The 256206-nt window shown below is 42.4% G+C and overlaps 2 protein-coding genes and 1 pseudogene across 7 annotated transcripts; all 3 read left to right on the forward strand.

Moving 5' to 3' along the window:
- Positions 1–859: 859 nt before the first annotated feature.
- Positions 860–81040, forward strand: LOC140212143 (sorbitol dehydrogenase-like). 5 transcript variants are annotated; one of them, XM_072282752.1, is made up of 11 exons: positions 23953–24175; positions 24335–24464; positions 27075–27291; positions 37904–37937; positions 41291–41455; positions 46550–46709; positions 56386–56504; positions 61272–61337; positions 75925–76106; positions 77897–78018; positions 79145–81040. In XM_072282752.1, exons 3-11 carry the CDS (start codon positions 27196–27198, stop codon positions 79308–79310), a joined length of 1110 nt encoding a protein of 369 aa, XP_072138853.1. In that variant the 5' UTR covers positions 23953–24175; positions 24335–24464; positions 27075–27195; the 3' UTR covers positions 79311–81040. The 5 variants fall into 5 exon arrangements, with proteins under 5 accessions (XP_072138857.1, XP_072138852.1, XP_072138853.1 ...); XM_072282756.1 differs by lacking the exons at positions 23953–24175; positions 24335–24464 and adding an exon at positions 860–879; XM_072282751.1 differs by lacking the exons at positions 23953–24175; positions 24335–24464 and adding an exon at positions 23825–23913.
- Positions 81041–113309: 32269 nt separating this feature from the next.
- On the forward strand, positions 113310–189702 carry LOC140211887 (sorbitol dehydrogenase-like; annotated as a pseudogene).
- Positions 163445–237759, forward strand: LOC140212140 (sorbitol dehydrogenase-like). Of its 2 annotated transcripts, none has more exons than XM_072282748.1 (9): positions 163445–163669; positions 180186–180219; positions 189659–189823; positions 208516–208675; positions 222471–222589; positions 224769–224834; positions 230387–230565; positions 232110–232231; positions 237381–237759. In XM_072282748.1, exons 1-9 carry the CDS (start codon positions 163466–163468, stop codon positions 237634–237636), a joined length of 1305 nt encoding a protein of 434 aa, XP_072138849.1. In that variant the 5' UTR covers positions 163445–163465; the 3' UTR covers positions 237637–237759. The 2 variants fall into 2 exon arrangements, with proteins under 2 accessions (XP_072138849.1, XP_072138850.1); XM_072282749.1 differs by lacking the exon at positions 163445–163669 and adding an exon at positions 173921–174115.
- Positions 237760–256206: the final 18447 nt, after the last annotated feature.

The raw sequence follows: 256206 nt of genomic DNA on the forward strand, positions 1-256206 counted from the left end.
CCTGTGAGCCTCTTATCCCTCAATCTGAAGGCAGCATCCTAGTCCCTCAGCAGTACCTGGATCTCTGCTGTGCAGCTTCTTATTTTCTCTCAGGTAGATGTATTTAATAACATTACATCCCCATTGTACTTCTCTATATAGCTAGTGACAGATCCTGCATATTAATAGATGTTAATACAATGGTTGTAGATAGCTGCCTCCCTGAATATGTTCCAGTCAGTGTTTAAAAAACAGTTCTGCAATGCTGAGGTTGCTCCTTCTGGCCAGGTCTTTATCTCCCTTTGAACTACTTTGATTTGCTTGATCAATGCAAGAATTAGCATAACAGATAAGTGATCAGACTCTGCAAGGTGGGAGGTGGGGCGAGAAGCAGCCTTTATGCAGCAGGGATGTTGGTATAAACCAGGTCTAACATGTTTTCAACTCTGGTGGCAAAGTCAACGTGCAGATAGGATTTAAAAGCGTGGTTGAAGTCGCCAGCAACAATAAAGAAACTGTTGAGGTATGTAGTTTGCAGATCACTAATGGCGCCATAGACCTCACACAGCGCATACCCGATATTAGTGGGGGGGGGGGGAATGTATACAACCACAATCAGTGAACTCCCTAAAAGGGTCTGCACTTTACCATTTTAAAACTCCACCAGAGGTGAACAATTGGTCGTCGCTACCAAAACATTCACACACCTCTTCTTATTAACGTATTGTAGATACATACACCTCCACATCACGTCTTGCCAGAGGTCGCAGGATTTCTGTCCTCCCAAAAAGAGATAAAACCTTTTGGCTGGACGGCCGCTTCAGGGGTGGTATCCTGGATCCATTTTTCCGTCAGGATAAGCGCCGAGCAGTTCTTCATCTCACACGAATTCAGACGCAGGTAATCCAGTTTATTTTTCATGCGTCAAATATTTGAAAGTAGGAGCGACGGAAGAGCTGGCCTACAGTCTTTAGTCTCGCATGAAAGCCTACCACACTTCCGTTTCCTCGCACACTGCCTTCTCCCCTGGGTGACTAGCAGGTAAAATTACGATATGCAATAAACATACGTTACACACCTTCTCTGTTATACAGCAACTTGCTAGTGAGGCAGACTTAAGTATTTGGTGTTCTTATGGAGCACCATCTTGTGATCATAAGAAATATATATGACAAACAACTTCATATTACTTAGAGCCGGAGAGGCCGCTGCAACTGGGTGTGCCAGCATTTTGAAAGAAACTAAATTAAATCAAATTTGGTCAGGAGCCAGTTATTAAATACATGAATGCAGGTGGAAAACGGACATTTGCCTAGCTGAGCAGTTGACATGAAGGTCACAGGCCCCTTCTACCCTGTGCTAAATTGTAGGGATGAACTTTAAAACTAGTTTTGCCTGATTGAAAAAGGAAATTACAGCCATTTCAAGCAATAACTATTAGTGGTGGTAAACATGCATAAATAACAAAAGAGGACTATTCAAGCAACACACATCAAATTTGCTGGTGAACGCAGCAGGCCAGGCAGCATCTCTAGGAAGAGGTACAGTCGACGTTTCCAGCTGAGACCCTCGTCAGGACTAACTGAAGGAAGAGCTAGTAAGAGATTTGAAAGTGAGAGGGGGAGGGGGAGGGGGAGATCCAAAATGATAGGAGAAGACAGGAGGGGGAAGGAATGGAGCCAAGAGCTGGACAGGTGATTGGCAAAAGGGACGTGAGAAGGTCATGGGACAGGAGGCCTAGGGAGAAAGAAAAGGGGGAGGGGGGAAACCCAGAGGATGGGCAAGGGATATAGTCAGAGGGACAGAGGGAAAAAAAATGAGAGTGAGAGAAAGAATGTGTGTATATAAATAAATAACGGATGAGGTACGAGGGGGAGGTGGGGCATTAGCGGAAGTTAGAGAAGTCAATGTTCATGCCATCAGGTTGGAGGCTACCCAGACGGACTACAAGGTGTTGTTCCTCCAACCTGAGTGTGGCTTCATCTTTACAGTAGAGGAGGCCATGGGTAGACATATCAGAATGGGAATGGGACGTGAAATTAAAATGTGTGGCCACTGGGAGATCCTGCTTTCTCTGGCAGACAGAGTGCAGGTGTTCAGCAAAACGATCTCCCAGTCTGCGTCGGGTCTTGCCAATATATAGAAGGCCACATCGGGAGCACCGGACACAGTATCACCCCAGCCGACTCACAGGTGAAGAGTAGCCTCACCTGGGAGGACTGTCTGGGGCCCTGAATGGTGATAAGGGAAGAAGTGTAAGGGCATTTGTAGCACTTGTTCCGCTTACAAGGATAAGTGCCAGGAGGGAGATCAGTGGGGAGGGATGGGGGGGATGAGTGGACAAGAGAGTCGCGTAGGGAGCGATCCCTGCAGAAAACGGGGGGGGGGGGGCGGAGGGAAAGATGTGCTTAGTGGTGGGATCCCGTTGGAGGTGGCGGAAGTTACGGAGAATAATATGTTGGACCCGGAGGCTGGTGGGGTGGCCGGTGAGGACCAGGGGAACCCTATTCCTAGTGGGGTGACGGGAGGATGGAGTGAGAGCAGATGTGCATGAAATGGGGAATAGGGTTCCCCTGGTCCTCACCTACCACCCCACCAGCCTCCGGGTCCAACATATTATTCTCCATAACTTCCGCCACCTCCAACGGGATCCCACCACTAAGCACATCTTTCTCTCCCCCCACCCCCGCTTTCCGCAGGGATCGCTCCTTACGCGACTCCCTTGTCCATTCGTCCCCCCCATCCCTCCCCACTGATCTCCCTCCTGGCACTTATCCGTGTAAGCGGAACAAGTGCTACACGTGCCCTTACACTTCCTCCCTTACCACCATTCAGGGCCCCAGACAGTCCTTCCAAGTGAGGCGACACTTCACCTGTGAGTCGGCTGGGGTGATATACTGTGTCTGGTGCTCTCGATGTGGCCTTCTATATATTGGCGAGACCCGACGCAGACCAGGAGATCGTTTTGCTGAACACCTACGCTCTGTCTGCCAGAGAAAGCAGAATCTCCCAGTGGCCACACATTTTAATTCCACATCCCATTCCCATTTTGATATGTCTGTCCATGGCCTCCTCTACTGTAAAGATGAAGCCACACTCAGGTTGGAGGAACAACACCTTATATACCGTCTGGGTAGCCTTCAACCTGATGGCATGAACATTGACTTCTCTAACTTCTGCTAATGCCCCACCTCCCCCTCGTACCCCATCCGTTATTTATTTATATACATACATGCTTTCTCTCTCTCTCTCTCTCCTTTTTCTCCCTCTGTCCCTTTGACTATACCCCTTGCCCATCCTCTGGGTTTCCCTGCCCCCCCCTTCCTTCTCCCTAGGCCTCCTGTCCCATGATCCTCTCATATCCCTTTTGCCAATCACCTGTCCAGCTCTTAGCTCCATCCCTCCCCCTCCTGTCTTTTCCTATCATTTTGGATCTCCCCCTCCCCTTCCCACTTTCAAACCTCTTACTAGCTCTTCCTTCAGTTAGTCCTGACAAAGGGTCTCGGCCTGAAATGTCGACTGTACCTCTTCCTAGAGATGCTACTTGGCCTGCTGCATTCACTAGCAACTTTGATGTGTGTTGCTTGAATTACCAGCATCTGCAGAATTCCTGGTGTTTACGTTTTTCAAAGAGGACTATACTAGGCTTGACCATGGTGCTCAATGACAGGATAATCTGTTTACATGAACAATGAAGGCTCTTAATGATAGCAACTGATAAAACCAGCAGTTTCAAGATATGACTACTGTTAATGATTCTAGTTGCTCAAAAGCTTAAGATGCTGGTGAGCACTGGACCAATCCGGTATTGAGATAAAACACAAAATACTCAGCACATCAGGCAGAGAAATAGAGTTACTGATTTGTGTCAATAAATTTTCTACAGAAATAGTAAAAAATTAACATAAGTAGGCTTTAAGGTTCATCTAACAAATAGGGAGGAGAGAGCAAAAAGCAAAGTTTAACATTGTGTGATGATGCAAGAATTTAAATGACAACACAAATATTAGTAGAATAAAGTTTTAAAAACTCAAAGAAGCAGCAAATCAATTTCTGAGATTGGCAGAAGAATGGGGAAGAAATGGTGAATATCTGGAATTAAAGGCAGCGTCCATTATTCAGGATCTCCAGCACTCAGGGCATGCCCTTTTTTCACTATTACTATCAGGTGGGAGGTACAGAAGCCTGAAGACACACACTCAGCAATTCAGGGACAGCTCCTTCCCCCTCTGCCATCTGATTCCTAAATAGATATTGAATCTTTGGTCACTACCTCACTTTATTTTGATATACAGTATTTCTGTTTTTGCAAGTTTTTTTTGATCTATTCAATGTACTTATACTGTAATTGATTTACAGGTACTTGTTTATTTCTCTCTGCCAGATTATGCATTGCATTGAACTGCTGCTGCTAAGTTAACAAATTTCACATCACATGCCAGTGATAATAAACCTGATTCTGATTTTGATTCTGAAAATGGTAGTATAATAATTCAAATGGTAGAATGTGGCATTCAGTCCGGAAGGATACAACTGGACAACTGAGTAGGCTTAGTAAATTATGTGGGTTTGGCTGCAAAGAAATGACTTAAGAAGCTAGTTGGAAGATTAAATGGTGTTCTTTGCTTTTGCATTGAGTTTTGCTGGAACAATGTATAAGGCCAAAGATAGAAGCTGGAGTGACAAGTGAGTGGAACTTTGGGATCATTACATAGACTGAATGTTGTACTGCAAACTGGTCATTTAATCTGCCTCTGGTCACCCCATTTGCTCTGCACTGGCGCTCATGGCCAAGTCATGAGCAGAAAATACTACTTCTGATTTGGTATTCTATATAAGTAAATTGGTGCTTTACATAAAAATAATATTTGAGGCATTGGAAAGAGAGCAGATATGCAGGCATTTTGGCATCTCATTCTCAGGTTCCGAATCAATTGGCCTAATTAAGAACAGTTGGGAGGAATTGCTATTCTGCAAATTAAGATTTTTATTTAAAGTTACATTTCTTTCAAAAGTGTGTAATTTATAACAACACAGTTTGCGCGGTAAATTTCCCACCAGAATCTGAGCATTTAGGTTGATGAAATCACCTCTCCTTATTGCCGTGATTTGGATTACAAAAATATTAAAGACATACAGTATTGTAGAAAATAACAATAATCCAAGGAACAATGTCAATAGCTCAAGGTTTCTTTAATACTGGTTATTAATTCCTAAGATGTGGTTGACACTTGCACGGCTGCATTTACAGGTGATCCTTTCTTGCTTTGAGAAAATAGCTAACTTCTTCAGAAGTAATTGTCTAACTTCAGAAGTAAGTAGCCCCACACAGTTTACCAAGCCTACAGAGATTTTCCCCCTAAAATTCTTGAATATACTTCATACAATCTAGAGCACTGATGTGAAAATGAAACCAGAATGAAATCTTATTAATTTTGATGTATTCTCTGTGTTCTGTTTCCTGCATATACTGGATAAATTTGTAATATTTATTTATCTTGTATGGAATAAATTAATGAGTACAAAAATATAATTTGCAATAGACTTAAAGGGATTTTGAATAAGAAATTCCCTGTTATGAGAAAATGTTGGTAGTAACTGCACAAATTGGGTTAATTTTGACACAAATTTCACTGCACAGCAAACCTTTTTGAAAGTGTTATTTCCTCAGGTTTTTTTTTGTTTATGGTAGACTACGTAGCTGGATACAAGTATAATTTCAGATTACTTGTATCACGTAGGAATTTGAAAAAACAAGAAATTAACTTTTATTGAATATAATGGGTTTAATTGCATAATGGCACAGGTGCTTTGCAATAGTTCAACTAAGCTAAATATGTTTAGTTGATAATTTTCATTTGTACTGAGTGTCTGAGGCTTCTCGCTTAAGTGTTCAACAATAATCAGCCAGCCTTGATGGATTCCAGTTGTCCCGATACTGTTTCTCCATGACTGCAACGTCCTGGTGAAAGCTTCCACCATACTTGTCACTGATCTGATGAAGAAGTCAAAATGGAAATGTAGAACCTTTAGCAGCATGTTACACTTCATGGTTTTGTATATTTGAAGCATATTGTCAACCAGCTGTACGTGGTTTGATGCTCTGTAGTTGCCAAGAAAATTTTCAACAACATCAGTTTAAGGATGATCAGCCAGCATTGATGGATTCCATCAGCTTCCATGCAATTTTCTCTGGTCCCACTAGAATTTCCTCAAATTGCCTGTCATTGTTGACTTATCTGATTTGTGAACAAACAAAAATGCATTTCTTAATCTTGTCATCGGATATTCTGGGAAACTGGCATCTCAAATATCAAAATCCTTTACAGAAATGTTTGTACCTGTTGGCAGCAGATTCCATCCTTGCAAACTTGAACGCAGTAATTCTGCTTTTGCCTTTGACAAACCCAAGTCTTTGATCAGGTCATTTAACTCAGACTGTTATTAGGTGAGGCTCACTCGATATAAAGGGTTCAAAATCTCTCAGTATCAGTGTCGTTTCCATTTCTGGCTTGTGTATCATGACATCTTCATCTGCCTCCTTTGGGATCCATGTTTCTGGTGGCTTCAGTACTGGAGATTAGGGAATTCAGTGGATTTCTAGTTTTTACAAGAGAAACCAGACAGACTGGTCAGATAAAAGTAGCAGTCTGTCACATGATTCCTCTGCTGTTACCATTTCATTGGGACAGTGAATGGCAACACATACAAAATGCTGGAGGAACTCAGCTGGCCAGGCAGCATCTATGGAAAAGAGTACAGTCGACGTTTCGGGCCGAGACTCTTCAGCAGGACTCTAACATTAACGTGATTGCAAACCGATATACATGTAAACACAGTGCATGGAATCATGTGTGAATGATGCTTTTATAGCCTTTCTAAAACCTGTCCTGCTAAGCAGCATCCGTCCTGCTTAAGCATGCTCAGGACAAGATAGAAAACTTTTCAGTTTACATTGTGGCCAGCATTTTAATTGACTTGAATTATGAATTGAAATAACAAATATAGGTGATTTCAAAACAATGCTGCGTCATAGGAAAATTTCATGGTGATTTTCACGATCAGCAGTCCAAAATCCACAAGATATACCCGAAAGTTTTCAGGAAGTGAAATCTTTGTTGTCCTGTGATTTTAATAATCTACTAAAATTTTGATCACAAACAAGAAAAAATCTGCACATGCTGGAGGAACTCAACAGGCCAAGCAGCATCTATGCAAAAAAGTACAGTAGATGTTTCGGGCTGAAACCCTGCCAGCTATACTTTTTTACATAGATGCTGTCTATGGAAACGAAATCTCTCATGGAGCCAACCATTGATGGAGCACCATCAGTTCAGATGCCAACACTATTCCTCCAAGTCAGACCTTTTGTTTCCAGATATAAAGACAGAACATTAAATATAGAACATAGAACAGTACAGCACAGTTCAGGCCCTTCAGCCCACAATGTTGTACTGACCCTTAAACTCTGCCTCCCATATAACCCCCTGCCTTAAATTCCTCCATATACCTGTCTAGTAGTCTCTTAAACTTCGCTAGTGTATCTGCCTCCACCACTGACTTGGGCAGTGCATTCCACACACCAACCACTCTGAGTAAAAAACCTTCCTCTAATATCCCCCTTACGTATATCTTGGCCTTTGGTTGGTTTGGGCAGCTCTTTGCAACAGAAAAAAAGTTTTCTTTGAATTTCACCAGCATTTACTCTTACAAATGCTACAACATGACATTTACTGGTGAAATCTGTTGACTCATCAACCTAGATAGAGAAGTTGTGGTTTTTCAGTTTATCATGCAAAACCTCTTCAGAATCATGTGACATGTCATCAATACGTCATCTTATCACACTGTTTGAGAACGGCTGCCTTCTCAACCGAACAAAAACCATGTTGAAGTCTATTCTCGAGCTACTATGCAGATGATTGTGCTCTGCTCACACACACACAGAGGACACGCTACAAGCTGCAGTCACAGTTCACCAAGGCTGCAAGGGCTTTCGGGTTAATAGTCAGTCTGAAGGAAACAACCCACCTAGGCACAACTTGGATCACCAGTCCACATAAAACCTGTTGATAAGTAGCTTTCATTGTAAAGATGGATATTTTTCGTGTCCATTTTTGCACTAGTGTAGTGAAATGACTTAGAAGATTGTAATTCAAAAATTGCTACATTGGACCATGAGACGTGTCTGTAAAACACAGCGGTTAATAAAATACAAAAATGGGCATGTCCATTCAATGCTCTGAAAACGTATGTCACGCTCCTCATCAGCCTACCGTCCTCCCCTCTGTGAATTGAAAATGCACGTGGACTAAGATTTTAACTGTCCTGTGCTATCACCAGCGGGATCATCAGTTGATCTGCCACCTGTCTTCAGGAGTTACGGCCCGCTTATGATCAAGACTCCCTTGAGGTGGTGGGCCAGCAGTACTAAAGCACCACCTCCCACTGGTGAACTTAAAAACTTGGCATCTGCCTCTATCAGAGTTGTTGGTCACTTCCATCCAACAGATAGTCTGCTCTTCAGGTGTCTATGCAACTACTGAAGGGTTTGCAAGGTATGTGTACACTGTCTGACTATCTGCCCCTCTGGACCTACTTGGTCCACACCCATGCTGATCCTTTCTCTGCTGCCTCAGCTACAGCCCTGCTGGTTGACTTGATCTCTCTTCTAGTGAAGCCAAGGTCACGCAGCCACTTCTGGAAAGTGAACGCAATAAACCCACAGCGGCCTACTTCGAATGGATAGCATGAGACCTTCCACCCTCTGTCTCTGCACTCTGATCTTAATTCTGCATACTTGGTTAACTTGCGCTCATGGGCTTCATCGATGTTGTCTTCCCAGGGGACTGTGAGTTCACCAATAACCACTTCTCTACTGGTGTCAGACCATAAGATTATATCTGGACACAATGTGGTGAAAGCTATTTGCTCCAGGAAACTGCCTTTCCTGTCCAGGTCGGCCTTGACACATCAATCATTGGCTGAAGAAAATATGCTTGATCGTGGGCCCGCGCTGTACACCCTTGACTTGGAGCCTTCTTTCACAAATGATATGCGATGTTCTGTGCAGCATGGGGCATGAGATAAGTTGTGCTGCAGTACTCTCTGCTCAACCGCTTCTGTTACAACTTTGAGAATGTTGTTATGTCTCCAAGTGTACATGCCGCTGGAAAGATTGACTCTGCATGCACTCAAAATATGTTGAAGTGTTCCCTTCTCGCCACAAGTAGCACACCTGTCTGTCTTATCTTCATACCAGGTGCTGAGGTTGGTAGGTGTTGGGAGCAGATTGTATGCTGCTCTGCATAGAAAAAAAATGTGGAGCGGTTCCATCTGTCACAGAACGTTCCAAGATAGATGTCGTTGTTCAACACCTTCCCACCAGGTCCAAGCCCCTTGTTTGGCCAGGCAGAAGAAACAGAGAATGAACTCAACCAAATAAACACAGTCCTACAGCGCACTGCCATACTGGTTGCGAGACCTCTATTGAGATTGTTAACGGGCTGTGCGGTCACTAATCACCAGTGCAAGCATTAGCATCATGTGTCATGCTAAGTTCAAAAAACATTGTTTTTTTAAATCACGATCTCTCACGAAACCCTCAAGCGGCCTCTCACGGAACCTTAGTGTTTCACAGAACACCAGTTGAGAAACCCTGCTCTAGCCACCCTCAGGTTTTCACATATGTCTAGCTTTCCCAAGTCCCTTCTTATTCACCTTCCTACCTACTGTATAACTCACAAGAGCCCTAACTAATCCTTGCTCCTGAAATCTTAAGTATGCTTCCTTCTTCCTGTTGATAGGGGATGTTCCATATCTTTTTGCAAACATGATTCCTTCACTCTATCATCCTTCCCCCACCTCAATGAGACAAACTTATTCAAACCCCCATGCAAATGTTGCATAAACAAACTCCACATTTTAATTGTACATTTTGCTGAGAACATCTGTTCCCAATTTACGCTGCCAAGTTCCTGCTGACAGCCGCAAACACACTGACTCTATAGACTGGGGTGGCCAACCTTTTACATTCCATGCGTCAATTTTTTCACACATGAGTTCAGATGTGCCATACAATTCTTGTACCCCCATTCAATTCTTGTAAAAGTATGTTAATATATACATATTTAGCATTTTTACATGATTTATTACTATAAAAACAAGATAAACATTACTTACCTTAATGAGACTTTTAACAAATATATTTTGTCGTCTTTTGATTTCTTCCTTTTTCTTAATCACATATTCTTTCCGTAACTCAGACCCAAGCACTAGCTTTTTCTCCCTCTGTCCCTCTCACTATACCCCTTGCCCATCCTCTGGGCTTTTTCCCCCCCTCCCCCTTTTCTTTCTCCCTAGGCCTCCTGTCCCATGATCCTCTCATATCCCTTTTGCCAATCAACTCTCCAGCTCTTGGCTCCATCCCTCCCCCTCCTGTCTTCTCCTATCATTTCAGATCTCCCCCTCCCCCTCCCACTTTCAAATCTCTTACTCGGTCTTCTTTCAATTAGTCCTGACGAAGGGTCTCGGCCCGAAACGTCAACTGCACCTCTTCCTAGAGATGCTGCCTGGCCTGCTGCGTTCACCAGCAACTTTTATGTGTGTAGCTTCAGTTTTCCTTCTATTTCAGTCTGATGTTGTGTTTTATAGTGTCTATTAAGATCATGTCTTCTATTATGTGAGAATGTGTTTTCACAAACAATGCACAACAGTTTTCCTGATGGACTCGCTATAAATAAGAACTCATTTTCTCACTGTTCATTGAATTCACGCTTACTATCACTTTCTGCTTTTCTTTTGCTCATTTTCTTCTGCACTGTGATGGGTAACAATGTAAAAACAAGGCTTAATTTTTGAAAAAGTACAAAACTACAAATGTTCACAAAGGACGAACAAAGCACAACTCTGTAGCGCACGAGTGGCAATTGTAAACTGACTGGCAGAAACCTGCGTCGCACCGCTGGTGCATATCAAACGTGTATTGAACAGTTATGGAACGATGCAGAACAAAAGTCCTTCTTTCCTAGTTTGACTCATTGAACATTTTTTAAAAAATTGTAAACAGATTAATGTGAAAGAAGATAACATTGCCAAAAGATGTGCACAGAATAATAAAATCACTAAAAATAATTGCTAAGTTTTAGATTTATTCTCAGTAAAACCCATTTCTGGCTTTAAGCTGCTTGAATTCCTGTTTCAGATTTTATTTTTACAAATCGGTTTTTGGTTAATACTTTTTGCATGAGTAGGCTTACTTTTTTATTATTATCACTGGGGTGCAATGCGCCACTTCTAATCATCCAATGTGCCACTTTTGGCGCATGTGCCATAGATTGGCCATCCCTGCTATAGACAATCCCATTATGATGCCTTCTTTATATACAGATGATACTTCCCTCATTACCAGTGCCACTCCCCCATCTGTTACCTCTCCCCCTGTCCATTTTGAAACATCTAAACCCCAAAATATCCAGCATTCATTCCTGTCCTTGTGCCAGCCATCTCAGTAATGAGCACTTCATCATAGATTCATGTACTAACTTTTAAGTTCATCAATCTTGTTCCTGATAATTCTCAGCTTTAAATATACACACTTTAACCGTCCCACAGACTGCATTTGTGCATTTTCCATTGCCCATCCTTCTTCAGTCTCTCTACATGCAGCATCTACCTTTACATCAACCTCAGACCTATCATTCTGGCTCCCATCCACCTGCCAAACTAATTCAAAAGCTCCAGCAAATCTGCTCACAAGGACATTGATCCCTCTTAAGTTCAGGTGTAACCATCCCTTTTGTATAGGTCATACCTTCCCCAAAAGAGATCCCAATAACCACAAATCTTAAACCCTGTCTCTTACATAAACTCTTCAGCAACACATTTATCTGATATGGCAGGTGAATATACAGTATTATGTCATTCTTTTCTTACCCTTATAGGTGCATAGCACGGTTGGCAACCAGGAGGTTACTGTTTATAACTTCTGTTTTTAGGTTCCTTCCTAGCTCCCCCTCTTCACTCTTCAGTACCTCATCCCTTTTCCTAATTACATCATTGGTACCAATATGTACCACAACTTCTGTCCGCTCATCTTCGTCCTTCAGAATGCTGTGGACCTGATCTGAGACTTGCCTGACCCTGGAGCTCTTGAAGGAAACATACCATCTGGAGGTCTCTTTCATGTCAATGAAATCTCCTGTCTGTTCCCCTCACTACTGAATTCCCTATCACCACTGCTCTGCTCTTCTCCCCTCTAACCCTAAGCCCCAAAGCCAGACTCAGTGCCAGAGACACTGTGAGTCTATACAAGGACACTCAGTTCTCTCTGGACATCAACATGTTTTAATCTTTCAATATTAAGAAAATACTCTGCCTTTCTATTTTCCTTCTGCCAAAGTCAATCATCTTCCATTTTCCCTTGATTCTATCATGCACACTCAGTTAGCCTGCCTACATCCCCAAATCCACTCTGCATTCTCGTAAGTCACACTTGTTATCATCAGTAAACCTGAATATATTACACTTGATTTCTCCCATCCCAATCATTGATATATATTGTGAAGAGCTGGGACTCAGCACCAAATATTGCAGCATCCTACTTGTCACAGCCTCCCAATTCATACATGTCATGCTTTGTCTGTTAACCAATCCTTAATTGTACAAGCTTCTGATTTGTTTAATGAGTGCCATGGTAGCATAGCATCACAACACTATTACAGCTTGGGGCATCGGAGTTCAGAGTTCTGTTCCACTGGCCTCTGTGAGAGAGCTTGTTTGTTCATCCTGTGTGCATATGGGTTTTCTCCAGGTGCTCCAGTTTCCTCCCACAGTCTAAAGACATACCAGTTAATAGGTTAATTAGTCTTTGTAAATTGTCTTGTGATTAGGTTAGGGTTAAATCAATGGGTTGCTAGGCAGTGCAGTTTGATTGGCTGGAAGGGCCTGTTCTGCACTGTGTCTTTAAATTAAAAGAAAGTCTATTAATTCCCTCATCTATTCTGCATATTGCGAACTCAATAATGTAAAAGTGACATCCATAAAACATAGGCTTGTCTTTCCCTACATACCAATTCTCCATAACCTATTATCTTGGAAATGCTAAAATGTCCTAAAGGATGAACTAGATGATTATTTCAATCATAAATGCAAGAGAATCTGCAAATGCTGGAAATCCAGAGTAACACACACAAAATGCTGGGGGAACTCGTAGGTCAGGCAGCATCTGTGGAAAGGAATAAAGAAGCAACATTTCAGAACTGGTGAAGGGACTCAGTCCAAGATGTTGACTCTTTACTCCTTCCATAGATGCTGTGTGACCTGCTAAGTTCCTCCAGCATTTTGTGTACAGTTTTTGCAATGCTAGTCTTGGGCCTACTGCTTTAAACTTATTAGGAAACAGAAGCTTCAACATTACTAGACTAGTGTGGCTTTTTTTTTGGGGGGGGGGGATGAAAATGTGCTGCCTGTGACCAAGCTCAGTGATGAAAAGGTCAGAAGTTGTCCTTTGGACTTAGGTCTGGGATATGGGACTGGCAATCAGGTCGCATTGGAAATTGAGGCCTCCTTTGGGAGATGGACCTGCAGCTGAGTTTATCGTATATTAATGATGGGTATTTATAAATGTTAGAGTGGATTTTTTTGGGTAGATGATTTGTTTGCTCTTAAATGACTTTGGCCACCGGACTTCTATTTTAACTGACAAAGGACTGTGGATTGAGTCCACCACAATGGGCTTCCTAAAAGGTGTAAATACCAGATGCTTCTGGTGCCTGATGCTGTAGTTTCGAAGACAGTATTATCTATACATTATAAATATTAATTGTCTTCTATGTTAGTACGTAAAATGCCGAATAAATGTATTGTGGATTCAACTAAAGGCTGTGGATACCAACACAGGCACGTTGGCGTCGGAAGGAAAGGATAGTGTGATATTTTGTATGTAACTTCAAAGGGAAGCATTGTCTGTAACTTTTTAAGTAGCGATTGCCTTTGTGTTTAGCATATAAATATCGAGCCCACATTTAACTAGCAGACCTTTCCGTGGAAAGCGTCTCCGTCGATATGATGCCTGCTTGTTGAGTCGAATAAAGAAGCTGCTTTGTATCTACAAGTGACTGTCTCTTCGGTGACTTCATCCACACTACAACATTTGGTACCAGGAGTGGGATACCTTCGTGACCCGTCGTGTGGCCAGCATTCCTAGCAGTCTAAGTTGGTGAGTATTTTTCTAAAATTACACTCACACTTGGATCTGTTCAGTTGGTGGTGCACGGGTCACGAGGTACACAAACGTGGAGAGCTGAACTGGTAGATATATAAGTAGTGTGTGCGTGTGCATGTGTGTTTATGTAAGTGAGGGATCTTTGCATGTTAACTTGGTTAACTTGGTGAGAGTTGGACCACTAGTTGCGAAAGGTGGTAACCAATGGTACGGTTCGAGACGTCAGCTTAGGGGCGTGTATACTCGTTCGGGGAGCTGCATTTTAGTGTATGCGTGTGCAAGTGTGATGCAAAGGAATACAGCGGGGCATCATGAGTTCAGGTACCCAAAGGTGGCAGATTGTGGAATACATACTCTGGTTTTAAGTTTTTACTGTTTAACTGCTACCTGTCTATGGTATTTTGTGTAGTGTGGGAATTAGTGTGGGGATATCTCAGGGAGAGGTTTTACCCAGATAGATATACCAGAATGGCACCTATTGAGTCAGGCAACATCAAGCTGAGAACCCTGATGATCTGAGCCAGCCCTTGACCTTGATTACGACTATTCATAAGCCCTTCACCCCTGGGGAGAAACAGAGCATTTTGTCCAAATTGCCCTCACTTATAGTCGCCTGTGGGAATTCAGAGTTTCGGCGCAAACTCAAGGAAATGGTTGAAATTCACCAGATGCACCCTAAAGATATACATGTGTTAGTGAAAGCCAAGTGCCCAAGCAATATGTGGGACAGAATGGCCCAGGGGTTGCGGGATGGTACATGGACAACTACTGGGACTGCCAGTAATGAAGAAAGATATCACTCTTTTAAAGGGGAAGTGAGGCAGCGACTCGGGGAAGGCGAGAGTAGCTGGGGAACGATAAGGGCAGTGATTCAAAAAGCTGACGAGACAGCCATGGATTATGCAGAACGTAAATATCGAGTGTACGAGGAGTATTCAGGGTTGGAAAATCCAGGGAGGGATGACCCAGTCTTCCTAAAAATGCTGAAGGAAGGCCTGAGCTCAGCCCACCAAGAAGTTTTAGATTTAGGCATAACGGTACGGTCCAACTACTCTGAGATAGTTTCATGGGCCAGTGAGATAGACCAAAAGAAAAGGCAAGAGAAATCGTAAAGTGGGTATAGTGGATGCAGCTGCTGTGATGTCCCGGAGAGTTTGTTTTGCTTGCCGGCAGCCAGGGCACCGAGCAAAGGACTGCCGTATCAAGTATAAAACAGTGAAGGAGTTGATATGCTACAGCTGTGGCCTATCGGGATATGGCTGGAGACAGTGTCCAAATGGGAGGGGGAAAACCCAGGCGAAGGTCACAGCAGACACCCAGTCACTCACCCCATTAGCAACCAGTCTGTCGATCAGATCAAAGAGTTAGTGACAGCACCTCTTAAGGCAGAAAAAGATGTGACGGCCGGCTCCATTGCCAGCGCCGGTGACTCACGGATGTACACAACGGCATTGTTAGGGGGACGGCAATGCAGTATGTTAATGGACACAGGGCCATCAGTATCGATAACAGACTTGCCCTTACCAACAACCGGACAGGCCAGTTATATCAGGGGTGTAGGGGGGAAAAGCAGAAAGAAGCGAGAAGCAAATACTAGAAATCGGGGGAGTGCAGCTTCTAGTGTATTTCTGGGTATGTCCACATAATGAGGGCACGATCCTTGGAATAGACATTCTAAGGGAAGGAGGAGCTGTTATAGATTCAGGAAAGGGAGAAATAATATGGACAAGTCAGGGGCAACGAACGCGCACAACCTACAGAATACACAGCCTGGCTAGCATAGGCGCAGCTGCCCCGATCACCAGAGACTGGAGCCAGGATGGTATCTGTGGGTTACCTTGTCAGCAGTTCCCAGCTGTGTGGGCTAGAGACAAACAAAATTGTGGGCAGGTGAAGATAAACCCAGTTAAAACAGAGGAGGGTCTGTATAAACCCCCTAAGCAGGACCCTATACAAACTGACACACTGACCGCTGTTCGGGGTATAGCAAAGGAACAAAAACACCAGGGGATATTCGGAGAGACTGCGGCCACTCCAGAACATAAAGTTTTCCCAAATCCTCCTAGGGCAGACATTACTGCGAATAAAGCAGCAGAGGAACAAGAGGCAATTGAAATTGCAAGTGTGCAGGAGGAAACGACAGAAGCCAGCTTAGTAAAATTATATGAAGAGCTAGAGGCAGAAGAGAAGGAAAAATGGAGGAGAAAAGGAGCAAAGGAGGGATCAGATAGGTGCTGGACACATGGTGAGGAAAGAGTTGCAGTGGCCCCACCCTGTTATTAGACAGATACTACTAAAGTTATATCATGGGGGGGGATGCATGAGGGAAGGCAGAGCATGATCACAACCCTCCGGCAGGACTGGGGGTGGCCAGGGATGGGCGGGGATGTTGAGAAATTCTGCCACCGTTGTATCACTTGTGCCCAGCATAACCCTGGTAAGGGCAGAAAGCTACAGCTGGCAAATCAGCCTCGGCCGAGGGAACCCTGGGAAAACATCCAGATAGGCTTCACAGGGCCCCTGCCAAAAAGCAGGGGGAAAGGTTACTGTCAACTTAAAAGTATTAAAGGACCGAGCGAAACAACGGCAACGAATCGCTGATCAGAAAGAGCCAGAGGGAAAAGGGATAGTTCTTCCACAGCCCGGCGACCAAGTTATGGTGAGGGTGCTGCCTGAAAGGCCAGGGTTTGCCTCCAGGTGGATAGGACCACAGACGGTACTCTTAACCAATGATACGTGTGTCTGTGTACAGACTCGGCGAGGCAGCCAGTGGAAACACTGGACTCAGGTTAGAGCATACAACTCACCCTCTTGTTGCTCCCACAGACAGAGTGGGCTTGAACCAAGTGTACCCAGTAACTATGTAATTACAGAGAACCTCAGAGACGAACACCAGCTGGCCATGCCAGACCTGACCATAGCTGATGAAAATATACCCGGAGAAAACGCAAAGGCAGAAAACGCCGAGAGCGTGGCAGCAGACACTGAGAGCATGTTGGAAAATAATGAATAGCCTGCTAAGTGTGATGATGATGGTACTCTGTAAAGAAGGCTGGTTGCTGAAGGTAGATGATTAATTTTATAGAATAGTATAGAAAATTATTTGGGAAATAGATGAGGAGGGATTTTTGAGTTAAAGCAGAGATGGCAAGTTTCACCACTCCGATGGCATTTCAGACTGCACCCGGCATCTGAAAGCAGTCACCCCGAGTCTGAGGAGCTGGGCCCTTTTCAGCAGTTGAGCCAGTGATCGACCAGACAGTTTGGAAGGGGGTGCTACCGGGGAGAGGTCCTTGCAGATATTTATGTAGAGGCCACCCCAACCCCTTCCTGTACATCAGTGAGAGAGAGAGCCTGTGGGTGCTCCTGGAAGGAGAGTTTCAGCAACCAGAGGATAAAGGGCTGAAGACAAAGGAATGTGATTAAGCTGCAGTCAACCTGCAGGGAAAGAGCAGGCACACCAAAGGAGCCGCATTCCTAAAGACTTGGAACAGCCTCTCTGCTTAACATTTGGTAGGTAGTGCTAGAATAGATATCGAGGTACATAAAATTGAGGGGGGGGGGAATTTCAAGACAGGGCATTTTTGCTGCCCTATTTGAGCGGATCCTCCTAGGTTGGCCTTTCCTGATACAAATTCAATTTGTCCAGGAGGGCCAAGAGGAGGAACTGTTAGAGTGGATTTTTTTGGTAGATGATTTGTTTGCACTTAAATGACTTTGGCCACCGGACTTCTATTTTAACTGTTTGACAAATGACTGTGGATTGAGTCCACCACAATGGGCTTCCCAAAAAGTGTGAATACCAGATGCTTCTGGGGCCTGATGCTGTAGTTTCGAAGACAGTATTATCTATACATTATAAATATTAATTGTCTTCTATGTTAATACATAAAATGCCAAATAATTGTATTGTGCATTGAACTAAAGGCTGTGGATACCAACACAGACACATTGGCGTCGGAAGGAAAGGATAGTGTGATATTTTGTATGTAACTTCAAAGGGAAACATTGTCTGTAACTTTTTAAGTAGCGATTGCCTTTATGTTTAGCATATAAATATCGAGCCCACATTTAGCTAGCAGACCTTTCTGCGGAAAGGGTCTCCGTCAATATGATGCCTGCTTGTTGTGTGGAATAAAGAAGCTGCTTTGTATCTACCAGTGTCTCTGTCTCTCCAGTGATTTCATCCACGCTACAACAATAAACACCATTTGAATGAAGTGCATTTTGTGGCTGAGGTGACTAAAGAAACAGCACTGAGTTTTTTGCATGCATTACTAAATGACAATAAAAGAGGACCGCGTGTCTTCATAATCTAATCTAAAAAAAGTTTTGTGTTCATCAGAATCAGGTTTATTATCACCACTATGTGACATGAAATTTGTTAGCATTGCAGCAGCAGTTCAATGCAATACATAATCTAGCAGAGAGAGAAAGTAATAATAATAAATAAAATAAAACATAATAATAAATAAACAAGTAAATCAATTGAATAGATTTTTTAAAATGTGCAAAAAACAAAAATACTCTATATTAAAAAAAAGTGAGGTAGTGTCCAAAGCTTCAGTGTCCATTTAGGAATCGGATGGCAGAGAGGAAGAAGCTATTCCTGAATCACTGAGTGTGTGCCTTCAGGCTTCTGTGTCTCTTACCTGATGGTAACAGTGAGAAAAGGGCATGCCCTGGGTGCTAGACATCCTTAATAATGGACGCTGCCTTTCTGAGACACGGCTCCCTGAAGATGTCCTGGGTACTTTGTAGGCTAGTGCCCAAAATGGAGCTAACTAGATTAGATTAGATTAGATTATGAGGAACGCAGTCCTCTTTTATTGTCATTCAATAATGCATGCATTAAGAAATGATACAATGTTTCTCCTGAATGATATCACAGAAACACATGACAAACCAACTAAAAAACTAACAAAAACCACATAATTATAACATATAGTTACAACAGTGCAAAGCAATACGTAATTTGATAAAGAACAGACCGCGGGCACGGTAAAAAGTCTCAAAGTCTCTCGAAAGTCCCATCATCTCACACAGATGGTGAACCTCCAGCGCTGCAAACTTGCTGATGCAGCATCCTGGAAGCATCCGACCACAGTCCGACTCCGAGTCCGTCCAAAAACTCTGAGCCTCCGACCAACTCTCCGACACCGAGCACCGAGCGCTTCGACCCTGGCCCCGGCAACAGGCAATAGGCAAAGCCAAGGATCTGGGGCCTTCTCCTCCGGAGATTCTGGATCGCACAGTAGCAGCGGCAGTGAAGCGGGCATTTCAGAAGTTTCTCCAGGTGTTCCTCTGTGCTTCTCACGGCTGTCTCCATCAAATCTGGATTGTGCATGGCATCCTAGTTAACACATACAATATTATTCGGAACGGCCGCGTGTGCTGCGTCGCGCCACCATCTTCTCCTCCCTCCTCTTCAGTATTTACAACCTTCTGCAGCTTTTTTCGGTCCTGTGCAGTAGCCCCTCCAGACCAAACAGTGATGCAGCCTGTCAGAATGCTCTCTGCGCTACAACTATAGAAGTTTTTGAGTGCATTTGTTGACATGCCAAATCTCTTCAAACTCCTAATAAAGTATAGCCGCTGTCTTGCCTTCTTTATGACGACATCAATATGTTGGGACCAGGTTAGATCCTCAGAGATCTTGACACCAAAGAACTTGAAGCTGCTCACTCTGTCCACTTCTGATCCCTCTATGAGGATTGGTATGTAATCCTTCATTTTACCCTCCTGAAGTCCACAATCAGCTCCTTCGTCTTATTGATGTTAGTGCCAGGTTGTTGCTACGGCACCACTCCACTAGTTGGTATATTTCACTCCTGTATGCCCTCTCGTCACCACCTGAAATTCTACCAACAATGCTTGTATCGTCAGCAAATTTGTAGATGCATTTTCATGAGAGCAAGCAAGATAGTCTGGCACATGTTTTCTCAAAGGCTGGAGCTATAAATTCTAGGATCCTCCCGAGCAAGAAAGATAAACATATCTTATTAACTACAAGACATAAATTTAAAATAAAGAGGTCCACCTTGCTATTATTACATAAAGGCACAGATCAGTCCAGAGTTTTAATGGTGTTTATCTTCCCATAATAAAAAAGGAAACAAACTGAGAAGCACTTTAAAGCTTAAAATAGTTATGAGGGAAACCACATGATATCTTTAAATAGGCAGCATCATATTTCTGTCTCTTATTGCTATGTTTATCTGCTAATGTGTGTGGCGCGTGGCCAAGTGGTTAGGGCGTTGGGCTCACAATCTGAAGGTTGTGGGTTCAAGTCTCGGCCAAGGCAGTGTGCTGTATCTTTGAGCAAGGCACTTAACCACACAGTGCTCCAGTCCACCCAGCTGAAAATAGGTACCGGCAAAATGCTGGGGGTTAACCTCGCGATAGACTAGCATCCTATCTGGGGGGGGGGGCGGGGAGAGAGGGGGAGAGTCTTGTGGGCCACAAGGCTGGGGACAGACATTGACTTTGACTACCTGCTAATGTAATTACAAATCTGATATTTTATTTCTTCCTACCCCATTCCCTATTTTGCTGCCTATAATTTCATCACTGCTTCTTCAAAAACTCATTAGTATCAAACTAATCCAATTCCTACAAAATATTCTATATCCACGCTGCAGCACCTCCACTCTCATTATTCCTCCACTTTTATTATTCTGTTCAAAAATTTAGAGCCATAATCTCAACAAGCTTCTAAACAAAAAGCTGGAAGCTGAAAGGAGATGGAAGTCCATGAGGCAGTTCTTGTTAGGGGGTCAGAGGTGGAGAGAGTAAGTAGCCTTAAATTCCTTGGTGTTAACATATCAGAAGACCTGCCCTGGGACACGTGTGTAAGTGCCATGACAGAAGGAATGAAGCACCTCTTCTTTCTTGGAAGTTTGTGTAGATTTGGCATGACATCAAAACCTTTGATAAACTTCTATAAATGCAGTGGAGAGTGTCCTGACTGGATACATCATGGAAACACCAATGCCCGGAAACAGACATTGGAAAGTGATGAATACAGCCCAGTTTATCACAAGCAAAGCACATATATTTATAGAGCGCTATCACAATAAAGCAGCATCCATTATCAAAGACCCCCACCATCTAGTCCCTGCTCTCTTCTCACTACTGACATTGGGCAGGAGGTACAGAAGCCTTAGTTGCAATACCACCAAGTTCAGGAACAGTTATTACCCTACAGGGTCCTGAACTGGGGTGGATAATTTCACTCACCTCAACTCTGAACTGATTCTTAGATCCACTCCAATTTGCCTACCGGAGCAACAGGTCCATAGCCGATGCCATCTCATTGGCTCTTCACTCAACCCAGGAACATCTGGACAGTAAAGAACATCCAGATGTGTGCATCTTTGTCGACTGCAGCTCAGCATTCAATACCACTGTCCTCTCAAAACTAATCAATAAGCTCCAAGACCTTGGTCTCAGTACTTCCTTGTGCAATTGGATCCTGGATTTTCTCACTTGCAGTCCCCAGTCAGCTCAGATTGGTAACAACATCTCCTCCACAATCTCCATCAGCACAGGTGCATCACAAAGCTGCTCTACTCACTTTACATTTATGACTGTGTGGCTAAGTACAGTTCCAATGCCATATTCAAGCTTGCTGATGACACCAGTTGTAGGCCAAATCAAAGGTGGTGATGAATCAGCATATAGAAGAGGGATAGATAATCTGGTTGAGTGGTGTCGTAATAACAATCTTTCACTCAATGTCAGTAAGACCAAGGAACTGATTATAAACTTAAGGAGAGGGAAACCAGAGGTCCATGAACCAGTCTCTTCAGAGGATCAGAGGCGGACAGGGTTAGCAACTTTAAATTTCTGGGTGTTACTATTTCAGAGGATTTGTCCTGGACCTAGCACGTAAGTGCAATTGTGAGGAAAACACGGCAGTGCCTCTACTTCCTTCGGAGTCTGCTGAGATTTGGCATGACATCCAAAACATTGACAGACTTCTATAGGTATTTAGTGCAGAGTATATTGACTGGCTGCATCACAGCTTTGTATGGAAACACCAATGCCCTTGAATGGAAAATCCCACAAAAAGTAGTGGATATGGCCCAGTCCATCCCAACTATTGAGCACATCTACATGAAACACTGTTGCAGGAAAGCAACAACCATCATCAAGGACCTCAACCACCCACGCGAAGCTCTCTTCTCACTGCTGCCATCAAGAAAAAGGTACAGGAGTTTCAGGACTCACACCACCAGGTTCAGGAACAATTACTACCCCTCAGCCATCAAAGGGGATCACTTTACTTGCCTATCATGGAAATGTTCCCACAACCAATGGTCTCACTTTCAAGGACTCTTCATCTCATGTTGTCAGTATTTATTACTTAATTATTTATATTATGGTTCTTCTATTTGAATTTGTACTGTTTGTTGTCGTTTGCACTCTTGTTGAATGCCCTAGTTGGGTAGTCTTTTACTGATTTTGTTATAACTGCTATTCTATAGATTTGTTGAGTATGACCACAAGAAAATGAATCTCATATGCGTACTTTGAAAACAAAATTAAATTTGAACTTCAATTTGCAATCATCTAACCTTTCCATTCACAATCCCATCAAACTCTGCCCCCATAACAATATGCCACAAATGCATCCCTACAATCTCAATGATCCATGCAAAATAAAACACCAAATCTCAGCTCACTGGATCTTAAACAGTGGACTTCTCAGTTATACAAATTGATGCAAGAATGGTTGCAAGTACATTTCATTCTGGGAGAAGTACATTTTCAAGCACTCACCACTGAATAGGTAATATTAATGTGATCAAATTTCCAGCAATAAGGAAACTGTCCTGTTCTGTGAATATACTGTAGTTGTGGGGTCTCAAAATCCCCTCCCCAAAAAACAATCTCACCCCTTCACAACTATCTTACTCACTCTGCAATCTTGACATCACATAATGTCAATATCCATCTCCCCTTGCCACCTTTGAATCCCTTCTCTCGTTACCTCTCTTACTTCTCCCCTTTCTCCCTCCCACTCACCCCACCATTGCCCCATTTGCTCATCCTCATTTCTTTATGTCAACCTCCTCTGCCCACCATGTGAACCCCTCTCCTCATATCACTGATCCTCTTGATCCGTGTTACCCCCTTCCCTTCTATATTTCTACCTCCTCCACTATGTAAACGTCTACCCAATGTTGACTACTTCTCTCTGTTCTATGTTAAGCCCTAGCTTCACGTCTTCCTCCTTGCCCACCTCAACCTCTCCTCCCCACTTCAACTGTCCCTCATGTCAACCTCTCTTCGTATCAACCTCACTCCAAATTCATGCCTGTCTCCCAGCCAACCCTGGCCCCATATGTCATTCTTTCCATGCTAATCCCTGACCACGCAACCCATACGATCCCCCTTCCTCCGAGCTAATCCATTATCCCCTGTCAACCCCTTTCCCCACGTTAACTCCCGAGCCATAATAACCCCCTACCCTATCCCAACCTCTTCTCCCCATACCGAACGCACCCCTACTACCCTCTCTCCGCCCCCCCCCCCCCCCCACACACGGTATCGGTCGGCCGCGCGACTTCCATTCCGGTTGGGGCGCGAGCCGCAGTACGACAGTTGCACCGTGCCCTTCAGACGTCTCCCGCTTAGCGTGGCGCCTGACCAATAGGGAGCCGGTAGCGGGTCCGCCGCCCTCATCTCCGGGATCCGGCCGGCAGGTCAGTGTCTCCGCGCTTTATTCCGCGGCTGTCTCAGAGGACAAACGGGCGGGCGGCCGAAGGGAGGGTGGGCAGAGCCCGTCAAACTGGAGCGGGCCGTGCCGCCGCCCCCGTTTGAGCCCGGAGTTGTCGCACGCTTCCTGGTTGTGGGTCCGCAGCCGTCTTTCGCCGGAGTGTTGAACCGGCTGAGTTCCTCCAGCATTTTGTGTGTGTTGCTTTGGATTTCCAGCATCTGCAGAATTTCTCGTGTTTATGATAGAAGGTGGGTTGGGGGTTTGGTGAATGTGTCTGGGAGGAACTAGGTAGACAAGGAGGAGCGAGCAAGTGAAATTGGAGAGTTGAATTGATTTCATGTTTTAAAAACGCAAACAACAGGAATTCTGCAGATGCTGGAAATTCAAGCTTGGTTTCATGTTTTCAGGTTGTAGGCTTCCCAGGCAGAATATGAGCTGCTGTTCTTCCAGTTTGTATTTGGCCTCACACTGGCAATGAAAGACGTCGAAAACAGATAGGTCAGAGTAGGAATGGAGAGGTACATTAATGCAATACAGGTATAGTTTGTACCATTCTGAAACTTATTTTGAACTATTGAATGCCTGGGTTAATAAGAGCGTGTTTAACATGGGTACGTCCAAAAATTAACCCAACATAATGAATTAAGTCCCACTCAGTAACAATCATTGTTTTCAGAATGCAATCAGCACTCAACAGGAAGACAAGAGAAGTTAATATGTCATCCTTTTTATCTTACACTTAGACTGTCAGATATCTAAATACTATTGTGCAAAATAATTAAGAATGAAGATTATCAGACCAGTGATACAATATTATCTCTTGTTATTGTCACTGGCTAATTAACATCTTGGTAGCTAAAGCACAAGATATTTAAGATACTTATGTGAAGTAAAATAGAATAGAAAAAAGACAAAGGTGGCCAGATTTTAGATTTAGAAACTAGATTTTAAGATTGGTGGAACTGTAGTCATCTGGAAAGGGAGTCCAATTACAAAATAAAACAAATAGATTTTATTTACTGTAGAAAATAATCTACAAAGGTTGACCAGCATCTGTAAGAGGAAAGGCATTAGTAATGTTTAGGCTCCAAATCCTGCATCAGGTCTCTGGTTCATATTTACTGCCTATGATTAGGATGGAGAATGGAGGAGAACGGAGAGAAAGAAAAAGTATCTCTGGCACAGGATGCAACAAAGCTAGTTTTTGAACATCTGTGTTCGACAAACCAACATGATGTGCACCCGCATATGATCTAGGCAGGACTATAAGTCATTGTTAGGGAAGTTAATTTGCTAAGGAATTCCAATTAAAGTTGGTCACTAATGAATTGGAACACAGACTTCAAGTTGAGTAGAGAATACCTTTATTCATAAATAAGGGAAAAATGACTCGCTAACAGTGCGATCGTCAACTCTTCCAAAGAACAATGACAAAGCCTTTTTATACACACAGTCAATTACATCAAAGTTTAAAAACGTCAATCCTGGCTTTTTATCAATTCCAACGAAAATGTCGGTCTCTTTTCTGCCCACAACACACAGATGGGTTATCAGAGCATCCTTGAAGCTAAAACAGATTATTGCAAGCGTGCTGGAACCCAAGCCAAATGATGAGTCTTTATTTATGATGTAAAGAAGATTCGTTAAATCCTTAGACCCAGTAAGTCATTAAAGTACAAAAGTATAATTCGTTTTATATATTAGTACCAGATAGGTGAAGGAAAACCATATGCACTCTTTAGTTGTCAGAAACTTGACAGCACTTAGGGTCCTCCCTACAAATTATGGCCTTCTTGTTTATGCTGTTGTGTTGTGCACTAAAATCAGCACTAAGCATTTTGCTAATTAAAGGAAGGTGCAGGGTGCTAACAACTCGGATGTTTTAACCCTTCATTCAGAATTTTCTTCCACAATTAAGTTGCGTAGTTCGTGGTGTGCAGCAGTAGGCTAAAGCAGGGGTCCCCAACCTTTTTTGCACCGCAGAGCGGTTTAATATTGACAATATTCTTGCGGACCAGCCGACGGGGTTGGAAGTGGTGGGTGTTAATCACGACCAGAATATAGGTGATAAGTCAACTACAAGTCACTTATAAGTGGCTAATACACTCAATTTCGTTTCTAAAAGGGATTATCTAACAAATTTAATATTAAACACACAGCGCATATTTTCCTCCTATGAATATAGTGGTAAGTCAATTATAAGTCACTTATAAGTCAATAGCATCATAACATTTTAAGTAACATTTGGATATTAAACACAGTGCATATTCCTCGTATGAACATATAAAATCATTGCAACACACCAATATCGCTGAATCAGTGGGAGACCCGGGCTTGTTTTCTTGCAACAAGACGGTCCCATCGAGGGATGATGGGAGACAACAATACTCGAAGGGAGTTCCTTATGTCCGGTCTATTCCGCAATTTAGTTTTCATTGCATTGAAGGAAGCTTTCTTTTTTTTTTCGCTGTCTCTGCATTATCATCATCGTTAGGCCTTTTATGTCCCCTGCCACCTCTTCCAAAGAAACTCTCAAGCAATGTTTGATTTTTAACTCATCGAGTGGTTGTAGGTTAATGACCGACTGATGACCTTGCGTGGGTAATGACCTCGCGTGCGTAATGACCTCGTGTGCGTTCAAGTTCAACAGTGGACGTGACAGGGAATGAAGAAAGGTACAGCTGACTCATCGTTTCATATCGCCAGACCATATCGTTTCCTCGCGGCCCAGTAGCACATGCTTTGCGGCCCGGTGGTTGGGGACCACTAGGCTAAACGGCAGCACCATGATTCTCTGCTGATCTAGGCATTAAGCAATACAGACACGCAGTTCTATAGTCTCACAAAGGTATTTACCCGACTCGTTTGGCCAAAGTCCTCAATAGTTATAAAACTGGTTTCAGCTGAATTTCTCCCCCTCTGATTCAAGGCTTCCACTATCTGGCACATTTTGAAGTAGTGGATGTCTTGACTTTATTGTGGGCAAAAGAGAAAAAAGTGGATTGAGAGAAGTCCATTTGATTACAGTATTTATATTTAGTTTAGGCTCAACTTATTGTTTTGCTCTATTGTTTATAAATTGTAGCAACAGATCTCTAATTGGTGAAATGCTTATAAATCCTTATCACCTTTGCTTGTTTTTCCCAGTTTCTATTTGTGCTGTTTTCAGTGAAAACACATGTCTGAGACATCGGGTCAAGGATACGTTCAGTGATAAAAGAGTCTTTGGACTCATTTAGAATTGGCCATCGGCTGAAAGTATAAATTAATGCAAACCCCTGGAATCAGTGTGGGACTGGGACTAGCAATGGCGCAGCATGAAAACCTGTCTGTGGTGCTCTATGAAAAGAATGATCTGAGACTGGTAAACGATTTATCTCTTTTTCTATCGATTTGTAACTTTATAAGTGCAGGAAGAGAAAGGGGTGCAACTGACAATTTTGCAGTAGAAAGGACTAATATAGAGGTAACATTTAATTACACTTTGTCATCAATGATAATTTGATAATTTGTGAACAATTGTAAATCCTAAAAGAATGGGGAAATACACATGTAAATATTAAAGTATTTTATTTATCTGTTTACTCAAACGTTAACAAACTTGAATCCTGTTACTTGAATATGAAAAGCAGGCAGAAGTTGTTCAGTTTAGTTTCACGATAATCTCTCCTGAATGGGGGTTCTTGGATTTTTGGTGAGTTTGAGAAGTCTTGTACTTGGAGAAGAACAGTGGATTGGAGGGTGACTATGTGATGATTCTCTAATATTTAACTGAAATGAATTTTTTGCAGTATAATTTTCATGTTTGTCATGCACAACAAACTTCGTAGGTTATTTTGGTAGTTTTTGGAACATGTTCACAGATCAACTTAGCAAATATTTTTTCAAGACTATATAATTAGATTTCAGAACTGATTAAATGAAAACTTTTCTCAACAAGATTTTAAAGAAATTAAAATATGAAAATGCACTTAGCCCAAATATCTTTCATCTCACAGTACCATTAATACTTTTTTGCATACTTTGTTTTAATCCAGTGTATTGCTATGCTACATACGGTTACTAATCAGCAGCAATAGATATGAAATCGAGTCGGGTTTTTTATAAATAAACAATGAAATTTATGCTTTATACTTTATTGTCGCTAAACAATTGATACTAGAACGTACAGCCATCACAGCGATATTTGATTCTGCGCTTCCCGCTCCCTGGATTACAAATATTAAATATTAATAATATTAACAATAGTAAAAATTAGTAAATATTAAACATTTAAATTATAAATCATAAATAGAAAAATGGAAAGTAAGGTAGTGCAAAAAAACCGAGAGGCATGTCCAGATATTTGGAGGGTACGGCCCAGATCCGGGTCAGGATCTGTTCAGCGGTCTTATTAACCTCTACACAAAAACATAGAACAGTAAACAATCGACTAACTTAGACGGAAGTTAACAGTGTTATGCGTCTATAGTTATCAAACAGTCGAACTTAGAGACAATTCTCTTTTTCAATCTTTTTATTAGTTTCATAATAACAAACATAACATAGTAATGATACAAAGTTATTGGGAATACATTGTTATAATTGACATAGTTAAATATAAACCCAGTTGACACTTAAATGTTAAAACTCCCAATCATACAGGATACAGATGAACAATATAAAACAAAGAAAAATATCTAAAAAAAATCATGGAAAAGGGGAAAAAATAAAACTATAACCCCTCAAAAAAAAATAACCTAAACAGTGTTAATCAACTAAACTAAAAAAAAAGACACGGGCTTTTATGTAACATCATTAAAAAAAAGCATTAGTTTCGACGACGCTGTTCCTCTCAACAAATATTACAAAGAAATAGAATGAGTTTGGAAAAGGTCAAATTACATCATATGAAAATGTTGAATAAATGGCCAGGTCTTTTCGAATTTAATAGAGGGATCATAAACAACGCTTCTAATTTTTTCCAAATTTAAACACAACGTAGTTTGAGAGAACCAATGAAATGTGGTAGGAGGATTAATCTCTTTCCAATTCAGCAAAATGGATCTTCTAGCCATTAATGTAAGAAATGCAATCATCCGACGAGCTGAAGAAGTTAAATGACTTGATTCTATCATTGGTAACCCAAAAATGGCAGTAATTGGGCGAGGTTGTAAGTCAATATTCAGAACAGTTGAGATGATATCTTTCCAATATTTTTTCAACAAAGGACATGACCAAAACATATGAGTTAAAGAAGCTATCTCGGAGTGACATCTATCACATAAAGAATTTATATAAGAGTAATAACGAGATAATTTATCTTTAGACATATGAGCCCTGTGCACTACTTTAATCTGTATCAACGCATGTTTAGCACATATAGAGGATGAATTATCTAATTGATAAATTTTTTCCCATTATTCATTCGGTTCAATGATCTTCTCTTTCCCAATCAGCCTTAATTTCATTAGATACATCAGGACATATATTCATAATTGTATTATAAATAATTGCTATAACACCTTTCTGAAAAGGATTTAAATCTACAATTTTTTCCAAGATATCCATTGAATATAAATTCAGAAAATTAGAAGAAACAGTATTTAAAAAACTTCTAATTTGTAAATATCTAAAAAAGTGAGATCTAGGCAGATTATATTTATTAGATCAGCACACATAAAAGTTGCTGGTGAACGCAGCAGGCCAGGCAGCATCTCTAGGAAGAGGTGCAGTCGACGTTTCAGGCCGAGACCCTTCGTCAGGACTAACTGAAGGAAGAGTTCACCAGCAACTTTTATGTGTGTTGCTTGAATTTCCAGCATCTGCAGAATTCCCGTTGTTTATATTTATTAGATAATTGTTCAAAGGACATAAAACAATTATCCGAAAATAAATCACAAAATCGTACTATACCTTTGATTTTCCAATCCAAATATGCTTGATCCATAGTGGAGGGTTGAAAAAAGAAATTAAATGTAATAGGATTTGCTAAAATAAATTGGTTCAACCCAAAAAATTTTTGAAATTGAAACCATATACGTGAAGTATGTTTAACTATTGGGTTATCCATTTGTTTATACAATTTAGAAAGAGTAAAGAGAAGCAAAGTCCCTAAAATAGAACCCAGTCAAAACCCTTGTAAAGAATTACATTCAAGATTTACCCAATGTGGACTTGAAATTACGTCCAAGTCCCATAACCAAAATTTTAAATATCAAATGTTAATTGCCCAATAGTAAAATCTAAGATTCAGGAGAGCTAACCCCCTGTCCTTTTTAGATTTCTGGAAATGTCTTTTACCCAACCTAGGATGTTTGTTCTAGAAACATAGAAACATAGAAAAAAGGTGCCGGAGTAGGCCATTCGGCCCTTCGAGCCTGCACCGCCATTCAGTATGATCATGGCTGATCATCCAACTTAGAACCCTGTACCTGCCTTCTCTCCATACCCCCTGATCCCTTTAGCCACAAGGGCCATATCTAACTCCCTCTTAAATATACCCAATGAACTGGCCTCAACTGTTTCCTGTGGCAGAGAATTCTACAGATTCACCACTCTCTGTGTGAAGAAGTTTTTTCTCATCTCGGTTCTAAAAAGCTTCCCCTTTATCGTCAAACTGTGACCCCTTGTTCTGGACTTCCCCAACATCGGGAACAATCTTCCTGCATCTAACCTATCCAATCCCTTTAGAATTTTATACGTTTCAATAAGATCCTCCCTCAATCTTCTAAATTCCAGCGAGTATAAGCCTAGTCGATCCAGTCTTTCATCATATGAAAGTCCTGCCATCCCAGGAATCAATCTGGTGAACCTTCTTTGTACTCCTTATATAGCAAGAATGTCTTTCCTCAGATTAGGGGACCAAAACTACACACAATGCTCCAGGTGTGGTCTCACCATGGCCTTGTACAACTGCAGTAGTACCTCCCTGCTCCTGTACTCTAATCCTCTTGCTATGAATGCCAGCATAACATTCGCCTTTTTCACTGCCTGCTGTACCTGCATGCCCACTTTCAATGACTGCTGTACAATGACGCCCAGGTCTCGTTGCACCTCCCCTTTTCCTAATCAGCCATTCAGATAATAATATGTTTTCCTGTTCTTGCCGACAAAGTGGATAACCTCACATTTATCTACATTAAATTGCATCTGCCATGAATTTTCCCACTCACCTAACCTAACCAAGTCACCCTGCATCCTCTTAGCATCCTCTTCACAGCTAACACTGCCGCCCAGCTTCGTGTCATCCGCAAACTTGGAGATGCTGCATTTAATTCTCTCGTCTAAGTCATTTATATATATTGTAAACAACTGGGGTCCCAGCACTGAGCCTTGTGGTACCCCACTAGTCACTGCCTGCCATTCAGAAAAGGTCCCGCTTATTCCCACTCTTTGCTTCCTGTCTGCCAACCAATCCTTTATCCACATCAATACCATACCCCCAATACCATGTGCTTTAAGTTTGCACACTAATCTCCTGTGTGGGACCTTGTCAAAAGCCTTTTGAAAATCCAAATATACCACATCCACTAGTTCTCCCCTATCCACTCTACTAGTTACATCCTCAAAACATTCTATGAGATTCGTCAGACATGATTTTCCTTTCACAAATCCATGCTGACTTTGTCCGATGATTTCACCGCTTTCCAAATGTGCTGTTATCACATTTTTGATGACTGGCTCTAGCATTTTCCCCACCACCAATGTCAGGCTTACCGGTCTATAGTTCCCCGGTTTCTCTCTCCGTCCTTTTTTAAAAAGCAGGGTTACATTAGCCACCCTCCAATCATCAGGAACTAATCCGGAATCTAAAGAGTTTTGAAAAATTATCATTAATGCATCCACTATTTCTTGGGCTACTTCCTTAAGCACTCTGGGATGCAAACCACCTGGCCCTGGGGATTTATCTGCCTTTAATCCCTTCAATTTACCTAACACCACTTCCCTACCACCATGTATTTCCCTCAGTTCCTCCATCTCACTAGACCTTCGGTCCCCTACTATTTCCAGAAGATTATTTATGTCCTCCTTAGTGAAGACAGAACCAAAGTAGTTATTCAATTGGTCTGCCATGTCCTTGTTCCCCATGATCAATTCACCTGTTTCTGACTGTAAGGGATCTACATTTGTCTTAACCAATCTTTTTCTTTTCACATATCTATAAAAGCTTTTACAGTCAGTTTTTATGTTCCCTGCCAGCTTTCTCTCATAATCTTTTTTCCCTTTCCTAATTAAGCCCTTTGTCCTCCTCTGCTGGACTCTGAATTTCAGAGTGTGAAAGTGTGCCGCTTTTTCTGGCTAATTTGTATGTTTCTTCTTTGGAATTGATACTATCCCTAATTTCCCTTGTCAGCCACGGGGCACTACCTTCCCTGGTTTATTCTTTTGCTAAACTGGGATGAACAATTTTTGTAGTTCATCCATGCGATCTTTAAATGCTTGCCATTGCATATCCATCGTCAACCCTTTAAGCATCATTTGCCAGTCTATCTTAGCTAATTCATGTCTCATACCTTCAGAGTTACCCTTCTTTAAGTTCAGAACCTTTGTTTCTAAATTAATTATATCACACTCCATCTTAATGAAGAATTCCACCATATTATGGTCACTCTTACCCAAGGGGCCTCGCACGACAAGATTGCTAACTAACCCTTCCTCATTGCTCAATACCCAGTCTAGAATGGCTTGCTCTCTAGTTGGTTCCTCGACACGTTGGTTCAAAAAACTATCCCTCATACATTCCAAGAAATCCTCTTCCTCAGCACCCTTAGCAATTTGGTTCACCCAATCTATATGTAGATTGAAGTCACCCATTATAACTGCTGTTCCTTTATTGCACGCATTTCTAATTTCCTGTTTAATGCCGTCCTCAACCTCACTACTACTGTTAGGTGGCCTGTACACAACTCCCACCAGCGTTTTCTGCCCCTTAGTGTTATGCAGCTCTACCCACTTCGATTCCACATCCTCCCGGCTAATGTCCTTCCTTTCTATTGCGTTAATCTCCTCTCTAACCAGCAATGCCACCCCACCTTCTTTTCTTTCATGTCTATCCCCACTGAATATTGAATATCCCTGATTGTTGAGCTGCCATCCTTGGTCACCCTGGAGCCATGTCTCTGTGATCCCAACTATATCATATTCATTAATAACTATCTGCACATTCAATTCATCCACCTTGTTACGAATGCTCCTTGTATTGACACACAAAGCCTTCAGGCTTGCTTTTACAACACTCTTAGCCCTTATACAATTATGTTGAGAAGTGGCCCTTTTCGATTTTTACTCTGGATTTGCCTGCCTGCCACTCCCACTCCTTTTCCTTCCCTCCAGTGCCGCAGAGCCATCCATGGTGCCATGAACTCGGCTGCTGCTGCCTTCCCCTGATGCGACATCTCCCCCAACAGTATCCAAAACAGTATATCTGTTTAGGAGGGAGATGACCTCAGGGGACTCCTGCACTACCTGCCTACTGCTATGCTGTTTAGTGGCCACCCATTCCCTTTCTGCCAGTGTAGCCTTTACCTGCGGTGTGGCCAACTCACTGAATGTGCTATTCACGAATTTCTCAGCATCACGGATTCTGCCATATATCTGAGGAAATTTTGGAATCAACATTATCAGAAAAAATTTTGGAATAAAAATTGGTACCGTTTGAAATACATATAAAAATTTAGGCAAAATAATCATCTTGATAGCATTGATCCGACTGATCAATGACAGAGACATTGGTGATCATTTAGTAAACAAAAGTTTAATCTGATCAATTAAAGGTAAAAAAATTAGCTTTAAATAAATCTTTATGCTTTTTCGTGATTTTAACCCATAAATATGTAAAAGAATCAGTAACCAATTTAAATGGTGAACATCCATAAGTAGGCTCCTGCTTATTTAGGGGAAATAGTTCACTCTTGTTAAGGTTCAATTTATAACCAGAAAAGTTACTAAATTGAGCCAACAAAGATAAAATAACGGGAATCGATTTCCCGGGTTTGGAGATATATAATAACAAATCATCTGCATATAATGATAATTTATGTATTTTATTTCCACCGGTAATACCAAAAATGTTAGGTGAGTCTCGGATGGCAATTGCTAAAGGTTCAAGGGCAATATCAAATAATAATGGACTAAGAGCGCATCCCTGCCTAGTACCCCGAGATAAACGAAAAAAGGGAAATCTTTGATTATTAGTACAAACCGAAGCTGCAGGGGTATGATATATCAATTTAATCCAAGATATGAATATCGGACTAAAATTAAATTTCTCGAACACACTAAATAAAAGCATCCCATACTGTTCCGTTGGAAATTTCTTCCGTAATATTAGTTGAAAAGAAGAAATCAATCTGTTCCTTCATGAACTTAACAAAGTCCGGGTCTTGAAGCAAATTAGAATTAAATCGCCTTTGTCTATTAGTAGAAGAAGTGTCCATTAACTTGATAGAAAGTTTCATTGGAGCATGATCCAAAATGGCGATAATGTCATAATTGCAATCAGTTACAGATGGAATTAAACGAGAGTCAATAAAAAAAAAGTCAATTTGAGAATAAGAATGCCGATTGCATCGCCTCTGATCTGGGCTGACAATTACGTGCTGGGCAGCACCTAATTAATTAGCATGTTTATTTCACCTTTTTTTTTAAAGATGTGCTGTGTGCCTCCCGGCTACCGCTGCATTCTCCGCGAATCGATATCTGTCCGCGGCCTGGGGGTTGGGGTGGTGGGACACTGGGGTGTCATCTCATCGTCGTCTGTTTCCATTAGGGCAGGCAGCTCATCTTCTATCGCCGCCTGCCTCGATGTCGAAGGTCGAGGTTCGTCGGCTGATGTGGAAGGCTTGAAAAATGACAGTATGTTTGACTGCTGAGCCTCGTGCATTTTTCTATCATGCAGTTCTTTGTAAGGAGTCAAACCATCTTGCAAATATGCCCTAAACTGACGTACCCTTTCAAAATTAAAGTCGTACTTTATCATTACTCATTCGGTTTTGATTGTTATCCTTTCCTCTTCCAATTGCATCAGCTCTTCGTCTATCAGTTCTTGGTCATGGGACGCCAAAACCTTTTCAACATCATCTTCGTCAGCTTCCACAAGCCAAACTCACTTTGTCCTTACTTTGTTCACCATGATCAAAACGCTTAATTATGTCTAGTTTTACACTAAGTGTAACACCCTTACAAGCTCTTTCAGGCTTTTCCGATACCTTAGGATTCATCTTGCAAACGGCTGCTCACAGGCACATGTTTAAACAATGCCGGCGAGAATGCCGTTCCGAATCCGGAGGAGAGCGGCTGCTGGGGACATGCGCTGCTTTTCTCGCGCGCTGCCTTTTTTCGTAACAGCGAAAACACCTTCTGTTAGCGAAAACAGGGAACTAATGTAGGTCTTTAGTAACTATGAGGTTTCGTAAAGCAAATATTTGAAAAGCGGGGGACACCTGTATACGTAAATTCTGTATTCTAGATCGATTTTCAAGATCGATAATCTTGGATTTAAAACGTTCCAGTTGTTTAGTAGTCGAAGCTAAATTCTGCTCCAATTTCTCTATTTTTAAATCTCTCTTCTGAGGTTCCGTATCTAGTTCAGTAATTTTACTTCGATGTTGCTTAACTTCACAATCCAGCGATTTCAGAGAGTCCATGATTGACTTTAAGTCTTCTTTAAAACTTTGACGTTGTTGTTCAAACTTTTCATCTAAAAGCTTCATCAAATTCTCATAAACAACAGGAATTCTGCAGATGCTGGAAATTCAAGCAACACACATCAAAGTTGCTGGTGAACGCAGCAGGCCAAGCAGCATCTGTAGGAAGAGGTATAGTCGACGTTTCAGCCGAGAAGGGTCTCGGCCTGAAACGTCGACTATACCTCTTCCTTCAAATTCTCATAAGGTAGCTCCATTTGCTTAGGATCACCTTTTCTTTTTCCTCCATTCCCGTCGGAATCCTTCCTGTCTTTCGTTTTGGATCTTGTACTTATATCTTTGCTCATTTCTTTAGATTTCACAGTTACCGTTCAAGAGAAGATCAGTACAATAAAATAAATCTTCTAATGTAGGTAAAAATTAGTTAAGTAAGGGAGATCATAAGTTAAAAAAAGGTAACGGGAATGGAGCAAAGCCAAAGACAACTTCACTCCATAAGCGCTCCCTGGAGAATCCGAACTTAGAGACAATTCTTAACAGATCTTACTCAAACACAGTCTTAAGCTGGTAGTTCAAAGAGTCTAAGTGAATTATGAAATAAATGAGAGGAGAGACTTCCTGAACCAGCGATAAAGAAAAGACGAAACTGCTGACGCAGATCCCAGCCGAGAAATGCCTTGTCTGAAGAAAACACGAAGAATAAGATTTCACACAGTAACTGACCTTTCACAGGAGTTGGTCAACACACAACACCCGAGACCATGCAGGGGTTAACCAAAAGTGTGTGCCACAGTACCCGTATGGACCATACCAAATGTCAGTCACATTCAAGACACACAGAACGCCGTTGATTTCTTGGGTTCGTACAAAGCTGGCAAATTCTTCACTCTCGCTCTCTCTCTTTTTACTCGATTACATAACCACCAACTGTGACTCCCCAACAAAACAACTATGCAACAAACTGTGGTCCCCCTTTTATATCGATTGGAACATGCCATCACATGACATCACATCACATCATCCCACTATCATGACCATTACATCATGCTAATATCACAAGACAGTTACATCATGCTCACGAGACAGGTAACAATACAAAGGATTATATTAGCATATTTAAAGTTGTAAATTTGTTTAGCTTGATGCTGAAGTAGTTTCTAATCATAAACTAGGTTCTGCAACTTCCAGTATTCCAGAATTGATATAACATGAATGCTGGTTCTGCAAAGTTCAAAGTAGATTTATTATCGTACAAATATGTCACCATATACTACATTAAGATTCACTTTCTTGCAAGCATTCACACTAGAAAAATGGAATGCAATAGAATCAATGAAAAACTACATTCACAAAGACTGATAAGTGACCAATGTGCAAAAGAAGACAGACTGTGCAAATACAAAAAACACATAATAACAATAAATAACTAAGCAAATAAATAATACTAAGAACATGAATTGTAGAATCCTTGAAAATGAGTCCACAGGTAGTGATTAGTTCAGTGTTAAAGTGAGTGAAGTTGTCCACACTGGTTCAGGAGTCTGAAGGGCAGTAAGCTGTTCCTGAACCTGGTGGTGTGCAAACCTTTGTGGCAGGGAATGGTAGAGCAAAGATTGCTGTTATGAGTCTTCACCTGTAGTCCTACCTTGTTCCAAATGGGAGTTCCAGAAAATAATGTCCCATTTGGAGTTGTTAAGGAATTAATCACTTTACTGGAAATTACATTAGACGTTGAATCCTTTGTAGCAATTATAATGCAAGAAATGGAGCTGGAAAATGATAGCTCTTGTTAAAAGCCTGTCAAGGCACAACGGAAAGGGTGGTCTCGTATGCAACTGCTATTTCTTTACAACCCATCAGGCCCTTCCAACTTTCAGACAAATCCTATTAATCCATTTTCCCAACTATTTCCCCATAACTAATTCTCTCCTACATGCCTACCTCTCAACTGCACTAGAGGTCATTTATAGTAGTTTACCAGTTAGAATTTCTTTGGGATATGGGATGAAACTGGAGCACACGGGGGAAACCCATATGTTTTCACAGGAAGAAATGACAGACAACACATAGCCCCAGAGAGCAGGATTGAACTCAGATCACCACAACTGTAATTGCAAGATCATTAAATACAAATGAATGATAACAGTCATTTAATTTAGTTCATAATCCAATAGCTGCTGATCACAATATGCAGGCCGTTCTTGAATGGCTTTAATAATCCAGGTATCATGTACTCCTGCTTGTCATTCCATTTTATTTGTAAGTTGGAATCTTCATATTTTATTATTTGAGACAACTGTGATGGCTCTAATCTCTCAAATACATTCTCCATTTTCTCCATGTTCTCAGGAATATCGACCAATTCCAGAACCAGGTCCTAATGGTAAGTCTTTCATGCCTTAATAACTCATGTTTATTTTCATAACTGGCACTGTAACTTAAAATAGCAGAAAATATTGGACTGTAATGTCAAATCCCAGTTTGTCAAATAATTAATTCTAAATTTAAAAAAAAGCTGCTAAATCTGAAATTAATATTGAAAACACTAGAGCAGTGGTCCCCAACCTCTGGGTCGCGGCCTGATACATTGCCGCGAAGCATGCAGGGGCGCAGCTGTAGCTGGGACGCACCCAGCACATCTTTAAGAAAAAAGCCGAAATAAACAAGCTGATTAATTAGGTGCTGCCCAGCATGTAAATGTCGGCCCAAGTCCGAGGTGATGCAATCTGCAATCACCTCTGATCTGGGCCGACATTTACGTGCCAGGCGGCACCTAATTAATTAGCTTGTTTATTTCGGCTTTTTTCTTAAAGATGTGCTGGGTGCGTTCCAGCCACCGCTGCACCCCTGCGTTCTTCGCGGCAGTGTATCGGTCCGCGGCCCGGAGGTTGGGGACCACTGCACTAGAGATATTCAGCAGACCAATTAACAGCTATGTAGTGGCAAGCAAGGTACAGTGCTAAAAATTGATACCTCTCTATCATCTGTATTATCATCCAGTTGTAGTGAAAATGTCAAAAACCTTTATCCACTTGTGCCACCTGACTAGCTGAACATTTCCAGTATTTTCCTTTTTTAAGTCCAATTCCATCTCAGCTAATTGAATGCTGACAATTTTACCATTTTTGTGGTAAATTTTTTAAATTGTTTATTGAGAAACTTAAGAGTAGCTTTGTCTCTTTTATAAACAACTGTATTTTATGAATAGCAGGAACAAAATTACTTCCTAAGAAGGAAACTTGACAAGTTCTATATTTTTGTATTTCTGAACATTTTAAATTTATAAAAAAAATAAAATTTAACTTTCATTTATGTAATGAATGAAAGGATCTTGTTATATAATAAAGATACTGTTATAAATTTGTAACAACCATGAACACCTTCTATGAGTCACTTTATTGACTTAATAACATGGTGATATGATCAAAGTTTGCATGTGTCCTTTTCACCTGTTCTTCAGACTTCTTGGTTTGATGCATACATTATTAAGATGATTTATTTCTAAGATATAAATAAGGGCTGGTGATTAAATCTTTAACTCAAACTGTATGACTTGCCTTTGCACAGCAATGGAAAAATTAATCATATAAGGAATATATTAAGCTACCCTATATACTGTTTACTTAACTCAAAATCAAATTATTTCTAATTATTTTTGTCTGAAGACCAATCTTTTCACAGCTTCTGCTGCCTATCTCATGGGTTTGAAGAGTTTCCTGTGTCTCTGTCGACCAGAACAGATGCCAAGCCTTTTCAACAAATGAACAAGATTGACCTTTATTTGTGCAGGACCTTTAATTTGCATGATACAAAATTTTACACCAAGTGACACAAGGAGACAATGAGATAGATAACCAAAAGCTTAGGCATAGGTAGGTTTTAAGGAGTGGACTAAAGGCGGAAATAAAGGCAAAAATGCAAAGAGGTTATGAAGGAGTTCTATATCTTATACAACTGAAAACATGGCTAATAGCAGTAGTGCAATTCGACTGGTTTTGGAAGAGGTCAGACTACCTGGATATTTACATGGGTAAAAGTGATAGAGTGGAGCAAAACTATAGGGATTTGAATTTTAAAGGACTTTTGTAATCAATGTATTGCTTTACAATGCAGTAGTTAGTAATTATAGGTGAATGAGACGTAGGGCACAGCAGCAGAATTTTGAATGTCACAAAATTTAGAAAGAATAAAGCTGATAGAAATGGATTGGACTAGTGATGCCTAGAGGTATACAAGCATTAGGATTCAAGTTATGCATCAGATGAATCAATACAGGGACAGAGCTGGGAGAAGCTATGACCATGGGGGCATCGATATGTGCTCATGGGTGCCAAAGTAGCTTAGCTGCTTGTGCAATGCTATTACACCTTGGGTGTTAAAGTCTGGAGTTCAATTTCAATGTCATATGTAAAAAGTCTACATGGCTTCCCCACGGAATGCATGGGTTTTCTCATGATGCTCTGGTTTCCTTCCACAGTCCAAAGCCGTACCGATTAATACACTAATTGGTCATGGTAAATTGTCCTGTGATTAGGCTGGGATTAAATTACATGTTGACGGGCTACACTGCTCATAGGGCTGGAAGGGCCTATTGTGTGCTGAGTCTCAATAAATAAATAAATAAATAATCTCTTAATATATACAAAGTAAATTTATTATCAAAGTATATATACATCACCATATACAATCTTGAGATTCATTGCGGGCATATACAGTAAATTCAAGAAACACAATAATATCAATGAAAGACTATACCCAACAGGATGGGCAAACAACCAATGTGCAGAAGACAGCAAACTGTGCAAATACAAAAGAAAAAAAACAATAAATATTGAAAACATGAGATGGAGTTCTTGAAAGTGATATTTCAGCAATGTTGCAACTGCCGTGTTCAAATACCTGGGTGAGGACTGGGGAACAGCTTCCGATGGAGAGAAAAGACTGGTTTCAAATTTCCCAATATGTCAAACAAACAGGCTGAGTCCTGATGATTGGTCCTGGCCTGAAACGCTGACTGTTTATTTCTTTCCATGGATGCTACCTGATCTGTCTTCCTCCACTTTGTATATGTTAAATAGGCTAATAACTTCAAATCAGTGAAGAGGCCAGAAGTATTGGTGAAGTATAGTTAAATATAACCAGCTTACTTGTGGAAACTGACGTTATGTTTTCTGACAGTTTTGCTGAGGAACAACAAAGATCCTTTGGAGGCAGGGCTTGTAGAGGTAACTGCCAGAAGACTAGAGAGGTTAGGATAAAGGTGAATGGACCCAAGTAAGTGTCTTCTAGCCCATCTGGACATCAGTTTGCAAAGGTGTTGTCCTGTGTCTAGAAAGTTAACTGAAATGATGAAGAATGGATAGCCTATGTCACGAGCACAAAAGGTGTCATTATGACATTGATAAGAGATGTTTCAGTTCTATGGCAGGATTGCAAACCTGATCGGATGTGAATCAATGATCCTGTTCAAAGGTGAGTTGGTGTAATTTGTTTTTTTATTTACAGCTTGTGTTTGCAACAACAACATTTTTTCAGTCTTGTTTTATCGTATTATGACAGAGCTTTTAGTTTTAACCTTGTATGGATGTTCTCTCCTCATAATCCAACATTAAAGTTCTTTGTTTTGACAAATTATTTCTTTGGAGTCACCAAGTCTTTCTGGAATATAATCGGTGTCCACTTTAAGATACACTATTGCAATGATTTTAATTTTTGATAATTACATGGTCCTTTCAGAAGTCTTGCTGAAGATGCATTCCGTTGGGATTTGTGGCTCTGATGTCCATTATTGGCAAAATGGAAGAATTGGAGATTTTGTTGTGAGAAAACCTATGGTACTCGGGCATGAGGGCTCAGGAACAGTATTTAAAGTGGGACCTGGAGTACAACATCTCAAACCAGGTCAGTCACCAATCCAATAAGTTTTATTATGCCACAGTAGATGCCAATGTGTGACGTGGATTTGTGTGAAGGAATTTGAAGGGGAAAATTGTAACCTTTAATAATGCGTGCTAATTTGCTGAGAGCTTAAAGGTACCTGCATTATGCAGGCTATGAAAGAGAAATAAGTTCTTGTTTCAAGAAGTGTATCATGTCACAAGTTATGGAGTGAACCGTCATTATGCCAATCCCATTTCCTCTCTGCAGATCTCATCTATTGAACTTGAACCTGCTGCCATAGGCAATCATCACTGCTAGGTCTCTGGTCTCTGACTATTGGTCAGTGAATGCTCTTCAAGTATAGACACGAAGGCAGTCAATCGTGATAATTCCAACAATGAAAATGCGAACAAAAGGGCTCCTATATATGTAAAAAAAACACTGAAATTGGCTTTCTCAAACTTGGAACACAGAGACAAATTTTTAATTTTGGTCACCCTACTATAGGAAGGATGTCATTAAGCTGAATAGGTGCAGAAGAGGACATTGCTGGGACTTGATGGACTGAGTCATGGAGAGAGGTTGATCAGGTTGAGATATTTTACATTGGAGTATAGGATACTGAGGGGAGATCTATAGGCTGACTGCTCACAATCCTTATCATGGAGTTGGAAAATCATTAAATACAGAGCATGGGTTTAAGGTGAGTGGGGAGGGATTTAATAGGAACATCAGAAGCACCCAGAGAGTGGCCAGTATATATAATGAGCTACCAGAGAAAGTGATTGAGACGGGAGTAGTTGAGGCATGTGTTGGACAGTTACATGGATTGGAAAAGTTTACAGTGATATGGACCAGATGTGGCAAAATAGGACTAGCTTAGATAGGAAACTTGGACCTGTTGGACCAAAGGGCTCGGTTCCATACTGTAAGACTGTAAGATGTAGGAGCAGAGTTAGGCTATTCGGCCCATCGTGTCTGCTCCACCGTTTCATTGTAGCTGATCCAATTTTCCTCTCAGCCCCAATCTCCTGCATTCTTCCGGTGTCCCTTCACAGAATTCCACAGATTCACCACTCTCTAGCTAAAGAAATTCTTCCTCATCTGCTTTCTAAAAGGTTACTCCTCTATTCTGAGGTTGTGTCCTCTGGTCTTAGACTCTTCCTCCATAGGAAACATCCTCTTCACATCCACTTTATCAAAGCCTTTCACCATTCGATAGGTTTCAATGAGTTCACCCCTCATTCTTCTGAATTCTAGTGAATACAGGCCCAGAGCCATCAAATGCTCTTCATATGACAAGCCATTCAATCCTGGAATCATTTTCATGAACTTCCTCATATCAATCCTCATAGAGGGATCAGAAGTGGAGAGAGTGAGCAGTTTCAACTTCCAGGGTGTCAAGATCTCTGAGGATATAACCTGGTCCCAACATATTGATGAAATTATAAAGAAGGCAAGCCAGTGGCTATGCTTTATAGGAGTTTGAAGAGATTTGATATGTCAACAAATACACTCAAAAACTTCTATAGATATACTGTGGAGAACATTCTGACGGGCTGCATCACTGTCTGTATGGGAGGTGCTACTGCACAGGACTGAAAGAAGCTGCAGAGGGTTGTAAATTTAGTCAGCTCCATCTTGGGTACTAGCCAACAAAGTACCCAGGACATGTTCTGAAAGGCAGTGTCCATTATTAAGGACCTCCAGCACCCAGGGCATGCCCTTTTCTCACTGTTACCATCAGGTAGGAGGTACAGAAGCCTGAAGGCACACACTCAGTGATTCAGGAACAGCTTCTTCCCCTTTGACATCCGATTCCTAATTGGACATTGAACCCCTGGACACTACCTCACTTTTTTTTAATATATAGTATTTCTGGTTTTTGCATGTTTTTAATCTATTCAATATATGTATACTGTACAAAGTATACTGAATAAGATTTATTTATTATTATTTTCCTGTATTATGTATTGCATTGAACTGCTGCTACTAAGTTAACAAATTTCACGTCACATGCCGGTGATAATAAATCTGATTCTGATTCCTTTGAACTCGCTCGAGTTTCAGCGCACCCTCCCTAAGATAAGGGACCAAACCTGCTCATAATATTCCAAGTGAGCCCTCACCGTTACTTTATAAAGTCTCAACACTATATCCTTGCTTTTATGTTCCAGTTCTTTTGAAATTAATGATAACATTGCATTTGCCTTCCTCACCTCAGACTCCACCTGCAAATTAACCTTTTAAGGAATCCTGCACAAAGCCTCCCACGTCCCTTTGCACCTCAGTTTTTTTGTATTTTCTCTCTATTCAGAAAACAGTCAACCCTTTTATTTCTTCTACCAAAGTGCATGACTGTACATTTCCTGACACTGTATTCCATCTGCCATTTCTTCACCCATTCTGTTAATCTGGCTTGGTCCTTCTGTAGCCTCTCTACTTCCTCAAAGCTATCCAGCCCCCGACCTATCTTCATATCACCTGTAAGCTTTACAACAAAGCCATCAATTCTACCATCCAAATCATTGACATATAACATAAAAAGAATTGGTCCCAATGCAGACCCTGTGGAGTACCACTAGTCACTAGCAGCCAGCCAGAATAAGGCTCCCTTTATTCCCATTCTTTGCCTCCTGCCAATCAGCTACTGCTTTATCCATCCTAGAATCTTTCCTGTAATACCATGGGCTCTTACCTTGTTAAGCAGCTTCATGTGTGACATCTTGTCAAACACCTTCTGAAAATCCAAGTATACAACATCAACCAATTCTCCTTTGTCTATCCTGCTTGTTATATTTTCAAAGAATTTCAACAGATTTGTCAAGCAAGGTTTTCCCTTGAGGAAACCATGCTGTCTATGGCCTATTTTGTCATGTGCCTCTCAGTACCTGAGACATCATCCTTAATAATTGATTCCAACATCTTCCCAGCCACTGAGGTCAGACTAACTGGCTTATAGTTTCCTTCATTCTGCCTCTCCCTTCTTGAATAGTGGAGTGACATTTCCAATTTTCCATTCTTCCGGAACCATTCTAGAATCTAATGATTCTGGAAAGATCATTACTAATGCATCCATGATTTCTTCAGCCACCTGTTTCAGAACTCTGGGATGTACACCATCTGGTCCAGGTCACTTATCTACCTTCAGACCTTTCAGTTTCACAAGAACCTTCTTTCTAGTTATGGTAATGTCACACTCTTTATGCCCCCTGACACCTGGAACTTTTACCATACTGCTAGTGTTTTACAGAGTGAAGACTGATGTAAAATATTTACTCAGTTCGTCAGCCATTTCATGGTGCTGCATTACTATCTGTCCAGCATCGTTTTCCAGCGGTCTGATATCCACTCTCGCCTCTCTTTTACACTTTAAGTATCTGAAGAAACTTTTGGTATCCTCTTTAATATTATTGGCTGGCTTACTTTCATATTCCAGCTTTAGCTTTTTAATGACTTTTTAAAGTTGCTTTCTGTTGGTTTTTAAAAGATTCCTAATCTTCTAACTTCCCACTAATTTTTGCCCTGTTATGTGCCCTCTTTTTGACTTTTATGTTGGCTTTGACTTCACTTGTTAGCCATGGTTGTGTCATCTTTCCTTTAGAATACTTCTTCCTCTTTGGGATGTATATATCCTGTGCCTTCCAAATTGCTTCCAACCATTGCTACTCTGCCGTCATCCCTGCCAGTGTTCTTTTCAAATCAATTCTGGCCAACTTCTCTCTCATGCCTCTGTAATTCCCTTTACTCCAATGTAATACTGATACATCTGACTTTCATTTCTTCTCAGATTTCAAGGTATATTCAATCATATCACTTGCCCTTAAGGGTTCTTTGACCTTAAGCTCTCTAATCAATTCTGGTTCATTGCACAATACCCAATCCAGAATAGCTGATCATCTAGTGGGCTCAACCACGAGCTGATCTGAAAAGCCATCTCGTAGGCACTTTAGAAACTCCCCCTCCTGTAATCTAGCACCAATCTGATTTTTCCCAATGTACCTGCATATTGAAGTACCCCATGACTATTGTAACATTGCCCTTTTGCCATGAATTTTCTATCTCCCATTGTAATTTATAGCCCAGATTCTTACTACTGTTTGGGGGTTTGTATACAACTCCCACTGGGATCTTTTTACCCTTGTAGTTCCTTGGCTCTATCCACAAAGATTCAGCATCTTTTGACTCTGTGTGACCTCCTTCTAATGATTTGAATTAATTTTTTCTTTACCGACAGAGCAACGCTGACCCCTCTGCCTTCCTGACTATCCTTTCGATACAATGTACATCTTCGGGCATTAAGTTCCCAGCTATAATCTTTCAGCCATGATTCAGTAATGCCTACAATATCATACCTGCCAATCTGCAACTGTGCAGCAAGTTCATCTACCTTATTCCATATACTGCACGCATTCAGCTACAACACGTTCAGTATTCATCCTTTTCGAATTTGTCGCACCTCTATGTCCTCATGCAATGCTTCTGTCATCCGCTTCCCTGAGTAGCTATAGTAGGTTGCAGTGCTGTGAGTGTCTGCTCCACGCAGTAGGCTGTAAATGCACAGCACCTTAATTATCCGGTTTGCTAGTGAGGTAGACCTGCAGATTTTAGTGTTCATTATAATTTTTTCGATCATACAGAAGACGAACAGGACGAGAAATTTTAGAGTTAATTAGAGCCAGACAGTTCACTACAACCATATGCACTATCATCTTGGGGGAGAAAAGATCAGATTGTTTTCTGAATCAAGTAGATACGTTCTAAGATAGGCTAGCCCATGAATGTCTATTGCCCTTGATTTAGTGGGTACAGTTTATCTGAAAACGAGAGGAACTATCCCTTTATAATATGTAGCACGTATTTTAATGTACATTAATAATAACTGATGAAGGGTCTCGGCATGAAACATCAACTGTTTATGCCTTTCTATAGATGCTCTCTAACCTGCTGAGTTCCTCCAGCATTTTGTATGTGTTACTCTGGATTTCCAGCATCTGCAGAAATGATTTTGTCCATGTCATCCACAAACATAATTTGTCCAAGTGTATCATCCACACAGTATATCCTTATACTGATATGTTTATATTATGTGACCCAACATTTTCTCTGTTGCAGGTGACAGAGTTGCCATTGAACCAGGGTTCCCCAGAGAAAATGATGAGCATTGCAGAGCTGGGCGCTACAATCTCTCACCAACAATTTTCTTCTGTGCTACTCCACCTGATAATGGAAACCTTTGTCAATACCATGCACACAATGCCAACTATTGTTATAAGTAAGTCATCAGAATATCAACTTGTGTTGAGAAATATCCCTGGCAGTTTCACTTAAGGCATTATGTTATGGATGGTTAATACTGTGTATTTATGATGGTAGAATGATTGACCATTTCCATGTCTGAAGATTGCTGCAGTTTTTTTTATATTACACTGGACAACAAAGATTTTGCTTCCTGAAAACTTTTGGGTGTACCTTAGGATTTTGGGCTGCCGATCATGAAAATCACTATGAAATTCCCCTATCACGCATCTTTTAAAAATCCCCTACATTTATTATTTTAATTCATAATTCAAGTCAGAATAACTGATGCAAAGATTAAGGATAAAAAGGCGTGGAAGGCATTCAAGTATGTTGTCAAAAGTTTTCTTGGCAACTACAGAGCAGCAAACTACGTGCAGCTGGTTGACACATGCTTTAAGCATACAAAACCATGAAGTGCATGTCTTTAAAGATTTATTTTCTACATTCCCATTTAGACTTCTTCCCTGCAAATCTTGGTGCTGTCAGTGACAAGCACAGTAACGACATTGTGGTTATGGAGAAACGGCATCAGGGCAACTGGAACCCATCAGTGCTGGCTGATTATTGTTTTTTTTTAAGCATCTCTTTATTGCTTTTACAGAATGAAAAGAAAACACATTAAATCATCCATAGGTTTGAAAGTACAACAAAGTTAAAAGGAAAAAATAAAATACATAAGAAATCAAAAAAAAAGAAAAAGCAAACACCCCGCCATTTAAAAAAAAGCAGTCAATTCAGTTCGTTACTTTCATCATCCTGAATATTATTCTCCAGAAACTTGTAGAAATGTCCCAAATTTCCCAAGTTTGTTTTTTGTGATGTAGCTTATTTTTTCTAGAGCAAGATAAGAAGTTATTCCTTTCAGCCATTGTGAGAGTCCACTGGTTGTTGGTTTCTTCCATGAATAGGCTATACAGCATTTAGCTTCCAAAAAACAAATATTAAGCAGAGAGCTTACATTTTTTGGAGGTTACAAAGTCCTTTGGATAAATATTCAGAATACATAATTTAGGATCAAAGGCATCTTTTTTCCAATAATCTGACTAATCAAATCCAGCACCTTCTTCTAAAAGCAGATTATCTGGGGGCATTCCCATATACAATGGAACAGAGACCCTTTTGGTGACTATATTTAATACATGTGTCTGGAATGTTGGGGTTAAAGTGATGCAACCTGACTGGAGTAATGTTCTGTCTCGTTATCCATTCGTATTGTAGTAATTTAGAATGAGTGTTCACTGATTGAGTTTGAGCTAAGGAACACTTTCTGACAGATTCTTATGCAAATCAGTTCTCCATGCTTGTAGTATGTTGTTTGATGACTCTGCATTTACTTGCAAACAAATTGTGTAATACAGACACATGTGTCCTAGCTTCAGATAATTTCAGAGTGATGTCTTCAAGGGTAGGTAAGGGAGGGAGCTTCAAACTGTAACCTTGCCTGGACATAATAAAACTTCGCAACTGAAGGTATTTTAGAAAGTGTTTTGTTGGAATTCCATATGTGGCCTTGATTTCTTCAAATGACATAAATGTATTGCCATTATAAAGATCAGACACCTTAGCTATGCCTCGGGTCAACCAAGTTTTAAAACCAGGGTCTGCTCTGCCGGGCCGGAAGCTATCATTACCAAAGATAGGAGTAAACTGGGGTAACTGCGATGTCTCTCCCAAATACGCAAAAGCATCATGCCAAACCATTATTGTATTTTTTAAGAAAGGATTTTTAGTTTGTTTGACCAATTTTTTCTTATCTGCTGAATACATATATAGTTCTAGAGGGATATTGATCGACTGGGATTCCATTGACACCCAAGTAGGGCCCTATTTCGGGCTGCACAGAAACACCATGTAAGATTTGGTAGCTGTAAGCCGCCTCTATCATACGGCAGATATAACAGGGAAAGCCTGAGTCTTGGACGTCTATTATTCCAGATAAAATTAGAAATTTTTTTTTAATAAAAGAAAGATGATGGAGGAGAAAGTGGGATACATTGGAAAAGGTACAGGAACTTAGGTAAAATTGACATTTTTAGAATGTTTATACATCCAATCAAAGATATGGGCTATTTCGTCCATCTGTTTATAAGTTGAATAACTGAGAGTGTGAGAGGCTTATAATTAGTTGGGATAATTTTATCAATAGTAGGAGTAATTTTAACACCCAAATAAGTAAAACCCTGTTCTGACACCATAAATGGAGTTTGAAGTGGGGGATTGAGTCTCTCATCTTTATCCATGAATAATATTGTAGATTTGTTGTTGTTTATTTTATAGCCTGCAAAAGTACCAGAAGTACTTATCAGGTCAATTAAGGCAGGTAATGTTTGTTTCAAGTTGGAGCAAAACAAAATTACGTCATCCGCGTGCAGGGCTATGTGATGCTCTATATCTCCTATAGTTATTCCTGCTATGTTAGCCTGTTTTCAGATTGCTCTAGCAAGTGGCTCAATGGCCAGAATAAACAGGAGGGGAGATAGGGGACAGCCCTGTCTTGTTCCCCGTTGGAGTTTAAAAGGTGCCGAAAAGAGCCCATTAGTTAAAATTTCAGCCTGTAGGTTAGAATAAAGAAGCTGTATCCACCTTAGAAATTTTCCCCCTATACCAAATCTTTCCAAAACTTTAAATAGATATTGCCATTGCACTCTCTCAAAGGCTTTCTCGGCATCCAATGACAGAATAGTGCTATCAGAGCTTCCAGACTTTTCATAAAGTATATTGAGCACTCTTCAAATGTTGTGGAAGCCCTGCTTTCCCTTAACAAATCCATTTTGGTCAGGGTGGACCATTTTTGGCAAGAGTGGCTCCAGCCTCCTAGCTAATACCTTACAGAGAATTTTGAGATCATTGTTCAGAAGTGAGATTGGCCTATAAGATCCACATAGGGACAGTGGTTTTCCAGGTTTTACCAGTAGTGTAATTACTGCCATATTAAAAGAGGGGGGAAGGGATCCAGTGCCAAATGACTCCTGATACATATCATGCAGAGGTGGTATTAATTTAGTCGTAAAGATTTTAAATATTTCAATCGGAATTCCATCAGGCCCAGGAGTTTTCCTTCCCTTCATGTTAGTTATAGCTTCAGACAATTCTTTAGCCTCTGAGTTAAACTCCAGCATGGTCAAGGACGTTTCATCCAGGGGTGTAAATTTAAAAAAAAATTTTTTTTTTTTTTTGCTCAGCATAACAAAACTTTCAATTTACAGATACATTTACATTTACATTTACATTTCTTCCCCTCACAGATATCAGCTATCAGAACACTTCCATCAAAATATAGACATCATTCCTACATCCTATACAAAAGCCCTTATTAGTACGCCAGACAGGCTTACATCTACATACTGCAGAAAAGGTTGCCATGTTTTATGAAAACTATTTGTTTTTGAGTGTACCACACATGTCAAAAAGTCCAAAGGAATGTATTCCATGATTAATTTACACCAACCAAAATGTCCAGGGGCCTTATTGGATATCCAACAAAGTAAAATGTTCTTCCTTGCACAAAAAGTCAGGACGTTAAAAAGTTTTTTCTGAGTGCATTAATAACATGACTGCTGGGTAAGCCTAAGAGAAAAGACTCTGGGTCGAGTTCAAGCTCCATCTTCAGAATCTTTTCCATTTCTCCCAAAATATCACTCTAGTATGCCTGAAGTTTGGGACAAGTCTGAAAACAGTGGGTGAAAGTTCCAGTATTTACTTCACATTTAGAATACATTGAGGGGTCTAAATTCTAAGAAGTCGGGAAATTTCTTTTGTATTTGTGGAGCTGAATCTGAATATTCTGAGTTGTACAGATTTTGGAAAAATCTCAAAATGGTATTGTTTATTTCTTTTGGGTCATCAGTTGTCACCCCTTCATCTGATTGTATGGAGTTTATTGCCTATCTGTTTGGTGCGCCAGGCCAAGAGTTTACTAGCCTTTTCACCTTGCTCAAAATAGGATTGCTTCAGTCTCATCAAACTTTTTGTTGCCTTATTAATAGACAATACATTATACTTAGCTCTCAGTTTGTTAAGTTTTGCAAATAGCTGCTGAGAAGGATTTTGAAATATTTCAGATTCAGTCTCTTTTATTTTTTCAAGCTGTTCTATTTCCAATCTAAAAGATTTATGTTTATAGCTGGTAAAGCTAATCATCTGACCTCTTAGAAAGGCTATAAAGGCTTCCCACCTTACAGCAGCAGATGTCTGGTCCGTATTATTTCCAAAATAGTAGTCTATCTGTTCTCCAATAAGCTCTATAAATCCTGGATCCTTATGCCAAATCGTTTGAAGCTGCCACCTTGGGAGTAATGTAAAGTGTTAGGCAGGTTGAAAATAAATGAAACTGGGGTGTGATCTGAAATTATTGTGCTATCGTACCAGCAGCTTATAATTGTGGATTTTAAAGTAGCTGAAACTAAGTAATAATCTATTCTGGAAAAGGTCTGGCAAGTGCTAGAATAGCAGGAAAAAAGTTAGTTTATCTGGGTACTTCCTTCTCCACACATCAACTGAATTAAAGTCTTTAGCACATTGTAATAACTTTCTTCTTGTCTGATGGTGAGAGGTATCTATCCCACTAGTTCTGTCTATTTTCAGGTTGAAGTGCACAATTAAAATCACCACCTACAATAAGATGGCCTGGCAGAGCAGCTAATGATAAAAACAGATGTCTGAAAAAAGCTGGATTGTCAACATTTGTCCCATACGCATTAACCAAATTAAACCTGATTGAGAAAATTTTGCATTGAATAATAAGGTATCTGCCTGATTGGTCTTCAGTAACATTAACAAGTGGAAAGGGACCAACTTATGTATAAGGACAATTACCCCCCCCCCCAGCTGAAAAAACCTGTCTCGGCCATCTCTTCCTTACTCTAACTATATCCTCAGGGGTTAAATGGGTCTCCTGCAGAAAAACTATTTTAGCTTTTAACTGTCTTATCCTACTCATGACTTGCTTTAACTTGACAAGTTTATTTAATCCTCTTACATTCCAAGAGGTAAACCTGAAGTTTGCAGGGCATAGGCTATTAGTTATAATTTCAATCATGTTGAGCTGAATTGATTTAGAATGACTGCTAACTGAGATTACAACGTAACAAAAAAAGATGAGTAAAAACCAGTAAATAGTAACTAGAACATTGTAAACATAACTAAGTGTACTTCCCAAATTGAAATACACCCACCCACCCCACGATGAACACCTTCTGACGACCCTGAAAGAGGGCCGAATTATGGAGCTTAACTGGTCCTCCCGTGCCGTCGTCATGGTGAGGAACAGCATGGCCGACAGCCAGAGCAGAGCCCCAACGTTATCAATAGTAGAGAATATTACAACCAAATTATGCCAAGAGACTTTTATCAAATTTAACCTGGTCGTAGTTACAGTGCCACTGAAGATAATGGGAAATGATGCAAATTCGTTAGCATAGATAATGCACACTGCTAACGTTCGTTAGCGTTCATTTATGTCTCTTAGGCACTATGAACATACCTATTCAAGCAAAAGTCAAAAAAACTGCTGTACTGCCTCACTTGCCCGCAGCCTCCAAGTTGTAGACCTTCAGCTCCTGCACAAATTTCTCTGTTGCCAGTGCACTGTCAAATGTTTTCTTTTGTAGGTCACCGGCAGTTTAGCAGGGTGAATTATCCCATACCGTAGGTCCGGGATGGAGAGGGAGGCTAACCCTTTCTTCACTGGATCAAAAATCTTCCTCCGCCTGAGGAGTTCGGCAGAGACATTGGGGAAAAACATGATTCTCTGATTGTCGAAAAGTACAGGTTCTTTCAGCCTGGCAGCCTTCATAACCCAGGTCTTGTCTGTGTAGTTTTAAGAACTTCATTATCACTACCCTGAGTCGCTTAGCCAACTTCAACTTCAACTTCGTTAGCTTGCCAATTCTGTGCACTCTCTCAATCAGCAGGGGCCCAGGGAAGTTTTCAGCACTAAGCACCTCGGGGATCCATTTTTCCAAAAAATAGACCATATCAGCCCTTTCCGCCCTCTCCGGAAGTCCCACCAGGCGAAGGTTAGAATGGCGGCTACTGTTTTCCAAGTCGTCCACTTTAAACACTAACACTTCCATAGCTGCTTTTTTGGTTGTATTCTAATTACGCAGAGAGGCAATATCATCTTGATTAGTGCTAATTCTATCTTTGGCTTCTGTAGTGCGCACTGTGACAGCTTTCAGATCAGCTTGTACTCCTGTATAGTGTTTAGTAGCCCATCAAATCTCGACACAAATTCATCTTTCATTATTTGAATAGCGTTTAGGATTTGGCTTGGGCCTGCTGCCGTGCTAGCATCTGTTGTCTCTTCTTCACTAGCATTGTCGTTAGCTTGCACCTCATGGTTATAGGTGGGGTCTAATTTCAAGACTTTTGCGTCCGCTTTGTTAGTTTCGGTGGCATTTAAGCTATCACTTAGTTTCCAATCAGACAAACTGGAGCTGTTCAGGTAATTCGAGATTGTTTGGTTGCGTTTGGTTTCAAAACTTTTCGGAGGAGCTCTGACACACGTCTGCTCAGCACCGCGCCATAACCAGAAGTCTGATTATTATTGTTCGCTTAAGCAAGAAGCCCTAGACACTGAATACAAATGAAAATCATCAACAAAACATTTTTAGCTTAGTTGACCTATTTCAAAGTGCCATCACCATTATGCAATTATGCGGATTATACCCAATAAAAGCCTACGTGATTCTAGTCTGAAATTATGTTTGTGTTCAGCTTCAAGTTTTGGAAGAAGCAACACATTTGAAAAAGTTTGCTGTTCAGTGTTATCTAAACATTTTAAATCTGATGAAAATCTTATTTTTATCATCAATCACTAAGGAATTGTGAACTCAGGAGTAAATAAATTGTTTTTATTGTGCCCTTCCCATAAGTGAGTACCTATTGGTCATATCAACGAGTTTAATGTTTTTCTTTCTCAAAGCAATCTGAGGTGATGTGTCCTGAATAAACAACATAATTTTCTGGGTTGCCTGTACCGTCACAACTCCGCCATGGACGGTCCCAAGCCCGGCTGCTAAGGGAGGAGGGTTGGACATGGGGCTAGCAACCCCATTCCATAAAAAACCTATTGCTACAGAAGCACCAATAGAAGCTCTGAAGACCGCATTGCTGGGAGAGGAGGGACGTTTGCCTAGAAATCTTATGAAATCATAGAAACATAGAAAACCTATAGCACAATACAGGCCCTTTGGCCCACAGAGCTGTGCCGAACATGTCCTTACCTGAGAAATTACCCAGGTTACCCATAGCCCTCTATTTTTCTGAACTCCATATACCTGTCCAGGAGTCTCTTAAAAGACCCTAGGTCATGTGATGAAAGTGGAAGCCATTGAGCTGCTCAACCTTCTATCAGCCCAGGACAGAGAACTCAGCTGCTGTTGATGGCCTATGCCCTAGTAGGGATGATGGGCTGAAGGAGGAGGACAAGAAGAAGAATTTCCCTTGACACTTTATGTAATGATGAATATGAAAATGAGATTTCCATAGATAACTACCAAACAGGTTATTCAGATTCAACAAGACCTAACAGTGTTTGACATCTCTTCATAAAACGACTAAATAAACAAACTACAAAATAATGCATATGCTGTTAATCTGAAATAATATTGAAAATCTTGGAAATACTGAGCAGGTTAAGTGGCATTTGTAGAGAGAGGAACAGTTTATGTTATGGGTAAATGACCTTTCTTCAGAACTAGAAAAGGTTAAAGATCAAACAAATTCAATGCTGCAGGAAAGGAGTGTAGTGCAGACATAATGGAAGGGAAAGAACAAAAGGAAAGAGTGGAATCCAGGAAGTCAAAGACTGGTCTCTGTCCCATTGTTCAGCATTATTATTTACCCTCAAATACGATGAAGTTAATTAAGTCCCTTTGACGAGCAGTCGCTGCTGTAATAGAAGGAAACCTGGCATTCAGTTTGCTCACAGCAAATCTTACCGAGAGTAATATAACAATGTATAGTTAATCTGCTTTTTTAAGTAATTTAAGGAAATCAAAAGATTTTTCCACGTTGTCTACGTTGTCTTAAAATGCATTTTGTTTTAAAAGCATTAAATAAAAGATTACTATTAATGCTGCATTTCAGACATTGGTCTGCCATTGTGAAACTGCCTGCTGGAGTTAGATGCAGAGTCCAGTGATACATAAAACATAAAACATTACAGCACAGGAACAGGTCCCTTGGCCAACAATGTCGTGCTCAACCAAATAAATTAATATTCAACTAAATAGCCAACTAAACTAATCCTTTATGCCTACACAATGTCCATATCCTTTACTTTTCCTCACATTTATGTGCCTAGCTCAACGTCTCTTACAAGTCCCTAATGTACCTGCCTCTACCACCATTCCAGTCACCCACCACTTTCTATGTTTAAAAAAAACACACACACGAAAAAAAACTTGCCTCTCACAGCTTCTTTAAAATTACCTCCTCTCACCTTAAATGCATGTTCTCTGGTTTCAACCCTGGGATGTTGACTCTCATAATCATATAAACCTCTATTAGATTCCCCCCCACCTTGCCTCCAGCATTCCAGAGAAAACAACCTGAGTTTGTCGAAACTCTCATTATAGTTCATGACCTCCAATCTAGACAGCATCCTACTAAACTATTTCTGCACCCTTTCCAAAGCTTTGACATTCCATAATGGCGTGACCAGAACTGTATGCAATACTCCAAATGAAACCTAACTAGAGTCCTGACGAAAGGTCTTGGCCTGAAACATCGACTGTGCTTCTTCCTATGGATGCTGTCTGGCCTGCTGCGTTCCACCTGCATTTTGTGTGTGTTGCTAGAGTTTTATAAAGCTGCAACATAACTTCTTGATTTTTGAACTCAGTGCCTTGACTAATAAAGGCAAGCATGTCAAATTCTTTCTTAACCACTTTATTAACCTGTGTAACCACTTTCAGGGAGCTATGAACTTGGACCCCAGGATCCTTCTGCTCATCAACACTTCAGGGTTACTGTTAACAGTAAACTGTCTCTTTACATTTGATCTACGAAGTTGTAACTCTTTACATTTGGCCAAGTTAAAATCCGTCTGCCATTCTCCACCCGTGTCTGCAGCTGTATTCTTTGCTAGTCATCTATGCTCTCCACAAAGCCATTAATCTTCCTATCATCTGCAAATTTACTAATCCACCCATTTACATTTTCATCCAGGTCATTTATATACATCACAAACAGCAGATGTCCCAGTACAGATTCCTGAAGAACATCACTAATCACAGACCTCCAGCTAGAATGAGTCCCTTCAGCCACTACCCTTCATCTTCTATGGTCAAGTCGTTTCTGAATCCAGACAGCCAATTCACCATTGATCCCATAATCTTCTGGATGAACCTCCCATGAGAGGACTTGTCAAATGCCTTAGTAAAATCTATGTCGACAACATCCACAGCTGTACCTTGATCACATTTTCAAAAAGCTCGCTCAAGCCAGTAAGGTATGACTCACCCTGCACAAAGCCATGTTGGCTCGCCCTGATTCCAAATGCTCATAAATTTTCCATCCAGTATATGTGATCCTTGTCTAAAGTTCTAACTTCAATGCTTATTGATTGAAACTCCGCTGTGAACACAACTTATAAATCCTTACTCTGTTCAAACAATGTCAAATTTTGATATTTATTGTTTCAGGCTCCCAGAATCTGTGAGTTTAGAGGAAGGTGCATTGATTGAACCTCTTTCTGTTGCAATTCATGCCTGTCGCAGAGGGGGAGTAACAATTGGTAGCAAAGTTTTAATTTTAGGAGCAGGTAAGTAATTAATTGTCTAAGTGACTATTAATATCTATTTGGTGTTTGAGTTATCAATTTGCATTTTTATGATTTAAAAAATGCCACTGAAAAGATAGACAATTTAACTGGCAGATGCAGATTTTTTCAGTCATCTATTTCTATGTATATTTGGTGCTGCTGAAACTGCCACTGAGCTTTACTTCGTACAGAACAATCTGTTAGGCTCAAACTACCCTAGGCAGGATTGTTGCTCTGATATTTTATCAAAGGTAAGTCTCTATGTCTTTGTTCACAGCAATGTTAGGTGAGAAATTAGTGAGTTTTAGTCCCAGTCCAGGCCTTGAGTGCACAATCTAGGCAGAATTGCTTCAGTGGTCATGGAAGCTGTTGGTCAGATAGTTCAGGCTGATACCAACCATTCCCAAACACTATTTTTTTAAAATTTCTACCTGAGTGCAGGTTAAGAACCGTTCATCATACAATACAGTATAAATAGCAAATTGTTGATAACTTGTTAATTCTGTGAGCAAATAACAAAATTACGCTTTATGCACAAACTAATTGTGACTGCAAAAGAACTTGAGAAGTAAAGCAAGATGTAAATGTAGGATGTTTGAATGAGCCATATATGCAAACTCTTGTATTAATTCTTAGAGATGCCCTGCTGTGTGCAATGTTTCAGTGCAGGCACTGATGATTAAATATAACACACACACATGCTGGAGGAGCTCAGCAGGTTAAGCAACATGTATGGAAATGGAAAACAGCTGGCATTTCCGACTGAGACCCTTCTTCAGGACTGGAAAGGAAGAGGGAAGACGACTGCATAAAAAGGTGGGGTGAGGGGAAGGTGTATAGCTTAGAACGTGTTAGATGAAGCCAGGTGGGTGGAAAAAAGTAAAGGGATGCAGACAAAGGAATCTGATAGGAGAGAAGAGTGGACCATGAAGTGGGACACCAGGTATAGGTGATAGGTAGGTGAGAAGAAGGAAGCAAGAGGCCAGATTGGGGAATAAAAGAAGGAGGAATGAGGAGGGAACAAAAACAATTAATGGGAAGAGAAATTGATGAATTCAAACAATCAGATTGGAGGCTACCTAGATGAAATGTGAGGTGTTGCTCCTCCAACCTGAGAGTGGCTCATCGTGGCAAAAGGGGAGGCTGTGGACTGATATGTCGGAATGGGAATAGAGTTAGGAATTAAAGTGGTTGACCACTAGGAAGTTCTTCTTTTGACAGATGCAGTGGAAGTGCTCAACAAAGTGATCTCTCAATTTGCATTTGGTCTCACCAATGTAGAGGAGACCTCTACATGTACAGCGGTACAATGTACATGGGTATCAGATACAGTAGACAGCCCCAACAGATTTGTAGGTGAACTGTTGCCTCACCTGGAAGGACTATTTGGGGCTCTGAATGAAGGTAAGGGAGGAGGTTAATGGGCAGGTGCAGCATTTCTATCACTTGCAGGAATATGTGTCAGAAGGGAGATTAGTGGGGTGGGATGAAAGGATGAGAATCATGGAGGAAGTGATCCCTGCAGAAAGCGGTAGAGAGGAGTTGTGGTGATGGTGAGGTGGAAGTAAAGATATGTTTGATGGTAGGATCCCGTTGAATGATGTGTGAGATGTGGAGGCTCAAGGGGTGGTAGGTGAGGAACTGTTAAGGCAGCGGGAAGATGGTGTGAGTGCAGATGTCCTGGAAGTGGAGGAGATGCAGGTGAGGGCAGCATCAGTGGTAGAGGAAGGGAAACCCCATTATTTGAAGAAGGAAGCCTCATTGTGGGAATAGATGCAGCAGAGATGAAGGAACTGAGAAAAGTTAAAAGGACTTTTACAGGAGTTCGGGTGGGAAAAGGTATAGTCAAGATAGCCCTGTGATTCGGAGGGTTTATAAAAAATGTCAGTAGATAGTTTGCCTCCAGAGATTGAGAAAAGAGAGAGAGGTGTCAGAAATGGACTAGATGAATTTAAGGGCAGGCTGGAAATTGGAGGCAAAGTTGATGAAATTGACAAGCTCAGCGTGGGTCCATGAAGCAGCACCAATGCAGTTGGCAGTGTAGTGCAGGAAGAGGAACATTACCAGGGAAGGCTTGGAACATGGACTGTATGTAGCCAACGATAAAGAAGACATAAATGGGGCCTTTGTGGCTGCCTATGGCTACTCCTTGAGTTTAGAGAAAGTGGGAGGAGTTGAAGGAGAAAGTTTTCAGGGTGAGACCAGTTCTGCCAGACAGAGGAGGGTGGTTGTGGAGCAGATTTGGTTAGGTCTTTTGTTGAAAAAATAGAGAGCTTTAAGGCCTTCTTGAGGGTTGATAGAATTGTATAGTCTAAATGAGGTGGTCAAGGTCAGGGTATTGAAAATTGTTGAGGAGATTGGAAACGTGAAGTGTCATGGATGTAGGTGGGAAGGGACTGAACCAAGGGGAATAAAATGGAGTCTAGATATGCAGACACAAATGCAGGAGCAGGCAAAGACATTGGGCCTATCTGGATAGTCTGTTTTTTAGATTATGGTTAGAAGGTAGAAATGAGCAATGCGAGGTAAGAGGACTATAAGTTTGGTGTTAGTGGATGGGAGCTCTCCAGAGTTGACGAGGTTAGGGATAGTGTCGGAGACAATTTTCTGATGGTCCTGAATGGGGTCCTTTTCAAGGGGTATGTAAGAGGAGCTGTCTGTAAGTTGTTGCTCGGCCTCAGCAAGGTAGAGATCAGTCCGCCACACAACAACAGCAACACCTTTGTTTGTGGGTTTGATGCTCAGGTTGGGATTGGTGTGGAAAGAATGGAGGGCAGTACATTCACAGGTGATAAGGTTTGAAGGGAAGAGAGAAATACTGAAGTCAGGCTGGTTGATGTCTCGTCATGAGCTAGATATGAAAAGATGAGGGTGTCCAAGAAGAGGAGGAGGGTTGGAGACGGGGAGTAAGAGTCATCAGTGAAGGGTGGGGAATTGTTGCCAAAGAAGTGGGCTGAGAGACTGAGGCAACGGAAGAAGACCCCGGCATTGTGGTAGGCACGGAACTCACTAAAGTGGGTGCGAAGGGGGGCAAGGGCCCTTTCTGAGGACAGAATGTTATGCCTCATAGAAGGGAAGGTCAGAGGGAATGGTGAAGACATAGCAGGGATTAGAGCTGGGATGGGACGGAAAGAAACTTGGGGGAGTCGGGGGAGAGGGTTGTTGGTTTAAAGATTAAATAACTGGTTTAACCAGTAAAAATGCTTTGGGACAAAGTACTTCACAATTTATAAACTCTGTGACCTCTAAGCATTTAATTTGCTGAATATGTTAGAAAAGAGAAGACAATTGTTTGAAAAGATAGAAATTATGTTCATAACATTAATATATATGCATATGTGGAATTGTTTAGTGTTTGTTTAGAAAGATTCCCAATAAATAAGACCATAAGACGTGGGAGCAGAATTAGGCCATTCGGCACATCGAGCCTTCTCCATCGTTCGAGCATGGCTGATTTATGATACTCTCTCAACTCCCTTCTCATGCCTTAACTCTGTAACCTTTGATGCGCTTACTAATTAAGAACCTCTCAATCACTGCTTTAAATATACCCAAATGACTTGGCTCCCACAGCCACCTGTGGCATTGAATTCTACAGATTGACTACCTGGCTTAATAGATTCCTCCTCATCTCTGTTCTAAATGGACCTCCTTGCATTCTGAGACTGTGCTCTGTGGTCCAAGAGTCTCTCAGTTTTGGAAACATCCTCTCCACGTTAATTCTAGATAAACTTTTCAATATTTGACAGGTTTTAAAGATATCCACCCCCCTTCTTTTATTTTCTCGTGAGTACAGGCCCTGAGCCATTAAACACATCTCATACCCAGAGCCCTGTTATTTCCAGAATCTTTCTCATGAACCTCCTCTGGACCATCCCTAATGCCAACACATCCTTTCTTGGATAAGAGGGCCAAAACTGCTCAAGGCACTCCAAATGTGGACTGATCAATGCCTTATAGAGCTTCAGCATTACATCCTTGCTTTAATATTCTAATCCTGTAGAAATAAATACTAACATTGCATTTGCCACCTTTACTACTGATTCAACCTGCAAGTTAACCATTAGTGAATCCTGCGTGAAACTACCAAGTCCTTTTGCACCCTAATTTGTGAATTTGTGCCACGTTTGCAAAATAGTTTATGCCTTCATTCCTTCTGCCAAATGCCATGAGCATACACCTCCCTGCGGTATATTCTATCTTCCACTTCTTTGCCTATTCTAATTTGTCCAACTGTTTCTGCAGAGTCCCTGCTTCTTCAACACTACCCGCACCTCCACCTACCTTTATATCATCTGCAAACTTGGCCACAAAGCCAAGTCCATCATCCAGATTATTGTCATATGATATGAAAAGAAATGTTCCCAATAGCAGACCCTGTGGAACCCTACTAGTCACCAGCAGCCAACCAGCTAAGGCCCATTTTATTCCCCCTCTTTGCCTTATGGAAATGATTACAAGCTGGGGACACATGAAGCCACACTGGCACTCCTGTGGAGTATAGAAGGGCTCCCTGCTAGCATCCCCTTCCAGTCAACTTTGGCCGGCTTATCTCTCATCTCTTTATACTTAGAGAATTTCTGACAAACCTGTTATAATTCTTACAAATATGTTGTAAATATAAGAACTGGAAAATTTAATTCACCAGAAAATCAAGGACACCTTTTTTCTAAACTTCATTCCTGTCAAAAAATCTGGTACCAGGAAAATTTGTCCTATCCTGCCCATATTGTTTTTTTAACTTGACTCTTTGTGTATGTATTTCAGGGACGATTGGGCTTATGAATCTGCTTGTTTCCAAGGCCATGGGAGCATCTCAGGTTTTAATCTGTGGTAGGTAGTTTGTCATAATTTTAGGTGCGTAAGAAATTCTAAGTCAAGAAAATACCTTTTAATGCATTGTGTACTCCACTCAGAATCTACATTTAGTGGCCACTTTATTAAGTACACCTGTACACCTGATCATTAATGCTGTTGTAGCGTGGATGAAATTACCGGACAGACAGTCACTGGTAGATACAAAGCAGTTTCTTTATTCGACGCAACAAGGTACAGTAGGCATCTTACAGGCGGAGACGCTTTCCGCAGAAGGGTCTGCTAGCTAAAATGTGGGCTGGATATTTATATGCTAAACACAAAGGCAATTGCCTACTTAAAACGTTACAGACAATGCTTCCTTTTGAAGTTACATACAAACATCACACCTTTGGATTTCATCCTTTCCTTCTGACGCCAACATGTCTGTGTTGGTATCCACAGCCTTTAGTTCAATCCACAATACATTTATTTGGCATTTTATGTGCTAACATAGAAGACAATTAATATTTATAATGTATAGATAAGACTGTCTTCAAACCTACAGCATCAGGCACCAGAAGCATCTGGTATTTACACCTTTTAGGAAGCCCATTGTGGTGGACTCAATCCACAGTCCTTTGTCAAACAGTTAAAATAGAAGTCTGGTGGCCAAAGTCATTTGAGTGTTAACAAATCATCTACCCAAAAAGAAATCCACTCTAACAAATGCAAATATCTAATTATCCAATCATGTGGCAGCTACTCAAAGCATAAATGCATACGTGATCAAGGGGTTCAGTTGTTATTCAAACCAAACATCAAATGAGGAAGTGTGATCTAAGAGACATTGACTGTGGAATGATTGTTGGTGCCAGACAGAGTGGTTTGAGTATCTTAGAAAGTACTGACGTGCTGGGATTTTCATGTACAACAGTCTCTGGAGTTTACAGAAAATGGTGCGAGAAACAAAAAAAAATCTAAAGAATGACAGTACAGAGGGCAAAAACTCCTTGCTATTAAGAGAGGTCAGAGGAGAATTGCCTGACTGGTTAAAGCTAACAGGAAGGCAACAGTAACTCAAATAACAATGCATTACAACAGTGGTGTGTAGGAGAGCATCTCTGAATGCACAACACGTTGAACCTTGAAGTGGATAGGGTTCAGTAGCAGAAGACCACAAACATACACTCAGTGGCCATTTTATTAGGTGTAGGAGATACCTAATAAAATGGCCACTGACTGTAAACCTTAGTTTAGTGAGAGCCATCAAAGTTAGTTGTTCATTGTCTCAGACTCACTTGGACAATACACTAGACTGGACTGAAAATACAGAGGCTCTGTAGAAGAAGGGACAAAGATGACTGACTTTCTGAGGAGGCTCTGGTCGTTCAACGTCTGCAGTACTATACTGCAGATGTTCTATGATTCAACGGTGGCCAGCATTCTATTTTATGCCATAGTTTGCTGGGGCAGCAAGGTTAGAGCAGCTGATCCCAAGATGATAGATAAGCTCGTCAGGAAGGCTGGTTCTGGGGGTGGAACTGAATTCCCTGGTGGTTGTGTCTGAGAGGAGGATGCTGCAAAAGCTATGGATCGTTACGGACAATCCCTCTCACCACCCCCATGACATGCTGGACAAACAGGCTGTTATCTTTAGTAACAGACTAATTCCACCAAGATGCACCACTGAATGCCACAGGAGATCCTTTCTCCTTATGGCTATAAGACTCTACAACTCCTCCCCCTTAAGTATGTAAGTATATGGTTTTGTTGCACAGCTATATTTTGTACTATTACTTCTGAATACATATTTTGTATTTTTTCATACCTTAGTGCTTAAATTTTGTATTTTAAGTAGTTTCTGACTGAGCAACCTTGCAATGATAATTTCCTTTAGGGTAAATAAAGTTTTATCTTATCTTAAAGTTTGATGTTATCAATGGCCTAGAATCTATGTGGCATATACTTTTTAGAGTTTTAAGGCAGAAAAATTTGCAGGGCCTTTTGCTAAATGCATTTGCACGGTTAAGCACAAAATCTAGAAGTTGCTGCCAGTCATTACCTTCTCCTTACTGAGCTCCATCAAGACAATCAACATGGAATCAGTTAATTGCTATGATTTTATTGTTGACTGTCAAAATGATTGAATAAACTTTACTGTATCTGTATCTATACATGGGAAAACACTTAACATATAATTATATATTTGTAAATGCTACTGAGCTCCTGTTCTCAATTTACTGCCTCTGCTTCATAAAGAGAAGTAGACTTAGTTCCCTCATATGTTTCTACCATAGTATCCCTATAAAAGGTGTAATTTTCTCCGTAAGGTCTTTGCCACATTTATGAGTAAAACTAATTAAAGCTATTTCTATCTACAATATTAAGATACATCTTTAAACTGTTTACTTTTTTCCATTCTTGTTTTGTCTTCAATAAAATGATACTGCATCCTAATAGCACAGTTCAGAGACAGTCCCTTAGTTTGCTATAACTAAGAAACGATTAAATAAATTAGCAACTGGGTTTCAATCCAGTAGAATGCTATTTAGGAAGATTGCAAGACCATAAGACACAGGACCACATTTAGGCTATTTGGCACATCAAGTTTGTTCTGCCATTCCATCATGGCTGACTTATTACCCCTCTCAACCCTCTCTCAGATCTTGCATCATCAGCATGCAGATTATTGCTCTTTTTGAAACTGCAACTCGACATTTTATGTTTTTCTCTTCCCTGTGCAGTTCCAGTTATAATTGTCTTCCCGACATGTTCTTTGTATGTGTCCTACTTTGCTGCATTTTCTGCAAGTTTCAGCTTTAAACCTGCATTGGTCTGGTGTATGTGAACCCCCGCTAGTTTCTGTGTTAAACATTGCAATTTTGTTCATGCTTACTTTCATTCCTGACTGCATTCAGTTGTGTCTCTCTCTGCTGTTTCCATTGATCAGTTATTTCAACTACTCTTTTAAATGGTGCTTGTGCTTCAGTTAGGAGCTGTTTTGAATACTTTCTTGCAAGATTTCACAAACTAAATGATCTGTTAGTGCATCATTAAGCTTATCATTGAACTAACAATGCTCAGACAATCTCATCAACTCAGCCACATATGCTGAAATGGGCTCCCTTTCCTTTTGTTTCCACTTATGAAATCTAAAGTGTTCTGCAATCAACAGTGGTTTCGGGTTTAAATGTTCCTGAATTACTTTCATGATATCAGCTAAGCTAATTTTGGCTAGTTTGGTTGGAGCAGTCAAACTTCTAAGCAAGCTGTATGCCTTTAAACCCAATGCATTCAGCAAAAGTAGTACTCCCTTCTTGTTGGCTATTTCATTTGCTTCAAAATACTGCTCAGTTAGCTCAGTGTACATGAACCAGATATCCATTGAGTAATCAAATTCATTTACCTTTCCCATGAAACCAGCCAATGTTTTTTTATGATAATTATCATCCGGTACTCACTGTTTCTGAACCTGTGAGTTCTTCTATTTTTTGCCTTTTTTTAAAACTCTATATCGTCTTTCCTTTTATGAAGAAAACATGCTGCTCTGAAGATAAAAAGATGAGCTGTGCTTATTTTAACTCAGCAGTCTTTGCTGTGCTTTTTTAAAAACTCTAACATCTTGCTGCACTTCAGCAGGTAGTTAATTATTGCATGTTCATTTAAAACTTAATTATTGCCGCTGTTATGCTTTGTAACTCTGAAACATTAAATCTATTTGAATGCTGTTATGTACCCCATAACTGGGTTGCCAAACCAGTAGAAATGGACCACTAGTTGGAGTCTGGATTACTGGAAACTAATAAAATTTTATTAAAGAAATAAGTAACAAAGTACTCTAATCGTAAGGATATAAATGGAACAAGTTAGCAATGATAAAACAAACATGTACACAGAACTAGGGTAATAGGAATCAACCAAGCTCTATCGCAGTCTAGGGGTAAAATGATCAGTCTCAAGTGACACAGAGTTCAGTTCAGCTTAGTACAGTTCGCAGTAATCGTTGTTGTGCTGTTGGAGGTGGGGTGGAATGCATATTTGATTCAAGCAGACCTTTGATGTTCTTCGCAGTTGGCTTTTGGGCGGGCCCCTTTATGTCTTCTATCCACTTTCGGGCAGACCCTTTTATGTCTTCTATCCGGCTGTGGTCACCGACTGTGACCCGTCCGTTCTGGATACGACCGTTCTTCCGCAGTGAACCCGGCACCCAGGCAAGGGTGGACACACACACCAGGTTCCCACCAATCGTACCTTTGCACCCTGTGCGTCTATGGTCGGTTCCCGCGAACCGGACCTCCAAACTGCCACCAACTTTTGGGGGCACATCGCTCTTCCAGGGTCTCATGATCTCGTGGTGTGTCCCGTGCCTTAGCGAACTTGTTCTTTTTATCCCCCTGCTGGGGTATCGCCTGTCCATCAAGCTTCTAACAGTTCAGGTTCAAAGCAACCGGTCTGTCAATATTCTGAATTGTGTTTCTTTTCCATTATCTCTCTCTCCTCTCTCATTAACATTTTGAACGTTTCTCCATTGTCTCCCTTATCTCTCTCATTAGCATCAATCGTCTGATAACTTGGTTTGTCGTCACACCCCTACCCGTCAAAGGATTTTTACTGGAGTAAAAATTATGGGCATGAATACATTATTAGATACACACTAATATACAGGGTCATCAGCTATTCGGTTAATACAGAGAACTTTAAGTTTTCAACACCTTGACAGACAGTCAGCAATCACATTGTCCGTTCCTCCAACTTAGCAACCTTTTGTTTTTATCCTTCATAGTGGCCAAAAACACTAATGGGTTGTGATCAGTGTAAATTATCAGTGGGTTCCGTGCCGGACAAATATAACAAAGGTCGTCCCACACAAACTTCGCATTCTTTGGCAAGAGCTTAGTAAGAGGGAGGGTAATATCCGCAAAGTTTTTGTAAAACTTCCGATAGTACCCCACCATCCTCAAGGACCTTCTCAGGGCTCTCTTGTCTGTCAGGGTGGGGACTTCAGAGATAGCCCGCACCTTAGCCTGCATCGGAGCCAGCTGCCCCTGTCCTACCACAAATCCCATATAAGTGACCTTCATGTGGCCGAATTCACTTTTTGCGAGGTTCACTATCAGGCTGGCTTCAAACAGCTGTTTAAACAGCTCCTCTACTGCCACAATGTGCCCCTCCCACGTGTCACTCCAGACCACTAAATCGTCAATATACGCTTCTGCGTTCTTTAGCCCTTTTATCACTGAATTAATCATCCTGTAATTACTAGGCTGACCTGATGTGACAACAACACCATGTACCGGCTCTTTGCATCGCCTCGGGACATCCGGACATACGTCTGCGTGCCGGTTAATTAGCTTTTTCAGCGGCTCGCTCTGTTCGGGGGTTAAGGGAGAGACCTTATCAGCAAAGTTGGCCAAAACAATAGAGTTCCCCCAGCTGGTCGGCACCATACTTATCTTTTCAAAATGGGTTTTCCCCTTATCAGGTGGCACCCTGGCCTCATTAATTTTCGTGATAACACCGACTAGGTCTGCTCGCTTATTGTGGCAAGCTGTTAACATATCAATAGGCTGTGTCGGTTCATGTCTACAGTACTCAATAATATCCTCCCTCATGCTCGGCCAGTAAAACTCTTTCATAATTCCATCGACTGTCTTCCTCACCCCAAAATGTCCACCGAGGGGTATCTTGTGGGCCAGGTTAAAAATCTCATCCCCATAAATTTTCGGCACTACCACCTGGTGCCCCACCCCCCATTCCTCATCTGCGGGCACGGTACTTGGTCTCCACTTCCTCATTAGTACTCCCTCCTTCACATAATAGCCCACTGGCTCCCTTTTTAATTCTACTTTGGAGAGAGCTGTCTCTGTCAAAACCCTTGGCTCCTCGTCTCATTCCTGTGCCTGTATAAATTCCTTCCTTGCTAATGATAAGTCTACCTCAACTCCCTCGCTTCCTTCTGTTTCACTACGCTCCTTCTTCTCACTTTCTAACCCCTCCTGGTACAAGGCTGGCAAAAACGTCTCAGCTAAATCTACATTCGCTTCGGCAGCCTTTCTGGACATGCGCCGAGTCACTGCGCAAACGGTATAAACCTGTGAGTCCATGGGCGGGGCCTCGATGCTAGCAGGTTTGCTTGTCAATCTTACTGCTGGGTACACCTCTCTGCCGGCGAGGCCATTACCAAGTAAGACCTCCACGTCTTCCATCGTTAGTTCGGGCCTCACCCCTATCGTGACCGATCCGGAGACCCAAGTCGCTTTTTAGGTGTATCTGGTGCAAAGGTACTACTTCAGTCCCTTTCCCAATGCCTTTTATCAGCCTGACCTCCCCAGTCTGGGTCTCTGAACTAAAGTCTAACACACTCTTTAAGATCAATGACTGACAAGCCCCAGTGTCTCTCCAGATCCGTACTGGAACCGGGTTTAACCCCTCCCTCACCGACACCAATCTGGCCAAAATAAACTTCTCGCGCCCTTCCTGAACTTTATCAGACCTCTTCTCCCCTAGCGGTTTGTTTGCCAGCTCTATACAGCCAGTCAGAATTGTTGTTTTTCCTTTCCCCGTCTCCTTCTTTGGGGCAAAGCACCTGGACGCAAAGTGACCGGCTTTCCCACAATTATAGCATACGACCCCAGGAGACTTCCTACCAAACTGCTCCCGGTCCTCTTTATCCTTCTCACTAGTCCCCGGCTTACTTTCTGGCTTTTCTGGCGGACTCTCTCCACCCCCGTGACTACCCTTCTGGTAACTTTTACTCGAGGTAAACTTCGCTTTGTGTGTTAACGCGAACTCATCCGCTAACTTAGCAGTTGCGGCTAAGGTTTCTGCCTCTTTCTCATCTAGATAGGGCCTCATACCTTCAGGGACACAACTTTTAAACTGCTCAATCAGTATTTGCTGTAGCAGTCTGTCATAATCCCCATTGACCCCTTTCGAGGCGCACCAACGCTCACAATACATCTGCATCTCACGGGCAAACTCTAAATATGTGCGGCCCCACTGCCTCTGCACATTCCGGAACCTCTGCTGGTACACCTCTAGGACTAACTCATAAATCCTGACTATCGCCTCTTTCACCACATCATACCTCTGGGCATCTTCTGCGGACAATGCCGAGTAAGCTTGCTCAGCTTTTCCTTTAAGTACGCTCTGAAGCAAAACAGCCCACTTATCCCTCGGCCAGTCCTGACTTGCAGCAACTTTTTCAAAATGTAGAAAGTACCGATCAACATCGTCATCCTCAAATGGGGGAACCAGCCTAACCTCCTGGGTCGCCCTGAACCCTCCACCTTGGTTCGGCATGGGGCCCTACGCTAGTGTCATCCCTAACTTCTCCAGCTCAAATTCCCTGTCCTTCTGCTTCTTTCTCTCTCTTCTCGTTCTAACTGCCTGTCCCTCTCTTCTCGTTCCAGCTGCTTTATTCTCTCTTCTCGTTCTAACTGCCTGTCCCTTTCTTCTCGTTTACCCGGAACTCGTGCTCGAGTCTCAATTTTTCCATCTGCAGCTGTACTGCTTCTCCACCAGGTTTGCCCATAGATACCACCTCCAGCTCCCCTTGGGGAAACACACCTTTAGATACATAATGCTCAATGATAGATCTGTGCATCTCCGCTCTCCTCATTGTCGACTTCCCTTTAAAAAGATTCAACTGTTTGGCAGCAGTCACCAATTCTGATTTCCTGGCATCCTCTAATGCCTCCAAGGTTGGCGCCTTTAGAAATTCCTCAATCTCTATTTCTGCTGTTTGCCCTTTCTTTCTTTCAGGAATTTTAACCCAATCAATTTACACGGTCCCAAATTTGGCGTTCAAAATCGCGGATGAGATCCCCACTTATGTTACGTACCCCGTAACTGGGTTGCCAAACCAGCAGAAATGGAGTCTGGATTACTGGAAACTATTAAAGTTTTATTAAAGAAATAAGTAACACAGTACTCTAATCGTAAGGATATAAATGCAACAGATTAGCAATGGTAAAACACACTTGTACACAGAACTAGGATAATAGGAATCAACCAAGCTCTATCGCAGTCTAGGGGTAAAATGATCAGTCTCAAGTGACGGAGAGTTCAGTTCAGCTTAGTACAGTTCGCAATAATCGCTGTTGTGCCGTTGGAGGGGGCGGGGGGAATGCAAATTTGATTCAAGCAGACCTTTGATGTTCTTCGCAGTTGGCTTTTGGGCAGGCCCTTTTATGTCTTCTATCCACTTTCGGGCAGACCCTTTTATGTCTTCTATCCCGCTGTGGTCACCGACTGTGACCCCTCCGTTCTGGATACGACCGTTCTTCCGCAGTGAACCCGGCACCCAGGCAAGGGTGGACACACACACCAGGTTCCCACCGATCGTACCTTTGCACCCTGTGCGTCTATGGTCGGTTCCCGCGAACCGGACCTCCAAACTGCCACCAACTTGTGGGGGCACACTGCTCTTCCAGGGTCTCGTGATCTCGTGGTGTGTCCCGTGCCTTAGCGAACTTGTTCTTTTTATCCCCCTGCTGGGGTATCGCCTGTCCATCAAACTTCTAACAGTTCAGGTTCAAAGCAACCGGTCTGTCAATATTCTGAATTGTGTTTCTTTTCCGTTATCTCTCTCTCCTCTCTCATTAACATTTTGAACGTTTCTCCATTGTCTCCCTTATCTCTCTCATTAGCATCAATCGTCTGATAACTTGGTTTGTCGTCACACCCCTACCCTTCAAAGGATTTTTACCGGGGTAAAAATTATGGGCATGAATACATTATTAGATACACACTAATATACAGTGTCATCAGCTATTCGGTTAATACAGAGAACTTTAAGTTTTCAACACCTTGACAGACAGTCAGCAATCACATTGTCCGTTCCTCCAATTTAGCAACCTTTTGTTTTTATCCTTCATAGTGGCCAAAAACACTAATGGGTTGTGATCAGTGTAAATTATCAGTGGGTTCCGTGCCGGACAAATATAACAAAGGTCGTCCCACACAAACTTCGCATTCTTTGGCAAGAGCTTAGTAAGAGGGAGGGTAATATCCGCAAGGTTTTTGTAAAACTTCCGATAGTACCCCACCATCCTCAAGGACCTTCTCAGGGCCCTCTTGTCTGTCAGGGTGGGGACTTCAGAGATAGCCCGCACCTTAGCCTGCATCGGAGCCAGCTGCCCCTGTGCTACCACAAATCCCAGATAAGTGTCCTTCATGTGGCCGAATTCACTTTTTGCGAGGTTCACTGTCAGGCTGACTTCAAACAGCCGGTTAAACAGCTCCTCTACAGCCACAATGTGCCCCTCCCACGTGTCACTCCAGACCACTAAATTGTCAATATACGCTTCTGCATTCTTTAGCCCTTTTATCACTGAATTAATCATCCTATACTTACTAGGCTGACCTGATGTGACAACAACATCATGTACCGGCTCTTTGCATCGCCTCGGGACATCCGGACATATGTCTGTGTGCCGGTTAATTAGCTTTTTCAGCGGCTCGCTCTGTTCAGGGGTTAAGGGAGAGACCTTATCAGCAAAGTTGGCCAAAACAATAGAGTTCCCCCAGCTGGTCGGCACCATACTTATCTTTTCAAAATGGGTTTTCCCCTTATCAGGTGGCACCCTGGCCTCATTAATTTTCGTGATAACACCGACTAGGTCTGCTCGCTTATCGTGGCAAGCTGTTAACAGATCAATAGGCTGTGTCGGTTCATGACTACAATACTCAATAATATCCTCCCTCATGCTCGGCCAGAAAAACTTTCATAATTCCATTGACTGTCTTCCTCACCCCAAAATGTCCACCGAGGGGTATCTTGTGGGCCAGGTTAAAAATCTCATCCCCATAAATTTTCGGCACTACCACCTGGTGCCCCACCCCCCATTCCTCATCTGTGGGCACGGTACTTGGTCTCCACTTCCTCATTAGTACCTCCTTCACATAATAGCCCACTGGCTCCCTTTTTAATTCTGCTTTGGAGAGAGCTGTCTCTGTCAAAACCATTGGCTCCTCGTCTCATTCTTGTGCCTGTATAAATTCCTTCCTTGCTAATGATAAGTCTACCTCAACTCCCTCGCTTCCTTCCGTTTCACTACGCTCCTTCTTCTCACTTTCTAACCCCTCCTGGTACAAGGCTGGCAAAAACGTCTCAGCTAAATCTACATTCGCTTCGGCAGCCTTTCTGGACACGCGCCAAGTCACTGCGCAAACGGGATAAACCTGTGAGTCCATGGGCAGGGCCTCAATGCTGGCAGGCTGGCTTGTCAATCTTACTGCTGGGTACACCTCTCTGCCAGCGAAGTCATTACTGAGTAAGACTTCCACCTCTTCCATCGTTAGTTCGGGCCTCACCCCTATCGTGACCGATCCGGAGACCCAAGTCGCTTTTTAGGTGTATCTGGTGCAAGAGTACTGCTTCAGTCCCTTTCCCAATGCCTTTTATCAGCCTGACCTCCCCAGTCTGGGTCTCTGAACTAAAGTCTAACACACTCTTTAAGATCAATGACTGACAAGCCCCAGTGTCTCTCCAGATCCATACTGGAACCGGGTTTAACCCCTCCCTCACCAACACCAATCCGGCCAAAATAAACTTCTCGCGCCCTTCCTGAACTTTATCAGACCTCTTCTCCCCTAGCGGTTTGTTTGCCAGCTCTATACAGCCAGTCGGAATCGTTGTTTTTCCTTTCCCCGTCTCCTTCTTTGGGGCAAAGCACCTGGACGCAAAGTGACCGGCTTTCCCACAATTATAGCATACAACCCCAGGAGACTTCCTACCAAACTGCTCCCGGTCTTCCTTATCCTTCTCACTAGTCCCTGGCTTACTTTCTAGCTTTTACTCGGGGTAAGCTTCGCTTTGTGTGTTAACGCGTACTCATCGGCTAACTTAGCAGTTGCGTCTAAGGTTTCTGCCTCTTTCTCATCTAGATAGGGCCTCATACCTTCAGGGACACAACTTTTAAACTGCTCAATCAGTATTAGCTGTAGCAGTCTGTCATAATCCCCACTGACCCCTTTCGAGGCGCACCAACGCTCACAATACATCTGCATCTCACGGGCAAACTCTAAATATGTGCGGCGCCACTGCTTCCGCACATTCCGGAACCTCTGCTGGTACATCTCTGGGACCAACTCATAAATCCTGACTATCGCCTCTTTCACCACATCATACCTCTGGGCATCTTCTGCGGACAATGCCGAGTAAGCTTGCTGAGCTTTTCCCTTAAGTACGCTCTGAAGCAAAACAGCCTACTTATCCCTCGGCCAGTCCTGACTTGCAGCGACTTCTTCAAAATGTAGAAAGTACCGATCAACATCATCCTCCTCAAATGGGGGAACCAGCCTAACCTCCTGGGTCGCCCTGAACCCTCCACCTTGGTTCGGCATGGGGCCCTATGCTAGTGTCATCCCTAACTTCTCCAGCTCAAATTCCCTGTCCTTCTGCTTCTCTCTCTCTCTCTCTCTTCTCGTTCTAACTGCCTGTCCCTTTCTTCTCGTGCTCGTCTCAATTTTTCCATCTGCAGCTGTACTGCTTCTTCACCAGGTTTGCCCATAGATACCATCTCCAGCTCCCCTTGGGGAAACACACATTTAGATACATAATGCTCAATGATAGATCTGTGCATCTCCGCTCTCCTCATTGTCGACTTCCCTTTAAAAGGATTCAACTGTTTGGCAGCAGTCACCAATTCTGATTTCCTGGCATCCTCTAATGCCTCCAAGGTTGGCGCCTTTAGAAATTCCTCAATCTCCATTTCTGCTGTTTGCCCTTTCTTTCTTTCGGGAATTTTAACCCAATCAATTTACTCAGTCCCAAATTTGGCGTTCAAAATCGCGGACGAGATCCCCACTTATGTTACGTACCCCGTAACTGGGTTGCCAAACCAGCAGAAATGGAGTCTGGATTACTGGAAACTAATAAAGTTTTATTAAAGAAATAAGTAACACAATACTCTAATCGTAAGGATATAAATGCAACAGGTTAGCAATGATAAAACACACATGTACTCAGAACTAGGGTAATAGGAATCAACCAAGCTCTATTGCAGTCTAGGGGTAAAATGATCAGTCTCAAGTGACGGAGAGTTCAGTTCAGCTTAGTACAGTTCGCAATAATCGCTGTTGTGCCGTTGGAGGGGGCGGGGGGGAATGCAAATTTGATTCAAGCAGATCTTTGATGTTCTTCGCAGTTGGCTTTCGGGCGGACCGTTTTATGTCTTCTATCCACTTTCGGGCAGACCCTTTTATGTCTTCTATCCGGCTGTGGTCACCGACTGTGACCCCTCCATTCTGGGTACAACCGTTCTTCCGCGATGAACCCGGCAACCAGGCAAGGGCGGACACACACACCAGGTTCCCACCGATCGTACCTTTGCACCCTGTGCGACTATGGTCAGTTCCTGTGAACCGGACCTCCAAACTGCCACCAACTTGTGGGGGCACACTGCTCTTCCAGGGTCTCGTTATCTCGTGATGTGTCCCGTGCCTTAGCGAACCTGTTCTTTTTATCCCCCTGCTGGGATATCGCCTGTCCATCAAACTTCTAACAGTTCAGGTTCAAAGCAACCGGTCTGTCAATATTCTGAATTGTGTTTCTTTTCCGTTATCTCTCTCTCCTCTCTCATTAACATTTTGAACGTTTCTCCATTGTCTCCCTTATCTCTCCCATTAGCATCAATTGTCTGATAACTTGGTTTATCATCATAATGCAAAACAAGGAGATGAACATGTCTACTTTGGTTTTACTTTAACGAGGCACATAAGTATGATATGGTAGCCTCATGATGTATGCAAATCACTTATTTTTACAAATACTGTAACTTGTAATGTTTTATTGATCTTAAACAAACAAGAATGCTTAATCATAAAATATATTTACAACAGTACTCAAATGATACTGAGACATTCATTACACAACAGGGACTGCTTAAGATGAGAGCCAGTGGTATTACTGGAAAGATACTAGCATAGATTGGCTGACTGCCAGGAGGCAAAGAGTGGGAATAAAACGGGGCCTTTTCTGGTTGACTGCCCATGACTAGTGGTGTACCACAGGAGTCAGTGCTCGAACCACATCATTTGACGTTTTATGTCAATAACTTCGATGATGGAATTGTTGACTTTGTGGCCAAGTTTGCGGATGATATGAAGATAGATGGAGAGGTAGATAGAGCTGAGGAAGCAGGAAGTCTGCAGAAGGACTTGGATGGAATAGAAGAATGGGCAAAGAAGTGGCAGATGGAATATAGTGTAGGGAAGTGTATGGTCATGCACTTTGGTAGAAGGAATTAAGGCATAGACTATTTTCTAAATGGGGAGAAATTTCAAAAATCAGAATTGCAAAGGGACTTCGGATTCCTCGTGCAGGATCCCCTAAAGGTTAACTTGCCTGTTGAGCCAGTGATAAGGAATGTAAATGCAATGTTAACATTCATTTCGAGAGGACTAGAATATATGAACAAGGATGTAATGCTGAGGCTTTGTAAGACATTGGTCAGACCGCACAGAGTATTGTGAGCAGTTTTAGGTCCCTTATCTAAGAAAAGTTGTGCTGGCATTGGAGAGTGTCCAAAAGAGGTTCACGAGAATGATTGCAGGAATGGAATGGTGTATGTATGAGGAGCTTGTACTTGTTGGAATTTAGAAGAATGGGGGGGGGGCGGCTGGGGAGAATATCATTGAAACCTTTCAAATGTTGTGAAAGGCCTAGATAGAAGTGATGTGGAGAGGATGTTTCCTATGGTGGGGAACCTTACTAGAGGAATTTAAAGCAGGGGTTGATATGTGCTTGATTAGTTAGGATGTCAAAGGTTATGAGTAGAAGGTAGGAGAATGGGGTTGAGAGGGATAATGAATCAGCCATGATCAAATGGCAGAGCAGACTCAATGGGCTGTATGGCCTAAATCTGCTCCCATGTCTTATAGTCTTATACTGCAGCCCATCCACTTTAATATTTGACACGTGCGTTCAGGGATCTTCTTCTGCACATCACTATTGTAACACATGGTTATTGTCGTCTTCCTGTTAGGTTAAACTAGTCTGGCCATTCTTCTGCAACCTCTCTCATTAACAAGGCATTCACCCACAGAACTGCTGCTCACTGGATGTTTTCTTGTTTTTCGCACCAGGCTCTAGAGACTGTTGTGCATGAAAATCCCAAGAGATCAGCAATTTATGACATACTCAAACCAGTCTGACTTTTTTTTTTATTTTAACTTATTTCAAGATACAGTGCACAACAGGCCATTTTGGTCCTTTGAGCTGTGCTGCCCAGCAACCCACCCACCAATTTAACCCTAGCCTAATCACTGAACAATTTACAATGACCAATTAATCTACTAACTGGTATGTATTTGAATTGTGGGAAGTAACTGGAGCACCCAGAGGAAACCCACACACACAGGAAGGAACATACAACTTGCTTTCATGGTCTAAGTCACTTAGATCACATTTCTTCCCCATTCTGATGTTTGCTCTAAACAACAACTGAGTGGCTTGACCATGTCTGCATACTTCTATGCATTGAGTTGCTGCTTTGTGATTGGTTGATTAGATAGTTGCATTAATGGGCAGGTGTACCTAATAAAGAGGCTACTGAGGGTATATAGCCAATATAAGACTTTCCCTAATCTGCACATGAGAAATTCTGCTCTATTACAGATCTATTAGAAAGTCGGTTGAAAAAGGCAAAGGAAATGGGAGCTACTTCCACTATTGCTGTTGAGAAAAACATGAGCAGTAAGGAACTGAGCCAAAAAGTAAGAGATGCATTTGGTGGAGCTCTGGCTGGCACGTCTATTGAGTGCACTGGGGCAGAGTTATGTATCCAAGCAGGTATCTATGTGAGTATAACTGAGAATGAAATTTTACATTCTGTTAACTTCAATTTTAAAGAAACTCAACTGAGTTAATTTGATCAGGAGCCAGTTATAAATACATGAATGTACATGTAAAACAGACATTTGGCTTGCTCAGCAGTTGGCATGAAGGTTGCAAGCCCCTTCTATCCTATGCTAAGTTGCTGTCCTCCTTAGAGTTCAGGCATGAACTTTACAACTAGTTTTGCCTCATTGAAAAAGGAAATTTCAGCCACTTCTCACTGGATTCCTAAACAACTATTCGTGCTGATAAACATGCAAGCTTACAAATGTGGATTGACTATGGTTCTCCAAATGACAAGATAATGTGTGATATGAACAGTGTGGCTGCTAATCATAACAACTGATAAAACCAGTAGTTTCGAGATATGACTGCAGTTACCCGATTTTACTACTTTGAAGCTTTGCTCAAAAGCTTGAGGTTCTTGTGAACACTGGACCAATCCAGTATTGAGACAAAAGACAAAATACTCAGCATATCAGACAGAGAAACAGAAATAATGATTTGTGTCAATGACCTTTCTACAGAGATAGTAAAAAATTAACATAAATAGGCTTTAAGGTGCACTGAGCAAATGGGGAGGAGAAAGCAGAAGAAAAGGTTTAACATTACATGATGATGTGAGAGCTTAAATGTCAACACAAATGTTCGTAGAATAAAGTAAAAATCCCAAAGAAGCAGAAAATCAGTTTCTGAGATTGACAAAACAATTGGAAGGAATGGTGGCTATCTGTAATGAAAATGCTAGAATAATGATTACATTTTAATTGATTCAGTCTAGAAGGCTACAACTGGACATCTGCATAGGCTTAATAAATTGTGTAGGTTTGGCTACGTTACTTCTGAAGAAATTACTTCTTAGGAAGCTAGTCGAAAGATGAATTGGTGTCTTTGGTGTTGCATTGGGTTTTGTTGGAACAATGTACGAGGCCAAAGATAGAAGCTGGAGTGACGAGTGGGAGTTTGGCATCAATGCATGGACTGAACGTTATACTGCAAACTTCATCGATTCTGCCTCGGTTCTCCCCATTTGCTCTGCACTGGGTTCATGGCTGAGTTGAGCAGAAAATATTACTTTTAATTTGGTATAGTATGCAAGTAAGTTGGTGCTTCACATAAAAATAGTATTTGAGGTTTATGAAATCACTTCTCCTGGTTGCAATGATTTGGATTATAAAAATGTTAAGGACATATTGTAGGAAATAGCAATAATCCAATGACAATAGCTCAAGGTTGTTTTAATACTGGTTATTAATTCTGAAGATGTGATTGGCACTACATTTACAGGTAATGCTTTATTGCTTTAAGAAAGTAGTTAACATCAGAAGTAATTGTTTTATAACTAGGCCAAAACAGTTTACAGTCTTCCAAGCCTACACAGAATTACTCATTTCTAAATAAAACAAGTAACTGAATCTACTTTTACATTCTGGAGCACTGGTGTAAATAAAGCCAGAATTGAGTCTGCTTCATTTTGTTTTAAAAATTTTGATTTATACTGTGTACTCTTTCTCACATAATCTAAAATATTCTTTTGATTCAAGAAAACAGTCGGATAAATTTTTAATATTTATCTCAAATGGAAGAAATTAATGAATATAAAATATAATTTGCAACAAAGTTATAGAGATGTTGAATAAGAATTCCTCTCATGAGAAAATCTTGGCTGTTATTGCATAAATAAATTTTTAATGACCTACTAAAATTCTGAATATAGTTGTGTTATTTATCATTTTTAAAAATATTTTCTTAGGCAACTAAGTCTGGAGGTGTTTTCGTTCTGGTTGGTGTGGGCAAACCTTCAGCAAACATCCCAATCTTCGAAGTGGAAGTTCGGGAAATTGATATTCGGGGTGTTTTCAGATATTGCAACACGTAAGTATGAAATAATAAATCTTATATTTCAGCCAATTTAAAATTGAACTAGTGAATTATTTTAATTAGCAGCAAGACCCCTCGAACAATGTTTCAAAAAAAAATACCAGGATGTTGCCTGGATTAGAGAACATGTCTTTTGAGGATAGGTTGTGTGAGCTAGAGCTTTTCTTTTTGAAGCAAAGAAGGATGAAAAGTGGTTTGTTAGCGGTATATAAGTTGATAAGGGGCACTTATAGATTGGACAACCAGTGCTTTTTTTCTCATGGTGGCAATGGCCAATACCAGAGGAGATCCATTTAAGGTGAGTGGAATAAAGTTTGTGAGAAATGTCAGAAGTAGATTTTTCCACACAGAGAGTGGCAGGTGCCTAGAACATAACACTGAGGATGGTGGTTGAGGCAGATCCAATAGGGATATTAAAGGGACTGTTAGACAGATGGATTAAGATAAATGAGTGGTTATGGGTTACGTAAAAGGAAAGAGATTGATAGTGTAATTGGTTTACATTAGTCGGCGCAACATTGTGAGCTGAAGGACACGTACTGTTCTACATTCAATCTCAGTCCAGATTGTCCCGGCCCAAGATGTTGACTGCCCATTTTCGCTCCATAAATGTTACCTGAGTCACTAAGTTCCTCCAATACTTTGTGTTGCCCCATATTTCCAGCATCTGCAGTCTGTTGTGGCCCCAAGGAGAATGGAACTGTCAGGATTGCTCTACATAGAGCCAATATAGACTTGATGGGCTAAATGGCCAGTGCCATTCTTTGGTTCTAAAGTATAAGCTACTCATAGAACATAGAATAGTACAGCACAGTAACAGGCCCTTCGGCCCACAATGTTGTGCCGACCCTCAAACCCTGCCTCCCATATAAGCCCCCACCTTAGATTCCTCCATTTTTGCTCATCCTAAAATTTATTTTCTTTGCCATTTTCTTAAACCAATATGTGCAATACTTCAGGACTCTCGCTTTCAGAAAAGGCACTATATAACTGCAGTTATTTCATTGTGAAAATAATCTACAGTTTAAGTGTAAAAGGTGGAAATTGCTCAAGGTGGAATAATCACCACATGGCTAAGTAAAGTTGTATGTTATTCCCTTTCCATTGTTTTTGTTGACAGGTGGCCTGTGGCAATTGACATGCTGGCTTCAAAGGCAATAGATGTGAAGCCTGTGGTCACACATCGCTTTCTCTTGGAAGAAGCTGTCAAAGCTTTTGAAACAACAAAGAAAGGTGTGGGAATAAAAGTTATGCTTAAGTGTGATTCCAGTAACCAGAATCAATGAGAATATTTTTTGTGTACATTTGATTTCAACTGTTATCACGAGGTAGCAACCAATGACAGATTTGACTTTAGCTAATGCATTAAAAGGTAATTTCCAGGATAATTTGCACATACAAATAATCCTGTTAGTTGATGCAGTTTTAATTATATTTGGTTAACGATCATGTAAAATAATGCAAAGTAAATTTGATCTGTTACGAGGGAGCAGGTTCACAGGTTTAGTAAGTGAGACAAGACAAGGATTATGAATAAGCACATTAATCATTTATTTACAGAAAAACAGTAAAACATTCAGTACCACTACAAACTCAACAAGTGCTCCATTAAGTCTCCCCAAGTTACACAACTGCAAAACTAAACATTCAACATACAGACCTTAGCTAATTGTGTGCATGGGCCTTCCTATATCTGTAGCATACTTTCCCAATGTTTCTTCAGCACTGACCGTGATATCAGTGTGAATATGAGACCCTGGAGACAAAGGAAAGCCATTCAGTCTCTCGCATGTGCTATTCTTGTACCACTGAGTCACCTGAAACTGGACAGCAGTGCCATGGCACACTAAAGCAACCAATAGGAAAGAGCTGCTACATCCTTCAAACGGGTCGGTTGACAACCTGCAGAGCAGAAGCGGCTTTTGACCAACTAGTAAACTAACCCTTCAAATTACATGGTGCCAGTTAAAATGCTTATAGCATTTATTAAGTAATGTACCAAAATCCTTTTCCTTTAGCAATCCCTTGGGATAAAGAATAACTTGCTTCCTCTACATTTCTGGCAAATGAATCAATGAAGGAACAGCGGGCTGGGGCAGGTGGAGGTTGATGGTTTGGGTGAATGGGTTGTTTGGATTGCTATGTGCTTCTTCTGCCATTGGCAATTTGCCTGCCCACAGACTTACTGGACAGACACAAAATGCTTGGTGTCTTCCCGTATGCTTCTCCAACATTTCAAGACACCTTTGGCCAAGCATTCTCAGGAATAGGCAAGGATATTACTACTGTCTAAAGCAAACACTAAGAACATCCTTGAAGCGTTTTCACCGTTGTGACCGAATTCAGAGTTGAGTGCATGTTCTGAGTAGCTGATGTCAGGCATGTGGATAATGCATGATCAGAAGTTTTATGCTTGACATAAACCGCTGAAGTTGGTTCACCCATCCTGCCAATGCATTTGAAGGTTTTATAGAGGTAGCATTGTGGTGTTTATCCAATGCTTTAAGGTGTTTGCTGTAGCCTATTTATTTCTTCAAAGTAACCAGGAACTCGGGAATCACTGCTACTCAATGGACCATCATCTTCCTGTCAGGTTTAAGGACTTGATCTTCAAATGCTCTTTTTACTGGGTGACAAAATGCATCATTTGTATAATGACTGACAACTTGGATTGTGTACTGGACAGACACTTAATAGTGCAGTTGAGATATTATTAAAAATACACGGATGGAGTTCAGTGGTTGTGAATGCCAAGTGGCTGCACAACTTGAAATTTATTTCCAGCTTTTTCTTAGCCCTTGAATAAATGAGGTCACCTTCACTTTAATATTAGTAAGTTTTAACATGATGTTGTAATTCAGATTATATTCACAATGTGATGAGAGGGAGCATTTGATCTGTCAAACAGTGGAATTGCTTTTTCAGCATCTTTGACCTAACAATTACAGAATATTGTATCAAACAATTAATTCAAGGATAAAAATGGAGAATAAAGATGACTTATGCTGATAAATAATCTGGACTTTTGTTTCTATGCCTTCAGTTCCCAATCACAACACAATCTAACTCTTCTGTGTATATTCATAAATATGTAAGGAATTGAAGAAGGTGTAGGTTATCTGGAATATGATTCATAGGTATTACACTATGGAAGCAGGCTCTTCAGCCCAGCTCACCCATGTAGAACATGATATATAGTTGTGCTACTCCTTTTTGCCTATATTTGGCCCATATCTCTCTAAGCCTTTCCAAATTCATTTATCTGTCAAATAGTCTTTTAAACATTGTAATTTTACTTTCCTCTACTACCTTCTCTAGTATCTTGTTCCATTCACTCACAATCTCTGTGTGAATAACTTGCCCCTCGGCTCTCCTTTGAAACATTCCTCTTTCACTTATATAATATAACTCTAACTGTTCTATTTAGAGAAAAAAGATTGTGACTATCTACCTTATCAATGCCCCTCATTTTATAAATCTCTATAACAAAGGTTCCCAACTTTTTTTCTGCCATGGACCCCTACCATTAACCGAGGGGTCCCTGGACCCCAGGTTGGGAACCCTTCTTTCTAAAGTCAGCCTTCAGCCTCCTTCACTCGGGGGCAATAATTTTCTGTTTCCAGTCTTGCCATTAATAATTATATTGATATTACAGCGTATTCTACCACTATTCAATGTTCTATGTACCCCACCCCACTACGGAGTTCAGAGCTTTACCTTCTGGAAAGATATCCATGGATTTGGCATGTAACTTAAGTACCTGAGTACTCTCATATCTCAGTTACTGTTTTCACTATTTGACATTTTCTGTACCTGGAACCTGAAGTTCCATTCATTCTGGATCTCTCCCCACTACTCTCAAGTAGCAACGTTCCAACCATGATACGAACACAATGCCAGGGGACTCTTAAAGAAAATAATTGAAGTAGAGTTATCAACAACAATTACTTTATTAAAGTAGTTGAGCTTCAACTAAACAAGTGACTGGTGCAACAATGTGTCAAAAGTCTGAAGCTGATCTCTTATCTCAATGCTGGACTAACTTGATATCAATTGATTGTTTTAATATTCAAAACCTATGTGTTAAAACCCAGTGTCAGAATGTTCGATGCATGCCTGAGGAGAGAATTCCAAAGGTTCATGATGTTCAGCTAATTTTCTCCTCAAAATACCCCCACATCAATCCTTGAAATTAACTTGATGAACCTTCATTATTGAATTCAAACTTGGAGTGATTCATGTATAAGTACACTTGGTTCCCTCTGGATGTCAACATGTTTTAATTTTTCAATATAAAGAAAATAGTCTGCCTTTCTATTCTGACAAAGTCAATGATCTAATTTTTTTTAGCATTATTTTCCATTTACCATACACACTGAATTATCCTGCCTACGTTCCTGAATCCATTCTGCATCCTCATAAGCCACACTTGATACCATTAATAAACTTGGATATGTTACACTTGATTTCCCCCATCCCGATCATTGATATATACAGTGCCTATAAAAGGTATTACCCCCCCCCACCTTGATTGTTTTCATGTTTTATTGTTTTACAACATTGAATCACAGTGGATTTAATTTGACTTTGGTAATGATCAACAGAAAAAGATTCTTTTGTGTGATTGAAAACAATTCTACAAAGTGATCTAAATTAATTACAAATATAAAACATAAAATAATTGATTGTGTAAATATTCACCCTCCTTCAAGTCAGTATTTAGTATATGCACCCTTAGCAGCAATTATAGCCTTGAGTCTGTGTGGATAGGTCTCGATCAGCTTTGCACATCTGGACACTGTAATTTTCCCCCATTCTTCTTTACAAATCTCTTTAAGCTCCATCAGATTGCATGGGGATCATGAAGGAACAGCCTTTTCAAGTCCAGCCACAAATTCTCAATGGGATTGAGGTCTGGACTCTTGACTTGGCCACTCCAGAACATTAACTTTTTTGTTTTTAAGCCATTCCTCTGTAGCTTTGGCTGTGCTTAAGGTCATTGTCTTGTTGGAAAACAAATCTTCTCCCAAGTTGCAGTTCTCTTGCAGACTGCATCAGGTTTTCCTCCAGGATTTCCCTGTATTTTGCTGCATTCATTTTTCCCTCTACCTTCACAAGCCTTCTACGCTGTGAAGGTAGAGGGAAAAATGAATCTGTGAAGCATCTCTACAGTGTAATGCAGCTACCATCGTGCTTCACAGTAAGGATGGTGTGTTTTGGATGATGTGTGGTGTAACATAGCTTTCAGTCTGATGGCCAAAAAGCTCAATTTTGGTTTCATCAGACTATAGAACCTTTCTCAAGATGACTCCAGAGTCTTCCACATGCCTTCTGGCAAATTCTATCCGAGATTTCATTTGAGTTTTTTTTCAACAGTGGCTTTCTCTTTGCCACTCTCTCATGAAGCACCCGGGCAACAGTTGTTGTATGCAGTCTCTCCGATCTCAGCCACTGAAGCCCATAACCCCTCCAGTGTTGTCATAGGTCTCTTGGTAGCCTCCCGCACTAGTCCCCATCTTGTAGGGTCACTCAGATTTTGAGGATGGCAGATTTACAGCTGTGCCATATTCTTTCCATTTCTTGATGATTGACTTAACTATACTGCAATAACCTTTTTGTGGAGTTGCTTGGAGTGTTCTTTTATCTTTGTGGTGTTTTTACCAGGAAAGTGACTCACCAGCAGTTGGACCTTCCAGTCAGGTGTGATTTTACAACAATCAATTGAAATGCTTTGACTGCACACGGTGATCTCTGTTTAACTAAGTATGTGAATTCTAAAATCAGTTAGCTGCACCAGTGATGATTTAGTGTGTCATGTTAAAGGGGGTGAATACTTATAAGACCATAAGACATAGGAGCAAAATTAGGCCATTCAGCCCATTGAGTCTTCTCCACCATTTCATCATGACTGATCCTGTATCACAGTCAACCCAATGTACCTGCCCTCTCAGCATATCCCTTGATGTCCGGACCAATCAGGAATCTATCAACTACCAGTTTGAATATACCCACGAACTTGGACTCCACCACAGTCTGTAGCAGAACATTCCACAGATTCACCGCTCATTGGCTAAGAAATTTCCTCCTCCTGTTCCAAAAGGTTGTTCCTCAATTTTGAGGCTGTGCCCTCTAGTTTTGGATACCCCCACCAGAGGAAACATCCTCTCCACATCCACTTCATCTGGTCCTTTCAACATTTGGTAAGTTTCAATGAGATCCCCACACATTCTTCTAAATTCCAGTGAGGCCCAAAGCTGCCAAAAGCTCCTCAGATGTTAACCCCTTCATTCCCAGAATCATCCTTGTGAACCTCCACTGGACTCTCTCCAGTGGCAATACATCCATTCTGAGATAAGGGACCCAAAATTGTGGATAATACTTCAAGTGCAGCCTGACTAATATCTTATAAAGCTTCAGCATCATCACCTTGTTTTTTTCATATTCTATTCCCCTTGAAATAAATGTCAACATTGCACTTGCCTTCTTTACCACAGACTCAACCTATGAATTAACCTTCTGGGAGTCTTGCACGAGGACTCCTAAGTCCCTTTGCACCTCTGATGTTTGAATTTTCTCCCCACTTAGGTAATAGTCTGCACTATTGTTCCTTTTTCCAAAACTGCATTCCATCTGTCACTTTTTTGCCCATTCTTTCAATTTGTCTAAGTCCAGCTGCAATCAGATTGCTTCCTCAGCACTACCTACCCCTCCACCTATCTTTATATCATCCAAATACTTTGCTACAAAGCCACCAATTCCTCTATCTAAATCATTGACAAACAATCTCAAAAGAATAGTTCCTATCCTGAGCCCTTGAGGAACACCACTAGTCACTGGCAGCTAATCAGAAAAGGCCCCCTTTACTCCCACTCATTGCCTTCTGCCTGTCAGCCATTCCTCTATCTATGCCAGTATATTTTCTGTAACACCATAGGACTTTATCTTGTTGAACAACCTCATGAGGCACCTTATCAAATGCCTTCTGAAAATTCAAGTAAGTTACATACACTGTCTCTCCTTTGTCCACCCTGCTTGTTACTTCCTTGAAGAGCTCTAACAGATTTGTCAGGCGAGATTTCCCTTTACAGAAACCATGCTGACTTTGACTTAGCATTAGTCTCAAAGTACTCAGGAACCTCACCCTTAGTAATGGACTCCCAACACTTTCCCAACCACTGAGGTTAGGCTAACTGATAACCAATGCACCCCTTATCATTTCAGCACCTTTTTTCAGGACTCTGGGATGTAGTCCTTCTGTTTCAGGTGACTAATGCACCTTAAGACCTTTCAGTTTGCCTAGCAGTTTTTCCTTTGTAATAGCAATAGCACTCACTCCTGCTCCCTGACACTCACGAACCTCTCCCATATAGCTAGCGTCTTCCACAGTGAAGACAGATCCAAAGTACTTTTTAAGTTCCTCACCAGCATCATTTTCCAATGGTCCAATATCAACTCTCACCCCCACCCCCCTTTTATTCTTTATATAACTGAAAAAAAACTTTTAGTATCCTACTTTATATTATCAGCTAGTTTCCCCTCATATTTCATCTTTCCCCTTCTTACAGCTTTTTTTAGTTGCCTTTTGTTGGGTTTTAAAAGCTTCCCAATCATCCAACTTCCCACTCACTTTTGCTACCTTGTATGCCCTTTCCTTGACGTTAATGCAGTCCTTAACTTCCCTTGTCAGCCACAGTTGCCTAGCCCTGCCATCTGAGAACTACTTCTGTGAAACATTTCTATCTTGCACCTTGTGAACCATTGCCAAAAGCTTCAGCCATCTCTGTTCTGTCATCATCCCCACCAGTATGTCCCTCTAATCCACCAGGCCAAGCTTCTCTCTCATGCATCTGTAATTCCCCTTATTCCATTGTGATACTGATGCATCTGACTTGTGCTTCTCCCTCTCAAATTGCAGGATGAATTCAATCATATTATGATCACTGTCTCCTTAGGGTTCCTTTACACTAAGCTGACTAATAAAATCTGTGCTATTGTTCAAGCACAAGCTGCTCTAAAAAGCCATCTCATAGGCATTCAACGAATTCCCTCTTGTGATCTGACACCAATCTGATTTTCCAAATCCCCTTGTGTAATGAAATCCCCTATTACAATTGTTACATTATCCTTATTACCTGTCTTTTCCAGCTCGCTTTTCAATCTCAACCCCACATCTTGACTACTATTTGGTGACCTATATGTGATTCCCAAAATAGTTTTTTAACCCTTGCATTTTCTTAACTCCACCCACAAAGATTTGACATTTTCTGGAATTTTTTGAGGATGTAACTATGAAAATGGATAAGGGAGAGCCAGTGGATGTAGTGTACCTGGACTTTCAGAAAGCCTTTGATAAATTCCCACATAGGAGATTAGTGGGCAAAATTAGAGCACATAATATTGGGGGTAGGGTACTGACATGGATAGAAAATTGGTTGGCAGACAGGAAACAAAGAGTAGGGATTAACGGGTCCTTTTCAGAATGGCAGGCAGTGACTAGTGGGGTACCGCAAGGCTCGGTGCTGGGACCGCAGCTATTTACAATATACATTAATGATTTAGATGAAGGGATTAAAAGTAACACTAGCAAATTTGCAGATGACACAAAGCTAGGTGGCAGTGTGAAATGTGCGGAGGATGTTGAGATAATGCAGGGTGACTTGGACAGGTTGGGTGAGTGGGTAGATGCATGGCAGATGCAGTTTAATGTGGATAAATGTGAGGTTATCCACTTTGGTGGCAAGAACAGGAAGGCAGATTACTATTTGAATGGTGTCAAGTTAGGAAAAGGGGAAGTACAACGAGATCTAGATGTCCTTGTTCATCAGTCACTAAAAGTAAGCATGCGGGTACAGCAGACAGTGCAGAAAGCTAATGGCATGTTGGCCTTCATAACAAGGGGAGTTGAGTATAGGAGCAAAGAGGTCCTTCTGCAGTTGTACAGGGCCCTGGTGAGACCACACCTGCAGTATTGTGTACAGTTTTGGTCTCCAAATTTGAGGAAGGACATTCTTGCTATTGAGGGAGTGCAGCGGAGGTTCACGAGGTTAATTCCCAGGATGGCAGGACTGCCATATGTTGAAAGATTGGAGCGACTGGGCTTGTATACGCTGGAATTTAGAAGGATGAGGGAGGATCTGATTGAAACATGTAAGATTATTAAGGGATTGGACATGCTAGAGGCAGGAAACATGTTTCTGATGTTGGGGGAGTCCAGAACCAAAGGCCACAATTTAAGAATAAGGGGTAGGCCATTTAGAACAGAGTTGAGGAAAAACTTTTTCACCCAGAGAGTTGTGGATCTGTGGAATGCTCTGCTTCAGAAGGCAGTGGAGGCCAATTCTCTGGATGCTTTCAAGAAAGAATTAGATAGAGTTCTTAATGATAGCGGAGTGAAGGGATACGGGGAGAAGGCAGGAATGGGGTATTGATTGTGGATGATCAGCCATGATCACAGTGAATGGTGGTGCTGGCTCGAAGGGCTGAATGGCCTACTCCTGCACCTATTGTCTATTGACATTTTCTGACCCTATGTCACCTCTTTTTAAAGGTGTAATTCCATCTCCTACCAATAGAACCACATGCCTTCCTGCCTGTCCTTCCGATACAAACTATATCCTACGAAGTATAAACTCCTAACTGTGACCTTCTTTCAGCCACGGCTCAGTGATGCCTACAGTGTCATACCAACCAATCTCTAATTGCGCCATGAGTTTGTCCACCTTATTCCGAATGGTATGTTTGTTTAAGTACAGCACCTTCAGTCCTGCATTCTTCACCCTTATGAATTTTGCCTCTGTGGTACAACTTAACTCTGTTTTGTCTGCAGTTATATCCAATCAATGGCTTGTCCTTGCTTACATTCATTTACCCTCAGCTCTATCATACCAGTTTCCACCCCCCTGACATATTAGTTTAAACCACTCTCAGCAGTTCTAGTAAACCTGCTTACAAGAATATTGGTCTCCTTCGGATTCAAATGCAACCAGTCCCTTCTGTACAGGTCCGGATGATCCAGAAATTGTAATCACTGCCCCCGCTCTAATTCTTCAGCCAAGCATTTATGTGCAACCTCATTTTATACCTATCCCCGTGGTTGCATGGCCCAGGCAACAATCCTGAGATTACTACCCTTGAGGTCCTGCTTCTTTGCTTCCTTCCTCACTCCTTATATTTTTTCAGGACCACCTCCCTTTTACTACCCATGTTGTTGGTACCAATATGTACCACGACTTCTGGCTGCTCACCCTCCCTTTTCAGGATATTGTGGATGTGTTCAGAAAAATCACGGACCCTGGCACCTGGGAGACAAACTACTGTCTGTGTTTCCTTTTCACGTCCACAGAGTCTGCCCCAAAACTATAGAGTCTCCTATTACTTCTGTCATCCTCTTAAGTTTCCTGCCCTTCTGAGCCACAAGGCCAGACTCAGTGCCGGAGACACGACCCCTGTTGCTTCCCCCAGGTAGGTTGTTGCCCTCCCCACCTCCCCAGCAGTATTCAAAATGGAGTAGTTACTGTTGAGGGGGATGGCCACAGGGGTGCTCTCCGCTATCTGATGTTCTCCCTTCCCTCTCCTGACAATCACTTATTTATCTGTCTCCTGTAGCCTTGGGGTGACTACCTCCCTGTGTTTTATATCTGTAATTAATCTAGATCACTTTTGTAGAGACCTGTTTCACTTTTGACATGAGAGAGTCTTTTTTCTGTTGATCAGTATCCAAAAAAAGCCAAATTAAATCCATTGAGCTTCAATCTTGTGAAAGAATAAAACATGAAAACTCCTAAGGGGATTGGAGTGAATACTTTTTATGGGCACTGTATATATCGTGAAGAGCTGGGGCTCAGCACCAAATATTGCAGCATCCTTCTTGTCACAGCCCCCCAATCCATTCATTTATTTGTTGACCATCACTCAACCCCGCATGCTTCAGTTTTGTTTAATGAGCGCTATATAACCATATAAGGAGTGGTGTCTCAGAAAGGCAGCGTCCATTATTAAGGACCTCCAGCACCCAGGACATGCCCCTTTCTCACTTACCGTCAGGTAGGAGGTACAGAAACCTAAAGGCATACACTTAGCGATTCAGGAACAGCTTCTTCCCCTCTGCCATCCGATTCCTGAATGGACATTGAACCCTTGAGCACTACGTTACTTTTTAAATATATATTATTTCTGTTTTTGCACGATTTTTAATCTATTCAATATATGTATACTGTAATTGATTGATTGATTTATTATTATTTTATTTTTTCTTCTATATATGTATTGCGTTGAACTGCTGCTGCTAAGATAACAAATTTCACAACACATGCCAGTGATAATAAGCCTGATTTTGATTCTGATATTAGTGGTGGAGGTTGAGCTTTGGGTGGGGTGCATTTCATGGCTAATGTGATTCTGAAGGACAAGCATGGAACTTACTGGGGTCGCAGTGTGGCATTTAGCTGAGATGACCTGGAAGGACCAATGAAGCTCAGTCTCATGCAGCAATGTGCAATCACCTTCCCCCTCCCACTGCCAGTCATGGAACAGGGAACGCTCATCTAACCAAGGTCAGAAAATAATTTGGCAGAGGCACATTGTCAGCTGAAATATGTCAGCTGCTCAGGGCATAAAGTTCAAAACTCCAGCTTGTGGGTACACACAATTCCTAATCTGTGTCCAATACCTCAGCTAAAGAAAAACAAAGTATATTAGTCAAGGTCTGGGAAGTTAATGAAATTGATTACCTTTATTTGTCACATCTACAGTGAAACATACAGTAAAATGCACCATTTGTGTCAACAACCAACATAGTCTGAGGATGTGCTGTGTACATCCTACAAGTGTCGCCATCTTTACCCTTGAGTGGTCTTTCTTGCTCCCTAGCTATCCTTTTGCTCTTGATGTATCTTTAGAATGCCTTGGGATTCTCTTTAATCCTACTTGCCAAAGACTCTTCATGGCACTAGCTGACTTTTCTAATTCCCTTCCTGAGTTCTTTGCTACTTCAATGAAATTTATTATCTGAAGTTCCACATCCCAAATTGCACTACTGTGGACTTGTGTTTAATTGTGTCTTTGATTTTTGTTGTTGTTGTGCGAAGAATGTGCCTTAGCATAGTATTTTTTGTTTCACTGTGTAGGTATATATTTACATATTTGTTGTCTGTACCTACATGCCTGTGATGCTGCTGCAAGCAAGTTTTGCATGACAATAATTTGGATTCAAATTGAGTTCAAAGTAAATTTAATATCAAGGTATATATACAGTATACTACCTTGAAATTAATTTTCTTACGTCATTTACAGGGGAAAAAGTAAATACAATAGAAGTTCACAAGAAAACTGTACAAAGGCTGTCAGAAACCAATGTGCAAAAGAAGGCAAGTCAAATTTATTGTCATTTAACTATATATATGTATACCATCAAATGAGACGTTTCTTTGGACCAGAGTATAAAGCACAGTAGTATATATAACACACAATAATTTAGCTAAAGTAAGAATAAAATCTACAAATAAATATAGTGCATAAATTAAATATTGTAGGGTAAAGAACTGATTAACCGGTGACACTGCAAATGCAATGTGGCAGAGAGTTCAGAAGCCTAATGTCCTGAGAGAAGAAACTGTTTCCTATCCTGACCATTCTTGTTTTTGTGCATCAGAGTCTCCTGCCTGATGGTAGAACGTCAAAGAGAATGCTGGATGAATGGGTGGGATCCTTGATAATACTCAGGGCCCTGTGTATGCAACACTCCTGTTAAATGTTCCCGATGGATGTTAGGGAGACCCCAATGATCCTTTCAACTGTTCTCACAGTCCTTTGTACAAACTTCCAGTCTGATGGTTGGCTGCTCCCATACCAGATGGAGATGCAGCTTGTCAGGATGATCTCAATGGTGCTCCTGTAAAACATAGTTAAGAAGGGAAGTGGGGAGCCTCACTTGCCTCAATCTCCTTAGGAAGTGGATGAAGGCAACTAATGTTCCTTCGGAAGCTGCCGTGCCTTCTTATTCAGGGAGGTGATATTGAGGGACCGGGTGAGGTCATCCGTGATGTGAGGTCACAGGAGCTTGGTGCATTTAACTCTATCTACAGAGGAGCCATGTATGCATAGAGTGGGGTGGTTTATCTACAACTTCCTAAAGTCCTCAATCATTTCTTTGTCCTTCTCCACACTCAAAGTTTGGTTGTTCTTCTCGCACCAGTCCACCAGCTGCTCCACTTTCTCTTTGTCCTCCAACTCATCATTGTTGCTGATGAGGCCAGCCACTGCTGTGTCATTACCAAACCTGATGATAAGGTTTGAGCCGAATCCTGCGACACAGTCATGCACCAGCAGTGTGAACAGCAGCAAGCTGAGCACGCAACCCTGGGGAACACCAGTGCTCAGTGTAATGGGATTAGAGACATTGCTGCCCACACAGACTGACTGTGGCCTTACTGTTATGAAGTCCAGGTTCCAATTATAGAGGGAGGGTTTGAGCCAAGCAAGGGCAATTTTGCCGCCAGGTTCTGGTATACGATGGTGTTAAATACTGAACTGAAGTTTATAAGCAGCAGCCTGGCATATCTGGGATAGGACAGAATGGAGGGCAGAGGGTATGGCGTCGACAGTGGATCAAGGCTTTTAATACGCACATGACCAGCTGCTTAAAGCATTTCATAATCGTTGATGCTAATGCCACCAGACAGTAGTCATTTAGACAGATTACTGTCACCTTCTTTGGTATTGGAATAATGGTTGCTGCCTTGAAAACTGAGGGAAGAATGGAGAGATGTTGAATATGATCTGTTATCTCCTCAGTTAGCTGGACTGCACAGTCTTGCAGTACCCCATCTGGTATATTATCAGGCCCCGCAGCTTTGCATAGGTTGACTCAGCCCAGGGTGTTCCTCCCCTCAGCTTCAGCCATATGGAGTGTCTACTCCCTGGGTGCCTTCCTTGTCAGCACATCGTTCTGTGCATCAGACCGGGCGTAAAAGACATTCGGCCTATTAGGGGAGTGAGGGTCCTGGTCACTGACAAACAGGGTAGACTTGTAATCTGTAATCCTCTGAATTACAGAGTAGACTTGTAGTCTGTAATCTCCTGCCACATGTGCCTTGTGCGCCTGGTATTGCAGAAGTGGTTGAATGCTCCAGTTTCACCTTCCTGATGGAGCATGAAAGCATAGTTCTTGCTTTCTGAGAGCTGTCACATACCCTAACCACCACATCCCCACCCTCCCCCCCCAAATCTAAAGGCAGCATCACGATCGCTCAGTCATGCATGGACCTCTGCAGTAAGCCATGGCTTCGCATTTGCCCTTGCCCGGATGTGTTTTGTGATGGTAACGCTTCTCTATGTTGCTGGTCACAGAGTCCATATATTCCTCGATGTTAATGTGATTGCCATAAGTAGCAGCCTCCCTGAACACTCTTCAGTTTGTGTTATCAAAACAGTCCTGCATTGCTGAGATTCCACCGTCAGGCCAGGTTTTCACCACCTTTAGAACTGGCTTGGCCCATTTGATCAGTGGTTTGTAAACTACAATTGGCATAACAGGTAAGTGATCGGAAAGTGCAATATGGGAATGGAGAACTGCTTTATATTCACCTGGTATGCTAGTATAAATCAGGTCTAGTGTTTATTTTCACCTCTGGTAGGTGGGATTTAGGAAGAATTTAGAAAACTGCAAATAAAAATATATTGAGAACATGAGTTGGAAAGAGTCTTTGAAAGTAAGTCTGTAGGTTGTGGAATCAGTTCAGAGTTGTTCAGATGGAGAAGAACCTGTGGTAGTTTGTGAAGTTATTCAGTACCAGAACAAAAACCTGTTAATCCCAGTATGTATGTCACGATTCAATTTTTGTTTCCCCTGCTTGACAGTCTTAACAGCTCTTTCAACCATCCTGTTTGATAATGGGTGATAAGGGGGCATATGTTGCAATCAAACTCCATTGTCTTGTGAACGTGGTTTGAACTCCTCACTAAACACAGGATCATTATCACAGACCACAGTATCGGGATTCCATGCGTTATGGAATTAGTGTTGGTAAAATGTTTATTGTCACCTGGCTGGTTGAAGTCTTCTCCACTTTGCCCTCGATTCATTTAGAATATGTATCAATGACTACCAATAGTATGGACCATCTAATAGACCTGGGTAGTCCACATGTAAATGACTCCAGGGTTTGGTTGGCCAATGCAACCATAGGTACAAGGACGTTTATAGATTGGGACTGCTGGCATGGATCGCATGAATGAACAATGTGCTCAGTGTCTTCGTCGATTTTCAGCCACCAGACATAATTCTGGGCTAGAACCTACACACATAATATTTCTGGATGTGCATGATTGTAACTCTTCCAGGATAGGGGACCGTAATCGTGTAGGAATTACAATATGACTTCTCCACAGTAGACAACGTTATAGATGCTAAGCTCGTTTTGACATTTGGCATAGGGTAGCACAGTTCTGGGCACACTAGGTGGCCATCCATCTTCTGTGTACCTTTTTACTTGTGCCAGTGTTACATCTCACAGTTTCTCCTTTAACCTGAGAAGTGGTGATCGGAGATGCCTTGATCCAGTCCATCAGTAATACCAGTCTGCCTGAAGTTTTGACTTGTGAGGATATTTACGTAATGGAAGATGGATTAAGGCAGCTGCAATGTAGTTGTTTCTACCGGGAGCATAAGATATCCTACAAGTATGTGAAGAGCAAGAGGATAAGATGTGAAAGAATAGGACCTATCAAGTGAGACAGTGGGAAAATGTGAATGGAACCAGAGGAAATAGCAGAGGTACTTAATGAATACTTTACTTCAGTATTCACTATGGCAAAGGATCTTGGTGATTGTAGTGATGACTTGCAGCAGACTGAAAAGCTTGGCATGTAGATATTAAGAAAGAGGATGTGCCCGAGCTTTTGAAAAGCATCAAGTTGGATAAGTCGCCGGGACCAGACTACTGTGGGAGGCAAGGGAGGAGATTGCTGAGCCTCTGGTGATGATCTTTGAATCATCAATGGGGACGGGAGAGGTTCTGGAAGATTAGAGGGTTGCGGATGTTGGATTGGTACATGGAGCTTAGAAAAATGGAGGGCTATAAGTAAGCCCAGTAATTTCTAAGGTAGGGGCATGTTTGGCACAATTTTGTGGGCCGAAGGGCCTGTATTGTGCTGTGGGTTTTCTATGTTTTTCTAGATCGTGTACTGATGTGCGGAGAGGTATAGGGCCCACTGTTCCATCCTTTGAGACGCCATCTGTGGCATGGCCTTGCTCCAACCAAGCAATCCCACCAGTGGCTTGTTATCCATAGGAATTTCAAATTGTTGGTGAAAATGCATGACCTAAAAAACAACTGCCAATACTTCCTTGTCCAACGGTGCATAGTTTCATTTGAGCAACACACACAAAATGCTGGTGAAACGCAGCAGGCCAGGTAGCATCTATAGGAAGAAGTACAGTCAACGTTTCGGACCGAGAACCTTCGTCAGGATTAGGAGATTATAAGGCTATCTGGAAGGAGTTTAAGAATGAAATTAGATGAGCCAGAAGGGGCCATGAGAAGGCCTTGGTGGACAGGACTAAGGAAAACTGCAAGGCATTCGGAGCGATGGAGGATGAGAGGTGATCTGATAGAGGTGTATAAGACGATGAGAGGTATTGATCATGTGGATAGTCAGAGGCTTTTTCCCAGGGCTGAAATGGCTAGCACGAGAGGGCATAGTTTTAAGGTGCTTGGAAGCAGGTACAGAGGAGGTGTCAGGGGTAAGTTTTTTACGCAGAGAGTAGTGAGTGCGTGGAATGGGCTACCGGTGACGGTGGTGGAGGCAGATATGATAGGACCTTTTAAGAGACTCCTGGATAGGTACATGGAGGTTATCCAGCCGAGTGGTGAGTATACCATTACACTACTGAACTGAGCCTTGTAGATGGTGAGCAGGCTTCGGGGAGTCAGGAGGTGAGTTGCACGCTGCAGGATTTCTAGCCTTTGGCCTGGTTCAGTAGCCATGGTGTTTATATGGCTAGACCAGTTCACTTTCCTGTCAATGGTAACCCCCAGGATGTTAGTAGTAGGAGATTCAGTGATGGTGATGCCACTGAATGTCAAGGGATGATGGTTAGCGCCTCTTGTTGGAGATGGTCATTGCCTGGCACTTGCATGGCTCGAATGTTACTTGCTTCTTGTCAGACCAAGCCTCGATATTGTCCAGATCCTGCTGCATTTGGGTATGAATGGCTTCGCTATCTAAGGAGTCACGAATGGTGCAGAACATTGGGTAGTCATCTGCGAATATCCCCACTTCTGACCTTATAATGGAAGGAAGGTCAGTGATAAAGCAGCTGAAGATCGTTGGTTCAAGAACACTTCCCTGAGGAACTCCTGCAGTGATGTCCTGAAGATGAAATCATCGACCTCCAACCACCACAACCATCTTCCTTTGTGTCAGGTATGATTCCAATCAGCGGAGGATTTTCCTGCTAATTCCCATTGACTAGCTAGGGCACCTTGATGCCATACTCGGTCAAATGCTACCTTGATGTTGAGGATCTATCACTCTCACCTCACCTCTGGTATTTAGCTCTTTGGTCCATGTTTAGACCAAGGAGGTGATGAGGTCAGCAGCTGAGTGGCCTTGACGGAACCCAAACTGGGCATCCGTAAGCAAGTTATTGCCAAGTAGGTGCTGCATGATAGCACTTTTGATGATCCCTTCCATTACTTTGCTGATGTTTGAGAGTAGGCTGATAGGGTGGTAATTGGCTGAGTTGGACTTGTCCTGTTTCTTGTGTATAGTAAATACCTGGGCATTTTTCCACATGCTTGAATTTACCCTATCCATAATTTTGTATGCCTCTATCAAATCTCTGCTCATTCTTCTGTATTCTAGGGAATAACCTGTTCATCTTTCTGTCTAACTCAGACCCTCAAGTCCTGACAACATCCTTCTAAATTTTCTTTGCACTCTTTCACTCTTATTGATATCTTTCTTGTGGTAGGAGACCAGAACTGCTCACAACACTCCAAATTAGGCTTCACCAACATCCTATGTAATTTCAACATAACATCTCAACACCTGTACTTAATACTTTGATTTATGAAGACCGAAGTGCCAAAAGTTTTCCTTATGACCCTACCTACCTGTGATGCCACTTCCAAGGAATTATGGATCTGTATACCCAGTTCCTCTGTTCTACCACACTCCTTAATGTCTGCTGCTCACTGTGCAAGTCATTCCCTGGTTTGTCTTCCTAAAGTTTAACACCTCACACAGCCATTCATCAGCCCATTTTCCCAGCTGAATCATATCCCACTGCAAGTTTTGATGGTCTTCCTCTCTGTCCACTACACCCCCAATCTTGGTGTCATTCGTAAATTTGCTGATCTTGTTTACCACATTATTATCCAGATCATTGATATAGATGACAAATGACAATGGACCCAGCACTGATCCCTGCAACGCACCACTAGTTACAGTCCTCCATTCATAGAGGCAACCATCTACTGCCACTCTCTAGCTTCTCCCGCAAAGCCAGTGTCTCAATCCAATTTACTATCTCATCCTGAATGTCAAGTGATTGAATGTTCTTGACCAACCTCCCAAGGGGGACCTGTTAAAGGCCTTGCTAAAGTTCATGTAGACAATATCCACTGCTTTACTTTCACAAATTTCCTGGTAGCTTCCTTGAAAATTGGTAGATTGGTAAACAAAACCATGTTGAATTGAATTAACTTTATTACTTACATCCTTCACATACATGAAGAACAAAAATCTTTATGTAACCATCTAAATGTGCAATGTGCAATTTATAGTAATTTGTAATACAGTAATTAGTACGTACGACAGGACAGTCAATATAGCATAGAAATATAATTGTATCAGCATGAATTAATCAGTCTGGTAGCCTGGTGGAAGAAGCTGTCCCAGAGCCTGTTGGTCCTGGCTTTTATGCTGTGGTACCATTTCCTGGATGGTAGCAGCTGGAACAGTTTATGTTTGGGTGACTCGGGTCCCCAATGATCTTTTGGACCCTTTTTATACACCTGTCTCTGTAAATGTCCTGAATAGTGGGAAGTTCACATCTACTGATGCGCTGGGCTGTCCGCACCACTCTCTGCAGAGTCCTGTGATTAAGGGAGGTACAGTTCCCAAACCAGACAGTGATGCAGCCAGTCAGGATGTTCTCATTTGTGTCCCTGTAGAAAGTCCTTAGGATTTGGGGACCCATACCAAACTTCTTCAACCGTCTAAGGTGAAAGAGGTACTGTTGTGCTTTTTACATCACACAGCCAGTATGTACAGACCACATGAGATCCTCGGTGATATGTATGCTGAGGAATATAAAGCTGTTCACCCTTTCAACCCCCGATCCATTGATGTCAATAGGGGTTAGCCTGTCTCCGTTCCTCCTGTAGTCCACAACCATCTCCTCAGTCCCTGTCTATCCAAATACTTATATATCTGGTTCCCTAGAAGACCCTTCCAATAATTTACGTACTATAGATGTCAGGCTCAGTGGCCTATAATTGCCTGGCTTATTCTTAGAACCTTGCTTAAAGAATGGAACAGCATTACCTATCCTCCAATCTTCCAGCTCCTTACTCATGGCTCAGGATGTTTTAAATACCTCTGCAAGGGCCCGTGCAATTTCTGCACTAGTCTCCCACAAGGTCTGAGCAGACACCTTGTAAGGCACTTGTGATTTATCCACGCTAATTTTCCTAAAGATACCAAACAGCTCCTGCTCTGTAACACACAAAATGCTGAGGAACTCATTTGTGTCTGTTGCTTTGGATTTCCAGCATCTGCAGATTTTCTCATGTTTGCGATTCCTCCTCCTCTGTAGTCTGTATATGATATATAATCTCACTGCTGTTTTGCCTTACTTCTATAGACCCTGTGACCATCTCCTGAGAAATTATAAATGCAAAAGATCCATTTAAGATCTACCCCCATCTTTTTCAACTCCTTGCATAGACACCCTCTCTGATATTCAAGATGACTAATTTTGTCCCTTGCTATCCTTTTGCTCCTAATATATCTGTAGAAGCTCTTGAAATTCTCCTTCACTTTGTCTGCTAGAGCAACCTCAGGTCTTCTTTTCGCCCTCCTGATTTCCATAAGTGTTCTCTTCCATTTCTTATACTCCACAAGTATCTTATTTGTTCTAGCTATTCACCTCCTTCATCTTCTTAACCAAGGATTCAATATGTCTAAAAAACAAGCTTCACTATACCTAAAAGTTGCTGGTGAACGCAGCAGGCCAGGCAGCATCTCTAGGAGGAGGTGCAGTCGACATTTCAGGCCAAGACCCTTTGTCCTGACGAAGGGTCTCGGCCTGAAACGTCGACTACATCTCTTCCTAGAGATGCTGCCTGGTCTGCTGCGTTCACCAGCAACTTTTATGTGTGTTGTTTGAATTTCCAGCATCTGTAGAATTCCTGTTCTTTTTGTTGTCTTCACTATACCTGTTATCCATGCTTTTTATTCTGACAAGATCATATAAACTCAAATTCACTTTTGAAGGCCTCTCTCTTACCAAGCACACTTTTGCCAGAAAATAACCTGCCCCAATCTGCACGTGCCTGATCCTTTCTGGTACCATCAAAATTCACCTTTCTCTATTTTAGAATCTCAATCTAAGGACCAGACCTAAACTTCTCCATAATTATCTGGAAGCTAATGACATTATGATCACAAGATGCAAAGCATTCCTCTACATAAACTTCTGTCACCTGCCTTGTCTCATTCCCTAATCAGAGATCCAGCATCATACTTTCTCTAGTTGGGACCTCTATATATTGATTAAGGAACATTTCCTGAACACGTTTGAATACACATACCTATATCTCTCTTCTCAATCAGTGTTCCCAAAAATAAATTAAATCAATAATCATCTGAGTGAGGTAATGAGTATGGATCATTAATATAATCCTGCATAAAGTCAAAGTCAATAACTAAGTAAAATTTATTATCAGAGTACATATGTGTCACCACATACAACCCTGAGATTCTTTTTCCTGCAGGCATACTCAGCAAATCTATAGAATGGTAACTGTAAACAGGATCAATGAAAGAGCGAGAGCAGAGAAGACAACAAGTTGTGCAAATGCAAACATAACTAAATTCAATAAATAAGAGAGCATGAAATAACAAGATAAAGAGTCCTTGGAGGGAGATAATCGTTTGTGGGAACATCGCAATAGATGAATGTAGTTATCCACTTTTGTTCAAGAGCCTGATGGTTGAGGGGTAGTGACTATTCTTGAACCTGGAGCTATGAGTCCTGAAACACTTGTACCTTCTACCTGATGGCAGCAGTGAGAAAAGAGTATGGTCTGAGAGGTGAGGATCTTTGTTGATAGTTGCCGCTTTGCTACTTCAGCATTTCATGTAAATGTGCTCAGTGGTTAGGAGGGCTTTACCATGATGTACTGGGCCAAATCCACTACCTTTTGTAGGATTTTCCACTGAAAGACATCGGTGTTCCTATACCAGGTCATAATGCAGCCAGTCAGCACACTTTCCACCACACATCTATAGAAGTTTGCCAAGGTTTTTGATGTCATGCCGAACCTCCACAAGAAGTAGAGGTGCTGTCGTGCTTTGTTTGCAATTATATTTATTTGACGGGTCTAGGACATGTCCTCTGAGATGGTGACATCCAGGAATTTAAAGTTACTGACCCTCTCCACCTCTGATCCTACGATGAAGACTGGCTCATGGACCGCTGGTTTCCCTATCCTGAAGCCTACAATTGGACTTGCTGGCATTGAGTGAGAGTTTGTTGTTATGACACCATCTGCCAAATTTTCAATCTCTCTCCTGTGTGCTGATTCATCACCACCTTTGATATGGTCCATCAGCAAACTTGAATATGGTGTTGGAGATGTAATTAGCCACATAGTCATAGGTGTAAAGCAAATAGAGTGGGGAGCTAAGCACACATCCTGTGGTGCACCTGTGCTGATGTAGATTATGAATGAGATGTTTCTGTCAATCCGAACTGACTGGGATCTGCAGGTGAGGAAATCCAGGATCCAATTGCACAAGGGGGTATTGAGGTCCTGGTCTTGGAGTTTACTGATTAGTTTTGAGGGGATGATAGTATTAAACGCTGAGCTGTAATCAATAAAGGCTATCCTGATATAAGCATCTTTGCTGTCCAGATGTTCCAGGGTTGTGTGAAGAGCCAATGAGATGGTATTTGCTGTGGACCAGTTGCTCCAGTAGGCAAATTGGAGTAGATCCAAGCCGCCACTCAGAAAGGAGCTGATATGTTTCCACGTCAGCCTCTCAAAACACTTCATCACTGTGGATGTAGGTGCCACTGTACGATCGTATCCAGCTTCTCTGTTTGAAGTTGAAGGTCAGACTGCTATTTTCACAAAAATTCATGGAAGTTCATAGAGGTTCATGGAAGTTAAAAAACAACTTTTGTGCTGTTTTATCAATACTACTGGGAATACATTATCTATATTCTGAGTCTCTGACATTCTATTTACTATGTCAAAGTTGAATTTATTGTAATATGCACAAGGCATGTACACACAGGTGCAATGAAAAATTTACTTCCAACGCCATCACAGGATTATACCAACATTTACAATAAGGGAACGTCGACTCAGACCATGAGAGGCATGAAACATTCACGATAAAGCATAAATTAAACATAAATTATACACGTTTTTTCCCAGAAGAGAAGGATAACTAGAGTGAGGGTAGGACCAATCAGGGATAAAAGAGCAAATGTGTGCCTGGATTCAGAGAGCAGAGAGGTGGTACTCTAGGAATAATTTGCCTCAGTATTCATCAGTGAGAGGGATCCCGATGAATGTGAGAACAGGGTAGAACAGGCTAATATGCTGGAACATGTCAACGTTAGGAAAGAGAATGTGCTGAAGCTTTTTGAAAAGCTTTAGGTTAGATGAGTCAACAAGGCCACATGGGATGTAGCCCAGCTTACTATAGAAAGCGAGTGAAGAGATTGTGGTGTCTTTGCCAATGAGTTAGAGACCCTTAGTTATATGGATGAATTTAAATATGGGGAAGGGGAGGAGTAGATTGATGTTATTGCTGAACAGTGGTTCTTTAAATTTTTTTGGATTACTACCCTCTTTCCTCCCAGACCAAATCCCCAGTACACCCCCTCTCCCTTTACAGACATTACATAAAAACTCTAAAGAATTTTGATTTATGATGCACAGTAGGAAAAAATAGGAACTGCAATTTCAAAACAAGTAATTGGAGAAACTATTTGAATTTCCATGCATCTGCAAACTGCTGGGGACTATACCATCAATTTGTTAGGACATGCTACTCAGGGTCTTGGGTATGTGTTTTTCTTGTGTGACTGGGTTCTTTTGGTTCACTGTTTTGAATGTGTTGTGTATGTTTTGCACCTTGGTCCCAGAAGGATGTTGTTTTGTTTGACTGTATCCATGTATGGTTGAATGGTAATTAAACTTGATTTGATTTGACTTACTTGAAGCCACAAGTAAAATTATTTCTTTAGTTAGTTACCTTAAAACTATTTTCATCAACAATTTTAGAGCATACCAGTCCAACTATTTATTGCTTCATTGCTTTCTCACCTTTGAATGAGATGGATGGGCTTGGTGGGGTGATATCAGCTTCTCAACATCAGGCTGAATGTCACACACTGATCCCCTACATTCTGTAATTTGCAGTCTGTTTCATTGCTTTCAACAAAGTTGGACGACTGCATTAAAACTGCTCTCCAGTAAGTATAATGTTGGAAAGGCAATAAAGAACAACTTAAGAAAATCTGTGAAGCTGGAAATCCAAACAACACACACAAAATGCTGGCCAACTCAGCAGGCCAGGAAGCATCTATGGAGTAAACAGTCAATGAGCCTTCATCAGGACTGGAGAAAAAAGATGAGAAGTCAGACTGAACAACCTGATCTTTTTTCACAGTGCATAATGGTGTTCAGAGATTTCTTTCTGCAACCAAAAGTCTTGATATGATTTTTTGAGCCTTGGCCTCAGCTCAAAGTCGTTTTGTAACAAGATCAGTTCTTTCTCTATCTTTGCTGTTAATTCTTTATTACAAGTGTTCAGGACTGGATTTATTATCCAATCTGGAATTTGTATCAAGAGAAGATCCTGAATATCTCTGCCATGTCTTTATGTATCTCATCCAGATGGGCACAGTATCCTTGAAAGTCATCATCTAGTATTCTTTCTCTCAACTCAGAGAGGCTCAGAAATTGGAAGACGTTGTGACAGCCAATCTTGCACTCAAATAGGGTTAACTAAGAAGAATGTAGAGATGACGGATTCACATAATTTCCATGCAAATAAAGACTGATTTCATTAATCTTTGTGAATTAGACACTTCAGGATTTTCTTCAGTCAGCCCTTTGTTTATGTTTTTTTTAATTTTATTTTATTTAGTGATACAGCACAGGATAGGCTGTTCCGGCCCACTGAGCTCTGCCACCCAGCAACCCAGCAGAATAACACAAAAGACAAAACCAACAATAGAACAACAGCAACAAAACAACAACAGGAAAATAGGCACCATTCCTCCTTCGCACCCATTCATTCACACACACAGATGGATCTCCAACCCCGGAATAGGCTGCCTCCAGTAAACACAGATATTGGGCCTCCAGCTTCCATAGTGGAATTTCAGATTCACCATTGGGCCTCAATCATCAATATCAACCACAGGACTTTCTGATGATGGGATCTGAGCTCCAGGCATCATATTCTGGACTCAAGGGGAACGTCGAGGGAACGTTGACTCAGACCATGAGAGGCCTGCGTCGGGCATTTTCATGCCTTACAAGGCTCAGATTGGTAGTCTGTGTGGGCTGCCACTCCTCGCGCAGACATATTCTGGATTCAAATATCGATGTAGAAGTCCCAAGGAAGGATCTCAGTCCAAAACATTGACTACTTACTCATTTTCATAGATGCTGTCTGACCTGCTGAGTTCCTCCAGTATTTTGTGTGCTTTGCTTTGGATTTCCGACATCTGCAGAATCTCTCGTGTCGTGACGTAAAATGATACATTTCACCGTATCGTTCATTGCTTCGATGTCCACTCAGAGGCCACTTTATTAGGTACGTGGTGTACCACTGTTGTGCTCTTGTGAACACCACTGTTGTAATGCGTTATTTGAGTTGCTGTCACCTTCCTGTCAGATTGAACTAGTCTGGCCAATATTTTCAGACCATTCCCATTAGCAAGGCATGAACACCCACAGAATTGCCGCTCACTATTTTGTTTTTTCTTTGTTTGGTACACCATTCTCTGGAAACTAGACACTGTTGTGTGTGAAAATCCCAGGAGATCACCATTTTATGAGAATGGCATCTGGCCACACCATATGGCACCAATAACATTCCACAGTCAAAGTCATTTAGATCACATTTTCCCTCTATCCTGTTGTGTGGTCTGATCAACATCTGAACCTCTTGACCATGTCTACATGCCTTTATGCACTGAGTTACTGCCACATGATTAGCTGATTAGATATTTGCATTAATGAGCAGGTGTACCTAATCAATCTAATCTTTTTAAGAATCACTTATTTTTAAAAGCAAAGCCATTTGAGGGTGCCAGAACAACCTTTCACGCAACAGCAGTAAAATGAAAGAGATAATTATTTATTTCATGCAGCGAAAGGCGGGTGAACATACACCAGTATACGTTGGTGTTTCAATGTTACCAAGAGTCAATAGATTTAGACATGAAAATCAATTAACAGAGACCATTGGGTCAGAGCGCTATGGAAGTCGGGAGAGAGAGGGAGAGTATAAAAGGAGCAGATGTAAATTATGCCAGTAAATTATGAAATAAGTCCAGGACCAGCCAATTGGCTCAGGGTGTCTGACCCTCCAAGGGAGGAGTTGTAAAGTTTGATGGCCACAGGCAGGGATGACTTCCTATGACGCTCTGTGTTGCATCTCGGAGGAATGAGTCGGTGGAATATTTAAAAAATTTCTTATTTGTAAATATTTAAAGAAATGAGATCTAAGCAAATCAAATTTCTTAGATAACTGCTCAAAAGACATAAAACAGTTATCCAGAAATAAATCACGAAAACATATTATACCTTGCGTTTTCCATATCGAAAGATGATCTACTATTATATATTTAAACCCAGGAAAATCTATTCCAGCAGTACTAACTTTGCTTGCTCAATTTAGTAGTTTTTCTGGTTATAAATTGAACCTAGGTAAGAGTGAACTTTTTCCATTAAATATGCAGGTTCCCACTTACAGAAACTCTCCATTTAGAGTGACTATTGACTATTTTACTTATCTAGGAGTTAAAATTACTAAGAGACATAAGGATCTATTCAATTTTAACCTTTTACCATTAATTAATCAGGTTAAACAGCTGATTACTAAGTGGTTCCCATTGTCTCTGTCATTGATTGGTCGAATCAATGCTGTTAAAATGATCATTCTACCTAAATTTTTGTATTTATTTCAAACGATACCAATTTTTATTCCTAAGTCCTTCTTTGATAATATTGATTCTAAAATTTCCTCTTATATATGGCAAAATAAAAATCCCAGATTAAGTGAAAAATACTTACAGAAATCTAAGAAAGAAGGTGGTTTGGCATTGCCTAACCTAAGATTTTATTATTGGGCAATTAATATTCGATATTTTATATTTTGAACGCAAGATTGGAATATAACTCCAAGCCCATATTGGGTAAACCTTGAAGGCCAATCTGTACAAGGGTTTTCTTTAGCTTCCATTTTAGGAACTTCACTGCCTTTTGTACTATCCAAATTGAATAAACAAACATTTAACCCTATAGTTAAACATACATTGTGAATATGGTTTCAATTTCATAAATTTTTTGGCCTGAATGAATTTATGTCATCAAGTCCTATTATATCTAATTTCTTTGTTCAACCCTCAGTAACGGAGCAAGCCTTTTTGATATGGAAAACGAAAGACAAATGTTGTTCCTTGGTTCAAGAAAAGGAGTAGAGATAACCCAGAAAATTGTAGACCAGTGAGTCTGACTACAGTGGTTGCAAATTGTTGGAGAGAGGCAGGGTTTATGAGCATTTGGAGAGACATAATCTGATTAGGGATAGTCAGCATGGCTTTGACAAGACAGGTCGTGCCTTACGAGCCTGATTGAATTCTTTGAGGATGTAACAAAACGCTTTGATGAAGGTAGAGCTGTGGATGTAGTGTATATGGATTTCAGTAAGTTATTTGATAAGATTCCCCATGCAAGACTCCTTCAGAAAGTAAGAAGGCATGGGATCCAAGGAGACCTTGCTTTGTGTATCCAGAGCAACACTCACAACATGCTGGAAGAACTCAGCAGGTTGGGCAGCATCAGTGGAAACGATGAGTCGACATTTCGGGCCGGAACCCTTCGTCAGGACTGAAAAAAGAAGGAGGGGGAAGGATTTGAAGAATGCTTGTAGGTTCAGTTGAAAAAACAGTAATTTGAAAGACAAAGGGGTGGGGGAGGGGAGGCAGAGACGTCATAGGCAGGAAAACAATGGGTAGTAGAAGAAGGAGGCGGAACCATGAGGGAGGTGATAGGCAGCTGGGGGAGGGGCAGAGTGCAATAGGGATAGAGGAAGGGAGGGGGAGGGAATTACCGGAAGTTGGAGAATTCTATGTTCATGCCAAGGGGCTGGAGACTACCTAGATGGTATATGAGGTGCTGCTGCCCCAACCTGAGTTTAGCCTCATCATGGCAGTAGAGGAGGCCATGTATGGACATGTCTGAATGGGAATGGGAAGCAGAGTTGAAGTGGGTGGCTACTGGGAGATCCTGTCTGTTGTGGCGGACAGAGCGGAGGTGCTCGACGAAGCTGTCCCCCAATCTGCGTCGGGTTTCACCGATGTAGAGGAGGCCACACCAGGAGCACCAGATGCATTAGATGACCCCAACAGACTCACAAGTGAAGTGTTGCCTCACCTGGAAGGACTGTTTAGGGCCCTGAATGGTGGCAAGAGAGGAGGTGTAGGGACAGGTGTAGCACTTACGCTTACAAGGATAAGTGCCGGGTGGGAGATCAGTGGGGATGGACGTGCGGATAAGGGAGTCGCTGAGGGATCGATCCCTGTGGAAAGCGGAGAGGGGTGGAGAGGGAAAGATATGCTTAGTGGTGGGGTCTTGTTGAAGGTGGCGGAAGTTGCGGAGGATAATGTGCTGGATCCGGAGGCTGGTGGGGTGGTAGGTGAGGACAAGGGGAACTCTGTCCCTGTTGTGGTTGCGGGAGGATGAGGCGAGGGCCGAAGTGCGGGAAATGGAGGAGATGCAGGTGAGGGCATCATTGATGACGGTAGCAGGGAAACCATGATCCTTAAAGAAAGAGGACATTTGAGATGTCCTGGAACGGAAAGCCTCATCCTGGGAGCAGATGCGGTGGAGACGGAGGAACTGGGAATAGGGAATGGCATTTTTGCATGTGGTGGGGTGGGAAGAGGTATAGTCAAGGTAGTTATGAGAGTCAGTGGGCTTGTAGAAGATGTCAGTGGACAGTCTGTCTCCAGAGATGGAGACCGAGACATCGAGAAAGGGGAGAGAAGTGTCCGAGATAGACCAAGTGAATTTGAGGGCTGGGTGGAAGTTTGAAGTAAAGTCGATGAAATTGACGAGCTCAGCATGGGTGCAGGAAGCAGCACCAATGTAGTCGACAATGTAACGAAGGAAAAGTTGGAGAGTAGTACCAGAATAGGTTTGGAGCACAGACTGTTTCACATAACCAACAAAGAAGCAGGCGTAGCTGGGTCCCATGTGAGTTCCCATAGCTACACCTTTAGTCTGAAGAAAGTGGGAAGAGCCAAAAAAGAAGTTATTAAGTGTGAGAACCAGTTCCGCCAACCGGAGGAGGGTAGTGGTGGTGGGGAACTGGTGAGGTCTATTATCCAGGAAGTAGCGGAGGGCTTTGAGGCCTTCTTGATGGGGAATGGAGGTGTATAAGGATTGGACATCCATCGTGAAAATGAAGCGGTTGGGACCGGGGAACTGGAAGTTATTGAAGAGGTGGAGGGCATGGGATGTATCCCGGATGTAAGTGGGGAGGGACTGAACTATGGGTGACAAAATGGAGTCCAGGTAGGCATATACAAGTTCGGTGGGACAGGAGCAGGCAGAAACTCTGGGTCTACCGGGGCAGTCAGGCTTGTGTATCTTTGGGAGGATTCAGGGCCCCAAACAGTCCTTCCAGGTGAGGCAACACTTCATTTGTGAGTCTGTTGGGGTCATCTATTGCATCCAGTGCTCCCGGTGCAGCCTCCTCTACATCGGTGAAACCCGATGCAGATTGGGGGACCGCTTCGTCGAGCACCTCCACTCTGTCTGCCACAACAGACAGGATCTCCCGGTAGCCACCCAATTCAACTCTGCTTCCCATTCCCATTCAGATAGGTCCATACATGGCCTCCCCTACTGCCATGATGAGGCTAAACTCAGGTTAGAGGAGCAACATCTCATATACCGTCTAGGTAGTCTCCAGCCCCTTGGCATGAACATAGAATTCTCCAACTTCCGGTAATTCCCTCCCCCTTCCTTCCTCTATCCCTATTTCACTCTGCCCCTCCCCCAGCTGCCTATCACCTCCCTCATGGTTCCGCCTCCTTCTACTATCCATTGTTTTCCTGCCTATGACGGCCCTGCTTCCCGTCCCCCACCCCTTTGTCTTTCACATTACTGGTTTTTCAACTGAACCTACAAGCATTCTTCAAATCCTTCCCCCTCCTTCTTTCTTCAGTCCTGATGAAGGGTTCCGGCCCGAAACGTCGACTCATCGTTTCCACTGATTCTGCCCGACCTGCTGAGTTCCTCCAGCGTGTTGTGAGTGTTGCTTTGACCCCAGCATCTGCGGATCATTTTGTGTTTGTGTAACCAGAATTGGCTTGCCCACAGAAAGCAAAGGGTAGTTGTAGATGGTTGGTATTCTGCATGGAGGTCAGTGACCAGTTGTGTCCCGCAGGGATCTGTTCTGGGACCCCTCCTTTTTGTGATTTTTATAAGTAGCATGGATGAGGAAGTAGAAGGTGGTTTTGTAAGTTTGCTGATGACACAAAGGTTGGGGCTGCTGTGGATAGTCTGGAGGGTTATCAAAGGTTACAACGGGACATCGATAGGATTTAGATGATGGAGTAGGTGGCTTTGTTGCCAAGCTTGTTGATGATACGAAGAATGGTGGAGTGGGAGGTAGTGTTAAGGAAACAGGTAGGATACAGAAGGACTTAGTCAGATTAGGAGATTGGGCAAGAAGGTGACAAATGAAATACAGTGTTGGAAAATGCATAGTCATGTACTTTGGTACTAGAAATAAATGTGCAGACTATTTTCTAAACGGGTAGAAAATCCAGGAATCTGAGATGCAGAGGGACTTGGGAGTCCTTGTGCATAACACCCTGAAGGTTGACTTGCAAGTTGAATCAGTCGTGAGGAAGGCAAATGCTATGTTAGCATTCATTTCAAGAGGTCTAGAATACAAGAGCAAGGATGTGATGCTGAGGCTTTATAAGGCACTAGTGAGGCCTCATCTTAACCATATAACCATATAACAATTTCAGCACGGAAACAGGCCATCTCGGCCCTTCTAGTCCGTGCCGAATTCTTACTCTGATCTTGAGTATTGTGAACTGTTTTGGACCCCTTATCTTAGAAAAGACGTGCTGGCATTGGTTTACAAGGGTCATTCTAGGAATGAAAGGGTTATCATACGAGGAACATTTGATGCCTCTGGGTCTGTACCTCACTGGAATTCAGAAGGATGAGGGGGGATCTCATTGAAACCTTCCAAATTTTGAAAGGCCTAGACAGAGTAGATGTGGAAAGGATGTTTCCCATGGTGGGAGAGTCTAGCACAAGAGGGCACAGCCTCAGGATAGTGGGACACCCTTTCAAAACAGAGATGCGGAGAAATTTCTTTAGCCAAAGGGTGATGAATTTGTGAAATTTGTTGCCACATGCAGCTGTGTATTTAAGGCAGAGATTGACAGGTTCTTGATTGGACATGGCATCAAAAGTTACAGGTAGAAGCTTGGGAACTGGGGTTGAGAAGGAGATTTAAAAAAAAGATCAGCTATGATTGAATAGCGGAGCAGACTTGATGGACTGAATGGCCAAATTCTGCTCTTATATCTTATGGTCTTATGGATGCAGAACTGGGCTGAGAAGTGGCAGATGGACTTCAACCCAGATAAGTGTGAAGTGGTTCATTTTGGTAGATCCAATTTGAAGAAGGAATATAATATAAATGGTAAGACTCTTGGTAGCATGGAGGACATGGGCTGGACTGGAACCAAATGTCCTAGGGGGAGCGTTTGCTACTGTTGTTTAGGAGGATTTAAACTAATGCAGCAGGGGGATGGGGACAAGTGCAGAGAGACAGAGGGGTGTAAAATGAGGGTAGAAGCAAAAAGTAGTAAGGTGAAAAGTAAAATTGGCAGGCAGGCAAATCCAGGGCAAAAATCAAAAAGGGCCACTTTTCAACATAATTGTATAAGGGCTAAGAGTGTTGTAAAAACAAGCCTGAAGGTTTTGTGTGTCAATGCAAGGAGCATTCATAACAAGGTGGATGAATTGAATGTGCAGATAGTTACTAATGAATATGATATAGTTGGGATCACAGAGACATGGCTCCAGGGTGACCAAGGATGGGAGCTCAACATTCAGGGATATTCAATATTCAGGAGGGATAGACATGAAAGAAAAGGAGGTGATTAATGGAGATTAACTCAATAGAAAGGAAGGACATTAGCCTGAAGGATGTAGAATCAATATGGGTAGAGCTGCATAACACCAAGGGGCAAAAATATTCAGGAGGGATAGACATGAAAGAAAAGGAGGTGATTAACGGAGATTAACTCAATAGAAAGGAAGGACATTAGCCTGAAGGATGTGGAATTGATATGGGTGGAGCTGCATAACACCAAGGGGCAGAAAACACTGGTGGGAGTTGTGTACAGGCCACCTAACAGTAGTAGTGAGGTTGGGGATGGCATTAAACAGGAAGTTAGAAATGCGTTCAATAAAGGAACAGCAGTTATAATGGGTGACTTCAATCTACATATCGATTGGGTGAACCAAATTGGTAAGGGTGCTGAGGAAGAGGGTTTCTTGGAATGTATGCGGGATGGTTTTCTGAACCAACATGTTGAGGAACCAACTAGAAAGCAGGTCATTCGAGACTGGGTATTGAGCAATGAGGAAGGGTTAGTTAGCAATCTTGTCGTGCGAGGCCCCCTGGGTAAGAGTGACCATAATATGGCGGAATTCTTCATTAAGATGGAGAGTGACATAGTTAATTCAGAAACAAAGGTTCTGAACTTAAAGAAGGCTAACTTTGAAGGTATGAGACGTGAATTAGCTAAGATAGACTGGCAAATGATACTTAAAGGGTTGACGGTGGATATGCAATAGCAAGCATTTAAAGATCGCATGGATGAACTACAACAATTGTTCATCCCAGTTTGGCAAAAGAATAAACCAGGGAAGGTAGTGCACCCGTGGCTGACAAGAGAAATTAGGGATAGTATCAATTCCAAAGAAGAAACATAGAAATTAGCCAGAAAAAGCAGCACACCTGAGGACTGGGAGAAATTCAGAGTCCAGCAGAGGAGGACAAAGGGCTTAATTTGGAAAGGGAAAAAAGATTATGAGGGAAAGCTGGCAGGGAACATAAAAACTGACCGTAAAAGCTTTTATAGGTAGAAAAAGATAGAAAGAAAAAGATTGGTTAAGACAAATGTAGGTTCCTTACAGTCAGAAACAGGTGAATTGATCATGGGGAACAAGGACATGGCAGACCAATTGAATAACGACTTTGGTTCTGTCTTCAATAAAGAGGACATAAATAATCTTCCGGAAATAGTAGGGGACCGAGGGTCTAGTGAGATGGAGGAACTGAGGGAAATACATGTTAGTAGGGAAGTGGTGTTAGGTAAATTGAAGGGATTAAAGGCAGATAAATCCCCAGGGCCAGATGGTCTGCAACCTAGAGTGCTTAAGGAAGTAGCCCAAGAAATAGTGGATGCATTAGTGATAATTTTTCAAACCTCTTTAGATTCTGGATTAGTTCCTGAGGATTGGAGGGTGGCTAATGTAACCCCGCTTTTTAAAAAAAGAGGGAGAGAGAAACCGGGGAACTATAGATCCATTAGCCTGACATCAGTGGTGGGGAAAATGCTAGAGTCGGTTACCAAAGATGTGATAACAGCACATTTGGAAAGCAGTGAAATCATCGGACAAAGTCAGCATGGATTTGTGAAAGGAAAATCATGTCTGATGAATGTTATAGAATTTTTTGAGTATGTAATTAGTAGAGTAGATAGGGGAGAACCAGTGGATGTGGTATATTTGGATTTTCAAAAGGCTTTTGACAAGGTCCCACACAGGAGATTTGTGTGCAAACTTAAAGCAGAAGGTATTGGGGGTATGGTATTGATGTGGATAGAGAATTGGTTGGCAGACAGGAAGCAAAGAGTGGGAATAAACGGGACCTTTTCTGAATGGCAGGCAGTGACTAGTGGGGTACTGCAAGGCTCAGTGCTGGGACCCCAGTTGTTTACAATATATATTAATGACTTAGACGAGGAAATTAAATGCAGCATCTCCAAGTCTGCGGATGACACGAAGCTGGGCGGCAGTGTTAACTGTGAGGAGGATGCTAAGAGGATGCAGGGTGACTTGGATAGGTTGGGTGAGTGGGCAAATTCATGACAGATGCAACTTAATGTGGATAAATGTGAGGTTATCCACTTTGGTGGCAAGAACAGGAAAACAGATTATTATCTGAATGGCGGCCGATTAGGAAAAGGGGAGGTGCAACGAGACCTGGGTGTCATTGTACACCAGTCATTGAAAGTGGGCATGCAGGTACAGTAGGCGGTGAAAAAGGCGAATGGTATACTGGCATTCATAACAAGAGGATTCGAGTACAGGAGCAGGGAGGTACTACTGCAGTTGTATAAGGCCTTGGTGAGACCACACCTGGAGTATTGTGTGCAGTTTTGGTCCCCTAATCTGAGGAAAGACATTCTTGCCATAGAGAGAGTACAAAGAAGGTTCACCAGATTGATTCCTGGGATGGCAGGACTTTCATATGAAGAAAGACTGGATCGACTAGCCTTATACTCGCTAGAATTTAGAAGATTGAGGGGGGATCTTATTGAAACGTATAAAATTCTAAAGGGATTGGACAGGCTAGATGCAGGAAGGTTGTTCCCGATGTTAGGGAAGTCCAGAATGAGGGGTCACAGTTTAAGGATAAAGGGGAAGCCTTTTAGGACCGAGATGAGGAAAAACTTCTTCACACAGAGAGTGGCGAATCTGTGGAATTCTTTGCCACAGAAAACAGTTGAGGCCAGTTCATTGGGTATATTTAAGAGGGAGTTAGATATGGCCCTTGTGGCTAAAGGGATCAGGGGGTATGGAGGGAAGGCAGGTACAGGGTTCTGAGTTGGATGATCAGCCATAATCATACTGAATGGCGGTGCAGGCTCGAAGGGCTGAATGGCCTACTCCTGCACCTATTTTCTATGTTTCTATGTTTCTATCCTGGGGTCCGTGTCCATAGGACACTCAAAGCTGCTGCGCAGGTTGACAGTGTTGTTAAGAAGGTGTATGGTGTGTTGGCATTCATCAACAATGGGATTGCGTTCAAAAGCCATGAGGTAATGTTACAGCTATATAAGACCTTGATCAGCTCCCACTTTGAGTACTGTGCTCGGTTCTGGTCACCTCACTACAGGAAGGATGTGGATACTATAGATAGGGTGCAGAGGAGACTTACAAGGATGTTGCCTGGATTGGAGGGCGTACCTTATGAGAATAGGTTGAGTGTACTTGGGCTTTTATCATTGTAGCGACAGAGAATAAGAGGTGACCTGACAGAAGTGTATAAGATGATGAGGGGCATTGATTGTGTGGCTAGCCAGAGACTTTTTCCCAGGGCTGAAATGGTTAACACAAGGGGGCATAATTTTAAGGTGCTTGGAAATAGGAACCGGGGGGTTGTCAGAGGTAAGTTTTTCACACAGAGTGGTGGGTGCGTGGAATGCATTGCCAGCGGCAGTGGTGGAAGCCGATACAATAGGGTCTTTAAAGAGACTCTTAGATAGGTACGTTTGTACATGGAGTTTAGAAAAATAGAGGGACATGCACGCGGGAAGTTCTAGGCAGTCTCTAGAATAGGTTACATGGTCGGTACAACATTCTGGGCTGAAGGGCCTGCAATGTGCTATTAATTTCCGTGTTCTGTGTTCTATGTATATATGTAATTTGATTAAGCATTCTATCAATATTGATAGAACAGCCTGAACTTTCATGAAGTAGCTGGTTTATGCAAGAGTACTGATTATCTTTAACTATAAACTGAGGAACTGGAGAGAATCGGACTGTTGTGCTCCATTCAGCCAGAGATTCAACATCCTGCTTTACCCACATCATTGTATTTGCAAGATACTATTGTGGATCTTCCTCAGGTAACCATTGATTTAATTAACTTTTGGAGACACTGATTAAGAAGAGAGAAATGCATATGCGTATTGTTTAGCATGCTGATGTATATTATGTTGATGTAATTTGTATGCAAATGTTGTTGATGGAAAGAAGATTGCAGATAATCCAATATTGAGCCATCTGTTTTCAATGAAGAAAAAACCTTTTGCTGGCAGGAAGATTTAGACCAGGGATTTCCAACATTTTTTATGCTATGGACCAATACCATTAAGCAAGGGGTCTCTGAACCCCAGGTTTGGAACCCCTGATCTAGAGGGTCTGATTCATTCGGCAGAAGATAGCAAATGTCATTTCATCCACAGTACGGTGAGTTATTGCATTTGTGGAGTTGCAGCAAGGTTGTTCAAGGAAGGATATTGAGTGACATGGTAGAACAAAGGAACCTTCTAGGGAATGTGCACAGGTCCTTAAAAGCAGCAGGACAGGCCAGAAAGGTGATTAACTGGGCATATATAATAATTACCTTTATTACACATTGAGTAGAATATAAGACCAATTCTACAACATACGTAACCCACAACTTGATTACTGTGTACAGTTTTGGGAACCATATCACAGGAAAGTGTTTGCGCTGGGACAGTAAAATAACAAATTGTAGCCTGGATTGACAAGAGCACTGATGAGAGAAATACGAATGGTGATGAATTTATGGAATTTGTTACCATGGGCAGCTGTGGAGGCCAGATCATTGGGTGTATCTAAGGCAAAGATTGATAGGTTCTTTATTAGGCACGGCATCAAACGTTACAGGGAGAAGGCCAAGGAATGGGGCTGAGGAGGGGAAAGAAGGATTAGCCATGATTGAATGGTGGCACAGACTCGATGGGCCAAATGGCCTAATTCTGCTCTTGTCTTTTGTTCTTATGGTCTAATCAATGACCAATTAACTTACCAACTGGTGCGTCTTTATACCGTGGGAGGAAAGGCAACGTGGTAGCACAGTGGTAAGCTTAACTGCTCCCAGTAGCCACTCTCCGCTCCCATGAGGCGTGTTCTGATTCCCACCTGCTATTCTCCCAAGATGACCCTAGCTCCTGGCCAGGGTCTTGGGACTCATAGATCCAGAGCCTGGAGTAGAATCTAGGGGAGGAGGCACAAGATTTGTCCTCCTGGCCCTTGTTCCAGGGCTCGACTGATCATTTTTCCATCCAGGTGGCCGAGGAGGTGATCCCAGAAGAGGGGCAGAAGGGTCTGATAAGTAGTCACCCCCTTCTCTTCCTCCTCTTCTCCCCTCTTCTCCACTCCCCCACACCTCATCTCCCCCCCCTTGTCTACCCACAACTGTTCCCAGTAGGCTGCTCTCCTCCAATGGGGTGGGCTCTGGTTCCTGCTTGCTGTTCTTCCGGGACTCAGGGTTGGTGTGGGGGGGGGCACCCTGAACAGCTCAGTATCTGGGATTGGGGAATGAGGAGAGACCTGTTCAGTCAGGAACTTGGTAAAGGCCTGCATATGGCTCTCAAATCTTGGTGGAACCTCCTCCATAGGATCCTCAGAAAACCCCATTCTCCTCCTCCTCCTCTCTGCTCAGTTCTTCTCCATCTTTATTCTGGCTGAGGTCCCTGTAATCGTGTTGGGGCTTCTCCTCAACCTAGCCTGGGTTTCTGCCCTTCACTTTTCACCCGAGACAACTGTGGCCCTTCTCCCCATAGGGAAGGCTCTGTGAGCTGAGTACTGCTCTGGACCCAGATAGGGAGGGGCTATGGTCCCACGCTGATGCTGCACCTAATTCATCATGTGTACATGTCTTTGTGTATCTGACAATAAGACATCTTGTTCAAGTAACTAGAACAGCAGAGACTTTAGATAGAGACTACACTTACTTAATAATATTGATAGAACAGCAAAAAAATTGTTTTTTGACCAATTTTGAAATGGGTGTATTATGTGAGACTGTTAACTATGCTTCATTTCAGACTGAAAAGCTGGAGATGTCACATCGAGAGAATCTGTCAGTTGTGATCCACGCAGCTGGAGATTTAAGACTGGTAATATTTATTCTGTTTTATTCACTACATCGGATAAAACCCTGATGAAGGGTTTTCTGATTAAAGGTTTTGGCCCGAAATACTGACTGTTTATTCTCCTCCATAGATGTTGCCTGATCTGCTGAGTTCCTCCAGCTTTGTGTGTGTGTGTGTGTTGCTCAAGGTTTCATACAAGACCAACTTGCAATGCTAAAGTATTCTTTCTCCACAGAGGCTGCCTGATCTCCTGAATATCTGCATCATTTTTTCTTGTTCTTATTAGAGATCACCAGTACCTAAAAATAAAAATTTTCAAAAAGATGTGAAGAGTAAAAGGGCATGCTGATAGGATGAAGTGGAATGTTCACCTCAGGACCATTTGGGCCGTATGTGTTGCTTCCATGTTGTAAATGCAATAAATTGGGGCATGACATACTCCCAAATGAGTAGCTTGGAAGGTTGAAATGATGCAGATATTCAGGAGATCAAGTGGTAGGTTGGAACAGAGACAGGTGAGTTGTGTATAATTGTTTCTACCTTTTCTACCCTTGTTACTGAATAATTTTATATATCTTGTGCTCTGGGTTATTATTGAGTGTGAACCATGCTTGGTCATGACTGGTCCTGTTTGATTGTCATTTCCATGGATGTCAATAAGACCATAAATTGAATGAGACACAAGAGATTGTGCAGATGTTGGAAGCCTGAAGGAACACACACAAAATGCAAAAGGAATTCGGGTTGAACAACATCTATAGAGAAGAATAAACAGTCAATGTTTCGGGCCAAGACCCTTTATTCAGGATTGGAAAGGAAGGGGGCTGAAGCCAGAATAAGAATGTTGGGGAGAGGCAAGAGTATAAGCCAACAGGTGATAAATAAGACCAGGTGAGGGGCAAGGTGAGTGGGTGGGGGAGGGGGAGTGAAGTAAGAAATTGGGAAGTGATAGGTGGAAGAACTAAAGAGCTGAAGAAGAAGGAACCTGATAGGCAAGGACAGTGGACTATGGGAGAAACGGAAGGAGGAGGCGCATCAGAGGAAGGTGATGGACAATCTGCTCATGCCACCCTACAACCTCCTCGCCTCTGTCCCCTTCCTTTCTAGTCCAAAACGTCGACTGTTTATTCATTCCCTCCATAGAGGAAACCTGACCTGCTGAGTTCTTTTGCATTTTGTGTGTGTTGGTTGAGAACTGCAGCCGGGCTTGTTTAGTGCCCCAGAAAAGAATTCCACCACACTGTGTCTGCTCTTTGTCACATCTATAAAGGATTCAACCTTGACTAATGAAGATCTCATTATTTCTCCACAGGAGAATCGACCAGTTACAGAACCCGGATCTAATGGTAAGTTGTTTCACATTATCCATTGTCATAACTATATACCAAATAAGTATTCTTCAGGTGGGAGGATGTATTTTAAGCACACTTTAGAGAAAAAAATATGAATGAAAGCAATTCTTATGGTATATTTTAGCTGAATACTTGCACTTTAGATATAAAACCCCACAACACATTTTAATCTATGATGAGGAATTGAGATATAGAGCAGCCCATCTCAGTTAGCCAGTTTACATAGAATTACTCTGTAAATGTAGAAATTTATTGAGTTGATAGGGTTGTTTAGAAGGTGCATAGCATTACCGGCCTTCGTTCACCAGGGGATGGAGTTCAAGAGCTGCAAGGCAAGGTTACAGCTTTATAAAGCTGGTTGGACCACACTTGGAGTATTGTGTTCAGTTCTGGTCACCTCGTTATAGGAAGAATGTGGAACATTTAAAGAGGGTGGGATGCTAACTGGAATAGAGAGCATGTCTTATGAAGACAGGCTGAGCAAAGATAGGGCTTTAGATCAAAGGAGGATGAGAGGCGACTTGATAGAGGCATACAAGATTTCAAGAAGCATAGACTGGGTGGATAGCCAGAGATTCCTTTTTGAAGACAGAAATGGTTGATACAAGAGGGCATAACTTTAACCTGTTTGGCGGAAAGTAATGGGAGGTTGTCAAGGGTAGGCTTTTACACAGAGAGTTGTGGATGCATGGAACACTCTGCCAGGGGTGGTGCTAAAAGTGGATACATTAAAGACATTTAAGAGACTCTTAGATAGGCACATGGATGAAATTAAATTGGAGGGCTACGTGGAAGGGAAGGGTTAGATTAATCTTGGAATAGGTTAAAAGAGCGGCACAACATTGTGGGCCGAAGGGTTTGTACTATGCTATAATGTTCTATAAATATGAAGCCATTACTGGATTTGCAGAAAAAACAAATTAAGCTCCCTGTGGAGAGTTAAGCCTGCAATAATGTACAGCTTAAGTAGAAACCTGGGACAAAGAGATGCTCTGTATCGGAAAACATTTCAATACTTCATCTGTGGTTATATGTTACTTTCAGAGGTTCTGCTAAAGATTAATTCTGTTGGAATCTGTGGTACGGACATCCATTTCTGGGAACGTGGAGGAACTGCAGGCTTTGACATCAACAAACCATTGACTCTAGGTCACGAATTCTCAGGCACTGTTGTCGAAGTCGGCTCTGGAGTTGAACATCTCAAAGCAGGTTAGCTGTAAAGTATTCTACAGCTTTCAATGAAACTGGTGGGGAGGGGGGAGGTGACATCGAAAGGAGGTTCAACATTTTGTGGGATTTTCAACCGGCAGGACCGTCAATAACAAAAAGATGCATAGATTAGAAGTTGTTTCAAGTAGCGGTTAAGACATGGTACACACTGTCTGAAGAAATGGTGAAAGCAGAATCTATGGTCCCTTTTAGAAAGGAAATTGTGTACATATAAAATCATCTTTAAGAATCAATTTAATTCACCATATACATATGTATTAAGAATTTGCTGTGGTGTGTTGGTATGTTGGCATGACATGCATGATATAGTTGAAAGGAGTCACTTGAATGGTTACGGAAAAGAAGGCGACTCTGACCAATTGAAAGTTTGCAAGAACCAATCTTATCTTAATTCAAATAGAGTAATTGAGCACTATTGCTTAGAAAGAAAACTTTTGGTCCACCTAGTCCATATTGGCCTGGTTTTTGGCCTACTTCCTTCTATCTGTGCCTGGACCATTGCCCTCCATACCCCCCTGCTCTGTATCCTTGCCCAGACTTCTCAACTCACCCACATCCATCACTTCTGCTGGAAGATCATTCCACACTCTCACCATTCTCTGAGTGAAGAAGTTCCCCTCAGATTCCCCTTAAATTCTTCACCTTTCATCCTAAACCAATGGCCTTTAGTTCTAGTCTCACCCATCCTAAAGGGAAAAAGCCTGCACAGACTCTCCATCTCTCTCCTTAGTAAATACAGATGCTAAAGAAATTATGATTACCCCATCTCTTTTGGCTTTATGTATATTTGACATGCTGATCTTCAAAGGGACCAATTTTATCCTTTGCTATCCCTTTGCTCTCAATATAGCTATAGAAGCCCTTGGGATTCTCCTTCACCTTGTTTGCCAGAGCAACATCCTGTCCTCCTTTAGCTCTCCTGATTTCTTTCTCTTGTAAGTGTTCTCTTACATTTCCTATACTTCTCAAGTGCCTCGCTTGATCTTAACTGCCTATACCTGTTTTGCAAGGTGGCACTAGCAAACATCAGAATCCAAATCTGATTTAATAACACTGGCTTATGTCATGAAATTTCTTTGCAGCAGCAGTACAATGCATTACATAATAATAGGAAAAAAATGATGAATTACAGTCAAAAATAAATAAATAGAAATCTGATGGCAGAGGGGAAGAAGCTGTTTCTGAATCATTGAGTGGGTGCTTTCAGGCTTCTGTACCTCCTTCTTGAGAAAAAGGCATGACCTGGGTGATGGGGGTCCTTAATAATGGACGCCATTTTTTTTGAGGCATTACTCCTTGAAGATGTTCTGGATATTACGAAGGCTAGTGCCCATGATGGAGCTAACTAAGTTTACAACTCTCTGCAGCTTATTTTGATCCTGTTCAGTAGTGCCATCACCACCCCTCCCCACCATACCAGATGGTGATGTAGTCAGTTAGAATGCTATCCACAGTACATCAGTAGAAACTTATGAGCACTGTTCCCTCTAAGTTGTGCACATGTGCGCACAAAAGGTTAGTTACCTAAAATAATGTAGTAATTAATAATTATACTTATTAAAAATAATCTTTTAGCTAACTGTTTCTGTTAACTAGTTAGTCAGTTTTTCAAATACCACAATGCACGTCACTAATTTACGTCACCTCACCTTTCCTGTTCTGGTTTGTACAGCTGCATCATGGCTGAAAAGATAAGAAAACAGTATCTGGGAGACAATGTTTCGTGGAGTGACAAAGTTAAAGTTTTGTTAAGCCAACAACCCGAAGAAAATGTCACAGTAGATACAAGTTCGCTGTTGATTTTTATAAATAGTCTTTGTGTTCATTTAGAAGAAAGGTTTCCTGAAGATGAGGTACAAGAATGGTCAGCTTTTGATTTCTCCGCAATTGCAGATTGTGACTTCACATTTGGCGATGAACAAGTTAATGCCTGATGTCTAAAATAGCATGATTTTCCAGCTGAAAATACTGTAATAGTTAGACAGTTTAATGATTTCAAATTTTCTGTGCAAGAAAAAATTAAATCCAAACTGATTTCAAACTTTGCTCAAATGGTGGCATTTGTACTTCAAAATGAACAGTTTTGCAAACTTGCATAGTTGATTGACATTGGGGGAACCTTTCTTGCGTCTAGTGCAGACTGTGAGCAAGGTTTTAGCCTAATGAATCAACTCAAAAACAAGCTGTGAAACCATTTAGGTGAGTGTCATTTGGGTATGTTAATGAGAATCAAAAGCTATCAATTGGATGGAAGTTCTATTAGTCTAGATAGAGTTTACAAAGAATGGGTAAATGCCAAAGACAGGAGAGAGAAAAAATAACTGAGTGACTTAAATACGTATGCCATTTTGTTGTTATTCTTTGCAGTTTTATGTCAAATATTTTGTAAACCTACATAAACTGTGCCATGTGTGCATTCAGTGCGCACATACTTTTGTCACAGGGAAAAAATTGCACAACATAAGATTTTTGTGCACACTGACTACTAAAAATTAGAGGGAACATTGTTCGTGAGTGTCTTTGGTGACATACCAAATTCTTCAAACTCCTAATTTAAGGTCCCACATAGGAGGTTAGTGTGCAAAATTAGAGCAAATGGTATTGGGGGTAGGGTACTGACATGATTAGAAAATTGGTTGGCAGACAGGAAACAAAGAGTAGGGATTAATGGGTCCTTTTCAGAATGGCAGGCAGTGACTAGTGGGGTACCGCAAGGCTTGGTGCTGGGACCGCAGCTATTTACAACATAAATTAATGATTTAGATGAGGGGATTAAAAGTAACATTAACAAATTTGCAGATGACACAAAGCTGGGTGCCAGTGTGAAATGTGAGATAGATAGATAGATAAACATACTTTATTGATCCCAAGGGAAATTGGATTTCGTTACAGCTGCACCAATCAAGAATAGAGCATAAATATAGCAATACCAAAACCACAAACAATCAAACAACAATATGCAAACTATGCCAGATGGAAATAAGTCCAGGACCAGCCTATTGGCTCAGGGTGTCTGACCCTCCACGGGAGGAGCTGCAAAGTTCGATGGCCACAGGCAGGAACAACCTCCTATGACGCCCAGTGTTGTATCTCGGTGGAATATGACCAGAGTCCAACAGCAAAAAGTTCAATATCCGGGCTACAAACATGTTCCTCGATCGTAATATGACCAGGATTGCACCATCCGTTATTAACCAGAACAGCAAGCCCTCCTCCTTTACGCTTACCGCTCTCAGTGCACTTCCGGTCAGCCTGAACGGTCTGGAAGCCCCCCACGGAAAAGTTTTGGTCGAGTATGTCCTCGTGCAGCCACGTTTCAGTAAAACACATAATACTACTCTCCTGAAATGTTCTCTGACTCCTGGCTAGTGCTACCAACTCGTCCATTTTATTACTCACTGAACTCCTCTTCTCCATAAGTCTCTGTTGTCTTGACCCGGTCCTTTTTCCTCGCCTTTGTGATTCCCTTCTGCATCCTCTGTGTGTTTTCCTCCAGATTTCAGCAGGGGTGTCCACCGCTTTGTTCGCTAAACCGGCCAGCATAAGCACAATCAGCTGGTCCCTGGAATAAACAATGCGACAATACTGCTGCCCCGCTAATGAGATGTGCCCGAACGTAACTATTTCCAGCGCTAAAAACCCAAATAATACTCTCTCCACCAGCATGTTATGAGAATGCAGGGTGACTTGGACAGGTCGGGTGAGTGGGCAGATGCATGGCAGATGCAGCTTAATGTGGATAAATGTGAGGTTATCCACTTTGGTGGCAAGAACAGGAAGGCAGATTACTATCTGAATGGTGTCAAGTTAGGTAAAGGGGAAGTACAATGAGATCTAGGTGTCCTTGTTCATCAGTCACTGAAAGTAAGCATGCAGGTACAGCAGGCAGTGAAGAAAGCAAATGGCATGTTGGCCTTCATAACAAGGGGAGTTGAGTATAGGAGCAAAGAGGTCCTTCTGCAGTTGAACAGGGCCCTGGTGAGACCACACCTGGAGTATTGTGTACAGTTTTGGTCTCCAAATTTGAGGAAGGACATTCTAGCTATTGAGGGAGTGCAGCGTAGGTTCACAAGGTTAATTCCCTGGATGGCAGGACTGTCATATGTTGAAAGATTGGAGCAACTGGGGTTGTATACACTGGAATTTAGAAGGATGAGAGGGGATCTGATTAAAACATATAAGATTATTAAGGGATTGGACACGCAAGTGGCAGGAAACATGTTCCCGATGTTGGGGCAGTCCAGAACCAGAGGCCACAGTTTAAGAATAAGGGGTAGACCATTTAGAACGGAGTTGAGGAAAAACTTTTTCACACAGAAGGTTGTGGTTCTGTGGAATGTTCTGCCTCAGAAGGCAGTGGAGGCCAGTTCTCTGGATTCTTTCAAGAAAGAGTTAGATAGAGCTCTTAAAGATAGCGGAGTGAAGGGATCTGGGGAGAAAGCAGGAAATGGGTACTGATTGTAGATGATCAGCCATGATCACAGTGAATGGTGGTGCTGGCTCAAAGGGCTGAATAGCCTACTCCTGCACCTATTGTCTATTGTCTAATGAAATATAGCCACTGGCATGCCTTCTTTGTAGCTGCATCAATTTGTGGGTCCAGATTAAACTGGTCTCCCTCCAGTTCAAGTGCAAACTGTCCCACTTGTGTAGGTTCCACCTGTCCTGGAAGAGAGCTCAATGATCCAAAAATCTGAAACCTCCTTCCTGCACCATCAACTTAGCTACTTGTTAAATTGCACTATCTTCCTCTTTCTTGCCTCACTAGCAGGTGGCATGGGTAGCAACTCTGAGATCACCACCATGGAGGTCCTGTCTTTTAACTTAGTACCTAACTCCCTGAACTCACCTTGCAGGACCTTGTCATTATTCTTGCCTATGTCATTGGTACCAATGCGTTCCATGACCTATGGCTTCTCACTCGACACCCCCCATAAAAAATGCTGTGTACTCGATCCAAGGCATCTCTGACCCTAGCACTTGGGAGGCAACATACCATACGGGAATCTCATTCTTGTCCACAGAATCTCCTGTCAGTTCCCCTAACCAATGAATCCCCTATCCCCTATGTGGGGATGGAACTGGACTCTCTCACGGTGGTGTCTGAAAAGAGGATGCTGTTTAAGTTGCATGCCATCTTGGTCAATGTCTCGCATCCACTAGGTAATGTACTGGGTGGGCTCAGGAGTACATTCAGCCAGAGACTCATTCCTCCAAGATGCAGCACAGAGCGTCATAGGAAGTCATTCCTGCCTGTGGCCATCAAACTTTACAACTCTTCCCTTGGAGGGTCAGACACCCTGTGCCGATAGGCGGGTCCTGGACTTATTTCATAATTTACTGGCATAATTTACATATTACTATTTAACTTATTTATGGTTCTATTACTATTTATTATTTATGGTGCAACTGTAACGAAAACCAATTTTCCCCTGGGATCAATAAAGTATGACTATGACTATGACTATCATTACCACTCCCGAGTATACCAAGAGGTTAGTTTTATATGAGATACACTCAGTGGCTACTTCATTAGGTACCTCCTATTTGTGGTCTTCTGCTGCTGTAGCTCATCCACATGTGTTGCTACCACATGATTAACTGACTATATATTTGCATTCATGAGCAGGTGTATAGATGTACCTAATTAATTGGCCATTGAGTGTAGGTGACATTATGAAATAGATAGGTTTAAATCTGTATATGGAAAACAACTTGGTTTGGGGAACACAGATCTAACCCTAAGAAGTTCAGGTTGTACTATGTAAGCATCAAAAACTCAATTGATTCTTAAAGAAGATACTGGTGGTAGTCCCACGGCTTTCAGGCATGAACACTTCTGTGGAATGTCAACTGTATGTTTCAGTGTTTTGAGGCAAGGAGTGCATGGCACTGTATGTTTCAGTACTTTGATGCATATATCACAAATAAAGCTAATCTTTAATGTTAGGTCCAGGAATGTTGCTAATATTTCCAATTTTGAAGAATAGACTTTTTGGAGATCTTGCCTATACCAATCAAACAGCGGTGCCAACATTATAATGAGTAGAAAATACACACTACTAACATGATCAATTTCTGAGAACACAGTGTAGTAGTTAGTGTAATCACTTCACAGTGCCAGCGACCATCAATTGGGGTTCAAATCCCACTGATACCTGTAAGGAGTTTGTACATATTCCCCATGACCACCATGTCCTGGTGCTGCAGTTTTCCTTGACATTCCAAAGACATGGTTAAGGTTAGTAAGTTGTATGTCACCTGAAGAACGGTGATACTTGCTGGGTGATCCCAGCACAATCCTCACCGATTTGATTTGATGTCACTGTATGTTTCAGTGCTTTGATGTATATATGACAAATAAAGCTAATATTTAATGTTAGTTTCCAGTTACAGAAAGCACAGTTAGTTTGTGGATTGTACTTTCCTAGTGTCATCTCATGGCTACGCAGTGTTCCTTGGATTGTTTACCTTTCATGTCTAATTGTTTGTCTTTGGACTAGCTCTGGTTTTTCACTTTGTTGTGCAGGTGGCTCATTTGGTACCATGGGGATTTTTAAGCTCTTTTTGTATTTATCCCTTTTATTCAATTTGAGATAATTTAATGAGCATGATATTTTCAATGTCTTACATTGTGGTTGTTGGCTTTGGGGATTATTGCTTTGTCTGGATACCTATGTTGTCTGATTGATCCTGAATTTCTACTTGCTCCAGGGTGTATTTTAGGGACATGCCAACCACTCTTTGCTCGGTCGTTGTGGATCCTTCTCTGGTGAAATTCAGACCGAGTTCTTCTGTGTATCATGAGAGATTTCAGTCCTTCGAAATTTTGATCTCTTTATAGTTTAGCTGGGTATTTCTGTAATCACTGGGGCTCCACAGGGGACTGTCTTGTCTCCCGTTCTCTTCACCATTTACACCTCGGACTTCAACTACTGCATCGAGTCTTGTCATCTTCAGAAGTTTTCGGATGACTCTGCCATAGTTGGATGCATCAGCAAAGGAGATGAGGCTGAGTACAGGGCTACGGTGGGAAACTTTGTCACATGGTGTGAGCAGAATTATCTGCAGCTTAATGTGAAAAAGACTAAGGAGCTGGTGGTAGACCTGAAGAGAGCTAAGGTACCGGTGACCCCTGTTTCCATCCAGGGGGTCAGTGTGGACATGATGGAGGATTACAAATACCTGGGGATACGAATTGACAATAAACTGGACTGGTCAAAGAACACTGAGGCAGTCTACAAGACGGGTCAGAGCTGTCTCTATTTCCTGAGGAGACTGAGGTCCTTTAACATCTGCCGGACGATGCTGAGGATGTTCTACGAGTCTGTGGTGGCCAGTGCTATCATGTTTGCTGTTGTGTGCTGGGGCAGCAGGCTGAGGGTAGCAGACACCAACAGAATCAACAAACTCATCCATAAGGCCGGTGATGTTGTGGGGGTGGAACTGGACTCTCTCAAGGTGGTGTCTGAAAAGAGGATGCTGTCTAAGTTGCATGCCATCTTGGTCAATGTCTCCCATCCACTACATAATGTACTGGGTGGGCACAGGAGTACATTCAGCCAGAGACTCATTTCACCAAGATGCAGCACAGAGTGTCATAGGAAGTCATTCCTGCCTGTGGCCATCAAACTTTACAACTCCTCCCTTGGAGGGTCAGACATCCTGAGCCAATAGGCTGGTCCTGGACTTATTTCATAATTTACTGGCATAATTTACATATTACTATTTAACTATTATGGTTCTATTACTATTTATTATTTATGGTGCAACTGTAACGAAAACCAATTTCCCCCGGGATCAATAAAGTATGACTATGACAATGACTATGACTAAATCTCTTGTTTTGTTTGAGTTGCCAAAGACTCTGTGATTTCTGCACTTGATTTCACTAGTGATCCTTATACCCTGCTCTAGAGACTGTGCATGAAAATCCCAGGAGATCGGTAGTTTCTCAGACACTCCAACCACCCTGCCTGGCAACAAAAATCATTTCATCATCAAAGTCACTTAGATCACTTTTCTTCCCCATTCGGATGTTTGGTTTGAACAACAACTAAACCTCTTGACAATGTCGGCATGTGTTGCTGCCACATGATTGGCTGATTGGATATTTACATTAACAAGCAGGTGTACAGGTGTACCTAATAAAGTAGTCACTGAGTATATATCAAAGATCATTGTCTTCCTTTATTACAGGTGACAGAGTTGCCGTTGAACCTGGTTTTCCCAAAAAGAATGATGAGTTTGTTAAATCTGGACGCTACAACTTGACATTAACAGACTACACCGCTGGACTTCCTCCAAATAATGGAGCTATGTGCCAGTACTTGGCCCACATTGCCAACTACTGCTTCAACTTAGTTTCTCAAACTACAGAAATGTTGACTGTTTTGAAATCCTAGATAAAGCAGTGTTGCAAATGAAATCCTGACAAAGGGTTATAGCCAGAAGTGTCAACTCTTTATTCCCCTCCATAGATGCTGCCTGACCTGCTGGGCTCCTCTAGCATTTTGTATGTTTTACTTTCAAATTAAATTCTTTATCTAAGATTCCAAAATATTGTTTGATATTAATGAACACTGTTGCTGTGATGGAGATGGCAGAGACTGTAGCTGCTGAAATCTCCCCTCTACCTTCTAGTCCAGAAGAGAATCTCAACCCAAAATATTAGCTGTCCATTTCTCTCCACAGATGCTCCCTGAGTTCCTTATGCACTTGCTAATGAGGAATTAGATTAATACAGCATGGAAGCAGGCCCTTTAGTCCAACTCTCCAATGCCGACCCCATTGCCCATTGTGCAAGTTATATCTGTTGGCATTTAAAGTTCAAAGTACATTTATTATAAAGTTACGTATATTTTATACACCCTTGAAATTTGTCACCTTACAGTCAGCCACAAAACAAAGAAACCCAATAGAACCTATTAATAAAAGACCATCAAATTGCCCTTTAATCCCCTCCTATCCATGTACTTACTGAGATGGTTTTAAAATATTGCTAATATACATGCCTCAAATGCTCTTTATGGCAGCTCATTCCAAATATGCGCCATCCTTTGCGTGAAGAAGTTGCCCTTGATGTCTCTCACCTCTCATCTTAAACCTATACCCTCTTGAATTCAGTAGACATTCCTGGGAAAAAGATTATGTGCTTTCACACTGCCTGTGCCCTTTGTAATCTTATGTACCTTTATCAGGTCACCCCTTAACTTCCCATGTTCTAAGAAACATAGTTCTCCATTGTGCAGCACAGAAAGAGACTGTTTAACACAATTCTACAATGCTGGTTCTTTAAAGGTGCCAGTTCCCTAATTTTTATCCAGAGTACAGCAATTTATTTATGCACATCTCTCTTTATAATACTGTTAAACAAATTTCCTCAACACTTTCAGGCAGTGATGGTCAAATTACAACAATTCACTATGATAAATAAATAGTACTTCCTTATTTACTTCAGTTTGCCTGCCAGTTGTTAAGTCTGAAATCTTTATCCTCTGATTACTAACCTTCTTGACAGGAAGGAAACATTTTCGCTATCTATTTTATCTAAAACATGTCATTTAAAATTATTAGATCATCCCCTAGCCTTTTGCATTCCAAGAACAATCGTCCCTGTTCTTTCACCCCTACCTGCTTTCCATTGGAGGTTCCTCCACTCAAAAATGTTCCAACACTGCGAGAGTCCAGGACATCAGAATACAAGAACATCTCTTTAAGATACTAATCTTTTTTACTTGGACTTTTGGAAGGCTTTTGACAAGGTATCCCATGAGAGGTTAATAATCAAATTACAAGAGGTAGGGATTCAGGGTAAGATGTGCGATTGGATGCAGAATTGGCTCAAGAATAGAAAACAATCAGTTATAGTGAGAGGATGATCTTCCCCACACTGAAAATGTTTAAAGTGGTGTTCCACATGGATCGGTTTTGGGGCCTCTGCTGTTTTTAATTTACATTAATGATTTGGATAAATACATAACAAATAAACTAGTAAAGCTTGCTGATGACACAAAATTATGGAGACAGGTTGATAACATTAAGGCAGCAGAATCAATACAATTATATCTAAACAAAATCCAGATGTGGGCAGATAAATGGCAGATGAAATTTAATGTCAGTAAATATAAAGTATTACATATAGGAAGTAGAAATATTAGATATAAATATACAATGGTGGGGGGGTCTTGAGTTAGAAAATGCGCTGTATGAGAAGGATTTGGCGTCCTGGTAGACTTATCAGTATCAGCATCTAGACGATGCATAGAAGTGATTAGGAAGGCTAGTAGAATGATGCACTCAGTGGAGTTCAAGTCAGGAGACGTTCTGCTTAAGCTGTATAATTAGCTCGTGAGGCCACACCTTGAATGCTGTGTACAATTTTTGGTCTCCATATTGTGAAGCATGTGAAGGCACTGAAGTTAGTCCAGAAAAGAGTAACCAGACTCATTCCAGGTCCGCAGGGTATGAGCAATGAAGAAAGATTGAAAGAACTAAATCTTTGTAGCCTAAGTAGATGTGGAATGAAAGGAGACATGATAGAAGTGCTCAAACTCATTAAGGGTATAATTAAGGCGGATGCCAGCTGCTACTTCAAAATTAATCCATCAGGGCCATGCGTGGAGACTGGTTAAAGGGAGATTTCAGACTAACATCAGGAAGCATTTCTTTATACAGCAAGCTGTGGATACATGGAACAAACTACCTAGTTCTGTAGTTGAGAGACTTTCATATCTACACTCAATAGTTATTTCAACACACCATGTGAAAAGGAATTGGGCAAGCTTTGTTGGGCCAAATGGCCTGTTCTTGTCAAAAACTTTCTAATGTTCTAATCTTCTAAATTTGGCCTTACCAATATTATATGCAACTTCAACATAACATCCCAACCCCTGTAGTCAGTACTTTGATTTATGATCTCTTTCTGGGCCTACCTACCTGTAATGCCACTTTCAAAGAACTATGGATCTGTATTCCCGGATCCCTCAGTTCCACTGAACGCCTCTGTGCCATACCGCTCACTGTGTAATTTCTACCCTGGTTGGTCCTCCCAGAGTGCAACATCTCTCACTTGCCTACATTAAATTCCATCTGCCCATTTTTCCAGCTGGTCCCGATCCAGTTGCAAAGCTTCTTTGCTGGCCATTATGCCCCAATCTTGGTGGCACTGACAACATCCCTGATTAGGGCAGGAAATCCAAAGAGAAGAAATTTAATATCTGGGGTTGTTCTTCTTAGATAGACAGATGGTTAATGGATGGTTTAATAATTATTAACAATGTTGTTCCATGCTTGTTATGTATACTGTCTTTTAGGATTCCTGACTCATTGAGTTTTGAAGAGGGTGCTATGATTGAGCCACTTTCTATTGCAATTCATGCCTGTCACAGAGGAGAAGTGAAAATTGGTAAGATGATTTTCATCTGTGGAGCTGGTAAGGAGTTGCTTATGATGGGAAATGCTAATATTGTGTGTCTTAGTGTAATTAACCTTGGTGTTTCAATACACAGCTGTGCCTGATAAAGTGGTCACTGTGTATATGTTCATAATCTTCTGCTGCTGTGACCCATCCACTCCAAGGTTCAGTATGTTGTGCAATCAGGTGGTCTTCTGCACACCTCTGTTGTAACATGTAGATATTTGAGTTACTGTCACCTTCCTGTCACATTGAACCAGTCTGGCCATTCTCCTCTGACTTCTTTTAATTCTCTCATTTCACCCACAGAACTGCCGCTCACTTGACGTTTTCATTTTTTGCACCATTCTCTGTAAACTCCAGAGACTGTTTTGCATGCAAATCCCAGGAGATCAGTGGTTTATGAAGTACTCAAATCACCCCATCTGGCACCAGCTATCATTCCAAAGTCAAGGTCACTTAGATCACATTTTTTCCACAATCTGAAGTTAGGCCTGGACAATAAATGAACCTTTTCACCACATCTGCATGCCTTTATGCACTGAGTTGCTGCCACACAATGGCTGATTAAAATATTTGCATTAACGAGTTGGTGTACAGGTACCTAATAAAGTGGCCACTGAATATACAGTGGCTAATTAACTGACTATTTGCATTTCAATCCGTCAGTGACAGGGTAAAGGGTACGAATCTCTTTCCCTTGGCAAGAGCACATGGGTTTAAGGTGAGAGGAGGGATTTTAGGAATCAGAGGGTTTACGTGGAGGGTGGTTGGTCTCTGGACTTGCTATCAGAAGAGATGGTGGAAACGGATGCAATCACAGCCAGGAGGCATTTAGGATGAGAAGTGACTTGACAGCGATGTACATGATGGTGAGAGGTATTGATTGAGTGATCAACCAGAGACTTTTTCCCGGGATCTTAAAGAATTGTGAGGACTGCTGAGAGGATCATTGGCGTCTCTCTTTCACTGATCTTAGATATTTGCCAGGAGTGCTGTGTACACAGGGCCCTTAGCATTGTCAGGAATCCCTCCCATTCATCCCACAATCACTTTGACCCTCTACCATCAGGCAGGAGGTACCGCAGCATCAGGCAGGAGCATGTAAGGCTTTTTAAAAGAACACCACTGGAGCAGAGGTAAATTTGATTTACCTTGATAAACTCTGCACTCTGTAGCCATATTGAGAATATGCAAGCTCAACACAGCATGGGATCTGTGATTGAAACTGGGTTGCTGGAGTTGTGCAGTAATAGCACTACTAGCTGCAGCACTGATTTAGTATTGGTTTTATACTTGATAAATATGACAAATATTTCACTTCTGTGCTGCACAACCCTTTTACAGTAACATTAAGGAAGGATTTATGTTTATATTTTGTCTTTTGTGACTCAGATGAGTCAGTACTGTAGAAGTTGTATAAAATGTTGGTGCGGCCAAATTTGAAGAACTGTGTGCAGTTCTGGAAACATATCAATATGATTGAAAGAGTACAGAGAAAATTTACAAGGATGCTGCTGGGACAAAGGACCCAAGTTATAGAGAAAGGTTGAATAGGTTAGGTCTATATTCCCTGGAGCATAAGGGAATGATTTGATAGAAGTGTACAAAATTATGAGGGGTATAGATAGAGTTAATGCAAGCAGGTTTTTTTTCCCACTGAGGTTGGGTGGAAATAGAACTGGAGGTCATAGGTTAAGAGTGCAAAGTGAAAATGTAAGGGGAATCTGAGGGGAACATCTTCACTCAGAGGGTTGTTTGAGTGTGGAATGAGTGCCTGTGAATGAGGGTTTGACTTCAATGTTTAAGGAAAGTTTGGATAGGTACATAGATAGGAGAAGTATGGAGGGCTATAGTCCGGATGCAGTTTGAGAGGACTGGGTGGGCTGAAGGTCTTGCTTCTGTGCTGTGATGCTCTATAACTACTTTACAATCTCTAAATGGTCCATTGCCACTGTTTTGAGAAAAGAACAGGGGAATATTCTTAGCCGATGCTCATCTGTCCATCATACTGAAATAGACTGGGGTGATCCTTACTGGCCAGTCTCAATGGATCCCTTTGAAACTGCAGGTTTCCAGTGGATGAAACCTCAGTAAACCTCAGATTTCCACTCCTGGATAGCTGAATGCTCAACAAACAAAGCTTATTTGCTGACGTAATGTTGTTCTGACATTACATTCTGTCACAAGATTTCACGTGGTCCAATGGTGAAGCCTAGTCTTCCTGGGATCCATTAGCATTATGCATAAAACCTGCATCACCATCTGATATGGAGGTGCCAACTGCACAGGATCAGAGAGAACATGCAGAGAGCTGTAAGCTCAGCCAGCTCCATCATGGGCACCAGCCTCCCCAGCATCCAGGATATCTTCAATAGGCGCTATCTGAAAAAGGCAGCATCCATCGTGAAGAATCCCCAGCATCCAGGACATGCTCTCTTTTCATTGCTGCCATCAAGGAGGAGGTACAGGAGTGAAAATGCTCTCACTCAACTTTTCCGGGACAGCTTCTTCCCTCCAACATTAGATTTCTGAATGGTCAATGAACCCATGAACACTACCTCACTGTTTGCTTTCTGTTTGCACTACTTATGTACTTTTATATTATATGTACTACTTATACAAAATGTCAAACTTCATGATATATCTCAGTGAATATAAACCTAGAGTAATTCTGATTCTAAAACCTGATAACTCCCATTATCTCAATGGGAATTCTTGGTGTATTTATATTACTGGACAAAGATTCTGTAGCTAGGTCATTTTTATTTTAATTATTTTTATTTGCTGTAATAAATCTAATTAGTTTTAAGTTTTCCTTTCCTTTAGATTTTTTTTAATTATTTAAAAATGTCAGTAGTTTTGAAAGATTATCAAGGAGTTTTTAATAAAAGCTGCTAAAACCTTTAATGGTTCAACAGAACAGAAGCCTTGAAGCCTTCTTTCCAATTAAAGCCTATCAGGGCCATTCTGGAGGTGAACCCCCCCCCCTCCACACACACACACACAGTGACCTCTGACTCCCCGGAGTGATTCTAATTGGCTGCTGTGTTTTATACATTATCCTAGTAATCACGGTTTAGCAAGTAATTGGCTCAAAAAGTGATTTGAAGTATTCCACAGTCATGAAAGATGCTATAGAAATGCAGTGAGCTAGCAACATTATATTCTAATTGATGTGCTATTCATTTATTAAGGAACAATTGGACTTATGTGCATGTTGGTCGCCAAGACAATGGGAGTAGCTCAAGTGGTGATTTGTGGTAAGCAACATAATGCTTTGTAAACTATTCACAGTGAATACATTGAAACAGTTCGTTCTCTATTGTGTTGCCCATAATATTGCAATTTTTTGGTGATTCTGTTCAATAATCTAAACAACACTCTGGCAAATCTCCTCTGCACTCTTTCTGTACTGTGGCGATTAGAAATGTATACAATATTTCAAGTACAGCCAAGTACAGTGTTTTGTAAAGTTGCAACAAACATACCAACTCTTATATTCTATGCCTAGAACTGTAAGGGCAATGAAGGCAAGCATGGCTTATGCCTTCTTCATCATCCAACTGATCTGTGTTCCCACCTACAGGGAACAGTTGACTTGGAATCCTGGGTCTCTTGATCATCAACATTCCTTGGCCTTCCACCATTCACTATATATGTCTCATGGGTATTTGAGTTCCCAAAGTGCATCACCTCACACTTGTCAGGATTAAATTCTGTCTGTCATGCTGTGACCAACTTTCTATCTGATCTACATAGAGAGAATAACATGCAAGAATGAACCTTGTATCGAAAGGACAGGGGGTGTGATGGCTCTGTGGGTAAAAAATGAAATCAAATCCTTAGAGGTGATATAGGATTGGACGATGTAGAAACCTTGTGAGTGGAGTTAAGAAACTGAAAGGGTAAAAAGACCCTGATGGGAGTTATATACAGGCCACCGAACAGTGGCCAGTTGTGGGATATAAATTTCAATGGGAAATAGAAATGGTATGTAAAAGGACAATGTACGTTTGTACAATAGCCATGGAGATTTCAATGTACAGGCAGATTGGGAAAATCAGGTAGTTGCTGGATCCCAAGAGAGGGAATTTGTGGAATGTCTATGACATTCTAGAGCAAATTATGGCTTTTTAGAGCAATGTGATTGAACCCACTAGGGGAAAGGCAATTCTAGACTGGGTGTAATTCGAGGGTATCAGAGCAGATGTGAGTGTAGTTGCTATTACTAATGGTGTTCTAATGTGTCAGCGATGTCCCAGTATCGCTCACTAGATCTGGAACACCTCACAATTAAATGCTGGCCATTTTACCTGCCGTGGGCAATTTCAGCGATCATTTTGGTAGCGGTGTACGTTCCACCTCAGGCCAATGTCAAACAGACTCTAGATGAACTAAGTGATGTAATCAACAGGCATGAAAAAGCATATCCCAATGCTTTCCCCATCATTTTGGGGGATTTTAACCGGGCCAATTTGTTAAAGCCACTAAATATTTATTATCAACAAATCACCTGTAGTGTCAGAGGAAATAACACATTGGGCCACTGTTACACTAAGTTCAAGAATGCCTACCATGCTATTCCACACCCACACTTTGGTAAGTCTGATCAGGTGTCTGCACTTCTACTCCCTGAGTATAGGCAGAGACTAAAGACTGCAGCACGTAGGGAAGCACAAGATTGCTTATCAGACTGCTTTGAATTGGTGGACTGGACTGCATTCAGGGAATCATCTTCAAGTCTGGAGAATATGCCACTGTTGTTACCAACTTCATTAAAACCTGTGTGGAAAACTGTGTGCTTACAAAAACTTACATTACATTCCTAAACCAAAAGCCATGGATAAACCAGGAGGTTCGTAGTCTGTTGAGGGCTAAATCTGTGGCATTTAAGTCTGGCAACCCAGGTCTATAAGAAAACCAGGTATGACTTGTGGAGGGTTACTTCAGGAGCCAAGAAACAATTCCGAGGGAGGGTGAGGCAACATCAGATGCACATCAACTGTGGTAGGGGTTGCAGGCCATTACCTTCTACAAAGCAAAACCCAACTTCATGAATGGTGGCAATGCTTCACTACCAGACAAGCTCAAGGCCTTTTATGCTCACTTTGAAAAGGAGAATAAAACCACAGCTATGAGGATCCCTGCAGTATCCGGTGACCCTTGGAGGCTGTCTTCCAAGAGGGTGAACCCTCAGAAGGTGGTAGAGCCTGGTGGTGTCTCTGAAAACCTGTGCCAACCAACTGGAGGGGGTATTCAAAGACATCTTCAATTTCTCATTGCTATGGTCGTAAGTTCCTACCTGCTTCAAAAAGGCAACAATTATACCAGTGCCCAAGTAGAGCAGCATGAGCTGCCTTAACAACTATTGTCCAGCAGCACTCACATCCACATGATGAAATGCTTTGAGAAGTTGGTCATGGCTAGAATCAACACCTGTCTCGGGAAGGACCTGGACCCACTGCAATTTGCCTGTCACAACAATAGATCTACAGCAGACGTGATCTCAATGGCTCTTCACATAGCCTTGACTCACCTGGACAATGCAAATACCTATGTTAAGATGCGGTTTATTGACAATAGCTCAACGTTTAACACCACCAATCCTCTAAACCTCCCTCTGCAACTGGATCCTCAGCTTCCTAACCGGAAGACCAGAAACTGTGCAGGTTAGAAATAACATCTCTACCTCACTGACAATCAACACTGGGATCTGTGCTTAGCCCACTGCTCTACTCTCTCTACACCCAGGACTGTGTGGCTAGGCATAGCACAAATGCCATCTATAAATTTGCTGATGATACAACCATTATAGGCTGAATTTCAGATGGTGACAAAACGGTGTACTGGAGCGAGATATATCAGTTAGTTGAGTAGTGTCCCAGAAACAACCTTGCACTTAACACCAATAAGGCCAAAGAGCTGATTCTATGTTTCAGAAAGAGTAAGATGAGGGAACACAAACCAATCCTCACAGAGGGATCAGAAGTGGTGAGAGTGAGCAATTTCAAGCTCCTGGGTGTCAATATCTCTGAAGACCTAACCTGGACGCAACATATTGATGCAGCTATAAAGACGGAAAGTCAGTTACTCTATTTCACTAGGAGGAGATTTGGTTTGTCAACTAAAGCACTCAAAAACTTCTTCAAGTCTACCGCCAAAAGCCTTCTGACTGGTTGCATCACCATCTGGTTGTGGGGGTGAGGAGGGGGTGGCTACTGCACAGGATCGAACTGAGTTGCAGAAACTTGTAAAATTGGTTAGCTCCATCATGGGTACTAGACTCCATAGTATTCAAGGCATCGTCAAGGAGCAGTGCCTTAGGAAGGCAGTGACCATTGCCAAGGACACCCACTGCTCTCTTCTCATAGTTACTGTCAGGAAGGAGGTACGGAAGCCTGAATGCACACAGTCAGTGATTCAGGAACAGCTTCTTCCCCTCTGCCATCCGATACCTAAATGGCCATTGAACCCATGAACATTAATGTTCTACATTTTCATTTCTGTTTTTTTGTACTACTTATTTTAATGTAACTATTTAATAGACATAAATATACTTACTGTAATTCAATTTTTCTTTTCTCTATATTTACTGCATTTATCATGTATTTCATTGTGCTACTGCTATAAAATTAACCTATTTCATGACATGTACAGGTGATATTAAACTTGATTCTGATTTTGATTCTGATCGTTCAAGACCATCAGACATAGGAGCAGGATTATGTCATTCAGCCCATCGAGTCTGTTCAGACATTCCATCATGGTAGATTTATTATCTCTCTCAACCCCATTCTGCTGTCTTCTCCCTGTAATTGTTGACGCCTGATTAATCAAGAACCTATTCAAGAATCTACATCTTAAATATATCCACTGAACTGACTGTACAGCTCTCTGTGACAATGAATTCCACAGACTCACCACCCTCTGGTTAAAGAAATTTTTCCTCATCTCTGTTGTGAATGGTTGTTCCTCAAATCTGAGGATATGCGCTCTGGTCCTAGAGTCTTCCATAAAGGAAACATCTTCTCCACATCCATTCCAATTAGGCCTTTCAATATTTGATAGGTTTCAATGAGAAAGTTCCCATTCCCATCCCTCCCATTCTTCTAAATTCCAGAGAGTTCAGGCCCAGAGCCATCAAATGCTCCTCATATGTTAACCCTTACACTCCTGGGATCATTCTTGTGAACCTCCTCTGGACACTCTCCAATGTAGCACATCTTTTCTTAGATAAGGGGCCCCAGATTGCTCACAATACTCCAAGCAGTCTAACCAATACCTTATAAAGCCTCAGAATTACATCCTTGCTTTTATGTTTTGGTCTTCTCGAAATGAATGCTACATTGCATTTACTTTCCTTATCACTGGCTCAAACTGCAAGTTAACCTTTAGGGCAGTGGTCCCCAACCTCCGGGCCGTGAAGAATGTAGCCAGGATGCACCCAGCACATCTTTAAGAAAAAAGTCGAAATAAAGAAGCTAATTAATTAGTGCTGCTCGGCACGTAAATGTCGGCCCAGATCAGAGGCGATTGCTGATTGCGTAGAGCAAGTGAAATCGGCAATTGCCTCTGATCTGGGCCGACATTTATGTGCCAGGTGGCACCTAATTAATTAGCTTATTTATTTTGGCTTTTTTCTTAAAGATGTGCTGGGTGCGTCCCGGCTACTGCTGCACCCCGCATGCTTTGCGGCCTGGTATCGGTCCGTGGCCCGGAGGTTGAGGACCATTGCTTTAGGGGATCCTGCACGGGGAATCCCAAGTCCCTTTGCAGTTCTGATTTTTGAAATTTCTCCCCATTTAGAAAATAGTCCACACCTTTATTCCTTCTGCCAAAATGCATGACCATGCACTTCCCTACACTATATTCCATCTGCCACTTCTTTGCCCATTCCTCCAATCTGTCTCAGTCCTTCTTCAGATACCCTGCTCCAAAACACAACACAACTTACCCCTTCACCTATCTTCATATTATCCGTAAACTTGGCCACAAAGCCATTAATTCCTTCATCCAAGTCAAGAACCAGTCCCAATACTACACAACTGCACAGCACCTCTAGTCACCGGCAGCCAACCAGAAAAGGCCCCTTTTATTCTCTCTCTTTGCCTCCTTCCAGACAGCCAATCTTATATCATGCCAATACCTTTCCTGTAATACCATGGACTGTTATCTTGTTAAGCAGCCTCATGTTCAGCACTTTGTCAAAGGCCTTCTAAAAATCCAAGTACACGACATTCACTGACTTTCCTTTGTCTATCCTGCTTGTTTTTAGTTGATTTTCTTCATCAAAGGTTGTTCTCTTTGTTTTAAAGATTTAAACAGTAGTCGGTTGGGAGTGGCAAAGAAACTGGGGGCCGATTTTACGATTAAAGTAGACGGAGAGACACCTCAAATCTTGGCCAAGAAAGTAAGGGCTGCTCTTGGTGCAATGCCGGATGTAAGCCTTGAATGCAGTGGGGCAGAGTTATGCATGCAGGCTAGCATGTATGTAAGTACCACATCAGCTTACCTGCATGGTGTTTGCTGACAGCTACCCTTGTATTTCTAAGCACAAGAACTACACATTGTGGCAAGCATTCGGTCCATGATGACAAGCAAGAAGAGCTCATTTAACTCAACAGCCATTTTTATTGCAATAAACACAAACATAGACCAGACACTACGACCTGGGGAGAGAACGTACTCAGTCGCATACAGGCAGGGAAGTGATTATTACATACCCAGGTTACAGTCAGGGTGAATACACATGTGAATAATTGTATAACCTAGTGGTCACCAACCTTTTTAAGCCCAAGATCCCCTACCTCGACCTCAGTGAAAGGCAAGATCTACCTACTAAATCGTTTAGAGAAAAAAACAGCTCAGATTGTACTTCCAATTTGAGGCCTTTTATTTGGGCTAATTGTATTTGAATTACACAAAATACTCTTGTCAAACTTTCAAATTAATTCAAACAAGGAAACACTGTAACTAGCATATCAAACAGGCCATAGCTGTCTTTCCTTAAGAATATGACAATGCTTCACACCTTTAGTTCTAAGTTTCATTATTTAATTTTATTTCAACATGAAAAATAAATGAATAAAAATTGACTGTTGCACTCAGTGTGATGACTGGGGCTGAATACTTTCTGCTAGTTCCCTGAAATTTGGCTCATAACTACAGACAGCCAGTCTGAGACAGTCTGTGAGGTGTAGGGTTGCCAACTGTCCCATATTTGCCAGGACATTCTGTATATTGGGCTAAATTGGCTTGTCCCATATGGGACCACCCTTGTCCCGTATTTCCCCCGCTAAGGTAGAGCGTTCCTATGAAACCTTTCATGCCGAAATGGCGTAAAGTGAAGAAGCAATTACCATTAATTTATATGGGAAAAATTTTTGAGCGTTCCCAGACCCAGAAAATAACCTACCAAATCATGCCAAATAACACATAAAACCTAAAATAACAGTAACATATAGTAAAAGCAGGAATGATATGATGAATACACAGCCTATATAAAGTCGATATACTTTTCCACAATCATTGCCGCACTGTTCTCCGTAGCAAAAATCTCACACAAGCGCTCTCGGCAGAAACACGGCGCAAGCGCTCTCCAGTAACATTTAAGCTATGAAGCTGCCAAATCATACCAAATAACACGTAAAAATACACAGCCGATATAAAGTAGAAATATTGTATGTACAGTGTAGTATCACTTACAGGAATCGGGAAGACATCGAGCACACTGATGGTGTGTTAGGCTGAGTCGTCGGAGGTTGGGGTGGTGCAGTAGCCCCCACCCTCCGGGCAGCGAACCGATACCGATCCGCGAAGAATGCAAGGGTACAGTGGTAGCCGGGACGCACCCAGCACATCTTTAAGAAAAAAGCCAATACAAACAAACTAATTAATTAGGTGCCGCCCGGCACGTAAATGTCGGCCCAGATCAGAGGCGACACAATCGGCAATCACCCCTGATCTGGGCTGACATTTACGTGCCGGGTAGCACCTAATTAATTAGCTTGTTTATTTCGGCTTTTTTTCTTAAAGATGTGCTGGGTGCGTCTCGACTACTGATGCATTCTTCGTGGATCGGTATCTGTCCGCGGCCCAGGGGTTGGGGTGGTGGGACACTGGGTTGTCATCTCATCGTCTGTTTCCATCAGGGCAGGCAGGTCATCTTCTTCTATGTCTGCCTGCCTCGATGTTGAAGGTCGAGGTTCGTCAGCTGATGTGGAAGGCTTGCTTGACTGCTTAGCCTCACGCATTTTTAGATCATACAGTTCTTTGTAAGCACTCAAACCATCCTGCAAATATGCCCTAAATCGACATACCCTTTCAAAATTAAAGTCATACTTTATCATTGCAGCGAAAATCTCACGCAGTTGCTTCATGTTCAGTTCCTGGACGACTTCACTTTCGGTCCGTTCGCTACTGCATTCAGTTTTGATTGTTATCCTTTCCTCTTCCAATTGCATCAGCTCTTTATCTATCAGTTCTTGGTCATGAGATGCGAAAACCTCTTCAACATCATCTTCGTCAACTTCCACAAGCCAAACTCACTTTGTCCTTGCTTTGTTCACCACGATTGAAACACTTAATTATGTCTAGTTTTACGCTAAGTGTAACACCCTTACAAGCTCTTTGAGGCTTTTCTGATAGTTTAGAACTCATCTTGCTAACGGCTGCTCACAGGCACGTGTTTAAGCAATGCCAGCTAGAATGCCGTTCCGAATCCGGGGGGAGAGCAGCTGCTCGGAGCACGCGCTGCCTTTTCTCATAACAGTGAAAACACCTTCTGTTAGCGAAAACAGGTAACTAATGTAGGTCTTTCGTAACAGTGAGGTTTCATAAAGCGAACGTTTGAAAAGCGGGGGATGCCTGTATTGGGTTTCACTTTGTAGGAAGTAATGTCTTGCAGTCCCTGCCAGAGCTGCTGTGCATCTGATATCGCCTCCAACCTCGTTCGAAGTTGTCCCTTCACCCTTGAAATAGCCCTCCGCAAATCATACCTATTTTTCTGTTACAGGCCTGGGTTACCAGGCTTGAATGCCATAGATCTAGCCTTCAGCAGATGACGTACGTTCATCCATGGCTTTTGGTTTGGGGATGTATAGTAAGTCTTTGTGGGCACACACTCATCCACACAGGTTTTAATGAAGTCAGTAACAACTGCAGCATACTCATTCAGTTTCAAAGATGAATCCTTGAATACAGTCCAGTCCACCGATTCAAAGCAGTCCTGTAAGCACTCCTGTGCTTTCCTTGTACAAACCTTCTCGGTCCTCACTGATAGTGCTGCAGTCTTCAGTCTCTGCCTATACTCAGGGAGTAGAAGTACAGATAGGTGATCAGACTTCCCGCAGTGAGGGTGAGGGTCTACGTTGCCTATCCGTTCACTACCGGGTCAGGTTGTACAGTGATGCCGCAGGGAAACAGGCCCTTTGGCCCAGCAGGGCTGTGCTGACTATTCACCACCCATGTTACACTAATCCCACGTCCCCATTGCCTGAACACTGTGGTGCTACCTGTTCACTGATAGCTGTCCTTGGCTGCGCAGGAGTTACCTGCTGAGGGAGAACGGTGCTGAAAAGGCAACAAATTGCCACGTTCAGAACAGTTATAACTACATCATCATTTGTGTTTAGCAGCTGAAGATATCTATTTGCTTTCTCTCCAGATCATATTAAAAAACTTCACAATTAATGAATCAGTTAATATTACATAAAAATCTAAAGAAAAAAATGACAGATGCTGGGAACTTGGAAACACTTGCCAGGATGCTGTCATACGGTGGTGGCTGGGAATGGACCCAAGTGCAAGACACAGACACTGAAGTACTAGGACTAGGATACAGGGTGAGGGCTAGGACATGGACACGAGAACCGGGAACCCAGAACAGGACTGGACCAGAGAGCTAGGAGCCGGGCTTGGACTTCGAGCCAGAGACTGGACAAGGACCCAGAACCTGTGTCTTGCCTCTGGCTCGGACCCCAGAACTAGGCAAGGACGAGACTTGGCTGGCAGGCAGGACGAGGCTAGAGACTAGAGACTTGAGGCGACGCTGGACACTAGAGACTTGAGGTGAGGCTAGAGGCTAAAGGTGAGGCTAGAGGCTTGAGGCTTGAGGCGAGGCTAGAGACTATAGACGAGGCTTTGGGCTTGGGGCGAGGCTTGGCTAGAGACTTGAGACGAGACTTGGCTAGAGGCTTGGGGTCTTGAAGCTCCTCCTGGGCAGGGCGCAGTACTCCTGGGCAGGGCACGGATCACCTGGGCAGGGCACGGATCTCCACCCGCCAGAGGCAAGGGGCAGGAAGGGACATAGATACAGGGTGGCTCCAAGACAAGACTTCAGGCGAGGCGAGAGTTACCAGCAAGACAAGGCAAGGCTTCAGGCAATGCGAGGTGAGACAAGAACTTCAGACGAGGCGAGAGTTACTGGCAAGACAAGGCAAGGCTTCAGGCAATGTGAGGCGAGACAAGAACTTCAGGCGAGGCAAGAGTTACCGGCAAGTCAAGGCAAGAAAACAGGAGGCAAGGGAAGGGATATAAGGACAAGAACAATCCAGCAGCCACACCCTGGTCTCTGGAGGTATTTATGCAGCCAGCCCCAACGAGAATCAGCTGCCTGAATTAGTGATCCACAGGAACCGAAACAGGGTAGACAGGAAAACCTGGAGCAAGTGTCGATGGACCGGACTGTGAACCGGAATGTGGACTTCACAGACCGGACCATGACAGGTGCTCTTATTTCCATATAGAGGGAGAGCCACATGGTTGGCACAATTTTCATCAAAGGAGCCATCGGCGATCTCAGATACCAAAATAATCCTTCCAGGTGAGGCAACACTTGATGTGAGTCTGTTGGATCATCCAGTACTCCCAGTACGGCCTCCTTTACATTGGTGAGACCTGGCGTGGATTACTTTGTCAAACACAGTAACAGGCAGGATATCCTGGTGGACACCTATTTTAATTAGACTTTCCATTTCCATTTTGACATGCCTGTTGCTGGCCTCCTCTACTGCAATGATAAGGCCACACTCAGGTCAAAGAGCAACACCTCATATTCTGGCTGGGTAGCCTGCAACTTGATGGCATGAACATTGATTTATCTAATTTCCTGTAATTTCTCTCCTTCCCCTTTTCTCTTTTTCCATTCCTCCTTCTGGTTTCCTTCTCTTCACCTGCCCATTACCCCCCTCTGGTGCCCCGCTCCTTCCCTTCTCCTGTGGTCCACTCACTTCTCCTATCAGATTCCTCCTTCTTCAGCCCCTTTACTTCTACTTATTGGCTGCCAGCTTCTTACTTCAACCTCCTCTATCTACCCACCCACCTTCCCCTTCACCTGTTCTCACCTATCACCTGCCAATGTGTACCCCTGCCCCTCCTCCACTTCCTTGTTGTGGCTTCTTCCCCTTTCCTTTCCAGTTCTGATGAAGGGTCTCAGCCTGAAACATTGACTGATTATTCTACTCCACGGATTTTGCCTGACCTGCTGAGTTCCTCCAGCATTTGGTGTGTGTTACCTATCAGTCTATGTAAAGAAATGTACCTCACACATCTCCTTTGAAATTTCCCCCTCATCTTAAACGCGTGGACAGAAAGAGTTGATGAATGCTAACTTTATTACTCTTTCCACACACTCTGCTCCACTTCTTGAGTGTTTTCAGCATTTTCTGCAAATAGTTTTATGAGTTTATGGAAAATATCATCGTATAGGAAAAAAATCAGCCAAATTATGCATTATGGGCGAAGGTCATAAAGTTGGCCAAGAAATTGTAAAAGAATTCCTTCTTTCTGAAAATAGTGCACAAGGCTAATTTATAACCACCTGAGAGGGCAGATGGATCATTTGATGACTCTGCTGAAAACTGGCACCTCCAGTTGAGGGAGTGTGGCTCCTTCTCAGTATGGCAATAAGAGCATTCTGATTTTTTGAGAAAGTCATAAAAATCCACAGTCTTTGACATCACTGACAAGTTAACTCTGCAGCATAATATTACATTTGTTAAAGCAAAGTTTATTTCAATATTGCAATTGTTTCTGAAGTTTGTGGTAAAATATTTTCAGGAAGGTAATTTTGAGTTCAGTCTTCTATTTAGGATTGTGTAAGAGCCAAGCCCTACATGCAAGTACACTGTGCTCCAGGCAGCACCCTCTTAATTTGTTGTTAATAGTCTGATCTACAATCTAATTCCTTTTGCAAATGTAAGTTCATACCTGCAGCATTTTTACCAACGGTTTACAATCCAAACAAAAATAGGCATGAGTTCTGTTTGAAAGGGAAAGAATTTTGATCTACCACCTTTGCACAAGAGCTGAATTTAACTCAGTTGGTAACAGTCCTGTCTGTTCTCTCTCTCTCGCTCTACCTCACTCCCTCCTTGCTTCTCTCTGTCTCTGCCTTTCTCAATCTCTCTCTGCTCTGGCCCATAGAAGGCATGAAAGGAACATGACTGAAGCACATCAATATTGGCTCTCTCAAATGGTACCTGTCCAAAATGTCTGACAAAGACAGGAAACCCGTGTGGGAGAGTTTTTAAAGTGGAAAAGCTGTTGCACCTTGCAGTTCTACTCTCTCAACTTCAGAATTCTGGGTCCAGTGGTACGAACAAACTGGGGTCTTCCTTGTTTGCAGTGGACAATCAAAACATCTTCTGTGCCTTGCCATCGCTTTCCATAAAGTGATGCAGTATGCCTCCTGGCCATTAGATCTCTCCATTGATCTCGACCACCCAGACCGCGAGAGCTGACTTCATATGCTAGTATAGGCATGTCCCTATCTCACTGGGGTATAAGGCCCGCTGGCTACCCTCACCTGGTTTAGCCCATCCGTCAAAGCCGTGTACCGGGGTGTGGCTGCTGTCAAGTGCAAACAGCTACTTGAAGCCACAGGTGGGAACTGGGTGTCCAGTGAGGACCAGAATTGAGTGAAGTGCCCCAGAATGGACACGACAAGCCCCTTCACTAGTGATGCTATCCCTCTGTGGACACCCCATACACCCTACACTCAACTAACACAAATCAAAAAGGCTTTGAGACAAACTTTCACCAAATGGTCCTTTGTTAACCAAAAATTCCTGTCACTTCCAAAATTGATGTTCGAGATGAGAGGGAAGACCATGAGAAGTAGAAGGTTTAAATTTTATTTTCTTTCAGAGAATAAAAAGACAAATTTAGCTCAATATGTACTTCAGGGATGTTTCAGTGTATGTCAGAAGATAAGGGGCCCTTCATCTCTATGTTCCTCTTGTGTTGCCTCCTGCAGTTGCTTTTTGCTTTCCATATTCCAATACCTGCAAGAAAAAGAATTTTTTTGAAAAATTAGTGAGGTAATTGAAGTGGTTTAGCTAGTGGAGCAGCTGCCCCACAAATCCAACGGCCTGGGTTCAACCACGACCTCCCGTTACTGTCTGTGTGGAGCTCCCTGTGACTTTGTGGGGCTTGCCACTGGGTGCTGCAGTCCTGGTGAATGGTCTCAGCCCAAAATGTCAGCTGTTTATTCTGTGATAGTATTAGGTTCACTGTTGGCAGAGCCCTAAGCTCAAAAGGAGACTTAAAACCTATCTGATATAGATAACTATGGGTACCCTCACTATATTGCTATCGGGAGGTTATACAGCATCAACCTACTCTTCAAAGGTTAGCTAACTTCCATGTCTAGTCTCTTTGGTGAGGTTTAGCTGCCAACATACACTATTTAAGTGGTGGGTTAACCCTTCTTACTAAGACCATAAGATATAGGAGCAGAAGTCGGCTATTTGGCCCATCCAGTCTGCTCTGCCATTCAATCATGGGCTGATCCAATTCTTCCAGTCATCCCCACTCCCCTGCCTTCTCCCCATACCCTTTGTGCCCTGGCTAATCAAGAACCTATCTATCTCTGCCTTAAATGAACCCAGTGACTTGGCCTCCACAGCCAGTCAGGCAACAAATTCCACAGATTCATCACCCTCTGATAAAGTAATTTCTCCACATCTCTGTTCTAAATGGACATCCTTCAATCCTGAAGTTGTGCCCTCTTGTCCTAGACTTTCCTACCATGGGAAATAACTTTGCCATATCTAATCTGTTTAGGCCTTTTAACATTCAGAATATTTCTATGAGATCCCTCCTCATTCCCCTGAATTCCAGGGAATACAGGCCAAGAGCTGCCAGATGTTCCTCACACAGTAACCCTTTCATTGCTGGAATCATTCTCGTGAATCTTCTCTGAACCTCTCCAATGTCAGTATATCCTTTCTAAAATAAGGAGCCCAAAACTGCACACAATACTCCGTGTGGTCTCACGAGTGCCTTATAGAGCCTCAACATCACATTCCTTCTCTTATATTCTATACCTCTAGAGATGAATGGCAACATTGCATTCACCTTCTGCACCACTGACTCAACCAGGAGGTTAACCTTTAGGGTATCCTGCATAAGGACTCCCAAGTCCCTTTGCATCTCTGCATTTTGAATTCTACCCCCATCTAAATAATAGTCTGCCTGTTAATTTCTTCCACCAAAGTGCATGTCCATATACTTTCCAACATTGTATTTCATTTGCCACTGCTTTGCCCATTCCCCTAAACTATCTAAGTCTCCTCTGCAGGCTTTCTGTTTCTTCAACACTACCCACTCCTTCACCTATCTTTGTATTATCAGCAAAGTTAGCCACAAATCCATTAATCCCATAGTCCAGTTCATTGGAATACATTGTAAAAAGCATTGGTCCTAACACATTTCCCTGTGGAACTCCACTGGTAACCGGCAGACAGCCAGAATAGGATCCCTTTATTCCCACTCTCTGTTTTCTGCTGACCAGACAATGCTGCGCCTACACTAGTAACTTCCCTGTAATACCATGGGCTCTTAGCTTGTTAAGCAGCCTCATGTGTGGCACCTTGTCAAAGGCCTTCTGAAAATCCAAGTACACCACATCTATTGCATCTCCTTTGCCTACCCTGCTTGTAATACAGGTGTCCCCCGCTTTCCGAACGTTCGCTTTACGAAACCTCACTGTTACGAAAGACCTACCTTAGTACTCCATTTTCACTTTCAGAAGGTGTTTTCACTGTTATGAAGAAAGGCAGCGCGCACCCTGAGCAGCCGCTGTCCCCTGGATTCGGAACGGCATTGCTTAAACACGTTGCATTGAGCAGCCGTTAGCAAGATGAGTTCTAAGGTGTCGGAAAAGCCTGAAAGAGCTCGTAAGGGTGTTACACTTAGTGTAAAACTAGACATAATTAAGAGTTTCGATCATGGTGAACAAAGCAAGGACGAAGTGAGTTTGGCTTGTGGAAGCTGACGAAGATGATGTTGAAGAGGTTTTGGCATCCCATGACCAAGAACTGATAGATGAAGAGCTGATGCAATTGGAAGAGGAAAAGATAACAATCGAAGCCGAATGCAGTAGCGAAAGTGAAGTCGTCCAGGAACTGAACATGAAGCAACTGCGTGAGATTTTCGCTGCAATGATAAAGTACGACTTTAATTTTGAAAGGGTATGTCGGTTTAGGGGATATTTGCAGAATGGTTTGAGTGCTTACAAAGAACTGTGTGATAAAAAAATGCTCGAGGCTCAGCAGTCAAGCAAGCCTTCCACATCAGCCACAGCAGACGACGAACCTCGACCTTCGACATCGAGGCAGGCAGTCATAGGAGAAGATGAGCTGCCTGCCCTGATCAACGATGAGATGACACCCCCGTGTCCCACCACCCCAACCCCCGGGCCCCAGACAGATACTGTACCGAATCGCAGAGAGTGCAGCATTAGCCGGGAGGCACACAGCACGTCTTTAAGAAAAAAGCTGAAATAAACATGCTAATTAATTAGGTGCCACCTAGCACGTAATTGTCGGCCCAGATCAGTGCCGATGCAATTGGCAATCGCCTCTGATTTGCGCCGACAGTTACGTGCCGGACAGCACCTAATTAATTAGCATGTTTATTTTGGCTTTTTTCTTAAAGATGTGCTGTGTGCCTCCCGGCTACCCCTGCGTGCTTCGTGGCAATGTATCAGTCAGTGGCCCGGAGGGTGGGGGCCACTGCACCACCCCAACCTGTGACGACTCAGTCTAACACACCATCATCAGTGTGCTCGATATCTTCCCAATTCCCGTAAGGGATACTACACTGTACATACATTATTTCTACTTTATATAGGCTGTGTATTTTTACGTGTTATTTGGTAGATTTGGCAGCTTCATAGTTTAAAGGTTACTGGAGAGCGCGTTTATGCCAACAGCGCTTGCGTGAGATTTTCTGCCGAGAGCACTTGCATGAGATTTTCGCTACGGAGATCTGTGCAGGCAATCGTTGTAGAGAAGTATTTCTATTTTATATTGGCCGTGTATTTATCATATCATTCCTGTTTTTACTATATGTTACTGTTATTTTAGGTTTTATGTGTTATTTGGCATGATTTGGTAGGTTATTTTTGGGTCTGCGAACGCTCACAAAATTTTCCCATATAAATAAATGGTAATTGCTTCTTCGCTTTACGATGTTTCGGCTTACAAACCGTTTCACAGGAACGCTCTACCTTCGGATGGCAGGGGAAACCTGTATCTTCAAAAAATTGCAGTAGGTTTGTCAGGCAGGATTTTCCTTTCAGGAAACCATGCTGGCTTTGGCCTATCTTGTCATGTGCCTCCAGGTATTCCGTAATCTCATCCCTGACAATCGATTCCAACAACTTCCCAACCACTGATGTCAGACTAACAGGTCTATAGTTTCCTTTCTGCTGCCTCCCACTCTTTTTATATAGCAGAGTAACATTTGCAATCTTCCAGTCATCCGGTACAATGCCAGAATCTATCGATTCTTGAAAGATCATTGTTAATGCCTCTGCAATGTCTCCAGCTACTCCCTTCAGAACCCAAGGGTGCATTCCATCAGGTCCATGAGATTTATCCGCTCTCAGACCATTAAGCTTCCTGAGCACCTTCTCAGTCGTAATTTTCACTGCACACATACTTCATTTCCCTGACACTCTTGAATGTCTGGAAAACGGCAGATGTCTTCAGTTGTGAAGACTGATGCAAAATACGCATTCAGTTCCCCTGCCATCTCTGCATCTCTCACTACAATATTTCCAGCGTCATTTTCTATTGGTCCTATATCTACCCTCAACTCTCTTTTACCCTTTATATACTTAAAAAAGCTTTTAGTATTTTCTTTGATATTATTCACCAGCTTCCTTTCATAATTCATCTTTTCTTTACTAATGACCTTCTTAGTTTCTTTCTGCAAGATTTTAAAAGCTCCCTAATCCTCTATCTTCCCACTAGCTTTGGCTTCCTTGTATGCCCTCTCTTTCGCTTTTACTTTGGTTCTGACTTCACTTGTCTGTATTCCTCTGTATTTCCAGCATTTGCAAGATCTCTTGTGTTTATGATTTGCTGTAGTTCCTACCCACAGCCCAAACATAAATAGGTCGGTTGGTTAATTGGTTAGTTGGTTCATACAATAGACATAAACAAAGACTGACAAACGATGTGCAAAAAAGACATTGTGCAAATTAAAACACAATAGAGACTGTTCATACATAATACATATAATACCAAAAACAAGTTGTAGAGTCCTTGAAAGTGAGTCTGTTGGTTGTGGAATCAATTAAGAGCCATGGTGAGTGAAATTATCCACACCAGTTCAGGAGCCTGATGGTTGTAGGGTAATAACTCTTCCTGAACTCAGGCATAAATTTAATAGGCTAATCCCTGTGCTGTGTGATTTTATCACATATTCTTAAACCGACAATTGAATGATAGATAAGATATAAAGAACTTAGAAAAATAGGAATTGAAACTCGAGGTTGGAAATGTGAAATAAAGTGAACAAATAAAACAAAGGGCCTTGATATGGATAGTACAGTAATTGTGAATCAATGATGGTTAGGAAGTAATAAGTTATAGCATTGTTATAGTTAAGTTACAGTTACGTTATAGTTAAGTTATACACTCAGTGACCACTTTATTATGTTCCTTCTGTACATAATAAAGTCACCATTGAGTGTACACTGTATTCATGGTCTTCTGCTGCGGTAGCCCATCAGCTTCAAGGTTCAATGTGTTGTATGTTCAGAGGTGCTCTTCTGCATGCCCTTGTTGTGTGGTTATTTGAGTGATTGTTGCCTATCTGTCATCTTGAACCAACCTGTCCATTTTCCTCTGGCCTCTCTCATTAACAAGGTGTTTTTGCCCACAGAGCTGCCGCTCACTGGATATTCTTTTGTTTCTGCACTGTTCTCTGTAAATTGTAGAGACTGCTGTGTGTGAAAATGCCAGATCAGCAGTTTCTGAGAGACTCAAACCACTGCATTTTGCACCAACAATCATTCCACAGTCAAAGTACTTATATCACATTTCTTTCCCATTCCGATATTTGGTCTGAACAGCAATGGAACCTTTTGACCATGTCTGCATACTTTAATGCTTTGAGTTGCTGTCACATGATTGGCTGATTAGGTATTTGCATTAACAAGCAGTTGTACAGGTGTACCTAATAAAGTGGCCACTGAATGTATATGTTATACAGAATTCTGAATGTTGCTTTAGCTTACTTTAATTGCTATTTTATAGATTAAGACATGTACATTTAAAAGATTAATGGTGGACTATTGAAGACTAAAAGAAGTGAAAATATACCCTGCAGGAAATCTCACTACCAACTACCTTTGCTCTTTGTAGGTGGCCGATTGCGATTAACATGTTGGCATTAAATAGAATTGATGTGAAACCTCTGGTCACACATCGCTTTCCTCTGAATGAGGTTCACAAGGCATTTGCAACAACAAAGGCGGGCAAGGGAATCAAAGTGATTCTGAAGTGTGATCCAAGTGACCTGGATGAATAAGAGGTATCTCTCCGATATCCAGTATTCCTTTTATTTTGCTTTTCTCCATCCTCTCGTATCCTGTGGACTTTGTTTTTGAAGAATGGCAACTTATTTTGTGGCTGCCCTGGTCCCTATTTCCATTTCATTCTTCATCTTAAACAATTTCTTTATCAAAAATACACGCAGTTGTCGCTTTGAGGTACAGGAGGTACCTAATAAAGTGACCACTGAGTGTATGTTCAGGATCTTCTTCTATTGCACCCTACCCACTTCAAGGTTCAACACGCATTCAAAGATGCTCTTCTACACACCCCCGTTATAATGCATGGTTATTTGAGTGACTGTCACCTTCCTGTCAGCTTGAACCAGTCTGGCCATTCTCCTCTGACCTCCTTCATTAACAAGGCATTTTCACCCACACAACTACTGGTCACTGGATGCTTTTTTTGTTTTTCACAACCATCCTTTGTGAACTCCCGAGACTGTTGTGCATGAAAACTCCAGCAGCTTCAGAGATATTCAAACCACACTGCCTGCCAACAATCAGTCCATGGTCAAAGTCACTTACATAACATCTTTTCCCCCCATTCTGATGTTTGGTCTGAAGAACAACTGAAACTCGACCATGCTTGCATGCTTTTAAAATCTTGCTGAATGGTACCACAGCACCCCTCACTCAATGTCAGCAAAACCATAGAGCTAATTATTGGAATTAGAATTAGTGATTCTGAAGTGTGTTTATTCTTTATTATTATTCTAACTAATAATTAGAACTTGCATGGGACCCAACTACGCCTGCCTCTTCGTTGGTTATGTGGAACAGTCTGTGCTCCAAACCTATTCTGGTACTGCTCCCCAACTTTTCCTTTGGTACATTGACAACTACATTGGTGCTGCTTCCTGCACCCATGCTGAGCTTGTCAATTTCATCAACTTTACTTCAAACTTCCACCCAGCCCTCAATTTCACTTGCTCTATCTCAGACACTTCTCTTCCCTTTCTCGATGTCTCGATCTCCATCTCTGGAGACAGGCTGTCCACTGACATCTTCTACAAGCCCACTGACTCTCATAACTACCTCGACTATACCTCTTCCCACCCCACCACATGCAAAAATGCCATTCCCTATTCCCAGTTCCTCTGTCTCCGCCGCATCTGCTCCCAGGATGATGCTTTCCGTTCCAGGACATCTCAAATGTCCTGTTTCTTTAAGGATTGTGGTTTCCCTTCTACCGTCATCAATGATGCCCTCACCCCCATCTCCTCCATTTCCCGCACTTCGGTCCTCACCCCATCCTCCCGCAACCACAACAGGGACAGAGTTCCGCTTGTCCTTACCTACCACCCCACCAGCCCCTGGATCCAGCACATTATCCTCCGCAACTTCCGCCACCTTCAACAGGACCCCACCACTAAGCACATCTTTTCCTCTCCACCCCTCTCCGCTTTTCGTAGGGATTGGTCCCTCCGCGACTCCCTCATCCGCACGTCCATCCCCACTGATCTTCCACCCGGCACTTATCCCTGTAAGTGTAAGTGCTACACCTGTCCCTACACCTCATCTCTTGCAACCATTCAGGGCCCCAAACAGTCCTTCCAGGTGAGACAACACTTCACTGTGAGTCTGTTGGGGTCATCTATTGCATCTGGTGCTCCCGGTGCGGCCTCCTCTACATTGGTGAAACCCGACGCAGATTGGGAGACCGCTTCGTCGAGCACCTCCACTCCGTCCGCCACAACAGACAGGATCTCCCGGTAGCCACCCACTTCAGCTCTGCTTCTCACTCCCGTTCATGTATGTCCATACATGGCCTCCTCTACTGCAATGATGAGGCTAAACTCAGGTTGGAGGAGCAACACCTCATAAACCGTCTAGGTAGTCTACAGCCCCTCGGTATGAACATAGAATTCTCCAACTTCCGTAATTCCCTCCCCCTCCCTTCCTCTATCCCTATTTCACTCTACCCCCTCCCCTTGCTCCCTCATGATTTCGCCTCTTTTTTCTACTACCCATTGTTTTCACGGCTATGATGGCAATGCTTCCCCTCCCCCACCCCTTTGTCTTTCAAATTACTGGTCTTTCAACTGAAGCTACAAGCATTCTTCAAATCCTTCCCCATCTTTCATTCTTCAGTCCTGACGAAGGGTTCCGGCCCGAATCGTCCACTCATCATTTCTAACTGATGCTGCCCGACCTGCTGAGTTCATCCAGCGTACTGAAAGTGTTGCTTTGATCACAGTATCTGCAGATTATTTTGTGTTTATTGAGCTAATTATTGACTACAAGAGGAGGAAACTGGAGGTCCATGAGCCACTCCTCATCAGGGGATCAGAGATGGAGAAGGTCGGTAACTTTTAATTCCTCAGTGTTATCAGTTCAGATAAAGCCCTCCCCGCCATTGAGCATATCTACACGAGCGTTGTCATAGAAAAGCAGCATCCATTATCAAGCACCCCCTCCATCCAAGCCATGCTCTCTTATCACTGCTGGCATCAGAAATAATGTACAGGAGCCTCAATACCCACACCACTAGGTTCAGGAACAATTATTAACCCTCCACAATCAGGCTCTTGAACTTCAAGGGATAACTTCACTCAACTTTACTTGCCTCATCACGGAACTGTTCCAACAACCTATGGACTCATTTTCAAGGATTCTTCATCTCATGCCCCTGATATTTATTGCTCATTGATTTATTATTACACTTGAGTATCCCTTATCCAAAACTCCAACTCCAAAACCCCCCAGAATCCAAAATTTTTTGGAGTGCTGGCATGACGTCACAAATGTAAAACTCCACAGGGCATTGGGAAGATTCCTAGGTGATGTGTGCATCACAGACAGTTCTAAAAAAGTGACCTCACTTCTGTAATGAATAAAAGTTATGGAAAATAGAAAAACATTGCATAAAACAAACGTGCTGAATGGCTACGTCAGTATACATCAGTATATATGTGCGATGAACAAGTTTACGTAAGACAAAGACTGCTTACCAGTAGCATATAAGTTCATTCGGAAATTATGGCAATCCCAAGTTATCTTATTATATATTCCAAAATCCCAAAAAATCCAAAATTCAGAACTCCTCCGGCCCCAGACATTTTGGATAAGGGGTACTCAACCTGTATTGTTATTTTTCTTTTGTGTCTGCACAGCTTGTTATTTTTTACACATTGGTTGTTTGTCTTTTTATGTGTGTTGTTTCATTGATTCTATTGTCTTTCTTTGAACTTACTGTGAATGCCCACAAGAAAGTGAATCTCAGGGTTGTATATCGTGACATATATGCACTTTGATAATAAATCTACTTTGAACTTTTATGTATTGAGTTGCTGCCACATGACTGGTTGATTAGATATTTGCATTAACAAGCAGGGGTGCAGGTGTACCTAATAAAGTGTCCACTGAGTGTATACTTTATACTTTATTGTCGCCAAACAAGTGATACTAGAGCATACAATCATCACAGTGATATTTGATTCTGCGCTTCGTGCTCCCTGGAGTACAAATCGATAGTAAATATTAAAAATTTAAATTATAAATCATAAATAGAAAATAGAAAAGGGAAAGTAAGGTAGTACAAAAAAACCGAGAGGCAGGTCTGGATATTTGGAGGGTACGGCCCAGATCCGGGTCAGGATCCGTTCAGCAGTCTTATCACAGTTGGAAAGAGCTGTTCCCAAATCTGGCTGTATGAGTCTTCAAGCTCCTGAGCCTTCTCCCGGAGGGAAGAGGGACGAAAAGTGTGTTGGCTGGGTGGGTCGTGTCCTTGAATATCCTGGCAGCACTGCTCCAACAGCGTGCGGTGTAAAGGAGTCCAATGACGGAAGGTTGGTTTGTGTGATGTGCTGGATGTGTTCACGATCTTCTGCAGCTTCTTCCGGTCTTGGACAGGACAACTTCCATACCAGGTTGTGATGTACCATAGAAGAATGCTTTCTAGGGGACAGGCCAAATTCCTTTAGCTTTCTCAGGAAGTAAAGACGCTGGTGGGCCTTCTTGGCAGTGGACTCTGCTTGGTTGGGCCAAGTCAGGTCATTTGTGATATTGACCCCGAGGAACTTAAAGCTTTTGACCTGTTCCACCTGTGCACCACCGATGTAAATGGGGTCGTGCAGTCCGCTGCTCCTTCTGAAGTCAACAACCAATTCCTTCGTCTTGCTGACATTGAGGGATAGGTTATTGTCTTCGCACCATGCCACCAGGTTCTTAATTTCCTCTCTGTACTCAAACTCATCATTATCTGAGATACGGCCTACAATTGTGGTGTCATCAGCAAACTTATATATTGAATATCATTCTTCTGTTGAAGGTTCTTGACTTGAAATGTCCATTGCCTTCCATAGATGTTGCCTGACCCACAGACTTCATCCAGCTGTGTGTTGCTCCAGATTTCCAGCATCTACTGTTTCTCTGTATTTCGGTTGCATACAGGGTCATAAAGCATGGAAACAGGTCCTTTGGCCCACTGAGTTCATGCCAACCAGCCATTTATACTAATCCCATTTTACACCCTCTACATTCCCAGACTCACCTGCACACTCGTGGTAATTCATATCGGCCAATCAACCTAGCAGCAGACACTTCTATGGAATGTGAAAGGAAAGTGGAACAAAGAAAGTTCAAAGTAAATTTGTTACCCAAGTACCTATATGTCACCACATACTACCCCGAGTCATTTACCTATGGGTATTCACAGTAGATACTAAGAAATACAATGTAATTAGTGAAAAACCATACACAGATGGACAAACAACCAGTGTGCAAAAGAAGAAAAACTATGCAAATACAACAACAACAAAAAAAATTGTAATAAATAAATAAATAGATAGGTAGATCGATAGGTAGATAGGTAGATAAATATTAGAAACATGGATTGTAGAGTCAACCCGTGAAGAAACCAATGTGGTCACAGGGAGAACACCACATAAGCAATAGCAGGTTTGAGGATTCAACGCATATTGCTGGAGCTGAAACGCAATGTCTCTACAAGTGGATCTGTTCCAGTTGGGTCACCGCACTTCAACTTCTTCCTCAACAAACTGTGTCCTGCACTTACCCCCTTCAAGCCTTGATCTTTGCTTCCATATCTGCCTCACCACTGCTGCTGCATGCTGTTCCTGCAATTCCAAGGATCTGTGACATTGGGTGCCACAGTAGTATAGCAGTTAGCACAATGCTACCACAGCTCGGAGTGTCGAAGATCAGAGTTCAATTCTGACATCATCTATAAGGAGTGTGTACATCCTCCCTGTGGAACACGTGGGTCTTCTCCAGGTGCTCCGGTTTTCTCCTACAGTCAGTTAGTAGGTTAACTGGTCATAGTCATAGTCATAGTCATACTTTATTGATCCCGGGGGAAATTGGTTTTCGTTACAGTTACACCATAAATAATAAATAGTAATAAAACCATAAATAGTTAAATAGTAATATGTAAATTATGCCAGGAAATAAGTCCAGGACCAGCCTATTGGCTCAGGGTGTCTGACCCTCCAAGGGAGGAGTTGTAAAGTTTGATGGTCACAGGCAGGAATGATTTCCTATGACGCTCTGTCTGCATCTCGGTGGAATGAGTCTCTGGCTGAATGTACTCCTGTGCCCACCCAGTACATTATGTAGTGGATGGGAGACATTGTCTAAGATGGCATGCAACTTGGACAGCATCCTCTTTTCAGACACCACCGTCAGAGAGTCCAGTTCCATCTCCACAACATCATTGGCCTTACGAATGAGTTTGTTGATTCTGTTGGTGTCTGCTACCCTCAGCCTGCTGCCCCAGCACCCAACAGCAAACATGATCGCACTGGCCACCACAGACTCGGAGAACAAGTTGCTGTAAATTGTCCAGTGATTAGGCTAAGGTTAAATCGAAGGTTGCTGGGTGGTGTGGCTTGAAGGGCTAGAAGGGCCTATTCCTCATCCTAAATGCTGATATTTTGGATGAGGAATCACATAATGTGGGGCAGTGCAGTAGTGTGGTGGTTAATGCATCACATTACAGCACCGGTGGTAAGACTGGGGTTCAATTCCCACCACAGCCTGTAAGGAGTTTGGATGTTCTCCCCATGACTGCATGGTTTTCCTTTTGGTGCTCCCGCTTCCTCCCACAGTCCAAAAACGTACAGGCTGTAGGCATGCTATGTTGATACCAGAAGTACGGCAGCACATGGGGGTTGCACAGCACAATCCTCACTGATTTGATTTGAGAAACAACACATTTCACTGCACAGTATGTTTCAATGTACATGTGACTATGTGACAAATAAAGATTAGATTATGAGGACACTCAGTCCTCGTTTATTGTCATTTAGAAATGCATGCATTAAAGCTAGTGTTTTACTAGGTCAATGTCTGTCACATACACAAGTACAATGCAATGCAAAACCTGCAGCAGCATCACAGACACAGGACATCAGATTCACAACACTCACAAGAAAAAAAAACATAAATCATATTCAATTTTCACAAAAAAGAATACTCAATTAAAATAGCAAGTCCATTGTAGAGCAAAGTGGTCATAGTGTTGCTAAACTAGTGACTTAGGTTGTGCAGTTTGGTTCAGGAGCTGAATGGTTGAAGGGAAGTAGCTGTTCTTGAACCTGGTGCTGTTGCGCTTCAGGCTTCTACGCCTCCTGCATGCTGGTAGCTGTGAGAAGATGAATGGCCCAGATGTGGTGATCTTCGAATATAGGTATTGCCTTTTGGTGGTGTTACGTACCCCGTAACTGGGTTGCCAAACCAGCAGAAATGGATCACTCAGTTGGAGTCTGGATTACTAGAACTAAGAAAGTTTTATTAAAGAAACAAGCAACACAGTACTCTAATCAAAAGGATAATGAATGCAACAGTTCAGCAATGATAAACATACATGTACACAGAATTCAGATAACAGGATCAATCAAGCTCTATCGTTGTCTAGGGGTAAATGACCAGTTTCAAAGTGACGCAAAGTTCAGTTCAATTTAGTTCAGTTCAGTTCGCAGACAGTGGGGGGGGGAAGGACAGAGAGAGCTAAATGAATGAATATTCAAGGCTTCCACACAGACCTTCGCAGTCAGCTTTCGGGCGAGTCCTTTGTGATGTCATCTGAGGTCACCGACCGTGACCCCTCCGTTTCCAGATACGATTGTTTCCCTGCGGTGAACCTGGCACCCAGGCAAGGGTGGACGCACACCAGGTTCCCGCCGATCGTGCCTTTCCACCCTGTGCATCTATGGCCCGGTACTTCCCACTGACTTGTGAGAGATGCACCGCTTCCAGGGTCGTTACCTCGGGTGTCCTGTGTGTGTCCTGCCTTAGCGAACCTGTCCCTTTTTATCCCCCTGCTGGGGTATCGCCTGTCCATCACTTCAAACAGTTCAGGGTTCAAAGGGGGAGCCGATCTTGACAGCTCTCCTTCCCCTTCATTAACATCTCCAAATGCTGCTTCATTGTTTTCCTTATCTCTCTCTCTCCTGAAGACAGGTGGCAGACCAACTGCTGATTTCACTGGTGCCAGCCCAGGCCAGCTACATCTTAATCTATGTGTATTCTTGTCACAACAGAAACAGATCACTATGTATCAAACGAGTCACTGAATGAAGTGTCTGGGTGACATCAGAAACTGCATGCATATAAGAATGGTTGTTAATGTGACACAGACAATGAATGTTTAAACTGCAATTAACTTTTACAATTTTATATTGTACTTCTTACATATAGTGTCAACAATATTTGATAGTACAATAAACTCTGCAGCAGTGCACTGCACTTTCCAGGGAACCCAATAGGTTTTGTATTTTTTTTTAACATATAAAACCTATAATACAAAACCTATTGGGATCCCTGGAAAATGCAGTGCACCACTGCAGAGTTCATTGTACTACCAATTACTCTGTGGATTTGTCATCTTCTAAGTCAAACTGTCTCATTTGACAGGAATGTGATTAACAACATTCCAAAACAGCCCGTTGACGACTCCTTAAGCCAAATACCATAACGAAGAAGTCAAGGAAGCCATCAAAACCTTGAAAAACAAAAGGCCGCTAGACTCGATGGAATACCAGCCGTGGTCTGCAAAATTGGAGGTAACCCGCTTCATTATCAACTGCATCAACTTCTCATCAAGATCTGGATAAATGAAGACGTACCAGCAGACTTTAGAGACTCAGCAATCATTACCATCTACAAAAGGAAAGGCGATCGATCCAAATGCGGAAACTATCGTGGAATTTCCCTGCTAGCAACAGCAGGAAAGATCCTCACCCGCATCATGAACAACCAGCTCAAGCCTTTAGCTGAGAAGATCCTTCTGGAGACACAAGCCGGTTTTAGACCATCACGCGGAGCAATCAACATGATCTTCACAATGTGACAACTACAAGAAAAATGTCGTGAACAACTTCAATCTTTGTACATGGCATTCATCGACCTCACCAAAGCCTTTGACTCGGTATCAAGGGAATTCCTATGGGATGTCCTATCCACCTATGGGTGCCCTGAAAAGTACATTTGAATCCTGAGGCTCCTCCACGATGGCATGCTTGCCACAGTCATGGTCAGCAACGGTGACTGTGAGTCTTTTCGAGTTAGATCAGGAGTAAAACAGGGAGGTGTGATTGCCCCAACTTTGTTCACCATCTTCATTGCGACAATCATCCACATTATCAAGGACAACCTACCCCCAGGAATCGAAATTGTCTACAGAACAGACGGCAGACTTTTCAATCTTGCCTGTCTCAAATCCAAAACGAAGACATCTATGAGTTCTTTCATCGAGTTCCAATACGCAACAGTATTGCAGCTCTTTCAGAAAACCACCTACAACAGATTCTGACTGCTTTTAACCGTGCATGCATGAAACTTGGACTTACCGTCAATTCCAAGAAGACTCAGATCATCTATCAACCGTCACCAACTGAGACAAATCGGATAGAACCATCAATTCAACTTGGTGAAACAACCCTGGAAAATGTGGACCACTTTCCATATCCTGGAAGTCACCTCTTCTCCAATGTCTACCTTAATTATGAGATCCAACATCATCTTAAATGCACTGGAACAGCTTTTGGACATCTCCGAACAAGAATCTTTCATGATCGTGACATCCGAACAGACACCAAAGTGTTAGTGTACAAAGCAGTGGTAATCTCAACACTCCTGTATGCTTCAGAAACCTGGACAACATACTGATGACATCTGAGGGCACTTGGAAAGTTCCATCAACGCCGTCTTCGAAACAGCTTAAAAATCAGCTGGAAAGATAGAAGAACCAACGTCAGTGTGCTAAATGAAGCAAAAACAACAAGCATTGAAGCCTACGTCATCAAGAACCAACTAAGATGGAGCGGTCATGTTCGGATGAAAGACGAACATCTGCTGAAACAAATCTTCTACTCCTACCTTAAAGAAGGCAAACATAAAAGAAGCGGACAACAGAAGAGATTCAAAGACGTCTTAAAAGCCAACATGAAGAAATGTAGCATCGACATCAACAGTTGGGAAACCATTGCCAAGGACAGGAAACTCCGGGAAGCCACCATCCGAGAAGGAACAGCAACTTTCGAAGCCAACAGATGTGCAGAATTAGAAGAAAAGAGAAGAAAGTGGAAAGAGAGGCAGCAACAACCAAAGCCCGATCTGCCATCTGGAACTACCTGTCCTGAATGCGGAAGAACTTTCAAAGACAAGATTGGACTCATAAGTCACTTGAGAGCCCATAAGTAGATGAACAGAACGAAGACCATCATCCTCGACCTCGAGGGATAGCCATGACGACCAAATATTGTTGATACTATATGAAACTCTACAGTGGTGCCCTGCATTTTCCAGGAAACCCAATAGGTTTTGTATTCTTATTGGTTTATTAAAGATTCAAAGTACACTTATTATCAAAGTACGTCTCTGCCAGTCTGCACCCGGACGTCGGAACAAGAGGTCCCGGGTTCGAATCTAGCCAGCTCCTTGCACACTTTCCGTCTGTACTGGATTGAGCATTGAGCTAGCAACTTGGCTTTGCAACACACACAAACGCTAAAGAAATAGCAAGGTTACTGCCTGATGAGCCAAACAAGCTGCAGGGAGGAATTTTGGCTTTTCCTTTTTACGCATATACAACCCTAGTGCATTAAAGTAAAACAATAACCATGCAGAATAAAGTATAAAAGCTACTGAAAAAGTGCAGTGCAGGTAGATTGTGTCCGGGGTCGGTGAGATTGTTGATTACGCTGGCCCTTTTACTCAGGCAGCAAGGAGTGTAGACAGGGTCCATGGAGGGGGCGCTAGTTCAAAGATAAAGGTGAAAAATTAAAGATTAGCTTTATCTGTTACGTGTACACCGAATCATCAAAACATACAGAGTAATGTAAACACGAGGAAATCTGCAGATGCTGGAATTTCAAGCAACACACATAAAAGTTGCTGGTGAACGCAGCAGGCTACAGACAGCATCTCTAGGAAGAGGTACAGTCGACGTTTCGGGTCTCGGCCCAAAACGTTGACTGTACCTCTTCCTAGAGATGCTGCCTGGCCTGCTGCGTTCACCAGCAACTTTTATGTGTGTTGCTTGATACAGAGTAATGTGTTATTTGTGTCAATGAACAACATAATCGGAGGATTGTGCTGAGGACAGCCCGTATGTATCACCATGATTCAAATGCCAACATAGCATACCCACAACTTACTAGCAATAACCTATTCAGGCTGCTGTACCTCCTCCCTGATGATAGTAATGAGAAGCGGGCCAACTCATTTAATCCCAATTGATCTTCCTGTTTATGGCTGAGGCTCATGTTCTGTTTGTCACTTCCAAGAACTCTCCCCATCAGACAATTTCCATGACACATCTGGTACTAGTATGGCCAACCCTGTGATACCTCACACTGTAAAAAACACACCTCTCTAGTTCCCTGGTGATTTATAACATTATCCAGCCATCACCCGAATTCCTCCTTAATTAGGCCATGATGGCAAAATTGCAGGTTCTTGGCTAATGCACTCATTGTGGTAGGTTATACAAATAGGGGTGGAGAAAGATGAGAAGTTGTCTCAGGACTATAGTTGAAAGGTGTTTACGATTTGGTCACTCATGATCTGGGCAACCCAAACAGAAATGAGCCTTTCCTCTGAGCCATGTTCCCCCTCTTCAGCTGATTGTAAGCTGCTAAAGTCTGTCTTTAAATTTTGCCAGCACTTGTGTTGATAACTCTCCTTAAGTTCAAATTTCAAAGTAAATTTTGTTATCAAAATGCATATATGTCATCATATATAAACCTGAGATTCATTCCCTTGTGGGCATACTCAACAAATCTATAGAATAATAATCATAATAGAATCAATGAGAGACCGCCCAACTAGGGCATTCAAACAGAGTGCAGAAGACAGCAAACTGTGCAAATATGAAAAGAAGAAATAATAATAATAATAATAATAAATAAATAAGATATTGAGAACGTGAAATGAAGAGTACTTGAAAGGGAGTCCGTTGGTTGAAGGAACATTTCAATGATGGGGCTAGAGAAGTTGAGCGAAGTTATTCCCTTTGGTTCAAGAGCCTGATAGTCGAGGGGTAATAACTTCCTGAACCAGGTGGTGCGAGTCCTGAGGCTCCTGTGTCTTATTCCTGATGATAACAGTGAGAAGAAAGCATGACCTGGGTGGTGTGGGTCCCTGATGATGGACGATGCTTTCCTGTGAGTCCTTCCTGTAGACATGCTCAATGTTTGGAAGGGATTTACTCGTGATGGACTAGGCCAAATCCATTACGTTTTGTAGGATTTTCTGTTCAAAGGTACACTTAATGTCAGAGAAGGTGATTCCATATCAGGTGGTAATGCAGCCAGTAAATATACTCTCCGCTAACCACCTAAAGAAGTTTATCAAAAATTTAGATGTTATTCCAAATCTCTGCAAACTCCTAAGGAAGTAGAGATGCTGGCACATACTGCAGGGCTTCCAAAGCAGTTGAGGGTGTTGGATTATTGTTTCAGCATAGCAGTAGACTATCAAACATACCATGGCATAGTGGCTTTCATTGCCTGCATGGTAGTCCTCATTGCTCAACCTTTGTTTGGCTACCATGAATCAAACATAACCTGTGCATTACAGTAATGTAGAATGCAGGCATCATGACTACTGACTATCAGCAGCTAATGTCACATGCAAACCAGCTGTTCATGGAATCCAGTCCATTTAAGTGTTGGTATTAGGTAGAGGTGATTGTAGGGTACAATCTTACAATTTTGCTGCCAATAGCATTTTGCAATATGAGGAAGTCTGTAGCATTAACAAAGGCACACTATCTTATTCTCTTACCCGCCCCTCTCTTTCTGCCCCTTTTCTTCACTCCTCCCTCCTTTCCACCTCTCTCTCAGCACCCTCTATCCCAGTCCCTTTTTCCACACCTCTCTCTTGCTGCTCCCTCTTTTGCACCAAGCTCTCTCTTCCATTCCCTTCTCTCCCCAACTCTATCTTCCACCCTCCTCACATCCTTATTTTTCTCTCTCCCCCAGCCTCCTCACTTCCTTACCCTTCTCTCCCCAACAAAACCCTTTCTCCCCCATCCTCAGGGCTGGTCTGTAGGCAGGCTAGGCTGGGCTGCAGCCCAGAGGCCAGAGCTGCAGAGGGGCCCAAAATAGGTAGCTATCATCATGGCAGACAAAAAAAATATGAGAGTGGAGCACAGAAAAGAAAAAAGAAACAAGAAAAAGAGGACCGTGAGAAAGAAGCTTTAAAAAAGACTTTGAAATTGACAGAATTTTATTTTCCAATATTTTTATTGATTTATGTATAAGAATACAGAATACGGGAAAAAATATGTCAATACATTAAACTAAATCGCATATAAAGACTCCCTACCCTATATTGGTACAAATCAATTAGTTCGAAACATTGAAAAGTAATAATAACGAGAGTGGAGCACAGAAAAAAGAAACAAGAAAAAGAGGGCCGTGAGGAAGAAACATTAACAAAGACATTGAAATTGACAGAATTTTTTAAACCTGTTCTCGATGATGCAGCAGTACCATCACTCTTTTCACAGTCTGAGACCGGTGGACAAATGGAGACTTGTTCAACAGCTAGCGCTAGCACCAGCGTTAGCACAGGACCACCGTCCTTGCCACAGTCAGCAGCTAACATTGAAGAGGCAGAGAGCATGACTTTGGGATTCCTGACCACAGAGGCCTCCGAACAACCAAGTTGGGCCTCTATTAATGTTAACGTTACCGCTACTGAGGATCCTTACAGCACTGATCCTGCTCACTGGGGAAAGGAAACGTCAAATGATTCAGTCCGAGCATACTGGGCTAAGAAAGGGCCGGAGTCCTGCCAGAATAAGTATGTGGATATCAAAGTTTCGGAACGAGTATACGAACAGCAGAGACGTTTTTCCTCCAAATTCACTTCATACACAAATGGTGAGTACATATCAAGGCAATGGCTGTTATATTCCCCTTCCACTGGCTGTGTGTTTTGTTTTGCATGCCGTATCTTCAGTGATGGTACCTGTCAGTCCATCTTCGAAACTGCCTTTAGTGACTAGAAACGTGCTACTGAGCGCATAGGAGAGCATGAAAATAGCAAACACCACAGGAAAACGATACTGACCTACGTTACACGAGCATCTGACAGCGAAAGAATAGACACAGAACTGCAAAAACAGTTCGAGTCAGAGTGTGTCTACTGGACCGACCTATTGAGAAGAGTGGTGGCGGTTGTGAAGTTTTTGGTTGAGAGGGGACTGTCAGAGATTGTCAGTGAAGTCAAAATGGCCGAATACTTTTCTATTAGCATCGATTCAAGCATAGGTGTTGCACACGTAGATCAACTCACACTCATTTTACATTATGTGTCAACTGATGGAAACATTCAGGAGCGATTCTTAGGATTTCTACCCATTGAGAGCCACACAGGGGAGGCTTTATGTGAGTCTGCGCTCAGTTTTAGGAGAGATGAATATTGACATAAGTAACTGCAGGGGGCAGTGCTATGACAATGCTGCAAATATGTCTGGTGCATACAAAGACTTATAATCCCACATCAAGGAAATCAATCCACTTGCTGAGTGGGTTCCATGTGCAGCATACACATTGAATCTCATTGGAATCAACAGTGTCAACTGTTGTGTTGAAACAGCTGATTTTTCAGCTTTGTGCAGAATGTGTTCAACTTCTGCTCCAAGTCAACTTCTAGGTGGAAGGTGGTGACCGCAGTACTTCAGCCTAATGCGAACGCACATTGAAACTCTGAGGTCTCTCTCTAATGCTAGATGGGCTGCACATGCAGAAGCCACACAGGCATTGTGCGGAAATTTTGCCAATATTCAAGATTTGTTAAAGAGCATTGCAGATGACATTAATCAGAATGTGGCAACTGGAAATGAAGCAAGGTCACTATGCAAAAAAATGGACAAGCTTGAGATAGCTTTTCTGAGCAAATGTGGCATGCCATTCTTCAGCGCTTTGAAAGTGCAAGTGTTGCATTGCAAGCTGTAAACCTAGACCTGTGTAATGCTGTGGATTTGGTGAGATCACTACGAGGAAACATAGCAAGCTTGTGTGATCAGTTTGATACTTCTGAGACCCAAGCTAAAACTATGTCTCCAACAGTCTAACAACTGTACAAAGAAGACACCCAACGGCAAAGAAAACGTAAAGCATTTCTGGGTGAATCCACAACACCTGATGTTGGCTTGTCAGCCAGAGAAAAATTCTCAGCTACTGTTTTTTTGGTCGTGATGGATAGTTTACTTGCAGGAATTGATTGCAGATTTGCATCATATAATGACCTTAACAACACATTTGGCATCCTAAACAATATCCCTTCTCTCTCTGTACAAGATCTGCACAAAAGAAAATCCGATCTCCAAAGCAGATATTCAGCGGACCTGGAGTTAGACTTTGTGGACCTGTCACAAATGCAAGTGGCGAGCGATCTTTCTCCAAACTCAAGCTAGTGACGATAGGCTCAGATCCACAATGGAACAGGACAGGCTGAATCATCTTACTTTGATGTCACTTGAAAGTGATCTTGTTTGGAAACTGGATTTTAGTGATCTGATCAAGGACTTTGCTGTGAAGAAATCCAGAAGAACTAGGCTTTAATTTTGAAAAACAAGCATCTGACTTTGTAAATATCTAGGGTCAGTGCTGTTCCTGTTTTTGTGGCAATAGGCTAATAGTTGACTGTTTACAAACCTAGTAAGTAAAAAGTAGTCTTTACTCTGCAAGCCACACAGCACAGCAATAGTATGTGCTAGTTCTCATTTTTCAAAAAGATTGTTGGAGTATTGTCAAGTTTCCTGGTTTGCCATAGTGCCATCTCTCTTGGCCTTTTTGTTTCTCATTTCCATTTTACTTTCTCAGAACACGTTTGAGAAAAATACCTAGATAAAAATGCTTTGGCATTGTTTGAGAAATAAGGCCTATGGTATGTGCAGCAATAGCTAAATAAAGATTTAAGATTGGGTACATCATACTTCATCTCCCTCATAACTTTACTAAGCCAACTAAGCCTGGGTCAATTTTTGAGTGCTTTAGATGCTGTCCTTCAAACTAAGGATCTGCATTACTTTCTGTCCTCCCTCTTAAGGCCTGTAAGTTTACAGCCTACATATCGTACTAAACCAATGTCTTGGTCCACAGCTTTGATACTTAGACCAGTGCAACCTTTGCTCTTGTTCTTGCCTTTTTTTGTTTGGTACAGCAGCATTTTACGATGTCAGCAGGGGCCCATCAGGGCCTCCAGCCCAGGGACCCCGGCCCCACTACTGCCCACCCTAACACTATTTCATGCTTCACACTTTCCTAATGTGTTGTTTTTCCTTTTCCTTGCTGTCTTTCTACACACACACACACACACACACACACACACACACGCACACACACACACAGAAACATGCTATTGTATCTCAAACGAACAAGCCTGTGCAGAAGTTAGTTTAACTAAACATTTTCAGAAATTGCCATCCCGTCTCTATAAGTTTCACTGAACTCAAGCACTGTCGATAGTACCATCATCAAACAAAAGCTACCAGAAACAAACCCATTACTAATGGACGATTACTTTTAATGGCAATGCAGTTAAATTTTTCTCCCAGTAAATGCTGAATCATTGAAGTTCAAGAAAAGAAGTTAGTATTAGAGCATAGAACAGTACAGGCCCTTTGTCCCATGCTGTTGTGTCGACCTTTAATTTAGAGATAGAGTGTGAAATAAACCCTTTTGGCCCTTTGTGCCATGTTGCTGGCAACCCCATCAATTTGACCCGAACTTCACGGGCCAATTTATAATGACCAATTAACCTACTAATCGGTACGCCTTTGGACTGTTGGAGGAAGCCCACACATTCACGGGGAGGATGTACAAACTCCTTACAGATGATCTCGGAATTGAACTCTGAACTCTGACATCATGAGTTGTAACAGTGTCATGTTAGTCGCTATGCTACCATGGCGTCCTAACCTACTTCAGGATCAATCTAACCAGTCCCTCCCACATAGCCCTCCATTTTTCATGTGCCTGTCTAGGAGACTCTCAAATATCCCTTTTGTATCAGCTTCTACCACCACCTCTATACTCTTAACCACTCTCTGTGTAAAATACCTACCTCTGATATCCTCTTTGCACTTTCAAGAGCAACAATAAAGATTCAAAAAACTTTATTGTCATTCTAACGGTACATCAGGTCTGCAGGGCAGAATGAGACAGCGTTTCTCAGGAGCAGTGCAATCATAACATAACAAACGCAACACTAAATAATAAACATAACAATAAATAGTAAAACACAACAGCCACATGTCAGTTAAAATCAAGTTATAAGTGTCCAGTGCAGGTTAAAAGTGTCCAAAGCAGAGTCAGGTAGAGCAGCTATTTAGCAGTCTGACTGCCTGTGGGAGGAAGCTGTTTAGTAGCCTTGTGGTTATAGTTTTGATGCTCCTGTAACGTTTGCCTGATGGCAGAAGAACAAACAGTTCATGGAGACGGTGTGAGGGGTCTTTAATGATGTACCGTGTCTTCTGGAGGCATCGACTCTGAAAGAGGTCTTGGACAGAAGGTAGGGAGACCCCAATAACCTTCTCTGCTCCCCTGACCACCCTCTGCAAGGCATTTTTGTCAACAGCACTGCAGCTAGAGTACCAGGTTGTGATGCAAAAGGTCAGCACACTCTCAACCACGCCTCTGTAGAATGTAGTTAAGATGTTAGTGGGGAGTGATGCTTGTTTAAGCTTCCTCAGAAAGTGCATTCTCTGCTGGGCCTGTTTCACAATCCCAGTGGTGTTCCTGGACCAGGTAAGATTGTCCGAGATCTGCACCCCAAGGAACTTGTGGTTGGAACTTTAGTGATTGGTGGAACTTTCCTCCAATCACTAAAAGTATGTCCTTCGGTATTAGGCATTACCGCCCTGTTAATATCTACCATAATCTTATACACCTCTATCAAGTCACCTCTCGTTCTCCTTTGGTCCAAAGGGAAAATCTCTAGCTCACTCAACTTTTCCTCCTAAGGCATGCTCAGTAATCCAAGCAGCATCAGTAAATCTCTGTGCCACCCCCTCTAAAGCTTCCACATCGTCCTTATACGAGATGAGCAGAAACTGAACACAATAATCCAAGTATGGTAATTTATCTGATCTGGTGCCATGATGCGCTCATTTCTGTGGAATGTTCATGATTCAGATCCATCATGCTTGCTGCTATGACATTCAGCACATTTCTCCCCACAGATGCATATGGGGACCGTAGGAGCAGTCCCAGAGCTCTAGGCCATGCGTCGAGCCAACAAAACCGTCATTAATTACCAAGCTCACTTCCAGCCTGGGATATTTTGCATTAAGTAATATCACAATGCCAAAGTGACATCATAAAGCAAGATAATTCAGCTGTAACAAAAGTAACCAATTGGCCACAGAAACAAAAAATCTGTCACAGTAAATGATGGCAAAATACTATGGGTTAGAATGCATGCTAAATGCATAAAATAATTAACATATAGAGCACAAATGGAAAACAAAGGCAGAGCGTGCTTATTATAAAAAATCATAATAAGATCAAAACCTTTAATAGATTAGAACTTTAACAGGTTGAACATAACTTAAAAATACAAGGAAGATGTTAAAATTTGTTAAAGACATGAAATGGGTTCAATTCCACTGTTGTCTGTAAGGAGCACCACAAGGTGCATGACAAGGCCGGGTTCTTAGCCCCCTGCTCTACTTGCTTTACATTTACAACTGTTGTAGTTAAGCACAGCTCTGATGCCGTATTCAAGTTTGGTGATGGCACCACTGTTGCAAGCCAAATCAAAGATGGTGATGAATCAGCATATAGGAGGGAGATTGAAAATCTGGCCAAGTGGTGCCATAGCAACAACATCTTACTCAATGGCAGCAAGACCAAAGAGCTGATTATTGACCTCAAGAGAAGGAATCTGGAGGTCCTTGAGCTAGTCATCATCAGAACTGGAGAAAGTCAGCAACTTTTATTCTCCTCAGTGCTATTATTTTGGAGGACCTAAGTTACCAAGAAAGCACAGCAGCACTTTTACTTCCTCAGGAGTTTGCTAAGATTTGACATGACATCTCAAACTTTGATAAACTTCTATAGACATGTAGTGGAGAGTATATTGACTGGCTGCATCATTGCCTAGTATTGAAAGACCAATGCCCTTGAATGGAAAATCTTCCAAAAAGTACTGGATATGGCCCAGTCCATCATGGGTAAAGCCCTTCCCACCATTGAGCACATCTACATGAAACGTTGTCTCAGAAAAGCAACACCCATCATCAGAGTCCCCCAACACCCAAGACCTGCTTTCTTCTCGCTGCTGTCATCAGGAAGAAGATACAGAATCCTCAGAACTCACACCACCAGGTTCAGGTACAGCTATTACCCCTCAACCATCAGGGTCTTGAACTAGAGGGGATAACTTCACTCACCCCAGTACTGAACTGTTTCCAAAACCTATGGATTCACTTTCAAGAACTCTTCGTCTCAAGTTCTCGATATTTATTGCTTTGTTTTTGTATTTGCAGTTTGTTGTCTTTTGAACACTGGTTGAATGCTCAAGCTGTTGTGGTCTTTCTTTGTTTCTTTTATAGTAATTATTCTATTATGCATTTATTGAGAATGCCCACAAGAAAATGAATCTCATAATTGTATATGGTGACATATATGTACCTTGATAATAAATTTACTTTGAACTTCAAATTTTTGAGATGGCAGGCATGCTGTGTTGGGAGACATCAAGCTAACCAGCTTAGTATTCGTTAGCATTTCAGAGAATGAGGGGGTCTAATTGGAAGATTCTGACCCAGCAACACCATGGAACCCATTCAAAGGAAATATCAAACATCCAACAGGCAAAAAAAAACAATTCATGCAAATGGCAAAAAAGGAGCGAATAACACACAGTGTATTAAACATCAAACTGCAAAGACCTTGAAATGTTCAGTGTAGTTCAGTTTAGTTCAATGTAGCACTGTATTGTTTGTTGACTGCAGGCCGCAGTCAGTCTGAGTCAAAGTGCCCAATCAAAAATCATGCAAAATAGCAATAAAAGAAGTTGTAACCAGAAACCAGAAATGCAATATGACATAAGCTGCAGAGACCTCTAAAAATGAATCCAATCCACAAACCGCACCATTCAGATCTTGTCCAAGACCCAGGGCTCCTGCACCTTCCTCTGGCAGCAGCAAGTGAAAGAGAGAGAAATGGAAAGAGAGGGAGAGAGAGAGAGAGAGAGAGAGAGAATGAAAGAGAAAGACCAGTCAAACACAAGCAGATAGTGCTGAACACCTGCTCACCTTCCATTCTTGTCCTCGTTGATTTCAAGCTTGCTCAATGCTTTAAGCAGCGAGATCAGTGAGTAATGGAGGCAATCGCGAGTTCTCACTCCACAATTTCGCCACAAACTCCGATCTCAACCACACCGAATTCCCTCACAAAAGAGCCAGATCACTTGGTTGACCCAAAATCACATTATCAAATTGTAAATGACACACAGATTAGTAGCAGAAGTATATTTAAAAGAAGAAGGAGAAGTAGTAGTTTTGTGAACTGTCTGCAGGACATTACTGTTCGTTGCATTGGTCACTGGCGCCATCTTGCACTGAAGGTGAATTATTTTTTCCTGGCTGGAGCAAGGAAATGAGGGATTGCAGTCTCAGTCTTAGATCATACTCTCATAGGGAAAAGGTTTAAGGCTGAGATGTGGAGATATTTGTGAGGTGGAGGTGGTGAGCGTGTGGAATCTGCCACCAGACAGAATTGTTGAGGTCAAGTTGCGGAATATTTTTAAGAAGGAGACTGATACATTTTAAGATGCACAAGGCATTAAAGGGTCTGGAGTGTGCGAGGATTTGGTACTGAGGCAAATGACCAGTCATAATCGTATTTAATGGCAGAACAATCTTGATGGGCTGAATGGTCTCTTCCACCACCTATGGTGGTTACATGGATTAGATTAGATTATGAGAACACACAGTCCTCTCTTATTGTCATTTAGTAATGCATGCATTAAGAAATGATACAATGTTTCTCCAGAATGATATCACAGAAACACATGACAAACCGACTGAAAAACTGACAAAAACCACATAATTATAACATATAGTTACAACAGTGCAAAGCAATACCATGATTTGATAAAGAACAGACCATGGCACGGTAAAAAGTCTCAAAGTCTCTCGAAAGTCCCATCATCTTGTCCAGCTCTGCAAACTTGCCGAAGCAGCATCCTGGAAGCATCCGACCACAGTCTGACTCGAGTCCGTCCGAAAGCTCCGAGCCTCCGACCAGCTCTCCGACACCGAGCACCGAGCACCATCTCTACCGAGCGCTTCGACTCCAACCCCGGCAACAGACAATAGGCAAAGCCGAGGATTTGGGGCCTTCCCCTCCAGAGATTCTCGATCGCACAGTAGCAGCCGCAGCGAAGCGGGCATTTCAGAAGCTTCTCCAGGTGTTCCTCCATGCTTCTCACGGCTGTCTCCATCAAATCTGGATTGTGCACGGCCCCCCAGTTAACACGTACAATATCATTCGGAACGGCCGCGCGCGCTGCGTTGTGCCACCATCTTCTCCTCCCTCCTCCCCTACCATGTTTCCATATAAACCCCCAAGGAAAGACTGCACTATTGGGAGGATTGCCTTTCAGATGAGGTTTTAAAGGCCTCAGCAGTCCTCTCAGGTGGGGTACTAATTTGAGGAAGGGCAAGGGACTTTGCCTTCATGTTTAGCCAGTGTTTAGCTCATGACTAAGACAGATATTCTGGTCGTTGTCACTCTGCTGTCTGAGGGAGCTCGCCGTGTGCATGCTAACTGCTAAATGGTTTTCTACATTCCAACCGTTTTTATTTACTCAGATTTAAGTTTTCCAGCTGCCTTTGTGATTATGTATCTCAAGCCCGATAATCCAGGCTTTATGATATTGAAACTTCAGTATTTTAAAATCTAAAGTTCATAATGCAATAAATAAGATGAAGAAAGGAAAGGCAGCAGGTCCTGATGAATTAATAATAGAACAAATTATCGCCCTTGAAGATTATGGAATTGAAACACTTACTGATTTAATCAATGACATTTATGAGGCTGGAATAATACCAGAAGAGATGAAGAAAATCAGTATTTATCACTCTTCCTAAGAAACCCGGAGCAATAAAATGTGAATTATATAGGACCATAAATTTAATGAGTCATATCACCAAGATACTTCTAAGAATTTTGATGACAAGAGCTAAAAGTAAGATAGAAGCTGAAAGAGGTAAAGAACAATGTGGTTTTGTGAAAGACAAAGGTACAAGAAACGTAATATTGACGTTAAGGATACTTTCAGAATGAGCTATTCAAGTGCAAGAAGATTTGTTTGTTTTATCGACTACACAAAAGCATTTGATAAAGTGAAGCACAGTAAGTTATTTGAAATATTACAGGAAACTCTAGATCTAGATTCGAAAGACCTCCGCCTTATCAGAAATCTGTACTGGGAACAAACTGCCGCTGTAAGAATAGATGGAGAAGTGAGTCAGTTTACGAAAATCAAGAGAGGCATTAGACAAGGGTGTGTTTTCTCCCCTGATTTATTTAATGTGTACAGTGAAACAATATTACAAAAAAACAACAGACATCTTGGGAATCAAAGTTGGCATCAATAATTTCAGATATGCAGATGACACTGTGTTAATTGCAAGTACGGAGGAAGAACTACAAAACTTAATTGATATAATTTTTGAAGAAAGTGCAAAAATGAGTCTATCTATCAATTGCTAAAAGACAGAATGTATGGTGATATCCAAAAAGAAGGAGAATCCTATCTGCAGGCTGAGAATAAACGGGGAAGGCATAAAACAAGTACAGAACTTTTGCTACTTAGGGAGCTGGGTGACATCAGATGGCAGGTGCGACATGGACATCAAAAGAAGAATAGGGATGGCAAAAGACACCTTTACGAGAATGAAGAGTATAATGACCAATACTAAACTAGGCATGACAACTTGCCTCAGAGTACTGAAATGTTATGTTTATCCAGTTGTGTTATATGGCTCAGAATGTTGGACAATATCTAGTAACATGAGGAAACGAATTGAAGCAGCACAAATGTGGTTTTTGAGGAGGATGCAAAGAATATCATGGATGAAATGAATACCTAACGAGGATGTCATGAACAGAGCAAACACAAAAAGAGAAATAATGTATGAGATCATGAAAAGGCAGCGTGACTTCATTGGACATGTGATTAGGAAAGAGGAGTTAGAATGCACGGTAATTATGTGAAAGATTGAAGGGAAGAAAGCAAGAGAAATACAAAGACAAATGATGATGGGGACAGCAGCCAGAGAACTGGAAATGAATACCAATGAATTGATCCATTTGACCCGAAACAGGAGCGTGTGGGCCATGGCAGTCAAAACTCAAACTGGGCACGGCATCTGATCATGACGATGATACCCGTGACTGTGTTGCCACCCAAAGTTCCAATCTGCTAATTAAATTTGCTGATGATACTACACTGATTGGCCCATTCTCAAATAATAATGAGGCAGCCTACATTTCTCTGACGTTACATTGAACCTATCAAACCTATATCAGAAGGTATTTACCGAATACAGTTCATTGCTGTAGTACCAGGCTCACTCCCGCCCATTTTGCCACCTTTTATCTGTACTGTTGGTTATCGATCCATCCCAAAACCCAATCTCTCCTGAGGACATTATACAAAGAAAATTCATAGTCGGTGTCTAGGGCAAGAAACACAATTCTAGCCCCGTGCGGCTGTACCATGGAAAATTAATTTTATTTTTCCCAGAATTATTTCTCTGTAAGGACTATGATCTCATTCGTCAAAAGTAACTTGCCGCAAATGATCATGATAATTAGAGGTCTGTGTGTGTGTGTGGGGGGGGGGGTCCTATATTGAGCAAAGTTAATTTCCAATTGGCTAACACAAAACCTGCTAAAACTGGCCAATCTCCACCAATCCTGCAGGACGGGATATACCGCCTTAACGGACGTAACCATGGGAACCAATGATGCTGCCTCACGTCGCAAAGGTTGCCATGGGTACTTTCTATGACCCGTTTTTATTAAACCCCTCTGCACGGGTTAGCGAGTAAGTTACAGTATACAGTTGCACCGGTGCGGTAAGGGTGGGCGTCTCAATCAGCTCGGGAGAAAGGGGAAGAAGAAAAGTCCTGTGGAGGGGAAACACGTGCTTACGTCAAAACCATTTGTCCTGCAACCCAAGATCATAGTGTACAAAGTTCATAGGTCAGAAGTAGGAAGAAAAGTAACTTTAAACCAATCATGGCGCAGCAACAAGAGCAAGAGAACTTGGCTTTGGTCTTAAACTGTGGCGAACTGAAAGTGGTAATGAGACGATCTCTTTTTAATATCGTACATCTTCTTTATACAAAGTTAGACTGGCGAAGGTGCCTCCTTGTAGAGCGGGTTTTCGATGTCAACACGTAAAGAACACATTCAGGGTTAACTAGTGTAAAAGTTTAGTGGGATGAGAGATGGAACTGGTTTGCAAGAGTTGTGTGTTTAACCAGTATTATTACCGGTATTGCTCCGATTTCTGTTGACAGCGTCCGTCCTGAATTCCACCCACCCCATGGCTGGCAAGGAGTTTCTCGTCAGCGAGGGTAGTCGTATCCCCTTCCTATTGTTGTCGCCCCATGACAGGGTTGTGTGTGTCACAACGACACGGCGCTGTCAGAATCAACAGCTGCTGGCGCGGTTGGCGCTGCCTGATTCCGCTCGTTCCTTAAACTTTATCAGACTGCTGTCCATTCATTCTTAAATTCAGATCCTAAAACCTAAAATAAAAAGTAAGTTCTCCCCCCATACGAATGAGTGGAGAGACCGTTTTAACATTATCTTAATTAGATGATTCTATTAATCTGGAAAATAATCAGACTTGAAGGAATTTATTCTCTTTGTTTCCGGACTACATATACTTACCCCACATCATATCAGGCTGTGATTCTGATAGGCACTGTTAACTCTAATGTCACAATCAGTGTAAATGCAGAAATTTCGATCATTTTATACCAGATTCGGGTATAAGGTTTAAGGAAACGTGCTGGAAATCGTTGTTTCTGGGTCCAATTTTCAGACCATAAAGCATTTTAATCATCAGGATGTTTAATTTTAATAATCTATGTACAAAATATTAGCCAGAATTCCAGGGAGTTGTTAAAGACCTAAAAGCAATTTCAAACGAAGTTTACAATGAAAACTGTAATAATGTTTATCGTGGTTTCAAAATGATACGGTACTAATTTTTATTGAATTCAAATCCGACTCAGAGTGCCTTTTGATTCAAGTGCTGTTGTGTTTTCCCAATTACTGGTCAAAGTTGCAGAACTGTTTGTCTTTATTTCAGAAAATAAAGCTCTTATCACCAAAACAATTAGAAGAGATGGCCAGCACACATAAAATGCTGGAGGAACTCAGCAGGCCAGGCAGCATCTATAGAAAGGGGTAAACAGTCGACATTTAGGGCTGAGACCATTTGCCAGGACCTGATGGACTATTATTAGGACTTTCTATTGATACTGCCTGGCCTGCTGAGTTCCTCTAGCATTTTGTTAGTGTTGTTTTGGATTTCCAGCATCTGCAGATCTTGTCGTGTTTTAGAAGAGACAGACAGCCTTTCAAGTAGCATTGTAATGATGTGATGGTGAGGGACTCATTCTATGGTGACCCAACTACTGTGCATTTTCATGTAACAGGTTTGGTGGGGAAGGACCCTTAGGAGGCAGTGATCATAACATGATTGAGTTCACTGTGAAATTTGAAAAAGAGAAGCCGAAATCTGATGTGTCGGTATTTCAGTGGAGTAAAGGAAATTACAGTGGCATGAGAGAGGAACTGGCCAAAGTTGACTGGAAAGGGACACTGGCGGGAAAGACAGCAGAGCAGCAGTAGCTGGAGTTTATGCGAGAAGTGAGGAAGGTGCAAGGCAGGTATATTCCAGAAAAGAAGAAATTTTCGAATGGAAAAAGGATGCAACTGTGGTTGACAAGGGAAGTCAAAGCCAAAGTTAAAGCAAAGGAGAGGGCATACAAGGAAACAAAAATTAGTGGGAAGACAGAGGTTTGGGAAGTTTTTAAAACCTTACAAAAGGAAACTAAGAAGGTCATTAAGAGGGAAAAGATTAACTATGAAAGGAAGCTAGCAAATAATATCAAAGACGATATTAAAAGCTTTTTCAAGTATATAAAGAGCAAAAGACAGGTGAGAGTAGATATAGGACCGATAGAAAATGATACTGGAGAAATTGTAATGGGAGATAAGGAGATGGCGGAGGAATTGAACAAGTATTTTGCATCAGTCTTCACTGAGGAAGACATCAGCAGTATACCGGACACTCAAGGGTGGCAGACAAGAGAAGTGTGCGCAGTCACAATTACGACAGAGAAAGTACTCAGGAAGCTGAATAGTCTAAAGGTAGATAAATCTTCCGGACCGGATGGAATGCACCCTCGTGTTCTGAAGGAAGTAGCTGTGGAGGTTGCGATGGCATTAGCGATGATCTTTCAAAAGTCGATAGATTCTGGCATGGTTCCAGAGGACTGGAAGATTGCAAATGTCACTCTGCTATTTAAGAAGGGGGCAAGGAAGCAAAAAGGAAATTATAGACCTGTTAGCTTGACATCGGTGGTTGGGAAGTTGTTGGAGTCGATTGTCAAGGATGAGGTTACAGAGTACCTGGAGGCATATGACAAGATAGGCAGAACTCAGCATGGATTCCTTAAAGGAGAATCCTGCCTGAAAAACCTATTGCAATTTTTTGAGGAAATTACCAGTAGGCTAGACAAGGGAGATGTAGTGGATGTTGTATATTTGGATTTTCAGAAGGCCTTTGACAAGGTGCCACACATGAGGCTACTTAACAAGATAAGAGTCCATGGAATTACGGGAAAGTTACATACGTGGATAGAGCGTTGGCTGATTGGCAGGAAACAGAGAGTGGGAATAAAGGGATCCCATTCTGATTGGCTGCCGGTTTCCAGTGGTTTTCCACAGGGATCAGTGTTGGGGCCGCTTCTATTTACATTGTACATCAACGATTTGGATTATGGAATAGATGGCTTTGTGGCTAAGTTTGCTGACGATACGAAGATAGATGGAGGGGCCGGTAGTGCTGAGGAAATGGAGAGTCTGCAGAGAGACTTGAATAGATTGGAAGAATGGGCAAAGAAGTGGCAAATGAAATACAGTGTTGGAAAGTGTATGGTTATGCACTTTGGCAGAAGAAATAAATGGGCAGACTATTATTTAAATGGGGAAAAAATTCAAAGTTCTGAGATGCAACGGGACTTGGGAGTCCTCGTACAGGATACCTTTAAGGTTAACCTCCAGGTTGAGTTGGTAGTGAAGAAGGCGAATGCAATGTTGACATTCATTTCTAGAGGAATAGAGTATAGGAGCAGGGATGTGATCTTGAGGCTCTATAAGGCGCTGGTGAGACCTCACTTGGATTACTGTGGGCAGTTTTGGTCTCCTTATTTAAGAAAGGATGTGCTGACGTTGGAGAGGGTACAGAGAAGAGTCACTAGAATGACTCCGGGAATGAGAGGGTTAACATATGAGGAACGTTTGTCCGCTCTTGGATTGTATTCCTTGGAGTTTAGAAGAATGAGGGGAGACCTCATAGAAACATTTCGAATGTTGAAAGGCATGGACAGAGTGGATGTGGCAAAGTTGTTTCCTATGATGGGAGAGTCTAGTACGAGAGGGCATGACTTAAGGATTGAAGGGCGCCCATTCAGAACAGAAATGCGAAGAAATTTTTTTAGTCAGAGGGTGGTGAATCTATGGAAGTTGTTGCCACGGGCAGCAGTGGAGGCCAAGTCATTGGGTGTATTTAAGGCAGAGATTGATAGGTATCTGAGTAGCCAGGGCATCAAAGGTTATGGTGAGAAGGCAGGGGAGTGGGACTAAATGGGAGAATGGATCAGCTCATGATAAAATGGCGGAGCAGACTCGATGGGCCAAATGGCTGACTTCTGCTCCTTTGTCTTCTGGTCTATAGGGTTCTTAAGCTATTGGAGAGGGAAGGGAGCTGGGTTGGATGGGGAGGCCCTTCAATGAATGTAGTTGTTTACCACCCTGGGTTGGGGGGGAGGGGGAAGCACATGGGTGGCAACAATCCAATTAGTTGAAGGATGCAATAGAACTGTATTGAAAGCATTGATTATGAATGTAAGAATGAAAGAAATTATATGGTTTATTCTTGTAATTTAAAAAAAATTATGAATAATGTTTATTTTGATAAAAAATGCTTGTAGCAGGATTATGAAACTTTAAACCCTTGCTCTTGGATTGTTACGAAGTTAACAGAAACTACGAGGGGTGATTGATAAGTTCGTGACCTAAGGTAGAAAGAGTCAATTTTGGAAAACCTAGCACATTTATTTTTCAACATCGTCCCCTCCTACATTTACACACTTAGTCCAGCGGTCGTGGAGCATAGGTATCCCTTCTTTGTAGAAGCCGGCGTCTTGGGCCTCCAGAAAGTGGTTCACAGCTAGACTGATTGATAAGTTCGTGGCCTGAGGTAGAAGTAGGTGAGATATACAGTTCTTGTTATATGCACATGCAGTTCAGCTCTTTGAGTGATATGCAGAAAGTTTGAAGTTAATAACTCATCTCCTTCTACCTTTGGCCACGAACTTATCAACTTTCCATCCTGCTGTGGAACACCTCTGGAGGTCCAAGACGGCAACTTCTACAAAGAAGGGATCCGTATGCTCCACGACCACTGGACTAAGTGTGTAAATGTAGGAGGGGACTATGTTGAAAAATAAATGTGCTAGGTTTTCCAAAATTGACTCCTTCTACCTTAGGCCACAAACTTATCAATCACCCCTCATAAGTCTTGAAGAAAGAGACTGAGATAGACTATTATTGTGTGGGCATATAAACTTTACAATGATTTGGATCAATACGTTCTAGAAAGATAGGTTATTGAACAAGGGTACATTGGCTAAAGAGAATGAAAAAAACCGGGCAATAAATAAGATGAATACATAAGGAGCCATCAAATTTGTCTAGACAGGTCAGTAGACTTCCATTAAGAGCCCCAACCCCCTCTGCTTCACCATTCCCCTTTCTCACCTTATCTCCTTACCTGCCCATCACCTCCCTCTGGTCCCTTTCTTCCATTGTCTTCTACCCTCTCTTATCAGACTCCCCCTCCCCCACCCCTTTATCTCTTTCTCCAATCAGCTTCCCTCTCTTTACTTCACCTATCCCATATTACCATATATAACCATATAACAATTACAGCACGGAAACAGGCCATCTCAGCCTTTCTAGTCCATGCCGAACTCTTACTCTTACCCAGTCCCACTGAGCTGCACTCAGCCCATAACCCTCCATTCCCTTCCTGTCCATATAGCTATCCAATTTAACTTTAAATGACAACATCGAACCTGCCTTAACCACTTCTGCTGGAAGCTCGTTCCACACAGCTACCACTCTCTGAGTAAAGAAGTTCCCCCTCATGTTACCCCAAAACTTTTGCCCTTTAAGTCTCAACTCATGTCCTCTTGTTTGAATCTTCCCCACTCTCAACAGAAAAAGCCTATCCATGTCAACTCTATCCATCCCCCTCATAATTTTAAATACCTCTATCAAGTCCCCCTTCAACCTTCTACACTCCAAAGAATAAAGACCCAACTTGTTCAAACTTTCTCTGTAACTTAGGAGATGAAACCCAGGTAACGTTCTCGTCAATCTTCTCTGTACTCTCAATTTTGTTGACATCTTGCCTATAATTCGGTGACCAGAACTGTACACAGTACTCCAAATTTGGCCTTACCAATGCCTTGTACAATTTCAACATTACATCCCAACTCCTATACTCAATGCTCTGATTTATAAAGGCCAACATACCAAAAGCTTTCTTCACCACCCTATCCACATGATCCCCTTCTCCCGTTTTCACCTATCACCTACCACCTTGTACTTCTTCCTCCATCCCTCCCCTTTCTTTTTCTGACTTCTCATCTTTTTTTCCCAATTCTGATGAAAGGTATCGGTCCCAAATGTCAAATGTTTACTCTTCCATAGATGCTGCCTGGCCTGCTGAGTTTCTCCAGCATTTTATGTGTGTTGCAGCAGATTTCAGATTCCTTCTAGACTAGACACAGATGGAGGAAAAGCAGGGTTGTAAGATTGTTTCCCTTGTTTTATTGTATTGAATGGGTTTCCTGTATTTATGATGAGTGGAGAGATACAGGGTTTACTCATCTTTGTGTACACAACTTTAATGGATTTGAAGAGAGAGACTTGATTCTCTAATGAGTCAATTAACATGATAAAGAGGAGTCTGCATCTAACTTACAGCTAAAGTCATAATAAAATAAGTTTTTCCTGAAGCACACCCAGCTTTTTAAAAAGACGGTATTTCCTCTTTCTGTAGGAAAAGCGTCCAGTTCCAGAACTATGCCCTGGCGGTAAGTCTGTCTTTTCTGTTTAGATTTATTACATGCAGTTCTGTGTAATATTTATATTATTTTTAAATGTTACATCTTAGTCAGATAATGCTCTTAATCTGTAAGTTATTCAGCACGGAAGGAGTTGTTTAGTTAAAAGTTTTAGACTGTGTACACTTCCCCCCATCCTATCAGACTGTGATTTTAATGGGGTCTGATAACTTTAATGTCACCATTGAGTGTAAATGTAGATATAATTTGAACAGAAAACTTCCTTTCTTTATTAGAATTGCTAATACTGTAGAACTTTGCTGTTACTAATTTTTTTTTTTCAGATGCTTCCTTATGAAGTAAGGTGTTATTTGGGCCATAGAGTCTCTGTTCAATCTCAGAGCGATACCATCTCCCCTCTTACTTATAAATAAATTATTCTGTCTCACATGCTCATTTACTCCTACAATCACCCAACTAAAGTTGGGTCACAGAAGACTGTGGACACTGGAATATAGAGCAAAACACAAGAAGCTGGAGGAGCTTTGTGGGTCAAGCAACCTCTATTGGAGGGAATTGGACAGTCAACATTTTGGGTAGAGACCCTTTATTAGAAATGGTTTATTATTATCATGTGTACTGAGGTATAGTGAGAAGCTTGTCTTGCATATATTCATACAGATAATTTCATTTCACAGTGCATTGTGCGTAATGCAAGGTAAAACAATAACAGAAGGTTGATTAAGTACAGTATAACTAATGTATAAAGAAACAAGCACTCTTCATCTCATGTTCTCGTTATTTATCGCTATTTATTTATATTTGCACAGTTTGTTGTCTTCTGCACTCTGGCTGAATGGCCTAGTTGGGTGATCTTTCATTGATCCTGCTATAGTTACTATTCTATAGATTTGCTGAGTATGCCCACAAGAAACTGAATCTCGGGGTTGTATATGGTGACATATACAGTCGGCCCTCCTTATCCGCGGGGGATTGGTTCCGGGACCCCCCGCAGATACCAAAAAATGTGGATGCTCATGTCCATTATATAAAATGGCGTAGTAATTACATATAACCTACGCACATCCTCCCGTATACTTTAAATCATCTCTAGATTACTTATAATACCTAATGCAATGTAAATGCTATGTAAGTAGTTAAACTGTATTGTTTAGGGAATAATGACAAGAAAAAAATGCTCAAACAACAAGTGCTGGAGAGAGAACTTCCGGGTTTTCCTGATCTGCAGTTGGTTGAATCCGCGCATGCGGACCTGCGGATAAGGAGGGCCGACTGTATGTACTTTGACAGTAAAATTTACTTTGAACTTTGATACAAAGTGCAGGTAGACAAAAAAGTGCAAGGTCATAATGAAGAGTGTGAAGTCAATAGTCCATCTTATTGTACCAATTTTATAACAATTTATCAACAATTTTATAACAGCAGGGCCGAAGCTGTCCTTGAGTCACATGGGACAAGCTTTCAGACTTTTGTAAGCTCTGCATGATGGGAGGGGAGAGAAGAGAGAATGTCTGCGGTGGGTGGGTTCTTTGATTATGTTGGCTGCTGTACTGAGGCAGCAAGGATAGACAGAGACCATGGGTGAGGGAGGGGGTGGGAAAAGACTGGATTCCATTATATGTTGAGCTGTGTCCGTACACTCTACAGTTTCTTGCAGTCACAGGCAGAGCAGCTGCCATACCAAGAAGTGATGTATCTAGGCAGGATTTGAATTGTAATTGTAATTGGTTATTATTGTCACATATACTGGGATACAGTGTCTGGTACACTGTTCATACAGATCAAATCTTTACACAGTGCATTGAGGTAGAACAAGGTAAAACAATAACAGAATGCAGAATAGAAGTGTAACAGCTACAGAAAAAGTGCAGTGCAGGTAAACAAGGTCATAGCAATGTAGATTGTGAGGATATTTTCTATGGTGCATTGATGAAGGACAAAAGAGACAGGCCAAGCTTCTTTAGCCTCCTGAGGAAGTAGAGACATTGGGAAACGTTCTTTATAAGTTGAGAGATGAATCACAGCAATAAGGAAGATGTTTTGTAATCATTTTCAGCACTGGACACTCTGTATTTGGAGTTCTGACATCCTTACTTAACAGAGGGTAAAGTTGCCATAGGGCAAGTACAACGAGAATTCACCAAACTGATTCCAGGGATGTCGAGTTTACATGATGAGAAGAGACTGAATAGACAGAGTTGAATGAATGAGGAGATCTCATCAAAGCTTAGAACATTTTTAAGTATTGATGCTGGGGAGGTTGAGGTCATGTGGGGGGAATGTCTTCCCTGTCTCAGGACTTAGAGAAGAGTGGATAGGCCATTTATGAATGAGATCTTCACTTAAGTGGCAGTGAACCTTTGGAGGATAGTAAAGGCTAAATCTTTGTATTGAATCATACCCCAGTTTGACGGATTTTTGTGCATTCAGAGAATTGAGACGTGGGGATAATGTTGGTATTTCATTAATGAACTTCCCATTGTATAGCTAATTCTCCATTCTTATCTAGCCTTTCACACAGGGAGTGGTAGCTGATACCTAGTTACTTGAAAAATCTATTACACTCTGTGCTTTGCAAATTTGTAATGATTTCTTTCTTCAGCATCACCATCAACGTTAAATTCCAGCTGGCTTTGTGTCATGAAGTGCTAGCAGTTTTGGGTACTCTCTGTGAGTTCAGCTAACATTCTAGATTAGCAATTTAGATGGGAAAGTAGGCAAGTTTTGCAATGTATCCTTTGCAAATTCAGGATACTTGGCAATTTACCAGCCAATGAAGTGCTTTGAGAGTGATCTCGGTGTTGTAATATAGATGATGCAGCAACCAATTCTTGCACAAGAAAAGTTCCATAAACAGCAGATAAGTAGGGAGCAGACAGTCATAGTTGAGAGATAAATGTTGGCCACTGTACTGGGAGAACATGGCCGCCGTTCCTCAGAATAGTACAGTGGAATCTTTTATATCTACTAGTGTAGAACAGACAGGGCTCTGTTTTAAAATCCCACTTATGGCTGGCTCCTCTAAGTATATTCCTCTGCTTCTGAAGTGCACTGGACTGATGGCCTAGATAGTTGTGCTCAGGTTTCTGCAAGTGGAGACGGTGTGGAAGCAGAGTCAAGGCAGAATCGTGTCCCCGAGAACGAGGAAAGCCTCGATGTCTGATGGCCAGGATGAATTGGAAAGTTTGGGTATGGGCCATATCGTAGTGGTGGGGTCCAGACCCCAGTGCAGTCTGAGAGTGAGGAACAACCTGAACTGATGTCTGGATGACTTATGCGCCGGGCCAGATCGAAAAGGCGAAGGTGAAGTGAGGCCTGGTTCTGCTCACTGACCCACAACTTTTACTCAGCTCTGTGCTAAAGTGCAGTGCCAGCTGCAGTGACGCCTGGCTTTGCGTCTGTGTTCTCGCATCACTGCAGCCGGCTTTGCGATAGACCATGGCTGCAAGCGATGCCTGGCCTCGTAAAATTCCAGCTCTGAAGCTATTTGCTTACTTTTATTGTTTGCACAATTTGCTTTATGTCATTTGTTTTCCCTCTCTCTCTGCATGTTTGATGGTCTTTTTTTAATGGGTTCTTTTGGGGTTGCTTTGTTTTTGCAGCTGCCTGCATGGAGATGAATCTCAAAAGTTACATAACGTGTACACACTTTGATAATAAATGTACTTTGGACTTTGAAAGTAGAACTGACAGCTACAAAGCTCCAAGACTGACCTTGCAGGAAAACACACCACTACCTCACTATTTTTGCTCTCCTTTTTCACTAATTTATTTTTTATATATATTTCTTATTGTACTTTACACTATATTTTATGTATTGCAATGTACTGCTGCTGCAAAATAACAAATTTTATGACATATGCCAGTTATAGTAAACCTGATTCTGATTAAGTTAATTAAGCCATTGTATTAGACCATAAGACAAAGGAGCAGAAGTGGGCCATTCGGCCCATCGAGTCTGCTTCGCCATTTTATCATGAGCTGCTCCATTCTCCCATTTGGTCCCACTCCCCCGCCTTCTCACCATAACCTTTGATATTAGGTCTGGTATAGTGGCTACTATTGGAGTAATGACTTGAATTTTCTTCTCAATGCTCCAACATATATTTATACAGTGCCACAGCACAGGAACAGGCCCTTTGGCCTATCCACTCCATGGCAACTTGATTTTCTGCCTGGTCCATTTACCTGCACTTAGGCTATTTCCCTCCATACCTCTCCCTGTTCAGCTACCTATCCAAACTTCTCTTAAATGTTGAATTGAACCCGCATCCACCACTTCCACTGACAGTTCTGTAGGGTAATGTAATGGGTGGAAACATACGCATAATTCACAAGCACCAACATTGAGTTGGGGTTCTGCTTAAGAGGCTAGTCTGACATGATGATGTAATGGTGTGAAGTTTTTTTTACTGCATTCTATGCTCTGTGTTTGGTTCACACTGAAGGAGTTGTTGCAGTTTCCCTTAAGCATAAAATGCCTGAGCTGTTTTATTTATGAAAACCTACAGTTCATTCTACACTCAGGGATTAAGACCATAAGACCATAAGATATAGGACCACAAGTAGGCCATTAGGACCATCGAGTCTGTTCTGTCATTCAATCATGGGCTGATCCAATTTTTCCAGTCATCCCCACTCCCCTGCCTTCTTCCCATATCCTTTGATGCCCTGGCTAATCAAGAACCTATCTATCTCTGCCTTAAATACACCCAGTGACTTGGCCTCCACAGCCGCTCATGGCAAGAAATTCCACAGATTTAACACCTTCTGACTGAAGTAATTTCTCTGCATCTCAGTTCTAAATGGACGTCCTTCAATCCCGAAGTCGTGCCCTCTTGTCCTAAACTCCCCTACCATGAGAAGTAACTTTGCCATATCTAATCTCTTCAGGCCTTTTAACATTGAGAATGTTTCTATGAGGTCCCCCCTCATTCTCCTGAACTCCAGGGAATACAGCCCAAGAGCTGCCAGACGTTCCTCATCGGTAACCCTTTCATTCTGGGAATCATTCTCGTGAATCTTCTCTGAACCCTCTCCAATGTCAGTATCTCCTTTCTACAATAAGAAGCCCAAAACTGCACACAATACTCCGTGTAGTCTCACGAGTACCTCATAGAGCCTCAACATCACATCCCTACTCTTTTATTCTATACCTCTAGAAATGAATGCCAACATTACATTTGGCTTCTTCACCACCGACTCAACCTGGAGGTTAACCTTTAGGGTATAATGCACAAGGACTCCCAAGTCCCTTTGCATCTCTGCATTTTGAATTCTCTCCCATCTAAACAATAGTCTACCCATTTACTGCTTTCACCAAAGTGCATGACCATACACTTTCCAACATTGTATTTCATTTGCCACTTCTTTGCCCATTCCCCTAAATTATCTAGGTCTCTCTGCAGGCTCTCTGTTAACTCAACACTACCTGCTCCTCCAGCTATCTTTGTATCATCGGCAAATTCAGCCACAAATCTTATTAATCCCATGGTCCAAATCATTGACATACATCGTAAAAAGAAGCGGTCCCACACTGACCCCTGTGGAACTCCACTGGTAACCAGCAGCCAGCCAGAATAGGATCCCTTTATTCCCACTCTCTGTTTTCTGCTGATCAGCCAATGCTGCACCTATGCGAGTAACTTCCCTGTTATTCCACGAGCTCTTATCTTGTTAAGCAGCCTCATGTGTGGCCTTCTGAAAATCCAAGTACGCCATATCTACTGCATCTCCTTTGTCTACCCTGCTTGTAATTTCCTCAAAAAATTGCAGTAGGTTAGTCAGGCAGGATTTTCCTTTCAGGAAACAATGCTGGCTTTGGTCTGTCTTGTCATGTGCCTTCAGGTACTCCGTAATCTCATCCCTAACAATCGATTGCAGCAACTTCCTAACCACTGATGTCAGGCTAACAGGTCTATAGTTTCCTTTCTGCTGCTTCCCACCCTTCTTAAATAGCAGAGTAATATTTGCAATCTTCCAGTCATCTGGTACAATGCCAGGATCTGTTGATTCTTGAAAGATCATCGTTAATGCCTCTGTAATCTCTCCAGTTACTTCCTTCAGAACCCGAGGGTGCATTCCATCAGGTCTGGGAGATTTATCCACCCTCAGACCATTGAACATTCTGAGCACCTCCTGAGTCCTAATTTTCATTGCACATACTTAACTTGCCTGGCACTCTTGAATGTCCAGTATACCGCAGTTGTCTTCCCCTGTGAAGACTGATTCAAATACGCATTCAGTTCCTCTGCCATCTCTGCGTCTCTCATTACAATATCTCTAGCGTCATTTTCTATTGGTCCTACATCTACCCTCAACTCTCTTTTACCCTTTATATACTTAAAAAAGCTTTTAGTATCTCCTTTGATATTAGTTGATTAAGGATCAACTTTATTCACCACACACCAGGGTTTCTCAACTGGGGTTCTGCAAGAGGTCGCTAAGGGTTCCGCAGGAGATTGTGATTGGAAAAAAATAAAAATCATTTTTTGAACTTTGCTCGATGCTAGCACTTGCAGTGCTGGGCAGTAACTGAGCAGCCCCTTAGCAATCTCATTGTGGTCTCCCAGCCCAGTATTGCAGTGTGCAGTAGGACCGTGTTTATTTGGTTTTGTCTATTCTTAGTTTGTGACATGAGTTAGGGGAGGCAGTTGATAATTGGTGAGCACAGTATTGCACGGTTGGGGAGGACGGTAGGCTGATAAGGAGCGTGAGGTGTGTTTTCCGAGCACAGCCTGAGCTTTGACGCCAGCCTGTCCTTCCCCAACTTCCCCTAACATTGCTGACTGCAGTCCGATTGTGCACTCAAGATGAGATTTACTGACCTGCCCCTGGACAAGTTCTGGATTTCTGTGAAAGAAGAGTATCCAGCCATTTATAGGAAAGCAATGAGTATTTTGCTGCTTGTTTTCAACTTCTTACATGTGTGAGCAAGCTTTTTCCTGTTTAACAAGCATCAAGAGCAAGGATAGAAATCGTCTCATTTCAGTTGAAGGTGAAATCCATGTGTGCTTATCTCAAGTTCAACCCAGAATTACTTTTTTGCAGCAAAAAAATTAACACAGGTTTCCCATACTAGGCCTATATTTGAGCCTAATCACGTTTGTCACTTAGTAAGAAAATGTTTTTTCAAAGTATTGTATAAAATTGTGTCTTAAGCTATATTTTCATTCATATTGCTTTGGCTTATGGTTTTTAGTAACTTTACAATTCAACATTGTCAATAAATTTTCATGCTGTAAATAGCGTTAATTAAAATCAACTTACAGCCTTTATTTAAATTAAATCTACTGAGCCTACCTTTAGAAAAACTAAATCCCATTTTGGTTTAAGCCAATTATTTAACAGAAATTTATTTTGTTTGCCTTATGAGTTTTTAAAATTTATGAAAGGGAAGGAAAGAGATTAACTTCAAGAAAGGTAAACTAAGCTTAACTACCTGTTTTTTTCAAAAAATGTTGGCTAAAAATTCTTTCTCTATTCAAAAGAGCATTTACAATTATCCTTGGATTATTATATATACAATTTACTAATCTCACTAATGTACTGTGAGCTGTAGATATAATAATTTTAACACAGGGTTTCCTTGAGACCTGAAAATTATTTCAAAGGTTCTTCCAGGGTAAAAAGGTTGAGAAAGGCTGCCATAGACATTTAAATGTATTAGTAATTTGCTGTAGTGTGTGGTGCAACATGCAACAATTATAAAGAATAAAGTATTATATAAAAATTAAGTTAGAAGTACAAATAGGGTCATAGAAAAGTACATCACAGAAACAGGCCATTCGGCCCATCTAGACTGTGCCGAAACATTTAAACGGCTGCTCCCATTGACCTGCACTGGAATCATAGCCCTCCATATCCCTATTCCACACTTTCACCAGCCTCTAATAGAATGGAATAAATATGCAAAAATACATTAATACCAACATACATTTACAATGTAAACAGCTTTATAAAAAATAGTTTAAGGTGTTTACGGTGCAGTGCTATGATGGGCATGACTGGTAGAGGAGGTGGCTAACTCGTCTGGTTGATCAGATTAACTGCCTGGGAGAAGAAACTTTCAAGATGGTGTGAAGTTTTTTGTTTTAATAGCTCTATCGTACTATCCAGAAGGGAACTGTTAGAAAAGACAGCAAATCAAGCCAAATCAAGTTTAATTATCATTCAAACCATACATAGGTACAGCTGAACGAGAGCATTCCTCTGAGGCCAAGGTGCAAGACATTCAAAATAGCAAGCAAGCATCCAAAAATAATGAGTAATATAATTCAAACTATTGAGCAAAGAAGCATTTTCATTAAAAAAAACATATATACTCCAAGAACCTGAGTGACAATGTCCAGGAATTAATGGTACAGACACATGCAATCCAGCCTGTCATCCCACCGCTCGAACGTGGGAGGGGCAGCACTGACAAGTGAGACTAAGCCCCAGCCAAGTTTAACTACGGTGTGATCCTTCTGTGTTGCTCAGCTGGTCCGCAGCAGCAGCAAGCCTGAGGCTTGAGGCCTAGTTCTCACTACAACTGAGGCTACACAGCTGCCATGTTGACGTCCCTCCACCATACGGGCTCCTTCGACACCTTGGCCAGCTCTGCCGCCAACACCAGTTCAGCTACTCCGATCAACAAGCTGCTCACTGATGGAGTAGCCCTGAAATACCCGATATTCTTGGAGCAGAATTGTCTTTGGATCGTAGAAAACAAATTTACAATGAAAAAAAGCACTTTTGGTTGGCTCCTGAGATGGTTGGCACATTTGAACGTGTGACCATCTACCGGAAGTCCTTATTTTACTCATGGGTATTGTCCACAGTGATTTTTCCTGTCTGCTTCTTTGTCCTGCAGTGATGGTAGACTGCAACCAATGAGCTTTTCTGCTGTCCTGTCCTGTTCCACCACAGTTTTTGTATATTATGATAGGACGCTGCACCAAACCAGGTAGTAAAAGTGTCTGGCTTCTTCACTCAGAGTGAAGATGTCCCCTCTCAGATTTCCTTAATTATTTCACCTTTCACCCAAAACCTATGACTGTTAGTTCTGGTCTGACCCAGCCTGAAAGAATAAGCCTGCATGAATGCATCAATGGAATTAAAGCTGCAACAGATCATGAAGGTGGCTCATGAACATTCGCTCAGGATAATGACTAATCAAAACTGTTGGGGCAGTATTGTCCATATTCTGATGAAAACAAAATGAAATTTCTGACCTTTGATCTGCTATTGATACATTTGTTTCTAACATTTCCTTCCAGAAAGATACACACAATAAGCTTTGATTGGCGTTATCAATTAATAGTACCATATCTCTCTCCATCATCCATGCAGTAGTATGTGCTTGTGCTATCTGCTTTATATTGTCTTTAACATTCTACATTTTATATAGAAAAATACTTTCTGTTTCAGAATGCAATGTTTTCAATGTTTCATGCTTTTTTTTCAGAGGTTCTATTGAAGATGCATTCTGTAGGGATCTGCGGTACCGACATCCATTTCTGGCTAGACGGAAAAGTGGGAGACTTTGTTGTCAAGAAGCCCTTAGTTCTTGGGCATGAAGCCTCGGGTACCGTGACTAAAGTCTCCTGTGGTGTGACCCATCTGAAAGTAGGTCAGTCTATAGAGATCTGTATTGCAAAAGATGCTGGGAGAACCTTGTAATTCACAGGTAGAGTTTCAATAGAGACACAGGCAAGCTAGCTCCTTCTGGTATTTGACTGAACCCTTCTCCACTTTATCCCACACTTCCTCCCTCACATTTATATAATTTCCCCTTAAATATTTAAAGCTAATTTAGGCCATAAGACCATAAGACACAGGAGCAGAATTAGATCATTTGGTCCATCAAGCCTACCCCACTTTTCCATCATGGCTGATTTATTATCCTTCTCAACCCCACTCACCTGCCTTCTCTCCATAACCTTTAATGCTCTTAAGAACTTACCAATCTCCACTTTTTAAGCCTAACCAGTCATCTTGCCTCCACAGCCATCTGTGGCAGTGAGTTCCACAGATTCACCACCCTCTAGCTTGAGAAGTTCCTCTTCATCTCTGTTCTAAAGGGATGTACTTGTATGCTGAGGCTGTGCTGTCTGGACCTAGACTCTTCTATTATAGGAAACATCTTGTCCATGTCCACTCTATCTAGCCTCTCAATATTCGATATTCGATATTTTTATAGGTTTCAGTGTGATCCCCCTCATTCTTTAGACCAGCGAGTACAGGCCCAGAATACGCCTCGTGTTAACCCTTTCATTCCTGGGATCATTCTCATGAATCTTCCCTGGACTTTATGCATTGCCAGCACATCCTTTCTTTGATTAGGGGCCAAAGCTCCGAAACTGCCCACCATATTGCAACTGCGACCTGACCAATGCTTTATAAAGCCTCAACATTACGTCCTCTAGTCCTCTCAAATGGTCCTCATTACCACTGACTCAGCCTGCAAGTTAACCTTTAGGGAATCCAACACGAGGACTCCTAGGTCCCTTTGTACCTTTGATTTCTGAATTTCCTCCTCCGTTTGGGTGAATTTCATCTACTATTTCTGATAGTGGGCTCAATTTCTCTCTCGGTGAAGGATTTTGTTTTTATATTAGATTTATTGTACATATAATTGAATGGAATTGACTTTATTTCTTACATCCTTCACATACATGAGGAGTAAAAATCTTTTATGTTACGTCTCCATATAAATGTGCAATGTGCAATCATAGTAATTTATAATAAATAGAACAGTCAATGCAACATAGAGTACACTCAAGTCAGCGTGAATTCATCAGTCTGATGGCGTGGTGGAAGAAGCTGTCCGGGAGCCTTTTGGTCCTGGTTTTTATGTTGCGGTACCATTTCCCAGATGATAGCAGCTGGAATAGGTTGTGGTTGGGATAGCTTGGGTCCCCAATGATCCTACAGGCACTTTTTACACACCTGTCTTTGTAAATGTCCTGAATCATGGGAAGTTCACAACTACAGATGCACTGGGCTGTCCACACCACTCTCTGCAGAGTCCTGTGATTAAGGGAGGTACAGTTCCCATACCAGGCAGTAATGCAGCCAGTCAGGATGCTCTCAATTGTGCCCCTGTAGAAAGTTCTTAGGATTTGGGGTCCCACACCAAACTTCCTCAACCATCTGAGGTGAAAGAGGCGCTGTTGTGCCTTTTTCACCACACAGCTGGTGTGTACAGACCACATGAGGTCCTCGGTGATGTGGATGTTGAGGAACTTGAAGCTGTTTACTCTCTCAATCGCAGATCCATTGATATCAATAGGGGTTAGCCTGTCTCCATTCCTGCTGTAATCCACAACCAGCTCCTTTGTTTTTGCGACATTGAGGGAGAGGTTGTTTTCTTGACACCACTGTGTCAGAGAGATGACTTCTTCCCTGTGTAGGCGACCTCATTATTATTTGAGATAAGGCCAATCAATGTAGTGTTGTCGGCAAATTTAATTAGCAGATTAGACCTGTGGGTGGTGATACAATCATGGGTATACAGGGAGTAAAGGAGGGGGCTCAGTACACAGTCCTGAGGGGCACCTGTATTGAGAGTCAGAGGGTTGGAGGTGAGGGAGCCCACTCTTACCACCTGTTGGTGATCTGACAGGAAGTCCAGGATCCAGCTGCACAAGGCAGGGTCAAGGCCGAGGTGTTTGAGCTTCTTGTCGAGCCTGGATGGAACTATGGTTTTGAATGCTGAACTGTAGTCCAAGAACAGCATTCTCACACAAACATCCTTCTTCTCCAGATGTGTAAGGACAGTATGTAGAGCAGTAGCTATTGCGTCAGCTGTTGATTGGTTGTGTCAGTAGGCGAATTGTAGGGGGTTCAGTTTGGGTGGTAGCAAGCTGTAGATGTAATCCTTGACCAGCCTCTCAAAGCATTTGCTTATTATTGAGGTGAGTGCGACAGGACGCCAGTCGTTCAGGCATGTTACCTTGGTCTTTTTTGGTACAGGGACAATGGTGAACTTGGAAGCAGGAGGGCACTCTACACTGGGAGGGGGAGAGATTAAAAATATCAGTAAACACACCTGCCAGTTATGCTGCACACATCCTGAGTACTCACCCTGAGATGTCGTCGGTCCCGCAGCCTTGCGACTGTCCACTCGTTGGAAACACCTGCGTACCTCAGCCTCAGAGATGACCAGGTTGCAGGTTGTAGCGGTGGCTTTCCTCGGAGGCTCAGAGTTAGCAACATCGAACCGAGCATCAAGCGACTGAGCTCATCTGGGAGAAAGGCCATGATGTTGGCGACACTACAATGTCTGGCTTTGAAGTCTGCGATAGTATGTAGCCCTCGCCACAAGTCACATATGCTATTCGTTGTGAATCTTGACTCATTCTTCTCCCTATATTGTTGTTTCGCAGCCTTGATAGCTTTGTGCCGATCATGGCTGCTTTTCTTGAGCTCTAGCTGACTGCCAGCGACGTAAGCTCGATGTCACGCTGTAAGTGCTGCTCGCACAGAACTATTGATCCAGGGCTTCTGGTTCGGAAAGACCCTGACTGACTTCTGGGGGACAACATCGTCGATGCACTTCTGGATGAATCACGTGACTCCATCTGTGAACTTGGAGACATCCTCATCATGGAAGACATTCCAGTTGACGTCATCGAAGCAGTCCTGCAACATGGAGGCCGATTGGTCGGACCAACAGCGGACCGTTTTAACTTTGGTCGCCTCTTGTTTCAGCTTCTGCTTGTACATCAGCAGAAGCAGGATCGAAGAGTGATTTGATTTTCCAAAAGCTGGGCGAAGGAGATCTTTATAAGTGTTGGGGAAGGGAGTGTTGCAGTGGTCAAGTATCTTATCTCCATGAGTGCTCACCTGGATGTGCTGACAAAACTTCTGAGAGACTTTCATCAGCAATGCTCGATTAAAGTCACCAACGATGATGAAGGCAGTCTCTGAGTGTGCAGTCTCCAGCGTGTTGATGGTCTCATACTGTTCCTTGAGAGCCAGGTCAGTATCAGCATATGGTGGAATGTACGCTGCTGTGATGGTAACAGCCGTGAACTCTCTAAGCAGCCAGTAGGGTCTGCATAGTAGCACCAGGTATTCCAGATCCGGGGAACAAAAGGATTTGAGTGCATGCACATTCTGGGGGTTGTACCAAGCATTGTTGATCATGAAGCATACCCCTCCTCCTTCACTCTTCCCAGTGAGGTTTTTGACCTGTCCGCCCGGAACAGGGAGAACCCAGAGGGCTCGATGGCATGATCCGGTATCTCCTCCATCAGCCAGGTCAACACGAAGCACAAAACGTTGCATTCCTTTGTTTCCCGCTGACAGGAGATTCTGGCTCTCAGTTTACAAAGCTTGTTATCCAGGGACTGAACGTTAGCCTGGTATATGCTAAGGAGCGGTGGTCGATTTGCACGCCTGGCACTCCCTCCGAGATAGTGGCGGTGTAAGAGATTGCACCGATTGCGCAAGCAGAGGATCCCAGATGTTCAGAGGGGTCAGTCTATTGTATCTGATGATGCGACTATCAGCTACTTGAATAGAAAATGTTAAGAAAATCGTAGAAATTAGTATACTGTTGATTTAGAATGGAGCGCGCAACACGGTCACCATACGTGGCGCCATCTTGTAAGGTAAAACATAGAAGGACAAGTGAAAACATTGTCTCTAAGTTTTCTCCACCAAATCCTATCATATCCTGAAAACCTTAACCGCTCAGTTTTTGATTCCTACAACCTGTCTACAGCTCATTCTGGTTAATCTTCCCTATAAAGCCAAACTAATGTCCTTGGAAAAAGGGGGACACAAAATATTATAAGTCCTGGAATCCGAAACAAAAAGAAAGACAAATTGCCGGAGGAACTCAAGGTTAGGCAGCATTCATGAAGGGAAATGGACAGTTAACATTTCAGATCCAGGTGAATGATCTGGACCTGAAACATCAATTGTCCATTTCCCTCTACAGATACTGCCTGACCCGCTGAGTTCTTCAGCACTTTGTTTTATTTCATTCTTGAGAAGGAGATCTGACTCCTGGAGAAGCAGCACTAGACATCTGATTTTTAGTGCATCCAGAATTGGCCTAGCAATACATTTGCTAGAAAAACTTTGCTATAAATGAAGGTAGGAAGGGATGGACAATGAATGCAATCTTCTTGTAACAAACAAATGATTGCTTCCTTGATGTAGGGGAGATCAGGGAAGGACAAAACTAATTAAATGAACAAGCACTGGTTCCTAAGATGCAAGGGTCAGCTTACATGAGGATCACATTGCTTAAGATGGGTGCCACGGGACTGATTTCTTCAGGTTGATTGACTGGCCAAAGGTCAAGCAATGTCCACATCCTACAAACAAAATTTAAAACAAATAAATTCAATTCAAGTTTGATTGCTGTTTAACCATTCTGCCTTGAGACCTAGTCCTCGCACGTACAAGATAGCAAACACATGTAGGATATCAGTAAAATACACTATGTTACGTTGTTCGTCCTTCGTAATCGAAGATGACCATGGCTTCAAAGTCAAATGGGAGATTGGTGGCTGTGGGTCCGGAGGTGACTGATAAGGCCAATCCGGGCCCTGAAGGCTCGCCCACATGTGGGACACAAGTGGGTGGGTGCTGTCGTGGCAGTGGATGCTGCTCGGGCCTTGCGCACAGCACGCTTTCGTTGCGCCTCGATGATGCGCCTGACTTCAGCTGTACGGGCTCCTGTGGTGATCTTGCTGCGCCAAGCTGGACGGTCGAGGGCAAGCATCTCCCACGTGTTGATGTCGACACCCAGGCCTTTGAGGGACGCTTTGAGGCAGTCTTTGTAACGTTTCTTCTGCCCCCCGACTGAGCGCTTGCCCTGACACAGTTCTCCGTACAGCAGCTGCTTAGGCAATCGGCTGTCTGGCATTCTGACCACACGTCCAGCCCACCTGGCTTGGGCTTTCAGCAGGAGGGTGTAGACGCTGCAGAGCCCAGCTCGTTCCAGGATTTCCGTGTCGGGGACTTTGTCCTGCCACCTGATATGGAGGAGTCTGCGGAGACAGCTCAGGTGAAAGTGGTTGAGCTGTTTGGCGTGTCTGCTGTAGACAGACAGGTCTCGCTGGCGTAAAGGAGGGTGGTAAGGACCACTGCACAGTAGAGCTTCAGCTTGGTGGTAAGGCTGAGTCCTCTCCGCTCCCAGACGTTCTCACGGAGTCTCCCAAAGGCGGCGCTGGCTTTGGCAATCCTGTTGTTGACCTCAGCGTCAATGTTCACTGCGCGAGAGAGTATGCTGCCCAGGTAGGTGAAGTTGTCGGCTGCCTGGAGGTTCTGGCCCTTCACCGTGATGCGCGGCTCCTGGTATGGCTTTCCTGGGGCAGGCTGGTGCATAACTTTGGTCTTTTTGGTGCTGATAGTGAGACCAAAGTTGTCGCAGGCTTGTGAGAAGCAGTCCATTTCACGCTGCATCTCCTGCTCTGTGCTGGCATTGAGTGCGCAGTCATCAGCAAACAACAAGTCTCTGATGACAGTCTCTCACACCTTTGTAACTGCGTGCAGGCGCCTAAGACTGAACAACCTGCCGTCAGTCCTGTACCTGACGTGAATCCCTTCTTCGTAGTTACAGAAGGCATCTGTCAGCATGGCAGAGAATACCATACTGAACAGAGTCGGGACAAGAACGCAGCCTTGTTTGACGCCATTTGTCACTGGGAAGGCCTCCGACTCGTCGCCGTCATCCAGAACTTTCACCATCATACCGTTGTGGAACTGCCGGATGATTGTGATGTACTTGCTGGGGCAGCCAAACTTCTCCATGATCTTCCACAAGCCTTCTCTGCTGACCGTATCGAAAGCCTTGGTTAGATTGACAAAGGTCACGAAGAGGTTGCTGTGTTGCTCCTGGCATTTTTCCTGGAGTTGGCGCGCAGCAAAAATCATGTCTGCGGTCCCACGTTCACTACGCGATGCAGTTCTGCGGCTTGAGGCCCTGAGTCTATTTGAATGCCGCAGATATCTGCAGTTGACCACAAGAGAGCTTGTCTTCTGCCGAACGAACACTGGGGGTGTTCGCACCAACTCCAGCCTGGACACTGTGCCACACTGCTTCTGGTGGAGTGTACCAGCTCTGATGCCTCTCTCCTGACTGCTATAATCAGGCAACACTGTCGTTTGAGGCCCTATGACTGAAGAAGCTAAACTGACTTCTGTTTACACCAGAAAAATTGTCATTTCTAAATAATCTCTAGCCGGCAATTGTATCAGGTGCTGTAAATGAGGGGCTAGTTGGGTCTGAACAGAGGAATTATTTCTATTGACCAAACAGGATAAGCTCAGGAGGGCGAAGGATGAAACTAATTAAATGAACAAGCACTGGTTCCTAAAGTGCAAGGGTCAGCTTACATGAGGGTCACATTGCTTGAGGTGGGTGCCACAGGACTGATTTCTTCAGATTGATCAACTGGCCAAAGATCAAGCAAGTGGCTACTGGAAAATCAAGGATGGCAGTGGTGGAGGCTGCAGGTGGCGGGGGGGTGGTGATGGCTGAGGAAAAATTAACAAACATAAATATGAGTCATGAGAATTGGAGATGGAGAAGTCAGTCAGAACATGTCCACAATTTGCCTCACCTTTGGAGTTGGTAAATTTTGTGCACTTGAGTGGCTGATGACTTTCCATGGAGTTAAAACTAGTCCCATCTATATTGGGTGTCCTTACCTTCCCACCTTAGATCTCTCATCTTGAAGTAGGTTTGGATCATGTCAGTATCAGACTAGGAAATATTAGCAGTCCATCTGAGATAAAGCCATCCACTGGGTCTTGTGGTGCAGATCCTGATGAGAGCAAGACGGGTAGATGAGGCATTCTTGTTATTATCACAATACAACAGGGATGTAATCACATTTAATAGGGCAGAGAAATGGTTCTCCAGAATGATGTCAGCACTTAAACAGAAGCAATGCACACAGAATGCTGGAGGAACTCAACAGATCATGCAGATCTATGTGAAAGGATAAACAGTCAATGTTCTGGGCCAAGGTCCTTGTTCAGGACTGAGAAGGAAGGGAGAAGATGCCAGAATAAAAAGATGGGGGAGGGGAAGGAGGCTAGCTGAAAGGTGATAGGTGAAGCCAGTTGGGTGAGAAAGATCAAGGGCTAGAGAAGAAGGAATCTGATAGGAGAGGAGAGTGAACCATCGGAGAAAGAGAAGGAGGAGGAGACCCGGGAGGGGCAGGGGAAGTAATAGGAAGGTGAGAAGAGGTAGAAGGTCAGCATGGGGAATAAAGGTTGGGGGGGTGGGTGGAATTTATTAACCAAAGGAGAAATTGATATTCTTGCCACCAAATTGGAGACCACCCAGTTGGTATGTAAGGTGTTGCTCTCCATCCTGAGGGTGGCCTTGTCTTGGCATAAGAGGAGGCCACAAACAGACATGTTGGAATGGGAATGGGAATTTGAATTAAAATGCTTGGCCACTGGGAAGTTCCGCATGTGACGGATGGAGCGGAGTTGCTCAACGAAGTGGTCCCCCAATTGACTACAGATCTCTCCAATGTAGAGATAATAGACAATAGGTGCATTGGGAGGTAAAGGAGATAGCATTCGGATTACTGGACACAGTAGACAATCCCAGCAGATTCCCAGGTTATAAACAGAGATAGTTTAAGCTGGGGCTCATCAGAAGCTCAGAAGGTTCATGGTGAGTGTGGTGGTGAAACAAATAATTTACAAGAATAGCAGTGCAGAAACTGAACATAGAATACAATTGAATTGAATTAACTTTATTACTTACATTCTTCATATACATGTAAAAATCTTTACGTTACATCTCTGTCTAAATGTACAATGTGCAATTTATAGTAATTTATATTATAGTATATACAATAGGAGAGCCAATATAACATAGAAATACAATGGTGTCAGCATGAATTAATCAGTCTGCTGGCCTGGTGGAAGAAGTTGTCCCAGAGCCTGTTGGTCCTAGCTTTTATGCTGCGGTACCATTTCCCGGATTGTAGCAGCTGGAGCAGTTTGTGGTTGGGGTGACTCGGGTCCCCAATGATCCTTCAGGCCTATTTTACACACCCGTCTTTGTAAATGTCCTGAATAGTGGGAAGTTCACATCTACAAATACGCTGGGCTGGCTGCACCACTCTTTGCTGAGTCCTGCGATTGAGGGAAGTACAGTTCCCATACCAGGCAGTGATGCAGCCAGTCAGGATGCTCTCAATTGTTTCCCTGCACAAAGTTCTTAGGATTTGGGGGCCCATACCAAATTTCTTCAATTGTCTGAGGTAAAAGAGGCACTGTTGTGCCTTTTTCACCACACAGCTGGTATGTACAGACCACGTGAGATCCTCGGTGATGTGGATGCCGAGGAACTTAAAGCTTTTCACCCTCTCAACCCCAGATCCATTGATGTCAATAGGGGTTAGCCTGTCTCCATTCCTCCTGTAATCCACAACCAGCTCCTTTGTTTTTGTGACATTGAGGAAGAGGTTGTTTTCCTGACACCACTGTGTCAGGGTGATGACTTCTTCTCTATAGGCTGCCTCGTTATTATTTGAGAATGGGCCAATCAGTGTAGTATCATCAGCAAATTTAATTAGCATATTGGAACTTTGGGTGGCAACACAGTCACGGGTAGCATCGTCATCATCAGATGCCATGCCCAGTTTGAGCTTTGACTGCCGTGGCCCACATACTCCTGTTTCGGGTCAAGTGGATCAATTCATTGGTATTCATTTCCAGTTCTCTGGCTGCTGTCTCCGTCATTTGTCTTTGTCTTCCTCTTGCTTTCTTTCCTTCAGTCTTTCCCATAAGTACTGTGCATTCTAACTCCTCTTTCGTAATCACATGTCCAATGAAGTTACGTTGCCTTTTCATGATCTCATACATTATTTCTCTTTTTGTGTTTGCTCTGTTCATGACATCCTCGTGAGATATTCATTTCATCCATGATATTCTTTGCATCCTCCTCAAAAACCACATCTCTGCTGCTCCAATTCGTTTCCTCATGTTACTAGATATTGTCCAACATTCTGAGCCATATAACATAACTGGATAAATGTAACATTTCAGTACTCTGAGGCGGGTTGTCATGTCTAGTTTAGTATTCGTCAGTATACTCTTCATTCTCGTAAAGGTGTCTTTTGCCATCCCTATTCTTCTTTTGATGTTCATGTCGCTCCTGCCATCTGATGTCACCCCTGCCATCTGATGTCACCCAGCTCCCTAAGTAGCAAAAGCTCTGTACTTGTTTTTATGTCTTCCCCATTTATTCTCAGCCTGCAGATAGGATTCGCCTCCTTTTTGGATATCACCATACATTCTGTCATTCTGCAATTGATAGATAGACCCATTTTTGCATTTTCTGATATAATTCTATATCAATTAAGTTTTGTAGTTCTTCCTCCGTACTTGCAATTAACACAGTGTCATCTGCATATCCGAAATTATTGATGTTTTCACTGCCAACTTTGATTCCCAAGATGTCTCTTATTTTTTGTAATATTGATTCACTGTACACATTAAGTAAATCAGGGGAGAAAACACACCCTTGTCTAATGCCTCTCTTGATTTTCATAAACTGACTCACTTCTCCATCTATTCTTACAGTGGCAATTTGTTCCCAGTACGGATTTCTGATTAGGCGGAGGTCTTTCGAATCTAGATCTAGAGTTTCCTGTAATATTTCAAATAACTTATTGTGCTTCACTTTATCAAATGCTTTTGTGTAGTCAATAAAACAAACAAATCTTTTTGCATTTGAATAGCTCGTTCTGATAGTATCTTTAACATCAATATTACGTTTCTTGTACCTTTGTCTTTCACAAAACCACATTGTTCTCTACCTATTTCAGCTTGTATCTTACTTTTAGCTCGTCATCAAAATTCTTAGGAGTATCCTGGTGATATGACTCATTAAACTTATGGTCCTGTGTAATTCACATTCTATTGCTCCAGGTTTCTTAGGAAGAGTGATAAATACTGATTTTCTTCATCTCTTCTGGTATTATTCCAGCCTCATAAATGTCATTGATTAAATCAGTAAGTGTTTCAGTTCCATAATCTTCAAGGGCGATAATTTGTTCTATTACTATCTCATCAGGACCTGCTGCCTTTCCTTTCTTCATCTTATTTATTGCATTATGAACTTCAGATTTTAAAATACTTGGACCCTTAATGTTTTTCTTAATTTCTGTTTTTTTTTGCCTCAATCATCTTCAAACAATTCCTGAATATACTCAGTCCATCTGTTTATAATCTGTGTACATACATCTACTGATGCTTCTGGACACACCTTCAGTGATGTTCCTGGAATCATCAGCTCTGACAAAGGCAATGGTCTGCTTGGAGGGTCAGGACCGCTTCGCCCACTCAACTCCTGAGCTGACGGCTTCAGCGATGGTCTTCAGGACCTGATCGTGCCTCCACTTGTACCGTCCCTCACCAAGTACCCTTGTGCAGCCACTGAGGATGTGCTCCAGGGTTCCTCTCTTGGAGCACAGTGGGCACGCAGATCATTCTGCCTTGCCCCATGTGTGCAGGTTTGATGGGCTTGGAATCACATCGTACACTGCCTGGATGAGAAATTGGATGCGGTGTGGTTCGGCTTTCCAAAGATCAGCCAAAATCACTTTCCTCTCAACCGCATTCTCCCATCTTGTCCAAGCTCCCTGTTGCTTCGTTCCCACCGCCTTGCAGGCTCTCATCTCCTCCACTACTGCTCTCACCTCCTCCTGAACTAGACGACGCCTTTCCTTCCCTCTGGTGTCCATTTGGGGAGTTGGAAAGGATCCTAGCCCAGCTCGGCCTCATGTGACCACTCCCACCAGCCTCCTGTGACGCAGCCTCGCCTCTGCTTCCTGAACAGCTTCCCCTGCCCTCCACTTCCTGCCAATCTTCACTTGGATCCCTGCTCTAGCCACCTTCGGGTCACTTGAGTCCCTATACTGTAGCACTTCTCTGGCTCTTGTTACCTTGAATTCTTCCTCCAAGGATTTGAAGTGCAGTTGCAGTTTGTTGTGGTGTCTATAGAGTGCGATGCTGCTCAGGCTCTTTGGCAGCCCCCGCCATCTCCTGAGGTGGTTGCTAACCTTCCTCTTTAAGGTTTCGACTGTTGAGATGGAACTGCATAGACGAGGAGGGGCCACAGGATTCTGGGAAGAATGCCATGCTGATACACCCAGGCTTTAAACTTCCCCGGTAGGCCAGACTTGTCCACAGATTTCAGCCAGCCATCCAACTGGGTGCAGGTCGCCTGAATGAATGTCGTGTCCCTTAAAGAGCTGTCAAAAACTTTGCCTAAGCTCTTGACTGGCTTTTCTGTGATGGTTGGGATGGCTGTGCCTGCGATGCTGAACCGGAACTTGTTCTCCACCTTCCCTTTCCTCAGCACCATCGATCTTGACTTGGCAGGTTTGAAACGCATCCGGGCCCACTCCACCAGCTTTTCGAGCCCTTGAAGAATCCTCCGGCAGCCTGGGACTGATTCTGTGGTGACTGTGAGGTCATCCATGAATGCCCTGATAGGTGGTTGCCATTGAGCGGAATTCATTCTGGGCCCTCTGCACTCTGGTTCAGCAGACTTAGTGAGCATGTTCATGGCTGGGGAGAGCAGTGTCACTGAGGTAGTGCACCCTGTGATGATGCTGACCTCCACCTTGTGCCAGGTTGATGTAATTGCTCCTGAAGAGACCCTCATCCTGAAGTTGCTGTAATAATCAGTGATAAGGTCTCTGATTCTGCTGGGGACGTGATATTTGGTGAGTGTGAGCTGCACCAGCTTGTGCGGAATGGAGCCATATGCATTTGCCAGGTCGAGCCACAACACTGACAGGTTGCCCTTGTTCTCTCTGGCCTCCCTGATGAGCTATGTCACCACACCGATATGCTCCAGACAGCCCGGCATCCCTGAAATGCCACCCTTCTGGACTGATGTATCAATATAGGTGTTCTCTGCTAGGTAGGTGCACAGCCGGTTAGAAACTGCACTGAAGAAGATCTTCGCCTCGACACACAGCAGGGAGATGATGCGAAACTGATCTATCTGGGTGGCATTTTCCTCCTTCGGGATCCACACCCCTTCAGCCACTCTCCACTGTTCTGGGATCTTCCTCCTTCTCCAGAAGGTTCTCAGGATCTTCCACAGACGCAGCAGGAGTTTGGGGCAGTTCTTGTACACTTTGTACGAGGTGTTGCTTGGTCCTGGAGCCGAGCTTGCCCTTGCTTTGCGGACGACCTCTCTGACTTCCTTTAGCTGCAGCTCTGACATGTCGAACTGCACATCCGGTTCAGGTGGGTCTATTAGGATGTCGCACTCTCCCAACTCCTGCTCTCTTTCAGGATCATTATATATCTTCTTCAGATGTTGGTCTATGTCTTCCTGCGAACAGGCCAGTTTCCCACTGCGCTTCTCCCCCAGCAACTCCTTGGTGAACTTGAAGGGGTTGGTGATAAAGGCAGCATGTTTTCGGGCCCTTTCACAACGCCGCCCCCGATGCCACTCTGCCCGGCGGAGGACCCTGATCTTCTTTCGTAGTATGCACATCAGCTGGGCCAAGCCAATGCGCTCCTCTTCTCCTGCCTCCTTGTATTGAGACTTCAGCACTTTCATCTCCTGCCTGATGTTGTGGATCCTCAATGCTCTTTGGTTCTTCAAGTAAGATGTTTTGGAGCCTTCCTTCTTCTGTTCTCCGAACCATTCAGCTGTGATACTGACAATAATTGTTGTCATGGCTTGCAACTTCCTATCAACTCCTCCCTTCGCTGTTGCCTCCAGAATTTGGTTAACATCTTCATCAAACTGCTTCCACAGTGAAATCATGTTAGCTACAGGCCATTTGATCTGCCTCCTGTTAGACTTCATGTTAGAGAGATTAGTTTGCAACACTTGGAGGTTCCGGGCACTATGGGGTGACTCCAGACCTGGCCCCTCCTTCGTCTCACCAGGTTGGACACCTGCGCGTTGTGCTGCTCCTGCTCCCACCAAACACTTCATCCTCGCTTGGTGGATCTTCAAGCCGCGATCGTTCTTGCAGATTTTGCCACATGCACACTGCTTCCTCATCGTCTCATCTTTTTCCATGATAATGGTACCGTCCTTTGCTTTCAAACATCCACCTGAAGAACAGAGGAGCTTTTTACCAGTGATATTCTTGATTTGTTGATGTAAACTTTTTGGATCAGTAATAGGGATTCTTTCTACTTGCTCACATTCCTTGTTTAACCATTCTTCTTTGGCTTTTTGACATAAGCTTTTAACTTTTTTTATCTAAGGACTTATATTCTATAGGATTTTCGTTCTTCCATCTCCTTTCTTCTTGATTTTTGATTTTCTCTGTCATCCATTTATTCCTTGTGCTCTTTTCTTTTTTAGGAATCACTGACTTTGCTGATTCTACCAAGGCATCCTTTAGAGAGTTAAACTTCATTTCTACATGATTGCTATCATCTTCAACAGATTCTATTTCTAGACTTCGAAATCTATTTCATACTTCAATTGTAAATTTTTGTCTTATGTTTTCTTTAATTAATTGTGGGTTGTCAAGGGATTGTTCAGATTTTTGCTTCTTTAGTTTTTTAAGTTTTACTTTTACATGACATACTACTGGGTTATGGTCACTATTACAGTCTGCTCCTGGATAGGTTTTGCATTGAGTCACTGAGTTTCTAAATCTTTGGTTTATAGTAATAAAGTCAATTTGATTTCTAGTGTTATCACCTGGACTTTTCCAGGTCCACAAGCATCTTGGATGGTTTTTAAAGTAGGTATTCGTAATGACCTGATTATTCATCTTGCACCATTCTACCCATTTCTCGTCTCTTTCATTTCTTTCCCCTAGTCCAAATTTTCCTATGGTATTTCCATCAGTACCTTGTCCTACTTTAGCATTTAGATCTCCCATGACAATAACAATATCTTGAGATTTGCATCCATTCTTTGTTTGTTCAAGCTCTTCATAGAATTTATCTATATCCTCATTTGTTCCATCTGTTGTTAGTGCATATACCTGCGTAATTGCTAAATCAAATGGTTGTCCTCAGAATCCAACAAGGAGCACTCTTTCTGATATTGCCCAATGTCCTAAAACACTTTTTGCCATGTTTTCATCCATAAGAATTCCCACTCCATTCGTATGGGATGTTCCACAAGAATAAATTAGTGTTTTATTTCCATTCTGACATGTTCCAGCACCTATCCAATGAACTTCGCTAATTCCCATGATGTTAATCTTTAGTCTTTCCATTTCATTTATCACATTGTCCAATCTTCCTGCTTGATATAGGGTTCTTACATTCCAAGTGGCAATAATTTTCTTTTGTGTTACTTGAATATTATGAGCAGTAGCTTAATGATGGTTGGGGATCCCCAGCTGCCCAGAATCAACCCTACCCAGCGAAGCGTCTTCAGAATTGTCTTGAAAATCCTTTTGACGGTGTTGCTGTGTGATACATTTTGAGAGTTTGACCATGGTTTTCTTAGCAAATAGATTCTAGGAAACCTAGTATCTAACAACGGTGGTTTGCTATTGCCTTCTGTTGGGCGAACTAAAGAAATCGCCATTTCTCTTCCCAAATGTTCATCCGTCTGTACTATAGCCGTTGGCATTTGAGGTCCTAGCTCATCCGCCTTCTTTGTCATAAGTTCAGTTACTGAACCTGCCAGGTCTGCCGTTGGCCTTCACTCGTATCCTGAGAAGGAACCCTTGCAGGTGCTACTGTTCCGGGTCAGAGCGGCCCTGGGAGCAATGAATGACTAAGGGGTAACTCCACTTTCCCCAAAGCTCTGAAAGTCCCCAATCAGAGCCTCATCACCGGTTGCAGTTTAGAGTCATACCCAGGACTAAGTCGCAGGTATACAGCAAGTAAAGGAAGGGGCTTAGGGCAGCCCTGAGGGGCATCTGTGTTGAGGATCAGAGGGGCAGAGGTGAGGGAGCCCATTCTTACCACCTGCCAGCAATCTGATGGGAAGTCTAGGATCCAGCTACACAAGGCAGGGTGAAGGCCAAGGTCTCTGAGCTTCTTGTCAAGAAGCTCAGCAGTGGAAAGGCCATTCAGCCCATGGTGTTATCCCAATCTTGAGGTGCCAATTTATACTAAGTGTCCTCCTATGTATATCATTCTATTCCCTTCATAGTCGTGTGTCTATCTAAAATATTTTAAACTGACCTGGTAATCCATTCCAGACACCTACCACTCTCTGCATAAAAAAACAACTCGTCTCTCACATCACCTTTATACTTCCCCACCCAGCCTTCAAAGCATGCCCTCTGGCGTTTGACATTCCTGCCCTGACCCAGACTAGATCAGGATAGAAGACCTGAGTTCAAATCTCAGCACAGCAAGTAAACATAAATTCTCCATCACAGGCACAACCCTCCCACCACTGAGCACACCAACAAGAGACAGCACGTCAAGAAGGATCATCACCATTCGGGACATGCCCTCTTGTCATTACTACATCAGGAAGAGGAGGAGGTACAGGAGCCTGGAGATACATACTCAATGTTTTAGGAATGACTTCTTTCCCTCCGCCATCAATTTTCTAGATGGTCCATAAATCCTTGAACACTATCTCATTAGTCCTTATTTTTTGCAGTTATTTTGTAATTAAGCTGATTTTATATCTTTGCGCAGTTCTGCTGCCACAAAGCAAGTTTCATATCATATAAGACAGTGATAATAAAACTGATTCTGAGACTTGATGAGCACCTTCTCCATCATAAAGGAAATCCTAGACCTCACTCGAACATCATCGCACGCCCGCACTTCGAGGACATCAGCTGTTACAGTACTGCCACAGCGTTGGTATTAACTGGATTCTGTCAGTACTACAATACTCCAGACCTCAATGCAACTTTGTCCCAGATACAAAGGTCCTGATAAAGGGTTTCAACCTGAAACGTTTACCATTTATTCCCTTCCATGAATTATCTTCAGCATGTTACGTGTTTGTTGCAAAGGAACTGAATTTGAGATGTAGAGTGCGAGTGACTACCAATTAACTTCCAAGGCAGTACTTGACCATGTAGCATAAAATGTTTAGGGATTCTAGCATGTATTTATTCACACATTGCTTATAAGGCTGTTTATAAGATTAGATTGGCACTGGCAATCCTCTCTGGGTCAAATATTCCCAAGGACTTTCATGCACGACCAGCTGTCACCGCTATGCAATGCATGTTTGTTTCTGAGTCTAAACCTAAGACTTTGTTGGTCGCTCACATACGGACCAGGGTCCATTGTAACAACACAGAAGCTGCTGGAGGAACTCAAGTTAGGCAGTATCTATGGAGAGATTTCACCATTTAAGAGAAGTTCGGAGAAGTACACGGAGGGGAGGGATATGGAGGACTATGGTCCACATGCGGACAATGGGTCTAGGCAGAAGAATAATTCGGCATGGACTAGATGGGCCAGTGGGCTTGTTCCTGTGCTATGGCTATGATAGTCAACGTTTTAAGTTTAGACCGTTTGTCTGGAGTCACTGATAGAGGGTGCAGCAGCCATTTCAAAAGTGGGAAGGAAGGGCTAGTGGGTGATAGGTGGATGCAGGTAAGAGGAGTGCTGAGAAGCAGAAGCAGGAGGAAAGAGTGGTAAAAGCGGGAGGTGTATGTGGAGGCAACAAAGGGCTGCAGTTGATTGAATCTGAGAGGAGAGAAAGATGGAGCAAGGAACCAAATGAGTGAGGTCAGGAACATTGTGAGGGTGATGGGCAGATGGAGTGGATGGTGGAGTGGAAAGAAACAGGATAATGAGAGTCTAGGATAGATGTAGGAGGAGAGGGAGAAGGAACCAGAGAAAGGGGGAGTTTACAGGAAGTTTGGAGAGTTCATTGTTCATGCTGCTAAGTTGTAGATTACCCAGGCAGAATATGAGCTGCTGTTTCTGGGGTTTGCTCTTTGGCAGATCTGCTAAACAGCACCTTCCAACCTCAGTGCCCTCTAGTCAGCATTGTGGAAAACTATTCAGTGATGCTTCACCTGTCACAGCCTTTTTCCCCCATCGGTTCTCGATCAGTCCATACAAACTTTTCAGCAGATTGGAGCTAATTGCTTGGACCAGTCCTTGATGTGGCAATGTGGTTTTGAGGCACTGGAGAGAACATTACCCCTCCTTTCCCCCTCTGTTAATGAACTGAATTCACATTTCTTCACTGCCAAGGTGCAATTTCAAGTTCAAATGAAGTTTATTATCATTCAACCATACAGATATATATAGCTAAAAAAACTGTCGTTCCTCTGGAGTCACAGCACATATAGTTACAATCCAGCACATACAGTCACAAAATATTAGCATGAGTCCTGAGAGGCATTGCCTTAAGATGGAGAGGTTGACATAATGTGCAAGGTGCACGTTTATCTAAGACTGTATAATGTTCCTGACACTACTATAATAAAACAAGCAGTTGTATAAATATGTGAAACAGCAACAATAAAAGATGAAAAGTGACCCATGTAGAATGAGAGTGTGTCTGTAAGTTGGGATGTGGGGACAGGGGGCGTGGGGTGCTGGGTGACAGCAGGGTGTTAGTCTCACCCAGCCTGACAATTCTGGTTCTCATCCTTTTGAACTGATGTCTCCACTCCACTTAGATTGCTAGCCCTGTAACAGTCCCACTATCAGGATCATCAGGGTCTCTCTTCCACCCAACCAGGAGCGTACACAGGGCCCTTAGCATTGTCAGTTATCCTTCCCGTCTGTCCAATGATGTCTTTGAACCCCCCCACCACCACCCCACCAGCAGGCAGGAGGTATCGTAGCATTAGGACAATGATTGTTAGGATGGGAAACAGCTTCTTCCTGCAGGCCATAAGAGTACTGAACTCCTGGCCACCATCCAGGTCTCATCACTTATGAACCGGCAGTAGCATTACGCTGTTACTTTATAACTTGTGTTGTAAATGCACCTTATTATTTATTACACACACAAATGCTGGAGGAACTCAGCAGGTCAGGAAGAATCTATGGAAGTGAATAAATAGTTGACATTTTGGGCTGAGACCCTTCTTCAGTCTTGAAATGTCAACTGTTTATTCACTTCCACAGATGCCGCCTGGCCTGCTGAGTTCCTCCAGCATTTTGTGTGTGTCGCTCTGGACCTCCAGCGTCTGCAGAATCTCTCGTTTATATTACTTTTAAATATATTTGTAGTAATATTACTTTTGGAGTTGTGTGTGACTGTGTCCGGAGGATTGTTGTTTTCGTTTGGCAGTTTATATATATATAGGGTTGAAATGACAATAAACTTGAACTTGAAGTGTAAGTAGTTCACACTAGACCACAAGTACTTAAAGCCTGCATGGAATGTTCACATCAGCTATATTGTGCCTTAAATGTCTTGTTTTCCCATTGCTGCAGGTGACAAGGTTTCCATTGAACCTGGAGTCCCCAAGGAGAATGATGATTATGTTAGAATTGGACGTTACAACCTGTCCCCAACAGGCTTCACAGGTGGTCTTCCTCCTGATGATGGGGCCATGTGTCGATTTTATGCCCACAAAGCCAACTACTGCTACAAGTTAGTTTCTTGGCATCTTATTATTTTTACTTTCTGCTTGGAAAGCTTGATCATAGTTAATGTAAGCCATCCGGGACTTGAACTCACGGGTTAGGTGAATTAGTGTTGATACCCATCCTTGGTTATGGAGACAAATTGTCTTATATCTGCATAAGAATCCATAATATGAGGTGGTTAGTGCAATGGCTTTAGAGTGCCAGGAATCACCGATTGGGTTTTGATTTCCACCACTGTCTGTAAGGAGTTTCTATATTCTCTTCGTGACCATGTGAGTTTCCTCTGGGTGCTCTGGTTTCCTCCCACGTTCCAAAGACGTACAGTTAGGATTAGCGAGGTGTGGGCAGGCTATGTCGGAGCAAGAAGCATGTCGACACTTGTGGTCTGCCTCTAGCACAATCCTTGCACAGTGTTGGTCGTGGGCGCAAAATGAGGCATTTCACTGCTCTTTCAATATACATGTGACGAATAAAACTAATTTAACCTACCTTAATCTATATCTGTCATGCCCCACAGAGAATAATTCAAGACAGTGATATAAACAGGCCTGTCACTTTACCAGTGTACAAATACATATTAACCTGCTAAGTTTAAAACTGTATTATATCATTAAGCAGGAATCTTAACTGCTCACTGGCCAAAGTGAACCCATAGAACATAGAACGTAGAAATTTACAACACATTACCGACCCTTCAGCCCACAATGTAATCTACTCTAGAAACTGCCTAGAATTTCCCTCCCCCATAGCCTCTATTTTACTAAACTCCATGTACCTATCTAAGAGTCTCTTAAAAGACCCTATTGTATCCACCTCCACCACTGTCGCTGGCAGTGCATTCCACGCACCCACCACTCTGTGTGAAAAACTTACCTCTGACATCGCTCCTGTACCTACTTTCAAGCATCTTAAAACTATGCCCCTTATGCTAGCCACTTCAGCCCTGGGAAAAAGCCTCTGGTTATCCTCTCATCATCTTATACACAACCCTTTGGAACATTAGTTTTCCTTTGCATTAGAACAGTATCAAGACCTACTTATTTTGCTCAAGGTAAACCAACAGTAAACACTGAGATATATTCCATCAGGACAAGTATTCTGCCATAGGATAATGACACATTATCTGTAGGGATAAAGATCTGAAACAAAACCCTCCAGTGTTCTTTTTGTGAATGTTTTGCCTACAGGCAATATGCTAACTAATGATTGTACAAGTGTTCATTTTATTTGACAACATGAGAACACTTTGTGAGGTCACTTCAAATAGAAAACTTCTGACATCACACTGGGGTGGTGTTTGTGAGACAGTTTGAATCAGTATTAACTTTTGCTGCTCTGGACTGAGGCAAAGGAATGCAAAGGTAACTTCCACAGAACTGGGATTCAGAGAGATAGTGAGAAGCACAGTCACTATTCTTAATGGAATTTGCTTCCAAAGCTAAAGAGGAATAATAAAGTGTTAGAATCATTCGCAGGTGGGACTTGCTAACAGCGTTATTTACCACCACCTCTAAGACTAATTAATTCTCTGGATTACCAGAAAATTAAATGAATACACGGTGAAACAGTAGGCTATTCGTCCAGATTTGTTGGTGCTTTTGTTATTGAGCATCTGTCCACTTCTTTGCATGCACTCCTGATCCATTCTCCATCCTATGTACACCGAGCTTCATTCTCATGCATCTGCCTGCTTTCCTGCCACAGTTTATGTGTTAGACTTAAATCTCCTAGATTGTCCAGGATTGAGAAATTGGAATTTCAAAATAATACTCCAATAATTTTGATACTGCTGATTTTCCTGGCCTAAATTGCTTATAAATCTCAAAGAAAATTAGTTACAGTAAACAGGTCTAGAAATAATTTTAAGTTCCACATTGAGAATTATCTTCTTTTTAAAAAATAAACTTTATGGTTTACTGGCATCACTCAGTGAAGAAATGCACAAACTCAACTTTTGAGTTTTTAACTTTGAGAAATGAAATTGTGCTATATGTTACCAGTGCAGTGTAATGCACTGAGGGTGATTGGTATAATAAAATTGTTGAATTTGTTTTGGGTTATAAAGTGATATTTTAACGGGATTATTAAGTTAGAATGAGAAAGTATCCTATTTCCAGACTAGAGTTCAGAGTATTTGTCCATGACTTACTTTCTGCCTATTATATTATGCTGCAGGATAGCAATGATGATTTTATTTTTTGACCAATCAGGGTTGTTAGCCCTGAGCTGAACCCCCCCTCCCCACCCTGGAAGACCAATGTACCACTCTTAGTCTGGCCTCTACCCTTTGACCTGTTCGGCCTGGGTGACTGTACCAAGAGTCAAAGCATAACGCCCTAACTCCAATCAACAAAGAGGCCATTGACGCAGGTCTCCAAACCCTACAACAAGGTTGTAGTCCTCTTGGAGCTATATTGCATCATATTCGACAGTAACTCTGCAGAAGATCTTACTGTGTATAAGATTGATGGTATATTCGGTCCCTGCTGACAGTGAAACTGCAAGACTGATCTGAGTAACAGGAAATAACACGGCACAAAAATCATGCCACCATTATCACTATTCATTCCATTCCATGTCCCAATCTCCCTGGGATGTGGGTCTTGCTGACAAGGCTACAATTGGTCGCCCATGCTAAATTGTTCATGAGCGACTCTTATAGTATGGTGTGTTCAAGTTCAGTCACAGTACTTTCAGGGAGGGAACTGCTGACTCTGATGGAGAGGCTGAGATTTACCAGTAAAGCTGCATTACAGGGATGTTGCATTCCAAGAAAACATGCTGTATCACAATTTTCTGTTCCATCTACGTGCGTGTCAGGAAGTGTGAATCGAGCAAAATATTGATTTACTTTTCACATAAATTCAGTGAAAGTGAATTTGATTTCGTATCTCAAAATTTTGGATAGTGATTTGAGACTTCTTTCAAAACTAATCCTGAACAGCTTTAACACGGGAGCCACCCATAATGTATTTTTCAGATAGCTTAATATATTTTTAAAATGGTGTTAGCTTGCCAACCCTACCTAGATCATTGGAGGTTTAAAGAGGATGTTGATTAATTTTTGAGAGATCGGGGAATTGAAGGTTGTGGGAAACTGGGTGTCCACTGCTGCTTCGATTTCCTTACATTCTACAATATGATCTCAGCACACTACTTACTTTTGTTCTTCAGAATACATCCAATTGTCTATTTTTTTTCAATGAATGGGCTACATTCACATAAGCAGCGATTCCCAATCAGGGCTCCACGGACCTCTTAGTAATGGTAGAGGTCCATGGCATAAAGAAGGTTGGGAACCCCTGCATTGGGGCCAAGCTGTTTGTTCTGTTTCTCGTAAGATTGGAAATCAAAAGAGGTTACTATGAGCTTTCGCTCTGTAGACTTGTTAAGTGTGAGTGCTTTACAGAGACAATACAATTGTCCTGGAATGGAGAGCTGTTCCATGTCGATGTTATTACCCCAGTTTTCTGCACTTTTCTGATCCCACACATGTCTATGAATACCTGTGGACAAAGTATTCATCTCACTAAGATTCCAGTCATATGATTCATTCATAAACTGTTCACTTTAATCAATCAAACACTAATATTGGCCACAACGCCAAAAGAGCATTGCTTGCTGAATATTGGAGGCCAGGAATGCATATACCTCAGGATTGGCCATGTTGTTGCAATTCTGGTCGCTCTATCACAGAGGAGAATATGGAGGCTTTGGAAAGGGTGCAGAAGAGGTTTGTCAGGATAATACCTGGTTTAGAAGTAGCAGCTATACAGAAGGGTTAAACTAACTTTGGTTTTGTTTTCTCTGGAGTGTTGGGGGCTGAGGGGAGACTTATGTGAGGCATAGACAGAGTCTTTATCTCAGGGCAGAGGTGGACATGCATTGTAGGTGAAAATGGGAACGTTTAAAGGAGATGTGTGGGGCAAGTGATAGTTTTAGGTGCCTAGAACAGCCTGGCAGGATAGATAGAATAGTGGCATTTAACAGGCTGTTATATGGATATATGGATACGCTGAGAACAGGAGGATATGGACTGTAAGCAGGCAGAAGAGAGTTTAATTGGGCATCATGTTTGGCACTGACATTGTAGGCAAGAGCCAGTTCCTGTGCTATAGAACATAGAACAGTACAGCACAGTACAGGCCCTTCAGTCCATAATGTTGTGCTGACTTTTTAACTTAGTCCAAGATCAATCTGGTGCCCTCTTCTGCATAAGCCTTCATTTTTTTTCATCCATGTACCTACCTAAGAGTATCTTAAATTTCTCTAATATATTTGCATCTATCAGTGCACCCCACACTCTCACCACACTCTGTGTAAAGAATTACCTCTGACATCCCCCTAGACTTTTCTCCAATCACCTTAAAATTATGCTGTCTCATATTAGCCATTTTGGCCCTGGGAAAAAAGGCACTGGCAGTCCACCCTTCAATGTCAATGCACTAATAGTACTTTTCTTTATTCTGTGGAGAAGTTTTTGGTCAGTTAAACCATGGAACAGATAGTACAGCGACCATATACTAGGCCAAGTTCAATCCTGTCCTCAGGTGCTTTCTCTGCAGAACTTGCATGTTTTCCCTGTGACCACATAGGTTTCCCCAAGTGCTCTAGTTTCCTCCCACGCGCTAAGACTGGTGCGTTGCTAGGTCAACTATAAATTTATTGTGTAGGTGATTGATAGAATCTGGTGGGAGTTAATGGGAAGTGTAGAGAATAATAGGAGGTAGAGTGGGATTAGTGTACAAATGAGTGGTGAGTGTATGGAACTCCCTGCTGGGAGATGTATTAGCGACATATATTGTATTAGTGACATTTAAGAAACTCTTACTTAGATAGGCACATGGATGATAGAGAAATGGGAGAGATATGTAGGAGAGAATAGTTAAATTCATCTTAGGGAAGGTTAAAAGGTCAGTGGAACATCATTGGGTGAAGGGTAGGTACTGTGCTGCAGCGTTGTATGCTCTATGAGTGCTTTGTGTTTGGTGCAGATTCAGTGAACTGAAAAGCAATTTTCCATGATGTATCACTCTATGCCTCCTGTCACTTTCATTCGAGATTTGCAGCAGATAGATGGTAGCTTTGCGAAATAATTCTGAAGTCAAAAGAACAAACTGATTTTTGTTGACAAGATTGCCTAATACCTCATGAGAAAAGATATCTGATGTTGTTACATGTTTTAACAATGCCCGCTGACTGAGGATTAGACCATACGACATAGCAGAATTAGGCCATTCATCCCATCGAGTTTTCCCTGCCCTTTGATCAACCTCATTTTCCTGCCTTTTCCACTTAACCTTTGACATCTTACCAATCACAAACCTATCAACTTCCACGTTAAATATACACAATGACATGACCTCCACCCCTGTCTGCGGCAAAGAATTCTGCAGGTTCAGCCCACTCTGTCTGAAGAAATTCCTCCTCAGCTCTGTTCTAAAGGGCCATCCTTGCTTCCTGAGGCTTCATCCTCTGGTCCTAGACTCCCCCACTATTAGAAACATCTTTTCTGTGTCCACGCTATCAGTATTCAATGGATTTCAATGAGATCCCCCCCCCCCCATTCTTCTAAACTCCAGTGACTACAGACTCAGAGCTATCAAATGCTCCTCATATGTTAACCCTTTCCTTCCCTGGATCATTCTTATGAACCTCACCTGAACTCTCTCCAATGCCAGCAAATTCTTTTCTGGATAAGGGATCCAAACCTGCTCACAATACTAAAAGTGTAGCCTGACCAGTGCCTTATAAAGAAGCCTCAGCAGTGCATCGTTGTTGAAGGTTGAAGGTTGTTCTGAAGATGGTGGAGATTTGTTGATGGCAGCTTTTGAGTAAATGGTCAGTGGTCAGGGATTTCAGGGTATCAAAATATCAGGACAATTGGAAACAGTTGTGATGAGTTCTGAATTTTCTGGTTTTCCATGACATTTTTTTAACATCCAGTTGTAAAGAATATTAAAGACCATAGGGAGATCCAAATTTAGTCCATTGGAATGTCATTTTCTAATTTACACCATAAGACACAGGAGCAGAATTAGGCCAGCTGGCTCATTGAGGTTGCTCCACCATTCTATCATGATTGATTTATTATCCCTCTCAACCCCATTCTCCTGCCTTCTCCCCATAACCTTTAATATCCTCACTTATCAAGAACCTCTACTTTAAATATACCCAATGACCTGACCTCCATAGCTCTCTCCACACCACCCTTTGGGTAAAGAAATTCATAGCCTGCATCCTGGTGTCCTAAACTCCTCCACTATTGGAAATATCCCATCTATAGCCACTCTATCAAGGCCTTTCAATATTCAGTAGGTTTCAATGAGATTCAAGATTCAAGACTCAAGTACATTTATATTCAAAGAATGTATAAATGATACAACCTTGAGATTTGCTTCCTCACTCCCCGCCATTCTTCTAATCTCCAGCGAATATAGGCCCCGTGCTATCAAACACTCCTCATGTATAGTCCGTTGAAATATAATTTTCAGGAAGCAAAACTAGAGCAGCAAATAATGATGTCGGTTTGGAACTGGTTGGATACAATAATTTTTCAATGAGAAGTTCCATAAAAAGCATCATCAAAGAATGGACTAATAACTCTGAAGATAATTCTTACTCCCTGTTCTATCTTAGGCTGGAAGTACTTTTTCTGCATTTTCTCACAACCAGAAACAGATATTGCGATCTATGGTAATTTGTTAATGTCCTTACCTGAGTTAAAGTCAAAGCTCAGTCTTTAATGAATCATAACTGGAACATAACAGTCCCATACATTGGCCAAATATAAAATGAGACAAGGAACTGTCATAATTCTAGTGAAAAGGACACATGAACAGAAGGATATAGACCATGTGCATGTAGATAGGATTGGTTTAATCTGACTCCACGGTCTGCACAGATACTGTGGGCCGAAGGGCCTGTTCTGGTGCTGTTCTATGGTTCACATGGTGTCATCAAGTCAGCATCCTATTTCGTTGTCACTGACAACCGTGAAGGCCAGGTCATAGGGTGCATTTAAAGCAGAGGTCAATTAGATTCTTGATTGGTAAGGGTGTCAAAGATTATGGGCAGAAGGCAGGAGAATGGGGTAGAGAGGGGTAATCTGCCATAGTGAAAAAGACTTGATTGGCTGGATAGCACAATTCTGCCCCTGTGTCTTACGGTCTTATCTAATGCCATGCATGGATGAACTAGATGACTGACATAAGGGAGTCAAAGTGATCATTTTGCTTGTGGTCTGTGAGCTGCAAATTTCCATACTGCAGGTTCCATTGAATGTTTGTTGTGAGTTTTTGTGCCTGAAAGTGTATCACCCAGGAGTAACACCCAGGTGCAGGAATTCAGCAAGGGGGTAGAGTGGGACAGCATCCACTGATGGAGGAGTGAAGGCTGTAGTCTGGTTGTTGATCAGGAAGTGGAGGGGATGTGCTCCAGTGATCAGGGCCTGTGGTTCATTGTAGCTTTCAGATGAATGGTTAGGGTTTGTGGTAGTGAAGACAGGCAGCCTCTGTTATTAGGGTGTTAGAGGGCTGGAACTGAACTTCATGTGGCTGGGGTTGGTTTGGACAACTAGCGGTTGGTATCATTGAGTTAAGGTTCAGCATCATATGGGTTAAGGAAACTGTTAAGGGGCACCACAACAGACAGGATCTCTCAGTAACCACACATTTTCCCATTCCCATTGCCATGGGCTTCTCTACTGCCACAATGAGGTGAAACTCCTGTGGAGAACTACACTCCATATTCCATTTAGGTAGCCTCCACCTTGATGGCATGGACATCTACTTGTTTAACTTCCATTAATTTCTCCACTCTCCTCTTCTTTTTCCATTCCCCTTCTGGCTCCCCTCTTGCCCCTTATTTTCTCCTCACTGTCCAACTTCCTCCGGTGCCTCTACTCCTTCCCTTTCTCACATGGTCCACTTTCCTTTCCTATCAGATTCTTCCTTCTTCAGCCCTTTAGCTCTTCTACTTAAAACCTTCCAGCTTCTCACTTCAAACAACCTCTCTCAGCCACCCACCTTCCCCCTCGCCTGGCTTTACCTATCAGCTGCCAGGTTGTACTTCTTGTCCTCCCCCCCACTTTCTTATTCTGGCTTCTGTCCCCTTCCTTTTAAGAGATTGATAGGTTCTTGATTAGTCAGGGCATCAAATGATATGGGGAGAAGTCAGGAGAATGGGATTGAGAAGGAAAATATATCGGCCATGATTGAATGGCTGAGCAGACTTGATGAGCCGAATTCTGCTCCCATGTCTCATGGTTTTATGGTTAAAATGCTGGAGGAACTCAGTAAGCCAGGCAGAATCTATGGAGAGGAAGAACCAGTTGATGTTTCACCAAGATCTTTGATCAGGACATACACAGAAACACACATGCAAATAGATATTAGTCCTAATAAAGGATCTCAGCCCAAAGTATCAATTTTTTATTCCCCTCCATAGATTCTGCCTGACCTGCTAAGTTCTCCAACATTTTGTGTGTGTTGCTGTAGATTTCTAGCATCTACAGAAACCATTGTGCTTATCTTGAAACAGTGGGGAGGGGTTGCCAGCACTGTATTAGAATGATGGATCATGGGACTTCCCCAATTAACTTGATTTACATTCCTGTACAATGAATAAATCACATTAAATGTGCAAGGGTGAATCAGTCCAGAAAGTTATTTCCAACATGATGAAAGGTTGCGTGTCAATGGACATTGCCACTTTGTAAAGGTAATTTTCAACTACAGAGCTGAAAAAAACATGGCTTATATTGTTGTATTGAAGTTGTATAAAACATTGCTGAGGTCATATTTAGACTATTGTGTGCATTTCTGATTACCTATCGACAGGGAAGTTATCAACGCACTTGAAAGAATGTGCTGTATAGAAAGTTTACAAGGATGTTGCTGGCACCTGCAGGCTTAAGTTACAGGGAAAGGTTGAATAGCTTTATTTCCTGGAGCACAGGAGAATGCGGAGAGATTTAATAGAGCCATACAAAATTATGAGGGGTAAATGCAAGCAGGCATTTTGCACTGAGGTTGGGTGAGACCAGAACTAGTTTCAGGGTGAAAGGTGAAATACTTACAGGGACCCTGACGGGAAGTTCTTCACGCAGTGGATGGTGTGAGTGTAGAATAAGCTGCCAGTAGAAGTGATGGATACGGGGTTGATTACAAAGTTTTAAGAGAATTTTGGATAGCTACATGGATAGCAGGGGTATAGAAGGCCATGGTCAAAGTTAAATCGATGGGACTCAGCAGAATAACAGTTTGGCACAGAAAAATATGTCCAAGGGCCTGATAGTGGGACTGAATGTTCCACTCCTGACAGTTCAATGTTTCAGCCATGATGGAATATCACAGCAAACTCAATGGGAGTCTGAGTCTGGTGTGGAATAAGTGATTCCATGGAAGTCTTTCATGTAAAGCAACTCTCTTTAAAGTTACTGAAAGAAATATCATCTGGTGAAGTATTGTGGAGGATGGATTTTGTACTGCCGGCATACTTTATATATTTTTCCACTATAATAATTGAGCCAAATGATCACACAAGGAGATACACCATCATTCCAGAACATTGGCTCTTTCACTCTGAAGAAGAGAAGTAGCAGCAAAGGGAATAGTTAACCTGGCTTATAGACAGGGGTAGAACTTACTTTTCAGAATCATTTGATATGGTACCACATCGAAAAAATTAAAGATCATGGTGTAGGAGGTAATGTATTGGCATGTCTTGGTTAACAAGAAACAGAGATGAGGAACAAATATAGGGAGGATGTGGAAGCTTTAGAGGGAACGCAGGGGAGATTTACCAGGATGCTATCTGGATTAGCGAGCATGTCTTATGAAGATAGGTTGGGCAAGCTAGGACTTACCTTTGTGAAGTGAAGGAGGATGAGAGGTGACCTGATAGAGGTGTACAAAATGATAAGAAGTATGAATCAATTGGATAGCCAGTGATTTTTAGTGGGGTTGGAATGGCTAATACAAAGGGGCATAATTTAAAATGATTGGATGAATATACTGTATAGGGGGGATTTCAGAGGTAAGTTCTTTACAAAGAGAGGTGAGTGCATGGAGTGCCTTGTCAAGGGTTGTGGTAGAGGCAGATGCATTAGGGACTTATTAGAAATTGTTAGATAGGCACATAGATGATAGAAAAATGGGGGGCTGTATAGGAGGGAAGGGTTAGATTAATCTTACTGTAGGTTAAAAGGTCAGCATAACATCATAGGCCAAAGAGCCTGTACTGTGCTGTTATGTTCTCTGAGGACTTTTTAAAGGGGTCTTTTTCTAATAAGCAAGATGTCAAAATTGAATATAGAAGGAGGGATGTTATAGTTCATTTATAAAGGGCACTGATGAGAGCACATCAGGAGTGGGGTATACAGTACATTTAAAAAATGAATCCAGATGATATACTGGACTGATACAATGGTTGGTGAGTTCTCATGAGGAGAGACTTGAATTTGCTGGAGCTGAGAAATACGAGTTTGCTGGAGTGAAACATGAGATCCTCCAGGATCTTGAAGACAGAAGAATGCAATTCTGCTGTGTAGGCTCAACGAGCCAAATCCAGTGTCATTGAGAAAAATATGAAATATGTTAGGATGAATGTGAAATGGATGCTTCCACGTGGGAGAATACAGAGTTGGGGATCTGCTTAAAACTAAGCGGTTGTCTGCTCAAGACAGAAGTGAGGTAGAACCTTTTTGCTCAAACATTTTAAGATAAAGGTAGATAAGGGATGATAGGTTACTGAGATAGGTGGAAATTTCTATGTTTCTTGTACCCTTGAGGAGCACTGAAATTGGAAAACAAATGCTGTGCAGAAGTGAAATTTTGAATATTCTGATCCATTACTGCTGTTTTTGCTTCTCAACATACACCCCATTCCTGTTCACTAACTATGCCCTGCCAACTTTCTGCAGTTGAATATGCTCATACCTTTGACAGCAATTTGATGGCTAAATCAGTGTCAGACGACGAAAAGCCTCATACTTCCACCTTCTGAGCCCCACTTCATGGTGCCTTTCCCTGCTGAAACCCTTCATCTGGTCCACTGTCACCTCTAATTCTTTCTACTCCAATACAAACATGTCCCATTTTCCCCTGCGCAAACATCGAAGCATAGAAAACCTACAGCACAATACAGGCCCTTTGGCCCACAAAGCTGTGCTGAACATGTCCTTACCTTAGAAATTACCTAGGGTTACCCATAGCCCTCTCTTTCTGAGCTCCATGTACCTGTCCAGGGGTCTCTTAAAAGACCCTATTGTATCCGCCTCCACCACAGTTGCTGGCAGCCCATTCCACACACTCACCACTCTCTGCATAAAAAAATTACCCCTGACATCTCCTCTGTACCTACTTCCAAGCACCTTAAAGCTATGCCCTGTCGTGCTAGCCATTTCAGCTCTGGGAAAAAGCCTCTGACTATCCATACGATCAATGCCTCTCATCAAAACAGGTCATCATCTTTGTTCAACTCATTTGTCATGCACACTCAACGAATCAGGAACAGCTTCTTCCACTCTGCCATCAGATTACTGAATGGTCCAGGAACCTATAAACACTACCTTGTTATTCCTTGTGTTTTGTACTATTTATTTATTTATTTTTAAATTTATAATAATTTTATGTCTTTGTATTGTAGTGCTGCAGCAAAACAACAAATTTCTCATCATATAAGGTGGTGATAATAAACCTGTTTCTGATTCCTGTGTTTACAGGCCATGTTGACTTCTGAATAAACAGGTTGCTTATTTCACGATCCCTCATTTGCAATCCCTCCTTATACTTCTGTAATCTCATCTATCCCTTCAACTGCTAGTGTACTGGAACACAGGATTAAAACTGTAAATCTCCTGTTTCACACTCCCATACCCTGGAATTCCCCCTCAGACCTCTCTGTTCTCTTTTTGTGAGCTGCTTCTTAAACCTCTGTCCCATGTCTGGAGAGACTGGAGACTGCTGATGCTGTAATCCGGAACTACAAGCAATCTTGCTCAAGGGACACTATCGGGGGAGTGGAGGATGGGGGGGCGTTGTCGCTGGTGGGTGTGTTAGAGAAGGAGTTGTTAACATTGCGGATTGAAACCCTGTATCAAAACTGGGTCAGTTCTCAGTCCAGGTGCATACCCTCGACACAAAATGTCAGAAGTGCCTTTCTCCCCTCAGATAGTGCTCGACCCGCTGAATTCCTCCAGATGATTTTTTATTCCTCTTTGTTTGTGCTGTTGGCCATTTGCCTAAAATCGTGTCAGATTCAAACTGAACACACCCATAGATTTGTTAAAACAAAAAATGTCACAAGTGCTTTGTAAATGACATGATATAACTGGTAGTTCCAATTTCTGCAGATGGACGCTTTTCATCATACACAATAGACATTAATAATGCACATGTTTGCCTTGGGGGGTAACTGAATGTGTATTCAAAGAAGTTATTTATATCCCTCTTTAAAATCCTACAAAGCTATTAAATAGTATACTGTAGTGTCTGTGTGTGGCAAAGAAAACAGCCCTCCCCTGAAGATCTTAATATTGTTGCAGAGTAACACATTCAAATTGCAGGAGGAACTCAGCAGGTCAGGCAGCATCTATAGAAAGGAATAAACATTTGACATTTTGGCTGAGACCCTTCATCAGGATTGGAAAGGAAAGGAGTGCCACGGTATTATGGCGGTTAGCATGATACTATTACAGCTCAGGGCGTTGGAGTTCGGAGTTCAGTTCCAACGTCATCTGTAAGGAGTCTGTACGTCCTCCCTGTGGAATGCATGGGTTTTCTCTGGGTGTTCCAGTTTCCTCCCACAGTCCAAAGATGTACCAGTTAGTAGGTGAAATGGTCATTGTAAATCGTCCCGTGGTTAGGCTAGGGTTAAATCAGAGGATGCTGGGCAGCGCAGCTCAAGGGATCAGAAGGTCATATTCTGCGCTATATGTCGATCGATTAATCAATCAATCAATAAATATATCCATAATAAAAAGTATATGAAAAAGGACACAATTTAAAAACCATCTAGATAAGCACATGGATATGAGAGGTTCAGAGAAGAATGGGCCAATTGTGGGTAGATGGGATTAGCTCATTGGGTTACACGGTCAGCATGGATGTTGGGTCAAAGAGTCTGTTTCCATGATGTATGACTCTGAATAAGAATACGGTGCAAAGCTACATTCTTAAACACAGTGATTCTGCACATACTAGAAACCTAGAGCAACACACACAAAATGCTGGGTGAACTCAGCAGGTCAAGAAGCATCTATGGAGAGGAATAAACAGTTGACATTTTGGGTTGACACCCAGCATCAATACTGGTGTGTGTGTTTGTGTGTGTGTGTGTGTGTGTGTGTGAGTGAGTGAGTGTGTGTCCGTCCGAATGAGGGGTCTTGGTTAAAAGATCAACTACTTACTCCTCTCCATTAATGCTGCCTGACCTGCTGAGATCCTCCAGCATTTTAACTATAAGAATATAAAACACAGGAGCAGAATTAGGCCATTCAGCCCATCAAGTCTGCTCTTGATCAGGGCTGATTTATTTTCCCTCTCAACCCCATTCTCATGCCTTCTTTCCGTTACCTTTGACACCCTTACTAATCAAGAACCTATCAAACTCCACTTTTAATATACCCAATAACTTGGCCTCCGCAGCTGCTTGTGGCAATGCATTCCACAGATTTTGTGAGTGTTGCTCTACATTCTTAGTGTTAGTCTGTATATTCAGAGTTGCTCGTTCTACATGTCACCTCATTTTTATACATACCACTCGTGCAGCTAATGCTTATACCATCACTATTATAGACTCCCTGAGTGTGTGACCTTAGAAGAAGGTGCTTTGGTTGAACCTCTCTGTGTTGCACTTCACGCCTGCCACAGAGGACGAGTTAAAGTGGGTCACAAGGTGTTCATCTGTGGAGCTGGTAAGTGGCCGTTTGCAGTTAGATCTGAAAGATCACAGTAACTCCTTCTGTCCTCTCTAAAATGGTGAATTCTATCTATGTCTATCAACCAGTAGATAACCTGCCGACTCATTTCCACTGCTCTAGTAGTGTTGGGAAGCACGGATGACAGATTTGTCATTCTTAATTTGCCCAGGAACACTCTATTTTTATCCACTTTGGTGAATGAGTTCTAGATTAATTAGTTCCAGTGATTCATTTGGATTACTTGAATCAACTAATCTGGAACTGAGTTACAAGATGACTCAATCTAGTCACTTCATTGGGCTGAAATAGGACTGATATAACCTTTAAGCTGCAATTTCACAGGTGCCATGCAATGACTCCAGTAAGTTTAACCCTGGTACTGTATAAACTGATCTGAAATCTGCACAGTTTTGACTGGCATTCCAGCTTTTATAGAAAAGATGAACAAAGGCTCCTAAGGCATTGAAAGAGGAAAACCATATGGCACTTGGTGAGAGAGGATACCTGGCCACTTCCTCATGCCTTCCCTGTTCTTGTATGGATACGAAATATTGAAAGGCAAGAGAATTAAGATGAAGAGTACCCTGACTATGGTTTCTGGGAAGTGCCCCATTTGAAGTACTGATATGCTGTTGAGTTCATCAGTTCATCACTTGGTGTGTTACAGGTTCAAATACTGACAAAAAGTTAACAAAAATACATAAAGCAAAATCATTAGTTTTTCAGTGAGTTTGGCCAGGACAGTTCCCAACTCTCTGGGGAAAGAGCAGTAGGAGTTATCCAGTTAAATCTCTGGAAAGATGCTAAGAGGTTTCTGTTACTCACTCTATCTGAAGTACACTTTCAGTCCTATAGCTCTGAAGTAATAGTGCAAAGTAATCTATCTCTCTCTCTCAATTACTCTATTTTTAAATTATATCCCATCTTTAGTGTGTTTGTGTGTATGTGTATATAGCTGTGTGTAGATGTATGTTGATATCTGTATGTGTAACTTTGTATATGTATACATCAACGTGTGTGTGTATGTGAGGGTATAATATCTGTGTCTCTGTGTATGTGAGTGTGTGTAAAATCTGAGTTTTTGTGTCTGAGTGTGTTTGTGTGCATTTATGTTGCTCTCTGTCTCCAACATTCTCCAGATTGAAGGTCCCCTATTATCCCAGACTTGGCAGCTGATACGCAGTGCCTCTGGAAGCTTTAAGGTGGAAGGATGTTCATTCAAATTTGCTGATTTTACATACACGTCGGGTGTTTTTGCGTGTTAGTGTCACAATGGGGGGCGTTGGGAGCAAGGGTGGACCCAAATGCAAGACACATCTTGTGAGGTTAACTTAATTGAGTTTATTGCTCGATACAAGGAGAGCAAATCAGAAGCAGGGAAAATGTGCTAGACAAAGACTCAGCCCTGGAACGAGGTTGGGACTAAGGGTCTGGGCGAGGACTCGGAATCACGGACTGCCAGGGCCAGGACTTGGTACTTGGAGCCTCCGGGTAGTGGTGAGCTCTCAACTCAGCTCGGGAACAGTAGACAGCGGTTCTTGATTCCCTCCAGCGGGTTAACTGACAGACCCACCTCGGCGAGGAAACTTTGCAGGCTCGCTTTGGCGAGGTAACTTGACAGGGTTGCTCCAGTGAGGAAAGGCGACTTACTGGCACTCGCTTCGGGGGAAGACTAGGCTTACTCCAGCCAGATGACATTAGCTTGCAGTACCTTTGGTGACTTTGCAAACGCTCTCGCGCCGAACGGCTGAAAGCCGGAGACTATAAACTGCTGGTTCAGCCGAGAGTAAATTGTCTCCAATCACCAAGCCCAAGGGACATGGGAAAACAGGGAACCAAAGGGGAACAGGGAGTCAACGGTCCGGATCGTAACATAAACAAAGTAAATTTAAAGGGACCCCAATCCGGACCATGACAGTTAGCCATTATTATCTGTGTTTCAAGTCCACGGGTGTTTACTGAGCCCTGAACCTTCATACCCTGCACTGGGAAAGGCAGCACTAGCATCCTTCATCAGGAAACCCCTGCCCTCAGGCAGGCACTGACAGAACCCTCGGCCCTCAGAGGGGAACCTGTACTCTGCACTCCCCTGTATAGAGTGACAATGACAAATGTTTCCAGGAAGTATAACCACATGGTTTTCTAACCAATGTTTTTTGTTTTATCTGTTAAGGACCAGTTGGCCTGTTGACTTTGCTTGCTTGCAAGGCTATAGGAGTGACTATGACTGTAGTCTGTGGTAAGTTTTTCAAACAATATATTCCTAACCTGAGTGGGGCATTGTTCTTCTGAACCTGAACCTGATGAAGGGTCTTGGCCCGAAACGGTGACATTTTATAGATGCTACCTGAGTTGCTGAATTCCTCCACCATTTTGGGTATGTTTACGAAGTCAGCTTTGTTCTTGCTCTAATCTTGATCACACTTCCACTAGGCACACGGTGGGTGATGGGCCCTTAAGTTATTTTCTGATATCCAAAGGCATTGATCTTCCCAACTTTGATGATCTAGTTATTTTGTCCTAAGAATGGGTGCTGTCATTTATATGGGCTGAAAGAGAAATGAAGGTTTTCTATTTTAGTCAAGAATGGAACTCTACTGGGTAAGGAAGCGTAACTCTCTAGATTGCATTCTTCATCCACCGTTATGCAACACCTCAAATTCCGTCTAGGGAGCCTCCAACCTTATTACATGAACATCGATATCTCCAGCTTCCCTTCTCCAACAGGGGCGATAAATTACTGGACGTTGGAGAAATCAATGTTTATGCCATAAAGTTAGAGGCTACCTGGACAGAATATGAGGTCTTCTTGCTTCTCCAAACTGAGAGTGGCCTGTTTGTGGCCAAACAGGAGGCCATAGACTGACATGTCAGAATGGGAATGGAGATAGGAATTAAAATGGTTGGCCACTGGGAAATCCCACTTTTTGTGGATGGAGCAAAGGTGCTCAACAATGCAGTCCTCCAGTCTACGGCAGGCCTCACCAATGTAGTAGAGGCCACATCAGGAGCACCAGATACAGCAGACAGTCCCAATAGATTCACAAGTGAAGTGTTGCCTCACCTGGAAGGACTGTTTGGGAAGGTGACAGAGGAGGTGAATGGGCAGGTGTCACACTTTGGCAACTTGCAGACATAAATGCCAGGAGGGAGATGTGTGCCAGTGATAATAAACCTGATTCTGAGTTAGAGCCAGTGAAAAATGTATTGAATTTCACTTACTGGTGTTAGGAAATTCATACACATAAAACCCTTCAAAACACTCCAGAGCTGTAACACTTGCTGGAAGACTGAGCAGGTCAGGCAGCACCTATAGAGGGCGACTAAACAGTCAACATTTCGGGCTAAGGGCCTTCTTCGGGACTGGAAAGGAAGTGGGTAGAAGACAGAATAAGAAGGTGCGGGAGCGGAAGCTGGGTGGTGATAGGTTATAGGTGATAGCACAGTCTATCTTACATGGGGCGCCAGGGTGCCATAGCAGTTAGCTGGAAACAGTTATAGCCTGAGTTTATTTCCAGCACCATTCTGTAAGGAGTCTCTGTATATCCTCCCTGTGGAATACGTGGGTTTTCTCTGAGTGCTCCGGTTTCCTCCCACAGACCAGAGACATAACAGGTAGGTTGATTTGTCATTGTAAATTGTCCTATGATTAGGTTAGTGTTAATCAGGTTTATCGGGGATTGCTGGGGTGATGTGGCTTGAAGGGCCCAAAGGGCCTACTCTGCTCTGTATCGACAAAATGAAAGATAAAATTACAAACCAGAGAAAATCTGCAGATGCTGGAAATCCAAGTAACACACACACAGAACTGCTGGAGGAACTCAGCAGACCAGGCAGCATCAATGGAGAAGAATACAATCGACCATTTCAGGCCGAGACCCTTCGGCAGGACCCTGAAATGGAAGCACTTGTGCTGGCAAGTCGTTACACTGTCAACACCCTCTGAGTAAAGAGTTCCCCCTCATGTTCCCCTTAAACACTTCACCTTTCACCCTTAACCCATGACTTCGCGTTCTAGTCTCATCCAACCTCAGTGGGAAAAGGCCTGCTTGCATTTACCCTATCTATACCCCTCATAATTTTGTTTATCTCTACAAAACCTCCCCTGAATCTTTTGCATTCTAGAGAATGAAGTCCTAATGTACTCAACCTTTCCCTACAACTCGGGTCCTTCTGGAAACATCCTTTGCACGCTTTCTCTGCACCTTCAGTCTTATGTACGCCTTTCCTGTGGGTAGGTGACCAAAACTGCACACAGTATTCCAAATTAGGCCTCACCAATGTCTTAGACAATTTCAACATAACTTCCCAACTCCTGTACTCAGTACCTTGATTTATGAAGGCCAGTGTGGCTAAAGCTTTCATTATGGCCCCATCCACCTGTGATGCCACTTTCAAGGAGTTATATGGATCTGTATTCCCAGATGCCTCTGGTCTACCACTACCACTCACCGTGTGAGACCTATCCTGGTTGGTCCTCCCAAAATGCAAAACCTCAAACTTGTCTGCATTAAGTTCTATCGGCCGTTTTACCAGTGGGATCCAGATTCCTCTGCAAACTTTGATAGTCTTCCTCGCTGTCTACTACATCCCCATTCTTGGCGTCATCTGCAAATCTGCTGATCCAGTTTACCACATTTCTATCCAGATCATTGACATAGATAACAAGTAACAACAGACGCAGCACCGATCCTTGCGGCACTCCACTAGTCACAGGCCTCCAGTCAGAGGCAACCATCTACCCCACTCTGGCTTCTTTACGAGCCAATGTTTAATCCAATTTACTACCTCGTCTTGAATGCCAAGTGACTGAACCTCTTGATTAATCTCCAATGGGGCACCTTGTCAGGTGCTTTGATAAAGTACATGTAGACAACATCAACTGCCTTGCCTGCATCAACTGTCCTGGTAACCTATTTCAAAAAGCTCTACAAGAATGGTTAGACACAACCTACCACGCGTAAGTTATGTTGACTGTCCCACATCAGTCCCTTTCTATCCAAATAATTACATATACAGTCCCTTAGAATACCTGCTCTTTCATGAGCTTCCCCACTACTGATGTTAGGTTCACTGGGCTATAATCTCCTTGCTTATTCTAAGAGCCTTTCTTAAACAATAGAACAACATTATCTATCCTCCAAGCCCCTGGTGTCTCACCTGTGGCTGAGGTTGTTTTAAATAGCACTGCAAGGCCCGTGCAGTTTCAGCACTAGCCTCCCACAGAGTTTGAGGGAACACCTTGTCAGGCCCTGAGGTTTTATCCACCCTCATTCGCCTCAAGACAGCAAACACCTCCTCCTCTGTTATCTGTACGGGGTCCATGACCTTGCTGCTGCTTTGCCTCATTTCTATAGACCCTGTGTCCATCTCCTGAGTAAGTACAGATGCAAAAAATTCTGCCCCACCTCTTTTGGCTTCATGCATAGATTACTACTCTGATCTTCCCGAGGACCAATTCTGTTCCTTGCTATCCTTTTCCTATTAATATATCTGTAGAAGCCCTTAGGATTCTTCTTTACCTCGTCTGCTAGAGCAACCTCGCGCCTCATTTTAGTCTTCCTGATTTCCTTCTTAAGTGTTCTCTTGCATTTCTATACTCCTCAAGTACTCATTTTTTCCTGCCTGCCTATACCTGCTATGAACCAGTGCTTCAATATCTCTTGGAAACCTTGCCTAAACATATTATATTTGCCTTTTATTCTGACAGGAACACACAAACACTCTTTAAAATTTCACTCCCACTGACTAAGTACACCTTTGCCCAAGAACTACCTGTCTCAATCCATACTGCCAGATCCTTTCTGATCCCATCAACATCGGCCTTTCTCCAATTTAGAAACTCATCCCAAGTACCAGACCTATTCTTTTCCATAATTACCTTGAAAGTAATGGGATTATGATTACTAGGTGCACAGTGTTCTCCTGCACAAACTTCTGTCCCTATAGACAGGGTCTATAGAAGTTCTTCTTCCCTAATAGGAGATTAAACATTGAGCATTCTCTCCAGTTGGGACCTCCATGTACTGATTAAGGAAAGTTTCCTGAACACATTTGACAAACTCTTCCCATCCATCCCTGTTACAGTATGGGAGTCCCAGTCAATATGTGGAAAGTTAAAATCACCTACTATCACAGACCTAGGTTTCTTGCAACAAACTGCAATCTCTCTACAAATTTACTCCTCTAACTCCTACAGTCTGTTAGTTGATCTATAATATAATCCTAACAATGTGGTCATATCTTTCTTATTCCTGAGTTCTACTCGTAAAGCTTCACTAGATGAGCGTTCCAGTCCGTCCTGTCTGAAGAGTTGCCAGTTCTGTCCCTCCTGCGACTAAGTCTCACTAATGGCTGCAATGTCATAATTCCACATGTTGATCCATGTCCTGAGCTCATCCGCCTTTCCTACAATATTCCCTGTACTGAAATATACTCAGCTCAGAACATTACTCCTACCATGCTCAACCTTATGATTCCTGACTTGGTACATAGGCTGAACAACATCTTTCTTCACAACTATTCCACTATCTGTTCTGGTACTCTGATTTCTGTCCCCCTGCAACTCTAGTTTGAACCCCTCCCTTGTGCTGCACTAGCAAACCTTCCTGTTAGGATATTAGCCCCCCCTCCAGTTCAGGTGCAAACTGCCCCATCTGTTCAGGTCCAATTTTCCAGGAAGAGAGCCCAGTGATCCAAAAAATCTGAAACCTTCCCTCTTGCACCATCTCCTTAGCCACATATTGAACTGTATGATCTTCCTATTTCACTGAAGAATGGAGCTCCCAATGATGTAACACATCTTGGCAGAGAAAAATACTAAATACTGCATTAAAGAGAAAAGAATTAAATGATTTTCTGGTATGATAAGTTGAACTCTTGACATCACGATCTATCTTGTTATGATGTTGCATTTTATTGCTCACATTCCTCTTTCTCTGTAGCTGTTGCACTTTATTCTGCATTGTTAATGTTTTACCTTGTTCTATCTCAATGCACTCTGTAATTATTTGATTTCTGTGAACAGTACATAAGGCAAACTTTTCACTGTATCTTTTTTTTGTTATCTTTAAATCATTTTTTTAACCTCTGGGTCTTTTATCTATATTAGAGTTCCACATTGTTTACAAAGTGGGTTACTATTTTACTCCAATAATAAATTCATCTTGGTTATTAAATAAATAGGAATTAGATTTATATTTAGTCATCTTCCCAAGACGACTGGTAGGAGATTTATCAGATAAAATTTGACGCCAAGTCACAAAAATAATTATTAGCGTGGGTCAACATGGTTTTGGTAAAGAAATAGGCTATAAGGAGTATTTTGAAAGGAGGAGAGAGGACTGTGACTGTAGGGGATATAGAGAGGCATGTGGGAGGAATCCTGGGATGTATAAGAAACCAGAGGAAAGGATGGATCTCACAAGCAGAGATCTGCGTCAGTATGATGAGCGGGCTCTTATTGAAACCTACCAAACACTGAAGGGCCTGAATAGATTGGATGTGGAGGGAATGTTTCCAATAGTAGGAGTGTCTAGGATCTGAAGGCACAGCTTCAGAATAAAGGGACGTCCCTTTAAACTGAGATGACAAGTAGTTTCTTCAGTCAGAGGGTGATGAATCTATGGAATTCATTGCCATAGAGGGCTGTGGAGGAAAATGGGGTTTAAAAAATCAGCCAGGATTGAATGGCATAGACTCAATGGGCTGAATGGCCTAATTCTGCTCCCATAATTTATGGTTTAAGAGATGTGGAAGGATTTATTCTTTAACCCGATTGCTCTCTTTCAGATTTGTGCCAGGACCGCTTGGAGAAGGCGAAGTGCTTGGGGGCCACCATTGTCTTGAAAGTTGACAAGTGCACGTGTCCCATGGAATTGGCCCAGAAGGTGAAAACTTCTCTCTGTGCCATGCCTGACGTGTCCATTGATTGCACTGGGGCCGATACTTGTATCCAGGCTGGTGTCTATGTAAGTCTCCACCTTTATAACAGAAATCCTTAGAGATGGTTCAGTCTGTGCAATGTTAGACATGGTATAGACCTTGGAATTGGGTGGGGATGCCTTTTTCTGCAGTTATATTGGAGGTATCAGTGAAGTTCCTCCATCAGGTACTCCCACATGCAGTTTCTCACCTGCAAGAAAATAAGACCTCCCTCATTTTCCAAGTTGAAGTTTTGTCCCATGGCCTTAAGTGATTCTGTCACCTGGTCATCCACTTTATCAACTTTATGAACTTTATCGAAACTATTGACTTATTTGATTAACTTAAGTAGGGGACAGACCAGTTCCCCATTTTCTCAGTAAAACTGAAACCTGACCTTCCTGGTATCATTGAGCTAAATTTCCTTTGTACCTTCTTCTAAACCCGTATTGCCTGCCTAAAGTTTGGTGCCTAGGATTAAAGTGAGGATGGTGGGGAGAGGCTCAACTAGTGACCGAAATTCGCTGCAGTTAAAACAACAATGTTCATTAAGCAACTGAGGACTGCTCCCTGTGGCATCAAATCCTGATGATGTAAACCAACCTCAGTCAGCACAGTAGCATAGCAGTTAGCCTAATGCTATTACAGTACCAGCAGCCCGTGTTCAATTCCTCTCAACTCCTATAAAGAGTTTGTGCATTCTCCCCGTGGTTCTGTGTCTTTCCTCTGGGTATTCCAGTTTCCCCCCACATTCCAAAGACATATATTACCGAGTTGGATCTTTAAATAATTAATTAATTGATCAATCAATTAATTAAAATAAAATAACAATCAGGGAGAATCCATTTGTCTGGAACATTTTGTGCCTTACAATGAACCTTTGAACACTTTGGCAGGAAATAACACAGAATGATCTAACCTTCTCCTTTAATGGGACATATTAGGCAAGAGGATTTGAGATCCCCTTGGATGCACCCAGGACGAGCAATTCCTTAACCATCGCATGGTCTAAATCCTTGCACTTCATCCCCAACAACATTGCAGGAGCACCTTCACCAGAAGGACTGCAGAGATACAAGAAGGCAGCTCACCACCCCCAAACTCAAGTCTATAGGGGGACGAGTCTTAAGTGCCAGCTTTGCCAGTAACATCCTGATTTTATGTAGGCATAAAAGAGGCTATATATAAAGTAAGCAGGTTAATGCACAATGCTTTGCCCCAGATTCATCTAGGCCGATATGTTAAAAAAAGGCTATATATAAACTAAACAGGTTACTACTCAATACCTTGGCCCATGTTCATTTTGTAGTAATAATAATTTCTATTCTTTCATTGAAAGTTCATTGTATGAAATGTAACATGAATTCCAATATAACTTTGAGTACTGTTGGAGGGTCTTGGCCCAAAACATCAAACTGTTTACTGTTTTACATAGATGCTGCCTAGCCTGCTGAGTTCCTCCAGCTTTTTGTGTGTGTTGCTTGGATTTCCAGCATCTTCAGATCTTCTGTTGTTTGTGATCATTTAGCTGTGCTTTTTTTAAAAAACAGTATCTAATCCCCAAAACTAATTATATTTATTTTTTACAAAGGTTGTCAAACCTGGTGGAATTGTTGTATTGGTCGGCCTAGGAACAAACACATCCAATGTTCCTGTATTAAACGCAACAATCAGAGAGGTGGATATCCGTGGCAGCTTTAAATACACAAACACGTAAGTATTGAGAGATACAGATCCGCGCGTACACACACACACACACACACACACACACACACACACACACACACACACACACACACACACACACACACACAAATATAGTAAATATAGTAACTGCATGGCGATGGTGGAAGTAAACGTGTAAATATGCTTTGGAATTTGGTGCTACAAGTCAAGGGGATTTCAGGAGGTAGCCCTGCAAATAGTATTCACGCTTAAAATGTTCATATGTGATCAGCCGTGACAAGCCATAAAACGTACCTATTCATTACAGAGAAAATACGCACTGAGCCTCGGAGGCACCCTTGACAGCGCTGCACACTGATAATAATGCAGCAGATTTAAACATATGAGGAGCTCTGGGACTGTACTTGCCAGAGTACAGAAGAATGAGGAGGTATTTCATTGAAAGCCATCAAATATTGAAAGGTCCGGATAGAGTGGATGTGCAGAGAATGTTTCCTATTGTGGAGTTAGAACGGAGATGAGGGGCAATTTCTTTAGCCATGAGGTGGTGAAATGTTGGCCAGATCGTTGGATGTATTTAAAGCAGAGGTTGATTGGTTCTTGAATAGGAAGGGAGTTGAAGGTTATGGGGAGAAGGCAGGAAAATGGGATCGAGAGGGATTGAATGGCAGAGCAGACTCGATGTGCCGAATGGCCTAATTCTGTTTCTATATCTTGTAGCCTTTTTTCCATCCAGTATTTAAGATTCCTAACAATTTTCTGCTTGCAAATGAGTCCAAATTTGTGCAAAATATCAACTGTTGACAAGGAGAAAAAACAGCCTGTGAGCTTGTGTGGAATTATTTATTGGAACGAGAACATGAAACCACTGCAACTTCAAAGCAAAATACCTGGCAGTAATTTTTCTTATACATTAATTGTCCCATGTAAATCTTACTGTTGTTCTCTTAGCCCATAGCTACTGTTTGTTGCAGTTGGGAGAAGCAATGATGTACCACCAGGTGGCTTAGTTACCATTTAGAAGAGTTTGGCTGGACGTCCTGAGGGTTGTGATACTCCATCTAAAGGAAATAAGGATGTACATGATGTTTATTAAACCAGTATAATAAGGTTCGGTCACAATGCAGTTCCTGCATCAAGACACTAGGTTTGGGAATAGTATATCTATCTGTGAGGTACCTTTGAAGAAAATGAGTGTATGGCTTGTTGCTTCACTAATCCTACCAGTTACTGACTAAGAGGCCAACTCTGAGAACATTGACCATGACAGCAAAGGATCAGGTCTTTCAACCCATGATGTTGTGCTGAAGTAATTAAAAGCCTAATGAACTAGTCCCTTCTGCGTACAAAACGTCCATATCGGCACAGCTTTGTGGGCCTAAGGGCCTGTATTGTGCCACAGGTTTTTCTATGTCCCTCCATTCTCTCCATATTTATGTGCCTTTCTAAGAAACCCTTAAATGCTTCTGTCATATTTGCCTCCACCACCACTCCTGGCAGCACATTCCACGCACCCACCACTCTGTAAAAAAAAATATTTGCCCGCACATCTCCTTTGAACATACACCCCCCCCCCACCCCACCTAAAGTACTTATCATCCAGTATTAGGCAATTCAATCCTGGGAAAATGATTTTGGCTGTCTGTCCGTACTTCTCATAATCTCATTCGGGTTCACATTCAGATTTATCACGTGCGTGGAAACATACAATGAAATGTGTCGTTTGCGTTAACAACCAACACAACCTAAGGGTTTGCTTGGGGCAGCTCTTTAAGTGTTGCCACACACTTCAGTGCCCAGAATGCTCGGTAGAGCAACACACAACACAACAAGCAACAAAGCAAGCCCTTTACCTTCCACCCCATCTTCAATCCAAACTTAAAACAGGTCTCCCCTCAGCCCCGTCTCTCCAGAGAAAGTAACCCACGTTTGTATAACCTATCCTTGTAGTATGTGCACTCTAACCCAGGCAGCGTCCTGATAAACCTCTTCTGCACCCTCTCCAAAGCCTCCACATCTTTAATGTAATGGGGTGACAAGGATTTCTCCAGATGCGGTCCAGCTAGAGCTTTTCAAAGTTGCAACATACTTAACTCCTCAACTAATAACAGCAAGCATGCCGTATGCCTTCTTTAGCAGCCTTAAAACTTGTGCTGCTGCTTTCAGGAAGCTATGGACCTGGACTGCCAAGATCTTTGTGTAGGTCAACACAGTCAATGGCCCTGCCTTTACCTCTGCACTGTACCTTGACATTTGATCTCTGAAAGTATAATACTTCACACTTGGCTGGGTTAAATTCCATCTGCTATTTCTCTGCCCGTATCTGCTACTGATCTGTATCCCACTGTATCCTTCGGCAATCCTCTACACTATCCACAACACAACCAAGCTTTGTATTGTCTGAGAACTTAATAACCCACCCATCTTCATTTTCATCCAAGTCATTTATATAAATCACCAACAGCCCAGTAAAGATCCCTGCAAAACAAAAAAATTAGTGGGAAGCTAGAAGATTGGAAAGATTTTAAAAAATAATAGAAGGCAACTAAAAAGCCAGGAGAGAAAAGTTGAAGGTAAGCTAGTCAATAATATAAAAGAGGATACCAGAGGTTTTTTCAAACATAAAGATTAAAAAAGAGGCGTGAGTGAATATCAGACCACTGGAAAACGACACTGGGGAGGTTGTAATGGGGGACAAGGAAATAGCAGATGAACTTCAGAAGTATTTTGCATCAGTTTTTACTATGGAAGACACAGCAGTATATCAGAAATCCAAGAATGTCAGGGGACAGAAGTAAGTGTTGATGCTATTACTAATAAGAAGGTGCTTGGGAAACTGAAAGATCGGAAGGTAGGTAAGCCACTTGGACAAGTTGGACTACACCCTAGGGTTCTGAAGGAGGTAGCTGAGAGATTGTGGAGGCATTAGTAATGATCTTTCAAGAATCACTAGATTCTGGAATGGTTCCAGAGGACTCGAAAATTGCACATGTCACCCCACTCTTTAAGAATGGAGGGAGGCAGAAGAATATCATAGACCAATTAGCCTGACTTCAGTGGTTAGGAAGACGTTGGAATCTATCACTAAGGGTGAGGTTTCGGGTTACTTGGGGACATATGATAAAGTATGCCAAAGTCAGCATGGTTTCCTTAAGGGGAAATTTTGCCTGACAAATCTGTTGGAACTTTTTGAGGAAATAACAGGCAGGATAGACAAAGGAGTGTCATTGAATGTTGTTTACTTGGATTTTCAGAGGGCCTTCAAGATGCTGCATATGAGGCTGCTTAGCAAGATGAGGGTCCATGATGTTACAGAAAAGATGGTAGCACGGATAAAAGATTGGCTGACTGGCAGGAGGCAAATGGTGAAAATAAAAGGGGGCCATTTCTGGTTGGCCGCTGGTGATTAGTGGCATTTCTCAGGGATCGGTGTTGGGACCACTTCTTTCCAGATTATATGTCAATAATTTTGATGATGGAATTGATGGCTTTGTGGCCAAGTTTGTAGATGATACAAAGATAGGTGGAGGGGCAGGTAGTGTTGAGGAAGCAGGGAGTCTGCAGAAGGACTTAGACAGATTGGGAGAATGGGCAAAGAAGTGGCAGATGGAATATAGTGTAGGGAAGTGTATGGTCATGCACTTTGGTAGAAGGAATAAAGGTATAAGCTATTTTTTAAATGGAGAGAAAATTCTACAATCAGAGGTGTAAAGGGACTTGGGAGTCCTCATGCAGGATTCCCTAAAAGTTAATTTGTAGGTTGAATCCGTGGTGAGGAAACAAATGCAATGTTAGCATTCATTTTGAGAAGATTAGAATATAAGAGCAAGGAATTGATGCTGAGGCTTTATACGGCACTGATCAGACTGCACTTGGAGTATTGTGAGCTGCTTTGGGCCCCTTATCTAAGGAAGGATGTGTTGGCATTGGAGAGGATCCATAGGAGACTATGAGAATCATTCTGGGAATGAAAGGATTAACATATGAGGAGTGTTTGATGGCTCTGGGCCAATACTTGATGGAGTTTAGAAGAATGAGGATGAACGTCATTGAAACCTATCGAATATTGAAAGTTCTAGATAGAGTGGATGTGGAGAGAATGTTTCCTATAGTGGGTGAGTCTAGGACCAGAGGCCACAGCTATAGAATAGAGGAACATCCATTTAGAACAAAGAATAGAAGGCATTTCTTTGGTCAGATGGTCGTGAATCTGTGGAGTTCATTGCCACAGACAACTGTGGATGCCAAGTCATTTAGTATATTTAAAGCAGAGGTTGACAGGTTCTTGATTAGTCAGAGCATCAAAGGTTAAGTGCAGAAGTTAGAAAAGTGGGGTTGAGAGAGATAATAAGTCAGCCATGATGAAATAATGGAGCAGACACGTGGGAAAATTTCTGCTCCTATGTTTTATAGACTAACACCGTTAGTCACAGAGCTCCTGCCAAAATAAGTCCCATCAAACCCTACCTTCTATGGACAAGTCCATTCCATGCGCAAAAGGCCAAGCGTTTCTCAGCTGAAACTTCAGCAAATTACAAAACTTATACAACTTAGCTCAGCTGGGCCAGGAGGCTGGCATTGTTGTGTGTGTAGTCTAGGAGTTGTCCCAAGCATTGGCAGTGTCTCCAGCCATGTAATAGAGTGACTTCTGACATTCAGAAGACATGCAAATAAAACTTTTTTGGAAAACAAAAATCAAAAACCACCTGAAGAGGCTTTTAAATAATTAAAAGAACTGTACAAATCCCAAATACTTCAAAGAACATACACCCTAACCTTCCGGAATCCCCATTGTCCATGCAGGTTGTGAGCCAGATGATGTCCCAGAGAAGGTTTCCCAGGGTGCCTTATCCCTGGACTCTAGGGAATCCAATGGCAGAGATCAGTCCGTAGTTTTGAGACTTCAGTTTGAACAGAATTCCTGTAACTTACTGACACTCAAGAACACATTCCAAATGAAATTCCCTCAACTTTATAGCACCAAGTTCTAAAGCCTATTACATATTCTATATTGTATTTATGTGGAACGTCAGGCTTCAGTACCTCTTGTCTGACAGTAGCAGTGAGAAAGGGGGTTCTTAATTGATGCCACCTTCTTGGGGCGACATCTCCTGTAAGTGCTGTTGGTAGAGGGGAGATGAAAATGCTCTTACTGTTACCTCTCTGCTCGTTTCAGATGGCCAACTGCAATCGCCTTGATAGCTTCAAAGAAGGTGGATGTAAAGCCCCTAATCACACATTGTTTCCCGCTGGAGCAGGCCCCTGAAGCATTTGAGGTCGTAAAGAAAGGCACCGGGATCAAAGTTCTTGTGAACTGTGAGCAACAGCAGCAGCAGCAGCAGCAGCAGTGCCCATCACTCTGCCCGCCACAGTGCCAACAGCCGCAAAACCAGTGCCAAACAAAGCAGTGCCCCCAGCATAGCTTCTTCTGATAGAGGAGTCTCCACCCGCTTTCATTCTGCACTGCTGTCTAGGTTACCTTTCAGATCAGGACTTGAACACTGCACTGTAACTCTCCCAGACAAACAGTCCTTCAGCAATAAACACTGAGTATAACTGTGCTACAGGACTTCTGTTTGTTTATATTCTGCCATCCTTGTGTATAGTCCACCATCACAAACTTAGGGCTGTGCAGCAGTGCACCGGGGGGAAACACTGCCTGACAGTGCCAGATTGGGTGGCAGGGGGTGGGGGAGAGGATGGAGAGGGTTTGAATCAAATGCCCCCTCCATTACGGGTGGGGGTTCACTTGCTGTCAGAAGGTTATGGAACAAACTGTTTACAGGAGGGCTAGGTTCAAAGTTCAAGGTAAATATATTTTCGAAGTACATATACTGTATGTCAAACATCAAAGTTGCTGGTGAACGCAGCAGGCCAGTCAGCATCTCTAGGAAGAGGTACAGTCGACATTTTGGGCCGAGACCCTTCGTCAGGACTAACTGAAGAAAGAGCTAGTAAGAGATTTAAAAGTGGGGTGGGGGAGGGGGAGATCTGAAATGATAGGAGAAGACAGGAGGGGGAGGAATGGAGCCAAGAGCTGGACAGGTGATTGGCAAAGGGGATATGAGAGGATCATGGGACAGGAGGCCCAGGGAGAAGGAAAAGGGGGAGGGGGGGGTAAAACCCAGAGGATGGGCAAGGGGTATAGTCAGAGGGACAGAGGGAGAAAAAGGAGAGGGAGAGAAAGAATGTGTGTATATAACTAAATAACCGATGGGGTACGAGGGGGAGGTGGGGCATTAGCGGAAGTTAGAGAAGTCGATATTCATGCCATCAGGTTGGAGGCTACCCAGACGGAATATAAGGTGTTGTTCCTCCAACCTGAGTGTGGGTTCATCTTCACAGTAAAGGAGGCCGTGGATACAGATATCAGAATGGGAATGGGACGTGGAATTAAAATGTGTGGCCACTGGGAGATCCTGCTTTCTCTGGTGGACAGAGCGTAGGTGTATACTGTATGTCACCATACACTTTATACTTTATTGTTGCCAAACAATTGATACTAGAAGGTACAATCATCACAGCGATATTTGATTCTGCGCTTCCCGCTCCCTGGAGTACAAATCGATAGTAAATATTAAAAATTTAAATTGTAAATCATAAATAGAAAATAGAAAATGGAAAGTAAGGTAGTGCAAAAAAAACCTGAGAGGCAGGTCCGGATATTTGGAGGGTACGGCCCAGATCCGGGTCAGGATCCGTTCAGCGGTCTTATCACAGTTGGAAAGAAGCTGTTCCCAAATCTGGCTGTACGACCCTGGGATTCATTTTCTTGCAGGCATACTCAATAAATCCATAATAGAATAGTAACCATAATAGGATCAGTGAAAGACCGCACCAGCATGGTTATTCAACCAGCGTGCAAAAGACAACAAACTGCAAATACAAAAAGAAAGAAATAATAATAAATAAGTAAGTAATAAATATTGAGAACATGAATAAAGGGTCCTTGAAAGTGAGTCCATAGGTTGTGGGAACATTTCAACGATGGGGCAAGTGAAGTTGAGTGTAGTTATCCCCTTTTATTCCAGAGCCTGATAGTTGAGGGGTAGTAACTGTTCTTGAACCTGGTGGTGCGAGTCCTCAGGCTCTTGTCCCATCTACCTGACTGCAGCAGCGAGAAGAGAGTAGGACCTGGGTGGTGGGGATTTCTGATGATGGATGCTGTTTTTCTTAGATAGCATTTCACGTAGATGGTTGGGAGGGTTTTACCCATGAGAGAAGAGAATGACCGCAGTAGGGGGCAGTCTGAGATTATGTTGGCTGCCTTTCTGAGGCAGCAGTAGGTGTAGACTGTGTCAATGAAGGGGAGGCTGGTTTCTGTGATAGACTGGGCTGTGTTCACAACTCTCTACAGTTCCATGTGAACTTGGGCAGAGCAGTTGCCATGCCATGTTGTGATGCATTGAGATAGGATGGGTCCTGTGATTCACCTGTAGAAATTGGTGTGGGTCATTGATGAGGTGTAGAAATCGCATGTTCTCCACTTGGGCTTCCTCCAGCTTCCCCGACTTCCTCCCACATTCCCAAAGGTGTGAGGATTGACCGTGAGTAGAAGAACTTGGGGTGATTTTTGGGAATGTGAGAAGAATAAAATAAATTGAATTAATTCATTAATGTAAATAGGTGGATAATGGCTGCACAGAGTCAATGGACCCAAGGGCCTATTTTCTTGCTATATCTCACTATGACCCTTTCATTGATTCTTCTGTAAAATCTGGTATACAAAATTGTGCAGTTACCTATATTTCCCTTTGCTTGTGGATCTTTAATGTCTATATTTAAAGAAGAGGTTGATAACTCCTTGATTAGTAAGAGTGTCAAAGGTTATGGGAAGAAGGCAGGAGAATGGGGTTGAGAGGGGTAATGAATCAGCCATATTCAAATGGTGGAGCAGACTTGATGGGCTGAATGACCTAATTCATCTATGTCTTATGGTCTGCCTAAGTTTTAAAATAATGCAGAAAGGATAATTCAAGTTTTGAAATCCTATTTATTCCAGTAATGCTGTATTGTGTTTTTACAACCTCTTTCCGTTCCCGCAAAGTTTAGTAAAATCTGAAACAAACGAAGCACAGACAGCAGTAATTCAAAAACTGCTACTCAATACTACCACGGTAGTGTAGCGGTTAGCATGACGTTATTACAGTTTAGACATTCCCAAGTTCGGAGTTCAATTCGAGCCCTAATCTGTAAGGAGTCTGTGTACGTCGTCCCCATGGAATGTGTGGGTTTTCTCCAGGTCCTTCAGCTTCCTCCCACAATCCAAAGATGTAGCGGTTAAATTAATTGGTCATTTGTAAATTGTTCCATGGTTAGGTTAGAGTTAATCGGGTTTGTCGGCATGGCTCAAAAGGCCAGACGGGCCTACTCCATGCTGTATCGGTAAGTAAAGAAATGAAAAACCTAAAATTGTAGATGAGCACAGCAGAGTTGAAGAAGTTTAAGCCTCTAAACCCAGACCACCACTTTCCAATCCTTGTTCCAAACATATCCAAAAAGTGGGCCAGTTTTCACAGTAAATTCTAAGAATTGTGTTTATCTACTTATCCTAAGGTTTTGCAGTCAATAAAGCAAAAGCACTTTTGTTTACTGTCATCACCAAAACACATAAAATCCAACTGAGTTTCCACACATGCACTTCAGCATACAAAGGCATAAAAGGAATGGCCCAAATGTGGGCAAATTGGATAATGGTAGATGGGCAGAAAGGTGGGGTGAAAGACATATGATGGTTCTTTATAAATCAGACGGTAAAGCTGTTGCCAGAAGTTCAGCATGTCTCTTCAAGTGCTGAAATTGGTAAATTGGTTTATTATTGTCACATGAACGAAGGGAAAGTGAAAAATTGTGTTTTGCATGCCATCAGTACAGATCATTTCATCACATCAGTGCACGAGGTCGTACAATGGAAAGCAATAACAATGCAGAATAAAGTGTTACACTCACAGAGAAAGGGCAGTTCAGGCAGACAATAAGATTGGAAGCAATAGTGTAGATTGAATGGCCATGGGTTCATCTTACCGTATTAGGGGACGTTTAATAGTGAGATTGAAGCTGTCCTTTGCTCTGGTGGTATGTACATTCATACTTTTATACCTTCTGCCTAATGGTAGGGGACAGAAAAGAGAATGTGCAGAAAAGAGAATGTTTTTGATTATGCTAGCTGATTTACCGAGGCAGTGAGCCTTGTTCAGCTCCCTTTTGAGTTTGGGATGGCTACCCACTGTTAACAACTCATCCCAAGATTTTGCACTTCATTGTTCAGAAGAAGTGTGAACAGTGAGGAGGATAGTAATAGGAGGCTAGCTGAATGGTAGACAAGTAGCAGATGAAATTTAATAGAAATGTGAAGTGATACACTGTATGTACTTTAGCAGAAAGAGTAAGCAAAGACCAGGTAAATTAGATGGTCGTGTTACAAATTAAGAGGACCTGGTTATTTATCAACACAAAGGTGGACTTGTTCATATGTCAGCAACAATTAATGGAGTTTCTCCAGGACACTTGTCGCCAGAGAGGAAAAGCATGACAAAGGTGTGCAAGATCTACTGCAAAGTAATGTTGCAGCTCTGCACAGCTCTGGTCAGACCACACTTGGAGTATTGTGTTCTGTTGGTATTTACTTACTGCCTGTTACACTGGTGGCATTCAGGACAACACTGAAGGTCCTCCATCTCTGGCGGTGTTCAGGGCTTCCTTCATCACGTCAGTAGTCTCCTCTTGGTTTTCACTACTGTCAGTCATGCTCAGGAACACTGTCAACACTCAGATGTAGAAGAACTCTTCGTTGCTGTTTCCGTAACAATTTTTTTTGCCAGTTAGAGTCGTTAGCCCTGAGCTGAACCGCTGAATTTGGAGGACCGGTGGACCACTCTTAGTCTGGCCTCTATCCTTTGACCTGTTTGGCATGGGTGACCCTACTAAGAGCCAAAGCATAAAGCCCTGACTCCAGCCAGCATACGGTATACTTAATGTAACTTTTTTTTTCTATATTTATTTAACATGTATTTCATTGTACTGCTGTAAAGTAACCAATTTAATGACATATGCCAGTGATATTAAACCTGATTCTAACATACCTACTGTAATTCACGGTTTTTCTTTTTTATTATTATCACTACTTGTATTTCAATGCAACACACACAAAATACTGGAGGAACTCAGCAGGTAGGACTCACCAGCAGTTGGACCTTCTTCTTCTTCTTCTGACTTTTAATGGTGGTTGGCAGTCCAGCTTAAAGGTGCTTTACTGCCACCAAATGGACTGGAGTGTGGTGCAGGGAGCTGAGAAATAAAACTAGTAAAGCCAATTTATAAATGCCTCTTGAGCTGTGCCTAGCCACACAGTCATGGGTGTAGAGTAGAGCAGTGGGCTAAGCACCCATCCCTGTGGTGTGCCACTGTTGAGTATCAGTGAGGTGGATGTAATTTCAAATCCACACAGGCTGTGGTCTTCCAGTTAGGAAGTCAAGAATCCAGTTGCAGAGGGAGGTACAGAGGCCGAGGCACCGTAGCTTTTTCCATCAGGATTGTAGGAATGATGGTGCTAGATGCTGAGCTATAGTCAATAAACAGCATCCTGACAGAGGTGTTTGCATTGTCTAGGTGATCCAAGGCTACCATTGAGATCATGTCTGCAGTAGAGCTATTGTGACGATAGGAAAATTTCAATAGGTCCAGGTCCTTCCTGAGACGGGTGTTGATTCTAGCCATGACCAACCTCTCAAAGCATTTCATCACCATGGATGTGAGTGCAACTGAATGATAGTTGTTAAAGCAGTTCACTTTGCTCGTCTTGGGCAATGGTATAATTGTTGCCCTTTTGAAGCAGGTGGCAACTTCTGACTTTAGTAGCGAGATACTGTACTAAAAAATGTTTTTGAATACTCCCACCAGTTGGTTGGCACAGAATTTTGGAGCCTTACCAGGTAATCCATCGGGTCCTGCTGCCTTGCAAGGGTTCACCCTCTTGAAAGACAGCCTGATGTCGGCCTCTGAGACAGAGATCACAGGGTCATCGGATGCTGCAGGGATCTTCGTAGCTGTGAGTTTATTTTCCCTTTCAAAGTGAGTATAGAAGGCATTAAGTTCGTCTGGTAGTGAAGCATCATTGCCAATCAGGATGTTGGGTTTTGCTTTGTAGGAAGTAATGGCCTGCAAATCCAGCCAGAGTTCACATGCATCCAATGTCACCTCCAACCTCTACTGGAATTGTTTCTTGGCTCTTAAAATAGCCCTCCTCAAATCATACCTGATTTTCTTTTTCTTTTGTAATTCAAATTTTTATTATTATTTATTCTTATTTTACAAAGCAGCACAGCATGTCATGGAGCAGATAGAGTACAGCACATTTACACAGCCATCCCATGACAGGAAAACAAATAAAACTTAGAAACAGGAAGAAGTTCTAATTTAAGTTTAAATTAACATGCAACCAAAATTGATCCCATGCGTCTTGCACTTTTCCCTCACTGTTAAATCTTCCCAACATGTGTTCATATGAAATCTTTAATCATTTCCTCAGTCCATTCCTTCACAGTGGGACATCCGGATTTTTTCCAGTTTTGCAATATAATTCTTGCAGCTGTGATGAGACCCACCTTTAAAATAGTGAACTTGCCATTGCTTACATTAGGTATCATTGTCCTATCACCCAGGAGACAAAGCCGTGGGCCAAGGGCAGTGTGGAACCCGCCTGATTTTCTTACACAGACCTGGACCCAGACTTACAGATATACCTCTTAGCAGACTACAAACCTCCTAGTTCATCCACGGCTTTTGGTTTGGCACACACTCATCCACACATACTACTTATATAAAATAGTTAAATAAATAGTGCAAAAATAGAAATAAAAAATAGCGAGGCAGTGTTTGTGGGTTCAATGTCCTTTCAGAAACTGGATGGCAAAGGGGAAGAAGCTGTTCCTGAATCGAACAGCTTCAGATATAGGAGCAGAATTAAGCCATCTGGCCCATTGACTCTGCCGTGCCTTTTTCAGTATTCCTCTGAAAATTAACCCAATGAAATTAATGATTATGTCATAAAGTCAAGGGAAAACTGATAATCAGCTGTTTGCTGATATTCCCTGTGAAATGTTTCTGGATGGGTTTGCTCACTAATGGTTTTACTTGGAATTATGATTGGCAATCGGTTTATCGTTGTCATATGTGCAAGGGTGCAGTAAAAACTTTGTTTTGCCTACAGTTCATGCAGGTGCTTTCAAGATATAAGTACATCATGGTAGTACAAGGGAAAAGCATACAGAACATAGTGTTACCGTCACAGAGAAATTGCTGTATAGGTAGACAATAAGGTGCAAGAACACAATGAGCTAGACTACAAGTTGAGAGTGCATCTTTAATTTATTAAGTCCATTCAAGAGTCTTATAACAGTAGGATATAAAGTAAGCTGCCCTTGTGCCTGTTAACACTTAGATCCTCAGCCTGCTCTGATATTTTGCCAAGAGCATAACTACATCAACAATTTTCTAAATGTATGAAGAAGGAGAGCTGAAAATGGGATGAGAGTGGGGTGGGCAAGACTTGTCCCTAAGGTGTTAAATTTCGTTGAGGTGACATTGATCTGGAGCCAGCAAGCATCATGCTTCCATTCCACATGGTTGCATTGTTTATTCCAGGGACCAGCTGATTGCCCTTATGCCGGCCGGTTTAGCAAGCAGAGCAGTGGACACCCCTGCTGGAATCTGGAGGAAAACACACAGAGGATGCAGAGGGGGTTCACAAAGGCGAGGAAAGAGGACCAGGTCGAGACAACAGAGACTTATGGAGAAGAGGAGTTCGGTGGGTAATAAAATGGACGAGTTGACGGTGCTAGCCAGGCGTCAGAGAACATTTCAGGAGTGCAGTGTTATGTGTTTTACTGGGGCTGCACGAGGACATACCCGATCAAAACTTTTCCATGGATGGCTTCCAGACCGTTCAGGCTGACTGGAAGTGCACTGACAGCGGTAAGTGTAAAGGAGTTGGGATTTACTGTTCTGGTTAACAACAGATGGCGCAATCCTGGTCATATTACGATCGAGGAACATGTTTGTAGACCGGATATTGAACTTTTTGCTGTTGGACTCCGGCCATATTCCACTGAGATACAACACTGGGCGGCACGGGAGGTTGTTCCTGCCTGTGGCCATCGAACTTTTGCAGCTCCTCCCATGGAGGGTCAGACACCCTGAGCCAATAGGCTGGTCCTGGACTTATTTCCATCTGGCATAGTTTGCATATTGTTGTTTGATTGTTTGTGGTTTTTGTATTGCTATATTTATGCTCTATTCTTGGTTGGTGCGGCTGTAACGAAACCCAATTTCCCTCGGGATCAATAAAGTATATCTATCTATCTATCTAATTCCATCGAGAAGGAATTAGAAGTGTACTTTGCTCATCCAGGTCTGGGATCCCTGCCTCTCCTTGAAGATAACGTCATTTTGGGTGTGGGAGAAGTGTCTAGTTATATTGTATTGTATGCCATTTTGCAAGTTAACTAGTGGTTACCACACCCACTTTCATTTGGCAGAGTTTACAATCTCCTCATCTCTTAAATAGGGATATCTGAAGAGGTGATGTGACAAATGTTCAACTCTGTTATCTTTCAGCTGCAGGAATCTCTTGGCTATTCTCAGTCTGCTGTGGAAGTGTTAGCATTATGTCATGCAGCTGGTTCCGTTCAGAACTGGCCCGGATCTTGGAAGGAGGTAGAACAATGTGTCAGTGAGAGGGATTTCTGAGAAACTGCCAGAAGTTTGAACAAAATTCCGTGATCTCACCAGGGTGTGCTAGGGTAGGAAATAACAAACAGTTGGCAGGAGTGACATCCAAATCATTTTTATCCCCTGCCTTCCAGTTAATACAGTAATTTCCATATTTGCATGAGAAAATTATTGCCCAACCTTCAGTTTGCCACTGCAGATCTACTTTAAGTGTGAAGGAGTCTCACTTGGTGCAGTTGAAAGCAAATACAGGTGCATGAGTAGCAATTGTAGAAATGGGTGGTCGATGATTAGCACTGACTCAGTGGGCTGAGGGGTCTACCTACGTTTTTATGACTCTAATTATTATGCTATAGGCCGCTCAGCCCATGAAGCTTATGACAGTCCTTGAAGACTAATCCCATTGGCTTTATTCCCTTACTCTTTCCCCTTTACTCTGCACGTTTTGTCTTTCAAGTTTTTAGGTTTTTCTTTTATTTCTTTTTATTTATTTTCTGTCTTTTATTTTTAAGTTTATTTTATTTTCATGTTTACACTTCTATCCTATTGTAAAGCACTTTGAATGACCCCGTCTGTATGAAAAGTGCTCTATCAATAAGTTGTTATTTTTATTTTTTTATCACGCAGACTGGTAAAATCTGAGGTATGGGCATAGCCAAGCACACTCATCTCTCAATTTACATTAATATGGGTATATTGCCTTTGTTATATTTTTACAATTGAGTTCTGTTTGGCAGATTTTCTTAAGCCTTGAAGTAAATTCTGTTGAAAGCTTTCCCTTTATTTCACTATGACCTATTTTCTTCGTTTGTTGATATCCCAAATACTTACATGTTTCATATTCACCCATCAGTTGTATGCTGCTGCTGTTTTCTATTCTATTAGCTCTATTGCACTTTTCTTTACTGTATGTTTAATGTTCTGCACTTATCCTGTCCAAAGTTCATGTTTATATCTTTAGAAAATAGTTCTACTACTTGAATTAATTGTTTTAGCTTTACTGAAGGAGCATATAATTTCAAATCATCCATGTATAGAAGTGTGCTAAAATATAGCTAATTTCATTGTTTCTGATTTGATACCCAATTTTCATGCAATTCAGTGGGCTTAAAGCTAGACAAAACCATAGTGTACTTAGAGAGTTATTCTGAAAAATGCCTCCATTTATTCTGATAACTTTGGTTGCTCTTTTTGGGTTGCTAATAGATAGGGTGATTATAGTGCACTAATGCTTCATCATATGCTGCATGAATTTCACAAGTATTAGAAGCAGTTTATATAGAGGGGGAACTCCTACTAACCATGTGTGTGGGACAGAATCAAATGCTTTTTGGTAATCAATATAACAATATGAAAGATTTCTGCTTTTCTGGCAGGCTCGATTTAGAATCACAGAATGTATTATCAGTAATTCGTAACAATCTCTCATACCCTTATGGCATCATTTCTGCTCTTCTGTAAGTATATTGTGGTTATCTAAGTGAGTGGTGATTAGTTGTGAGATGCATGATGTTACAATTTTATATATAGTTTGTAAACAATATTTTGATGGGTTATTTCTGATTTCTTCTTTCGGTAATTTCAGCAAATACAGGCCAAAGCCATCAAATGGTCCTCAAATGTTAACCCTTTCATTCCCAGAATCTCATGACCTTCCCTGGACCCTCTGTAATGCCAGCACATCCTTTCTTAGATAAGTGGCCCTAAACTGCTCACAATACTCCAAGTGCGGTCTGACCAATGTCTTATAAAGCCTCAGCGTTACATCCTTGTTCTTATACTCTAGTCCTCTTGAAATGAAAGGTAACATTTGCCTTCCTTACCACTGACTCAACCTGCAAGTTAACCTTTAGGGAATCAAGGGCTCCCAAGTCCATTTGCACCTCTGATTTTTGAATTTTCTCCCCATTTAGAAGGCAGTCTACACTCTATTCCTTCTTCCAAAGTGCATGACCATACACTTCCCTACACTATATTCCATCTGCCACTTCTTTGCCCATTCTCCCAATCTGTCTAAGTCCTTCTGAAGACTCCCTGTTCCTCAACACTACCTGCTCCTTCCCCTTTGTATCATTCACAAACTTGCCCACAAAGCCATCAATTCCTTCATTCAAATCATTCATCATCATAGCTTGTCACACCAGACAGCCAGCCACTCTAGTGTTGTTTAGTTGATGTTGAGCAGGTCAGTGTCAGCTAAATCAGGTGAGAGCGGGCAGTTGCGCAGAACGTGTTCAATGTTCTGCACCGTATCGCCACACTCACAGGATTCGCTGGTCTTTAAACCCCACTTCACCATATTGTCTCCCGTCCTACAAACTCCCGCTCTCGCTCTGTTGAGAGTGCACCACTTCCGTCTGTCAAGCAGTGCCCCGTCTGGTAACATTTCTGTGGGGTCTTGCACTGTATTGTTTGGTGGGGTTCTGGCTTCTGTTTGTTGCCAGAGGTCAATCCTGTATGTTTGGGGGGATGTTCTGTGCGGTAGTTCCTCCACTGTAGCAAAGCTTTTCCTCGATTTTAGGTGGTTGGAAACTGGCACATGATGATGTAGTGGGCGCCGTGGATCCGAGTTCTGTGTACCTTTTTCAATTTTTGTTGTAGTGCAGTGGTCCCCAACCACCAGGCCGCGGACCAGTACCGGGCCACAAAGCATGTGCTACCGGGCCACGAGGAAATGATTTGATTTGGCGATATGAGTCAGCTGCACCTTTCCTCATTCCCTGTTACGCCCACTGTTGAGCTTGAACGCGCGTGAGGTCATTACCTGCGCGTCATCCATGTCAGCGCGGGAAGGAGATGAACTCCTCAAGCTTGCAAATGACGGCGGGCTGAAAAGTATGTTTGACATAACATCTCTGCCGGCATTCCGGATCAAAGTCAAGGCTGACTATCTTGAGATAGCCACGAAAGCACTGAAAACGTTGCTTCCATTTCCAACACATCTCTGCAATGAATGCAACGAAAATTAAATTGCGGAATAGACTGGACATAAGGAACCCCGTTCGAGTATCGCTGTCTCCCATCACCCCTCGATGGGACCGTCTTGTTGCAGGAAAACAAGCCCAGGGCTCCCACTGATTCAGCGATATTGGTGTGTTGCAATGATTTTATATGTTCATACGGGGAAATTATGTGCTGTGTGTTTAATATCCAAACATTACTTAAAATGTTATAATGCTATTGACTTATATAACCATATAACAATTACAGCTCGTAAACAGGCCATCTCGGCCCTTCTAGTCCGTGCCGAACGTTACACGCACCTAGTTCCACCGACCTGCACTCAGCCCATAATCCTCCATTCCTTTCCTGTCCATATACCTATCCAATTTTTCATTAAATGATAATATCGAAACTGCCTCTACCACTTCTACTGGAAGTTCGTTCAACACTTACTTCGAGCTCCCCTGTCCTCCCTGATAATTGACTTATCACTATATTCATGCGAGAAAAATATGCGCTGTGTGTTTAATATTAAATTTGATAGATAAACCCTTTGAGAAATGAAATTGAGTGTATTAGTCACTTATCACCTATATTGTGGTCATGATTAACAACCCCCCCCCGCGAACAGAATCGCCAAAAACAATTTGCAGAAAAGAAATCAGCACGAACACGGATGTGCAAGTCACGCATGCGCACTGGTGCCCGTGCAAGGCTTCATGGTCATTGTAGTCTTTCTCAGGGTAACCCCAACGCTTTGACTGCTACTCTTGTCCGTTGGCAACCCTACCCCCCCGGTCGGCCGATCCGCAAGAATATTGTCAATATGAAACCGGTCCGCAGTGCACAAAAGGTTGGGGACCCCTGTTGTAGTGTGTCTTCGGATCTCTGGGGGAGCAGTGCCTGCAAGTCTGTAAATGATGTTAGTGGGTGTGGGGTGCAAATCATTGACATATACCATAAAAAAAAAGTGGTCCCAACCCCAACCCTGCTGCAAGCAGCCAACCCAAAAAAGCTCTCTTAATTCCCACCCCTTGCCTCCTGCCAGTCAGCCAATCTTTTATCCATGCTAGTCCCTTTCCTGTAATACCATGGGTTCTTATCTTGTTAAGCAGCCTCATGTACAGCACCTTGTCAAAGGCCTTCTGAAAATCCAAGTACACCACATCTTCTGACTCTCCTTTGCCTATACTGTCTGTTATTTCCTCAAAAAAAATTCAAATTATCAGGCAAGATTTCCCCTGAAGGAAACCATTCTGACTTTAAATTATTTATGGCATGCCTCCAAATACCCCAAAACCCCATCCTTTATAGTAAACTCCAGCATCTTCCCAACCACAGAAGTCAGGCTAACTGGCCTATAATTGTAACATTTAAGAAAAGTTTGGATAGTTACATGGGTGAGAGAGCTATGGAGGCCTATGGTCCAGGTGGAAGTAGATGGAATTAGGCAGAAAACCAGATTGGCATGGACTAGATGGACCAAATTGGGTGTTTCGGTGCTCTAGTACTGTATGACTATGATTCTAATGCCCTTATCTTGTTGGGCAGGTTGGCTAGAATTGTTCAGGAGGGTTTAAACTAATTTGGCAAGGGGATGGGAACTGGAGTGATAGTACTGAAGATGAGGTAGTTGGATAACAAACAGAGGCAATGTGTAGTGAGAATCCTAGCAAGGAGAGGCTGATGATTGGGCTAAATTGCAGTCAACAGGATAAGTTGCAACGTAAAAGGTGGACAAAATCGAAAAGGGGCGAAGGTGTTATATTTGAATGCGTGCAGTATACGGAGTAAGGTAGATGAACTTGTAGCACAGTTACAGATGGCATATATGATGTTGTGGTCATCACTGAATCATAGCTGAAAGAAGATTATAGCTGGGAGCTTAATGTCCAAGGATACACATTTATTGAAAAGACAGGAAGGAAGGCCGAGGGGCTGGTGTTGCTGAGCTGGTAAAAAATGAAATCAAATCATTAGAAACAGGTGATATAGAGTGGGAAGGTGTTGAATCATTGTGGATAGAGCTAAGGAACTGCAAGGGTAAAAAGACTCTCGTGAGAGTTATTTACAGACTTCCAAACAGTAATAATGATGTGCTCTACAAATTACAACAGGAGATAGAAAATGAATGCCAAAAGGCCACTGTTACAATCATTATGGGAGAATATCAATATGCAGGTAAATTGGGAAAATCAGGTTGGTGCTGGATTCCAAGAGGGGGATTTTCTAGAACAGCTACAAGATACCTTTTTAGATCAGCTCATGGTTGAGCCCATTAAGGGATCAGCTATTCTGGACTGGGTGTTGTGCAATGAACTAGAATTGATTAGAGAGTTTAAGGTAAAGGGACCCTTAGGGTAGAGTGAACCCTGCAATTTGAGAAGGAGAAGCTAAAGTCAAATGTATCAGTGTTACAGTGGAGTAAGGGAAATTACAGAGCCGTTAGAGAGGAGCTGTCCAAAATTGAATGGAAAAGAACACTGGCAAGGATGACGGCAGAGCAGCAATGGCTGGAATTTCTAGAAGCAATTTGGAAGGCAAAGGATATATACATCCCAAAGAGGAAGAAGTGTTCTAAAGTCAAGATGACACAACTGTGGCAAAAAAGGGAGGTCAGGGCCAGCATAAAGGCCAAGGAGAGGGCATATAGCAGAGCAAAACTGAATGGGAGTTAGAGAATTGGGAAGCTTTCAAATACCATCAGAAGGCAACTAAAAAGTCATTAAGAAGGTAAAGATGGGATACAAGAGGATACCAAAAATTTCTTCAGATACATAAAGTGTAAAAGTGAAGTGAGAGTGGATATTGTACCACTGGAAAACAATGCTGGAGAAGTAGTATTGGGGACAAGGAAATAACAAACCAACTGAATAAGTATTTTGCATCAGTCTTCACTGTGGAAGACACTAGCAGTATGATGGAAGTTCCAAGTGTTAGGGGGCATGAAATTTGTGAAGTTACAATTACTAGGGAGCAGGTAAACTGAAAGGTCTGAAGGTAGATAAGTCATCTGGACCAGATGGTGTACACCCCAGGGTTCTGAAAGAGGTGGTTGAAGATATGGTGGAGGAACTGGTAATGATCTTTCAAGAATCACTAGATTCTGGAATGGTTCCAGAAGACTGGAAAATTGCAACTGTCACTCCACTCTTCAAGAAGGGAGAGGGACAGAAGAAAGGAAACTATAGGCCAGTTAGTCTGACCTCAGTTGTTGGGAAGATGTTGGAGTCTATTGTTAAGGAAGTGGTTTTGGGTAGTTGGAGGCACATGGTAAAATAGGCCGTGGTCAGCATGGTTTCCTCAAGGGAAATTTTGCCTGACTAATCTACTGGAATTCTTTGAAGAAATAACAGGCAGGATAGACAAAGGAGAATTGGTTGATGTTGTGTTTTTGGATTTTCACAAAGCCTTTGACAAGGTGCCACACATGAAGCTGTTTAACAAGCTGCAAGCCCATATTATTACAGGGAAGTTTCTAGCATGGAGAAAGCGATACCTGATTGGCAGGAGGCAAAGAGTAGGAATAAAGGGAGCCTTTTCTGGTTGGCTGCTGGTAACTAGTGGTGTTCCACAGGGGCTGTGTTGGGACCGATTCAATGATTTGAAAGATGGAAATGATGGCTTTGTTGCAAAGTTTGGAGACAATAAGAAGGTAGGTGGAGGGTCATGTAGTTTTGAAGAAGTAGAGATGCTACAGAAGGATCTAGATAGATTAGGAGAATGGGCAAAGACGTGCCAGATGGAATACAGTGTCGGAAAGTGTATGGTCATGCACTTTAGTAAAAGAAATGAAAGGGCTGATTATTTTCTAAATGGACAGAGAATACAAAAAACTGAGGCACAAGGGGATTCGATAGTCCTTGTGCAGGATTCCCTAAAGGTTAATTTGCAAGTTGAATCTGGGGAGAGGAAGGCAAATGCAATGTTAGCATTAATTTCAAGAAGACTAAAATATAAAAGCAAGGATGTCATGCTGAGACTTTTTATAAAGCACTGGTGAGGCCTCACTTGGAATGTTGTGAGCAGTTTTGGGCCCCTTGGAAAGGATGTGCTGAAACTGGAGTGTTTTCAAAGAAGGTTCATGAAAATGATTCCAGGTTTTAACAATGCAAACACGAGGAAATCTGCAGATGCTGGAAACTCAAGCAACACACACAAAATGCTGGTGGAACGCAGCAAACCAGGCAGCATCTATAGGAAGAGGTACAGTCGACGTTTCGGGACGAAGGGTCTTGGCCTGAAACATCGACTGTACCTCTTCCTATAGATACTGCCTGGCCTGCTGCGTTCCACCAGCATCTTGTGTGTGTTGCCAGGTTTTAACAACTTGTCTTATGAAGAGGGTTTGATGGCTCTGGGCCTGTATTCACTAAAATTCAGTAGAATGAGGGGTGATCTCATTGAAACCTTCCGAATGGTGAAAGGCCTTGATAGTGGATGTGGAGAGGATATTTCCTATGATGGAAGAGTCTAAGACCAGGAGACATAGCCTCAAAATAAAGGGGCAGCCTTTTAGAACAGAGATGAGGAGGAATTTCTTTAGCTAGACAGTGGTGAACCTGTGGAATTAATTACCACAGCTGTGGAGGCCAAGTTTTTATGTATATTTAACGGAGAGGTTGACAGATTCTTGATTGGTTAGGGCTTGAAGAGATACAGAGAGAAAGCTGGAGATCGGTGCTGAGACGAAAAATGGATCAGCAATGATGAAATGATAGGGCAGACTCAATGAGCCAAATGGCCTAATTCTGCTCCTATGTCTTATGGTCTTATGGTTGTATCTGTGAAATTATAAGTTATATGTGCTACTAATTTGTATTTATATATTTGTACGTAATCTATTTCATCACAGTACATTTTTCATTACTTAACCATCTCCCACCCTGAACATTTTCTTTGTATTATATTCAGGATCAGAACCAGATTTAATATCCCCGGCATATGTTGAGAAACTTTTAACGTTATAGCAGCAGTACAATGCAATACATGATAATATTATTTAAAAATTGAACTACAGTAAGGATATGTATATGAATATCAAATAGTTAAATAAGTTGTGCAAAAACAAATAAAATTAGTGAGCTTAAACACGAGGAATTCTGCAGATGCTGGAAATTCAAGCAACACACATCAAAGTTGCTGGTGAACGCAGCAGGCCAGGCAGCATCTGTAGGAAGAGGTGCAGTCGACGTTTCGGGCCGAGACCCTTCGTCAGGACTAACTGAAGGAAGAGCTAGTGAGAGATTTGAAAGTGGGAGGGGGAGGGGGAGATCCAAAATGATAGGAGAAGACAGGAGGGGGAGGGATGGAGCTAAGAGCTGGACAGGTGATTGGCAAAAGGGATATGAGAGGATCATGGGACAGGAGGTCCAGGGAGAAGGAAAAGGAGGGAGGGAAACCCAGAGGATGGGCAAGGGGTATGGTGAGAGGGACAGAGGGAGAAAGAGAAAGAATGTGTGTATATAAATAAAAAATGGATGGGGTACGAGGGGGAGGTGGGTATTAACGGAAGTTAGAGAAGTCAATGTTCATGCCATCAGGTTGGAGGCTACCCAGATGGAATATAAGGTGCCGTTCCTCCAACCTGAGTGTGGCTTCATCTTTACAGTAGAGGAGGCTGTGGATAGACATATCAGAATGGGAATGGGATGTGGAATTAAAATGTGTGGCCACTGGGAGATCCTGCTTTCTCTGGCAGACAGAGTGTAGGTGTTCAGCAAAATGATGCTATTGTTCATGGGTTCAATATCCATTCAGAAATCAGATAGCAGAGAGGTAGTAGCTGTTCTTGAATCACTGAGTGTGTGCCTTCAGGCTTCTGTACCTCCTTGCTGATGGTAACAATAAGAAGAGGGCATGTCCTGGGTGACGGGGCTCCTTAATGATGGAAGCCGCCTTTGTGAGGCACTGCTCCTTGAAGCTGTCCTGGAAAATACAGAGGCTGGTACCCATGATGGAGCTGACTAATTTTACAAATCTCTGCAGCTTACTTTGATCCTGTGCGCACCCGCCCCCCCCCCCACCGCCCCATACCAGACGGTGATGCAGCCAGTCAGAATGCTCTCCGTGGTACATATGTAGAAATTTTTGAGTGTTTTAACTGACATACCAAATCTCCTTAAACTCCTAATGAAATATAGTCACTGTCTAGCCTTCTTTATAGCTGCAGTGATATGTTGGGCAAACACGAGGAAATCTGCAGATGCTGGAAATTCAAGCAACACACACAAGCTGCTGGTGGAATGCAGCAGGCCAGGCAGCATTTTGTGTGTGTTGATATGTTGGGACCAGGTCAGGTCCTCAGAGATATTAACACCCAGAAACTTCTGATCCCTCTATTCCCTTGCCTTACCCTTTCTGAAGTCCGCAATCAGCTCTTTGAGCTCTTTGACGTTGAGTGTGACGTTGAGTGTAATGTTGTTACTGCAACACCACTCAACTAGTTGGTATTTCTCACTCCTGTATGGCCTCTTGTCACCATCTGAGATTCTACCAACAGCAAATTACAGCCTGACGTTGGCCTCCACGACAGACATCACAGCGTCATTGGGTGCTACGGGGATCCTCATAGCTATAGTGAAACTTTAAAAAAAAGTATTTAATGTATTTACTTGGCATTTTTATATATCAGGAAATAAAGCTTAAAATGTTTTAAAGCCCTGTAAAGTACATTTGGAGTGTTGAAACTATACTGACATAGGAAAGGCAGCAATTGGGTGTTACAATGCTCCACAAGAGCTGCTTTTGCTGAAAACATTGCAGATAAATATAATGCAAATCTTTTTAACCATCACCTTAAATCAGCACAACAATATGGCCAGGAGACCTGCTGCCCAACAGCTCCAGCAACACTGACATCCAATGCTCTCTGTGTGGAGTTTGCATGGTCTCCCCAGTGATCATCCGGGTTCCCTCCAGATGTTCTGGTTTCCTCCCATGTTGCAAAGGTCTACAGTTGATTGCCTCAAATGTGTAGTGAATGAAAGAATCTAGGAATTGGAATTGGTTTGTTATTGTCAAGAGACTACGGATGCTGGAAGCTGGAGCAAAAGACAATCTGCTGGAGGGAAACTGGAGGTTGAGCAAAATCTATGGTGGTGGTGGGGGGGGGGAGGAGAGGAACATGCTCTCCTTTCCCCCTCCCATTGGGAAGAAGATGCAAAAGCCTGAAAGGGCATCCCACTAGGGTCAAGGACAGCATTTAAAAGCTTGTCTTGTATATTGTTCATACAGAACAAATCATTAAATAGTGCTTTGAGGTAGAACAAAGTAAAAGAATAACAGAGAGTGCAGTGCAGGTAAACAATAAGGTACAAGGTCGTAACAAC

The sequence above is a fragment of the Mobula birostris genome, chromosome 18, assembly GCF_030028105.1.
Source record: "Mobula birostris isolate sMobBir1 chromosome 18, sMobBir1.hap1, whole genome shotgun sequence".
Taxonomy (NCBI): domain Eukaryota; kingdom Metazoa; phylum Chordata; class Chondrichthyes; order Myliobatiformes; family Myliobatidae; genus Mobula; species Mobula birostris.

What these genes read in the sequence shown, in the direction of transcription:
- LOC140212143 (XM_072282756.1), top strand. Translation starts at nt 27,196, where the DNA reads ATGCAAACCCCTGGAATCAGTGTGGGACTGGGACTAGCAATGGCGCAG. An exon ending in AATGCCAACTATTGTTATAA is followed by an intron (nt 46,710 to 56,385) that starts GTAAGTCATCAG and finishes TTATTGTTTCAG; the next exon opens with GCTCCCAGAATCTGTGAGTT. An exon ending in AGTTTTAATTTTAGGAGCAG is followed by an intron (nt 56,505 to 61,271) that starts GTAAGTAATTAA and finishes TATGTATTTCAG; the next exon opens with GGACGATTGGGCTTATGAAT.
- LOC140212140 (XM_072282748.1), top strand. Translation starts at nt 163,466, where the DNA reads ATGTTAACGTTACCGCTACTGAGGATCCTTACAGCACTGATCCTGCTC. An exon ending in TGTGACCCATCTGAAAGTAG is followed by an intron (nt 189,824 to 208,515) that starts GTCAGTCTATAG and finishes CCATTGCTGCAG; the next exon opens with GTGACAAGGTTTCCATTGAA. An exon ending in AGCTTTAAATACACAAACAC is followed by an intron (nt 232,232 to 237,380) that starts GTAAGTATTGAG and finishes TGCTCGTTTCAG; the next exon opens with ATGGCCAACTGCAATCGCCT.